Genomic DNA, 288,358 nt, shown 5'->3' with positions numbered 1-288,358 from the left:
ATGGGTTTTCCTTTAAATTAGCTTTAGGGTTGTTTTTCTGTTTCCTTCATTTTTAGAAAAAATTTCTACAAGCAGATTGTGCCTAAGCAGTTAACTTGGTGAAATCTGAGGCCAATTTTGTTGAAGTTTTGGCAGAGGAGAAATCTGTAGTTTTGCTGCAAAACCAACTTAGGTGAAATTCTCCATTCTTCCCTACTAGATACTCATTTTACCTTCCCATGATTAGTATGTGTGAATAATTATTCTCCTCCTATCATGCTGCTCTGTGGGGATACTTACAGAAAAACACACAAAATGTAAACATAAAGAATGGATGACAACGAACATTTGTTAGGGTCAAGCTTAGATGTCATTTTAAATCCTTTCCATCTTCAAAAGCTGATGTTTATTTTGTGTGTCTGCATTGACCTTCATAACTGACACTAGTTATATTGTTGTTCTTATTTCATTTATACAGTATACATTCTCCAGCACGTTATCAAATTCACAAAAGTATTCACAGCACTGCTGACCTCAGGGACTTTTACATTCCTACCCAAGTCATACATTGAAAATAGGAGAAAGCAAATTAGCTTAGTATGGGGGTTGATATACTAAAGGAACAGAGACTGTTCTTATCGCAAAATTTATTATTGTTTTTCCTAGCCATGTGCAGGAAAAATTTTTAAAATTAGATTTTTTTTCCTCACATGATTTGATTATGGAAAAATACAAAAAGAAAAACTAAATGCTAAAAAATAGACTTTATGGATCTCTTGGTCTTTTTTCTACCATTATTCTAATATATTTATATGCTTGTTGTATACAGTTATAGTACTATGCTTTTTTTGCAATTTGTTTTTCTTTTTTGGATTGAGTGGTGAAGGAGATTCAGTCTCTCTAACTGTCCTAATCACCAATGCTACTGAGAATAAAAGCAAGGGTAAATTTGAGTTGGAAATAGAGGGATAATCTTCCAATTGGCGACACCTGCTCCCATGACTGCTGTTTAAGTGGGGATTTCCCTCGAAATATAGCCTCTAACTTCCTGTTGAAACGACAGAAAAGGAAATTAACTGAAATCTCCCTGGCAAAAATCACAGCGGTTTTAACCCTCCTAACATGAAAAAAATTGGATTTAGAAAAAATTATATAATATTAAAAGTATCAGGGCAGATGTATGAAAGTGTACCTTTAACCCTTGTGCTGATTACGAGGGATGAGTGGTATGATTTTGACATTCATTTTGTAGTAAAATTACAGATTTCACTGTACAATTTTGCTGAAGCAGAACCTTTCAGTTTGCTCATTAGGCTGCTTAAAAAATTTGCTAGAAAAAAACTTCTACTCCTTTTTTTTTTTTTTTAGAGTGTATGTTTCTTCGGAGGGTGTATTTAGTGCTATTTCTTGTTTTTTGAATTTGTTTCTTTGTGTGTACTTGCTTTTTAACTGTTAACATAATGAGGCCTTTTGTGGAACATTTTGCTACATTTCTGCCTCCTGTGGTAAAAACACTGTGGTTTATTTACTAAAGCTTGAGAGTCCAAAATCAGGCTCACTCTTGCATAAAAACCAATCAGCTTCCAGGTTTTATTGCCAAAGCTTAATTGAACAAGCCGAGGTTAGAAGCTGATTGGTTTCTATGCAGAAATGAGCCTGATTTTGCACTCTCCAGCTTTAGTTAACCACTTGGTAACTGCGCTATAGCCCAGTGATGGCTATAGTGCGGTTTTAAAGTTTTGGGAGGGTATCATATGACGTTCTCTCAGAAAGGGGCCCTCTCGAGCACCCCTAGGGGCATGCACTCGACGATCTCCGTGATCGCTGTGTCCTATGAACACGTGATGAGGTAAAAGGCCAATCACAGCAGCCTTTTACCACGTGATCAGCTACAGTCAGGTCCATAAATATTGGGACATCGACACAATTCTAACATTTTTGGCTCTATACACCACCACAATGGATTTGAAATGAAACAAACAAGATGTGCTTTAACCACAGACTGTCAGCTTTAATTTGAGGGTATTTACATCCAAATCAGGTGAACGATGTAGGAATTACAACAGTTTGCATATGTGCCTCCCACTTTTTAAGGGACCAAAAGTAATGGGACAATTGGCTTCTCAGCTGTCCCATGGCCAGGTGTGTGTTATTCCTTCATTATCCCAATTACAACGAGCAGATAAAAGGTTCAGAGTTCATTTCAAGTGTGCTATTTGCATTTGGAATCTGTTGCTGTCAACTCTCGAGATAAGATCCAAAGAGCTGTCACCATCAGTGAAGCAAGCCATCATTAGGCTGAAAAAACAAAACAAATCCATCAGAGAGATAGCAAAAACATTAGGCGTGGCCAAAACAACTGTTTAGAACATTCTTAAAAAGAAGGAACGCACCGGTGAGCTCAGCAACACCAAAAGACCCGGAAGACCACGGAAAACAACTGTGGTGGATGACTGAAGAATTCTTTCCCTGGTGAAGAAAACACCCTTCACAACAGTTGGCCAGATCAAGAACACCCTCCAGGAGGTAGGTGTATGTGTGTCAAAGTCACCAATCAAGAGAAGACTTCACCAGAGTGAATACAGAGGGTTCACCACAAGATGGAAACCATTGGTGAGCCTCAAAAACAGGAAGGCCAGATTAGAGTTTGCCAAACGACATCTAAAAAAGCCTTCACAGTTCTGGAACAACATCCTATGGACAGATGAGACCAACATCAACTTGTACCAGAGTGATGGGAAGAGAAGAGTATGGAGAAGGAAAGGAACTGCTCATGATCCTAAGCATACCACCTCATCAGTGAAGCATGGTGGTGGTAGTGTCATGGCGTGGGCATGTATGGCTGCCAATGGAACTGCTTCTCTTGTATTTATTGATGATGTGATTGCTGACAGAAGCAGCAGGATGAATTCTGAAGTGTTTCGGGAATATTATCTGCTCATATTCAGCCAAATGCTTCACAAATCATTGGACGCCGCTTCACAGTGCAGATGGACAATGACCCAAAGCATACTGCAAAAGCAACCAAAGAGTTCTTTAAGGGAGAGAAGTGGAATGTTCTGCAATGGCCAAGCCATGTCTATGCATTCCAGACTTCAGGCTGTCATTGACTGCAAAGGATTTGCAACCAAGTATTAAAAAGTGAAAGTTTGAATTATGATTATTATTCTGTCCCATTACTTTTGGTCCCTTAATAAGTGGGAGGCACATATGCAAACTGTTGTAATTCCTACACCGTTCACCTGATTTGGATGTAAATACCCTCAAATTAAAGCTGACAGTCTGCAGTTAAAGCACATCTTGTTCGTTTTATTTCAAATCCATTGTGGTGGTGTATAGAGCCAAAAATGTTAGAATTGTGTCGATGTCCCAATATTTATGGACCTGACTGTATGTCCAATGACACAGCCAATCACAGAGTAAATACAGTTGCCAATTATCGGCAGCACTTTCCTTATGTTGTCACAGCATGAGGAAAGTACTGCTGCTAACAGGCAGCTGTCACAGAGCAGATCAGCACAGATCATCAGGGCACTGATGATCAGTGCCCTGATGATCAACGCCCTGCAGTACCACCCACCAGTGCCACCTACCAGTGCCACCCACCAGTGCCCAGCAGTGCCTTCCACCAATGCTACCCATCAGTGCCCAGCAGTGCCACCCATCAGTGCCTCCCAGAAGTGCCACACATCAGTGCTGCCCAGCAGTTGCGCCCAGCACAGCTGCCCATCAGTGCCACCCATCAGTGTCCAGCAGTGCCGCCAGTCAGTGCCATCAGTCAGTGCTACCAGTCAGGGCTGTTAGTCAGCGCCACCCATCAATATCGCCCATCAGTGCCATCTATCAGTGCCCATCAGTGCCGCCTATCAGTGACCATTATTGCTGCATATCAGTTCAGTATCATCAGTGCCTCTTTATCAATGCCACCAGTGCTGCCTCATCAGTGCCACCTTACCAGTGCAGCCTATCAGTACCCATCAGTGCTGCCTATCCATGCCACCTCATCAGTGCCCATCAGTGCTGCCGCAGTGCAGCCTCATCAACGCACATCAGTGAAGGAGAAAGATTACCTGTTTGCAAAATTTTATAATAGAAACAAAAAAAACCTGTTTTTTTTTCAAATTTTTTGCTATGTTTTTTTGTTTATAATGCAAAAAATAAAAAACCCAGTGGCAATTAAATACCACCAAAAGAAAGCTATATGTGTGTGAAAAATAATTATAAAAATGTCATATGGGTACAATGTTTCATGACCGCACAATTGTCATTCAAAATGTGACAGCGCTGAAAGCTGAAAATTGGCCTGGGCACGAAGGTATAAGTGCCCAGTAGGCAAATGGTTAATAAATCCCACTGTGCCCAGAGCTGGAATTCCATCCATGGAATCAGTAAGTTCCACATCCCTCACTCATCATATAAAGACACATTAGGATATGGGTGCAGTCTACTTACAGCAAGGACTGTGTGTAGGTTAAGATATGCATTGGTTTAGAACACATTTGGGTGGGTCAGCTTACAAGCCAAAAGTCTGCTGGACTCCTTTTATGGTCATATAGGTCTTTTAGTCTTATGCATATCAAGAGTAAGATAAAGTTTTAACTACATTGGTTAATAGCAACTAATTACTTCATATCTATCCAGTCATTCAGTAACATTACATCAGAGCCCATGAACTTCACATTTGTTCTTCCATATAAGGTTGTCAGGGTGTTGGTTCATCTGGTGGCTCTTGATGTCTGGCGAAGTTCCTTGAATCCAGGGTGTAGTAATATCATCAAATTCCCCTTCAAACGTATTCAGTAAGTTTTACAGTAAAATAACCCTTGCCTGGATCTTATATGACTGATGTCATTACAAAATTATGAGTGATGTGGTATTTAGCAATGTTCATCTGAAAGTTCCCTACACAAAGCTCCCAAAGCAAGTCTCCTTTACTAGGATCATCTCTTTTACACATTTTCCTATTTTAGAATAGTATGACTGTGTATATAAGTTTTTATAAAATTATTGTATGTCATCTGCTGATGGAGAAAAAATCATGTTGTCATTGAAAACATTGGCAAAAGCCTCTGTCTCTTTGTTCTCCTGCCTATAGGCACAAGTCTACTGTCCCTAATGGTCAATCCAGCCATGAGCATGGTATTTACATTCTTATAGCTTATCATTCAGATTTCTGCCTTTGTAATATATAAAAAATTATTTTATGAGCCAAACAAATAAATGTCATATAAAAGTTACAGTTTCTTTGCTACCGATATCATTTTCAGATCCCTGGAAGCCACATCTAGAGCATGATGGTGATAATAAATCCTTTACATCCTGAAATGAAGGTTTAATAGGAGATTAGCTGTCAACCTGTCACACAAATAGACAACTTTACCTGAGGCTGCTAGTTCATGGAGTCTTTGAATGCAGGTCATTCTCACACTCTTCTGTTTCATACAGCAGTGCATAATCTTTAGTTTGAAGCAGGCTACTCTTCCAGTCCCCAAGAAATGCTATAGGGAAGAATGTGGCATTTGAAAGAATAAAAACAATGTTTCCCAAGCCATGCCGCTTTGTCTCTTGGACAGTATGTAAGTGTGTAGTCCTGGCAGCCATTAACACTCTCATATATTTTCACATGCTTCAAAAGAATAGGTAAACAAAAGACATGTGACTGAAGGGGGCTTAATCCAGCCAAGAGTGTATTAGCAAACACATCATCTTGATGTTAGAAGCATTAGCTGGAAGATCTTACAAGAGAAAAGGATGTTTTTAAAGGTATCCAAGTGGTTATGGGGGCTACTCAGCCTCCAGACATCTTTTTGTTCTTCAAACGAGCTTATATCTGCAGAGGTAAAACATTTCACAAGAAGGAAAACCTTTGTAACCTTTGAAGCTAAACTATTGCATATTTGGAGTAACTATTTCATAATATAACTGATCCTGGAAAATACATTTTCTTGGGATTTTTTTTTTTTACACGTTTGCTACACCAATATTTTGTAGTTGTATTTCTTTTATTGATTTGTTGATTTTTCCATCTGAAGGCTTTCCATATATTGGGGGTATGGTTACCTTCCATCCATGAAGAACAACTGCCATTGCATTTAAAGCAGCACTCCAAGTAAAATCTTCTTTACATGTCCTTGTTGCTGATTTCCTACCTTCACTGAACACGTTATCCATCTTCTGGTTCACTCAGTGGTTGCTCTGAAATATACTATTCATTTTCAAATCAAACCATTAATTCTATTTGGTTTCCTGTTTGTAAGACTGGTGGCTGCTATGCCTCCTATTCCTCCAGCCACTGGTCTTGGCACTTCCCTTCTGTAGTTCTTTCTCCAGGAAGCAGTGATGTAATTCAGCCCCACTTGCAGTGGTGGGTGGACTGAGACTCTCAGACACATTCAACATGTACAGGCCTACTGTACCCTCCCACATTCACTACCAGTCCCTTCAGTCGATGGGAACTGTAGTTTCCTTTTACTGCAGAGAGAGAGGAGAGGATATGTTGTAATCCCTGCTGTTACACCTCCTCCTTGGAGGAGAGCAAATGCTGTTATCTATTCAATCACAGAGATGAGGTCATGAAAATTTATTTCAACTTTTCTCCTAAATTGTAAATGGATTTTCAAAAGTTTAGTAACTGTTTAATGTTTTGTGTAGGTGGGAGGGGTGTATTAATGGGTGATTTTTTTTGCCTATCCCAGGTTTCTTCTTTAAACAGTCTTCACAGTCATGGTATACTGTATGTTAAAGTGGGAATACAGCCTGCACATGTAATATGGCTGGCCCCAAGTACATAAAAAATAATACAAATATATATGATTTTATAGAATAATTAGACCACATTTACACGTATATGTAGAAAACCACCAAACCCATCTAAAACATAGAAAAAATATTTTTTGTTTACATAATAAAAAATAAAAACAAAGTGGTGATCATATACAACCAAAAGAAAGCTCTGTGTGAAAAAAATTATACAAATTTACATACAGTGTTGGATGACCATGCAATTGCCAGTTAAAGTAGAGCAGTGGCAAATAGCAAAACACGGCTTGGTCATGAAGGGGGTAAAGCCTTCTGGAGGCTTAAGTTTATAACAGGCTGCATGCAATTAAGCAGGAGCCAGTGCAGCCCAAATTGGGCAGCTTGTTTTTAACAAGGCTGAATGAAATAATGAGAATCTGTGCAGAGATCAGCACAGGGGCTACAGAGTCCGAATAGCCAGAAGACTGGAAAATTTCTATTTTTCATTGTGATGCTGAAAACCTCCCTGAAGGTAATCTTTTTTGTGTTTTTGACGTATACTTTTGAGTAAAAGTGAAATCCCTGAAACATATTTCACTGGGTGACATGAAAGGCTCTACACTTGAGTGGACCCCTCACTATACTTGAGTGGACCCCTCACTATATACGTATATAATTTAGAGAGAGAGGGAGAGAGAAAGAACATGATGAATATAGTGAGCTTGTTTTCATTTAATGCAGCCCCTTCTAGAAACGTTTAGTACTGCAATGTTCAACTTTACAGTGGCACAGGCAAGCAATGCAGATTCTGCCTAGATATTTTTAAGCCATCACAAGCCTCATTTCCAATTCATTGTATCATTCCAGGGCTTACATTAACTGACTGTCCTTTGTCCTTTTGGTCCCAGTTTTAAATGCCATGTGTAAGAAAGGAGCCTCTCCCATAAGGAAAGCTATGGGGAGTCAATCTGACAACAAGGTTCAAGAAAACAGAAAAAGTAAATTACAAGATCGCGAGCATTATGACAAATCACATTTTCCTCCTTGCCTCCCCTCACCCCACACCACTCTGCTGTCTATTTTCATAGCCCTACATCTGAGCCAATGAAAGCACATGCACAGCATTTACTGGCCTAAGCATCACCCTTTTGCTGTGTCAGTTAGGAAAACATTTTGACCTAAGCAATATTGCATAAACTCTTGTATTGTTATAGCAATTTCTCTACTCATTTTCCTTATTGGTCAGTGTCTTTCATTAGTGATTTACAATATATTAACAAGGCAATACTAAGCATGTTAGAGGGTGAAAAAGGTGCTGCTATGGACTGCTAACTGGACTGAAATGCCATTTATTTATGTGCAATTTTTACTTTTAATTTTGGAGTTTGGTGTTGTTGTATGCAGGAAATGCTGCAGAGAGCTCACTTTCAACCTTCTGTCATGTTCTTAGGCCACACTGGATCAGGGGAGTCACAAGGAAAAGGTCATGTTGTGAGTCGGAACCAACTGAAGAGGCATGGAATTGTGAGGACCATAGTTAAGAGCTTTGATGTCTTCTCCTTCCAGATGTAAGAAAGCATGCACAAGGAGAGAGCAAACACCAAGCAACTCTCATTTTGGAACTCCTGAGTATATTGAGGCTGCAATACCCTTCACAAATGGGGCACTGAACCCTCTCCATGGATCTGGAGGAGGACAAAAATGAGAATGCTAAGTGTGACCTTTGAACACAGTTCTGAACTTATCCATAGATGGTAAAAAGTTGCAAGTTGTGTAAAACAGGTATAAAATGTTAAAATACATGTCAGTGCAAAATAAAAAAAAAAAAATATGCAGTAATTTGCTGCAGTACATGCATGTTCCTCATATTTTAGCTCTTTAAAGATCCTGCAGTTTTAGAATAATACATGTTGATCTGGCAATAATGCCATCTCCACAGCAAAGAAACTAATTGTTTTGTAGTCCAGGATAAGAAATGAGAGTGCTAACTATATTCTTATGTAGGCCATACATGGGTTGAATTCTGAACAAATTTTCTTTCGGAAATTGGAAATTTTGTGTTTTGTAATCCGAAGGTGCCACCATTGATTTCGGAATTATACTAACCAAGCCTTCAATTTCACCTCATGTTGCTACAGAAAATAATTTTCGTGTCTGGGAATCTTCTTTTCTTTCCAGGTCACAACTCATGCTCATTTCTTTTTCGATTATATTTCTTGAGCGATTCTACCATCATTGATTAGAAATTCGTTAATTTTTAAAAAAATGATCACGATCACACAAGTTTGATGGCCACATAAAAAAATGTGCCCACTATTGGTGCAAAATTCGAGCGAAAACTCTTAGTTACGATTTTTTAAAGAATATTCTTTAGGAATCCAGCCCATGTATGGCCTGCATTACAGATAACACAGGAAGTGTACACAAGACAGCTCTGAATTTCTGACATGATTGATGGGTATTTTTTTTTTTTGCACTTATCAAACAGAACAAAATACTTTCAATGGTGTATGTAATAGACCAAAAGGAAACAAATAAGAGAAATTCATTGTTAGGGTTTATATCAACTTTAACAAATGTCCACTGTAATGTCCTGTATCCAACTCAAAAATATAATACGTTCTAAACACTGTAAATATAAAGGTATTTAAAACATTGTCTACAAAATATTAGGCCTATGATTGGAGCACTTTTCTGCATTTTTATTCTAATTGCTTTTGGTGACATTTTCCTATCTAATTTTAATTATTGTGTCATGACCTAAGATTATGAAGCATGATGAAGCACAGCCTGGAATGTTTATCTATGGAAGATGTCCTTGTTATCATGGATCTGACATAATAATAATAAGCTTAGAAATGATCAGAAAACCTAATCATTCTGAATGTTTGTATGATTTTTAAAGATTTCCTCCCCAGCTGCCAAAACGAAGCAAACCAGATGGCAATATTACGCAGAAAGACATGGCGCACAGGCTTCTGGACAAAACACCTGTCTTGTTCTGATTCTCTTCCACTGTGGTAAATACAACAGTGCCCATCCTTTTCACTTATCTATATAGAACAAGATTAATAGTTAATCCCTAGATTTTCTCAAGCAAAACATCAATGGGAATTCACTGTCTGGGTTCTACAGAGCACAAAGAATCTATGAAGCAGCTATAAATAAACATAGATGGGGTGAGAATATAAGGAAGGGTAATAATGTTTTTCACTGGTGCTACAGCTTTATTTCTACAGATTTTTGTAACCAAGGAACACTTATTATACTGTCTGGAAAGACTTTGGATCCTACATCTGATTAGGAGAATGCCTGCACTTGACTATAGATGAACAGATTTTTTCTTAAAATCATAATACCTGGATGTCCAGGAGCAAGCTTATAGAATTCTCCCAGTATGATTCTCCCCTGTGGAGACAGTTGCTGATTCACAGCACTGTGCTAATCTCCACGGAAAAATGAAAGATTGGACATGCAACCAGAGAGATTTTACAACATGTTGCAAAGTCTTGCTGAGCAATAACTGTTTCCTATGACTGCTGAAGCTGCTAATTTTCATCCTCTAGGATAGGGGTGTCAAAATAAATTTCTTAGCGAATTGCATCAGCATTATGGTTGCCCTCAAATACCTGATTGTATATGTAGAAACTAGATGTCCAGACCACCTCCACCATCAGAAGTCAAAAGTCCCCCATCCTCCCTTACATCACAGTGCACTCCCATTACGTTGTTCTTCTGCCTGAAAGAAGCTGGGGGTGGAGCTGAGAAGCAGAAAGTGCAGGGTCTGAAGGAGGACCATAGGAGGGCTGGTGTCAGCTGCCTGCTGAGTGGAGTCTGCTGAATGCTGAGATCAGGGGAGGCAGAGACAAGGGGGTGCTGAGGATGCACAGAGAAATGCATAATCTGTAGGAGGAAGTCTGTTCTCCTCTCAGCTGCCAACTGCTGAGACAAGGTGGGGGTGGAGACAAGAAGGGTGCTGTAGCTGCAGGAGAGGTGCAAGAGCCACATAAAAATGGCCTAGTGGGCCGGATTTGGCCTTGTGTTTTACACATGTGCTCTAGGAGATCAGAAACAAACTGATTATTGCCAGCAGTTCTAAAATGTTCTTGCTATAATTGGGTCATAGTTGCCCTAATTCATAAATGCTGATTTACCAAAAGAGTTGAGAATGTTCACTCAAAAAAGAGTGAACATTCAATTTAATGAATCGATCATGTGAAAAGCAAATTTCTGTTTATCTATTTTATCTGCACATGATTGGTTAATTGAAGGGATTCTAGTTGTCAGAATAATTAAAAAAAAAAAACTCGTGAGCCAATATAGTGACTTTCACCTTCAAAATGTGTAACAAAATACTATTTTTTAAAAATGAATAAAAACATAAAGTAAACCAAAAATAAAATCAACATGTGGTTCGCAAACACTTCACACCCAACTCATATAATAGTGTATATAATAGTAAATAAATAAATTATTGTGCTGCGCTCCCTAAAAACAAACACAGCATGTGCATATATATCAATTTTCATAAACATGCAATAACCCTCTTAGTTGTGTTCCACTAAAAATCCACCCATGTAGCAAAAACATCCCAATATAATACACAAAAAATCCTCATAAAAAAATCACCCATGCATAAAAAACATCCCAGTGTAATAAACAAAAGTCCTCTTTCCCATAAATCATCTTCAATCAAATGGATTAATTCCAGGTTTCCAAGTTCCTTAGAGCAACACTCCTGCTCTATTATGTGCTCACCTCAATTCATAGCCTATCAGGCTAATAAACGCAGTTTATCCCACATGAGGATGAAGGATCCCTTGGATGACCACCACCTTCTTTGGATCTCTCCACACTTCAGTGTTCCTGATTAACCACCTGGACACTTAATCCTCTTCTATGGACATACAGATAAATGGATATAGTATGCCTCTTCCACCCCTCCTGGGGAATGAACCTCCTGAAGATTACTCCAGCAATCTCCACATGTATGGTAATAAAGGGAAACAAAGAATAGTGCTTTATCCTTTTAAAACACTTTATTGCAAAACTAAGTTTGCCACACTCACATTGTAACAGATAAAAACAAGCCCATCAGTAAAAATAGCCATCAGTGTGTATCACACTCTCTCTCAGTACTCGCCGTATCACAGCAAAGCCAATCAAACGCGGTGATGTCAGAGCCCCACCCCTGGCGTGCAGAAAGCCAGGCCAAAGCAGAATAGCACAAAGCTTCTTCAAAAGATCCAGATAGTGTGGGGAGCCCCTCCAGCTATTCATCTGTATTATCAAAGTTAACCTGGACTTCACTGAAAGAGTGTTATTTATGAGGACAATCACAAGTAGCTTTGTTCTGTGCTGCTTTACTGACATAGTGATTCTACGTTTGACTCTGTTGTTATAGAGTTTTATAGAGAATATACTATGCTACCATTTGTTATCCTGACTGGGCCACAGAGACATTGCAGTGAAGAGTTCATTTTTGTGCAGTTTTCCTAATTTGTTTTGTACTATTCTGCAGTGTATGCATGTTCTTTGCCAGACTGACTCTTTTTGCATTATTGATTCTAATTTTGCACCTGTTTAAAATACTGCAAGTTCCAGTTACTCTCCTTGAAGAAGGAGTCATTCATGCATGCTCCGAAACGCGTCACCGCCCCTTACCTGATGCCATTCCATTACGCACGACGTGCATTCTATGGTGGTTCTGGCGTAGCCATCTTGGCCAGCACTTTCACCTCCCCCTGCAGCTGCTTTTTGGCAAGTGAGAGGAGAGACAGTGACAGATGCCATGGAAGGAAAGATTATTGATGAGTTTATTGTACCATACTATCTTGTGAATGATTTTAACCACATTATCCAATAAATTGCTGCACACTACTGTAATCAGAAGTGCCTTCTTACCCTCTCCATTAATTATGCAATTGAACCTCTTCAAATTGAAAGCTGAACTGTAAAAGTATAAGCCATGAAAAAAAAATCGAGGCTAGGTTCATACTAGCATACGTGATAAAAATATTTCACCATGCAGTCTATTATCAGCATCAGTTGTGGCAGGGAGCAGTGCAATGCACATTTCGAAACATCACACATTATTCTTTTTTTTTTCAGCTTTATTTGACATGTCACAGAGTGACACTTCATTCATATCATGGCACAGCAGCACAGTGCATTGCGCTTCTGTGTGGTGAGATGCATTGTCATCCAATGTGCTTGGGAAAAATGCAGACATTCTGCATTTTTCTGCACTACACCGCAGCACACATCAGTCCAGCACTGTGGCTTAAATTGGACATACAGAAAACAATTGTTTTTTATGTGCCTTGGCAGTGACCTGTGTTTATCCAGTGTAGAAAGACTCACAACAAATAGTGTGAATGGTCCCTGATGAAAAACACAAAAATACTTTCCCTACACCCTGACTTCCAGGTGCTTTATGTAGGTGCTGATGATGTTACTGGGCCTCAATGCAGGATCCTAGGGAAATATTTTCTTGGGATCCTCAGCATTCCCAGAGTCCTGTGATGAAGCCCAGTGATGTCTTCCACTCATAGGCAAGTCCCCTGGAAATCACAGTGTGTAATTGGCATTTTGTAACTAGCATTAGCATTCTACTTTTTTAATCAGGGATCAGGGGAGGGTCAATAGTATGCAAGGTCAATAACTGATTATACTGTAAATGTCTAAACTACTCAGCGATTATAGAGCAACCCGTTCAATACATCAGTGCCAGTGTTTGCATGCCAACAGTGGCCACAATGTTCAAGAGATAATATTTTGGGAAAATAAAGGCTAGATGACTGATGAAGAATTGGATGATTGACCCTTAAAAGCTGTTTAAAAATATTTTCATTATTATATAAAATCTTTCAATAAACTCACTGTGTTTTTCTACAAACTAAGTTTACACTCTATTTTTTTTTTTCAAACTTATGCTTATGATATTCTGATCATATAAACACTGCATGATCAGTTATGTATTGTCAAATATTTGAAATATTTTACCGTGGGTTAAACAACCCTGTACTCTGTGCTAATGCCAATACCATCTGGGTAGATGAGTTTCTAATTGAAAAATAATTTTTTTCTTCTTAATGGCTGAGTATCGCATTAAGTGCTCACAGCCTTCTTAGAAAATATTAATGAAATGAAAACATATCACACTGCTTGAATACCTGGAGAAGCAATAAAGATGCATCTGCTTATGTTCCAGGCTGCAAGTCCTGGCCAAAGAGCTGAAAAGTGATATGGCTCATCAAAGCACAAGAGTTACACAATGTGTTCTGACATTTTTTTCTTTTTATGTTCCTGGCATTTATAAATATTAATGATTTCCTAGGAACACAATGGCATCCTACTATGATAATATAACATACTCTCTGAACTATCAATTACTTATGCATACATTGTTTACAACCAAAAACCCTGGATTTAAAGGTCAACTCCAATCAAAACTAATATTTTAAAGTGAACCTGTGGCCAGGCTATGAATAGTTGAGCATTTTCATATTCCTCACAATCTGAAAATGCATTTTAAAAAAGCTCTTGCTTGGTAGGTAGCTTCAGACACAGTGGAGCAATTCATCCTCAACTTTCACAGCAGAAGCTTCGAAGTCCTTTTCTAGCAGCTCAATTCACTCTGCTCTCCCCTACCAGCAGTAACTCAGAAGCCTTCTAACCTTCTGATTGTAATGTAAACACAGAGCAGGTGATCTGGGAGGGAGGAAGCAGGATTATTATTATTATACAGTATTTATATAGCGCCAACAGTTCGCTCAGCGCTGTAGATTACAATGGGGGACAATACATGAGACAGTACAATAACAATACAGTGCGAAACACGAGGGGATTGAGGGTCCTGCTCCTTGGAGCTTACAATCTAGGAGATGAGCATGCAGTTCGAGCATAACAAAATATGGCAGTTCCATGAAATAATTTACACAGAGAATTGAGATCATAGACTCAATTAACAAAGAATTATGTGCTATTTCAATGTCACTACTTATTTTATCTCATGATAATATATTCCCAATAAAATTCAATTCGCAAACATAAATGTCAATAAGATGTGTAATCCTAATTTTTTTAAATCTACATTTAACTGTAAAAAACTTTATTTTTTATTAAGTGTTATTTTGTTGCAAAAAGTATTATTATATCACTATCTTAAATTGCTGCTTTCCATCTGTCTTCTCTATGCACCTAGTAAAATGCAGCATTGCCCTCAGTCCATAGTGTAACAAAGTAAAATATCGTGTGATAACCTTTTTTTTTTATTTTTTCATTTTTATTTTTGTATGTATTTACATTTTTTTCTGTATTTTCTGTTATTCATCCAATGGTTGGGCGGCACACGACACTCCAGTTTGTCTGCAATTCCTCTTATTTTCCAGCGTAATCTTTCTCCTCCAAGGCATTCAGCAGCCAGTTGTATTTTTTTCATATGTATTTGTTTCCCATTATAGTTGGGGGCTGGAGACATTGCTGTAGGGGGATGGTAATAGGTTCCCCACTCTTCCACAACACAGGGGGAAGGGCAAGTAGTAGCAAATGAAAGGGGGGAATTTTACAGCCAAGGGGAATCACGAGGAGAAGCAAAAATTAAATGTGAAATTCATTGGTTATTGGCTGCCTGCCCATCCTCAAATAAGGACTGTCCAAGTACTGAAAGACAGGTAAGCCTAAGAAAGAGAGGTAGAGGTGCTGGCACATGAATTTACTAGGGGACAAGCTTTGCTAATGTGACTCACCCTCCTTTCATCCTCCACTTCCTTTTTCTTCTATTCCTTCTCCTTTTCCTGCTTCTCCTCTTTTTCCACCTCCTCCTCTTCCTTCCTCTATTCTTCATCACTTTACTTCTCCTCCCCTTTCTCCTCCAATGAGATTATGGCAGAAGTTATGATAGCTTGATTTTTTTTTACCCAGCCAGTGGCTCATCATACAGGAGGTAGTGAAATGGATGATAAAACCTTTCTCTTCTTACTCCTCCTAGTTACAGAGTAGCCAGTTGTCTGTAAGTGCTGCTAATGTGCTGAGTTGTTGAGCATACATGGCATAATACACTGTGTAAGTGAAGATAATAGCAGTATTGCTCATTGTGCGGTGGCATACCATGCCCCTGAATCAAACCTGTCAAATAATTGTTGCAAAACATTTATTACAAAGGTTTATTACACAGATTTTGATGCAATTACTAGTAATGAACTGAAGACACTTGGGTTCAGTCTGAGCAAGGTTCGGCTAAGGTGACTAAAGTTTGTGTTCCGCATCCAAACCCCATTGAACTTAATGGGAGTCAAATGTTATAAAAGAGTTCTGTCCATTTTCAAGGCTAATAGGCAAAGGATTGTCAAACATATGGCATAGGGGGGCTGGTCACTGCCATGGGCAACATTTACCAAAAAAAATAAATACATTTAAAACATTTGTTTGGCTGAGAGCAGTAATTTTAGTAACACTTATGAGTGAAACATTTCAATCCCTGTAACATTTCTTCACTCTGATTGGAGGAAAGGGGCACACCCTTCTTCAGACAGCACACAGGAGCTATGTTCTGTATAGACAAAATGTCTGCTGAGCTCTCCCCCCACCCCCTACTCCACGACACAAATTTATCTTGTGTGTTGGGAAAACTTCCCAGAAGTGACTCATGCTGATAGCAGAGGGATCAAGAGGGACAGAGAAATGACACTTAGAGCTTTGGAGATAGACAAGTAAACACTAAAGATATATATGCTTTGTTCAGATTTCATGACTGAGGCGGGAGAGCCGAGTGGAGCCTTACATCTAATGAAAGGTCCACTTTAAAAAAAAAAGAGTTCTGATAAAAAAAAACCAGTCTGTCAGTGTCAGGGACCGTGGGTCTCGCCGCGGCGCACAGGTCTGCGCATGCGCAGATTGCCTAGGCACACCAATGTGCAGGCATTAGGACCTGGGCGTCCGTGGCGGCAATTGCAGCTGCGCATGCGCACTCGCGCACGCGGACGCGCTCCTGGAACCAATGACGGTGCAGGGCGCACTATTTAAAGTGGCCAGGCAGTGTTCAGATTGCTGCAAGGTCTAGTTCCTGTTACCTGTGTTCCTGAAGTGCATTCCTTGTTGCCGACCCTGCCTGTTCTGATTCGTGTTGACCTTCTTCTGCTCTGACCCCTGGCTCGTCCCTGACTATTCCTCTGCCTGCCCTTATTATTATTGGACCTCCCATTGCTGAACCTTGGCTTGTGACCCGGCTACTCTCTGTCTACTGCTTGGTACCTATCTGCCTCCACCGTTACCGACCCGGCTAGTCTGACCACGCTCACTCCTGACTGTCATCCATCCATCCCGCTTGGGACCTGGACCTTTCAGCCTCTTCATATCAGGCTCACCCCTGGTACATACCCTCAGCGGGACCCCTCTACCACAGTTGGGTGCACTCAGGGGCCGCGACCTGGTTTCAGTCTCGCACCAAGTCCATCCCCACCATCAGGGGCTCTGGTGAAAAGGCAGACTGGGACTTAGACTCCGCGTCCTGGGGAATCCCGTTCTGTGGATCACTAGAGATGTCTGACAGTCAGATTTTCCCCGCTTGATCAGCACTGCCAGCTATCAGTGTATTCTGATGGAGAAAAATTTTCCCCGCTCTCAGAATACAATACCTTAATGGGGAATACCTCAGTGGGGAAGGTTCCCACATCCACATCAAGTGTGTAGATGGGGGAATAACGTCATTTTTTATTTTTGTTTGTTGGTTGAATCAAAACATTTACTAATTTACTTTATGTACCTAATAGGGTGTTTCGAAGGCATTATATTTTTCTGCATGATACTCTGGGATTACCCCCCTCCCCATACTATTTTATCCTTGCCTATCCAAGAGAGTTACCTGCTGAGAAATCATGCAGAGAAATATCAGTTCAAATACACACGCACACACCTTTATCCTTTTGGCAAAGTTTACATGGCACGGTCTCCATGACAGTTAGCTTTACATGACTTGCATGCCTTGTCACTTTGAGTAATTGCTTCAGGACGATGACCAACCCTTTATAACATCAACCCAATCAATTAAAGACTTCCTGATGCTCAGGAGATTGTGTGGGAAGTCTGGGGAGGAGTGGGGGATTAAATATAAATTTGTTTGATCTCTACTCACTAGAAGCAGGGGGATACATAGTACAAGTTCCCACCAAGTAGAATATGCAAGTTTCAGAAATGCTAATTTTCTGCAGCTATTTTGAATTTTTCCATGAAAATTGATTTTCTTTCATTTAATGGAAAAATTCAAGCAGGCCAATAATTATCAGATGTGCAAATAAAAAAACAAGCATAACTTAGTGTCATGGTAATACATTTGAATATGTTTATTTACTACCCTGCTCATGCCAACCCGCACCACAAAAATTTGGTTTCTAAAACGTTTAAATCATGCAAAGAAATGTTTTGTTTTATCTAAAATTATTTTAATGAAGTATCTGTAAAAACAGCTTGTGTACCATCTGCTTTGTGTACTCTGGTTTTCAGGCTTGATTTATGAGTTGATGTTTAAGTTTGCATAACTATAATAATTCATTTGCTTAGGGAAATATAGAAACATTGAAATAACCATTCACTTGAAGCATTAGTTGTGTTTGCTTATCATTTATTTTTACTAAGACACTATTTACAATTATCTATCATTCATGTAAGTTAAAATATATTTTAAATCTAAAACCATAGTAATTAAAAAAAAATCTGTAATTGTATTCTTTACGTTTTTTGTCATTTATTTATTTTAAATTGCAACTGTACACCATTTTACACCTTTACACATTTAAATTAAAAATCCTGTCTAAGAATAGACAGTACATGATTCCTGCTATTGATTGTTTTTTAGGCCCCAAAGTCTCTTCATTGTTCCTCTCCGATTTTGTTTTCCTCTATTATTGGGGCCTGAATTTCCCTGACTTCATGACTAAAATATACCAATAGCTCCCCCCACCCCTGCCCAATGAAAGTGCCCTTGGTAGAATCTTTTTAACAGTATGTTGCTTCAATCTGAATGGAAAGTGGTTGAAATTGATTGACAATAGACGTAGCCTTAGGGAACTAACAAGTTCCAAAAAATAAATAATATGTTGTATTTGGAAGGAGACCACATAACCCATGCCAAGTGGCAACTAATGAGAAATTTCATGGAACATTCTATGAGCTGTTTGACTTCTATTCTATGGTAAGAAATCACATGGCTCAATTCAAGTGGCATCTATTGAGAGATCATGTGGGGCCTTCCTAAACCTCTTTATATTGTGACTGTACTGTGTCCCTTTATATTGCAAAGCAATGCACAAACTGCTGCATAATAATAATAATAATAATATTAGCAACAAGAATAATTATAATAATAACAATGATAAATGCAATACTCTCATAGATGCAACATTCATACAAGTAAGTCTTCTAAACAAACCTTATTATATCAAAAAGGGTGTCATTTGGTTGTGAACATCATTCTTGTCTTATACATGGACACATTTTGCATATTTTGTGTATGACATATCAATCAGTCTAATAATTTCAATTGTATAGCAATCTTTACTACAGAATTCTGAATAAGCAGTTTCCTGGGGTTACATTTTTCTACAGGTAACCATGCACAGAATAATAAATATTATACTATATCGTGCTATGGTCCATTCAAATTCAGTGGTTATACCAGACTTAAGCAGTCAGCACAATATTGCAGGTTACACTACATAAACATAAATGCATAGGAAGTGCAGCGCTAAAACACATTCTTAAATAGATTTTTCATATAATTAAAAGTCCAATCCAGATCTTTTTATATATAAAAGATAAAAAGCTAATTAGCCAAGACCCAACAGATATCCAATAGGTGCCCAGGAAACCATTGAAAGGAAAAATCCTTCACCAACACCAATCACACTGTCTCTTACCAGATGGTATTGACCCCCAAAATAAAGGTCAATATGTGCTGTGTGTTTCCTGGAAGCAACTACTTTAAAATAATGAAAGCAGCATGTCACCATGTCCAAAAGAGACTTGTTTAGAACCATTAAGATGGCTGCCACGTTCCATTGTGTGATGACGTCACACGCTTTGGCTCCACCCAATGCATTTCATCATCAATGACGTCATCAGGGGCGTTATATGAAAAATCTTTTTCAGAATTTGTTTTAGCGCTGCACTTCCTATGTAACTATGAACAGAATGACAAGCAAACAAAGTGACAGATTCTAGTATTGTTAGGCTGATGAAGTGAGGGATAAATTGTAATAAGTGATATACTAATTAAACACCCACTTACAACATGAAGGTGGTTAGGGACCCCCAGTTGGCCCAATGGGCAAGCATTTCACCTGAGCGTGGAATTCTTGACTCTTTGTGGGATCGAAATAATTTGGATGCTAGTCACCTTAAGAACTTTATTGTAGTACCAAATAAACTCAAGGAGAGAGGTTATGGCGCAGAATACAAAAAAAAGGACAAAATGGCAGACTCTGTATCTCTATTTACAATCAACACAGAAGAAGAAACTAAGCCAGACCAGTATTATTATTATCATTATTATTATACAGGATTTATATAGCGCCAACAGTTTGCATAGCTCTTTACAATATAAAGGGAGACAGTACAGTTACAATACAATAAAAAACAACAGGATTAAGTACTATGTATTCTGTTTTTTCAGCAGCACATGTACTTTAAGAAAACCTGAAGAAAGCAGAAGTAATAATTAGAGCACAGGCAGCTATGGCCAAGCAGCATTTAATTTAGGATAGGAACGCTATTGCCTAGGGCAGGTTGGAAATTCTTTCTACAACAAATAGAGGAATGTTACTTTTTTAAAAGTAGACCTAGCATCGGGTATTTCTTTAATCTCACATAAAAACCTTTTTTAATCTTACATAAAAACCTTTCTTTCCAGAAACATGGGGTCGTCTTCACGCACAATCCATAGTCAGCATTTACTTCCTGGAATGAGATGGTGGCTCAGAGATGACATGACCATATAAGCCCCCTTCTACAACCTTTCACATTTGTGACTTGCTACAAAGAGACAAAGACAGAGAAAATGGTTCCTCCTGCCTGTATTAGAATAATGGCATTATTTTGGCCTTGGCTGGAGCTCAAGCAACGCTATTTAATAATAAAAAGCCTTAGTTTTTAATAGAACTGAACATTTTATTCCAAGGGCATCATAGCTGTTCATTGTCAGAGCCTGAAAGACGATTACAGGAGCTTCCAGAGTTCAGATGAAGGGGGAGGGATGGGTGAGCCAATCTCTCACTGCATGTTGCTCCTAGCGAGAGTTTTTCCCATTTACAGTAGGGTCACCCCAATTTCTACAAATAGCAAGTAGTATTTTGTTCCTTTGTACCACTTTGGAAAACACTGTGAATATGTAGTGTCATCTTTAACTACCAATTTGGAAGAGATCACTTTGATATAATGAACCTACAATACTTACGCTCATGGAATTGCATGTTTAACGTAAATGCCAGCATTTGGTAAGTTAAATAATTCAAACTGCAGTAAGGTTTTATTTTTAAATCTGGTTGCTGGCATTATCCAAGTATACAATAGAGAAATATGGTAAGGCATTGTTTGATTTTTAACTCAAGGATCAGATTACACAGTGAAAGCTCCTCACATCACCCTTTCAGGTGTGACAGCCAAATTTTATTTCACAGAAAAGCATTAGCAGGGCCATTTGATTTTCACAAACACACAAAAAGAGAGAAAAATGAAGGAAATAAAAAAGCCCTTGAGGCATCACTGTTTTGCAGGTGAGGGATTTAAATGTGCTTAGTGTGTGAAAAAAGCACCATTATGAGCAACTGCATCTCGTATTACCTAGTCAGTAATAATCAGGGGAAAATGGGCTGATGAAGCCTCTTAGTATTTTCATACAGACTAATTGAATTCATTTCTGTAGGCTTAGTAGCGCTATTCTGATAATTAAAACAATATTGCTTTCCATCCAACTAGTGCTTCCAATAATAGTTTCTTCAACTGAAATAATATATCATATAAAAATAAATCTGATTTTCATATGGTCTGCCTTATGACATATTTACCATTTGTGTTAAGATGGCCATGCTCAGGATAAATGGTGGAAAAAGGTTGTTTTAAGTCTTTTCTGCTGATCAGCAGATCCTGTATATGCCACTTTTTTGCATGGATACAAGCCTTGAATTTATAATGTTTATCCATAGATTAAAAGCATATATATATATATATATATACACACACACACCTTTTTGATGAGTGCAACTGTGCTTTCTGCCATTGTTTAACATTTAGCTCTCTCTGTGGACTTCAAAACATCTCCCCCATATGAGGAGAAGTAGGGGGTGTTCCGTAGTGCAAATAAAAGTAAAAAAAAAAAAGTGTTTTAGCCACTGCATCTAAGGACTGATGTGCTGCAATACAGTATATTACATTTTGTTATTGGGTTTAGGTTTATTGTCTTTTTTTCTAAACTTGTTTTATTTTATTTTTTAATATTTTGTTAGTTAATAAATATTGCATATGAATAATATATACTGTATTTAGCGTAGGTTTGCATTAGGTGTAGAGTGCAGGTACTCCAGTGTTTACTACTATGCTGTGAATACACACCTGAATATTAGGATCTCAGGCTACATGCAAACACTAGTCATTGGACGGACACCCCCTCCTTCTCTTCTAGTAGGGGCAAAACCTCTCTGGATCTTCAGTCTGCAAGAGTAGTCATCAAGTACATGGACTTTAGAAAAAAAATTGTAAATAAAATGTAAATTTGGAAACTTCTAAATTTAAAAAAACTGATAAAATTGTACATCTCTGAGATTCAATGAATACTTGCAAAGTCAAGTTGAATGGCTTGTTTGTATTTGTGATTCAACAAACATTCAATTATTACAAAATTCAAATCTAACTTAGCAAATATAGCAGGTATGTTTTTACTAAGGACTAACTAATGGATTAAGGCGTTTTCTTGAAGGGACCCCTTGGCAAAGCACCTTGTCTTAATATTGATGATTTGGCCAGGGTTTTTGTGGTCTGCAGGCAGGAATTTATCAGAATTTGTTTGTTAAAAATATAGGGGCATGGAACATGGCCAGAGACAATAGTCCTGGAATAATTTCAATCATATACGGTAGTCCAGTACATGCAACCCATACAAAATCCATCCACGATTTTTTCCTCTTTTATAATCAGAATTGGGAAGCCCTCTTTAAAAATAAGGGTCCCCAGATTCCACTACAGCTGGTGAGTGAGTGGGGACACTGGTGAGGAGCACAGAGCATGAATAACAAATTGTTTGTGGAAGACGTACGTGCACTATTTCAATAATTTCAATTCTGAAACCAAGGACTTTTATTTATTCATTTATTTTATTGAGTTTATGTGTGATGGATGTTCAGTTTATGCCATTTTTCACTTGTTGTATTTGGCCAGCACATTTATGTGTATGTTGTTCAGCTGAAACTGATTAACAACCCCCTCTGTTACGTAACTGACCAGATCAACATCCCAGGAGATTTAATTGACTTGGCAGTGTATATAAAGAAAGAGTGGTGATAGTAGTGACATCATTGACTAAATTTGGCTCGTGATCATATCTGGGCAGTGCTGTAACTGCTATCTTTGCTCCTTTGCTTACATGGCCTGGGATTCCAAGTCATTTATACCAATATATTGATGATGGTGGTAGTTGCTAGGTATGCAGTGGGTGGCAGCACCAGCTGCTTCACTAGGAACTACTAACATTGGGAAGCTGAAATACCGCTTCTATATATGATGCGTGGCTCCAGTCGAAGTTTGGACTGAACCATCAGCTTATCCCTAATTTTTAGTGGTCTGTGCCATTAATAATTTTCAAACAAAAAAAAAGTCTGTGTGTGAATGGTCTTCTATTTCTTATTTTAAAGGATTGTCCGATATTCTAAATGTATGCTGTTTGATGACCTAGTAACCTTCACAGAAGTACATTGTTTGTATACATGTTTTTACATGTTTCTTACATGATAACATCATGAACATAGAATAATTATGTCTTTAAATATTTGACCTTAGACCATATTTTAGTTGCAGCTGGGAACCCCCACCAGGTATGTCATGGAGTCACGGGATTGGTATTCCCCTAAAGCAGGCAGCTGAAGCAGTTGGTCATTTTCGTATGTTATGATTTTGCCATTAGCTTTAGTGTAGTTTGCCACCCACACACTACATGACACACCCGTGGATATTAGATCACATGAATTTACAAAGAAAGTAGAATTTTACATTTACACTGTAATAGAATATCATATTTTGCCAGCAGGAGAATATCTTGTTCTGTCGTAGAGTAACATGTAATCTGTAAGACAAAGTCCATCTGCTTCAATCTTATGTTCAGTCATTTGCTTCATTGTGTACTGAGTGCAGGTGCAGAATGAGATACAACGATCTTGTATACTTAACTGAATTTATGGCAGTTTTATCTGTTATTTATAAAGTATAACATGTTTCATATCCATTGACAGCTGATGACCATTGCTCTTTTGTGGGTCAGTATTTTTGAAAGAAACTCTTTTCTTTCTTTATTGCCATAAGATGTCACTATTTTCATTCCTGTATATGAAGTCACGTGTATACTAGAGTTATTTTCTTAAAAAAAAAAAAAGACTGAAATATCTGCAAGAAGAAGAATATAGTATCTACGTTAAGTCTAAAGCTGGCCATATATGTAGCAATTTTAAATTTCAACCTCTTTCTATCCACCAGGAATTGCTGAACAATCAGAAGTCATCACTATAATGCAAGTGTAACATGTAGAATAAACTAAAATTATGCAATCATAATGGCTGGCACAAAAAACTGACAATAGCATTTACAAAGCAGGGAGGAGGAACAAAGAGATTTTTAGTAAAAAGCATCACATAATACACACATTAGCACTTGTTAAGCACGCATGTAACCCTTTGATCACCGCCTAAACCCTTCCCAGCCAATATCATTAGCTAATTGACAGTGTAAAGTATTATTACTGATCAGTTAGTCAGTTCCCACCCAGTGCCAGTTAGTGTCAGATTGCCTGAAGCACTATCACAGTCCCACTATAAGTCATTGAACACTGCCATTAGTAGTATATAAAAAAAATACTATTTCAGTATATATACCACAGCTTGAGGACACTTTCATGCTAACTAATCAATATACACATATTTGGATTATTTACCAAAGACATGCAGCAGAATACATTTTAGCCTAAATTTATGAAGAAATTAGATTTTTAAATTGTTTTACTGGGTATGTTCTATAACAGAAGTAAAAAAATGTTCTTTTAAAAAATGTTGGTCTTTTTTTAATAATATAATAAAAAAATAAAAACCCAGTGGTAATCAAATACCACCAAAAGAAAGCCCTATTTGTGTGAAGAAAATGATAAATTTAATTTGAGTACAGCATTGCATGACTGCACAATTACCAGTTAAAATAGTGTAGTGCTAAATATCAAAAAATGGCCTGGCCATGAAGGAGGAGCTGAAGTTGATATGGAGTTTTATAGTATCATATGATATCAACCGTTTGAGGCTGATAGCAGCTGTTAGTACTGCCCTCTAATGTTATCAGTCAAAAAATCATTGGTGTTTAACATTTTTTGCTCAAAGTAAATTTATTCTCATTCAGTAAAATCTCATATTAGCATCAGCATGTACATTTTTTTTCAAAAGTAGTTTTCAATCATTTTTAGTACTCAGATTTCATTAAAATTACATTATATCTAGGGATGCGGCCATGAAGGTCATTGTTCTCAGGCACTGACTGCTTTAGGGTGACAGCAATTTTTCAAAACACATTATGCAGGCATGGTCCACTGTTGTCACCATCAGGAAACCCTGACTGAAAATTGCCATGCAGCTATTACTGGAGGTATGTAGACAGGGAGGACTTTGGATTTGAACTGAAATGTGAAAAAGGATTAATATAATGTGGAAAAAAACTGGATTTTATTAAAAACCAAAGCTACTGTTAATGATACATAGTGTTTTAGCAAATGTGTTGTTAAAGGTAATTCATTGTTAAGGAAATTTGGGAAATTATATTTTTTACATTATACTATTAGGTTACTATATTCTTTTTTGAATCTAGTGAATTTGCCAGTCCACACTTGGTATACTTATCTTTTGTATATTAATTCCTGTAGAGCATACTTAAAATTCAACAAAACTTAAAGTATAAACATGTTTTAAAGTTTTGGATAGAGTGGAGAAGGATTGGAATATCTATTAGGTTTTTATCGAGGTCTGTGCCCCCGTTAGGGAAATTCCCACTCCCTATTTGTTCTGTTTACCAATACCATTGAAAGTGAAAGTAAAGAAAATCCCAAAGTTTGGTTTGAAAATTTGGGGAAATTCTCCAATGGGAACACTAGTTCTGGTGACCTGAGGGTCTCTGCGGGTTCCCTTAATTTGTGGAGATTATGTCTCACTTCCTGTTTTGGCTTTTGGACAGGGAGTGAAGATAAATTTCCCCAATGGGACACAGAGGCAAAAAATAGATTGATAGGGGTTATAACATTCCCTTACTCTATCCAAATGGAAAAAGAAAGTTTTGCCTATAGTTCTACTTTAAAGAGGCACGTAACAATCGTTGCTGAATTATGACGCATGCAAAGGTTCTTCTTTCAACTTGCAAATGTTTATTGAATCCCTTGGTTTCTCTGTTTTAATGTCTGTGGGTGGAATAGGGGAAGACAAGTTACTTAACAAAGTCTAGCAGCCACTTTGCTATAGAAAACCTTTTGTTTCCTGCAGTGATCAGGAAGGCAGTTTTCTGACAATTGTTGATTTTTCTTTACTATTCAAGTGTATATATGAAAAGTACAAAGTAGCTGAAGGAAGAATAGACAGAGAACTGTATATATTATCAGTATCAAGGCTGGAGGGGAAGGACGTGGCTTCCTGTGTGACAGATTCCCAGCTTCTGTCTGCAAGCAGGTACACAAAGCTTCCTTTAATGTGCCTGAAATGAGCGGTGAGATGAAACATGGTCAGTGATGGTTAACAGATCTGTCCCTGTAGACTCTTTCCCTTATAACATGGCATTTGTTTACACTATGTGAAGCTCTTAACATTTTCAGGCCCATAAGAGGATTTGGCTTGTTGCCCTACTTTGGATTGTCATGGTCCCTAGCAAGAAATGTAATTTTGCGTTTTTTCTCAGATATTTATTTAAAGGTCCACTATGGCAAGAAATATCTTATTCTGATAACTGTAATGTACAATATATATAACTTGTAATGGTACTATTCAGTATAGGGTTTATTATTTATTCCTCATGCCTTTATTTATATGTGCTTACCCCCCAAAGCAGCCACTATTTTCCCGGGTCTCCTGTTCCCAGAGGCCATGACTGTGCAACCATGCTCTCTAACCCGGGCTGAAGAAGAGATATTTAATGTGACCATATTTTTATATATATATATATACTCTAAAACAAATATATAAAACAGCAACACATTTGGATATACAGTTGCAAAACAAATATGAAAACAGTAGCAATTAGGGTTTACAGTTGGTAGTAAACCAATGGTCCAGAGAATGACCCCTGAACTCTATACTAAGAAGTGTCCTGCCTAAGGGATAATGTTACAATAGCAGTCTGCCATTCTGTATTGAACTCTTTCCTTGCTGGCCAGGACGTTTGGGCCCAGATATGGCATTGAAAGAAATGTTACTCCTAACCCAAGTAGAGGCCGCTGCATTGTATTTCAAGCAAACCATACTGTTTCTCTTTAATGGAGTGCAGTAGGGATTGGCCAGCAATCTCTCACCAATTCCTGGGGTGACAGATAATCCCTCTGATCTGCTTCAGTGGGTCAGCGAAGTGAGCAACAGCAGAGTTCCCTCCAGTGATCAGTGGGCAGCACCCATCAGTGACAGCGGCATTCTCCCCAACAATCAGGATGCGGCATTGGTCTGTGACAGTGGTGTGCTCCCCAATAATTAGGAAGCAGCTCTAGTCAGTGACAGTGGCTTTCTCATGTACCAGGAGATGTATGCTACTCCGCTTCTCTGAGTCCCTAATATGGTGTCAAAACCATTATGCTAACAGTTTGCAGTATGGTCTGTCTCCCACAATGTCCTCACCACATCTGTCTCGACCCTGGGAACAAACCTTTTTTCTTTCCACAGAGCTCTGGTCATGCTGTTATATGCAGTTGCATTGCCAAACTGTACAGGCTCAGTCTGTCTGGGGACTAAATCCCCCACAAGTCATAGTTGCACCCAGCAGGCTCTGTCTGTCCCATAATCCACAGCTGCTCAGTTTCCTCTTCCTCACTGTGATCTTGGGTTTTTCTCCAGCTCTCTCTGGCTGCATACAATCCTTAAAGCAGATCTAAACTTTAATGTAAAACACACATAAACAAAAACACCTGCACTAAAATACCCCCTTATTCTAAATAGCTGCTGTATTACACACAATTATATATTAAACCAAATATTACTCACAATATACAGCGCTTACATAGATATATAAAGTGCAAACAACTCTTATACATAAAGTCCAATTTCTAGTATACAAACACACAACTCCTTAAATGTGTAAGCGTTTCATATACGTCCTTCAACTCAATACATCTGTCCATAAAGTGCAGCAGTTCCTTCACGCAGAAGTGCAATGACATATAACTTTCTCCTCAATGTAAATAAAGTGCTTCATAAAATCCACCACTTCCAATCACAGTTCTTTGTGCTCCAGTTCACCACTGTTCACCACCACCACTGCTGAGAACTCACCAGACTTCCATGACCTTCTCACTTAACAGTTGGTCTATATGTGCTTGTTGGTACATGTAAGGTTACCTATCAGGTATATTACTCCAGCACACTCCTTGGTAATGACCTCACCAAGGGTAGCATGTATTTAGGAGGGAGAAAGAGACTCCAATAGTGTAAAATACCCTTTATTAAAATCTCACATAAAAAACATAAAAACATTGGTTATCCTGCTCACATTTAATAGTGCATTGTGCCCTGCACATGAGTTTAACCTCCCTGGCGGTATGATTATTTCAGATTTTTGGTGCTGAAAGCGGTACCATTTTTTTGCATGGAAATATGTATTTTTTTTATTGTAGGCTGTAATTTTTAGGAAAAACTCACTGAAATCTGTCCGAACAAGAGTCTAGTAAACATCCCGGGTATGATAAAATTTGAAACACAAAATCATAAATTATAATTTAATAAATAATCATAAAAATAATATAAAAATAATAAAAAATTTAATTCAATAATATAATCAAACCAAAAACACTGAAATGTGAAATATAGCGCCAAGTTCGCACATCTCTGAGCAAAGTTGCAAAATCGTTTTCAGTGTCTGATGACGAATTTCCCCCACGAATCATTATCACTCAATTCTGCAAGTGGTTCTGATTTACTATCGCTGTTCTCTAGCTGATCTAAACCGCTTTTGACCTAAAGGGACACTTTTTGGACGCCATGGACATTTCTCAGTTTCCAGGCAGAAAGAACAGACAAAATGCAGGCAGGGCACAGGACAAAGCACTAGGGACAATATGTATGTGAAATTGGTTGAAACAGCAATGTTTTACTATGAAAAATGTAAAAAAAAAAAAATGACATTTTTTAAAATTTTTAAATTTCCCGCCGCCGGCGGCGGCGGCGCCCGTACGTCCCGACGTCACAGGGACAGGACACAGAAGCCGGATGCCGGCATCGGCCGGAGGAGATGGCCGGGGACGCTGCAGGGGACACATCGTGGGAGCGCAGGGTAAGGTAAGTGAAGACAACATGCCGGAGCAGTGCCGCAGGGTAAGCCCGAGTGTAGCTCGGGGTTACCGCTTTTGGTACTGAAATGTTACCCCGAGCTACACTCGGGAATACCGTCAAGGAGGTTAAACACTTGATTTCATTTTTCTCTGCTCCAACAATTGATTCCTATCCCTTTTTCTTACAGCAGGGTTTCCTTTTTATAACCTTTTTTCACAAATTTATCAATCAGATTATCTCTATATTCCTCAAAATCCTGTCCTAAATCACAATTCCTTTTTATTCTTATCATCTGACCTTTAGGGATATTACCCACCCACTTTGGATGGTGGCAACTACTTGTGGGTAGGAAGCTATTTCTGTCTGTCTCTTTTACATGCGTGGGTGGGTAATATCCCTAAAGGTCAGATGATAAGAATGAAAAGGAATTGTGATTTAGAACAGGTTTTTGAGGAACATAGCAATAATTTCATTGAATGCATGTTACTTATACTGTGTATTGAAGTGCCCATGCCACCTCCAATATGTGGATAGAACAACTAGAGAATTAATGAGAACAGTTGGAGAACACATGAATAACATTAAGAAAGGATACACTCAGCATTGAGTATCCAGATATTTTATAGAATGTCATGGGAAAGATGTAAGTCTAATTAATTTTTATGCTATTGATAAAATAAAAGGACATTGGAGAGGGCAAAATAAAAAACAAATGATATCCCAAAATGAGACAAAATGGATGTATTATTATTATTTTACAGGATTTATATAGCATCAACAGTTTGCGCAGCGGTTTACAAAATGAAGGTAGACGTTACAGTTACAATACAATTTGGTACAAGAGGAATCGGAGGGCCCTGATATATATATTTAACATAGACATTGATTTAAACTGTTTTATTAGTAATTTGTAACTCTAGGGTCTCCAAAAATAATAAACACACACTATGTAGGGGTTTTGATACCCTTTTGAGGGTATATAATGTTTTAGAAATATGATATATGTGCATTGAACAACAGGTCACCAGAGATATGCATTTGATCCATGATAGACATTATATATCAACTGATGTATATATTCTCTTCTGTTGATGTCTTCAGCCATCTTCATTGGCTGGCACAGGATGATGTCACTCTTGCGCATGTGCAAGACTCAGTCATCCTGGCACACAGAGTTCGGGCCAGCCATGTAAGCTTAGTTGCACATGTGCAGCTCAGTTTACATGCTGGAGAATACAGTGAGCAGGCAGGTAGGAGTACCTTATTACAGAAGAAATATTTTATGTCTCATCTGCAGTAAATAGCCCACCTGCTCGCTGTTCATGACAGCAGATCTTTAGTTCTTTTTTAGCAATTTAAGAGGAGGAGAGGAAATTCAGGGCAACACCAGTGATAGTAGCCCAGCCCCAGTTGCCAGACAGAGCAGCACTGTGGACCAGGGCCTACACATATATTTGTCCACCTTTATATGTGAATTAAGCTGCCCAACAAAAGTGACAGTTGCAAGGGTTGAGACAGACTATTACACTGTTTGGGGTGGTCAGCTTTCGTTCATAGCATTTAAATTTTTTTTCTCCAAAAGTAACTGCTTAAAAAAATGTTACTTGGTGTTGGGCTTTTAGTGAAAAAAAACAGTATTTTTACTTGAGCCTTATTGGATGATGAAACATCCTATTTGCCTTTAGTAATCAACCTCTGGGTCTTTTTAAAATGTCATTAAGGTAATACTAAAGGCTTAATTTTTTAACAAAAGAAAAAACATGTTATATTTACCTGCTCTGTGCAAGGGTTTTATACAGAGCAGACCCGATCCTCTTCTTGGGTCCCCCACCGAGTGCCCCCCTAGCAAGCGGCTTGCTCTCACCTCTTACCCACTCTGTGTGTCCAAAAGATACACAGAATGAGGCACTGCCCTGCCCCCGCTTCCACCTCACTGGCTGTGGTTGACAATGAGGAAGGAGAGAGCCAGGGCAACAGCCGCTCTCATGCACACCGCTGGATCAGGAATAGGCTCTGGTAAGTATTGGGGGGGGCTGTGGGGGGAGCTGCATGCTGAAAGTTTTTTACCTTCACACATAGAAAGCTTCATGCTTTAAATCTCGATCTAAAACTACCCTGCTTATAGGGTGAAAACAATGCAGTTATTTCAGAAGAATAGTATTGCCACCCTGTTATAAGAAGTGGGAGATCAATAGACCTACTTTCAGGTACAAATGGTAAAAAAAAACTATGTTATTAGGGGACTCAAAAAATAACAACATTTTCTTAATGCCGTTAATGCTAGAGACAGACTGCACAGCATATATGTCATTTTTCTTTTGGCCATAGTTCCAGTATCTTCTTAATTAGAATTTCTGCAAAATATCGATTTCTGCTGCAACTAAAATATGTGATGACATCTTATTGTTTTGCACTTGCTTCAAACTGGAAAATACAAGGATATTTGCTTAATTATTTTTATTTCAAGCATAATATGTTACATATGAAACAAGGTGCTATAGAGCAGAGGGAAGCAATTATTTTTACTTATTCTGGCTGCCATTATTGAGTAATCAGCTCAAAAATGAAATAGTTCTGAAATCTTCATTTTAACTGTCTAACTTCATAGGAAAACATGGTGTAGAGTTGTGCTCTCTGGACACTGCTTCAGATATTAATTCCAAATTACTGTGCTTGCAATCAACTTTTGTTTGGCAGATTTGGCGTAAATATGTTCCTTTAGTTAGTGAATGCTTGCATGTCAAGTAACCTTTTTTTTAAATTTAATTTAAAAGTGCATTATATTTTATCTCTTAATTGTGTCCCTATAATAACTGTTGTATAATGGCATTTTATAACTGTAAATTTTCAATCTAATCATTTAAGTAACTTCAACTAAATAATGAAAGCAAATCTTGTAAAGATGATCAGTGTAAACTATAAAGTAGACTGTGATTTTGTCAGTCTACCCTTATATCACCCTCTGCTTGGTGATGCTGATCCAATGGAAGTCTATTAGAATTGAAACATGCCAATGTTTTTTTCTTCTCTCTGCTTGTCTCTTGAGGACCACCTTGCTACTTGCTGCATGAAAAAAGTAATAAAATATCAGAAATACATTTGATGGACAAAAAATATTGTTCCACGCTCCCTTCTGGCATCCATTGAATGGAATGAATCAGACTTCTTATTGGCTAATCCTCCCCCTTCAGCAAATATCACATGGCCAAGAGCCTAAGGCTGGCCATACACTATACAATTTTTTATCCAATTTCTGCCCAATTTTCTTTAGATTTACCTTCAACTATGTAGCGCAAGGGCCTGCCTAATTGGATACAATTGAAAGTGTTGTTTAAGTTTGACCTCATATTATATGGTTTTCCGTAAATCTAAAGCCAATTTCTCAAGAAAATTGTATAATGTATGGCCAGCCTAAGCTTTCACTGATGTGTTTAGCACACAAGGATGGGTGTCTAGCACTAGGAAAGGGAAGTATTGTAGCTCTTCTGTCACTCTTTATTTATCCTTCCCTAATACTGGCATTTTACTGTTAGCATTTGAGTATAGTCCTTGCAGGATCATGACATCTTCCATTCTTCTGATTCTCTACACACTCCTACTCAGAACATCAATCAACTTGAAATACTGAAAGTGTAATGCATGATTACAAACATAGCAAACAAATGTTACAGGTATGGATAACTTTTATTTACATACAAAGATAGTAAAAAATACATATAGTGAAATATACTATAAAAAAGTGTCCAATATGTGCCCAATACACAGTACACCGTGCCTAAGTATGAAAAAATATGTTAAAGTGGCATTAAAAAGCAATAGTGCAGGGCTAAGATAATTTAAAATGTATGTGCAATACAATAGTGCAATGCAAATATATCAAACTCTTATGTGTCACCACAAATTGAAAAAATGAAGGAATCCAAATGTGAAGCCAAAAACTGTGAATTCAGTGGTTCTTCGATTATGAGGGAAATGACAGATGTCAATAATGAACCACACAGCACCTCTGTGTACAACAAAGGGAGGCTTACCAGAATCACATGACCCCCAGTTAAGAGTGGTCAACCGCCACTTGTGTATCAATCAAAGATATCCGCACAAACATGAGACAAATTTCGTATGAGTGTCTATGATCTGGATTTCACTGCATGTGTTTCAGAAAAACATTAACCCTTTCTATCATGTGTATGTCAAATGTTTTGTGCAGATTTGTAGAGAATTTGGATAGAGTGGTGTCATTTTTTTTTTTTTTACTGCTGCCTGTGTTTTTGTTAGGAAGATTCACTTTCTAATCCTAGTGATCATTGTAACTGGGGCTGAAAGTATGGGAAAGTCCAAAATTGTAAGATGTCACCAGAACATACAATAGGTAAACAGTTGTTCAGTAGTGCTGGGGGAATCTATCAAAGTTTGATTCACCAAAGGTTTGGCGAATATTGATCCAAATTTGGTGAACCATGAGGCTTCAAGGGCAACATTAAAAATACAGAAGTAACATGCTTGGGTCAAGCCTTAAACCTGTATGTGATGTCATGGAACAGTATAGTTTTCAGGGACAGTGTTAGCGACAATGTACAATAGCAGCGTACATTTGGCTGCAATATACATTTATTTTGTTTTACAGTTAGCTTGGATTATATACATCAGCAGTACCCTAATCTGATTCATTTCAGTTTAAAGAAAAAACATTTTTTCAGTTAGCTTTACCAGTAACACACACTTTTTCATCAAATGATAATAGGTCCACTTTGACCGGCAGATAGAAATTGGCCAGTAGTTTGCTGGGACTATCCTTGTGCTGCCTAATGTAAAACTGTCCTGCTGCTGGCTAAATTCTATCAAGCTCTCAGTAAGAATTAAAGAGAAGATTTACTAAAGCTGATTCACTCAGAATCTTGTGTACTTGTGCATGATAACTAAGCTAATCAATCATAATCTTTAGCAAATGAAACCTGTAAGCTGATTGGTTTCCATGCAGAAGTGCATGAGATTATGAGTGAACCAGCTTTAGTAAATAAACTCATAAGTGACAGCACAGTGGCTAAATGGTTAGCACTTCCACTTGGCAGTACTAGTATCCTTGGTTCAAATCCCAACCACAGCACCACCTGCCTTGAGTTTGCGTATTCTTCCTGTGCCTGCGTGGGTTTCCTCCCACACTCCAAAGACATTCTGGTAGGTTAATTGGATCCTGTCTAAATTGGCCCTAGTATGTATGAATATAAGTTAGGGACCTTAGATCGTACGCTCCTTGAGGTTTAGGGACTGATGTGAATGTACAATATATATGTAAAGTACTGTATGAATTGATGGTGCTATATAAGTATCTGTAATAAATAAATAAAGAGACTGCAGATAATACAGCAGTATAAAACTAACTAGCAGCAGGATATTCTTATTGAGGGAGAACTGGCTGAAATTAGAAAAAGAGTGCAGGCAGATATTTGACTACAAGAATTAGAAGCCTGCAGATGACACAGCAGTGTAAAAATGTACAGCAGCAGGACAATTTTAAAGAGCAAAGCTAGGCCCAAATTCATTAGAGGAAAACAGCACAGGCCAGGGCTTTACAACTAGGATACTAATTAGGATAGATGAATGGATACAGCAGTTTAAAATTGGCAACGAGCAGGACAGTTTTAATCAGGGATAATATGCCTAACTGATGTATGCCTATCTTTTATTTTGTGTGTTGAGATAGAATGGTGCTTTGAATGTGGGTGAATTAGATGCACACTGATTTTGCACTGTCCTTTCAAAACAATGTAGTACATTTTCTCAACCAAAAGGCAGCTGAAATTGCAAAAGGTTAGTAATAAGTGAAAGCATTGATTTAAGCACCCAAAACATAAAAAAAAGCCCTATTATAAAAATAATTTTAAAAACCCACAAAAGAAATGAAAACAACACTCTTAAAGAAAAGCTCACTTTTTAAAAGGGAAGTCTTGCAGCAAAAAACAGTTTACCTTAAAATAAAATCAATATAGAAATATAGCTAATATACCCACAAAATAAATAAACAACCCTTGTCGAGCTTAGAGGCACCATACCGAGGGGGCCTATTATTCTGTCTTAATATCCCTACCCCTCTTCTTTTGTACCCTCTGGGGAGCTCGACCTCCCATGCCGACCCTCATTTTTTTCTTTTTTCTTTGTTTTCCTCCATCTTCCTTTTTCTTTTCTTATTCACACTTTGCAAGACAACTCTTCCAGGGTAGCCCCTTTCCAGCAGCAGGCTGCCGAATTGGTTTGAGGGTCGCTCCTGGATATTCAGTCTTTGGCGATCCTTGTTACTCAGTATATGCTCCAGAAGTTAGGCACTTGACACCTCTGTTAATAGAGATATGTCCGCATGCTGCTGTTTACTCCTCATACACGCATCATTGGGTAACTAATTTTTGGAATCCCTTACCATTATGCCACTCACCGGTATTTTTATGACTTCCTTATGGATACTCACGGAATGTTCCCTGATGCAGTTTTGTAGATCATTTAATTGTTCATGTCTGTATATCTATCTCACACTTCTACTTGGTACTTTGCACTCTGGCTACTGATAGGCTGGGAGTTTTTTATCATTCAACAAAAAAAAATGAAAAAGTTTGCTATGGATGGGACAGCTGTTAAAGTGACCAATGATCTCAAATCAGCCACAATGTAAAATAGGAGACAAAGAAGCTAATAATAATAATAATAATAATAATAATAAAGCAAATGGGTTGCTTGCCAGAAGAGTCAGCAGTCAGAATTAAAGTACAGTTTCTTAAAGTGGATTTTCACTGCATCTGAGCACCAAAAACCAAAAACACTAATTAATTTTTAATTTTTTTAATTTTTCACAGCAAAAGCCCCCATTGATCCATGTCTCCATGCTTTATTTTGTTGAGAAATCACTTTGAAAAAGACACTCCAGCATTTCTGGCCGTGGTCATCTTGAGTGAGGGCAAATGATTCATGTAGCATTTACTTCCTGGAATCCATCTGCCCTTAGCTCAAGAATGCATGCAGGAGAGTGTTCTTAGCCTGGGATGTATAACATAATTTGCCAAGGCAGAAAATCAGAAAGTAACTGAGGAAATGTAAAAAAAATAAAAGTTTAAAAAAAGTAAATATAACATACTTTCCTATCTATTTACTAATGCTAGCAGCATGAGGATTAAAAATAATGAATGTTGATTGAGAGAGTGAAGTTCTGCTTTAACTCTCTCCCATTTAGTTTTTCAGCTTTCCCTTTACTTTCCCTCCAAGAGCTTTCAGTTCTATGACATTATGGCTGCTTTGTGCCCACTTTTTATAACAAGGGCTGGTTTATCCAAAAGTTCCCTTTTTGGCCATTCAAAGCCTGCTGGCCATAGTTCAAAGGCCACGCACTACATTATATTTTTGAAAAAAGTTTTCTTGGTGAATCTATACAACCATTTGTGGGGACCAGGAATCTTGAACCTGCAGAATTTACTTTGAATCCAAAGTAGAGGCAAACATGAACCTTTTCTTTTTTATTTAGATGACAACTGTCTAATAAGTTATTTCCCTCATTTGAAACATACTTTAATTGGTGCTCGTGCCCACAATATATAGCTGCATATCAAAGAATTCAAACAATTCCTGATTATGGGCTCTCTTCCTCCTAGTTAGGGTGGTAGTTGTGCAATTCTTGTATAGTGTAGGCAGGAATTGTCAACTTATAAGGGGCTTTTTGATTAGTCCTTATTTTTGGCACCACAAGTGCTAGTTTTTCTTGGCTAGATCCAGTCAGGTACTGGCACAACTTCCCTAAATATGTTTTGAGATCCCTAGCCATTTTGCTCCAGTGTTGGTCACCTGTAGATGGAGGCCTTTTCTATACTGGTCAACATTAGAACTTGGTAAGCCTTGTTTCTCTCTTACTGGGCTAAGTTTGTCTGTCCCCCTTTTACTAGGGAATTAGGTATTATTATTTATACTCTTACCAACTCCAAGTTATAGTTTGCAACTAGTTGGGCTTCTCCTGGTACTTGCTTCAGTTATTAAAAGGTAACTCTTGGTATATATTTGGAAAATTTGAAACAGCATTATTGGGTCTTCTATATAATAGATTTATTTTTCATTTTAAACTTTTAGTGACATGTCTGCTGTGAGAGACTTTTTAAGTACATGTCCTGGTGTCTCCAGCTATCCTTCCCTAAAAAGAGCTGTCCTTGTGAGTATTTATATTATGGCTCCTTAATATGTTTAAGTTTATTTTAATATTAGATTCTGTTGCCTTATGGTCTTTTGGTCTCCATTAGTTGGAAGTCTTGTATTAGCTTTCCTTTACTTTAGACATGCAATCCATGCTGGTGACTACACCAATAAAGCGTACCTATGGTCAAAATGCAAAATTATATATTAATTTCCATATTGCATTTCAATTATTTCTAGCCTACTCCTACTAAGCTGAATGACATTGAAATTTGTACATTTTGTGACGATCCCCACACTGTAATGCATATTTACTATACACTGTGAGTGGGCAATGCTGTGTCACATATTTTGCAGGACCTGCCCTCTGAACTACAGAAGAGTACATGGGAAGAGTTTCAGGAGAGGTGGAGTCAGTACAGGAATCACAGCTTGCAGGCAGAAAGGTACTGCGGGATATATCCTTAGAATTTGAAAATAAACAGTAGAGGAGAACTGCAAAGCATGCAGGGAGTCCAGGAAGTTGTGGAAAGAGGTGGGCAGCAGACAGGCAGAGCTCACAAGATTAAATAAGTGTTTTCATTTAAGCTTATATTGGATTGTCAAATATAACTATTATTTGTATTTCTATTACATTGCTGATATTATAACATGAAAGATCATGCTATGATCATAGACTATATATATTTATTTTAAATGCTTTGTGATGTAAACAGCAAAAACAATGCTTTTACCATAGGACTGGAAATCCTTAATCATACAATTTCAGATGTTTAGCTAAAATAGTATGGTATGTTTGCTTGTGTTTTTGTGTCATTTATTGTTGTTAAGTGCTTTCAAATACCTATTAGTTCAGCTTCACTGGATTCACACACATTGCTAGGGAATTCAAATCTTAACATGTAATAATCCAACTAATGAAAGGTTAAAACAGTCTTCTGAAAGTGCTGTGCCAGTCTTCAGATACTAATTATTAAAAAAAAAAAACAGCATTGTCCAGACTATCTCAGACATGTATGAGTCAGACACTTATGTCACCCAGTTAAGACATTCTTTAAATAAATATTGTCACCTTTTGTTCCCTTTATAATACATGTCAGCTCACCTGATTACCTCTGTATTTATAGTTAGTCCATTCACAAAGACAATTGAATTAGACAGAAAAGACCAAGCTAAATCAGCAAGTTTGTTTAATGGTATAATATGAAAATATGTTAAATGAAGACAAAAAAACCATAACTAATTAACACCAGGCAGGTGGTCTCAATGGAAAATGTAAATTTCAGTTCAAAACAGGATCTGTAAAGAATGCTAAATTTGGCAGACAATTTGAAATTTGAAACTTCTCGAACCAGCCAAGTTACATTAGAGCCAATATATTTTACAATGGGACATTGCTGCCAACCATTTTTTAGAAACAAAGAGCCAACTTAAAACTACTACATGATTGAAATTTAACTATAAAGTTTGTGGTGTATCCAGCGGTTAGTCGCATAAATAACATCAGATACTAAATATAAAGATAGTGCTCCTAAAAGCAGCAATATATCACCCTGTCATACTGAATAACTAAAGTTATTTTGCAAATACTAACATTCCAGAAAAGCAAGCAAAATGACAGAAGCAAAGTTCATATTAGAAAACAGACTTTATAGAATATTATAACTCAGGGTTTTTTTCTGCTGTGATGCTGAATTAAAGTATTTGAGGCAAAATAAGAAGATTTAATTGAGAACTTTGGTCAGGAAAAAGAATCTCTAGCAAACCTATATGATAACAGGTTTTAAGTATGGCATTTTTAATATGACCTCTATAATGACTAGATGTTCTAATTAATTTCAAGCAGGTGTTCAAGCTAGTGATTTGCAATTAACAGCAGTTGGGGATATGGGATGGTCAACAGATTCAATTACATTATCTACAATGACTACTTTTGTCCACAATGCACACAGATACTCTTGTTTCAAAGGCAGGGCAAAACCAAGATGCAGCACAAAGAGATTTCCTGGGAAAAAAAATAACTTCTTTTTATGTATGAGACCTGAATAGTCCTCATAGGGACTGTTCGTAAGAGGAGGTTCTGCCACAGATAAACATTAAAGTGTATGTAAAGGCAAAACTTATTTTTTTAGTTTTTGATAGCGTGAGGAAGGTTTAGACCTTTGTTTAAGTTTTTATTGCTGTCTAAGTCCCCGTGGAAGATATTCACCCCTCTGTGCTTATGACCAATGTCACCGAAACAGAAAGTGATGGGAAATCTATCACTAAGTGTAATAAGGTAAATCTTCCAACAGGATCACCTTTCAGTGTCTATTGCCTAAGAGGCAGGGGTGGTTTATGAAAGCAATGGGCCTATGTACAAGATCATAATTTGGGCCCCTGTGGCATAGTAAAAAGTGCGAGAAGTGCAGTGCAGCAACAATTAGGTGTGTTTTTTGGGGGCTTTAGATAGCGCCTGTTGGTTACATAGTGCAGTAAAGATGTCTGATGAATGAGGGATTCATTGCCATGTGTGACTCCTTCCTGACAGGTTTGCCAGCCCCCCACAACTTTTTTTTTGTCAAAACATGGAAAATCTACTGACAGATTGCATTTTTTTTTACTGAGAACCAGAAATATTACTGAATTTTCTTATTAGAAACTATGAAGAAAAAAGGGGGTGGAGGGAGAGAGACAAAAGATAGAAGGAGGGAAAGAGAGAAGGGGAAGGAAAGATAGGAGGGAGAGAGAGAAATGGGAAAGTAGGAGAGACATGGAGGAAGGAAAGAGGTGGGGTGGAGAGAGATGTGAGAGGAAGGGGAATGAAAGAGAGAAGGGAATTGAAGGAGATGGGGGGGAGCGCTAGAGGAGGGGTGAGAGAGAGGGGGGAGTTAGAGAGGGAGGTAGGTGTGAGAGAGGGTGGTGTTCAGTATAATTGCACTTACCAATTATGGCCCTAGGTTGTTCTCCCATAGGCTCAGGCAGCCAGAATCTAGAGCTGCTGTGTGCTCTCTAATTAAATATAATGCCTCCATAGCAAGCCATTTTACAACAGTGTATGTAATTCCTGTGAGTGAGATATTACAGAATCAGTATAGCACAGTGCACCTTCCCCCAGCTCACAGGCAGAAATGCCGCAGCTGGCAAGGGAGATGATGCAGCAGATCCAGTACTGATGATAAAATACAATGGATTACTCAGAGTGTATAGTGTGTGACAGGGCACAGTAGGCCTCCCTTCCTTCAGGGTCTGTGTGCCTTGCACACTTCTACACAATGGATGATACATCACTGCTAAGAGGGAAATTTCACTTTGGGAGATTTCCTCTCATTTTCTGTGGCATCTTGTCAAGGTCCTACCTTTCCTCAGACCTTGTGCTGCTCCATGTGCTGGCATCCATCTTAGGTGTCTGCAAAGCATTGTGGGATCCTTTATGCTTTCAGCCCTCTGCGGCTCCTCCCCCAGGAGGTGGCGGCTTATCACATATAAGTCTGCTGTTTGTGGCTGTCCATTGCATTCGTGTCCTGTCTGTTGCACAACAGCAAGCTCCTGCTTAGCTACTCATTGCTTTCCTGGATACCGACTCAGCTTTGGCTAAGACTCCTCCTGACTTCTGACCCCGGCTCTGGCGACCATTCTTCCTGGCTCCTGATCCCAGCTCTGGCGACAATTCTTCCTGGCTCCTGATCCGGGCTCTGGCGACAATTCTTCCTGGCTCTTGACCCCGGCTTTGGCTACGATTTCCGCTGTTGGACTTGCATTGACTCTTGTCTTATTTTTATATTAATAAACCTACCTTTAATTGCACCTCCTTGTGTGTCTGGCTCCTTGCTCCCTGACACATCTGAGGGACAGGAAGTGAAGGGAAATGTCACCAACAGCACACAAACAACAGAGAATAACTCCACAGTGCCTGCATCTATAGAGGTCAATGAAGGCTTGTTTTGAATTTCCCGCTTTACCAATATTTGAAATAAATGATGGCACACTGCTGTTTACTTCTTTCAATAAGCTATTTTCTTGTTCAAGCGACAGCATCCTAATGGACACAGACTCCTACATTACGGAAGAAAGATGTAAACAGCAGGGGTGTAGATTTTGGTTTCAAGTACCCAAGCAGGCCTGGGTACTTGCAGCTGGTTTATCTCTACGCACATGTTGTCAGACTGGAAGCAGAGCCACTAGCCCTTAATTCATTTTGAGGTCAACTCAGCAGGCTGCATATGTTATATCATGTGTATTTGTTATCTTAAAATATTTTTTATTAAAGTACCATACATACATATTTAATAGGTGTCAAATTGTTATATTTGTGTATTAAGCTAGAGTTGGCTTTTAAACAGTGCCATATATATTAGGATTACATTCAATGACAAGATAGCAAAAGCTTGCATGCAAGACAAAATATTGCTTCTCTAATAGTGCATAGAAAATAGTATTTTGTATATGAACCCAGAATAGAAGTTTAAGAGTATGGTCATTATGATTGTAAAATTAATCTTGGGGGTAAAACCCAATGTTATACAGTATGCAGCTGCCACTTAGCAGTCATCTTTGTGCTGTATAATACTTGAAGTGTGTTCCCTATTTATTCCTCTTTAACTCATTATCTTTCCTCATTGCTAATGGAATGACATTTCTGACAACAGGTCCAGAATGGATGATAGGAGCTTCTGTAGCCCTCTGGAGCCTTTAATAGCTCACTGCACCCTTCAAAGCCACTTTATTTTTGACTTCCAAACCAACACAATGGGATGATTTACTAAAACTTGTTCACATAGAATCTAGTTTCTAGGTTTTAATGTCAAAGCATAATTGAACAAGCTGTATTTATAAGATGATTGGTTGCTATTCGCAGCTACACCAGATTCTGTATGCACCAGTTATAGTAAATCTTTCACAATGGTTTTTACCAAAATGGTAACATTTTGCTAAAATTTGGGGAAAATGAAAAATCCCAATTTTCGCTCATCCTTACTTTTAACTGAAAACAGGCTGTTTGGGAAGTCATTGGTGTAAAATATTGTGAGAAGTGCTTAGATTAGTAATTGTTTGGGAAAACTGAACTGGTGAAATCTATCCAGAAGCACAACTGTTAATAAAATATAAAATTGTCAAAATTAATATTAAATTCAAGCACACTATGAAGATGACCTAGAATCCAAGCTGCCTCCCTTCAACACCTCTCTGTTGCTGTACTAGGGCCCATTCACACCCCAAAATTCTTTGTTACAGTGATTTGTTGTGTTTTTGGTCCATTTTATATGTGTTACCATTCATCACTATGGAGGATACACTTGCTGGTTTTTTTTTTTGGTCTAACCCTGCATGCAAAGGGTGCAGGAGGCGAGACAGACTTTGAATTTCTCCACTGCATTTGAGATTTGCAAATAAAATGATACAAATTCTAAGGTTCATGGCCTGCTCAAACAGATATTGTAAAATATGTGCATTGCCTGTAGGCACCTGCTTTCAATTCATGTTATCAGTTTAACAATTTAAGCAATGTGATGGATCCGGTTATTTTTAAAGAAATAAAGTTTTGTAACGTTTTCAAGTATACAAGTACAAACATTGCAGAAGAAAAAGTGTTATCAAGGTGTTTCCAATGAAAACATGAGTACAAAGATTCAGTCAATGTCAGATACAATACATAACTGCCTGATGCACTTAATACAAGATAACATATTATAGAGAGAAACAACTTGAGATTGGATTTATATTGGAAGATGAAAAAAGCAATAAGGTACATCCGTCTAGTGTACCCCAAAACGGGGAACACAAATAGGAGAAATTATCAGCTTCAATCATTAAATTTGTCACAGAGGTCTCTGCAAGGGTCTTGGATGGTGGACTCATAATAACAGTTGTGAATCTGACATGGAGTAATCGTTTTTTTTCATAAAGGTGCTGATAGGTTAGGGGTGAAGGGTCATATTTGTTTTAATGTATCCCAGCACAGCCATGAACTTTAACTTAAAGTGACACTAAACTATGGTTAATAAAATTATATTGTTAACTCCTTTTATTGTTAAATCCTTTTTATTGCTCTCAGCCTTCTCCAAATCTCTTTTTTTGCTGCTGTGATCTAAGTTCCTATTAGAGAGTGACTACATTGGTTCTCCATTAACCTCCCTAGCGGTCTGATTATGTCCATATTTCTGTGCTGAAAGCGGTACAATTTTTTGCATAAAAATATGAATTTTTTTTATTGTAGGCCTGTAAGTTTTAGGAATAACTCACTGAAATCTGACCGAACAAGAGTCTAGTAAACATTCCGGGTAGGATAAAACTTGAAACACAAAATCATAAATTATAATTTAATAAATAATCCTAAAAATAATAATATAATAATAATAAATTTAATTCAATAATATAATCAAACCAAAAACACTGAAATTTGAAATATAGCGCCAAGTTCGCACATCGCTGAGCAAAGTCGCAAAATCGTTTTCAGTGTCTGATGACGAATTTCCCCACGAATCATTATCACTCAATTCTGCAAGTGGTTCTGATTTACTATCGCTGTTCTCTAGCCGGTGTAAAACCACTTTTGACCTAAAGGGACGCTTTTTGGACTTTTCAAAGTTTCCAGGCAAAAAGAACAGTCAAAATGCAGGCAGGGCACAGGACAAAGCAGTAGTGACAAAATGTATGTGAAATGGTTTGATACAGTAATGTTTTACTATGTCAAATTCATTTATTTGAAAATTACAGTTTCTAAAAATTTTTAAATTTGCCGCCGGTTCCAGCTCCCGTACGTCTCGATGCTCGCAGGGACTGGAACACGGAAGCCGGATGCCGGCATTGGCCGGAGGAGATGGCTGGGGACATGGCAGGGGACGCATCATGGGAGGTAAACGCTGCAGGGAATCCCCGAGCAACGCCGCATGGTAAGCCCGAGTGTAGTTTGGGGTTACCGCTATTGGTACTGAAAGTTTACCCCAAGCTACACTCGGGAATACCGCTAGGGAGGTTAACTCACTGTATGTAAGAATGTAGCCACCTGTATCCTCTCTAGAGATTGGACTATGAACTATAGTGTGCATAGAGTAGTGCACGTGGCCACAAATATTGTGCACTGCTTGTTACAAACAAACAAAAGTGAGGAAGAAGTAGATTAAAAAACTATTTAATGAAAAATAGATTACAGGGCTACTAAATTTGGATTATTTTCAGGGACTAAGGATATAATTTAGTATCACTTTAAAATTGACATTTCTTAACATGGTCAAAATTCATGCCAGTTTAGATAAGAAATCTGTGGGATATTTTTAGTTTAGTTGTATTAGAACAGTTTAGAGGGGGAACACTTAGATGAACAAAATAGGCACACTTTGTGAGAGGGCAGCCAGGCTGCTTTTGTATGTAAAGAAGCTGTAATACCATTTAAATACATTCTATTATTATTTATTTATTTATTTCAGGTACTTATATAGCACCGTCAATTTACACAGCGCTTTACATATGTATATTGTACATTCACATCAGTCCCTAAACCTCAAGGGGCGTACAATCAAAGGTCCCTAACTGCCATTCCTATATACTAAGGCCAATTTAGACAGGATCCAATTAACCTACAAGCATGTCTTGAGAGTGTGGGAGGAAACTGGAATACCTGGAAGAAACCCACAAAGGCACAGGGAGAACATGCAAACTCCAGGCAGGTGCTGCCGTGCTTGGGATTTGAAGGCAAAATTGCTAACCCTTTAGACACTGTAACTCATTAATTTGGTGATTGTTCCTGTGAAATCTTAAACATTGCACTTAAAGAACATGTGTACTCTTCTGAAAATGATAGCTGCCTGGCTGTCATACTGAATCTGTGGTTTTAGTTATTTCTAAGTCACAGACCCATTTGCAGATTGGAATTACTGACTTTTCTTTTACTTTCCAGATCTGCATGCTTGTTGACTCAGAAAGCATTAAAAGCCATAGGATAGGCATGGCAGCCGAACAATGAACATGTTCAGTAAGAAGGAAGTCTGTACTGAGAGAAATGTGAAGGCCCCTATTACTGAACTCCTTCTGAAAGTGCTAACTGCTTGGCTGCTTATTCATCATTTCTAAAAGCAATTTTACAGCTGGAGACATCTGAACTCCTGTTCTAAGGTCAGAAACAAAAAAAATACTTAAGTAGAGAATTAGCATGACAGTTGGATAGCTAGCATTTTAAAGGAGTTATCAGAAAAGACAGTCTCTATAGTTCTCTTGGTATTTGTTTCCTTTAGGCAATAAGCCTGTGTTGTGGGTTTTTGGCAATATACATTGTTTTGAAAGGATATATTTATTTCTCCCAGAAAACTGTCATTTAAATTGAATTCATGTCACACATAATTGTTACTTTCAAATGTATGTGGCTCAGAGGATTGTAGGAATTAAGTAGAAATAACCTTTTATAACATACATTAATTCTTTATGGATGAAAAACAGGTGACCATTAAAATCTTAAAAAGCAATAGATTATTTTGAAACACTTATTTTCTCCAACTTACTAACACTTTGCTATCACTAATTATTATCCATTTGGAAGCAGAGATATTTCACTTTAATGAGATAATAAAAGCTATTGTTGCACTTCATTTTTTTTAGATGACCTGAATATGATTCAAACTTTTATCTTGTAGAAATCATAAAAATTATATTGGCTAATGTTATTAAACAAAAATAAAATACAAGAAGCATCATACATAATGAGTGGAAGATTGCACAATTACATACAGTATATTCAGGCTATTGAAGTCTGAATTACTTTCCTGCATTTTATAAAGTGATTGTATATTTAATATCCAGTCAGCCATTTTTAAATTGTGATTTGTAAGTTTTATTAATTAAATTATTTTTTTCTACTAGCTCAAATAGAAAAACAGATTTCTAAATGTCATGGAAATAATATGATTTAAAGATTAGTTTTTTTTTTTAAATTATATTTTGCTAAATAGTAATATTTCAGAAAAATAACTCATAATTATGGGCATTGTTATTGCTGATCATCTTTTCAATATGTATTGAGTCGCTGTTTGGAACAACCAGCCAACTTGAAGTGAAATGAGGTAAGTCATGATTTATCTGTGTACATTTTCTGGATCAGAGGTTCAATGTATTTAAGCAGTAGGGTCAACATAACAACCGGGCAGAAAGAAAATTCAGAACAATCTTAGCAATAACAGTGTAAATGTAGGCCAGCCTTCTCAACCAGGATTCATTTGCTGCAACATTTTCTCTTTTAGCATGACCTTTTTGTGTCTTTGTAATTCTGTCACCATCGTACCTATGCAGAGCCCGTAGTTTGGGAACAGTGGAGTGACTGTCTCTGGTGGGTATCCACTCAGATATCGCCATCAAAGATCTTTTTACCTGTCTGTATGGGGGCCATTTTTCTAGTAACCTTCAATGAAAAAGCCATTTTTCCTGCCACTAACTATCAATGTAGCCCTTTCCCCACTGACCACCAATATAAGAGAGCATTACACTGAACACAATGCAAAAGGGGTACTTTTCCTCTGATACCATTGTAAGGGCCCTTCTCCCACTGAGCCCAAATATAATGGGGCACAATACTGACAACCAGTGCAACAGCCCTTCTCCCACTGACCACCACTATAGGAGGGGGGCTACATAGACCTCAAATTTAAATAAGCCCCACATTAATTGCCAAAGTAAGGAGACATTGCACTGACCACAAATGTAAGAGGGCACTTCTCTCACTGATCACCAATAAAGTGGGCACTACACTAATCACCAAAGTAAAGGGCCTTTCTTTTACAGACCACCAATATAAGAGGGCGCTGCACTAACCACCAAATTAAGGGGTCCTTCCCCCATTTACCACAAATGCCAATAAAAGAGCCCTTCTCTACTGACCACCAATGTAAGAGCGTACTTCTCAATTGACCACTTATGAAACGGGTCACTAAAATTTTTGCCATCTACATTTATTTTTTTGGCCATTACTATTATTTGTTTCATTTCATGATTATTACTGGCTATTTTCATATAGAAAAGGGGAGTGTTAAAAGTGGCCCTTGTAAAGGTAATGCCAGGTGTAATTTTTATTCTGGTGTTCTATGAGGCCCTAACTTCATGCACACAGGCGCTTGAGGCCGTGCTAAATACATTTTGGACATATTTGGAACAATTTGCTATATAAGCTGACACTTTTACGCAACCAGCTGTGGTCAGAAATTTGTCTTCAAATAATTTTACAGCATATCTAATATCATCTACCTCCTTAAATGTCCATGTGGACTAAGGTATGTTGATCAGACTATCCATGAGGTTCATTTTGGTAATACTAGTAATTAGAAGTCATTAAACCAGCAGCTCAACACTTTGTATAAGCTAACCATAATGCTTTTCAGCTTTGGCTCATTTGTTTTGAGAAAGCATGCCCAACAAACAGAAGCAAAATCTTTTCTCATAGAATGTCACAACATTTAAATTTAAAAACTGGATACCCTTTACTCTAAGGGTACAAATGTGTGCAATCTGTCAGCATTTCTATGATTTCTATTGGTCTGTAGGCAGGGGCGTCCCTAGGGTTGGTGTCACTCGGTGCGATAACACTTGGTGACACCCCCTCTGACGATCCCCACAGAATAGATCGGATCTGCGGATTGAGCATAATGGATCGGACTCCGATCCATTATGCTCCCCAATCCGCAGATCCGATCCATCCTGCGGGGATCGTCGGCATGCAATCTATATGGGGTGACACCGGACCCACTCCACAAAAAGGTAAGTTGTAAAGAAAGCTGATCCCCGCAGGATAGATCCGATCCATCCTGCGGGGATAGTCAGCTTGCTTTACAACTTACCTTTTCGTGGAGCGGGTTTGGTGTCACCCCGTGATCGCTTCTCGGACTTTTGGCTAAGATCAAGTGTAGTATCTGTTCTTATCAGTGTCCAGTGGGGGTGCTCCCAGCCATTCTAGCTTTGCGGGGATGGCTGTTGTATAGTACCCCCACTGGTATGATGGGGGTCCGGAAGGCTAGTACCGGAGGGACAGAAACCGGGGAGCGCCACGAGTTATGCTGGGGCCCCGGGAGTAATTCCTCCGAGAAGACTGGAAAGACCCAGTACCTCCTGATTTGGACGGATCTACCTTGGTCTGGCCAGGGGCTGAGGACGCAAAAAGTCTGCAAACTCAGTGCCCCCTGAGTAGACGCTCTCAGGGGTGCCACTAGTAACACCTGGGTGTGGGACCCCACAGTGTGAAGATGGCACATGGTCACTGTTTTTCACTCTTTTTGCACAGTGCCCTAGGGACCAGGCCTTTTGGCTAGGACCAGGGCAATTTTTGCTACGGGCCTCAGGGCCTGGTCTGTGCACAATTTGGCACGGTACCACTTTTTTATTTTTTATTTATTTATTTAATTTATTATCCACTCCCACGTATTGTCACTTTTTTCTTTACTTATGTGTGTGTTTTCACGGATGGAGGGTGTGGGTCCTCGGGCCTACACTGAAGTCTAGGGGGAGGATGTGTGGCCTTTTGGTTCCTTCCTCCCCTGATCCCTAGGGGGCCCTTCTTCGGGAGAGCCCCCTGACCAAGTACTGGGTGCCTGGCTTCGGCTGGACACAAGGAACGGTGGTCCACCAGGCCTTTTGGCCAGGAGGACCAATTGGGAACCTTGTCCCTGTCAGGAGCTTCGTGCCCCGGGGGATCAGGGTAAGTGGTCCAAGCCCCTTTAGGGGTAGGACACAGCACACCCCTAAGTGCACTTTTTCGTGTGGTGTTTTGCACTTGCACTTTTTTTGTGAACACTTACGGGTTTTTTCGTTATAGTTGCACGTTTGCGGACTAAAAAAAAGAAAAGAAAAAGGTGTCACCCGGTGCGGCGCACACCCCCCGCACCTGCCTCGAGATGCCACTGTCTGTAGGTCTGTTGTTGATAGGCATAACTGACTCTCTGTGACGTTCATGTATTATTTTGTTTCATTATCACTAACAACATTGCCATGCATTATATGTCATATACATATTTGCTATTTACACTCAAGATTATGAATAACAAGTTTTAACTACCTATTTTCTGTTTTTATTGTGTATTTAAATATATGATCCCTGTTGGAAATTGATGCCATAATAGTGTCTTCAGCGATGTGAACTTGTTGCTGACACGGGGAAAGCTGCCCTTTTTTAGCAGCACATTAATGCATACTATCCAGTTTACTGCCCCAAATTACAACATTGTGATGTGCATCAAGGAACCACATTCTCACCCCTCCTATTGCCATATCTCCTGTTTTCCTCATGTCTGGGAGGCCTAAATGGAGAGATAGAGGTTCTTTTTGTGCAACTAGTATAGGCAAGAAGGTTGTGCATATGCAGGCCAAAGCAGTAGTCAGGCCTCACCTGAAAGGCAGTGGGTATGCTGTACAGCCGGAACATGCAGGAGTGATGGAGTGGATAACCATGCATTCAGGGGCGGACTGAAAACTCAATAGGGGATCATGGGGCCCCGTGTCCACACCCACACTCAAACCACACCCAAAAAAGCCTATGAAAGGTACTAGGGGCATCTCATGGGGCCCCCTACTGACCCTGGGCCCTCAAGCAGCGCCCGAATGGTCAGTCCGCCCCTGCATGCATTCACACCATCATTAACTTTCTACAGGTGGATGCACAAGAATTAATTTTATCAGATTTTGAGGAAGAGAGCAACAGGAGCATAGAGGGAGGGGACTCAGCTGCTCAGTCTGGGAACGTTTTTTCTGCAGGGTCAATCCTGTGTAGTACTTCAAAGTTTGCATTGTATTCTTGTGTTGTGGCACTGTCAAGGTGTCACACCTATTGTTTCTGCAGTTACTTCCTACTTTCAGAAATACTTTTTTAAAATTCATCTCATTCACCACTACAGTGATTTTAACAATAAATTGGAACACTTTTATAAGACACAAGAGGAAAGGTTGTACTACAATTGAAAATGTAACTATACGAAATCCACGTATGTTCTGAGTAATCTGCAGTTATAACACAAATAGTCACAAAAAAAATCAAACCAAATAATTAATGCATGTGCTGACAAGTATATAGTAAATACTGGTAACAAAACTTTGGTGCTCATAGTGTGAAACAAAAAAGAAGTCCATTAATGATCTACAACATCTGCAAAACTGAATCCACCTTCCACAACATTTTGAACAGTGATCTGTGAAAAAATAGGGTTCATTCCACCACTGTGGACCTTTAGGTTATAAAAGATCAAAATGGGCTGGATCCCTTTAATCCACTGGGATATGCTGTACCAGAGGGTTAAAAATCTTTTTTATCCTCAGAATCAACTCCAGGAAAAAAGTACAGCATTGCTATTCTGAAATGAAAACAAGGAAACCATGTACAGTGGGGCAAAAAAATATTTAGTCAGCCACCAATTGTGCAAGTTCTCCCACTTAAAAAGATGAGAGAGGCCTGTAATTGGCATCATAGGTAGAACTCAACTATGAGAGACAAAATGAGAAAAAAAATCCAGACAATCACATTGGCTGATTTGGAAAGAATTTATTTGCAAATTATGGGTGGAAAATAAGTATTTGGTCACCTACAAACAAGCAAGATTTCTGGCTCTAACAGACTTGTACCTTCTTCTTTAAGAGGCTCCTCTGTCCTGCACTCATTACCTGTATCAATGGCACCTGTTTGAACTTGTTATCAGTATAAAAGACACCTGTCCACAACCTCAAACAGTCACACTCCAAACTCCACTATGGTGAAGACCAAAGAGCTGTCGAAGGACACCAGAAACAAAATTGTAGACCTGCACCAGGCTGGGAAGACTGAATCTGCAATAGGCAAGCAGCTTGGTGTGAACAAATCAACTGTGGGAGCAATAATTAGAAAATGGAAGACATACAAGACCACTGATAATCTCCCTCGATCTGGGACTCCACGTAAGATCTCACCCCGTGGGGTGAAAATGATCACAAGAACGACAAGGAAAAATTCCAGGACCACACGGGGGGGACCTAGTGAATGACCTGCAGAGAGCTGGGACCAACGTAACAAAGGCTACCATCAGTAAAACACTACGCCGCCAGGGACTCAGATCCTGCAGTGCCAGACGTGTCCCCCTGCTTAAGCCAGTACATGTCCGGGCCCGTCTGGGTGATCCAGAAGAGGATTGGGAGAATGTCATATGGTCAGATGAAACCAAAATAGAACTGTTTGGTAGAAACACAACTCATTGTGTTTGGAGGAGAGAGAATGCTGAGTTGCATCCAAAGAACACCATACCTACTGTGAAGCATGGGGGTGGCAACATCATGCTTTAGGGCTGTTTCTCCGCAAAGGGACCAGGACGACTGATCCATGTACAGGACAGAATGAATGGGGCCATGTATCGTGAGATTTTGAGTGCAAACCTCCTTCCATCAGCAAGGGCATTGAAGATGAAACGAGGCTGGGTCTTCCAACATGACAATTATCCCAAAGATACCGCCCGGGCAACGAAGGAGTGGCTTCGTAAGAAGCATTTCAAGGTCCTGGAGTGGCCTAGCCAGTCTCCAGATCTCAACCCCATAGAAAACCTTTGGAGGGAGTTGAAAGTCAGTGTTGCCCAGCGACATCCCCAAAACATCACTGCTCTAGAGGAGATCTGCATAGAGGAATGGGCCAACATACCAGCAACAGTGTGTGCCAACCTTGTGAAGACTTACAGGAAACGTTTGACCTCTGTCATTGCCAACAAAGGATATATAACAAAGTATTGAGATGAACTTTTCATATTGACCAAATACGTATTTTCCACCATAATTTGCAAATAAATTCTTTCCAAATCAGCCAATGTGATTGTCTGGATTTTTTTTTTCATTTTGTCTCTCATAGTTGAGGTCTACCTATGATGCCAATTGCAGGCCTCTCTTATCTTTTTAAGTGGGAGAACTTGCACAATTGGTGGCTGACTAAATACTTTTTTGCCCCACTGTAGCTCTCCATATGACAATTAAAACCAAATATTTATTGATTAAAATTGCACTCATATATAAACAGTGTAAAACTCCATGTGTAACAGCACAAATGAGCAGGGGTTCTCCCTGTAGCAATTGTGCACACAGAGATGGACGCGGTCATCCATCTTGCTAAGGATCCTCCATCTTGTATCTCTCCCCCTGCAATACCCCCTCCCTCTCTGTTGAGTGACACATTGTCCCTGTGTGCTGGGTTCAAAAGTGCACAGGCAATCAGGCCCAGCCGGACAGCTTCATGGTTATAAATCCCAAATTAGCTGGTGCCCGGTTGTCTATTAGCTTCTCAATCTGAGAGAATCGTAAAACCATAAACCAGTCCTTCACTGGGCTTCAAAGACATTCCAGCTAGCCGTAAAACAGACAACACATTTAAAACCCACTTTTCCATATAATTTTATATCTGGAGATGGGAAATAATTACATAAAAACCACGCATATATTCGGATAGCTCCCTTTAATACGAGTCGTTTGATAGCTTACACCCCCTAGTTAAAGTCTACAGGAGAGCAGAAAGCCATATAGTTCTAGCTGAAATAGTGAACTATGCCATGTTTGATATCTAGATGTTCATCAGATGATTCTGCATATTAATCTACCCATGGATAGAATGTTACATGTACCTAGGGAAGTTTATTGCCCATGGTATAACTTGGGAGGGATTTTGGTTCTAGTCTGAGTCCCCCGCCTACAACACCCCTCCCCAAATAAGGCGATTGGTTCTTTGCTGTAAGGAGACACCCTGCTGAGTTCCTAGAAAAAGGCTGTTATGCTTGGAGCAGTAAGTTGAAGAATTCTTCCCTTTTAACATCAGAACCAACTTGGGAGATGGTACCCTTGCTCTGAAACTTGATCTGCTTAACCCAGGACTTTTGGCAAGTACTCTACCTCTCTAAAACTTCCTTTTGTTATCTCTTTGCTATGTTATTGCTCTCTGTATTTATATATATATATTGGCTACATCTTTTTCTGTAAATATTGTTATTGCACCCTTTTGACCTTTTTAGTAATAAATCCTATTATCTGAAAAGTGTTGAACTGTTTCTAAAGCTCTTTAATGGAAACTAATAATCCCTGTCTCTGAAGAGCGCTACTGTGTGTTTTAAACCTCTATATATCTCTGCCTGCAGTGACAATGATATACAGACAATTATTCAAACATCATAGTGTATTGCTAATATTGGCGAGTTTCCTCCTTTTCTCTACAAAAAGGCGGTGGTGGCGGTGTGAAGGGTTAATTGTGTAATTAACCTGACCCAGTAACAATCGCTGTCAGGCTGCAGGTACATAGATTGTGATCCATTAGCTGAAAAATCTTTGTACAGGGTGCAGCTGAGCGTGGCATTGTTACACATGTGGCAGCGCGGTTTTAGATTGGCTAGTCCTTCGGTCACGAGTTGGTGAGAAGGGCTAGGGTCTGATGCCATGATCGTCACACTCCCTGCAGCTCATTGCTACTCTGAGACCGGGCTGATAGATCAGAGTCCTAACAAGCAAAGTTGGGCTCCTGTAAGAACAATCCCTCCTTTGTGTCACTGGGTGTGCTCCAAACGCTCTACAACATTTGACTTCTTCAAAGGGACTTCTTACCTGCCAAATTTAGGCAATTTTTTGAGGGTCAATCCTGTGTTACCCCTCATACTTGCAGTGTATTCTGGCACTCTGGTGCGGTTAAGGTGCCACAGCTGATGTTTCCAAAGCTGCTCCTCAGTTGCTGCATGCATAATAATGCTCTTTGTCTTCTATTTATTGGCCTAATATAGTGCTATGCCAATCAAGATTATTTGTGGCTATTGTCTCACTGAAATAACGTAGTCCAGCAGTGATTTCTTCATTAAAATGTGCCTAACTTCTCCTCTTAAAGTGTGGCCTAGTAAAAATGCTGCACTCTAATGTCAACGTTTTGATTAAAAGCTGCATGGTGCCTCTCCTGTTCAAAATATGATCAATTAGGGTTAGAGTTACTCCTGAACTGCTGAAACGCTATAGTCTTTACAATATTTCTTACTTTATTCTGTGGTATATACTGTACCCACTTAAATGTTGAATTTTTGGATGAAAATCTGCATTCTCTGTATTTCTTTCAAAATGAGTCCTATATCAACTTGTCCTGTTTTACCCTATTGTATTGTGACCTTCTAAAATCATGTACTGTACATGATGTGCAGCATGTCTGTACAATATGTATGGTTGTTGTCTGTAAAATAATTCTCTCATTTGTATTTCTTGCTAAAAAAATGACTTGTCTCTCTCCTTCTACATTGCTACCTAATAAAGCTGCTTAAAATCTCTCCAGCCACTGTGCTGTATGTCTGGCTATTGTCTCTAAAATATGGCCTTGTCATTTTTATTGAGTATAACAACTGTCTCACCTCCTAAATGTGGGGTTGTGGTTTTAAAGTGTTTTATGCACTCTGTGTTGACATTGCTTAAAATTTGGTAGAATTACAGTGTGGTACCACACTAAATGATGATCCTAAGCTAAGCTATGAGGCATGTTTTGCCACTGTTTGGCAATGGTTACAAATTAAAGGGCTCTAGCTATATTATTTTGAAGTGTAAACCTTTCAATAGCTTTTATATCAGATCTAAGCTCAATTCTAGCCTATTACTGCTTGATAAAAATAAAATCCGGTGTTGCTTTTTGAAGTTGAAATAAATCAGATTGGGGCTTAAAGGTAAAAAAATGTATTACACATACAAATTATGATTCTAGAATGCAATGTTGCGTACACTGACTGGAAGAATCTTACTGGTCAGTAACATACTATTTGAAGAATAAACTGGAGGGTACTCTCCACACTGCATATTACTTCTTGTACCTCTTGTATTGAATGGTAATATAATTTTTCATTACTTGGTATGACAGCTCCCCGCTTTTAATTTAATTTGTTTGACAATTCCTTGTTTATTAGCCTTTAAAATTATTTTTTAAGAACACCCCCCCCCCTTTCTCAACAATAACCACTGCTGCAGCAATAGTATTTGTTGCTGCACGATATAGGTAACCATATTGCAGGGCATGGGACCACAGGGTTAGCACACTAACACATAAAGCAGAGTTGTACAAAATATTGAGAGAATGGTAGGTGGGGCCCTGGCCCAGCCCAATATTAGGGTCTGTAGGGATGCTCCTGTACTCTTTCAGGGCTGATTTATTTCTTTACTCTACTACCACTAGTTTAATTTTTCTTTTAGTATGCCACAATCAGATTTTTTACCTTACCAGCCTAATATAAAGCAACAGGCTCACTCTTCTAATGATAATTATGTAATTATTATTATATTCAAGTCTATTAGATGTTAGAGCAGTCCCTCCTCACAAGATGGATTAATAAATGCAATATGAAATCTCTGTCTTTCCTCCATTGTTGTTGTTGGCAGCAGTACAAAAACCGCCCCTGCCAGTTTGCAGAACATAAACTCACATTTCTTTCAGCCACATCATAAAGATTTACCACTACTCTGCCTTTCCCATTAATCACTCAGTGATGTTACAGTAATGACAGCGTATTCGCACACAGAACTACCACCACTACACCCCATTAGTGTGCTTTGCGGAATCCGTTCTGTTTGACTACTGCTATAAAACAAGAAATGATTTTTGTATAAATGAAATCCAGCAGAGGGGCAACCCATGAGATTGGCATGTATAAAAATAAAAATAAATATTATTGTAAGTGGTTCCTGCTGCACTTTTTAATCACACATACATCATATGGTGATCATTGCCGGGGCACATGGAGTGATTTAGAGACTGATTCATGGTTACAGCAATAACCTAAACCTGGGATTGGCACAACACCATCTCTCCAAAAATAAAATGTGATTTATTCACAATGATTGATTGTCACAGTGAATGTTTTGTGTTAAGGGACTGATAGCTTTAAACTAAACTAAATATTGGCTGAATAAAATGTCAACCATATATTTTGTAAGAACGTTAGGAAACATTATTGCAGACCTTTTGACATTATTGGCCATGAGTTTTCTTCCTGGAGTTCTCTACATTTTTTACATTTAGTGCAAAGTGGGAGGTTCCACATTTACCTTCAAACATATTCCATTCCAGTGTTCTGTGAAAATGTCTTTCTTAGGTTCCCTGCAAGTATTAGTAGATAATGTAAGAACTTTAAAAGTGAAGTTTTCAGCACAGCAAGTCTTTCTGATAAAGCCATCCTTCTAAATTAGACATGTAGCGCTCACCTCCTTAGGGGCCTCTAATATTTTTGGATCCCCCCTAAGCTCTGCATGGCCAGGCAACATGCATTTCCTACATCTTCACACAAAGTCAATAAACAGTTCTTGAGCTGTTTTTTTGTTGTTTTTATTGAGGGGTTAACATCTTGAATGGGGTCTAGGGATATATGGGATGCCCAAGGAACTGAAACTTGGGGACAAACTTCATAGCAATACTGTACAAAAATGTGGAACAGAAAAACAGCACTGTCTCTTTAAGGAGCACTGAAGTCCCCTTGATGTACCTTCTCAGACCCCAGATGAATCCTTCCTCCTTCACCTGGCTGCACTGAGGGTATCCCTGGGCAAGGGATTCACAGATCTGCCACTTAGGGAGTCCAGGATGAGAACTAGTTGGGTCTTGCACCTGACTGTCCTCTCCCCTTTCTGGCATGGGTGGTGTAGAAGCACTCACATTGTCCTGTTAGCTTGATGGGTTGTAGCTGCTTTCAGACTTTGCACTCGGCTGGCTCCTTCCCTGCTGACAGGATTGTCCTCTCTAGGAAATTTGGCACAATGAAGGGCTAGAGGGCACTACAGACACAAAAGGGTTGACTTGAGGAAGCTCTTCATCAAGAAGTTTTCTGATTCTTAAATTACCCCATATGTCATACAATGTAGTAGTTGTTTGACTTCAGACTCTGTGTTCAGTGTTAAGAGAACAGAAGTAGGTCAGTTGCAAGAGTAGGTGGTTGAAGAACCAACATCATAGATGTCTTCAAAGTGAAAGGAAAGGAAAATATTTAAAATTAATTTAGAAATTGGATTGCATACCTATTATAATTATTTAATCATAACATAGGTATATGTGAATACCCAACTCCTTCCATTTTTTGTTTTGGCTAGAGAGGAAGGGTCAGAATCTTTGTCAGATTTTTCTGTCCTCACTGGGGAGATTTTTCCTAACTTCCTGTCCCAAAGACTGTCAAAAGGGACAGGACATGATGGAGAATCTCTTCAACGTGGACTGCAAAAAAAAACCCAAAACAAAAATACCATTTTTTTTGTCAGAGTTGGAGCGATTTGTGGTGTCACTAGGACATAAAATATAGAGAAAACTCCCTGGCGGAGTCACAGACACTAACAAAATACTAGCAGAAGTTCTATTTATCTATGCAAAAAATGTTTTTTTTGGAATTTTTCTTTTAGCAGGATCAAAACAAAAAAAAACAAATTAAACATAATTATTTTGATAATGGTTTGTTGGAGTCACAAGTCACAGGTCAGAAGTCACAGTCACAAGTCACAGGTAGCAATAAAATAAACTACCAGAAGTTCTAGCTATCTATTTAAAACTAAAGATAGTTTTTGTAGATGGGATTTGAGGCTTAGGATAGCCAGTAAATAGATATTTTTCTATCAGTTGGATCAAAATAAAAGAAATTTCAGTTAATTGCAATATGTTATACTTTTTTGCTAATGTTTAGTTGTTTTAGATGTCTAAAACCGCAATGCAGTGTGGAGCATGTGCAGTATGATGCTAGTTTATTAAAGAAATTGAGACTTTTTAGTGAAAAAAAATCTATTCCCTTCAATTATCCAATCATGTGGAAATAAATTTCTGTTCACTTTGAATACCCAGTCACATGCAGATGCTTTTCACATGATTGGATTATTGAAGTGAATATTCACACAATTTTTTAGGGAAGAGTCTTAACATCTTTAATAAATCAAATTGTATATGTATTGGTTATACGTATTGGTTGCTTCAGTAGCTTTCTGATATGCAAAAACAGGCAACCATTCTGTATATGCCCAGTCTTTGCATTATGTAGTTATACAGATAGTTACAGGCTGTCCAGGATGGCAAGGGGTTAACTGTGTCTAGACTCTTTTCCAGGGCTTTCTGAGTCCTGCTCCCTGCTGTAAGTCACATAATTATCAGAGGAGTGCTCAGATCACTCTCTCTCTCTCTTCCACATTGGCATTTCAGAGGAGGAACTGCTGCAACATGTAGTCCTACTGGAGCATGCACCCCCATCCCTTCCCCCAGCTGTGATTCTCCTTGGACAAGGAACCTTCCATTACTGGACTTGTTTTGAATGGATTTGCTTCTCTGGAAGGTGTAAACCTGGGCAGCCTGCATTAGTTAATTATGGCTGGACTCTGTTCTTGTGTGCTGTGCTGTTGGACTATGTTGCAGAATATTCAATAAAGCTTTGCAAAGCTGGTCAGAAGTTATTCTAAAGGGGTGTATGATGTTTTCTGGTGTATGAAAGAACAGGACCTATAAAGCACACATTGGGTACAGAAGCATGGTCACTACAGAGGGTTAACTCAGCAGCAGAAGGTGTGGAGGAAGTGAACAGTTGCCATGGGTAATCAGCGACAAGTGTAAAGTGAAGCAGCCTGTCATGAAGCGTGGTACCTTGCATGGCAACAGGCGAGGGGGTCGGAGCTCTGACTCCCTCCCCAGCTGTTGATTTCCCAAAAATACCATGAATGAACCTACGTTATGGAGACCCACAACCTGGCCACATGGTACAGGAGAGCAGAGGGACTTAATTCTGTGTACACATGAGGTCTGTGATATGTGAGCGGAAGGATCCTATTCTGTCACTTGGACGCTGGACAGGTGGAGGAGGCATAGGCCCAGTTGTGTCCCTCCTAAATGCAACCATTCATGGACAAGGTGTGTAGTAACATGGAACAGCATGTTCCACACACTTTGTACATTTAAGTTCTGCACACTGTATACAGATCGTCTCCATGTCAGGGTACTGCCATAATGTTTGTCTTCACATGAATGCGGTCCCGCCTGGTCCTGGGCATTGATGAGTGCGCACACACACACTAAAGATACCCCACATGCAGGGTAAGTAGACCCACACATGCTTAGCAGGCATTTTACAGCAGACCACAGCAGACTCCAACCAAAATTCCACAAAGAGTGGGAACGTTCACTGCTTTGATATTGGCTAAATTAGTTTGTCTATCATTCTCATCATTATCATTAGAGATGAGCGAATCGAAGTATCCGAAGTGGAATTCGAGTCGAATATCGGAAAAATTTCGATTCGTGCCGAATCCGAAAAACAGCCTAATTCGGACGCGCGAATCGAAATTTTTCCGAAAATGGCGGCTGACATGTGCGGCGACGGAGCGGGGATGTCGGGGAAGGCGCGCAGACAAGGCGCGCTGCCCCATAATGCATTCCTCAACGACATGTGATCGCATCAGCCAATCAGCAGCCAGCCAGCCAGCACTGTGTAATGGTCGAGGTATATATAGCGGCCATTTTGGAAATCTTCATTTGCCTGCAGTCATTGAACAGAGGCAGACCGCTCTGTACTAGGGACAGGGACAGAGTTAGGGCCACAGAAACGAGAATTGGGGACAGAGAGAAGTTACTTAGGGACAGAGAACCATTACTCAGGGACACAGACTTGTTAATGAGGGCCACAGAATCGTTATTTAGGGACAAAGAAACGCTAGTTAGGGCCACAGAATTCATACTCAGGGACAGACAGAATTTTCACTCAGTGCCAGAGAATTGTTACTTAGGGCCACAGAAACGTTATTAGGGCCACAGAATTTTTACTCAGGGACAGACAGAATTGTTACTGAGTGCCAGAGAATTGTTACTCAGGGACAGACAGAATTGTTACTGAGTGCCAGAGAATTCTTACTCAGGGCCACAGAATTCATTCTCAGGGACAGACAGAATTGTTACTCAGGGACAGACAGAATTGTTACTGAGTGCCAGAGAATTGTTACTCAGGGACAGACAGAATTGTTACTGAGTGCCAGAGAATTGTTACTCAGGGACAGACAGAATTGTTACTGAGTGCCAGAGAATTGTTACTCGCACAGACACAAAATTGTTACTTGCACAGACACAGAATTGTTACTCGCACAGACACAGAATTGTTACTGAGTGCCAGAGAATTGTTACTCAGGGACAGACAGAATTGTTACTGAGTGCCAGAGAATTGTTACTCAGGGACAGACAGAATTGTTACTGAGTGCCAGAGAATTGTTACTCAGGGACAGACAGAATTGTTACTGAGTGCCAGAGAATTGTTACTCAGGGACAGACAGAATTGTTACTGAGTGCCAGAGAATTGTTACTCGCACAGACACAAAATTGTTACTTGCACAGACACAGAATTGTTACTCGCACAGACACAGAATTGTTACTCAGGGCCACAGAATTCATACTCAGGGACAGACAGAATTGTTACTGAGTGCCAGAGAATTGTTACTCAGGGACAGACAGAATTGTTACTGAGTGCCAGAGAATTGTTACTCAGGGACAGACAGAATTGTTACTGAGTGCCAGAGAATTGTTACTCGCACAGACACAAAATTGTTACTTGCACAGACACAGAATTGTTACTTGCACAGACACAGAATTGTTACTCAGGGCCACAGAATTCATACTCAGGGACAGACAGAATTGTTACTGAGTGCCAGAGAATTGTTACTCAGGGACAGACAGAATTGTTACTGAGTGCCAGAGAATTGTTACTCAGGGACAGACAGAATTGTTACTGAGTGCCAGAGAATTGTTACTCGCACAGACACAAAATTGTTACTTGCACAGACACAGAATTGTTACTCGCACAGACACAGAATTGTTACTCAGGGCCACAGAATTCATACTCAGGGACAGACAGAATTGTTACTGAGTGCCAGAGAATTGTTACTCGCACAGACACAAAATTGTTACTTGCACAGACACAGAATTGTTACTCGCACAGACACAGAATTGTTACTGAGTGCCAGAGAATTGTTACTCAGGGACAGACAGAATTGTTACTGAGTGCCAGAGAATTGTTACTCAGGGACAGACAGAATTGTTACTGAGTGCCAGAGAATTGTTACTCAGGGACAGACAGAATTGTTACTGAGTGCCAGAGAATTGTTACTCAGGGACAGACAGAATTGTTACTGAGTGCCAGAGAATTGTTACTCGCACAGACACAAAATTGTTACTTGCACAGACACAGAATTGTTACTCGCACAGACACAGAATTGTTACTCAGGGCCACAGAATTCATACTCAGGGACAGACAGAATTGTTACTGAGTGCCAGAGAATTGTTACTCAGGGACAGACAGAATTGTTACTGAGTGCCAGAGAATTGTTACTCAGGGACAGACAGAATTGTTACTGAGTGCCAGAGAATTGTTACTCGCACAGACACAAAATTGTTACTTGCACAGACACAGAATTGTTACTGAGTGCCAGAGAATTGTTACTCAGGGACAGACAGAATTGTTACTGAGTGCCAGAGAATTGTTACTCAGGGACAGACAGAATTGTTACTGAGTGCCAGAGAATTGTTACTCAGGGACAGACAGAATTGTTACTGAGTGCCAGAGAATTGTTACTCGCACAGACACAAAATTGTTACTTGCACAGACACAGAATTGTTACTCGCACAGACACAGAATTGTTACTCAGGGCCACAGAATTCATACTCAGGGACAGACAGAATTGTTACTGAGTGCCAGAGAATTGTTACTCAGGGACAGACAGAATTGTTACTGAGTGCCAGAGAATTGTTACTCAGGGACAGACAGAATTGTTACTGAGTGCCAGAGAATTGTTACTCGCACAGACACAAAATTGTTACTTGCACAGACACAGAATTGTTACTCGCACAGACACAGAATTGTTACTCGCACAGACACAGAATTGTTACTCAGGGCCACAGAATTCATACTCAGGGACAGACAGAATTGTTACTGAGTGCCAGAGAATTGTTACTCAGGGACACCTAATCGTTGAATTAAATAGTATGTCAGACAACATGCAGAGGAGTGGCAGAGGAGGCAATGTTTTAGGAGCGAGCAGACGTGGCAGCAGAGGAAGGGGTCGAGGCAGCAGTATTCGCAGCCAGAGGCCAGTGCTCCCGGTGTCATCCAGCGGTCGTGTCTCCACCGACAACCCTGCCGTCATTGATTGGTTGGCTCGGTCGTCTTCCTCTTCCCAGGTCACCTCTGACACCTACAGCCAACGGTCGGTGGGTACGTCAGACACAACCGTTAGTTGGCATGGCCCGGGAGCAAGCCCACTGAAATCACGTGTCCTCTACCTGCCCCTGTCCTTTGCTGTTCCCTCACCAAGCGAAGTATCGCATGCTGTGGGCTCAGCCCCACTGTACAGTGAGGAAGAGCTAACAGAGGGCGGTCAGGAACGGGGGGAGACATCGGCCTTTTCAGCAGCCAAGCGAACAAGTACTGGCGAGGAGAGTGGCTCGGTAGCCGGTCTAGAGACAGGTCTGTCTCCTGACCCAGACGCAGCCGAGGGGGCTAGTAGTGAGGCGGAGACCCTACTTGATGATGAGGAGGTTGATCGCACTTGGCAGCCTCGTCGTCATCAGGCAATTTCTTCCGCATCATCAGGAGAAGAGGGTGGCAGCTTGGCAGCGAGCAAAACAGTCGGTGGGTTGCCCAGGAGACAGCAGCAGGGTCGCATCAGTGTCAGTGGAGCCAAACGTCCACGGAGTAGAGCACCAGCTCCACTGCAGCCTACCACCACGGCCAGTAGTGGTGCCGGTGCGCACGGAGGAAGTAGCAGTCAGCCAGTGAAGAGTAGCGGGGGCAAAGTTTCCTACTCGGTGGTGTGGCAATTTTTCCTCAAGCCGCCCGAGGAAGTAAACGTAGCCGTATGTCGACTATGTGGCCAGAAATGCAAGCGTGGCCAGGGGGCCCATGTTGGGACTACAGCGTTGCGTCAGCATATGCAGCGTCACCATTCGGTGGCCTGGGAAAACCGTGATAAACATACGGCGGTTCTGCCTGCCCCAGCCCCCGCTCCATCACCCGCTCCGTTACTTGCTCCGTCACCCGACGTCGTCAATCGCCCTCTATCAGCCAGTCAAGGCTCCAACACCTCTGCTGAGGGGAGTTGTCGCTCGTTGGCATCTTCCGCTCGTTCAGATGCTCCTTCTCCTGCTACTCCTCTTCTCGGATTCCGTCAACAGTCTTTCTTGGAATCCGTATCCAAGAGACAACAGTTTGCGAGCACGCACCCGACGGTGCAAAAGCTGAACGTCCTCCTGTCCAAGTTGCTGGTGCTGCAGTCCCTCCCTTTCCAACTGGTGGACTCAGCACCTTTCCGAGAAATGATGGCTTGTGCCGCGCCGCGGTGGAGAGTGCCAAGCCGTCATTTCTTTGCCCAAAAGGCAGTGCCAGCCCTGCATTCACATGTAGAAGAGATGGTGGGCCAGTCTTTGAGCATGTCGGTCTCTGCCAAAGTGCACGGCAGCGCCGACGTGTGGAGCTGTAACTACGGTCAGGGACAGTACATGTCATTTACGGCCCACTGGGTGAACGTGGTGCCGGCACAGCCGCACCAGCAACTTGGACAGGTCACGACGCTTTTGCCTCCACGTTTGCACGTCCTTGGTCCAGCAAGCATGTCCGCCTCTACCACCTCTTTTTCCGCCGTGTCCTCAGCCGCCACCCCCGTGCCAAGTCCCATTACCCGACCGGCATATCACATGTGCAGGGCGCAACGGTGTCACGCTGTGCTGCACCTGGTATGCCTTGGCGAACGTAGTCACACAGGGGAGGAACTGCTGAGTGTAATGAACAGAGAAATCGACAGATGGCTGTCTCCGCGCAAACTAAAAATCGGAACCATGTTGACTGACAACGGAAAGAACATGGTGTCTGCTCTGCGTCAAGGAAGGTTGTGCCATGCGCCATGCATGGCTCACGTGTTCAATCTGGTTGTCAAGCGGTTCCTAAAATCCACCATCCCACTGCAAGACATCCTTAAAATGTCACGTAAACTGTGCATGCATTTCAGCCATTCCTACACCGCAAAGAACACCCTCATTGAGCTGCAGCGGCAGAACGGAATTCCACAGCATCGCCTGATCTGCGACGTTGCAACAAGGTGGAATTCAACCCTACACATGTTAGACCGCCTTTACGAGCAGCGAAAGGCCATCACCGATTTCCTGATGTTACAAGCGGATAAAGGTACTCCCCTGTGTAACTTAGATGTCAGCCATTGGCAGCTCATGCGTGACACCTGCCGCTTGCTCAGGCCCTTTGAGGAGGCCACGCTATTCGTGAGTCGGCAGGACTATGGGATGAACGACGTCATTCCTCTGTTGCACGTCCTGGAACAAATGCTGTTAACAATGGCTGGTCAGGGTGCGGTAGACGTGGCGCACAGATCTCAACGCCACATGACCCCTGTGGGGGCAGGACAGGAAGAAGAGGAGGAGGTAGAGGAGGACATTTGTGCTCAGGAATTATTGAGTGAAATGGGTGGTTTTTCCACTCAGCGGACAGGAGTGGAGGAGCAGGAGCATCTGGTAGAGGAGGAGGAGGAGGAGACAGAGGACCCAGACGCACCGTGGCAGTATGCTGTGGAGATGGAGGCAGGGAGTCCCTCGCATTCCTTGGCACAAATGGCCCATAGCATGCTCGGTTGCTTGCGTAGCGACAGCCGAATAATAACCATCAGACAGAGGGATGACTTTTGGCTGTCCACCTTGTTGGACCCTCGCTACCGTTCCAAAATGGTGGCCTTTTTCACACCTGCTGAGAGGGAGGCCAAAATTACGTACTATAAAAACCACCTATGTAGTCAGTTGGTCTCTGCCTTTGTGCGCCAACGTCCATCCTCAGACACTGTGGGCCCTGTGCGCTCGCGTTCCGCTGGCATGGCAGCAGGGGAGGGGTGGGGTGGTAGGAGCAGTGGCAGCTCCACCAGCAGTGGCTGCCTCAGTCTGCAGTCGATGATGAGTAGCTTTCTTCACCAGCGCAGTGAGGAAACTACTAACCAGCCGCAGCAGCAGCAGCAGCATCAGGTGGACCTGGAGCAGGAGCTCAAACAACAGGCTTGGGCCTACTTGGACAGCACCCTGCCAACCGAGGTAGACAATCCCCTTGACTACTGGGCAACGAAACTTGACCTTTGGCCCCAACTAGCTGAATTTGCCCTTGAAAGGCTGTCATGCCCGGCCAGTAGCGTGGCATCGGAGCGCGTGTTTAGTGCGGCAGGAGGTATTGTAACTCCGCGGAGGACACGACTGTCCACCCAAAGTGTGGAGAGACTCACGTTTGTGAAAATGAATCAGGCGTGGATTAGTCTGGATTTCAAACCACCAGTTCCTGACACAACTGACTAAATCCGCCATGAATCATGCCTCAAACATGTGCCACTTTCAGGTCTCCTCACACTGCTGGTGTGTTTAATTTTTTGACATAGGGTGCTGGCAGATTACGGGCCTCCTATAGCTGCTGCCAGGCCCCTAATCTGCCATAGGCCCCTATATACCGCCTCCTCATGCTGCTGCTAGGTCCAGAGTCTCTCATGGGTCCCTGTACGGCCTCCCATTGCTGCTGTCTCCATCGCCACACTCTGCTGCCATGTGCCACTTTCAGGTCTCTTCACACTGCTGGTGTGCTAAATTTTTTGACATAGGGTGCAGGCAGATTACGGGCCTCACATAGCTGCTGCCAGGCCCCTAATCTGCCATGGGCCCCTATAAACCGCCTCCTCATGCTGCTGCCAAGTCTAGAGTCTCTCATGGGTCCCTGTACGGCCTCCCATTGCTGCTGTCTCCATCGCCACACTCTGCTGCCATGTGCCACTTTCAGGTCTCTTCACACTGCTGGTGTGTTAAATTTTTTGACATAGGGTGCAGGCAGATTACGGGCCTCACATAGCTGCTGCCAGGCCCCTAATCTGCCATGGGCCCCTATATACCGCCTCCTCATGCTGCTGCCAAGTCCAGAGTCTCTCATGGGTCCCTGTACGGCCTCCCATTGCTGCTGTCTCCATCGCCACACTCTGCTGCCATGTGCCACTTTCAGGTCTCTTCACACTGCTGGTGTGTTTAATTTTTTGACATAGGGTGCTGCAAGATAACGGGCCTCACATAGCTGCTGCCAGGCCCCTAATCTGCCATGGGCCCCTATATACCGCCTCCTCATGCTGCTGCCAAGTCCAGAGTCTCTCATGGGTCCCTGTACGGCCTCCCATTGCTGCTGTCTCCATCGCCACACTCTGCTGCCATGTGCCACTTTCAGGTCTCTTCACACTGCTGGTGTGTTTAATTTTTTGACATAGGGTGCTGCAAGATAACGGGCCTCACATAGCTGCTGCCAGGCCCCTAATCTGCCATGGGCCCCTATATACCGCCTCCTCATGCTGCTGCCAAGTCCAGAGTCTCTCATGGGTCCCTGTACGGCCTCCCATTGCTGCTGTCTCCATCGCCACACTCTGCTGCCATGTGCCACTTTCAGGTCTCTTCACACTGCTGGTGTGTTAAATTTTTTGACATAGGGTGCAGGCAGATTACGGGCCTCACATAGCTGCTGCCAGGCCCCTAATCTGCCATGGGCCCCTATATACCGCCTCCTCATGCTGCTGCCAAGTCTAGAGTCTCTCATGGGTCCCTGTACGGCCTCCCATTGCTGCTGTCTCCATCGCCACACTCTGCTGCCATGTGCCACTTTCAGGTCTCTTCACACTGCTGGTGTGTTAAATTTTTTGACATAGGGTGCAGGCAGATTACGGGCCTCACATAGCTGCTGCCAGGCCCCTAATCTGCCATGGGCCCCTATAAACCGCCTCCTCATGCTGCTGCCAAGTCTAGAGTCTCTCATGGGTCCCTGTACGGCCTCCCATTGCTGCTGTCTCCATCGCCACACTCTGCTGCCATGTGCCACTTTCAGGTCTCTTCACACTGCTGGTGTGTTTAATTTTTTGACATAGGGTGCTGCAAGATAACGGGCCTCACATAGCTGCTGCCAGGCCCCTAATCTGCCATGGGCCCCTATATACCGCCTCCTCATGCTGCTGCCAAGTCCAGAGTCTCTCATGGGTCCCTGTACGGCCTCCCATTGCTGCTGTCTCCATCGCCACACTCTGCTGCCATGTGCCACTTTCAGGTCTCTTCACACTGCTGGTGTGTTAAATTTTTTGACATAGGGTGCAGGCAGATTACGGGCCTCACATAGCTGCTGCCAGGCCCCTAATCTGCCATGGGCCCCTATATACCGCCTCCTCATGCTGCTGCCAAGTCTAGAGTCTCTCATGGGTCCCTGTACGGCCTCCCATTGCTGCTGTCTCCATCGCCACACTCTGCTGCCATGTGCCACTTTCAGGTCTCTTCACACTGCTGGTGTGTTAAATTTTTTGACATAGGGTGCAGGCAGATTACGGGCCTCACATAGCTGCTGCCAGGCCCCTAATCTGCCATGGGCCCCTATATACCGCCTCCTCATGCTGCTGCCAAGTCTAGAGTCTCTCATGGGTCCCTGTACGGCCTCCCATTGCTGCTGTCTCCATCGCCACACTCTGCTGCCATGTGCCACTTTCAGGTCTCTTCACACTGCTGGTGTGTTAAATTTTTTGACATAGGGTGCAGGCAGATTACGGGCCTCACATAGCTGCTGCCAGGCCCCTAATCTGCCATGGGCCCCTATAAACCGCCTCCTCATGCTGCTGCCAAGTCTAGAGTCTCTCATGGGTCCCTGTACGGCCTCCCATTGCTGCTGTCTCCATCGCCACACTCTGCTGCCATGTGCCACTTTCAGGTCTCTTCACACTGCTGGTGTGTTTAATTTCTTGACATAGGGTGCTGCAAGATAACGGGCCTCACATAGCTGCTGCCAGGCCCCTAATCTGCCATGGGCCCCTATATACCGCCTCCTCATGCTGCTGCCAAGTCCAGAGTCTCTCATGGGTCCCTGTACGGCCTCCCATTGCTGCTGTCTCCATCGCCACACTCTGCTGCCATGTGCCACTTTCAGGTCTCCTTCACACTGCTGGTGTGTTAAATTTTTTGACATAGGGTGCAGGCAGATTACGGGCCTCACATAGCTGCTGCCAGGCCCCTAATCTGCCATGGGCCCCTATATACCGCCTCCTCATGCTGCTGCCAAGTCTAGAGTCTCTCATGGGTCCCTGTACGGCCTCCCATTGCTGCTGTCTCCATCGCCACACTCTGCTGCCATGTGCCACTTTCAGGTCTCTTCACACTGCTGGTGTGTTAAATTTTTTGACATAGGGTGCAGGCAGATTACGGGCCTCACATAGCTGCTGCCAGGCCCCTAATCTGCCATGGGCCCCTATAAACCGCCTCCTCATGCTGCTGCCAAGTCTAGAGTCTCTCATGGGTCCCTGTACGGCCTCCCATTGCTGCTGTCTCCATCGCCACACTCTGCTGCCATGTGCCACTTTCAGGTCTCTTCACACTGCTGGTGTGTTTAATTTTTTGACATAGGGTGCTGCAAGATAACGGGCCTCACATAGCTGCTGCCAGGCCCCTAATCTGCCATGGGCCCCTATATACCACCTCCTCATGCTGCTGCCAAGTCCAGAGTCTCTCATGGGTCCCTGTACGGCCTCCCATTGCTGCTGTCTCCATCGCCACACTCTGCTGCCATGTGCCACTTTCAGGTCTCTTCACACTGCTGGTGTGTTAAATTTTTTGACATAGGGTGCAGGCAGATTACGGGCCTCACATAGCTGCTGCCAGGCCCCTAATCTGCCATGGGCCCCTATATACCGCCTCCTCATGCTGCTGCCAAGTCTAGAGTCTGTCATGGGTCCCTGTACGGCCTCCCATTGCTGCTGTCTCCATCGCCACACTCTGCCATGTGCCACTTTCAGGTCTCTTCACACTGCTGGTGTGTTTAATTTTTTGACATAGGGTGCAGGCAGATTACGGGCCTCACATAGCTGCTGCCAGGCCCCTAATCTGCCATGGGCCCCTATATACCGCCTCCTCATGCTGCTGCCAAGTCCAGAGTCTCTCATGGGTCCCTGTACGGCCTCCCATTGCTGCTGTCTCCATCGCCACACTCTGCTGCCATGTGCCACTTTCAGGTCTCTTCACACTGCTGGTGTGTTAAATTTTTTGACATAGGGTGCAGGCAGATTACGGGCCTCACATAGCTGCTGCCAGGCCCCTAATCTGCCATGGGCCCCTATATACCGCCTCCTCATGCTGCTGCCAAGTCCAGAGTCTCTCATGGGTCCCTGTACGGCCTCCCATTGCTGCTGTCTCCATCGCCACACTCTGCTGCCATGTGCCACTTTCAGGTCTCCTTCACACTGCTGGTGTGTTAAATTTTTTGACATAGGGTGCAGGCAGATTACGGGCCTCACATAGCTGCTGCCAGGCCCCTAATCTGCCATGGGCCCCTATAAACCGCCTCCTCATGCTGCTGCCAAGTCTAGAGTCTCTCATGGGTCCCTGTACGGCCTCCCATTGCTGCTGTCTCCATCGCCACACTCTGCTGCCATGTGCCACTTTCAGGTCTCTTCACACTGCTGGTGTGTTAAATTTTTTGACATAGGGTGCAGGCAGATTACGGGCCTCACATAGCTGCTGCCAGGCCCCTAATCTGCCATGGGCCCCTATATACCGCCTCCTCATGCTGCTGCCAAGTCTAGAGTCTCTCATGGGTCCCTGTACGGCCTCCCATTGCTGCTGTCTCCATCGCCACACTCTGCTGCCATGTGCCACTTTCAGGTCTCTTCACACTGCTGGTGTGTTAAATTTTTTGACATAGGGTGCTGGCAGATTACGGGCCTCCCATTGCTGCTGCCAGACATGTAATCTGCCATGGGCCCCCGTACCGACTCCTCATGCTGTGACGTTGCAACAAGGTGTAATTCAACCCTACATATGTTAGACCGCCTTTACGAACAGCTAAAGGCCATCACAGATTTCCTGATGTTAAAAGCGGATAAAGGTACTCCCTGTGTAACTTAGATGTCAGCCATTGTCAGCTCATGTGTGACACCTGCGCTTGCTCAGGCCCTTTGAGGAGGCCACGCTATTCGTGAGTCGGCAGGACTATGGGATGAATGAGGTCAAATCGGCCATGGGCCCCCGTACCGCCTGTTCACGCTGATGCTGGTCCCACAGTGTGACCTGGGTCCCTGTACGGCCTCCCATTGCTTCCACTCTGCCATGTACCTCTTTGAAATCTCCTCACACTCCTGCGGTTGTCCATTTTGTCATAGGTTGCTGGCAGATTAGCGGCCTTCCATAGGTGCCGCCAGGCCCCATATCGACCATGGGCCCCCGTACCTCCTGGTCACGCTGCTGCTGAGCCCACAGTGTGACCTGGGTCCCTGTACGGCCTCCCATTGCTTCCACTCTGCCATGTGCCACTTTGAAATCTCCTCACACTCCTGCGGTTGTCCATTTTGTCATAGGTTGCTGGCAGATTACAGGCCTTCCATAGGTGCCACCAAGCCCCATATCGGCCATGGGCCCCCGTACCGCCTGGTCACGCTGCTGCTGGGCCCACAGTGTGACCTGGGTCCCTGTACCGCCTCCCATTGCTCCCACTCTGCCATGTGCCACTTTCAGGTCTCCTCACGCTCCTGCTGGTTTCCATTTTGTCATAGGTTGCTGTATGGCCTCCCATTGCTGCTGCCTCCACCGCCACACTGTGGCTCCAAACACTGGTTTTGGCCCCGTGACTGGCCAAAGGAGTGAAGTGTGCAGTGATTCTAAGATCGACGGCACTCATCTGCATGTCATACTGACAGACAGTATTATTTCTCTTCCCCAGCAGACTCCAAGGGCATTTAAATTAAAGGTACAGTGTTCTGCACTAATATTAAGTCTCTCTGAAGCCTAGAAACACCCTTTTTTAAGTTAAATTCACAGCGAATTTATTCGACTCGAATCGAATATTGTCCACGAATTCGCCGAATCAGTCGAATCGAATTTTTCATTTCTTCGCTCATCTCTAATTATCATCATCACAGCAGTAGCATTGTAAACCTAGCCTTGCACTGCCATAAAATAGCACAAAAAAGGGTTTGACATTGAATCTTATAGTAACACTAAGCATTGGTTCACACTAATGTGGTCCTGATGCATTTCAGGAACGCATAGATTCGTATCTCAACGAAGATAACATGACTTTCTATAAAGGTTGTTCATGCCTTGCGTTCCAATTGTGATGCAATTTCCAAAAAGGTCCTGTGTATGTTTGGTGCGTTTTTCAGCACCATAGACTTGAATGGAATCAGCAGTAAAAATGCATAGATGTTTGCAAGCATACGGAAATCAGCAGTGAAAATAAGCAGTGAATATGCATAGATGCTTGCAAGCATACGGAAATCAGCAGTGAAAATCAGCAGTGAAAATGCATAGATGTTTGCAAGCATATGGAAAGCTGTGTAAAATTGCAGCAGAATTGCTGCAGAATTTCACCACAACTGCTCCTGAAATCACACTTGAAAAGGCATAGAAATCTTATTGCATCAATTTTTTTTTAATAAATAAGAGATTATACTTTAATTGCTCTGAGCAATAATTTTGCACAGAAAGGTTGCTTGCCTTCTCTTCTGGCAGTCCCTGCTGGTGCTGTTGGCTCCTCTCTCTATTGGGTGTCTCTGGTAGCAAGCAGGGTGCTAAGGAGGTACCCATGCATGTGAGCTCCTGTCCTAAGTCAAGCTGTGTGTGTCTATAGGCACCCACAGCACCACTAAGTCATGTCCCCACTTCCTCACATTAGTTTGACTGATGTCAGCAGGAGCCTATGGCTCTGCTGCCCTGAGTTTTCACTGTGAAAGTAGAAAGAGAGGAGAACAGTGCTGGAGTGATGACATAGAGCCAGGAAAGTGTTTAGGGTCAGAAGGGGGTAGGGCAGCTACTGGGGAATTTTTTACCTTAATGTGCAGAATGCATTATAATTAAAAATGTTTAGACTTTAGAACTACTTTAAAACCGATGAGGAAATTGAACTTCTTGGGCACCTACTGCCTGCAGTTGGCTTTACAGCCCAACTCCATGGGCCGCCAGTCTTTTGGACTGAATGATATCCAGAGTCATTCAACCACTCACTTCCTATGAGCCCAGGCATCGTAGACCTACCCCTAAACATGAAGCAGAAGGCCCAGCGATATCAGCTGCAACTGCCTTGATATCAACTTCTTACTGTCCCCTGATCAGACTGCTTGAGGAAGAGCCACACTAGGAGTGAATCGGGCTCTTCTTCAGTACATCTATGCTGCAGTAGTAGGAAATATGCTGATTAAAAAAGAAAGTAGAGTGAGTAGAACTCATCAGTATACTGCATTTTCCTCATTGACCAATGAGCAGGCTGGAGTATAGTATTGACTAAGCAGTGCCAGCTACTATAGTAGAGTTGGAGGCAGGGGTGTTTGGATCACAAAACTGGGTGAAAGTGAAGAATTTCAAACCAATTGGCAGGTGAAACAATTCACATAATATTTTTTTTTATATAATTCAACTGTGTATTCAGTAGCTTGTCTGGAATTTAGCTCTAATGCAAGATATAAGCCATTCATATGAGCTGTGCTATCAGTTAGTCGGCATCTGCAAACATCATTATTTTGAATAAGCAAGAAAGTGTAGAATGAGATTCCACCCATTCCTACCTCTACAGTGTGGTTTGAAAAACCTTTCTTCCTCAGCCAATCTAAAGTTACATGTTGGATGGCCTTTACTTTGACCACCTCATAAAAGGGGCACATAAATACTTTCATGTGTTATTCAGACACACAGTCCCTGAGGCCCCATATTTATGTATGGATGTGAAAAAAATCCCCAGTAAAGCACCAAGCCTTCATTTTACCAGTAGCAGCACTTAAAATTTATTTTAGCCTGGAAAGCCTTTGTTATTCCTGGCTACAAAGCTTCCATCTTTCCATATCTTCAGATAACAGCCACTCCAATTCTAACTAATATGATGTCAGTGATGCTTTATTTCTAAAGGAATACATCTGGAAGTAGTAGACAATACTTTTTCAGTGATGACAGCATAATCTGTTCTTCTGCTTACCTATGTAAATGATTAGAGAAGCAGACTACAAAACCGTTGTCTGCTGGAATAAAGGATGGACAGCTATGACTGTCTAGTAGTAAACCATACTTGAGTAATACATGTCTTGAAAAGATAATATTTACTGTGAGGGTGGAGTGCTATGGAAACCCGAGACACAGTTTAATTAATGAGTAGACTTGAATCTGGATTAGGCAGTGCTGTGGGAATTTCAATATTGTTATATAAGCATCAGGGTTACTATGTGTGGTCCCAAAGCATATGAGATTTTTTGATAAATAGAATTTTCTTTTTTTTTTGTCTGATCTAAATACATACATTTAAGAACTTGTTTATTTTTTTTTTCTTTGTATGGAAAATATGAACTAATTCTTGCCGTATTTTACATCCAATATTTGCACAACATCCAAAGTAATGAGCCTCTTTATTCTAGTGTCAGCTCTTTTTGTTTTTTGGTGCAGTTGCATGTTAAGGTGCCCATTCACAAATTTAGCTCACTGCACAATGTAAACTATATCCATGTTGGCTTAGGGCCCACTGTAAAAATCTTATAAAAGGGCTATTTCAGGCAACAAGTGAAACCATACCATGTGTGTCTAATTCTATTCAGCATCAGTACAGCTGTGCTACCTTCATCTGTGTTCTGTGTTATCAACTACTGGAATTTGAACATCGTTCAGGGAATGTACTTGCAGAAGTCTATGCCATGTATCTTCCTCTTTCTCTGCCTCCTACCACCAATCATATTCAAACTTGCACGGTCAGAGTGAATCTGAATGGTGGCTGGGAAATGTCTTAGCAATTACATTTCTTGCATAGAGTTTTCAGTATGGGAGGGAAGGCCATGATCGTAGGAGTGTTTGGGATCACAGATCACCAGATTACTAACAAAAGAGGGTGAAGGTGGATATAATTCACTACATCGCTGCCTAGATAAAAATGTAAGTACCATGCAGGTAGGCTGTGTTTCTAGTATGAATTTTAAGGTTTTGTTTTCTATTTTGACAAGAGTATACAGTATGCTTAATCGCTTGAAGACTGCCCTATAGCAGTTTTACTGCTACAGGGCAGTCCTCCTGTGCAAAATCACGTATATATACGTGATTGTACACTGCCGCCATAGGGGGCGCGCGTGCTGGTGAGTACTCACTTCTGCTGTACACTCACAGCAGAAGTCAATCTGCAAGTCCTGGTGAATGGATATCCGCCAGCACCCACTGATTGTCAGGTAGGAGAAAGAATAGAGCTCTGCCTATGTAAACAATGCACAGCTCTGTTCTAACAGGTGGGCAAGTGAAGGATGATGTGTTTCTGCAAAGCTGGGAACAATATCCTTCACTTCCCCTGGAGCAAGCACCACCTAGTGTACACCAAACACATAGCTAAGCACACGTTTAATCCTTTGATTGCTCTAGATGTTATCCCCTTCCCAACCAATGTCATTAGTACAATGATCAGTGCATATTTTGTAGCACTGATCACTGTATTAGTGTCACTGTCTTAGTGTAAAAATGTCCGCCGCAATATTGCAGTCCTGCTATAAGTCACTGGTCGCCACCATTACTAGTATAAAAAAAATTCCACTATATATCCCATAGTTTGTCGACACTATAACTTTTGGGCAAACGAATCAATATACACTTACTGGGATTTTTTTGTTGTACCAAAAATAAGTAGCAGAATACATTTTGGCCTGAATTTATGAAGAAATTTGATATTTTTTAAGTTTTTTTATTGGATATGTTTTATAGTAGAAAATATATGTATATATTTTTTTTAAATTGTCGGTCTTTTTTTTGTTTATAATGCAAAAAGTAAAAACCGCAAAGATGATCAAATACCACCAAAAGAAAGGCCAACTTATGGGAAAAAAAGGACATACATTTCATTTATGTACAGCATTGGACGACCACGCAGTTTTCGGTTAAAGTAAGGCAGCGCTGTGTCGAAAAAAATGGCCTGCTCAGGAAAAATCTTTAGAAGGGCAAGTGGTTGATAGGCAGTTTAGCCTTGGCCAACATTACTGTAGTTAACATATGAGCAGCACATATAGGAAAATATTAGCTGACTGCAATTTAACATTTTTCTTGCTCTGTCATTTGACATGAGCCTGTATATTTACAATGACTGAAATATTTGATTAGTAAGAGTTCAGAAGTCCATGGAACCTTTTTGTTGTCTCAACCATTTGAGGAATTTAATACACACTATCCAATAAAATACCTTGCATGTGTTTCATGAATAAAGGTGACCACACAAAACCCTATTTTGGTTTAGGTCCTGATCCAGAGAATGTGTTACCAGCTGCATAGTGTGAGGCAGTGCTCAATAATTGACAAGGCAACCTAAGTGTAAGTCCAGGCTCTGGTGGATGTACAGGGGACACAGCTACAAACTTTATACTCCTGTAGTGGAATATAAGGGAACAATGCAATTGGTACAAAAAAATACAGGATTTATATAGCACCAACAATAGGTCTCCCTGCAGAGATGAATTTTCAGGAATAGCCTAAAAGTGGACAGAGTTGGAGAAAGCTGTAGAGAATGGGGTAGAAAGTTCCAGAGGATGGAACTGGAGATGAGCATGGGATGAGGAGCCAAAGGAGCTATAAAGCAGGAGGTCTTGGGAGGATTGGAGAGGGCAGTTTTAGTGATATATTAAGACAAGACTGGTGATGTAGCCTGGGGTGAAGCCATAAATGGCTTTGTATTTTGTTAGTACTTTGAATTTTATTCATTGGGCAGTTGGAAGCCAGTGGAGGAATTGGAATAGAGGGGTGGAGGACACTGCAATGATCAAGGACAGAGAAAACAAGGGAGTAATCGAGTTGCTTAGTGGTTTCATCAGTTAAAAAGGGGCATATTTTGAAGATATTAAGATATTATGAAGGTGAAATCTACATGCTTTGGACAGTCATTGGTTTTGGGACTGAAAAACCAGATCAGAGTCCAGGATTAAACCTAACACCATGAGGGGAGGGGCTGAGTTGTAATATTTATCTTGATGGAGAAGTCAGGGGAAGAAGCATTGGCTGGGAGATCTATTATGACCTCAGTTTTAGAAAGTTTGAGGAAGTGGTGTCACATCCATACTGACATGTCAGTTAATAAGTTAGTATTGTGAGAGACTGAAGGGGTGATGTGGGGAGTAGAGAGATACATTCGGGTATCATCAGATTAGAAATGGTATTGGAAGCTATGGGAGTGTATCAAGTGACCAAGGGAAGAGGTTTAGATGGAGAAGAGAAGGGGTTCAAGCACAGAACTTTGGGGGACCAATACATAAAGAGGAAGTGGAGAGGATGAGACAGAGTTGTAAGCAATACTGAAGGAAGGCTGTGATAGGCAGGAGGAGAACCAGGAAAGAGTCTCAGAGGCCAAGGAAGTGGAGTTGTTTGAGGAGGAAAGGGTGGTCCACAGTATCAAAGGAAGAAGAAAGGTCTAGTAGTGAGAGTATGGAGTAGTGGCCAATGGTTGTAGCTGCTAGTATATCATTAGTGAGTTTTAGTAGGGCAGTTTCTGTGGAGTGTTGCGAAAATAAGCCAGACTGTAATGTAAGAAGGTTGTTGTCAGTGAGGTAGCAGCTCAGCTGTTTATAGACAAGGTATTCTAAAAGTTTAGAGGTAAATGGGAGCAAGGAGATAGGTCTTAAGTTGTTCAGGCTGATTTGGTTCTGTGAGGGGTTTTTAAGTATGGGGGTGATCAGTGCATACTTTAGTGGGGAGAGGAATAGTAGACAGGGACAGACTGAAGATTTGAGCGATGGAGCATAGGATAAAGCAAGAGGATGACCATAGTAGTTGCGAGGGAACAGGGTCCAGTGGACAGGTGGTAAGGCGGCCTTCTGAGAAGAGTTTGGCGACTCTTCTGTAGTAGCAAGGTCAAAAGAGGAAAGTATTGAATGGGCTTTTGGACAGGATATGTTAAGTGGGGTAGATATCTGTGCAGTGAAGATATCCCCATGAATCGCATCAATCTTATTTTTTAAGTGGTTGGCAATCTCCTGAGCAGTGAGTGAGTTACTAGGTGCAAGTGGTAGTGGACAAAGTAGAAAGTTAAAGGTAGAAAAGAGCTAATGAGGGCTCGATGGCAGAGTATTAATGAGGATGGTGAAGTAGGCCTGTTTGGCAGCATGATGAGAGGAAATGTATTTTAGGAAGATATATATATATATTGGGACACCTCTCCAAATCATTGGATTCAGGTGTTCCAATCACCTCCATGACCACAGGAGTATAAATTCAAGCACCTAGGCATGCAGACTGCTTCTACAAACATTTGTGAAAGAATGGGTCACTCTCAGGAGCGTGAATTCAAGCATGATACCTTGATAGGTTGCCACCTGTGCAATAAGTTCATCTGTGAAATTTCCTTTCTACTAAATATTCCACGATCTACTTTTAGTTGTATCATAACAAAGTGGAAACAACTGGGAACAACAGCAACTCAAACATGATGTGGTAGATCACGTAAAATGACAGAGCGGGGTCAGCGCATGCTGAAGCGCACAGTGCGCAGAAGTCGCCAACTGCAGATTCTGTAGCTAAAGACCTCCAAATTTTGAGTGGCCTTCAGATTAGCACAAAACAGTGCGTAGAGAGCTTCATGGAATGGGTTTCCATGGCCGAGCAGCTGCATCCAAGCCTTACATCACCAAGTGCAATGCAAAGCATCAGATGCAGTGGTGTAAAGCACGGCATAGCTGGACACTAGAGCAGTGGAGACGTGTTCTCTGGAGTGATGAATCACGCTTCTCTGTCTGACAATCCGATGGACGTGTCTGGGTTTGGTGGTTGTGTAAGAGAGTTCCTGCAGGAAGAATCGCGATCGGGAAAGTGCATGCGCAAAAGAGATCCCACAGAAGGATTGCCGGTTGTGCGCAGGCGCGCAGGACTGCGCGATCGCGCACATGCACACACACGTGCACATGCACGGCAAAGATTGGCGCCAGACGGGCTATTTAAGGTGCACCTCTGCCCACATTCAGTGCTGACTGGTCTTCAGCTCCCCCCGTGTCCTGCTTGCTCCTGTTCGTTTCCTTGTTGTTGACCCGGCTTGTTCCTGACTCGACTCTGAGTACTCTCCTGCCCCTGGTTCCTGACTTTGGCTCTGATCCTGACTTTGGCTTATCCTCCTGATCCTGTACATCGCTACCCGACTGTTATGACCCTGGCTATCCTACGACTCCGCTCCAGTCCTGTGCCCTGGCTACATACCTGGCTCTGCTGTGCATCTGGCAATCCACTGTACCTGCCTGGTCTATTGCTACAGTACCCAAATCAGAGGATATCCTGCCTACCAAGGTCATCATCTGCAAGAGCCGCAAGCAAACCTCTGGCGCTCTTGTCCCCCTGGTCCCTAGACTCCCTCTGTTCCAACTTCAGCGGGGTCAGGGCTAGTGACACAAGTGAGGCCAACCTCATCAATTCAGTCTCCCATCAGGTACGTGACAGGTTGCCAGAAAAACGGTACTTGCCTGACTGCAGTGTGCCAAATGTAAAGTTTGGTGGAGGGGATATTATGGCGTGGGATTGTTTTTCAGGGGTTAGGCTTGGACAATTAGTTCCAGGGAAGGGAACTCCTAAGTGTCAGCATACCAACACATTTTGGACAATTTCCCTACTTTGTGGGAACAGTGTGGGGATGGCCTCTTCCTGTTCCAAAGGCAAGCGTCACAATACTTTTGGCAATAATATATATATATATATATATATATATATATATATATATATATATATATATATATATATATAGATAGTGTGAATGCTTGTAGGGATTTTGCTTTATGCCACAATGACTTCAGTGCACAGCTGTGTCTCTTTCTGGTTTTGGGCTATGTCTGTTTTTCATTTCTGGTGTCATTAGTCTGCCAAGGCTGTAATGGTCAGGGCCTAATCCTATGTGTAGTGATAGGAGCAGGATACAGGATAGAGAAGAGTGGTGAAGGTTTCTACTGGTGATCATTTTCTGCTTGGAAGGATAGGTAGTTGAAGACAGATACACTATGAAATTGAAAAGGTTCTGATCAGGGAGATAAAATTATGTGTTGGTGAGGTTGTAGAGAGTGCAAAGGTGAGGGAATGCCAAGGGTGTTGCCATCAAAGTCAGTGGAGGACTGCGTTTATTGGGTTAGGTTTAAAGATGAGGTTAAGTTGAGATGTAGCAGGACTATTAACATTAATTTGGATGTTAAGGTCACCAACAATGATAGTGGATATTTCAGAAGATAGAACGTAGGGTAGCCAGGCAGCGAAGTCATCAAGGAAGCATTACACCAGCCCAGGAGGCTGATAGATCACTACAATCATTATAGAAACTAGAGAAATCAAACTAATACAGTGAGTGTCAAAATAAGCGAGGGATACAGGGGAAGGTGTAGGAAGGACTTGAAAAGTGCACTGTGGGGATAGAAGCAAACCAAATCTACCGCCTTTCCATCCACTCTGGGTTTGGGTGACTGAGTCCAGTGAAGGTCTCCATGGGAGAGGGCAGTGGGAGAGGCAGGGAAGACCCTTGAAGCCAGGTTTCAGTAATGGCAAGTAGGTTAAGGGCGTGGGGGACAAAAAGGTCATGGACAGAGGTGAGCTTTTTACAGAAAGAGCAGGTTTTCTAGAGGGCACATGAGAGGGGAGGGGGATGGGAAGGTGAGTTTTAGGAAGCAGGGATTAGAGATTAAACTGAGTGGCTGCTAGAGGAAGGAGTGGCAGTAAAATACTGGAGAGCCAGGATTAGGGGAGATATCCCCAGAGATTAGAAGAAGGATGGTGAGGAAAGTAAGATGGGAGTGGGATGTAAGTGTACATACCTCACTGTCTTGGTGTTTGGGTCAATGTGTGGGTTATGTATTTGCAGGAGGTGATGAGTGCAGTAGTAGGGAGAGGGTAGGAGAGAGTGATAGCTGTGGGGTGGAGAAGAGGGGTAAAGTAATAAGAATTTGAGAACAGAGGATACTAATGTGAGATGGAAGAGTATAGGGATCATATAAAAGGGTTGAGGGAGTAGGAATCAGACTTGTAACAGATTCTTTACAGTCTGTCCAGAGTGGAGCATTCCACTTTCTTGTCGTATCTTCCTACTGCTTTATTTAAACTGCTGTGTTTAAACTACTTTAACACACATGTAAAAAACACTCAAGAAAAAAACGTAAAACGTAAAACACTGTCTCTGCCTATTGCAGTCCTTTTCTATGTCAGTATAGGAGATTTTGGGGGAGCAAAGCTACCTTACCTATAAATAAATGAGATGATGTTCTTTAAAACAAGAACACTTCTAGATTTATTAAAGGGATCTTCTTTAATCCTCAAGAGCCATTGAAAGTCTATCCCACCCTTAAAAATCAACAAAATACCCATATTTCACCCCCCCCCCCCCCATGGCGCTAATGTATTTAACCAAAATTGAAGGTCTGTGAATGCTAGCCACTGACATTAGTTCTTCAGGAGCTAGCATTCTCAAGTTATTATTAAACTATGAAATTATATTCATGAGACATAAAACAATTGTCTTTGATAGAAAATTGAAGACACTAAACAATAAAACATGCAAACCCTCCAGTGCAATCTCTCACTTATCCTTGATGTGCTTTAGAAACAAATTAATTCTCTAATCTATGATTCAGTAATTTATGTGCAACTTGTAAAGTAACTGAGAGTGCTCAGCATTTCATTCTTCCTGCATGGAGTGACCCCACATTAGAATGCCATAGATTCCAGCAGGAGCATCTCCTGGGAAGCAGTGAGCTTTGCTGCCAGCTAAAACAGACGTGAAAGGAAACATTCATAGTGAAAAAACACTTTCTGCCAAATTTCTATCACAGGGTCATGGAAGAAAGCAAAACACTACAAGATGCCAAAGTACTGGTAAGACTTACAGAATGGTGTGATATCAACAGTTATCAGGAAGTTTGTTCAGTAATATTTCTACACTGTGTGATTAAACTTTTTGTATTCAGAAGAATTGAATTTGTTTTTAATTTTTTTAGCTCATGGCTTATTGTTACAGTGCATTTTTTTTACAAGAGATATGGGAGAAACTGGGGGCTATATGAAGAAAAAAACATGCATTCACTAAAATACTACTAAAACAATCCTTGGTATTCATAAAGCATGTAATAAAAATCTAGAACTTTAAAAATCTCCCTAAAAGTATTGCTATAAATGGTGGAACTTACAACAGATTTAAGGTGTTGACAAGGTGTATATGAATCTGTCACAGCTCTGTCAGAAAGCATCCCACCTGTGAAGTGGCAGACTTTTAGAACCAGAGAAGCTATTTGGTAGAATTTGTGAGAGAAATGGAAACATATCAAATAACAGTACCAGAGGAACTTACACACCTATTTGTTTTCAGAATTGTCTCAAAAATGTGACACAATAATTACATGTGCAATACAATCAACAATTTACTCCACCAGAAAAAGGTCTTATGTGGCTTCACTCACAATTCACAATTTGTCGCATACGTCAATACTAACACTGAAAAATGCAAAGGGTTACCTTGAATGTAGCACAAAGCTTCCAACTATTCACACACCATCAGAAATGTGTCACAGATACTTTATTGAATCACCTCCAATGGTTATAAGGAGTACATTAACTGTAGATCCAGGGGATAATAGAACTGTGGATCCTTGGGGTACTTGAGTTGTGCATCTATGAGGAGCTAGAATCATAGATCCAGAGGGTGCTAGAACTGTAGATCTAGGATGTGAGAACTGTGGATCCAGGGTGCTATAACCACAGATCAAGGAGGTGCAAGAACTGTAAATCCGGGGAGTGTGACAATTGTGGTTTCAGTTGCTTCTAGTACTGAGGATCTAGGGGGTGCTAAAACTGAGGATCCAGGGGGTGTTAGAGCCTTGGATCCAGGGGATACATCTAATTTCAAGTCAAATAGGGCATTCTTAACACAATTTTGAATGTAAAGTAAACATAAAGCCAGAGATAGTGTATGTTTTAATTCTCTTTTGTCAGTATTCTGCCTCTGAAAAACGTAATGGCAACCAATGTGTCTGTAAAGTTACAATACTAAGAAATGGCTGCAAACCTACCCACCCTCTCATCTAGATGTATCTCTGTACCACCTATTTGCATACAATTGATTTTCAGTCCTAATTTGAATGGCAGTTAAGACCACCATGAATGATATTCCTCCCATGCTATGGATTATATGATGTTTCCTTTTGTAACCTTTAGTGGATAAATAATAATCTAAGGTAGCTTGCTTCTTCTTCTTCTTATTATTATTATTATACAGTATTTATAAAGCACAAATAGTTCGCTCCGTGCTGTACATTACAAAGGGGGACAGAACATGTGACAGAACAACAACAATACAATGCAAAACATGAGGGGATCGAGGGCCCTGCTCTTTCGAGCTTACAATCTAGGAGATTAGGATACAGTTGTCTCCAATATAGCTGTTTGGGGACAAGGATTGCTCATGATGGGGCCTGAATTAAAACCACACTTTCAGGTGAGATGCTGCTTCTTAAGGCTAAATAGGCTCTTATTTAAGGAAGAGAAAGAAAAGAAACTCAATAGTGCAAAAAAGAAAAAGGGGAAACCCAGAAGAACTAAAAGTCACTAATGTCTATATTGAAATTCGTCCTACCGTCCAATGGTTACAGTTCTTCTAGCAGAGTAATGGATATTCTGTCTGCACTGAAAGACAATAAAAAAGCATAATAAGCAGCCATCTAAGTGTAGTATTCATTAAGACCACTGGTTTTAATAAATACTACACTTAGATGGTTGCACCTTCTGCTTTTTTATTGTCTTATTTAAGGGAGACATAAGGGATGTCCCCTGTTTCTTCTGTGGTTGCCAAAACATCCATTATCCTTGCCATGAGCACACATTAATATCATAAAGAGATACATTCACTATGGTGGCAATGCAAGAGCATTATGATGACATTGTTACTTAAGGGCCATAATGGCATTAGTGCTGTACTTAGCCTAGAAACACAAAGATAAAATCCTACTTAAATTCTAAAGCTCTTTTATAAATTTGGTACTAAGCCAAAAAGGAATCCTTAGTTTTAATACAAATTAATCTATAGATTTGGAATCTTTGTCAGTCTTTTATTGCTGTGCATGTTCCCACTGTGAAGGTACACTTTGTCACCAAGGCAGAAAGTGAAGGGAAATTCAGCATTTTAAAGTTGTCAGCAGAACAAGAGGTGAGGGAATGGGAATCGGAACGACCTATTCAGGTGACAATTGTCTATGATGGGATTTCTCCTAGCTTTGGAGAGATTGCCTCCTAATTCCTGTTGTGGCAAGTGGTAAATGACACAAACATAGAAGAAATGATTGGGGGGGGGGGTTGTGTTAACCATTCCCCACTTTATCTAATTTAACAAAAATGTTTTAGCTATAGTCATATTTTAATACTACACCTATATACAGAAAATTCTAACATTTTAGATTTTATAATACTATATTGTATTTAAACCTTATTTACTTCAATTGAAATATGTTTCACTAGATGACTATTTGTGATATAATAGCAATGTAATGTAAACCTACCACTTAGAAGTAAAGGAGACACAAGAACTGAAATTCCCAGCACAGGTAATTGTGGCACAAGAACAAGTTCCATTTTTTAGCTGTCCTATATTTCTTACTATTTTTACCATGAAAGTAGATGTGTGCCATTTCCTGTTCTCACGTGTATGGTAAAAGGAGGGGTTATGAAAGAAGTAATACCTAATATATTATGGATAGAAGTAGCTGAGCATTTTGTCCTGCTCTACGTTCCTATAGAAATTGCTGTTCTTCCTTATTAGTGGACCAGCTGGTGAAGAGGCGGCATCTTGGGCTGTAATAAGCGGTGCCGAGTACAAGCTCAGACATACAGCTTCTGAAAATACTTTGTAGTCAACACTGGACACTGCAGGGGGAATTTAGCATCTCTATGTTGTAGGTTTCTTAAATTAAAACAATACACAGCAGTCTATAAATTTGTTTTATGACAAGAACAGTAAACTACACATCATAAATCATGATGGGACATGCAAGAATATTACAGCATGTTTGTAGCATCGACCATTAAAAAATAAAGGAAACTTGGGCTGTTACTATGGAGAATATATTGTAAATTGGCAACAGACAAAGTATATTTTAAAGCTGAACTCCAGGGAAGGAAAACCTTTACCCTTGCAGTGGGGAAGGGGGGTAGGCACTACAAGGGTTAACTGCTCATTTTGCTTAGGGAATGATAAATAATAATATACTTACCTTTTTCCTTGCTCCCTGAATATCTGGCACTTTACTCCACTATTTTACACTCCTGGGTTGTGGATGGACCCTTGGCATCCTCATGCACAGTGCAGATCTGCTCGGCCAGCATTGTACAGGATGACAAAAGCAAATTGAGACCAGTTGGACAGTGAAGAGAAAAGACATTAGGGGAGCAGTTATACTGAGAGGTGGAAGCCTACAGAAGCAAAGATTAAGATAAGTATTTTAGCTTATTCATCCTCCCCTAGGCTAAGAATGGGGGTTGAGGGGCTCTCTAAGGGAAAAGGGTTTATTCCCTGGAGTTACGCTTTAGGTGAAAATATCATACACAATGAAAAACAATATTTTATAGCAAGAGACACAATGTTCATACCTACGGAAAAGACCCAGGACCATTATAGAAGCTGAGCTACACACTAAAGTAGTGGCACTAAGTTCACTATCTGTAGAAGCCAGTGGTGAAAACTATTTATAGAAAATATTTTGGCAAAAAACAGTCTGATCCCTCTCCATTTGTGCTCACTATATTTGCTCCACATTTAAGCTACCTGGCCAAAATCTTCCTATAGAACTCTCTGGACAATCAACACATCATGTACACAAGCTAAGCTTTTGTTTTGCCTCTGTACTTTACAGCATCTCATCAATCACTATCATGCCTTCTCCAGTTGGTGCTTATTGGCATCACTATAACCCCTAGCATATCTTCCTTTTTTCCTGATTTTACCAGCACCAGACGACCCAATACCATTCTCAAACTCTTATTCATTTCTCCATCTTTATTGGGTGTTCTGGTCCCCCCACATTGGCCCAGCTGTTCCCTGTATTGAGAGAGTAAGTCCTACTCTATTTAGCCCTACTGGAGCCTTTTTTGTGAACCTCAGGTACTCTGTTATAGGTAACACATGTATTTGTGAGCCTTGGTGTAGTAGGGCAAGCAGCACAGACAGTTGGTTTGCCTCTGGAGATATTACGTTAGATGTTTCCCACACACCCTGTGTTGAGCCATTCCATTTACGCCAAGCTCCTCTTCCTCAGAACAACAGCTAATACCAGCCACTGCTGACAATATGAAAACAATGGATTGGTGAAGACTAGTGGCATAACTCTATACATAGCAGCCCACACAACTTCTATAGAGCCTTGTGGAGGACGGGGAAACCTTAAAGGAGGTTGTTGAGGTAAAGTTTGCAATCTAACGTTATCAGGATCATCAATATTCACAGACCCCTCCTTGTTTTTTTATGTATTGTTAAGAGAATTTGTTTTGTTAAGAGAATTTGTTGAGCTGTCTTAGCAGTGTAGTTTTATCACCTTCTGAGCTTCTACTAAAGCCCAGCCACTCTGGGATTAGCCTTGTATGCCTAATACACTAATGAGTAGGGATGGGCCACTGTCCTAGGAATAGTATTTACTGTAATAGTTTCCAAGGAGTTCTGATGGCGAACCCTAGTTGAGTCTGTCAAATTAAAAATGCCCATTTTATGGGCTATAGGTAAAGGGTTGCCAAAAAATAGCTTGGTTGGTGGTGGTGGGGAAATTCCAATGCAAAAATTCTGTTTTGCTGGGAGGAGTGACGTTTTAAAGCACGAACACTTACAAAGGAAAAAAGTATTTTAAATGCTGGCAAATTACATTTCCCTTGTGGCTTTTTTTTTAAAGAAAACCTTAAGGGTCTGCTGTATATTCGGGGGACCTTTGGAGGGAGACCTTTTGGAATGGTCTGTATGCTGGCAATTTAAAACGTTTTATTGGTTTCTTTAAAAATGTCACTTTTGCTGTAGCATTGAATACCCTAAAATGCAAACCAGACCCTTTGAGTCTGTTATGAATTTTAAGGGGGTACCCCAAGGAAAAAAAATGTGTAGTCCTAAAAATCCATACCACACCTGGCCAGGAGAGGCGCAGGATGAGCATGTACCTCCTGAACCATACTAGGCTATATGCCATCAACATGGTATGGTACCTTGCCAGGGGGGCATCTTGGCAAAGAACCTTAGTCCATATGTGGATAAGCACAGGGGCCTCTTCCCCACAATAATGGCCTAGTGGTTGTGGGGGTCTGTTGGTGGGGGGTTTATCGGAATCTGGGGTTCCCTGATATTCTTTTTTAACAGACATAAAAATAAACATCCTATATATTGACTTAAGCCTCTTTACACCTCTCCTCTCCCCTTCCTTTCACTTCTCCCACCACTGTCCTCTCACCCTTATTTTCCCTCTCCAGCCAAATTCCCCACTTCCTCCAACCCATATCCGCTTTAAACAATTGGAGATCTACTTTAACTTTTTTTTTTTTTTAACAAAGCAGATCCTCTATAACAGTGGGCCGAGGGCTCTTTTTTAGCCTTTTTCCGGGCCTTGGGGCACTTTTTATTCCCAATGATATGAGACATTATTCCTTCCACTGATATCAACAGTGGAAAATAATTTCTGCCACTAAAGCAAATGATGGGCCACTAATATCAATTATAGGGCACAATTCATCCAACCAGTATGAATCATGGGGCACTATTTCCTAAGGCATTGGGCACTGATACGAATGATGGAGAACTCTTCCTCCCACTAATACCAAGACCATGATTATTCTCACTGATGCTTGGCCCAGGACATTTTCCACCCCCACTGGCTACAATCCGGCCCCCCTAAAGTCTGAAGGACAATAAACTGACTCTTTGTTTGAAAACTTTGGAGACCTCTGTTCTCAAACAAAGTCTAATATAGGTATGCCAACCACACATCATACTACCATAAAATAGCATTACTAAAAGACCTATTGTTTCAGAATATTACTAAGTTGTATAATAATATCAGAACATTTGTGTTTCTTTTTTTGTATTATCATGTACAGTATATTTGAACATCAATGTATAAGATATTTTTTCTTTTCTATATACCTTCACCTTTATACTTTACCTTGAAACGCAATTAACAGATTGAATGAAAAGAAAACTAAAATTTATTTCTAAATGTATTTAAGGCTACTCTAGTTTTGATATGTGTTCATTTTTCATTTTTTGCTGACCATAATGGATATTTAAAAAAGGTATTGTAAGCAATATTAATATCTTAGGTTTATGCTGACTGTTTTGTTGATATTTTTGCTAACCTTGTTAGATTGAATATGTAGGGAAGTGCCTTCTAGCAAACTTATTATTTACACTTACAAACATTACATTACAAACATTAATGGCTTAAGGTCTGAATGTACAACTGTAATTTGTTTAATTCAATAATGGCCAAGCCAAACAGCCTGGACTTCAAGAAACCAAAACAGGAATGGATCAGATATATATGTTAGATTACTTTTTAATAGTAATTCGGCAACAACACTTACAAAGAAGGTTTGTATGCTTTATTAGATTGTCTGGATTTGAAATATGGACAATATTCTCATATAGTTTTGTTATTACAGCGTGAAAAAGACTCTTTGTTTTAGTTGGCCATTGGTCATCATGGATGCTTGCTGTCTCTGTCTGAACAGTTTGCCTTTTGATGGTCAGAATATAAATCCAAGAATAATAAAATCATTAAAAGAAAATGACAGTAAAGCATGTTTTGTTTAAAGGAAAGAAAAGTAGAAAGTAACTATAAAAGAATATTTAAAAATTACCATAAAACTCCAGAACATTATTACTATATTCTGTAAATATTCCCACCAGGGAAACTATTTGCCTAGAATATGTTGTTCTCCCTACGTTTTTGTGGATTTCATCCATGTTATCTGCTTTACTATTACAACTTTATGCTAGAACCTGCTTGCAATTAAATTAACTCTGTGCTTCTCTGTATTATTTTGTCTCAGCCCAAAGGAATGCTTGCTCAGCTCCAAGACAATGCATTTCTACAATGGCCAAACAAAATTTACCCACACTATTCATGCAACATACGTAGCACAGCAGCACAGTAGCACTGTGGCTAAGTGGTTAGCACTTCCACCTGGTAGCACTAGGGTTGTTGGTTTTAATCCCAACCATGGCACTACCTGCCTGAAATTTAGATATTCTTCCTGTGCCTGCATGGGTTCCCTCTGACACTCCAAAGACAGGCTAGTAGGAAAATTTGTCCTAGTATGTGTATGTATGAATATGAGTTAGGGACTTGATATTGTAAGCTCTTTAAAAGCAGGGACGGATGTGAACTTTGCTAAGGGGAACATTGCAAGGGTTCTTTCTCCAAGGGATTCTTTATACAAGTGATTTGCACTTCATGCTGTGCTCCACCTGAATGTCTAATGTGAGTCAAGAATAATAAAAACTCCAGGTCACTGAGGCATGTCCCCTCATATAAATCACACTTTCATATTACCTCACTCACCCTTCTGCTTATCTTAAACTTTGTAGATATATCTCCAAACTCTGGGCCTCTATCAATTAACTGTGCCCAACGCTCCCATCATCCCACTCCCTCTGGCAGCAGCCACAATCCACAGAAATTAGTCACCTTTCCTCTTCTTCTGAAAACCAGCCTCCCCTTTTCTTGCAACTTCTGGAATGCTTGCTCTGTCTGTAAAAAACTCACCTCCCTCCACAACCTTTTATTACAAATTCCTTTAACCTCCTTGCCATTACCGAAACCTGGCTTCATGAATCTGACACTGCTTCCCCTGCTTCCCTCTCCCAAGGTGGCCTTCTCTGGAATCACTCCCCCAGACCCAGTGGACTGAAGGGAGATGGAGTAGGAATCCTCCTATCCCCAGAGAACCTATCAGGTACTTCACCCACCTCCCTCTCTGACACTCTCCTCTTTTTAGGCACATTGTATTTGTGTATTCTTTTCCGTTTCTCTCATAATTGCTGCAATCTACTGCCCCCCTGGACCAGTATCAACCTTCCTTGATGACTTCTCTGCCTGGCTATCCTATTTTCTCTCTTCTGAAATCCCCACAATCATTCTCGGTGACTTTATTGTCCCTGGTAATGCCATTACTCCTGCTACTTCTAAACTTCTTAATCTAGCCTCCTCTTTTGACATGAATCAATGGATACAGGCTTCTGCTCACTCCAATGGCAGCACCCTTGACCTTGTATTCTACCTATGCACTCCGTGCAACCTCTCCAACAATCCTTTCCCATTCTCTGATTACAACTTTTATTAGTTTCACTCTCTCCCTGTTTTCCATCTCTTCTCCCTACAACTGCCTAACAGCTACCTGTAGAAACCTTCGCCACCTCACCCTTCTCTTCTCTACTCTGTTACTGACTACCTCCGTGACAAAATCTCACCCCTGTCCTGCCCCAATCTAGCCACTTCTGTCTGCAACAGCTCATTGTCATCCTCCCTAGACAAGCTTGCTCCCCGCACTACACATGCAATCAGGCCCCGACCCTACAATCTTGGCAAACAGATGACACCGGAAGTATCAAAAAAAGTAGCCGTGCTCTTGAGTGTCTGCGGTGAAAGACTCAGAAAGATTTCAACCAATATAAATCTGCCCTCCAGAAATACTATTCCTGCCTCCTCACTGCCAAGCAGACCTATTTCATCACTCTCAATAACACCTTCTCATTCAGTCCCCGTCAACTCTTCTCTACCCTCAGCTCTCTTCTTTGTCCTCCACTGCTTCCACCCACCAACTCACTCACTGCCCAGGAGATTGCCAATCACTTCAAAAAGAAGATTGATATAATTGAGATCTAAGATGTGCAGATATCTCCCCCACTTAACACTCCATGTCCACAGGTAGAATCACTACTTCGTGCATTCAACCCCACTACTATAGACAAGGTTGCTAAACTCTTTTCTAATGCTCACCTAACCACCTGTCCCCTGGATCCTGTTCCATCGGAAATGCTACATTCACCCTCTGGCTTTGTCCTACACTCTCTAACTCACATCTTCAATCTCTCCCTCTTTTCTGGCATCTTCCCCAGCTCTAAAATATGCACTTGTCATCCCCATACTTAAAAAGCCTACACTAGACCCCACCAATCTTAACAACCTATGACCCATCTCCTTACTCCCTTTTCCTGCAAACTCCTTAAACACCTTGTCTACAACCAACTGAGCAACCATCTCAATGAGAATAACCTTCTTGATCCCCTTCATTCTGGATTTTGCCCTGAACACTCAAATATGTGATAAAATGTGGTATCCAGACCTCTGGTGATACTCTGGTGTCCTCCTCATGCAGTTCAGAGAGGAATTGCCAGTGTCCAAGATGGCCACTCGATCACTTCCGGTTCCGCTGTGCGTCTGCTGTCACTTCCCTTGACACGTTTCGTCATTCGTTATGAATAAGTCTGATAACGAAACGCGTCAAGGGAAGTGACGTCAGACGCACAGCGGAACCGGACTGTACATGTATTTTCTCCATCAGCCCATTCCCCACAGTTATTACCTTTTGTATCAATTGACCCTCTCTCTTAGATTGTAAGTTCTAATGAGCGGGGCCCCCTGATCCCTCCTGCATTAATTTGTATTGTAAATGTACTGTCTGCCTTTTTGTTGTAAAGCGTTGCATAAACTGTACTATATAAATCCTGTATAATAATAATAATGTGTAATACATATGTAAATTGTTGGCGCTTTAAAAGTACCTGTAGTAACAATAAAGTAGCCATAATATCCTAAGTAGAAAGTTATACTAAACCTATATATATGCCATTACTATGTAGTATTCACATACTGTATATCTGCTGTTCATACTGTTTCCTATATGTGTCCACAATTAAAAGGGACTGGAGTAGGTTCAGTACAGAAAGCAATGTATTAGCATCATAGTTCCAATAGTGGCAGTGACATACCATGTGAGGAGGGCAAGTGAAACCTGATCTACATACTAATTATACTAATAATTTACCTTCCCTGGTTCCCCTCTTCCCTTAACATGCAAGTGAAATGTTTAAATAAATCCTTTGCATTTTCATTACATACCTCATTTTAGACCCAATGATGTTATCACAGGGTCTCTATGCTTCTCTATGCAATACAGGCAGAGCTATTTGAATTGAGTGCTGTCGGTTCAGTCCAAGGAGATGACTTCACACTAATGGGCAATAATAGATCCCATTGGGGACACACCAAAGTGATTTTTCTGGGCTAGTGAACTGTGGAACAGTAGAAATTTTAAATATTTTGAATATTTTGCAAATGTATATGAGCTGACTGCCTTTTGGCTCCTTGATATCTTCCTTCTATACTTAAAGGCACAGCCATGTGTTTCCTTCTACCTTGATGCCTCTCTGAACTGCACCAATTCCTCTGTCTCATGAAAATCTGCTGCAAAACGCATTGAGTGGTATTTTAACTCTCAATCAACATAAGCAGTTGTTATTATGGGATATTAAGTGTGTGCTATACAATTAGCCTTACTTTATCGAGATTGAGGCTTGTTACATGTTGATGAGTTCTTTTTTAAGGGGGAGATGTCCATTGTTTTCCTTTTTTCAGTGACTTTGTTTTTCCTCTAAGCCCTGGTTCACTCTGATGTGACTTGTGAAGTGAATTGAACGCTCAAATTGCATGACAAATTGCATGCAATGATCGGCAATGGAACTAATCACAGCGACTCCAATTGAATTAAAAAGTAGTTCCTGCACTACTTTTTCCGATTTCGGGTGCAACTTGCATAGGCATCTGTGAATGAAAGTAGGACAGATGTCTGCATTGACATGTGATTTTGAAATTGCACAACTTTAAGTAAAGTTGCACAATTTCTAATTCACATGCAGTGTGAATGGGGACGAAGTGAAATAATTCACATTGTTTCATATATGTGCATAATAAACTTGTGTTTTTGAATATATAACAAAGTGGTAATATTTCTGAGAGTTTGCACCTGAAAAATCCAATTTTCTCCTATCTTTTGGCTAATACTGGTGGAGCATGGCTCACAGTGTGCAGTGAAACCAGACTAAGCATTTTCAGTACAGGAAAGGAGATGGTAAAGCTGGAGTTCAACTTTCAGGGATAGTACATTGCTAGACTTGAGATAGGGAGTGTGACATTTTAATAAACATTGAACTAGACTGAAGAAGTGGAGTTCAATATGTGATAGAATTCTGATGGGAGGAAAAGGTATTTCCAGGGACGATACCATGCTGAGTAGGGAATAGAATATTATTTCCAGTTACAATCCAGTATTCCAGTTACAATGTGCTGCTGAGCTGATAGGACAAGGGCAATTCCAGTGCCATTATGAGAAAGTCCTGCTCATCTTGTTCATATTTTATTTAGTGCTTATTATGCAGAACACAGTAGTATGCAGTGGAGCACACAATTGTGGGTGGGAACACCCAAAAGTCCTAGGTGGACAGAAATAGATACTGCAATTATGGCAGGAAGAGCTCATTGTTAAGAGTAAAGGCTGGTATTGGTTTTGGCCCGCTCAATAGAAACCTGCCAACATTTGACCTGTGTGTACAGCAGCCTGTCCAACAGAAGTCTTTCTAATAACCAGATTTTATCAAAAGGGCATGCTGGAAAACCAACTGAAAAAAGCAAAAAAGGAAACTGGGTGATCTAGTATGGCTCATTGGTAATGAAAACAAACAAAATGGTTAAAAACTTAATTTATTCAAAACAACATAAAAACTATCAAAGAGTAAAAAGACAAAATTAATTGTACATCATACAGCAGGGAAACATTCTTTTCAGATATTGGTGTCCACTTGTCACATATTACATGGTCATATTACATAGTCAACGTATTTCACAATCACACTTCTTCAAGACTGTGTTAGTATGTTACATATTTTTTTTAAAGCCTTATTGTAACTCTAAAATTCAGAAAAAAAGAAGAGCAATGTAATAAAAATATAGGCAAGCATATACAGGTGAAACTCAAAAAATGAGAATATTGTGCAAAAGTTCATTTATTTCAGTAATACAACTTAAAAGGTGAAACTAATATATGAGATAGACTCATTACATGCAAAGCAAGATAGTTCAAGCCGTGATTTGTCATAACTGAGATGATTATGGCTTACAGCTCATGAAAACCCCAAATCCGCAATCTCAGAAAATTAGAATATTGTAAAAAGGTGCAATATTCTAGGCTCAAAGTGTCCCACTCTAATCAGCTAATTAAGCCATAACACCTGCAAAGGGTTCCTGAGCCTTTAAATGGTCTCTCAGTCTGGTTCAGTAGGAATCACAATCATGGGAAAGACTGCTGACCTGACAGTTGTGCAGAAAACCATCATTGACACCCTCCATAAGGAGGGAAAGCCTCAAAAGGTAATTGCAAAAGAAGTTGGATGTTCCCAAAGTGCTGTATCAAAGCACATTAATAGAAAGTTATGTGGAAGGGAAAAGTGTGGAAGAAAAAGGTGCACAAGCAGCAGGGATGACCGCAGCCTGGAGAGAATTGTCAGGAAAAGGCCATTCAAAAGTGTTGGGGACTTTTACAAGAAGTGGACTGAAGCTGGGGTCAGTACATCAAGAGCCAACACACACAGACGGATCCTGGACATGGGCTTCAAATGTCTTATTCCTCTTGTCAAGCTGCTCCTGAACAACAAACAACATCAGAAGCGTCTTACCTGGGCTAAAGAAAAACAGACCTGGTCTGTTTCTCAGTGGTCCAAAGTTCTCTTTTCTGATGAGAGCAACTTTTGCATCTCATTTGGAAACCAAGGACCAAGAGTATGGAGGAAGAATGGAGAGGCACACAATGCAAGATGCTTGAAGTCCAGTGTGAAGTTTCCACAGTCTGTGTTAATTTGGGGAGCCATTTCATCTGCTGGTGTTGGTCCACTGTGCTTCATTAAGTCCAGGGTCAACGCAGCCGTCTACCAGGAGATTTTGGAGCACTTCATGCTTCCTTCCGCAGACGAGCTTTATGGGGATGCTGACTTCATTTTCCAGCAGGACTTGGCACCTGCCCACACTGCCAAAAGCACCAAAACCTGGTTCAGTGAACGTGGGATTACTGTGCTTGATTGGCCAGCAAACTCGCCTGACCTGAACCTATGGGGCATTGCCAAGAGAATGATGAGAAACATGAGACCGAACAATGCAGAAGAACTGAAGGCTGCTATTGAAGCATCCTGGTCTTCCATAACACCTCAGCAGTGCCACAGGCTGATAGCTTCCATTCCAAGCAGCATTGAGGCAGTAATTGCTACAAAAGGGGCCCAAACCAAGTACTAAGCATGCTTATACTTTTCAGAGGTCCGATATTGTTCTATGTACAATCCTTGTTTTATTGATTGCATGTAATATTCAAATTTTCTGAGATTGTGGATTTGGGGTTTTCATGAGCTGTAAGCCACAATCATCACAATTATGACAAATCACGACTTGAACTATCTTGCTTTGCATGTAATGAGTCTATCTCATATATTAGTTTCATCTTTTAAGTTGCATTACTGAAATAAATGAACTTTTGCACAATATTCTAATTTTTCAAGTTTCACCTATATACCATGTATAATATAAAATATCCAAAAATACCCTAACCATCAGGAGGCTAAGGCAAAGAGCAAACTAGAGGGAAGAAAGGGAAGGGAAATAAAGAAAAACAAACAAAAAAACACAAACACTCCACATGAATACACCTGTAGGATTGTCATATCCTTCCCGACTGTGGGGAGGCCATAAAGGAACAGAGAGAGGAGAGACAACTCCAAAATAAATATATAACTTAAGACTTATTATAGGTACTTATATAGCACTGTCAATTTACACAGTGCTTTACATATATATAGTACAATCACATCAGTCCCTAACCCTCAAGGATTGTACAAATTAAGGTCCGTAACTCACATTCATACTAGGGACAATTTAGACAGGATCCAATTCACCTGCCAGCATGTCTTTGGAGTGTGGGAGGAAACCCACACAGCACAGGGAGAACAGGCAAACTCCAGGCAGGTAGTGCCCTGGTTGGGATGTGAACCAACGACTCTAGTACTGCCAGGCAGAAGTGCTAACCATTTAGCCACTGTGCTGCCCAGACTTAATGCATATTATTTAAATCCATGTGCTTCAAAGAACTTATTTCACTAAATATCCACAAACTTATTGTAAGTAAGTGACAAAACTCACCTAGAGAGATGAAAGGACAGCAGATGTCCCTGAAGTGTATTTCAAAGTAATCCTTCCGCACTCTCCAAATTTAGCAGTCAAGCTAACAGGCTCCTAAAATGTGTGTGTGTGTATATATAAATATATATATATATCCATGCAATGCCAAAGGGTATCACATAAATCCACAGACACAATGTGGATATAGAGAAAGGGAAAAGGAAGGGGAATTTGATAGTTTTTTTATCTTGTTTTGAATAAATGAAGATTTTAACAATTTGTGTTGTTTTCCTTACCAATGAGCCTTCCAAGATCATCCAGTTTCCCTTCTTTTTTTTTTTCAAGTATTAATTTTTGGGTTGGTGACTAATGGATAAATACCCTCAGAGTCCCTTTAACAATTGTTTCTGTACATAGCTGGAAAACCAGCATCCGATCAGTGCTTGTAGCCAATGGCTGTGAGCGTTGATCAGTGTGTTCTGGCGGGGGGCAGTCCCCTTGTCAGAACACAATAGCTCAGCAAGGAAGATTGCTGCACTAACATTGCTTAGTTAGTATGGCGACCTCTTCGGTTTTTTTTTCCGTTCAGGCCACTGGGTTGAAAAGAAAAACTCCCCATGTGTACCCCGCATAAGAGCAGTAGCAAAACCAATTGCACAAATTCAAATAAGACACCCTTTAATCGACAAAATAAAAATAAATTGCACTTACAAAGTAGTGATTTGTTTAGAGCATGTAACCAGGTGAATAAACTCCCATTGGATGTCAAGTCATTATACAGATGCAGTAATTATCCTTTCTGGATAAGTCAGAAAAAGGAGACATAGCATGAGGTGATGGAGAAAGCTGTGAATGATTCTAAGGAACACCAGGGGTTAAACTGCTGAAAACTGATGAGTGATACATGGTTACCGGGTTTGCAGCCTGGGCATTAGTATCTTCACTTACAAGTTTCGGTACCCTTGCCCCTTTCCCATAAATTACCCTGATGAAGGAGCAATAGCCCTGAAACATGCAAATGGAGGTGCTGATATGCAGGCTGCAAACTTGGTCATTCACAGCTTTCTCCACCACTGCATGCTATCTCTTCATATTCCGGCTTTTCCAGAAGGAAATATTGCTGCATCTGTACGATGCATTACTTCTTAAGATTCGCCATTAAAAGTACCCAAAATACCAAAAAGCCAGGGCTTGACTGCCAGGGACTAACTCAGCCTACCAGACTCAGCCTATGATTAAAATACTTTTGGGTGGACTTTTAGGTGGACTGACATATTAAATATGTGGCTTCACATATCGATAATGTTGATAATTCCCCTCACTGAAAATAAACAAAAACTTAACCAAAAACCAACATCGGGTTTGGATTTATTCCTTCCTTGCAGTAAACTTGCATACATTCTGTGCATAATTCAAACTGATGCATTATGTCGACTTCTGAGTACATATTACAAACACATGTTCATTATAAATAGTTTGTTTTTTCCATCTAATATTATTCAAATTAATTAACGTGTCATTGGTTAACCTACAGCAGTATTGAAAAATTGTATTTTTATAGTTGTATACATGATACATTGTACACATGTATCATTTTTTAATATGTACAGGTGGTCCCTCATGTGTTTCAAATTTAAGCACTTCAGAAAAAACACACACAGCCCCGCACAGCATATATAGTTTGAGTAATTTGATGAATATTGAATTTTAATGTGTATGGTAATTAAATGTGTATGAAATATCAATGTCTAAAATTCATAAGAAAGCATTTCCTTCTTTTCATTTATTTTTAAGCTACACAAGATTAAATTGATTTAATAACATTCATTTTGGAAGATATATAGTGTACAATGTCAAATAATAACATTTAATATAATAAATAAAAAGATTGTATTGCAGGATGCTATGCTAGGACCTATTCAGGCTATAGAACTCTGCTGCTAAACCTATATTAGATCCAGGTGAGTGACCAAAGGGAATCACCAAAGCAGTTTATATAGATTTGGGTCCTGTGGTCTGTATGGCAATTTACATCAATGGATAGTCCACGATTAATACAAGGAGAAAAGGGAAATGTGGACATGCCTAGCAATGTAAATGAAACCAGCATGTTAATAGTAATATTTTGCAGTAATATTTATTCTTAAATTAAATAAAATAGTTGTATGTTTTGCCCTGGGGTGATCTTAATGACTGTTTGAAATGATTGATGCACTGTTATTGAAAGTGCCATCTAAAGCTTCTTTAAAAGGAATATGCAACAGTTTTATATATATATATTTATATTTTTTATTTTTGTATACGTATATATATTTCTTATTTGTTTATTGATTATGGTGAGGGTTAAGAAAAATTATTTTAATTTTAAACATAATATTCTTATTTTAGTCAGGTAAATGCAAAATATTGCATATGAATATTATGTAATTATGTATTCTTATATCTTACCTGTAGGTAGAGCTCTAGAGTTCTTTTCACATGCTGTAAAGTTTCTCTTAACCATAGTAACTAGAAGTAAAGTCATATTCACCTGGACTTGTTCTGCAATCTATTTAGCTGGCCTTGTACTGTATTGTTGAAGACATTTTGCAACTTATTCAAGCCACTTATTCAGTACTGCTGAGTATCATGTTAAAACAAATCCTGCGCTATGGTATAATATCCAATATTAGTAGCTGCCAGCACCCTAATTATGGTGTCCGTTTATGACACAGAGAATAGCTGTGATTCAGAGGATCGCAGCTATTCTCTGGTCATTCACAGTTTATGACACTCAGGAGATCAGTGGAGAACTGTTCAGCTCTTCACTGGAGATCTGTGTTCTCCCTCCAGATACTCCAGCCCAGAGCTGGAGAATCGGAGGGACCGCAAACTAAGCAGCGATAATTTACCTCTGTTTAGTAAACTGATCTTTTACTGTAATCTCGTGAGATTATAGTAAAATCAGCCGTTTTCCACCGTTTGTAGACCGTTCTCCAGTGTTTGGAGACCGTTCTCCAGCGTTTGGAGACCGTTCTCCCTTCATTTGGAGAACTGCTTCATAAAAGGCATTCACAGGAGAACTGTGTTCTCCGAGAATGCCGGAGAACTGAGCAGCGATCATTTATCGCTGGTTCATAAACGGACACCTTAATCCCTAATGAATACAACTAAATGCAGAATTTTGTATATGTGGGTACAGAGTTACAATATCCTCCTCCTATTCTGCATGTGTACTGTAGCAGCATTTGTTATATTGCACTAGAAAATAGGGGGTGGTGCATTATAGTGTTGCACAAATATTTTTTTTTTATTTTTTCACATAGCACTTTTTTGATTTTGCTGCATATGCATTGAAGGAGTTGTTCATTGCATGATGAAGAAAATACTACACTTGCTAGCGAAGAATAGGGGGAGGTGTGTTATAGCGCCACATCCACGTATACAATATTCAGCATGGTTGACTACCTTTATCCAGTCACCATAGAATGTGTCAAGGCAGATGCTCATCATCCAAGTACAGGATGATAGGTGTATTTTTGTTTGCTTGGGCAATCAACGATTTACTTTTACTGCCCAAACCAGCAAGACCAGGCTCTCTGTTTTTCTAAGCACCTCCTGGAACATTTTGTAATAACTGTAGATCCTGCCAGTAACTTTTGGAGAGGCACTTTGTTTGATAGGGTGACAATGTTCTCCCTTCTTTAGTTAAATCCCTGCAGCATTATCACCCTTGTTACTGATGCAGCTGTTTCTGTGTTGGCCTTGTTGAAAGCCCAGTCAGAAAGGCTGAATTCACCCAATGGGGTCAATTCACTAAGAGATAAATACCGCAGGAATTTTTGAGTTAAAATAACTCACGTGGTATTTATCTCACAAGCGGTAAATTAGCTAAAAACGTGCATTATTTACCAAATGCAATATTCATGATTTGCGATATTTAGCACTTAAATTTTGCGTTATTTTTGTAATGTTGCCAATTTTTTCTAGTGTGATTGGGCACCCTGGAAAAGTATTTTGGTATACATCACTGCAAATTGCGGAATGTGCGCAAAAGCATGCGTATTCCTGACGTGCAGGCAAATGCATTGCTGTTTAGCAGACATGCAAGAGTGTCATTAATTCTTAATGGCACACACGCATACAGCACATATGCACACACACAGTACATACACAAACACATATATAAATACACACATACAGTACATACACAAGCACATATATAAACACACACATACAGTACATACACATACATATAAATACAGTACATACACACACACATATATATAAATACACACATACAGTGCACACACACACATATAAACACACACAGTACATATACACACACATACAGTACATATACACACACACACATATAAAAACAGACAATGGCTTTTTACAATCAGCAGTACTGTACAGTACTTTTCTTCTTCCTGCTGGGCACTGCACTGTAGGGGGGAGTCAGAGAGCAGAGCACACACTCACAAGACAGCTCTCTCTTGCCTTAAGTTTCCTAGGTGTAATTACAGTGTGACATGGTCCCATGTGACAGCTGCGGCACCCCTAGCAACATCTGGTGGCACTCTAGGGTGCCGCAGCACCCCAGTTGAAAAAGGCTGCTCTAATTGTACATTTCTAAAATACCGGCAGAAAACACCAGGTGATAAAAAATGAATGTGCGTGTTGCTTGGAGAATTTACTTTAATGTCATTTTATCTCATGTTTTTGCAGTAATTATCTCACTATTTTAACAAATGTGCGGTATTTACCTCAAATTCAATATTTTACTTTGATGAATTATTATTATTATACAGCATTTATAAAGAGCCAATAGTTCGCTCAGCGCTGTACATTACAAAGGGGGACAGAACATGTGACAGCACAATACCAATACAATGCAAAACATGAGGGTATTGAGGGCCCTGCTCCTTGGAGTTTACAATCTAGGAGGGAGGGGATAGTGGTACAGGAGGAGATAGCTGTGGGGGATGGAGTGGTAGGAAGAGTGGAGGAGGTTGGCAGGTTAGCAGGGGGTGGGGTAGGCTTCCCTGAAGAGATGGGTTTTCAGGGTGCACCTAAATGAATCGACTTTATTATCTCATGCGATGTTTCCAAAAAATTAGTAATTTGGCCTTCATAGTGCATATGGTAACATTTAGTGAATTGACCCCTATGTGCGGTGACTGCCATTTTACTGCATTGGAAAATGGCAGTTACTACTAGGACACGCAGAAAATAATTTTTATCTGTGTGCCCCATTCAAGCTGCAATGCAGCCCAGAGCTGTGCTGCTGCTAGCTGTGATAAAATGCACACACAGCAGCGCAGAGCATTGCTCTGCTACACAGTGACTTGAAGGAAGTTTACTTTTGTACACTTCAAATAAATTATAGTGAACAACAAAGGAGCTATGCGAAGTGTTGAATCATGCAGCACACTGCTCCTAACTGCATCTGGAATGGACAGCTGCTGGAGAGGAAACTGCTGCGGATTACCTCTCTGATAGCTGTCCGTTCTGTGTGAATTGGCTCTAAATAGCAATACCCAGCTTGGATCTAGCCCTTTGACTTGTATTACATTCCATTATCTGCAAGAGCTTAGGCAAATCATGTAAATGTTCTTCACTGTATTTCCTATCCTATCCAGCAAAGTTTATCAGGGTGCAGGAGAATTTGGGTTACCCAGCTGCATTAACCATTAAAAAAACTGTTTATCACTGACGTGTCTTTGACATTACAGTACAAGTCCAACTCAATATTTTACAGAACAAGCACAGTAGGAGATAAAAAAACACGGAGTTAGATGGCTTTTAACCTCCACGGCCTAACAGTGAAGTATATAGGGATAAAGTAATAAAGAGCAAATTGTATATGGTAATTAACCTTCATTATGTTTTTCTGAGCAGGCCTAAACCAGTAAAATGCTCTATGCGTCCATAATGCAATAATAGATTCTGTTGTGTTAGCAAGAAAGAGGCAATGAGTGATTAGGATCCATTGTGGTACCATCCCAAACTTTCAATCAAAGCAGGAACAAAAGAGCAAGCAAAAGTAACCACACCTAAACATAAATGTGGAGCTATCTTGCTGAGAAAAAAGGAACTTTATATGTACCTCACAATGGGATAAATACACCTCACAAAACTATAAAAAAAATGTATTAATCCATCCAGTTAAAATAGACATTTTACATAAAAAACAATGAATATCATGGTCTAGCACCATCAAACAGTCTTTTAAGTTTGTGATCAACAAATAATAAGCGTAAAGGATCGACGCGTTTCGCTGCATTTGCTTCCTCAGGTTCCACGCTTGAGATGCAACACTAAGCCATATTCAATCACCTAGCATGAATTGACTGAAACAGTATACTGTACATCCTTCCTTGTGAGGAAGAAGAGGATCACATTACCCAAACGGAATCAAATGGGAGATATTAAGCAAAGAGCAGGATCAAACTCTGATCTGGCTCTAAATAGGGGAGAGCAGGGATCAGCTTGTGATCCTCATTTCCCCCACAAGGAAGGATGTACACTGTTTCAATCTTTTCATGCTAGGTAATATGATAACGGATTAGTGTTGCATCTCAAGCATGGATCCTCCAAATGCAGTGAAATGCATCGATCCTATATACATTGTTTGTTCATAACAAACTTAAAGACTGTATGTTGGTGCTAGACCATGATATTTGTTGTTTTTATGTAAAATGTCTATTTTAACTGGAAGCATTAATAAATATTCAATATATTTTTTTTTATAGGTTTGTGTTGTACATTTATCCCATTGTGAGGTACATATAAAGTCCCTTTTTTCTGAGCATAGTTCCACATTTATGCTTAGGTGTGGTTACTTATGCTTGCTCTTTTGTTCCTGCTTTGATTCTGTTGTTTTACTTTATGTAAACTTTGATGCATGAAGTCATAGGGATGGGCACAGACACAGTATTTTAATGGCAGCAGATACTGAACTGCACGTTAGCTACTCTCTGCTTTCATGGAATAATGATGCATTCAGTTATTACTTTTATTAACCACTTCAATACCAGGCACTTTCACCCCCTTCATGAATAGGCCGATTTTCAGCTTTCAGTGCTCTTACACTTTGAATGAAAACTTTTATAATTTTTAGAGACAGACAGAACTTTTTTTTGGTGGTATTTAATCAACACTGGGGTTTTTAATTTTTGCTACACAAACAAAAAAAGACCGAAAATTTGAAAGAAAAAGTTTTTCTTAGTTTCTGTTACAAAATTTTGCAAATAAGTAATTTTTCTTCTTCGCTGATGAGGCTGCACTGATGGGCATTAATGAGGCTGCATTGATGAGGTGGCACTGATGGGCACTGGTAAGCTGCACTGATGGGACTGATAGACACTGATGAGGAGGCACTGATGGGGATGCGCTGATAAGGCTGCACTGATGGGCACTGATAGGCAGCACTGATATGCTGCACTGATGGGCACTAATAAGCTGTACTGATGGACATTGATTGGCACTGATGGGGCTTCACTGATAATCAGAGCACTGGTGATCAGTGCCCAAATTATCAGTATAAATGTGTGAAGAATTGCTGGATTTTGACTTTCTTTTCCTCACACAGTGACAGAGTGCAAGGAAAGGAGATGCCAATAACCGGCAAGTTTGTTTACATGTGATCAGCTGTAATTGGACACAGCTGATCACATGGTAAACAGCTGCTGTGATTGGCTCTTTATCTTGATCTGTGATCAGCTGAGTCTAGAGGACACAGGGATCACAGAGTACGCCCGACATGAGCCCTGGGGGTGTGCAGGGGGCGAAGTTCTTGGAGCACCTCTATAGTCACCTTCCCATAACTAGACAATCCTGCTGTAGCCGTCTTTCAGCTATGGTGCAGCCGGAAGGAGGTTAAACAAATTCTATAGCTCTTAGTTATAAAGTGTTACTAAACCCACAACAGTAAAATCAGTCTTTATATGCAGTAAAGCATGCTTGTTAGACTCACTGTGAAACCTAAGGGATTAATCCTCTGCATTGTGTAAAAAGGATGTTTGATCCCTTCTTCTCTGCCCCTCCTCTTGTTGAAATGTCTACCTGATACAGACTGAATCTGTAGTCACATGCACATGCTCAGTTTGGTGTGTATTGCTAGAGAGGTTTTTTTTTTTTCCTTGGGAGGGTGCATGTGATCAGTACAGGGCCAATCAGCACTGTCCAGACAGAAGGTCAGGGGTTTCACATCCTCCTAGAGCAGAAAGAAACCTCTTCCTACAAGCTTTAACCAGTGCTGTGCTGAAGTCACAAGACTGCTCTAACTGTTGATGAGAAAAGGTATTTAGCAGTTTATATTTACTAAAATAAATGCATTTCAATGTTCTGTGTACTGTGGGAGACCAGATATAGTGTATGCAGGGTCCTGGGTTTAGTAACACTTTAATTAACCTGCTTTCTGGTAAACTGAAGAGCCTTTTAAGAAATGCCTATTTTTATTTTCATTAAACCATAAAAGATATTTTATTCTCATGCTTTCTCCACTCAATTCACCTACCTGTCTGTCCACTAAGTATCTAGTAGAGTTATGACAGAAGGTGAGTTGAATTCCATGTGTGAATTGGTGATTAAATAAACGTCAGTACTTCAGACATCTGACAAATGAATTGTGATGTACCCTGGCAGCCAGCACAGGCCAATACTTCCTTCTCACAAACAACCTGCTTTCAGTCAGCCAGGCCAAAGGTCCCCCAAATTACAAGCCATTCCTCTTCTTCTGTCAAAAGTCATCCCGTCAATTTGTATAATTACACTGTTGAAGAACTGAGAATTGAAGGCTGGAGGAAACGTTTAGACAAAAAGTAACAACTAAATGAATGAAAATGTAGTTTTAATCATTTGCCATAAAAGGGGAATAGGTCTATCTGTTATTGTTGGGTGTGTGTTTATATGTGGTCGCTCCGCAAGTTCATGCTGAAATGCTTTAGATTAAACAGACTAAGTAGTGTGTTTACATTTTGTTTTCATTAGTTTTTATTCTGTCTACATGGTCAGTAAAAATATATTACTGCGTAAAAGCATTTAAGAAAATATGCAGACAGTATTCTGCTATGTGATTTTTTTTCTTTGCTTGTTAGCATAGGTAGACACTAACATTCTTGGCAATTTACTTAGTAGCATGGGGTTAGTACATACATTCAATTTATGGACAGTGTAGAGCAGTGTTTCTCAACCTTTTTTCAATCAAGGCACCCTTTAAAATTATGGACAGTCGAGGGGCACCCCATTCTAAAATAGAGTGCCTCTCGACTGTCTATAATTTTAAAAGGGCACCCCATTCTAAAATGTGAAAAACTATTCAAATAGTTTTAAATAACGCAGCAACATGCACACATGTAGGACACCCAACGTTAAAGGGGATTTATTCTTCCAAAGCAAATACACTTTTGCACACTGATACTGACTAGTATTCCAGTGTTTCTCTTTTCCCTCAATTTTTATTCATCACTGAGATAATGTGACCCCAACACTGATGGAAAGGGGCAAACTAGGATGCTGTGCAGGCAGCTGACATCCTCCTTATCAAGTGATGATGTAATTGGTTATCAGGATGCCGGCAGCTATAAGGTCATAATAGTGCACAATGAAAACCTGTGGCTTTGTGTAACTAAAAGGCAGGCTTGTTCTACCCACTGGCTTGTATACAAGTTTTGGGCAATTTTTAGCCAAGGCCAAGGCACCCCTCAAGAAACCTCAAGGCACCCCAGGGTGCCTGGGCACCCCAGTTGGTGTAAGGCATGCTTGTCCAACCTGCAGTTCAAGACGGCTATGAATGCGGACCAACACAAAATCATAAACTTACTTAAAAATGTCGATTTTTTGGAATTTTCTTTTGTGTTAACATTTAGTGAACACTTTCGGCCTAAATAAAATTTGACAGTGTCTCTTTACTGGACTTTTATCTGAAGTTTTATCTTCCCAAAGAAAAATAACCCACTCTTCACAATCACACCTTATTCATGTCATCAGTTTCTGGCAGCACCTATATTTGTGAGCAACTTCTTTCAAGGATGAAGCACACAAAGGGAAATATTAGAACCAAAATATCTGATGAGCACCTTGAGAATTCATTGAGAATTGCTATTACAGCCATTGAACCAGATAGTGATGTGTTAGTTTATCACAAACAGCTTCAAGTATGACACTAGTTTTATGTTGCTTTCTTTTAGTTTTATAATTAAAAAAATTACAAAAAACAAAGTTTTATTACTCTGATAGATACATTATCTATATAAGTGATCATTAACTTGTGATCTGCCTGACTTTTTCTGCTCATCAGCTATCCATATTGTTAGTGTACTTTATATAGGGCCCAAGACAATTCCTCTACTTTCAACATGGCCCAGGACAGTCAAATGATTGGACAACCATGGTGTAAAGGCAAGCAAATCCTGCTATTACAGAGAAACCTTCAGCATGTCTTCTACCAAAGATGAAGTGACAATCTCTTTTGAAGTGACACCAGCCAAGTATAAGCCAGAGCATCTCACATTGTCTCTTGCATGTTCGCATGGTATAATACATAAGATCATCTAACCATGCTCACCCAGAAATGATAACAGTAATGTGCAAAGTAAAGAAAGCCACTCCAACCAGTCAGAATTCTTCTATCCCTCATTTGATTTCACTAAACTGATACTTGAAAAAAAATTTACAGGGCTGCAGATGAGATATAAGAGAAGAGTTGCCAGCTAGTAAAGTAGATCTAATCTAAATCACTAAAATCTCACTTAACATGTTTACTTCTACAATTCACATCCTCAAGATTGCATTTTGCAAGCTTACTTTTAACCCCAAAAATTACATTTATCCACATTGAACATAACTTTACATGTATCCACATTTAAAGCGGTAGTTAAGTCCTAAAATAAAATGAAAAAAAAAATTGGTCCCCCTGCAAGTCGATGGCTTAACTTGAAAAACGTACCTGTAAAATAGATCCCTCCAGCGGCGCACTGTCACCACTGCCAGGGCTTCCATCTTCACCCAGTCTTCCTTTAGGGTTCAAGGGCTCTAGCCATTTGAATCATGGAGCTGTGATGACATCACTTCCACACATACGCATAGGATTCATGGTTGAGGCACAGTGCTCTGGATTTATCGCACATCCAATGTGCCCTCAAATTAGAGCACAGTGCGCATGTGCTGGTGGTGTCCCTGGATGCAAAACATTTGAATATCTCCTATACAGTGCACTTTTAGGAGATATTCATTTTGCCTACAGGTAAACTTTTATATAAGCTTATCTTTAATTAAAAGTGGCAAAGCGGAGTTTACTACTGCTTTAACATATTTTACTAAGTTCCAATCCAGTGAATCAATGTGTCTCGGTCAGTCATTAGGTTGTAGACAATAGCACCTAGTTTAAACATTTTATGTCATCTACTGTATAAAGACAGAAATGGTACTTTTAATGCCAAATCTATATAAATTACAAACATGTTAAAGAGTAATGGTCGCAAAAGTGAACCTTGAGGTATGCCCATTCAATTCTTAGCCTATCCAGTGTATGAATCATTGACTCTCACTACATCCTAATCTACATCCTCACTACATCCTAATTTACACATTAGCTGTCTGTGAAGACACATCAAAGACATCTGCTTACTTACTCATAAAAAAGAATGTACAATTATTTGACAATATCTGTCTTTCATAAATCCATGCAGGCTATAACATAATATTATACTCTTCTCTGTAGTCCTCTCCAAGATATTTCCTACAGTAGTAGAAAACATAATTGACTACAGTCTATAGTTTCAGGGTGAAAACCTTTCTGATGTGCAATGGCATCTTTGTTGCTGATAAATTTATTAATATTATTATTATTATACAGGATTTATATAGCGGCAACAGTTTGCACAGCGCTTTACAAAATGAAGGCAGACATTACAGTTACAATACAATTTGGTACAAGAAGAAACAGAGGGCCCTGCTCGTTAGAGCTTACAATCTAGGAGGAGGGGTTGAGTGATATAAAAGCTAATAGCTGTGGGGGGATGAGCTGATGGAGGAAATGAATGGCAGGACAGCAGGACAGGCTTCTTTAAAGAGAAAGGTTTAGGGATAGTCTAAAGGTGGATAGATTAGGAGATAGCCGGACAGATTGGGGTAGGGAGTTCCATAGGATGGGAGAAGCTCGAGAGAAGTCCTGGAGGTGAGTTTGGGAGGAGGTGACACTGTTTTCAAGCTCCTCCAAGTCGTATATCCACTTGGTCATAATTTAGCAAGATATAATTACGGCATTGAGTTGCTTATCAAAATATTTTTAGCCAGGCCTTCCAAAGCACACTCTCCATGGATCGATACTATGGAGAGTTCATACTCAGCTAGAGCACTGAGCACAAAGTCTTCATGGGATTGAATGGACAGTGCACCACATATGTAGTAACATCAATACTGTATGCTGCACACCAGTCCATTGGTATCATAGCAGTCTCTAAAAACTAGATAAAACGGCTTAGATATTGCAGAACATAACTCTTTAAAGGGTATGTGGGTGTTGACCATCTGGTTCAGGTGCTTTCTTTAGTTTTTGATTGTTTTATTTTGTTTCTTGGACCATTTCAGCACTAAACCACTGCGGATCATTTATCCATACAATACTCAGATTGTACATCAGCATCACCAGATTACTTTGTTTACAAAAAACTAAAAAATATTTAGATTTGCTTTACTCTTGATCTCAGTGACGGCCTGTGTTGTCCTTTTTTGGGTGTCTACATGCTCATAATTTGACTTTTTTATTATTCATACATACTTTCATATTAAATTTGGTTAGTCTGATTTCCATTTTGCCAATCTTATATTTTTCACAAGTCCTAATTGATGAGTGTGTTTAGTTAATTTCATAATTCTTACATTTTGTTTTATTATCATTTATAGCTAAAGCAAAACACTACGCAGATTTAAACTTTAGTATTTTATACTTGCTGTCCAATATTTAATATGGTCAGAATCATTATTAGATCTATTCCCATTTACTCTATGTTCTGTTTTCCTATTTTCACAATGTTAACCCTCTAAACGTGTTGGAAAGAAACCTTTATCATTGAGAATTTTTTTTATAACTAAAAGATTTTACAACTGATGTACTTTTTTTTTTTTTAGTTTGGACTATAAGCTTTTTATGGAGGAAACCTGCTGGAGTGAGGAGTAGGGTAAGTATTACACCTTATTCCTCTAACCCTAGATAAAAGAACCATTAGCCCTTGCACTGTGGCTATGCAAGGATTTTATTCTGCCTTGGTCTAACAGGGCAACATTTCTACCTTGGGTGTCTATAAATTGTGCTGCAATAAATATATGAACTTCCCCCTTTTTGCTCTACCAGCACCGCTATTTCACTAGTCAATTTCAAGGATGTTAAAATCTCTTGTTATTACCATCAGACCAGTCTGTGTAGACCTTTCGGTTTATGCAAGGAATAGAGTCTCTACCTTGTCACTATTATTGGAGGGCCTATACCCTACTTTATTTTTTTGAATAGGCACCAGATGTGATTTCACTCCTCAGTACCATCACACTAATCATCAACAAGATTATTTTACTCCTTTTTTTAAAGTCACTTCTCATACAAACCAGTGTTTCTATTTGCTCTGTCCCTCTGAATGCAAAGGCATAGTCCAGTCATGTGAAGAATCAAACCAATGCATTCTTCAAGTGCCATGCTTCTTCTAAGTCTTTACCAAGTTTCTGCCATTTGTGGAAAAATATTGTAAACGGTCTTTAGATTTGGCATATTGATTTTCAGTATAGTTTGTATGTACAATTTGTGCAATGCTTATTTGTAATATAGGGATTCCCTCATAATGTATCATAAATAGTCTCTTACTTTCACCAATTTCACCCTCTGGTAGTGCCCCTCTAATCAACCCTTTTTATTTCTAACCCCCCCCCCCCTTCTAATTTCTTCAGCATATAGGTTGAACCTTAATTACAAAAACTTCTCTAGAGCTCAGTCTTTTCTTCTCACACCAAGTTCTAAGGCTAGCCTTACAGTTATAGTCCTCTCATTCAGTCCACAGGTTGAACAAGAGAAATTAGATTCCTCCATCCACGCTAAACAGTTTGTCAAGCAGGGAGGTGCCAACACACAGCTTGAATTCCAGCCGATTCCAACTGAATTAGCCAAAATTCAAGCTCTGGGAGACAGGCTTTGATCTCTAAGCTTTCATTACTTTTCATTTCTTTAATGCAGGGGCCCACAAACTACGGCCCACGGGCCACAGGAGGCCCGCCGAGGACATTTATCCGGCCCGCCGGGCAGGGGCGTATCTGCCGCGAGGCAAGGGACCAGGGGCGTATTTGCCGCCCCCCCCCCTTTTCCCACGGAAGGGACACTTCTGTGGGAAAGATACAGGGGCTGTGACATGCGCAGATGTGTCAGGGATACACATCTTCATGGGGGTACTCAGCTTGCCGCTACACCGGCTGAAGAGGAGAGCGGAGCGCGTGAGGGGCAGGGCCCGCTGTCAGTGTGCCGGTATCCAGGTGAAGGCCAGAAGAAGGAAGCAGAATAGGACAAGGTCAAGGGGGCAGAGCCGGCCGCTCCTTTGCAGCCGCCGCTGGAGATCGAGGGGGAGAAGGGACACAGGCACCCATCCTGTAATGATCCTGACACCATCTGGAGGAGCCGCTGCTGGACAGGTAAGTGCTTGGAGGACTGTTGCTCCCTCGGTCCTGTCTCACTGTCCCCTAATACACTGCCCCCCACCTGTTCTACTTCCCTCCCCCGTCCCATTGCCCCCCATCCATCACACTGCACCCACATGTCACCCTGCCCCACACCTGTTCCACTTCCCCCCACCTGTCCCTCTGTGCTCCTCCTATCCATCTGCCCCTCACCTGTCACTCTGTGTTCCTCCTGTCCATCTACCCCTCACCTGTCCCTCTGCGCTCCTCCTGTCCATCTGCCCCTCACCTGTCCCTCTGCGCTCCTCCTGTCCATCTACCCCTCACCTGTCCCACTGCGCTCCTCCTGTCCATCTGCCCTTCACCTGTCACACTGTGCTCCTCCTGTCCATCTGCCCCTCACCTGTCCCACTGCGGTCCTCCTGTCCATCTGCCCCTCACCTGTCCCACTGCGCTCCTCCTGTCCAGCTGCCCCGATACTGTCCCATGCCCCCTGTCCCACTGCCCCTCACTTGTCCCACTGCTCTCCTCCTGTCCCACAGCCCCTCACTTGTCCCAGGAGCGTATTTGCCACAAGGCAAGCAAGGCATTTGCCTAGGGCGGCACTTTTCAGGGGGGTGGCACGGCGATGTAAGTATAATTGGTGTCAGTGGGAGTAATAGTGCCCCATCATTAGTGTCAGTGTGGGAGTAATAGTGCCCCCTCATTGGTGTCACTGACACCAATGAGGGGGCACTTTTCCTTCCACTGACACAATGATGGGGCACTATTACACTGACACCAATGATGGGGCACTATGCCTCCAGGCCTCCCACTGACACCAATGATGGGGCACTATTCCTCCCACTGACACCAATTATGGGACACTATTCCTCCCACTGATACCAATGATGAGGCACTTCCTCCCACTGACACCAACGATGGGGCACTATTCCTCCTACTGAAACCAATGATGGGGCACGTCCCCCCACTGATACCAATGATGGGGCACTATTCCTCCCCCTGACACCAATGATGGGGCACTATTCCTCCCCCTGACACCAATGATGAGGCACGATTCCTCCCCCTGACACCAATGATGGGGCACGATTCCTCCCCCTGACACCAATGATGGGGCACGATTCCTCCCACTGACACCAATGATGGGGCACGATTCCTCCCACTGACACCAATGATGGGGCACGATTCCTCCCACTGACACCAATGATGGGGCACGATTCCTCCCACTGACACCAATGTTGGGGCACGATTCCTCCCACTGATAGCAATGATGGGGCACTATTCCTCCCACTGACAACAATGATGGGGCACGATTCCGCCCTCTGACACCAATGATGGGGCACTATTCCTCACACACTGACACTAATGATGGGGCACCATCTCATGTACTATGTCCACAGTCTCTGTTCATCTGATGTACTATGTCCGCAGTCTCTGGTCATCTCATGTACTATGTCAGCAGTCTCTGATCATCTCCTGTACTATGTCAGCAGTCTCTGGTCATCTCCTGTAGTATGTCCGCAGTCTCTGGTCATCTCCTGTGCTGTGTCCGCAGTCTCTGGTCATCTCATGTACTGTGTACGCAGTCTCTGGTCATCTCATGTACTATGTCCGCAGTCTCTGGTCATCTCATGTACTGTGTCTGCATTTGTTCGTAGTTTTTTTTTTTTTTAAACTATAATCCTGCCCTCCAATGGTCTGAGGGACAGTGAACTGGCCCCCTGTTTAAAAAAGTTTGAGGACCCCTGCTTTATTGTGTTGTACATGGCACAATCTGTAATCAAGAGGTCAATGATGAACCTAACTTTCTAAATTAATTCTTAAGCATATGCCATTTTCCATGCTTTGTGTTATTTGTTCCAGTGTTGAGTACAAATGAGTATGTCTCTGAGCATTTTGGGTTTTGGTTCCTTTGAACAACCTGAGTGGAATTTGCAGGTCCTGTTAGGAGGATCAAGTGTATAGCCATACCCGAAGATCTGTGAGTGTGCATATTACAAACCATGGCCCAATACACAGGGTTTTGGCTATGCATTAGTGTGAACGAACATCTGACACTGGCATTGGCACCAGTCTCCCTTTTTAAAGCACAGCACACTGAGGAAAAGCTGCTGAGTGGTCACCAGCTTTTAGGAACTGTGGCCTGACCTGTGTTTTGCTGCTCTGTGCTTAACACAGCCTCCTAAATCTGTTGTGCCCATTATTGACACTGGATTGTGTTCTGACTTTGTCTTCTGCATGCTGATTTGGTACCTGTATTGCCTGCCTGAAATTGACCCCAGCCTGGTTTCTGCCCCCTACACGTCTCTCAGTTTGGTCTTAAATACTTGCCTCCTACATCTGACCATTGCTCTGCTCCACCTGTGTGCCTGGATTCTGCTCCCGATCTGTTCCATGCATCCACAGTATCCTAGCAGTGTAGAACCTGCCATCAGATGACTGCTGTGTCTGGATTCACTGTAGAAAACCCATGCCACTACTTGTCCTGCTATGCTCTGTTACCAACTCCAGGGGGTATTGGACAGAAGGTGTAAGGGAAGCCCTTTTGCAACTCAGCCTTTTATAGGTATTATTTCTATGGCTTTTATCATCATAGCTTCTCTCCTCCCATTTTAGTTATTTTTAGAATTTTTATTTAAAAAACCCATATAGAAAGTCCCCAACAGAAATATGTTCTCAAGCTGATGTAAAAACATTAGTGACAACAACAAAAGGAGTGTAATAGCATTGTTAGTAGACATCCCAACCCATTATCTCTGACAGGACACATCAGAAGAGATTGGACTTTCCCATCCTGACAGATTTCCCTAACATATTAAGGAAGGGGAATATTATTATTATTATACAGGATTTATATAGCGCCAACAGCTTGCTCAACGCTTTACAATATAATGGGAGACAATACAGCAACAATACAGTTCAATACAAGAGGGATAGGAGGGCCCTGCTCCTCGGAGCTTACAATCTAGGAGGGAGGATATACCTGTATAATAGACATATAAGAAGATATATAAAATACAGGAAAGGAGGATAGCATTGGACAGTATGTGATATTTTTTTCTTAACCCAGATTTCATGACTCTGGCATTTGTAACGCATTGTTGTAATTCAATGTTTCTAAAATATAGACCCTTTCGAATTATGATCACCACTTAAACCATACAAACAGATATCATGTTTCTATTTACATAATACTAATTCTTATATTTCCTGGCAAAAAAGTTTCTGTTATGTTTTCTATAAGAATGAGTTCCTATGTATGGCAATTAATATACCCCTGGTGTTTCTCTGCATTCAGGCAGAATAATGCATACGGTCATATTGTTCAGGAGAACTGCTCCTGGACAGTATATAGCATGCTACGCATCACTCTATATATTAAATACTAGGAAATACAAACATACGTCTTGTTTATATTAGTGTTAGTTCTGGGCAATTGCAGGGCCTATCTAGTTACCTAATAGGAAAACAAGGGCAAGGCTGAGTAATGAATACAACATATATTTTCAGCTCAGGAACCTCATTACAGTCTTAAAGGGCATTCAAAGGACAAAAGATAAGAAATATATTTAATAAAACCACTGAACTCTAAATTAATATTTTTTTCAAACAGTTTAAAATCTTGGTAATATTATAGTATGTAATTATTTTTTCTCAAACTTAAAGGAAGTTCATGAAAAAATGCTGTGAACTGTTTCCATAAATATATGTCACTATGTCAGAAACGTATCAAAATTGGAGACATTTCATAAAGCAGTAGTTAATAGAATTACTGAAACTGTGTCCAATATGTCAGGCTACGTGATTGCGTGAAAACTGTAAAATAATCTAAATAACAAGGTATAATACAAGAGGTGGATATCCAACTTTTTGGTACATGACATTTTGTATTTGAGATTTAGTGGACCTTTTGGAAGGTTCTCTGCTGGTGTGCAATATCATGAATGCATCTAGCCATGTTAAGAGTGCACTCGCCTGCAGCTACACTCATCTTTGCCATCAGAAGTTGGTTGTCAAAAAAGGACATAGCAGTCATGACAGATTTCCTGTAGGGTTGGCTTTATGCAAGCAGGCTTATTATTTTGTATCTGAGATTTAATGGACATTTGGGGAGGTTCTCTGCTAGTGTAGCATGTATTGAATGTACCTGGTCATGTTAAGAGTCCACTCTCTGTAGGTTCCCTTTAAAGGTTGGCTTCATGCAGGAAAGCTTTTTCTCCCTTGCAATTAAACAACTATTGTCCTGGGATACAATGATCAACAGGACACTGGAACCCCTTCTGTCTGGGACTGCAGACTTTTGGTGTACCCAGGCCCCCCTTATAGAGCAGTGACAAACTGCAGACTATCCAATTATTACTAACAACCCTAAGATTAGCTTTCATGCTAGGTTCACATATGTGTGGGTGGTGCCGCTGCAGATCTGCACATAAATCCGTACAGCCACACCAACTGCACAGAGAAATGCAGACCCGCAGGCGGGTACCATTAATTCTAATAGCACGCCGCCTGCACTGGAAAACGCAACCATACTGGGAACCAAGGTTCCCATGCGGGATGCGTTTTCCAAAGAAGTGCAGGAACTTCTTCCCTGCGTGTCATGGGCACGGGAGTCCATTCAAATGAATGGGCTCTCGTGCCAGTACAAAACATGGCCCGCACAGCCACATATGTGTGAACTGGGGGTTATATTAGCTCTCATGGAAAGCTTTGATAACAGTATACATCACAGCACAGTATCAATTCTCTGGAAGATAAAGAAAGTAAATATGGAAAATAATTTAGTAATAAATATAGTTAAATTAGACCATAATATAGTAAAGGAGTCATGCATAAAATATACAAAAACACATCCAATACTATGCTATAAAGCAAACTCTGTGAGCAGGAGGCAAGGAGCGGTGGCACAGGTGTGTCTTGATCTTAACAGTTGAAAGTATCTTGTCCTTTCAAGGCACAGGATCGATTACTTTGAATAAAAACTATCCAACACCAACCAGAAATGTAGTTAGTTACCTCTCCTCCCTCAACCTTTCACTGGGCAATAAAGGAGAAAAGCCACATTGATAAATGAGGTCACCCTAGTGTTATCTCATTCTGTAAGCATGTTCAGTATTAGACTGACAAGCACTGTTCTAAGCAGCAAAGACCTGATTGGCTCCTCACTCTCTCTAGATAAGTATTGCCATACAGGGAACTACAGGATGCTGATATCTAGACAGATTTAGATCTGTACACTAGTTTTATGTAAAAACACATTTAGAAATTTTATTGAACGTATGACTGGTAAGTGATGCTTGTGAGAAATTTGCCTTAAGTTTCTCTGTGAACTCTTTTTAAGTTTGGCAAATATTTTTAACCACTTCAATACATACCAGGCACTTATACCCCTTTCCTGCCCAGGCCAATTTTCAGCTTTCAGCGCTGTTGCAATTTGAATGACAATTGCGCGGTCATGCAACACTGTACCCATATGACATTTTTTATAATTTTTTGACACAAATAGAGCTTTCTTTTGGTGTCAAAATGTATTCTTCTACATTTCTTTGGTGAAAATAATAATAATAATAGAATTTGTAATTTTTTTTCAAATGTTTCTATTTTTTTTTTTATTAAATTTTTTCTTTTTTTTACTATTTTATTTTTCAGCACACTGTGACCAAAGCAATACAATGTTACCATAGTAACATTGAACTACTCTGGACAAATGATCAGGATTTTTTTTTAACACATTATGATTGCTAATACCAGTGTATTTCATTGTTGTTTGCAATCATTGTTACTGAATGAAACGGATTCATTCAGACTTTTGTTGTGATTAGCTGTGATTGGGCAAAGCTGATCACATGATACAGATGGGCTGTGATTGGCTCTGTCTGTATCATGTGACTGCCTTGACCAGTCACAGCTAACAACACAATTGTATACAATGGATGGCATGATTGGAAGCCATCCATTGTATATCATTGACATGTGAGTTGCTGTGATTGGTCACAGCGGTCACATGACACTGGCAACGGGCCGGTGTAGTGATATGTCATCAGCTGTGTCCCTTGGACACAGCCAGTGACAGATCGTGCAGCACCGCGGCCGAGTGAGCAGCTCGTTTTGACAGGATATATGAAATATGATACCCAGTCACAACGGTGAGTGTCCTGCCCGGCTGTCAATCTGCTATAGGCCGGGCAGGAAGGTGTTAAAGACAGATTAACTTATGTGTCCAAAAATGCATGTCTCTTAACTTGTAAAGGTGCCATAATAGATATGCTAAAGTAGATGTAAACCTTACCTACAAGCATGTTCTCTAGGGATGGGCAAAACTGAATGTTTTCATTTCCCTGAAAATTTTGGTGAAAACCAAGAGATTCCAAATGTAGTGCATGAGAATCAATAGGAAGTTGAAATTAAGGTGATTTTACGGGTGTAATGGACTGTAAATGCCTCCTAAGGGTTATGGCAGCAATTTTCAACTATCTTGGACCTGTTCTTGTTCCAAAATCAGCCCATTGTTAGCCTTAATATATTAGGACAGCAAAAAGTAATATATATATACCATACAATGACAGTACACAAATACACTAAAGTACTCTAATGCTTGATATACTACATCTGGTTGGGTGTTGGGGAGGCTAAAAATGTTGTATGCATTCTAGTTGTATGCATTCTAGTTTTTTGATCTTATGACACTCACTGCGATGATAGTGGGCCACCTGCTATTAACCATGTTTATTCTTAACCGCTTAAGCTCAAGAAGATTTTATCCCTTTCATGACCAGGCCATTTTTGTTATTCAGCACTGTGCTACTTTAATTGGCAATTGCGCACTCATGCAACACTGTACCCAAATTAAATGTATATCATTTTTTTCAGAGAAATAGAGTTTTTTTTGGTGGTATTGGATTACCACTGTTCTTTTTATCATATAAACTAAAAAAGTACTAAACATTTTTAAAAAAAATATTTTCTGTTATAAAACATAACAAATAAAAATAAAAATAAATCAAATTTCTTCATAAATTTATCCCAGAATGTATTCAGCTACATGTCTTTGGTAAAAAAAAAAATTTAATAAGAGGCATGGCGAATGTTTTGAAGTTGCAATTTTTTTGTCAAAATTATAAAAAAGTATAAAAAATACTTTCATCAGAGTAGTTCAGTATCACCATAGTAACACTGTATAAATTTGAGTAGGTAATCTGGGATTTTGTTTTACACTTTCATTGCTGATATAATGAAGATCATTGTACCAGCAATGCTTTGAACTGTCATGAATGAGTTTCATTTATGACAGCTGTGATTACTAATGGTCTGTGATTGGCCACAGCTAGTCACATGGTACAGGATGCTTGGCCCAGGTACTATGTGTACCAGCTTGTTGACATTAATTCTTTTTTGACATTGTGATCATGATCGCATATTGTACTATGAGCCACAATCACAGTACACAGAGACACAGTGTACCCTCTAAGCCCGAGCAGGCACAATGACGTACTTGATTGTGCCTGCATGTGCCACCCTGCCACATTAAATGTATTTTTGGATAGAGTGGAGAGGTATTATAGATCCTGTGAGTTTTTATTTATATCTGTGCACCTGTTAGGAAGATTCATAGTCTTGCCCTATTTACCAAGTAAAAGTAAGACAATCATGTATTTTGGGTTGACATCAGAACACTAGTAAAGGGGAAATCTTCCAATGGGGATGTTAGTTCTGCTGGCACTGGTGACATGTTGGGACTCCCTCACGTTTGAACAATTTCCTTTCAGTTTCTGTTTTGGCTATGGACAGGAAGTGAAGAGAAATCTCTCCAATGGGACACAGATGGCAAAAACAAAACTGACGGGGGTTATAACCCTCCTTTACTCTATCCAAATTTTAGAAAAAAGCTTTGCCATAGTTACACTTTAAAATTCTTGTATTTTCACAGATGAGGTAAAGAGTGAGTGACCCATTATTATCACTGTACAAGCAGTAGAATTCATAGCAGATGAACTTGAAGATCAAGGGTAGTAATGGTATCCAGCATACAAATAAGATTTTTTGCATCCCCACCTGCCCTTCAGATGTAGAATACCCAGATTTAGAGGTAACTAAGCTGAACCCAGCAAACATCAAAAAACATTTTCTTCCCCTGAAGTTACACTTTAAATACATATAAATACAAATAAAAGAAAAAAAACAGAATAAAAAAACACTACATATAAATACACTAATGCAAAAAACACTACATACAAATGTACGAAAAAAAAAGTAAGACATTTTTTTCCAAATTTCGCTTAAGCAATTCAGTGAGTCAAATCAACAGTATCTGCTTTGGCGAGATTTTGCTAATGGTGAAATCAATTTAATTTTTATATTCTCATGATTAGTTGACTACGCCTGTGTAATGTGTGTTGCATTTGCTGTTTGTAGTTGCCATCAGAAGCCCAAGCAACAGTGTGACAATGCAGGAGAACAACTGGGAAACAGTAACAGAGCATGGTCACCCTATACCATGACCATCATGGCAGGATACCCAGGTATTATTTTAACTAAAGCTGCAAATTTATAAATATTAGAAATAACTTTTGAAGATATATATTTACAAATTCTAAAGCTCATATTATATAAGATTTTAGTGATTGAGTTTGACATATACATTAAAACCTTAACCAGTTCTGGAATAAACCAGTAAAACAGCTTCAACTGTACACAAATGTTTCTCCAGATGAAGTAGCATTTGCTAGAGCACATAATGAATAAAATGTTTGAATTCTTTATTGAATTCTTTTTTTTTTAAATGAACCACTCTTTTCCCAAAGTTTCTATTTTTTTTTCTTTTACAGAAACTCCAAAAATAACAAAATGCATACAATAACAATTACAATAGGTACATGTACAAATAAAATAAAGCACAATTTAATTCATATTCCACAAATTAAATTTATTAATTTAACACAAAATTGAGAGAAAAGAGAAAACTGTACATATCTGATGATACATGCTTGTTTGTACAACACGGCTGAAATCTTCAATGTCACTTAGGAACTGGAAAAAAATGAATCCCTGCTTAATTGTGTTCTTTATCCCCCCCAAAAACAAAATCAAAAGCTTTTTCTAGATCCGTAAGTCCCTATTCTAGCAGCATTATGTGTCCTGAATTTGGAGGATTTGAGCAGTTTGATATAATTTTATTGTGAAATACATTTCAAGTAGGTTATTAAAAGAAGTTTTCAAAGTAAGTGATCTTGAAAATGATCCATTTAAAACTGACCAATAATATAAAAGAAATGTACAATTTGAAGATACTAAATTTCACATAAAAAGCTGTTCAGGATGGTTGAACCTGTTCAGGATTGTAAATTTTGCTACACATTGGGATATGTTAGTTTGAACGTCTTTCAACGTCTTTCTTTAACGTAAAACTTCTATTGAAATTTTGGTTGCCTGGCTATTTTTCAGTTCCTCTGTGTTCAGTACCTTCTAATTCACTGTACAACAAAAAAAGGATGCAGATACAGAGAGTCAAAGTAAAAACAGAGGTCCTTTTCTGCACTCCTTTTTCTGGATTAGTGACTGAAAACAATGGAAGCAGAGGATCAATGTGACAATCAGACAACTGGCATTTCAAGAATAAAAAAAATCAGAAATGACAACCTCCATGTTTTTTTGTAAATAGATTTCCTTTAGGTTGTATGACTAAATAGAAAGTGAGACAAATAAAGCTTGCCTAAAGACCAGTGATCTCCATGCAAGTAAAGGACTCCTGTCCCCATAGCTAGTGATTAAGTGAAACTCCGCTTTTGTTGGAAAGAATGGGTCACATGCATTCTAGTCACTTTTTTCTTCATGTGTACCAAAGTAGCTCTTACTTCAATAGTTATATGGTAAGTCCCAGTGTTGTATTAAGAGAGAACTTCTGGGATTTTCACATCTGAAGGAAAAATAATATGGATCTGTAGGAAAGATGACTTTGTGTACCAGTCTCAAATCTTTACAGTAGCCTATCTTTACATTAAAATATATTTAAAAAAGAATTCTGCGTATGTATATGTTATAGTTACATTGGTCCAGCTGGACCAATGTAACTATGCATACACTATACCTGGCTGATGCCGCTGAAAGCTAGAAATCACTCTAGACACTTTTACTTTATGTGTTTCTGGGTTTTGTGCCGAGTGGTTGCCTTCTGAATACAGGAGGTTAGGAAGCTGGCCACTCAGTAAGGGCACCATTCAAGGAATAGTTTGCATTTTATAAATGAATGCAAAGCATTCTATGATTGTACGAGGTGGTGAGGTGGGGTGGTGATGCCATGCTAAAATCTCAGGGAAGTAGTTAAGTCTCAATATTTATTTATTTATTTTTTGTGTCTGATTCAGGGGGTTTCTCATCACTTGCTCTCCCATAGATTTCACACAAGGTGAGGTAAATCCTTTTTTAAAGGATAAGTTCATCTTTTGTAACATGTTACACTCATATCCAGGGTGTAACATTTATTATTATACAGGATTTATATAGCGCCAACAGTTTGCTCAGCGCTGTACAAGATAACGGGAGACAACACAGCAACAATACAGTTCAATACAAGAGGGATAGGAGGGCCCTGCTCCTTGGAGCTTACAATCCTGTAACATGTTACTAAATAGGAAGCTCCTGTGCCCTCCTGAGCCCCTGTTGTGACAGCGGGCCAAGAATCTTCTCCCTGCTCTGGCTGTCACATTAAAGAAAACGCGGCTGTGCGGGGCTCCACCCACCCCACTGTGTCACTCATTCACAGTGTTCTATAAATTAGAGAACTACAACTACCGTCAGCCACAATGAATTACCAGGGCACATGTGTATGCTCTAGTAGTTTGTGGATTCTTCTTGTCATTCAGTAACTGCCTGCCTGTATGAGGTACGGGCAGACAGCTACACTGAAAGTCTGCAGGAGCCTTGCATTGCACCCGTGATCTGCTGATCATTGGTGCAATGCTTTACAGGCTACTAGGAAAAGAATAAATAAAACATGCACATTTTGTATCTGCAAAAAGAGGTGCATTTATTATTTTTTTTAAAAAGGTGAACTTATCCTTTAAACAGTTGTCACCAGAATTCATGACTCCAGTGGAAGATTTCATGTTTATTCAAAATTTTGGAATTTCCCTCACTTGCAGTCTTGGTGGCATTGCTTACTAGGAAAAATGGAGAGGGTACACAGAGAACAATAAACCGAAAACCAAGCAGGGGTGTTACCCTTACTTACTCTATTAAACAAAATGTTGGCTTTGCTTTCTATGTATTTACTTATAAAGAACAATTTGTAACTAAATTTGTCATAGGGATCTCCTGTAATACTGTACGTACAAAGGCCAGCCATGCAAATGGAGAAATAAATAAACAGAAAAGATTACTGTGGGGTTTAAAATTTTCTCTGACATTATTATAATAAAACATTCAGTTAAAAACGAACCACAAGTAAATGCATACAGTTCAGTATCTTTTAACCATGTGCAATACAAATTGATATAGAATATGTATAATTTTTCATTTTTGTGAGGACATCTTTTTAATCAATAGACAAGCTTTGTTTGCATAACTTTCATAACTATTTTTTAAATGATTTGTTTTACAGTTTCCTGCTGGGCTTTGGATTTGCTACATAAAGCAAAAAGCAGTGAATTGCTGTTTACCATATCAATCAACTTAATAGAAGCTTTCAACTATCTTCTGAGATCTACATTCCGATTGGTTGCCTTCAGTGCTTTGTGCACTGTAATAATAAAATTATACCATTACAAATAGTGTGATGACCTGCAAGTTCAACTTCAGTAGTCATTTTTTAAAATTGTGTGTACAGTCACTTTTTAAATTTCATGTGGGAATTATTTATGATCTGGTCTTATTCAATATCACAGAGCAAGTAAAATATAATAGACTAACAAAACAAATGATTTGTGCTTGATGACCATGTGTTTGTATGCACCCTGGTTCTTTTCAGCATAATTTGTCAGACAATGAATATATTTACATATTCTTAAAGTCCAATTCAGCACAAAAATATTTTGTTGCTTAGGGTACAGAAGAGAAAACTGTCGGAATTTTATTTCTGTTTTTCTGCCCATGAGGAGGTTTCTCCTCACTTCCTGTGGCCTTAAGGACAGGAAAGCATGGACAGCAATAAAAATGTTTTTAGACATTCTAACCCTGTATCCTAACATTTCAAGTAACTGCACTAAAAATGTGTTTTGTATTTCTGTGTCCCCATTGGAAAGATTATTCATTACTTCCTGCCCTGACAGAAAGTGAGCAGAAATCTCTCAAAAGAAATGCATACAACAATAAAATCCTGGCATGCACTATAAACCTTCCCTGCTCTTTAAAAAAAAACACAAAAAAAGGTTTGGAGTCAGGTTTTAAAACAAGCCCTCAGTGAACTCCGTAGCTGCAGGCATTTAGAAAAAATTAATTCTCAAAATTTAATGCAGAAACAGCAGTTCTTCTCAACAGCATAGTTCACTCTGTTCCCTCCTCCCAGATATCCTGTTTACATTAGAGATCAGAAAGCTAGAAGTTTGTGGTGGACATTGAGGATGAATTGTTCCATCGTACATGCAGCTACAGAGGTCAGTGAAAGCTTGTTTAAAAGTTCATTTACTGCTATGTAAAGTGGACCTTGCATAAAAAACAAGATACACTTAATACGTCTGTACCTTCCTCACCCATACTAAAAAGCATCATACAGGTAAAAAAACTGTAGAGATGAAAGTTAATAAAAATACTCACCTTTAGCCCTGCTTCCTCCTGTGGTGTTTAAATGAAGGGATGCCATCATCTTTCTGGCAAGGTCTCAGAGAATGTTGGGCATCCCAAATCTCACAAGAAAATGCTACTGTTCTGTGCTGGAGCATCACCTCGGAGGATTTTGAGTGGTTAGTATTCCCTATAATTAGGCCACTGCAGGATGGATGGCTAGGGTAAGGACAGTATCACTATCTTTCCCCCCCCCCTAATGTTTTACTTTCATGCTGCTATTTAGAATGTGGATCTAAATATATTAAGTGGATCTTGCTTTTACTACAAGGTCTGCTTTAAGAATATGCAAAACCCTGAATGTCTATAGCCTGGCCACAAGTTCACTTTAAGTGGTTAGTCCACCAAAACAGATAGCTCAGTGTTTAATATATTCTGTCAATCTGGATCAGCTACTGGCTTCTTTTACCTATTGGGGTTTTGGTGTACATATTTGTTTATTGTAATACTCTACTGCGCACCTAGGAATATTAGGCATGTTGCAGTAAGGGAAACCTCACTTTTTTATATTTTCCATAACATAAATAATTTAATACCACTCAGTGAGGAGAATTAGCTGCAATCTCTGCAACAGGTGGGAAAACCTAGGAAATCAAGCAGAAGAATCTAGCTAGTGAAAGCAATCATACATTAAAGTGATATATCAAATCCCCTTCATATACAAGCATAGTGTAATACCTGAATTAATATGACATATAATATAATACTGAAATTAATATAACATATAATATATGACACTCATAAATCTCAATATCGAAGTCCATGATCAATAAATTGATTGATAAAGGACTTCAGTATTGAGATTTTTTAGTGTCAGATTATGTATGTTATATTAATTTGATTATGTTATATGTTATTATTATTATTATAATAATAATACAGAATATATATAGCGCCAACAGTTTGCTCAGCGCTTTAGAAAATGAAGGTTGACATTACAGTTACAATACAATTTGGTACAAGAGGAAACAGAGTTATCATAATTTGGGTATTACATTACACTTGTATGTGAAGGGGATTTGATATGTTGCTTGAAGGTATTATTGGTTTCATTAGCTAGCCCTGATATTTTGTGAATATTTTGTAAACATTATTAGGGTGTGTACTTTCATTGGCTGCTGGCTATTTGGTTAGAATGGGAGAGTAGTTGGGGTTCTATAGTACAGTTCTCATTATTATTTATATAAGAATTTCTATACTAGCCTTCCCAAAAGTATAAAGAAGTTGACCCACCTAAATCTGCCAAAAGCCATAGTATCAATTTTAAATGAAATAACTCTTTGTAATTATACATGTCCAGTACAATTCACTACATTTGACTGACATAGCAATTACATTTTTTCAGTGGCAAATTATCATACTTTAATTGGAATAGTTAAAATGCATTTTTGAGTAAGTTCACAAAGATCATCATTACAGCAGGTCAAAAATCAGGGGATTCTATGAGATGTCTACGGAGAAGTTCAGGACATTGAGCCATTTGACATTTGAGCTAAAGATAATGATTTATGAGAAGCAAAGACTGTCAATAGTTAGATATCAATTTCATGTGAAAAATAGCAATTTCAAACCGATATGTTAACTGTTTTAGCGAACAGTTTTTGACTGATAGGTTTGGGACAGGGGTAGTCAGGGCAAGTCATGTCTGTATTATTATAAGCTGTTGGTACATATAGATGGTGAATTAGTCCTGCAGAGTATGAAAATGGCAAACAGTAAATTAAAAATGTTCTTGACACTTGACATCCATGCGTTTGGTCTTAACAAATTTACCTACAGTAACAAAAGAATATATATCTACATATTTATAACTAACACTTTGTTAAGGCACTGCACAACAGTTTGTACACACACCGCCCTGCATACCTGATCTAACAAGGCATTGCTACCTCAATAATATTACCTAAACCATATGTAAAGAAACTATTATTACAAATTTACACAAAAATCTTTCTGTACATGATTGTCTCAGTGATGTACATAATTTTGTTTTAAATTACAGTATACATACTTTAGACAAAGACATTTCCAAGTCTCCAGCCCATAGTACCTTGATTTCATATCTGTATGTCAAGCTGCAATGTCCATTTATAAATTAGTTGTAGTCAGTAAACTTCAATTATAGGGCACTATACTAAATGATTTAGCATAGCTGTTTGATTTGCAGTAAAACCTGCCATTCCACTGGCCAACTCCCCAGATTGGAAATTGCGGAGCCTACAAAGTCCCAAGCTCTTTTTGTCTTCCTTTCACAGGTATGAACCATTTATTCCATGGTACAATGTAACATGTCTCTAGAACTCTAAGAAAGGCAAGTGTTCTGATATTGATTAGGCTCATTTTATATCTTCCTAAATCCCATTGCTTCATTTTCCAGCAATATAGTAGACAGAAGATAAGCACTTCTGGTAGGACTTCCATATCTGTATATTGCATTGGGACGCCAACACATCTGGTCTACGTAACCCGTCATGAAGATGGATTTCCTTTTGGATTCAAAGTGCTGTTTTCTTTCTACAAGTATTCAAGTTCCAGGGCATGGTGCAGTGCCATTAAATCTGAGTGGCTTGTTATTCTCCAAAATGGCATTGAATGCTACAATAATAAGAAACAAATAAACAAATAAATAAAGGCTATTCCAGAACCACAATAAATATAATCACAATTTAAGGTCATAATTATAAAGTAATTATAAATAGTTTCAGTTCATTAATGATCTCAATTTAATATAGACTTATTTCTAACATTAAATAGTGACTTAAACATTTTGTTTTGGATTAAAAAGACTCAGTACAGTACTAATGTGTAAGAGAAATATATTTGTTTTTTTTTTATCATACATTGATTAAAAATGATCTGGTTAACAATATGCCTGTAGTCAAGACACATTAGTGCAATGCCAGATTCAGAAAAGATCTTTTGTTATAAGTTTAGTTTAGAGAGTGAAAGTGGTCATACGCAGCCCAACCCCCCTTTGGTTACCGTAATATGTCAAGATCTGGGCTTTCTTTGGATTTTTGTGGATCTATCACTTGCTATTAGAAGATATGACTTTAGATGTTAATGTTTAATGGACCTATGTGTTTTGCCTTATGTGAATAATCTAAAAAAGACGCGACAAGGACAAGAAAAAAGATGCAAAGAAAGCATGTGAAGGACATAAAAAGCGGCAAAGCTATTTGTGCTTAATAAATCAGGATTGTCAGCAATTTGTAAACATTTGATTTGTCTGATTATTTACACATTGAATATTTGCAGACTGCAGAACTGTGGAGGTAGTTACATTGGTCAGCAGGTTTCCTGTATAGATGTCAGATAATCACCCAAATTCAGACATAAATTTAAAGATATTTTCACCCTTGGGAACATGTTACATGTTCCATCTGTTTTTAGGGTAGAACACGTAACATGTTCCCATAGCTGCAGCCGAGCTCGCTGCCCCTCCTTCTGACAGATAATATGGGGAGAAGTTTCCCCATACTATCTTTCAGATTTGAAAACAGTGCGGCTGTGCGGCGCTCCGACCACACGGCCCCACCATTCATTCATGGACTTCTGTGAATGAATGAACTGCAAGTCCCGACAGCCTTAGCGCCTGCGGACTTGTATTTTTTATTTAATGAACTACCACCATCTACTGATCGCTGGTGCAATGCTTTCCAGGCTCCTTTGGACAAAAATAATAAATGCACATTTTTTTTACCTGCAAAAAAATGTGCATTTATTATTTTTGTCCAAAAGGTGAACTTATCCTTTAATCAGCAATAAACTTCATTCTGACTACAGGAACACAAGGGAACAAAACCTTGCACCAACAAACACTGCAATCTGTGCAGTAATATCAATCTAATAAAATGTGACACGCACAAAAGGAACCTCGTATATTACTGGATCTTACAACTGCACCTCCAGTAATAAGGTGTATCTCATTCAATGTAACAAGTGCAGCCATGGATATTAAAATGGGGAAGCAGGATATAAATTACAAAAAATAATAAAATAATTCTGTTGATGAACCATACAAGAACATAAGGAAGATGATTACTGCATACCAGTGGGACATAATTTCTCACAACTAGCTGATTCTATCGAACACATGAACCTTTTGGAAAACCTTTGATAATAGTTTGGCAAGACCTCAATTTTCTAAATCACTATCCAACAGTATTAAGTTCATTCTCACCTCTGTAACTCATCCCATTCTGTTGCCCACTCTTCTTATTTTCTGACTAACTTTTATTACCTTGTGGGCATGTGTATATTTTCCCAGAGTTTGTTGTCTTTACATATTTTTCTAAGAATTTTGCCAAATCTTTGTGTATTGTGTCTGCTTTGACTGGGAAGAAAAAAGTAGATTCTAGAAAGCTGATCCTGAAAATTTAAAGTGGTAGTAAAGTCAATGCAAAAAAAGGGCCCCTGCAGGCCAATGGCATATTGTGCTAGTATGTGCCGCATACTAGCACACTATGGCAGACTTACCTGTCCAACAAAACCCTCCAGTGGCTCACTGTCATCGCTGCCAGGGCCTCCATATTCACCTAGTCTTCCTTGCTGTAAAGCATCAGTGCTAATCACTAAAGCTAGCTATGCATGGATCGAAATTTGGCAGGTCAGCAGGAACCAACCAAATTTAGATACTTCTATGACCATTCCTGTTCATGGAAAGCTGAGGTCCTGCTGGAAAATTTCCATTCAATCGGTGCTTGCAGTCAACTGGCTACAGCACTGATCAGTGTATTCTGAAGGCGGGGGAGTCCCACATTCACACTGAATGTGTGAATGGAGGAATCGGTTCAGTTTTTTTGTTCAGCCTCCTGGCTGAATTAAGAAAACTGAACCATGTATGGCCAGCTTAACACATTGTACTATCCCATGCATATGTATCCAGGTTAATGACAACATCAGCAGTTTGATAACAATATATTTACGTGATTGTCTTTTATCAATTGAAATATTCCTGCTTGGTAGTTTATCCATCTATACCTTGTGCAATAATGTGTTTACCTTTTTGGCTCCTTGCTCTTCTTCTACTCCATCTCCTACTACTACATAGACCACTTTCCTGCCAAACCTCTGGACTATCCTCTCAAAGCAGCTTTCTTTACCTATGAACATGAAAGTAATGCAATACATTAAAAAGAATCTTGCATCATATCCCTTGCTAATCAATCCAGATTCTGAAGTCCCTCAGTACATTTGTAGGCCATAACATATGAAATGTTTAACTTTGCTTGCAAGGAGGGAATGGTAGAAATTTCTGAATGTTGTGTCTTTGCAACCTTTGTGTAAGAATATAGTGAACTATAGATATACTACCATGGCAAAAAAACAAAATGTTAACATTTAGCAGTGAATACAGTGTTGAAAGTATTTAAATATATACTGACACAAAATATTTTTTATAATTATGCCAACTATAAAGCTAATTGTCTTCCAGTCCTGCCTTACAGTATAAAATTTGGAGGCAACTGGAGTTACACTTCAGAATGTGAGCTGAACTCTGTTGCTTCAAAAGATTTGATTGTTGTAAATGATTTTATTGTTGTAGAATGCATAGCCTCAAAATTGTCTAAGTGTAATAAGCAGCGATAGATTATAAAATGTGCCTGCCAATGCAGCAGTTACCATCTATAATTTGAAACCATAACAATGTGTAGCTTCTCTTAAAGTCCTCACTAATAACACTGAAAGAGAAAACATGAACTTTGCAAATGTCTGCACTATTTTGCAACTACTTTGCATACAGATATAGTTTGCTGCCTAAATGCAGCGGGCAAGGTAAATAGTAGGACCCCAGATAGTGTCACTTATTATTTTGCTGATTTCTGATATGGACCTAATATATTGACACATTAGTAATACTTTATTTTTAATGAGTCCCTTATGTGATTACATTTTATGCATGCATTATGATTTAATGGAAAAGTCTATCAAAGGGCATCTATAATACTGTGACTGTAAGGCCAGTTTCCATTTTGTTTCTGCTTTCTGCCGCAACTTTCAATTCACTACTCTATTCCATTAAAACTACTTCATCATCGGCATCATCAGCACTTCTTGGAATAATACCAGCTATATCGTACCATGTCACAGTCGTTAATCAAGACATCCTTATTAGTTCTGGAACCTCCATAGTGGGAACCACAGGATAAACAATGGAACAAACTACCCATCTTTAGACTAACTGAGTTAGGAGTTTCTCCAGTGGGCTTCCTTCTGCCAATTCTAACAGCTCCCTTGATACTTCAGGTAGTATATATATACACATCAGCTCTGTAAATTCCCTAGAATTAAATAGTGTATAATTTTTCAAAAAATATAAAAAAATGTTTTTAAAATATTAAAGGTAAGCTTTAGCAAGCAATTTTTGGGGTTTTGATCTGGGATCTTTCCTATTGGGACCCAGAAACCAACAAAAATGTTTATTTCCAGTATAGTGGGGAAAAGATAACACTTTTAATAAGACTTTTAATAATGTACCACCTTCCTGACCTCTGTTCTATAATTTATGTGCATTCGTGACCTTTGTTCTCCTTATTTCATTCACAAGAATGCAAACTGAGAGCATTCTAACAGAGTCACAGATAACAATAAAACATGGACAAATTCTAACTCTTCTCAATCTATTTAAAACTAAAGAAGGCCATGGATTATACCATTTTCTTTACTTCCCCCACGGGTGGAATGAAAGAAAATTGTTCAATTCCTCATCAACACAGTTAATGTGTTTATGGGGGAATGCCTCCCGTGGAGCTATTGTATTCTGCCTGTGGGGAGCTTTCCTGGACAGCAGAAAACAATGATCACTGCTAGCAGCTACAGCCACTGGCAGTAATTGCATACAAAAAATCTGACAGGCTGGTTGTATTGAAGTCAACCAATAGATCGACTTAAAACCAACCAGCCTGCCCATAAATGAATCGTATCTCAGCTGGTTCAGCAGGATTCAGTTGGCAGGTAGGGATGTACTGATACCATTTTTTTAACACCAAGTACGAGTACCGATACTAGGTATTACTGATACCTATTGCAGGCACACACACCCCCACTGCATGGGGAAAAAAATGTTTTCCCGGAGTTCTTAAGATAATGAATGAGCCAGAATTGACATGTGCGCAGTGCAGGCTATGTGTCATCTAATGAGGAACCCCCCCATCCAGTGTGCTAATCACTTCTTGCCACGAGACAGGAAGGGATCTGCATCCCCAATGGGTGTAAATTGGTAGACAATGATGTCCCAGCATTATACTATATGGATTACTTGCTCAGTGTCCTGGAAGCAGGTTGTGCAGGTCAGGGGGCTGGGGGAATTGCTGCTGTCCACGTCAGTTGTCCACACACAGGCTCTGCCTCTGCCCCCACCTCTCCTCCTCCTCCTCCGGATCTTGTTTATTCTCATACCCTGCTCATCCTCCGGCCAGGTGTGTGACAGCAGGGAGCCTTGCGGAATCACTGTGACAGCATGTCTGGGGACTTTACCGGCCCTCTCCCCATCATAGTGCCCTTCCTGTGATACCTTTTGCTGGAGCCGGCCCTGGCTTGGGGGTGCAGGAAGGGAACGGGAAGCTGACAGCTGAAATGTCATTGGTTGTTAAGGATGGGGTGGCCCAAGTCCTTACCGACCTATGAATGCTGGCATTCTTTCTTTTACATTTCAGCTGTCAGTGGGGAATCCCGCTGACAGCTGGAAGAACCAAACCTTAAAATATTGTTTTTTGGTATTGGTGCATTATTTGCATGAATACCAATACTCGTGCAAATGCACAGTATTGGCACCAATACCAGTATTGGTGCAACCCTAATGGCTGCCTTAAGAAAGCAAAGCTTTGTGTGGAGTTAGGCTTTTTATTACATAGAAAACATTTACACATTTATGAAGTACCAATGACCTATCTGCCAACACCAAAGGGTACTTAAAGCTGAAAGCCAGGAATTACATAAAAAACGACCTTGAAGTGTGCCCCCCACCTTGATGCCCATACTTCATTAAGTTTCCATATAAGGTAGTTCCCTTTCAGCGCCAATTGTCTATATTTGTCTGAATGCAGGGCCATTAGCCTGGCATAGTATGTAAGGATGGCAAGAGCCTGCCCACAATCCGGAGCATCAAAGAAAAGAAGTGAGAACCCAAAGCCTGATGGAATAAGACAAAATGTAAGGATATTCCTCTAGCCATAGACTTAACAAGGATTTAACTCTTGCAAAACAGCAGCCCCCACTGCAAGTGTGTTTTTTGTTAAATTCCTGGAGTTTAGCTTTAAGATTACCTGGCATACACCGGCTTCTATAAAGAGCAAGAGGGTACATACATTATCGAAGTTGAAAAACAATACCTTAGTGTGCAAAATTTAATTCATATGTTGTAAGTACTTGTGGCTAATGTTATCTGATTTCCTATACCTACCTATTTTAGTTGCACTATAAATGTTTTCAATGGGAAACACAACTCCTAATCCATACAACAGGACCTTCGCCAATGCTGGTATAAGTTGGGTAGTTGTAACAAGTATATTTACACAATTTGTCCTATTGCAGGAAGAAAAAAGAATTATTCAAAAAGCAGGCAATTATTTAATAATATATCCATAGATAATGTAACGTCTTTGAAGCTAGTGCTGCAAATGAAAAGGAAAATTACCTAGAATGAATTAAGGTGAGGGCTTTCAGTGCAAGTGTTAACCAAGAATCTGTCAAGGCTTCAATCTCAGCCCTCAACTGTAGCCAAGCTTCCCTCTTTGCTGGGCCAAGCAGACCTGTAATAGACAAAAAATATCAGATGAGAAAAATTGCTCATTCTTCAGTTCCTTCTATGAACATTTTTTAAGTTTATGCAAAGAACAAGATCTAAAGAAAAATAACATCCACTTCCTTAAAACTTTATAGTTTGTTTTCTCAAAACTCAAAAATGAAGCTCATGAATAAAATAAAATACCATTACATTAAATATAAGGGGCTGCACTTTGATGTTTGAAATGTGAGTCATTTTTGTTATCCCACAGCAATCTATTATATTTGAAATTCGCTGTAGAAAAAAGGACAGCAAAAGAATGAAAGGAATAAGCTATTTATCTGTATAGGACAACATAGACAGTTCTTATTTTAGAAACTTTGATAGTAAAGTTTGTGATACCTTAAATGATTTACCAAGGAGGAAAGAAGACATGTTAGCTACATACTATTATGACCAGACCTTTTTTGAAACATAATGCCAATTATATGATTTGTATAACTGTAACAATATTACCATGAAACTTGATGAATGCAAACTTTTACTGACCACTTCAACCCACATCTAGAGTTTTTTCTCCTCATGACAGCTTAGGGACTGTTTTTGGAATAAAATGAGCCCAAACAAGTTAATATATATTTTTATGATAATTTGCCTCTTACAGTATGTGATCACCCTGTTCTCTAAAAAGAATTCTTATGTTGAAGTGTTGTTTCTGAAGTTCACTAACCTATGAGAATTCATTGTGTTCACCAAACACTTGAACAAAATAGATTTTTTTTTGGTCTTTATGTACTTAGGAAATAGTACTTAAGAATAAGAGTTCTATATTGAATAAGGTCATATGTCACATAGAGAAGAACAGTCCACATTTAGGGCTCGTTCACAGCAGGTAGAGAGACCCTGCCTTTCTGTACCTGAAAATTGCAGGGCTCTGCATAGCTACATATAAAACAATTGCCTTCTATGTACCCTGTTCAAACAACAACGCTGCTGTGATGTGATGCGGAAAAATGCACACATGCTGCTTTTTTACCACAATGCGTTCAATGGCACTAGAGACCTGAATGCATTGTACACTTTAATAAGATTTTTTTTTTAAATTATCAATACAATGCACTGAAGCAGTGCATCGCATTGATTCCTCACTGAACGGGTCCTGAAGTATATGGATAACATCTTTTTTTATCTGCTGACTTAACTGATACCTTCATTGTAATTCTATATGCTTGTATAAGAAATACAGTAGATTAATGCAGTAATAGACAGATACACTATATTGCCAAATGTATTGGGACGCCTGCCTTTACTTTGAACTTTAATGCTATCCCAGTCTTAGTCTTAGTCCGTAGGGTTCAATATTGAGTTGGCTCACCCTTTGCAGCTATAATAGCTTCAACTCTTCTGGGAAGGCTGTCCACAAGGTTTATGAGTGTGTCTATGAGAATGTTTGACTGTCGGGTTGAGGTGCAGGCCAGTCAAGGTTCTCTATCCCAAACTCACTCATCCATGTCTTTATGAACGTTGCTTTGTGCACTGATGCACAGTCATGTTGGAACAGGAAGGGGACATCCCCAAAATGTTCCCACAAAGTTGGGAGCATAAAATTGTCCAAAATGTCTTTGTATGCTGATTTCTTAAGAGTTCTCTTCACTGGAACTAAGGGGCCAAGCCCAACCCCTGAAAAATAACCCCACACCATAATCCTCCCTCCACTAAACTTTACACTTGGCACGCTGCAGTCAGGCAAGTACCATTCTCCTGGCAACTGCCAAACCCAGACACGTCCATCGGATTTCTAGAGAAGCATGATTTGTCACTCAAGAGAACACATCTCCAATGTTCTAGAGTCCAGTGGCAGTGTACTTTACACCACTGCATCCGACGCTTTGCATTGCACTTGGTGATGTAAGGCTTGGATGCAGCTGCTTGGTCATGGAAACCCATTCCATGAAGCTTTCTATGCGCTTTTGTTGTGTTAATCTGAAGGCCACATGAAGTTTGGAGGTCTTTAGCTATTGACTCTGCAGACAGTTGGCGAGTTCTGCGCACTGTGCGCTTCAGCATGTGCTGACCCTGCTCTGTCATTTTACGTGGCCTACCACTTCGTGGCTGAGTTGATGTTGTTCCCAGTTGCTTCCACTTTGTTATAATACTACTAACAGTTGAATTTGGAATATTTGGTAGCAAGGAAATTTCACAGATGGACTTATTGCACAGGTGGCAACCTATCACGGTACCATACTTGAATTCACTGAGCTCCTGATAGCAACCTATTCTTTCACAAATGTTTGTAGAAGCAGTTTGCATGACTAGGTGCTTGATTTCATACACCTGTGGCTATGGAGGTGATTGGAACACCTGAATCCAATGATTTGAAGGGATGTTCCAATACTTTTGGCAATATAGTGTATATACAGGCAATGTAAAGTATACCTGTCATGAGAAAAATGTAGTGGTTGCTATTGCTTGTGTCATTCTAAAAATTGTCTGGCTGTATTTCAGAGATCATAACCAATATACAGTATATAAATTATAATATAAAGTATATTATGTCATATTGGAGAGACGTCAGACATCTTTGTAGCTAAATTTTGTTCCAGATAGATCAGCGTGTCAAAGTTTTGAAACCAAAGCAGCTTCTGAAAAAAAAGATTACCAGTTGTAGCCCTCATTTCTCTCTAATGGCAGGTTTCCTTTAAGTAAATAGATCAACACATTTAAAGTGTAATTTTACCCTAGAAGTAATGGAATTGTACTAACTAGACATACTACAGGTGCCTTACAGAATATATTGTGCCATGTTTGGTTTTTGTCCATGTTCTGGTTTTCCTTCCATTAGTGCTTATAGCTGCAAGCTAGTTCAGTAACACCATGCAAGTCCCCTTATACTATCTATGTCCTTTGATTTTCAGGAAAAGTGAAAAATGGAAGAGCATTTGTGTTGTTTCTCAGTAAGGCTTTGCAAAGGGGGGTGTCTGAACACTTCTAGCGCCAAATGAGTGTTTATTCAGGGAGAGACTTTGACATTATATGTGCTGAGTGCAAAGCAAAGCTGATCACAGACTTAAATACAAAATGCTGTAAAAACTAGATATGCTCTGAAAATGCCAGATTTATTGTGTTGGTATGTTATTTTCATAACTGGACACTTGTAATTTGCTTTGGTGACTGTGGCCATGTAATTATTATTATTATCATTATTATTATTATTTAAATAGCGCCAACAGTTTATGCAGCACTTTGCAATGTGAGGGCAAACATTACAGTTACAATAAAATTCAATACAGGAGGAATCAGAGGGCCCTACTCATTAGAGCTTACAATCCAAAAGGGGGGGGGGGGGTCAAGTGAAACAAAAGGTAATAACTGTGAGGGGATGAGCTGATGTAGAAAATATAAGTACAGTTGTGAGGTGGAGGCAGGTTAGGCTTCTCTGAAGATAAGTTTTCAGGGATTGCCTAAAAATGACAGAGTAGGAGATAGATAGACAGAATGGGGTAAGAAGTTCCAGAGAAAGGAGAGGCTCAGGAGATGTCTTGAAGGCAAGCATGGGAGGAGATGACAAGGTAATTAGAGAGGAGGAGGTCTTAGGAGGAACAGAGAGAATGATTTGATTGGTATTTTGAGAGCAGGTTAGTGATGTAGCTGGGGGCCAAGTTATGGATGGCTTTATAAGTTATTGTTAGTATTTTGAATTTAATTCCTTGGGTGATTGGCAGCCAGTGGAAGAACTGGAAGAGAGGGGTGGCAGACACTGAACGGTTGGTAAGGTGGTTGTGTCTGGCAGGAGCATTCATGATGGACTGAAGGGGGGATAGCCTATGTAAAGGTAATCCAGTGAGTTTCAGTAGTTGAGGCTAGACTAGGACCTTTGTGGTGTCATTGGTTAGGAAAGAATGTAGTTTGGAGATGTTGCAGAGGCGGCAAGCTTTGGAAAATGATTGGATGTGAGGCTGAAAGGAGAGTTCAGAGTCCAGGATTACATCTAGCACCCTGGCATGCGGGGATGGGTTCATGGTTGTACCACTGATCTTAACAGAGAAGTCAGGGGAAGGGGCACATGGGGGAGGAAATATTTAGAACTTGGTTTTGGATAGGCTGAGTTTGAGGAAGTGGTATGACATTGGTCAGTAAATTAGTGATGCGTTAGGAGACTGATTTGAAAAAATGAAGGATAGAAAGATAGATTTGGGTGACGTCAGCTTAGAAATTATATTGAAAGCCATGGAAGGCTATCAGCTATCAGCTCAGGGAGGAAGTGTAAATTGAGAATAGGAAAGGTCCCCGAACAGAACTCTGGGGGACCCCTGTGAGGAAAGCAAATGGAGACGAGGAATTAGTATTGTAAGTGACACTGGTGGGATAGGCAGGATGTGAATAATCGAAGAAGTCACAGAAACTAAAGGAGTAAACTTTTTTAAGGAGGAGGGAGTGGTCAACCGTATCAAAAGCAGCCAAAAGGTCCTGAAGAAGGAGTACAGAATAGTGTTCATTGTTTTTTTTCTGTTAGTAAATTGTTTTTGAGTTTTAGTAGAGCAGTTTCTGTGGAGTGTTGAGGGAGAAATCCAGACTGAAGGGGATCAAGAAGGTTATTCTTAATGAGGTGGTCACTCAATTAGTTGTAGACCAGACATTCAAGGAGTTTGGAGGAAAAGGGGAGCATGGAGATGGGGTGTAGGTTGTTAAGGTTGGTGGGGTCCAAGGAAGGCTTTTGAAGTATGGGTGTGTCTAGTGCATGTTTTAGATAGTTGGGGAAGGTGCCAGAAGAGAGGGAGAGATTGAAGATGTGAATTAGAGAGTGTTGGATAGAGTCAGAGAGTGTAGGATAGAGCCAGAGGGCAACCAAAGTATTTGAGAGGCAATAGGGTCCAGTTGGTTAGGTGGGCATTAGAAAAAAGTTTAGCAACCTCGTCTATAGTAGCAGGGTTGAATAAGGGAAGTGTTGGGTGTAACTGTGGACATGGGGAGTTAAGTGGGGGGATAACTTTAGAGTTGAAATTTCATCATGAATTGTATCAAGTGATTGGCAATCTCCTGGACAGTAAGTTAATGGGTGGTGGCAGTGGAGGAGGAAGTACAGAGTTAAAGGTAGAGAAGAATTGACGGGGACTGGATGAGAAGGTGTTAACGAGAGTGATAAAATAAGTATGCTTGACAGTGTGGAGGTAAGAATTGTATTTTTGGATGACAGATTTATATTGGTTGAAGTCTTTGTGAGACTTAGTCTTACACCACAGATGCTCAAGAACGCGGCTATGTGTTTTGAAACGTCTGGTGTCATCTGTTTGCCAGGGTTGTAGGGGTTGGGGCTTGATTCTGTGTGTAGTGAGAGGGCCGAGCTCATCCAGAGAGGATGACAGGGATCTATTTTAGACAGAAGTAGCTAGATTGGAGCAGGACAGGGGTGAGATTTTATCATAGAGGTGGTCAGTAGCAGAATAGAGAAGAGAAGGGTTAAAATGGCAAAGGTTTCTATGGGTAATTGTTAGGCGGTTGGAGGGAGAGGTGGTGGAAGACAAGGAAAGAGTGAAACTAATGCGGTGGTGACCAGAGAGAGGAAAAGGTTTGTTGGAAAGGTTGCATGGAGTGCATAAGTAGGAGAATACAAGGTTGAGGGTGTTGCCATCAGAGTAAGTGGAAGCATGTACCAATTCCTTCTAAGAAGTTTAGAAGTAGCAGGAGTGTTAGTATTCACAGGGATGTTTAAGTTGCCGAGAATGATTGTGGGAATTTCAGAAGAGAGAAAGTAGGGTAGGCAGGCAGAGAAGTCTTCAAAGACTTTTGAGTAAGCCAGTCAGATCATATGGAGGTTTGTGTTTTTAAGACAACCATGTAACATGAAGAACAGCAGTTTATAAATGGAAAATTGGAAATTAGTGCCTGGTTAGCTCGGTTTTTAGTCAACTAGGACTAAAACAATGTGAGGGTTTCTCCAGACAGAATGTGTGATGAAAATTACGTATATAATGGATTTCAGTTGGTTCTTTCATGGTAGCTTTTAAGTGTAGATTCAAAGCTGAACTCCAGGTAATTTGATACATACTAAAATACAAAAATGTGAAATTCTGTTAGACCAATTTTGCATTCTAGGCAACCCTGACAGAAGTGTGTGGGCACAATTGTGCTAGTTAAGTAGACTCTGACTAGGTTATGGATTCTGCTAAATATATATATTTAAGTATACCAGCCACTATAACAGTATGTCCACTCACCATAACCTTATGATCACTCACATAATATTGAGTAAGTTCCTCTTTTGCCATCAAAACAGCCCTGACACATAGAGTCATGGACTTCATTAGTTAAAGCATTACCACTGGCTTGTCTAGTAATGTTCATGCACAATGCCATCCACATGATGAAAAAATTATGTGATTCGTTGGACCAGGTCACCTTTTTCTATTGCTACGTGGTCCAGTTCTGTTTCCCACATGCCTATTTTAGGCACTTTTAGTTGTGGACAGGGGTCAACATGGGCACCCTGACCAGTCCATGGATGCACAGCCCGATACACAACAAAGTGCAGTGCATTGGCTTTTTCAGTAATTTGAGCTACAGTAGCTCTTCTACTGGATTGGGCTACATGGGACAGGCTTCATTCCCCATGTGCATCAATGAGCCTTGGCTGCTCATAACAAGTTTCCTATGTTTGACCACTTTTGGTAGATCCTGACCACTTCAGACCGTGATCATCCCACAATATTCCACAAGAGCTACAGACATTACAATTTGGCCCTTGCTAAAGTTACTCAAATATTTACGCTTGCCCATTTTTCCTGCTTTCAACACATCAAATTCAGGGACAATATGGTCACTTGCTGCTGATCCCACCCACTTTCAGGTGCAATTGTAACAAGATAATTAATGATATATATATTGCCATAAATATTTTTGTTACGTAAACTCAGTTTTGCTTAACACTCTGATGCAGCAATAAATTAAAGTAACCTGCTGATATTAACACTAATGCCTCTTGAGTTGCAAGTTTCCATTTTCATGTGAACACTCAATACTGGATATCTTGTATGGTCACTCACCTCCAACATTATTTTTATATGTGTTGTAAATTTCTTTTACTCTTCTATAACGAAAAGCCAGTTTTCTCATCCAGTCTACACCTCCACGAACTCCAGTCGCTAAACATAGGTTTGCACTGGTTGCTGCAGCTGGGAAGCCGTCTGTCCCAAAATTATACGTGCTGAATGAATACATGGAAAAAAATACAATTACGAGTTGTGATATTTTTGATTTATCTGCAACATCTGTTTTGGTCTAGACTTGATTATCCTCTGTTAGTCATGCAGGGACTAGATCCCTCTCTGCATTGCTGGTTATGGGAAGCTTCCCCAGTAATCACTGAACACTGGGTGTTACAGGATCAGATCAAAAAGTAACATTTCAGAATCTCTGTTGTATAGCCAGTCTAGGTGTCACCTTGCTGTAGCTCATGTACCTTCAGTCTTTTCTACACAGATAGTTGATGGAGATTTTTTTTCTGGGAAAATCACCATGTCTATATGAGCTTCCAGCTATTTCCGGGCCAAGGGAGCTAGTTTGGGACAGCAGTACAAATGATCGGGAACTGATGCTGTAACAACAAGGAGTCCTCTCCCACCATCAGGTGGCCTTTTTCTAGCCGTAGATTTTCTGAACATTGAAAGGGTATAAAAACCCATTACAAATATTTATATTTTTATGACATATTTCTTTGCTCTGATGTCCACAAAGTGTCATTTGAGTTTGACATACATATTTTCAAAGGTTGAACCCACATTTTCCTCTGGATAGAACTCTACATATTCGAGCTTAGTAAGCTTATTTATATATAATGAACTGTGCAAAATACATTGTGACAGACATTATGCAGACACAAAATACAAGAAATATTTTTTAGTATTGCATCACTTGTTTGATTTGGCACGGTGTCCATGTAAGAACTAAAATTACATTTAAAAAGTGAACAAACCTCAAGTCTTGTCCATTATCATCTGAAGATACATCATCAATATGAACCTGGTCACATTCCTAGAAAAGAAAAGGACAGGATGCAAAATAACTCACTTTTACCACATAGTGCAAATGAGCAGGCAAATAAAATCTCCATCTTGAAATGTTATTACATGCCTTTTAAAGCAGTAGGTGGCAGCCTTGTAAAATATCCACTTTACGTTTTAAGTGCCTTAAAAAAATCCAGCTGTCATTACATTTTACTGGCCTACGCATTCTTATTTAGAGCCCATTTTCAGTATTTACTAAGCTGCTACAAGCAATTAGCCTATGTGCTTTATAAGGGCCTCTTTGCTCTTTTAGGTACCTTAAAATATCTTACTGTTTAAAACAGACACAGTCAGTACTTAGTTTTTCAGTAATGTAACATGCTACAAAAATTAAACCCGATGCAAACCGCCAATGAAATTATGACCTCTGATTGCTGTTGAGCCACACACTAACACAGCCTGAGGCCAATGTTTCTGAAGAGAGTACACCAAAAAATCTGTTACTCGTTTTCCATTTATTTAAGACATGTGAGTTTTATTTATTTTGCCTTGGCTGGATAGAAAAAAAATGCTCAGATTCTGGAAATACGAAAAGCTCAGACCAGATCAGACACACTTTCATTTTTTTCCCCTTTTTGTTAAATAAGTGGGTTTAAAGTTATTTGGTGCTCGCACTCCCTACACAAAGAAGCCTTGTTACTGATATTTTTCTGTTGAGTATTTTACAGAATGGATGAATGAAATTAGAGCAATTTACTGTAAGGAATTCTCATTAATTTGTACTTGTTGATTACCAAGGTACACATAATTCAGTAGAAGCATGCTGGGCAAGATCATTAGAAAGTTTATTTACAGTGCTAAAGCAAACACTAGAGTACTGTGCACTTTGACACCACTTTGGCTATGTCATCACGTTCTATTGTGGACAGATGGACCTTAACACCTTCTGCCAACATTCTGCATTCAGGAAACCATAGAATGTTCATGATCAAAGCTAGGGTGAGAGCCAGGAGGGCAAATGAGACACATGCTGTAGGTAGATAATAGACTATACTTCATGAATCAGAGTGAATATGAGAACATTATTACAACAAGTTCTAAAGCTTAATTTCTTCACAGGATCAGGGTTCTTGCAGAATGCTACTTCCAAGATTACAGCACCAAGACTACCACAGGTAGCTGATGACAGTCTCCCAACACACCCCAAATTTTGGTTGCTGGTTGTATGTGCATCTCATATGTATGGATATCAACAGCTTATATTATGTTACTTGGCTAGAACTCCACCAGTCCATTACCTTCACTTAGAATGACAGGAATTGTGATGGACCAGTTACTGACAGGGGTTCTGATCAATTTGTGGTTAAGGTCTGTCACTGCCTCTAAAGCCTGCCTCTGATTGTTGACAGTCAACTAGGTCAATCAAAAGATCCAGGCCAACCTGGAAATGGATCATAACAGAAACTACGGCCCTACGAACAAAAGGTAAATCTATTTTCTTTTTTCACAATCAGCACTGGAAAAAGTGTTCTTATTCCTTATCAGATACATAAGTTTACTGGATATCATTCAGTAAAAGCTGTATGTTTTAGACCAGCATATGAAAACTATGACAGTTGGAATAGGAAAGCAGGAGGACTGGTAGGATCACAACTTATTTCACACAAAAGAAGCAATCCATAGAAAACAGGATACTTTTTCAAAAGTACATGGTACAACAGACACATATCAAGAATGTGAAATGTTGGGGTAACATTCTTTAACCACTTCCCGACAGCCCTATAACAGATATACTGCAACTGGGCGGCACGGGTGCACAAAATCATGTATATGCACGTGATTTTGCATTTCCGGGTAGGGGGTCGCATGCGGCCGCGGCTTTCAATCACCGGGTCCCGACTGGTGAATACTTGCTAGCGACTGGTGATTTCCGAGCATCTCCGACCGGGAGGAGAACTGTATGCAAACAATACAGTTCTCCTCCCTGTCAGTTTGTGCACACTGCTTTGGATGGCTGAGCAGCACAGCCATCCAAAGCAGTGTGCTTACAGTGAAGCACACACACACACAGACACAAGTAAAACAGCACACAGTTAACCCTTTGATCGCCCCTCATGTTAACCCCTTCCTGCCCAGTGCCCTTAGTACAGTGTCAGCGCTTTTTTTTTGCACTGATCACTGTATTGGTGTCACCGGGGATGTCAGTGACACCAAGTCAGTTCCTCCCAGTGTCAGAATGCCTACCGCAGTTCCACTATAAGTCGCTGATCGCCACCATTATTAGTAAAATAAAAACTGAAAAAAAAATTCCAGAATCTATACTGCCGTTTGTAAACGGTATAACTTTCACGTAAACTAATTAATTTACATGTATTGGGGTTTGTTTTAGCAAAGACATGTAGCAGAATACATTTTGGCCTACATTTATGATGAAATTTGATTTTTAAAATTTTTTTATTGGACATGTTTAATAGCAAAAAGTCAAAAATATTGTTTTTTTCTCAAAATTGTCGGCCTTTTTTTTTTTTAGAGCGCAAAAAATAAAAACCATACAGGCGATCAAATACCACCAAAAGAAAGCTCAATTTGTGCGAAAAAAAGGAGATGTAAATTTTCATTTGGGTGCATTGCATGACCGCGCAATTCGTCAGTTAAAGTAACGCAGCACTGTAACGCAAAAAGTGGCCTGGTCAGGAAGGGGGGTAAATCCTCTGAAGGGCAAGTGGTTAAGAGATTATTCTCACTTAACAGATTTACAAGCTTATTTACTAGTTTAAAATGTATTTTTGTCATCTTTCTCAGTTGTATTTTAGGTATGAGTGACCACTGTAGAGCTGGTTTTAGGCCTCATGCACACAGAGTACTTGCTTTTCTTCTCTGAAAGCCAGAACTCCTGGCAAAAGCTGCTTAAAAAACGTGCCTAAAGCCACATGGTGCACAAGCGTTTAGGCACGTTTAGACTTGTTTAGGTGCATCAAGGGTTTGAGCATCAATGGATTCCATTGGCTAGATCAGCCTTTCTCAACCAGGGTGCCCAGGCACCCTGGGGTGCCTTGAGGTTTCTTTAGGGGTGCCTTGGCAAAATGTCTAGAAATGACCCAAAACTTGTATACAAGCCAGTGGGTGGACAGGCCTGCCTTTTAGTTAATAAATCACCTCTAATGTTGGGTGTCCTATGTAGATGTGTGTATGTGTGGATGTTGCTGCATTATAAAGACTATTAGAATAGTTTCTCATATTTTAGAATGGGATGCCCTTTTAAAATTATGGACAGTCTTGAGGCACCCTATTTTAGAATGGGGTGCCTTAAGACTGTCCATAATTTTAAAGGGTGCCTCTGGGCTACCCATAATTTTTAAAGGGTGCCTTGACTGAAAAAAGGTTGGGAAACACTCAAATATGCCTAAACACATTCAGATTGTAGGTACGTTTAGATGTGTTTACATGATTTTAATTGCATTCAGTATTTTTCTGCTCTTCAGCTCCTCTCTTGAATGATGTTTTTTTTTCTCAGCCTGTAAACGCTCCTCTTCTAATAGGCCTATAAACACCTATGACAAATAGGTTAACATAGAGGTGATTTTACATGCTAAAAAAGAACAAGCCCAGTGTGCATGAGGTATTAATTATTATTATCTTCAATATTATAATCTGTATGTTTACACTTGATGTGATGTGTGATCCTTCCTCCAACCATTATTTGCTCAGAGCAAAAAATATATAAAATTGTATTTGGCTGCAGATTTTATGAAGTGTCTTGTAAATTATGATAACAGTCCAAAGTAATAAATCATGAAGATAAAATCCTACTTGCGGAGTTATTAAAAGACGATTTAGCAGGCCAATATATTTTGCAGCCCCATGCAGTGCCAGCATATTCCATGGTGTCAGGTACCTGTACTCCATAAACAAAGCCTACACTAAATACTGGGCACATGATATATTGCCAAACCTTTTACAAGACATTTTTCATCTTGAACATTCATCTGCATTAACAACCCTCAGTAGTTTCCAAAATGTTTTGGAAGCGTTCATTCCCTCTTACCTATCAGTGCAAAATAAATATTTAACATGTAGTTGATTTGCCTTCTGTGTACAATAACCATTGCTCCATGACCTGGAGTTTGAATTCTTTCCAGAGAAACAGTATGAGTTCACAATTTTGAGTTTCCGAAAAGTAGCATAAAATGTGTACAAGTCGTGGATCACAGAATACATGCAAAACAGACCATTCAAATATGGCTTAATAGATGTTACAAGCAGATATTTTGCATCACCGACGCCTTCTGAATATTTTTCTTTTTTCTTTTTCTTTAGAAGACTTCAGATAGGGGGAGGGAACCCAGAGTAAAAGAAAACTCAAACCATCTGTTCTGTAACAGAATTAAACAGTGACCCTCAACCATCCATTTTCCAGCCACCCTTCTCTCAGCAAGCAGCAAGACCCAAGGAGGAAAAGACTTTGACCCTCTAACCTTTTACTCCTCTCTTGAGGTCAACTTCACTAGATAAGCCAGAGAAAAGGACACGAGGCCTCACATAATAAAATGTAATGTAAATAAAACTTTGATTTGATGTGTTTTAAACAGCAGGTATATTTTATTAAACTTTTAAATTATTTTACTAAAGTAAGAACCATCCACTATGCATGCCTCATTCCTATGTAGCCAAACCTTGGGTTAGTGCCAAATCAAAAGACCCAGAAGGACAGGGGATTCCACGTCCTATCACGAGTTCTGATTCATTAAAAAATATACATGGACTTTCTCGGTACCGAGTAAGTCCATGTATGTTTGTTCTTCAACCAGACCTCTAATTCGTATGTAGTTAGAAAACAAGCCACACCCACTCATGCAACGTCGCTCTTTTGGAATCAATGGCAAAGTTCATAGTACATGCAAAGGTAACCACACAGTTAAAGGCTAAGTTCACCTTTAGGAAAAAAATAATAAATGCATATATTTTTGCAGGAATTTTTTTTTTTTCACAGTAACCTGCAAAGAATTGCATCTGCGATCACAGGTGCAATGTCAGGCTCCTGCACACTCTTCCTCCAGCTTTCTGCTCACACCTCTGTTATGACCTATCAGCTAGAATGCTGGAGGAAGGGTCAGTGAAATATGAGTGCGCTGAAGGATGCACGCTTGCCCATTGAAAACTAAAAGTCAGTCTGCCATTGTGGCAGACAGGTCTTGTAGTTTAGCCATTCACAGGTCCCTATAAGGGTGTGCTGATTTTAAATATGACAGCTCCAGGCGGGGTGGGAAACAGGTGATTAGGAACATATTACATGCTACACAGTAAATATGGGTCTACTCACTCCCGAGCGGTGTGTCTAAGAAGCCATGATCCACAGATACACACATTGGGACTTAGCCCTCCCCCCACTTCCTCCTCACTGCATTTGACTGACAGCAGCAGGAGCCAATGGCTCCTCCTGCTGCTGGAGTCCTATGTGAAGAGGAAGGGAGGGGAGAAGAGATGCAGCTGTGCACAGCACAGGATCTATTCTCCCCTCTCTTCCCCTTCACACTGGTTAGGGGAGGACTGAGAAAAAGAAAACTTTTTTTTTACCTTAATGCAAGGAATGCAATAAGGTAAAAAATGTTTTTTAGCTTTAGTATTACATTAATTAATGTAATGATGTACAATGAGCAAGGGAAAGTTCAAGTCATAAAAAACTGCTACTGGAAAACACATCACTTAGAAATGTTTTTTCTAATAACGCCCTGATGTACTGCAGGTCCAAATTTGGCTTGATGCCCAAGCTGTTACTCTCATTGGATTACTCTTTGGACCACCTGACTTGAATTCCATTAAAGTGGTTATAAAGCCTGAACGTTTTTTACCTTAATGCATTTCGTGGATTGAGCCCGCACGAGCACCCCCATGTAAAGTAGCTTTCTATGGGGGCACTTGGCGGCGAGGAGCAGCCAGGTGCGCCAGCAAAGAACCCGAGAAGAGGAGGTTCAGGACCACTCTGTGCAATTCAGTGGCACAGAACTGGTAAGCATAAACCTCTTTGTTATTTTTAAAAAAAACTATTTGCATTTACAAGCACTTTAACTCTGTGTCTACAAAACCTCCCATTTGAGTGGTCATCATACTTTGCTACAGCCTACTGAGTGGTACTTAGCACACCATGGGCCATAAAATACACAATATTGCAGATTTTCTTTTAATGGGAACCAAACCCATGGATTTACTATTTTTACAACACAGTTTGGTTCAATGCATGCAATGAATGATAACTGCCACGGTTGCTTGTGCTCTCAAGCTAAATGTCAAGCAGTCAAATGGCTGGTGTCATAACTGTGCAGAATCATGGAAACTGCAGATCAAACAGAGGCTAAGATGGCAGTTTCTTGTTCTGTAAAGGACAGGAGGGTTTAGTTACACTTTAAAGGGTATCACAAGTTCACTTTCCAAAGAAATTTTCACTAGTGGATGAAATTAAGCTGACCAGAAAAGAGAGGAGAATCTCCATGATATCATATACACATGTGTATTATTAATACGTTTCTGGTTAGTGCGCATTTCTAACTTTTGCACTGGGAATCAGCGAGCACCATTACTGGACTGTGATTTATTTATTTATTGATTTATTTATTCATTTATTCATTTACTTTGGTTTCATTTATTATTTATATCTGCCCGCAATATAGTAACATCACACAGCGCTGCATTTTCTTTATATATATATTTTTGGGACTTTTATGTGTTTTCCTTGAATGTTCAGCTGCTGACTATTGGAGCGCTCACTGTATTTTTTATACTCTGATGAAATTAAGCTGTTCTGACTTCAATAATCCAATCATGTACAAAAATACTTTTTTTTTGCATGTGAATGGATTTGGTTTGCAAAGTGAATTTTCACCACAGTCACTAAGCCAAGTGAAAATTCCATTGTGAAGTAAACATACTCTATCCCAGCCAGAAAGAAACTTAAAATGAAGGTTCCCTTCCCATCACTCCAACACTAGGACAATGCAACATTTTATCTATTCTTTGTGAAGGAACACAAGGTTTTGCAAGGCTACAACTCATCTATACTTCACTAATAAAATTGGAGCCACTACAGTATTATTTAAAGTTCAATGTTATCCATAGCTCTGTGCCTTCAAGATCAATTTCCTTACATGATTATCTATTACCAAGCTAACCAAATTTATGTTGTCCTAAAACCTATTCTGGATATGTACTGATTTAGATCACATAAGGAAAGAGATGGACCCTTTATATCTAGGTACTTTCTAATCAGATATTTATAGATGAAAACCAGCCAGATAGAAAACACACAAATTAATGGAGCTTTGTAATCAATTTTACATCATCAGGTGTATTTTTTAAAAAGCCAGTGTAAGTGCCTGATTTTGACCTAGTATCAGCCTATTGGGGTCCCTGTACTGCCGATCAGGATTGTGGGAAGAAGTAGCAGCGCAAGTATCCTATCAGTTCAGGTGCTGACTAGAAGCATGAGTGACATAGTGATGAGCTCTTTCTGCAGTTCAATCACAGGCTGGGGTGGATACAGGAGGACCTGGGCTCAGAGGAAGTGAATTAACTAATGGTGGCAATCACACTGAGGACATCTAATATCAAAAAATAAATTATCTGGATTGAAAATGAATATTACAGCAAAATTGCATCCTGCCAGTGGGGAAACATCCCTGCCAGCAGACACAATGATTCGCGTTTCTGGCCATAGCCAGCAGTACTAATTATTTTCAAAAAGCCTGACAGTTTGGTTGTACTGTTGGTCTACTTGTGTACAACCAGGGTGCCCATACATGGATTGAAATTCATCCAGTCCCTGCTGAACCTTTCAATTCAATTCAATTCAATGTGAGGCTGGCTTTAGTGTTCAGGGCTTCATTTTTACATTCAGGCATCCTTCAGTTTGTTCCTGTCTATTCCACTTCTTTTCATCTGTAATGTTTTTACTTATTTATTGCAAGAAATATGTTCTCAAACAAACCCACTGTAGGCTACTTTCTGCATCTAGCATACAGATAGCCTGATGTATTGCAATTTCAGACCTTAAAGGTTTATTAGAAGCAACACAAAATACAAACAATCCTTGGTACATTATAATTAAGAAAAGAGAGGAGAAGTTACATGACACTTCTGGTAGCAGTCCATCCCATTATACATGTGATTATCTCATCATTGGAAACATTATGGTCTCTACTAGGGTGATTATTTCCTTCATTTGGAAGTGCCCATGATTTTCTTGTGAACTTGTTGCTATAACATTTGTTTATTTATTTTAGAACCTTAACTACTACTATCCACTGAAAATATCTTATATAAGAAATATCGGCCGATTGAAATCGGCCATGCACTGTGAATCTACTTTAATCAATCCAAGTGATGATGATGATCTGCTAAGAAGGTAATAAATAATTTTATCATGTTACATTCCTCCATTAGTGGCCATATGATTTACTAATAGGATACATCTTGACACTGCATGTTCATGACAGGCATTTAGCAATTATTAAAGGAACTTTGTATTCATTGCACATTTATTCAGGATTTCTGCTATTCATGCTTCCATCACCACACTTTGATGAATTGGAAGGAATTACTTTGATACCTCTAAAGATAGAAAATACAGATTAAGAATGCTGAAGATATATACATATCTGGATTCCATATATGGACTTTCCATAACGAATACAGGAGCAGTCTTTGCCAATTTTAATCTGACTCTTTTTGCCATATATGCAGCTAAGTGAAAACGCAGAACTTTTTTTTGTTTTTATTTTTCTGATTTTACTTTCATGATTAACAATGTGTTCACCATGATATAAAAGTCTACCTTTTCATGATCCATGTGATCTTAATAAAAATAATTGCATCCACTATAATAGTGAATTATTACTTTGCATGGAATTCGTTATATACCACTTTTGTGGCAGGTCTGCCCTTGTCAGCTGCTAATATCTATTCCTATAACAACTACCATGTAGAAGGAAGATGCTTATACTTACCTATTCTCAGGGTGCTCCAGTCCAGTCACATGATCAATTCCCAGAGGCCGGCTTCAGGGGAGAGAAGGGACAGCTGACAATGGATGCCTCATAGTAAGCCTATGAGTGATGTCACTGCCCAGGTGTTGTCAGTGATCTCTCCTCTCTCCTGAAGCTGACCGTTGGGGAATAAAATTTGACTGGGCCAGAGCGCCCTGAGAATAGTATAAGCATCTTCTGTCTACAAAGTAGTAAGAATAAGAGTTAGAAGAGGACAGCTGTTTTAAGTTTAGTAAGATCTAGTCTGGATTTCTGCTGTAGCCTCCCTGGCGGTATTCCCGAGTGTAGTTCGGGGTAAAGTTTCAGTACCACAAGCGGTAACCCCGAGCTACACTCTGGCTTACCATGCGGCACTGTTCCGGGATCTGTTCTTCTCTTACCTTGTCCTGCGTTCCCGCGATGTCCCTCCTGCAGTGTCTCCTGTAATGTCCTCCAGCGAATGCCGGCATCTGTCTTCTGGGTTCCATCCCCTGCGACGTCGGGACGGAACGGCGGTAAATTTGAAAGTGACATTCACTAAATTCACTAAAATCACATAGTAAAACATTACTGTATCAAAGCATTTCACATACATTTTGTCCCGAGTGCTTTGTCCTGCGCTCTGCCTACGTTTTTACTGTTCTTTCTGCCTGGAAACTGAGAAACGTCCATGGCGTCCAAAAAGCGTCCCTTTAGGTCAAAATAGGTTTTAGACCAGCTAGAGAACAGCGATAGTAAATTAGAACCACTTGCAGAATTGAGTGATAATGATTCGTGGGGAAATTCGTCATCAGACACTGAATACGATTTTGCGACTTTGCTCAGTGAGGTGCGAACTTGGTGCTATATTTCAAATTTCAGTGTTTTTGGTTTCATTATATTATTGAATTAAATTTATTATTATATTATTATTTTTTATGATTAATTATTAAATTATAATGTATGATTTCGTGTTTCAAATATTAACATACCCGGGATGTTTACTAGACTCTTGTTCGGACAGATTTCAGTGATTTATTCCTAAAAATTACAGGCCTACAATAAAAAAATACATATTTCCATGCAAAAAAATGTACTGCTTTTAGCACAGAGATATGGACATGATCAGACAGCTAGGGAAGTTAAGAAGAATGCCAAATCATGAGTATGATAAATCAATGACACTGTCAGTTACATAATGACTTCCAATTTGAAAGGCTGGCTAATAGGGGTCCTCATATATGAAGATTTTGGATACTCAGAAAGGCACTTTTAAAGCTCAACAAAATGTTTATAAAATATATATAAAACAGTGGTCCAGCATTTTAAAAGATAAAAAGGGAGCTCTGGTTGCAATACTCACCTCTACCCTCATGCTGTCACCATAAGACCCATTGCTCCTTGATCTAGGACTGCTCTCCTTCTCTGTTAAATAACACGCAGTACCATCCAACTCACTTTCAGTGAGTTCAGGCCCTTGGCTCAAAGTACTCGTGGACAGAGCAGCACTCACATCATTACATGCGCACAGTGCTGATCAGAAGCTCAATGTACATTGTAAAGAAAAGTACAATCAGCCAAGTAGATTTATTTTATTGCAGAAGAGACATAGAATGTTTCTTCTGCAATAAATAGCCTGCTTGCTTTTTTTTTTAACCTTTTAGCATCTGCTGTAATGCTTTGGCCTATGTCCAACACACATCCAAATGAAGCTTTACAATTCTTTGTGTCACTTCGTACTCTGCTTCACTATATCAGATCCTGGACACCTATTGTGAGCAGCAATTAGGAAATCAATCAACCCACAATAATATTTCATTTTTGTTTGATGCTGGAGAGTTAGGCAGGCCATAGATGAGTCTGTTTTTTTGAACCAGTGGATTCCATGAAAAAACTGACTCATCTTGAATATGTGGATGAGGGAATCCTCCCTACTGTGTCTTAGTATTCAGTCTATAGCCTGCAGCGCTGATCGTGCGATGAAAATTCGACAAGTCATTGGACAGAAGTCGATCAGTAGATTGACTTCTGTTCAACCACAGTGGCCATACATGGATCAAATATTAGCTAGTCCCTGCAGAACTAGCCAAATATTCAATCCATCTATGGCCACGTTTAAACCAATCATTAATTTTCTTAAAACCTCTGAGATGTGGAGATCTTTGTGCTGGATCTGCACAATTACTAATGTCCTCATGAAAAGATGTCGATTTGGATATTTTGCAAGTTTCCAAGAAGAATTACAGGTCAGATGGACACTAAGGCTGGCTATAGAACACTTGTATTTTTTTTGATCAACCAGTAGGCTGAATGAAAAAAAATGAACGGATTACCCCACAATGAGGTGGATGGAGGAATCCTCCCCACTGTGCCATTGAATTCTGACAGCAGAGCTTCCCTACTCTCAGAATACATTGAGCAGTGGCTGCAGACACTGATTGAGAACAATTTTCCAACCAGCCCATTGAGCAGGAGCGGCCACACATGGACTGAAATTCAGCTTGTCCCTGCTGAACCAGAAACATTTCAATCCATCTATGGCCAGCTTTAGGACACAATATTCAACCTGTAAATGAAACCTCACATTTAGGTAAATTTGGATACACTTCCTACCAAATTATGAAATGCATCTTTGTACACCTACTAGAATTTTAAAGAGAACCAGCCATATTTGTCAACTGTGTAAATACTGTCTACCCAGCTTCTGGTGCAGGGTGTGCAGTCAGCAACGTTAAGTGGACAGCAACTGTCAGACTTCAGTTGAACTTCCACCATAGGGATCAAGGTGGAGAGTCATCCTCAAGCATCTAAATAAAGCTAAAAAGGGGGGCAAATGTAATTATTTCATAAGAATTCCTTCACAGTTATATTAATTGATAATTTTTATAATACACAGACTATTATACAATGTATAAACCCAGTTAAGAGTGACTCTAGTAAAAGCAATGGTTGTCTGACTTACAAGGTCATATAAGTAACCGTCATCTGATGGTAGCAGAGATCGTAAGCACTTAAAGCGGAGTTCCTGTTATTTTTGTGTTTATTAAAAGTCAGCAGCCACAAAAACTTTAGCTGCTGACTTTCAATAAACAGACACTCACCTGTCCCAGGATCCAGCAATGTGCTCACCCACACCGTCCCTTCTCTCCCTCTTCTCTCCCTGGCACTGGCATCTCAACTGTGGGCACCTGGTTGTGACAGCTTGTGACTTCACCGCCAGATGCACACTGCGCATGCGCTCGTCACTCTGCACCTCCTCAATGGTCCGGCAGTCTTCTGGGACCTGTGAAGTGTCTCAGGGGACTGTGGGGGGAAGGAGGGGGACCGAACTTCAGGCTCAGTTTGAAGTGGTGAACTGAGCCAGAAGTGAGAGAGGGTACTTCTCAAAACCAGGTACCCTCTCCCCCCCAAAAAGTGCAATATGTGGCAGTGGAGGGGGGGAGGAGGTAGACAAGCGGAGCTTCCCATTTTGGGTGGAACTCTGCATTAAATAAATATTTACTTAAACTCACTAGCTCAACCAAACTAAAAAAAAATCTAATTCTTTTCCCATCACAAAATTGTGGTTGTTCTCATAAGACAGACCTTGTTCTGTATGTCAGTTTTTTAGGTCCATTTAGGTGACATTAAATGCTAATAAAATAAGGAAATATCTACAGAGAAACAGGAAACGCAAGATTGGGTAAAAGTTGATTTCAGTAAAGATACAAAGAGCTTTTACTGCTATTAATATTATGCACTGTCATTTGTTTCCAGCGGCATTGTCTGAAAATCGTTAACCATGTGACTGCTGCTAAGATGAGCTAAGAACAGTTAAGTCTTCTCTGGCAGACAAGGTGTGACATGGCATCACTCAGCCAGCTAACATACCTGCATTGTAATTGTAGATAATGTGTTGAATATTTGCTTTTAACCACCATGGCTTACTTATCTTTCAGCTGATAATGAGCCTATCATGCAAATTTCTTTATTTGTTTCCCCTTGTGAAGGGCCTGCCCTTTGTGTTTATTCACAGCAAGATAGAGAGATATACTTAAATGCTGCTGATTGTCTGCTGTGTGCAGTCTTCAATTAAAGGTCACAGCTCACTGGTTTTATTAAATGTTTAGGGAAGTTTAATCTTCACAGGATGATAATGCCTGTCATTCCAAGCTCAAGTAACAGCAATAATGTGACTAAAGCAATACCAGCTTATGTGACTGTTTTGTGGTCTCTATAAACAAAGTTAGGCTATGGGGTTGATTTACAAAAGGCAAATCGTCTGTTCACTTTGCAAGGGAATTTTTCCCTTATCTTGGTGAATGTGTTGAAAATTTACTTTGCAAAGAATACCCAATCACACGCACAACAAAAAATAAAATAAAATGTATATATATATATATATATATATATATATATATATATATATATATATATTTGCTTGCACCTGATGGAATGCCTGCAGAGCCTCACCTCCTTCACTAAGCAAAGGGAATTTTTTTCTTCAAAGCCAAAATTCACTTGCAAAGTGAGCAGCCTATTTGCCTTTAGTAAATCAACCCCATGTCTCCATAATTTAGAGTGTGTAACTGGCTTGTGCTTCACCCCTGTTTGGAAAGCTCTACTGATGAAAGCTAATACGACATACAGCAGAGATTATTTCAAAGCTCACCAAACATGGAGATGTGTACGCTGTTTGGCACAATGCATACTATTGAAGCTAGTGGTTGGGGGTATATGAAAGTTGTCAGAAATGTATATTAAGAAAATATATTAAGCATCCTTTTTTAAAGCCCCCTCAAAAAAGTCCAGAGATGCCTGGGCATAATAATTTTAGTCTGATTATTGACTGTCTATAGGTATTATAAGACATGCATACACTCCCTGGGTGGGAGATGTTTAGGGAGGAATGAATAAACTGGGGTGAATGTTACCATTCAATAGCTACTCTTCCTGAGATTAAGGTGCTTCATTAGTTAGTCATAGATGCCTGCCTATACTACTACTACTACTTTCCCTATACATATTGCTGAACTCGTACATATTCAGTTTAATAGTTTAAATTTGCTGACATTTTTGTAGTGCTTTACAAAATACGGTGAGCCATTTACGTAAACCCTGCCACAAAAGGAGCTTACAACGTCATGTCTCTAGCCAAACATATTTGCAAACACAACAATGGGCCAGTATAGACAGCTGCCAATAACCTTGGAGGAAATCTATACAAACACAGGTGGAATGTACAACCTCAATGTAGGTAGGCCATGGAAATCAAACATGGGACCATATGTCTGAAAAACTAGCAGCATAACCACTAAAGCTGGCCATAGCTGGATTGAACTTTGACAGGTTCAGCAGAGACCGGCTGAGATTTGATCAATCTATGGGCAGGCTGGATGTACCCAAGTCAATCCATCGGATACAACCAGTCTGTCATATTATTTACAAGGGGCGTTCAAGTCAAACCAGGACTTTTAATTTCACAGGTATAAAAAGGCATCCTAGCGTGGCGGTAATGTACGCTGTAGTAAGTGGCAAGTGTGTACTGTTACTAATAGGTGGACAGTCCAGACAACAGTGTTAATGCGTGCATGGAATAGCGCATGGTGATGAATTATGTTGTGAATGAAGGTATAAAACCCACAGATATCTTCAGAAAACGTCAAGCACAGTATGACGATGAGATGTCTATCTGCAGTAAGACATTTGAATAGTGTAAATATTTCAAAGATGGCCATATGTCCATCAGTGACGATCTTGGACATGGTTATTCCTAGCCCATAGCAGTCATTCCTGTGAACATCCAGCACATGGAATGCCTGATCCTGAATAATCGATGCATAACCTGTTGTGAAACCTGTCACAAAAGAGACAAATCTTTCTGAGGGAACGAAGAACACAATGATAACGAAGTGAAGCAGGCTGTCCTAGGATGGTTCAGGTATACTGTCAAATATTTCTATTCCAAAGCTTTCCAGGAATTAGTTAAACGCTGGGATAAGTGTAGAAATGTAGCAGGGAAGTATGTTGAAAAATGAATGCAGCTTCCACTCTTTGAAATTGGTTTTTATTATATAAACTCAAAAGTCCTGGTTAGACTTTAACGCCCTTCGTACATGTGATTACTGCCGGCGGCTACAGCTGCTAGCAATAGTTACTCTGTTCTGCCGGCAGGGGGTGCTTCCTGCTGGCAGAACACAATAGCCCTGTGGGAGGTATTCCCCCATAAAAATTACTGTGTTGATGGAGTAATCAAACAATTTTCTTTACTTCCACCTGTGGTGAAAGGAAAGAAAATCACATAATTTATGGCCTGCTTTACCCATTATTATGGTGCATATAACTAAAAGTAAATATTCTGGGCATGTTTGCTGCTGCAAAGTCTTTCAGAATCTTGGTAGACTTCTGAAACGATATAATACTTGGTAGTTCAGAATGTCAAATTACTGGGAAAATCTTTGGACACAGGTATGTGTTTAGCCAGAACCCATTGGTTTTTCCTTCTTTCTTTCTTTCATACATTACTTATTTTTGTCAATGTATAAACATATTAAAGGTACAGTTTAGTGGTAGCAAACAATTAGGATTTTGCAAAGGAGTCCCTTTATTTTTCTTAGATGGGTTAAAAGTGGATTTGTGAAAATTGAACCAGGCACAAATTCCAAGCTGCATTGTGTGCTAAGGTGAAAATATAACACCATTCAGCATGTAAAAACAACTGCTATGAAAAGAGCTTAACAGCGTTACAATCCTTTAAGTATGATTATTATGGCAAAAATAACACACTTCCACATATACTCAAAATTCCCAGTTTATCGTGAGAAAACTAACACCGTCCTCTGGCTTAATTGTTTCAATGCCTTATTCTGAAGAGTATAGCAGAATGAAAATTCCCTCTAGAAGCTGCAATTTGCGTTTTCTTTTTACATCAGCGAGCCCATTGAGACTGGCTGGAATCAGGCCAACGTACAGGAAATGATCAGTGCATTCTCTGTTCTCTCCATATCTGTCATTAGGCAATTACTTCAACTCCTTCCTTGTCCATGTTGAATAATAAAGAGTCCTGGCTATGTTTGTGAGAACCTGCATCACATTAAAATGTTCAGACTTCTGTTCTCCGAACTCTGGTTCACCGCAGAAAGCCAAAAACTACACACAAGTTTCTTTTTTTTTTAACTTTATCTGTTTGGCTAGTTTTATTTTTTTCTCACCTGGGAACTTTGCAAAGGAAAAAAAAAATTGTATAAAGGCACATCTGCTAAAAAGTGACAAACGCTCTTCAACTGTGTTTTTTTTTTTTAAGACATTGTGTTCAGTGCTAGAAAAGTTTAATACCAAGAGGAAAAAAATCTTTATCAAATGGAAATAACATTTTAAAAATTCTTAAAAAAAAACCTGAACTAATTTTTAAAATGTATTAGTGTATGCTGGGTTGTAGTTTTCAGTTAATTAAACCCTTCAGTAGTGTGTATTTAGACATTCTATGTATTGCTCTGCATTGAGAATGATTCCCTGTGAATGAGAGGTGTCCCGAGTTCACAGGATTTCTATGCTAGCAGTTGGCAGAGCCTGTCACACCTTGCCCAGAGTGCACTTTGTGACCCCTTCATTTTCTCTACTTTCCCACCACAATTACTGGGAGCAGACGGGAAAAAGGTGCAGATTACCTGTGGGTTCAACACAGGATGTAGAGAACAAAGAGGTTTTCAAATAGCCAACATTTTGTTTGACAATCTGAGGAAGAACAGACAGAGAACAAACATAGCTTGTAGAGAGACTGAGCTGTATGAGCATAAAATTACAAGAATGTGGCTACGGATGAATGGAATCTAAATAATCTGTTTATTGCTGCCCACTGCCTGTGTTGCCATTTTATATATTTTAATATGCTAACAATGTTGGAGATTTATAAATTATGTTAACTTACTTTTCCCATAACTCCTATGAATAAATCCTATTCAAATACTGAAATGTTTGAAAATAATATTAAAATGAGATTCTTGAATTAGGATTTGATAACATGTTCTACAAAATATGCATCAATTTAAATGTAAATTCCATAATTCACATACAAAAACATACTGTTAGAAAAACATAATATATATATATGTTAGAAAAATATAATGTTCAGACATATTTATATATTCATGTATGGTATTTATAAAAGTATGTACCGAGTTCATAGAAACAATAAACTTATTTTATGGTATTCTGTGATGAATTTCATATATATTTGCAATAAACAAATGAATAACAGGAAAGACATTTTTTAAAAGCCCCTCAAATTAAAAAAAATGCAAAATACAAAAAAAGAAACAACTCCATAGTGCATACACCAGTAAACAAATGATTAATTAGCATGTAAGAAGGGTGACAACTTACTGGGTTACCATCACTTTTTTTGCAAGCCATGTATATATAATTTTGATTTACACATGTGCGTTAGAAATAATCATGGGAAATGTGATCATATCACATGTGTTTTAAAAGCTGCACTAAATATTAAACTTGAAATTCACAGAAAAACCCAATACTGATGTCTGCACTCAACATTTACCATAAAACAGATATTGGATAAATAGGTAAAAAGTGGAGGTAGATTTGTAATCAAATAAACCTAATAGTAACTATCTAGTAGTATCAAGCAGTACAAAATTAAAATAAAAAAATAAATTATAAAAAACGGAGTTGCCACAATAAAAACACTGCACATGAAAATACACACTATGCAAATTAAATTTTAAGAAAACAACATTGATCCAACCTAACTGGTGAAAGCTTAGTGGGTCACCTATTAAAGTCATTTCAAAATAGCACAGCATTTATGTGAGCATCACAAACTTTTAACTTGCACTTTATTTCTGCTCTCTAAACAAAACTAGCAACAAAGCATTCTCCAGGATTGATTAAACCTTAATTTCAACAACTTTAAGCAGAGGGTGCAGTGGCTAATTGTTATGTCAGCACCTCATCTCTGCTGAGCTTTCCTTATCTTATCTGATCACAAACCCTCTGTCATTGGGTCATTTGTTACGTTATTTGGCTACTTCACAGAAAATTCCTATTTTAGATCCCATACTTGTCATGTTTATTTCAGTGTTGTGTAATGCTGTAAAAATACAGACTAAAAATCATACAAACCACCTGAGTGCCAGAGGTGTCCCAGTAAGTGTAATCAAAATTAATAATCCAAGTTAAAATCACACAGAGAAAGGAATAGGATAAAAGAAAGAAGCAGTACAAATGTAGAAGCAATTTAATATTCAGCTACAATGAGGTTTTTATCACCTGTTAACATTTAGATTAAATCTGATGCTTTAGGTGTCCTTTTATCACGCAGCGGTAAATGACCGCTACTCAGTTCTCTGGCATTCAGACAGTTCTCTGAATGCCTTTTTATGAAGCGGTGTAGATCGCTTCTTCTAATGAGGAGAGAAGCGATCTACAAATGCTTTGAATGCTAGAAAACGGCTGCTGTTACTGTAATCTCGCAAGATTACAGTAAGAGATCAGTCAAACACTAAGCAGAGGTAAATTATCGCTGCTTCGTTTGCGGTTCCCCCGATTCTCCACCTGTGGGTTGGAGAATCTGGAGGGAGACACCGATCGCCAGTGAAGGGCTGACATCGCTTCTTCATACACTGGCAGTCTGTGTGCTGAGATGATCAGCGGAGAACATGATCTCCGCTAATCATCTCTGTTTCCTAAACCACTAATGATCTGAGAACAGCAACGATCCTTAGGATCACCACTAATCTCAGTTTCATAAAAGGACACCTTAGTTAGTTGTCAACAAGGGATTTACGTAAATATATCTAAAATGTATTTTTTTACTTTTCATTTTGGATAGAGTAGAGAGGGTCAGATCTGTTGTCAGTTTTTTCTGCCGATGCTTATGGAAAAATTTGCCTTCATTTCCTGTCCTGTAAATTCAGCAGGAAGTAACGATATATTTCCAATGTAGGGTAAATCCCCTTTTAGATAGTAGTCCTGGGAACAAATTCCCCATTGGATGATTTCCCCTCTATTCCAGTTCTGGTGGTAACTCAAAAATTTGGATTTACCTCCATTTTAACTCCTGGTGAGACTGATGCACAGGATAATTAGAGAGAATGAATCTCCTTAAAGAGGAAGCAGACAGCTACAAAAACTTGACACTTGACTTAACCTCTTACCACTATCCAAATCTAAACAAAGAGATTTTACACTTAATGATCCGTTGATGGCATTTATTTCAAACTACCAGGGACCTAACCATTTTTTCAGGGGATTTTCTGAATGATCATGCAAAATGGTACAATACACTGCCTCACCAGGCTGTCTTCTTGTTTGCTTTTTGTTATATTTGGAACCCCGTATTAAAACCATATAGGGTGTCTTAGCTGGAAAGCTTATAACTCAGTTTTTCTGGTCAAGTGTATATCTTGGGCAAGGATATCATGAGATTTAAGCCTTCTAGTTTTACCGAAAAGAGGCTAATATATATTTTTGACACTAGTTCTATGCTAAGGCTTCCTAGTTTACAGACGTATCAGCCTATAGGTGAGGTCTGCTGGACTGCATTAGGTCAGCATAGAATGAATAGGTATCACACCCTTCTGTCACAAAAACATAGGGAAAAGTGGTCTACTTCAAAAATTGCTACATGTCTGTGTATGGAAAAAGATATCAGAGAAAGGCTAATTTCTTAACTGAACTGATGCAGTTTGTCAGGTATAAATAGTACTTTTTTTTTATAGTGGTCTATGTAAACATATCCCATGTGCTTATATTAGCCCTCAGGAACAGTGAAACGTTACCAATAGCTTTACAGAATAAATGTCTTCCTCTCCTCTCTTAAAAAGAAAAGAAATTGCTCTGTTATACTGTATTTGTCTTTGCCAAGTATTACTATCAGGACATCGGATAAAAAGTCTGTATCTGAGCATATAAATTACAACTTGTAATGTGTGCGACATTTTGCAGAAGTATTCCATGAGGCCTGCTTCAGAGGTATGTCAGACAATGCATTACCAAACATTTATAATTACAACCTACAACCCCAATTCCAAAAAAGTTGAGAAGCTGTGTAAAATCTACAAAAAAACAGAAAGCAAAACCCATATTTTATTTACAATAAAATAAAAAAAAATCAAATGTTTAAACTGAGAAAATGCTCTATTTTAAGAAAAAAATAGGAGAATTGTGAAATTGCTGGCAGCAACAAATCTCAAAGAAGTTGGAGCAGGGCCATGTTTACAACAGTGTTGCATCCCCTCTTCTTTTAACTATACTCTGTTAAAATCTGGGAACCCAGTTGCTAGAGTTCTGAGTGAAGAATGTTGTCCCATTCTTGCCTGATATCGGATCCTAATTACTCAACAGTCCTGAGTCTTCTATGTTTTCATTTTGAGCTGCTCCAAATATTTTCAGTTGGGGAAAGGTCTGGACTGCAGGGAGGTCAGTTAAGCACCTGGACTCTTCTACTATGAAAACATGTTGTCATAGATGCAGTAAGAGGTTTAACATTGTCCTGCTAAAATATACAAGGTCCCTGGAAAAGATGTCATCTATATGGGAACATATGCTGCTCTAAAACCTGGATATATATTTTAGCATAGATAGTGCTTTTTCAGGTGTGCAAGGTGCCCATTCCATCCGCATTAATGCACCTCCAAACCTTCAGAGATGCAGGCTTTAGAACTGAGTATTGATAACAAGCCGGAAAGTTCCTCTCCTCTTAGAATGTAAAATCTAATTTCGTCTGACCACAGAACAGTTTTCCATTTTGTAACAGACCATTTTAATGAGCTTTGCCCCAGAGAAGAGAGCAGTGTTTCTGGATCATGTTCAGATATGGCTACTTCTTTGCATGATAGAGTTTTAACTTGCATTTTTGGATGGCACGGTGAAGTATGTTCACAGACAATAATTTTTAGAAATATTCCTGAGCCCATGTAGTGATGTCCATAACAGAATCATGTCTCCTTTTAATGCCGTGCCATCCAAAGATCACAGGCATCCAATATTGCGTTTCGGCCTTGTCCTTTCTTGTTAGTACTACTTACATTGCCAGCTTATTACAGTTTATATTTTCTTAAAATGGTACATTTTCTCAGCTTAAACTTTGTTTTCTACTTTCTAGAACAGACTGAGTGAATAAAATATGGGTTTATGATATCTGCAAATCATTTCTTTCTTTTTTTATGTAGATTTTACATAGAGACCCAACTTGTGTGGAATTGGGGTTGTATACCAAAGTATAAGTGTATGGTCAGTCATTTTCTTAAGGAGCTGAATACCTATGTGGACTAAAATGTTCTCAGAGCAATTCATAATATAAATACTTGTTAGGCTAAATATTGGAACTGATTTTTGGAAGTGCTTTTTAATGTTACAATCACTTATAAACATATGTCCCAGTCCCAGTACAGCTTATCTGCTTGGTAAAAGAAGCAGCACAAATTGTCCTATTACAGCAAAGTAATAACAAAATCACAGGTTAGTACAAGCAGGAATGTGTATGAAAGGCCAGCTAAATGTGTGAAATGTGGCCTATTCTACATGTGTTGCCGTGAGAAGAGTGATTTTGGCTGAAGTTATTGGGTTGCTGGTCTACGTTTATGAGGGAATAAAAGGAACTCAGCTTTAAGTCAGCTTTATGCACATCTGTATTACTGTACTTTGATGTGGCATGGCAGCAAGTTAGAAAAAAAACACAAGGGCTATGTTTACGTCAGTTCTTGTTTGCCAAAGCAGTAGGTGAGTCCAATAAGGAGACCAGTTGTTATGCATCAGCCTACTGTAGTAAGATGAATTCAAACATGTACAATACTAATATAGTGGTTATTACCAGAGAATTGCTTCTTTAGATGTACTATTATTACATAATGTTGGCATTTTCTGTATTAGCATTGTCCATAGCATGCGGTTTGATAAATATTCTGTGAAATCATGACAAGGGAAAAATAAAAGGAATAAAAATTACACAATTAGGATGGCCAACCATTAGCAGATGTCTCATTGAGAATGAAGGGTGGTGAGACAAAAGTCTATCCTCAGAGAGGCTGCATTCACTACATCCAACCATGATTTTGTTACCAGATTTGGTCAACTGCTGTTGAAACCCAACACACAAGGCGTAATTCACAGAGTCAAATTAGTTTTGGTAGTTTCATTCACATGGTTGAAAATATAGATCCTTATCCATGTGTTGAAGCTGAATTCTAGATAAAGCTATTTTTGCATTGTTACATTGGTTCAGCTTGAGCCAATGTAATTATGCATGTGATGTCACTGCACTGTCTCTCCACCTCATCCAATCAGGAAACACTTTGCATCAGTGGAAAAAAAATTGCAAGGTGTTTCTCAATGGTGCCTGTGACAAATGAGCAACCTCCTATAGTCACTAAGCAGCTGGATATTTGCTCGGCTAATTGCTTGGCAGGGGACCTGGAAACTAGTGGCTTACTACGGTGATTTCCAGCTTCCACAGGAATTGGTCAGGTACATGCATGGGTATATTGGTCCAAGATGGACCAATGTAATTAAATAAAAAAGCCATACCTAGAATTCAGCTTTGAGCTTTGTGAACTGAGATTGCAATGAAAGCTTCTTTCCTTTTAAAAAAAAAAAATATCATAAAACTATCAGGTTTTTTTTATTTGCTAGAAAATAACTTTTTACACTGGCAATTATACTCAGAAGCACTCACTCACATATCTCTCTGCAACCTGTCACATGAAATGCTGAAAAAAGGTCCGTGGTTTGCTTTTAAGTTACGCTGAACATAGTTTAACAGTTAGAAGTTCCTAGAGCTACAATAATACAAACAAAACCTTAAAGAACTGATAGACCTGTCATGCTTGATATGTAAGCCGACGTATATAAAAAAGGACACTGAATAAAAGAAAAAGTTTTGCAATTGAAGATAATTGATATAGAACTAACAACAAAGCCAACTTGCAATGGGTGATAACATAAAATAATAGGTTATACTCAGCTACACTCAGCTACACAGATTAAAATGTGTATACAATGTGAAATATCTTAGCACAAGTCACGTGGACAGTGAAATATTAGTATGGAATAGTTTGCTATTAATTTAAATAGCGTGTTTACTTGAAGAAAATGTGTGTTTTAAGTCCATATACCTCTTTCTCATTTAGGACAAGTTACGATAATCACATATAAGCAAAAAAAAGAACCAGCTGGTCAAAATCAGCTGTTAAAATGTATTATTTTAAATATTTTAAAGTTTGCCATATAGTTATATGGTTTTCATCACTATGTGTTTTATTTTCCTCTATCTGTTTATCTGTGTTGCATGTTAGAAAACTCTTTAAGCTGCTGAAATGGGCATAAGCAAGATGTTCCACTATTTACTATTTGGTATTGAAGGTACTTTAGCAGGGACACTCAGTTGGTTTATGAAAGGAAAAAACTATGTGAGATCAGTACTGAAAAACAGTGTTACACCTTCTTATCTAGTGATCTTTCCATGGAAAGATTGTTAAAGTGTCATCAAACCCATATCATGAAAAACTATTAGTGCATGCTTTATTACATTCTGTTCATACTCACTCAGTCACTATGAAATTCCCTTTCTGTATTCTGCAAAAAAATGGTTTATCCTGCTTTTCATTGTCTCTCCTTCCTTGTCTGTATCCCCACTGCAGCCTGACATTGGGTGGAGCATCCATTACCACATTTACTGAGCATGCTCCAGTTTCAGTTCCATTCTAAGCTGTTCATTTCCTCCTTTTTCTTTGCAGCCCATGTGACTATAGAGTCACACGTGTGGGCGTATACACAGAGATAAATGACAGCCCACTACCTCCCTCCTCCTACATGCCCACTAAACAGATAAACACAATGGGGGAGGGATATTACATGTTGATTGATGGAGGCATCACCTCCCTGTAATTCTAAGCACATATTATTATTATTATTAACATTAGACACAGGCTGGAGGGGTATGAAGCAGGCTTTGATTGGCAGAATTTTCCCTTAGATAGCCCACACCGTGTTTTTGCACAGAAATAATAAAGATTTGAGTTCAAGTACACATTTGTATACTTATGTTCCTTTGTATTTTGAAGGCTTTTTTTTTTTCAACATGTGACTAGCACCAGAGGACTAGAAGCTCCCCTGCTTAAGTTTCCCTGCAGACAGGCTGGGAAAGAGCTTGGTCATGTGACAGCTGTATATTGATTATGAGATAGGGTACTTAGAATTTATTTATAATTAAAGTAAATACAGTGTAGTCATCCATATACATAAAGAAGATAAGGTTAATGTAAATTAAACAGTGTGTGTTTAGTATCACTTTAAAACAGGTAGCTAGTCTCAAATCCATATCCCAAAATGTTCAGGGCCCATACTTGGTCAACAGACATATTATATATTTGGTAAGTGTGCACAATGATCAATTTTATCATCTTTCAGCTTTATTTTCCTTCTGTCCATTCAACATACCAGACACTAACTGGCTAGAGGAGCTGTTTTCTCCACATAGAGGGGTCAGCTGTTTGCATACAAGACCTGCGGCTGCTAATCAGGGAATTCCATGGACCCTGCAGGGTATGTGGCTTTCAGTGAACATAGGCATTGAAGTCAGATTTGAATGTTAGCCAAGAAGGTATCGCTGGCTGTCTCCTACAATAAACTGATCAATTCCTGAGTTTCACATTTTCTGGTACGCTCTAGCTCTTGAAGTTCTGTTTCCACTCTTTTCTTTTTTAATAGTTGTCTAGTTTCTTACTAGTCTCTGAGGCAGGATCAACCAAATAAATATGGAATTCAACAGACCATCATTCCACTCCAAAGTCAGACATATAGTACAGGCACAATCTGTCTGCTTAAAGATTTTTTACAAATAGTGAGCCATCAGTCAGGAAGATCGGGGAAAGGGAAAGGGGGGTGCCCGCTAATTACAAACATAGAACTTGATGTCTGATCTGCCGGAAATCATTTGAATCAGATGACATTTAATGTCTATGGGTGCCATAAGAGCTGGCATCCATAGATAATGTATTTGTACTAGGTTAAAAAGTTGCATTTTTGTAGCACTTAAAGTGACACTGTGGGCAAAATCAGAAATGACATATGTGATGCAGTCTGTCAATAGCATTAACACATCAGTCTTTGTTTTGTCCCCATTTAACACAGTTTTAGCACTTTTGTATCCTGCCAGTGAGTCTGTCATTTTTTTTCTTTTAATAGACCAATCTGTACAGCAAAAGTGCAGCTAGAGGGTTGAGTGAGACAAACCCTTTAACACTAACAGAAGTGCATGCAATGGTCAGCTTTTATTAATATACAGTAGTCAAAACCTTTGTCCCAAAAGGGGAAAAAACTGTTGCTGCAACTATTTAAAAAGTAATAACTGGAGTTAGGCTTTAATTAGTTAGTCATTTATGTAAAGCTCATTTATGTAATGTTCAAGGGTGGCTCCATTGCTCCTCCAGAGAAGGTGCGAGGGTAGCCATCCTAAGACAGGAATGAATTATTGGCCAGATTGCCAGGTGAACAAAAAGAAAAAACGCCTAAATAATAATACAACTTATCTAGGACGGGTGAGCTGCAAAAAATTAAATGTCTATTTTTTTTTACTTTTAGATACACTTTAAGAGGTTACAGCAATTAAATTTTTGTTTAAAGTGTTACTAAACCCAGGACCCTGCATTCACTATATCTGGTCTCCCACAAAACACACAACATGGAAATGCAATTATTTTAGTAAATATAAACTGCAAAATAACTTTTCACATCAGGAGTTAGAGCAGTCTTGAGCACAGAACTGGCTAAAGCATGAGTTTCTTTCTGTTCTAGGAGGATGCAGAACCCCTGACCTCTGTCTGGACAGTGCTGATTCGCTCTGTGCTGATCACATGCACTCTCCCAAGAAAAAAAAAGCCTCTCTAGCAATACACACCAAACTGAGCATGTGCAAAGTGTCTCCACACAAGATGTCTTATCAGGAGATAAGAGGGGGGCACTGGAAGAAGGGGAGGATCAGAGAAGTCAGGATCAAACAGCATTTTTAAACAATGCAGAGGATTAACCCCTTAGGTTCCACAGTGAGTATAACAAGCATGCTTTACTGTATATATATATATATATATATATATATATATACACAGTATATATATATTTACTTTTGTGGGTTTAGTAACATTTTAACTTGCCAGTTTCAAAACAATAATTGTTATTCATTTCTTTTTGATATCTATATTTTTTCTTCCTGATTCATTTACCTTAATGGGCAATGATGTTATACATTCTAGAAGATTAACCTAGTTTATTTCTATCATTGACTATATACATCCTAAATAACAGATTAAGAACTGTGGGACTGACCTACCAAAGCCGGCATATCACACTAGCCTGTCATCACCCAATATCATAGCAATCAGGGGCGGATTGACCATTTGGAAACTCAGGCACTGCCCAAGGGCCCGGGGTCAGTAGGGGGCCCCATGAGATGCCCCTGGTACCTTTTTCATAGGCTTTTTTGAGTTTGGGCAAGGACACAGGGGCCCCATGATCCTCTGTTGCCCAGGGGCCCCATGAGTTGTCAGTCCGCCCCTGATAGCAATTAATACAAAAAATAAAAAACCTCTGAAGTTAGATTATAATTATTATCATCCATATCTGCCTGATGACTGCTGAAAACATAGAGTTTACATTTGGTATAATTTAGCACTGTTTGCAATGTTCTCAATTTTAAATGTCAATCCTAGACTTTGACGTAGACCTCAAATTCAGCACAAAGTATAACAGAAATGAAACAAACAATGATTAGAATTTTTTATGTGCTGGGTAAATGGAAGCAGCAATTTGATTGATTGCTAAAGTTTTCAGAGCTGCCTGCAAGTACTGTACTTGACTTGCTTCTTTTGTTACTAAATAATTTGTGACATGTTCACCACATTACAACAAATTTAACTTGACATATGACTTTCCCTTTACTTAAATTGCCATTTACATTAGGGTCATTCCTCTAAGTGCAATAATTGGAAGCTAAACAGAAAATAAGATGACTTAATCAAAGATACCCTTATTAACAAAAACACGGGCCCACGTAACAGGAGCGCAGTTAGCAGTTTGTATTTTTTAGGACAAATAACGTAGAAAAAAAAATCTGAAATGCTTGTGGCATAGGAATAATTCCTAATAATTCCAGATTTTCAGTCAAGGGATAACTGTGCCATGGAATGTTAGAAAAATAAAGCACATGTAAATTATTTGATTGCAATATAAGTTGCCAATTCATCTGTGCTGAGCTGCTCTCGCGGCAGATGAAAAGAAATCAAAATACAGGACAGATGTTGAAGAAACCACACTGCAAGCCTGTCACATACTGGCATTTTCTAATGATTTTGGCTCATCCATTAAATAAGGCGCATTTTGCTTGATTTTGAAAGAGGAAACATCAGGGAATATTTAAAGGCCAATTGCCGCCAATTAACTTTGATCAGGAGAAGATGTATTCAAACCTTTCGGATTCCTTCTCCTATCTGAAATAACATACATTTGCAAAATCCAGCAAAACAGCAAGCCGATGATTAATGCTTGTTGGCAGCCCTGCCACAAGCTTGCTTAACGATGGGGTTTTAAATAAACAGCTGTCTATACCCAAGTGAAACTGAATGTGTTTTTGTGTTACTGTAACAGTACAGGAAAGAGTGACTTTCATATAATGAAATGAGTTTGCTAGTGTAATATGTCTATCTCTCCGTGGCTGTAAGGGGTAAGCAACAAAAACTAGCTTACATTACAGTATAGTAATCAGTATATAACAGATAATTCTTATACAACTGACATTAAATAGTAATTACTTTTCAAAGACTAACAGAATAAGAAAAATAATGCCAACATGTGTCTTTAACTGTCAAAACTGTATGTGTTTCTGTGAATGCAAGTAGCAGTGCTCTAGATTTGTAGGGACATCGACAAGTTTTGGGAGGGCACTGCTAAGTTGAATCATCCGTTCATATTGTATTCTCCGGTAGACTTAAGTGGTGAGATTTCTTCAAAGTAGTTTGTGTCCCCGCCCAAAAGACCATAATAAAGGTGTCCCATTCTCCTGCATCTGGACTTTGTAATTACTGGTTTATTCCACATTATAGACAATTCATCAGACTTCATAATTTGGCTTTGCAATGACTGGGGTAATTATGTGGAACAGTTAACACTGGTGGGGATTTCTCACTACTGGAGCCTACAGTATAAAGCCAGTTTGTTATTCCTTATGCCAGCAAGACAAAGGCACACATTTTATTATGCAATAAACATTTACAACCAGACAGCAGTGTTTTTGCTTTAATGTATTATCAGTCACATTTAGTTTGAACAGCTACATACAATTAACAAATTTGGTGCAAAGCTGTCCATAAACTGCCTGATCCTTCCTCAAGCTTAAGGAGCATTATAACATATACTGTACCAAGGATGAGGTTGTGCAAGGTACCTAATGTGGACATCATTCACCATAGTAAGCCGTACCCCAAACATGGAATTCCCCAAAGTGATGTAAGCAGTCACCTTTCCAAAGTTCCTTGTGCTTTTAAAACTGTTCCCCATCAGGATCTCCTCTGTGGGTCAGACTACCCCAAAGAATCCTTACTCCACCTGGATGTAGGAGAACAACTACTAAATAAAAACTTTCCTGAGCACAACAGAAGTGGAATGAAGACTGGAGACCACCATTCGAGAGTGGTAATTGAAGATATTACCCATTGTGCATTGTCTCAGAGACTGTTCATTCTACTGCCTATACTATTGCTTGTGAAATTAAAAAAGTGTATTGCACTTCATCAGGACAGGTCACTGTAGAGTTCTTTATATATGATATAAACATCTGTCTGGATTCTAAAGGTGGACGTGTACACCATGTTAACTTTTGTAGCCATTTCAACCTATTCCTGTGGTCATTGTGCCATTTATGTATACTTTCCCTGTGGATTCACATTTTTTCAACAGCATGTCTCAAGGACAGTGGACTTGGTTATACATACACCCTTAAATAGACTGCGTTATTACCTGTGCTTTTCCTGCTGAAGCATTTTAGAGCTTGTTTTTTTTCCGGAAGCATGCACCTTTTGGATTATTACGGTTTTTAAGAGCAAAAATCTTTGTATGAATACTGACTAATATCTCTTTATAGTTACAGTGACAACCAAGCTTGAAAATTTGGAGTGATCAAGTGTTGGGATTCGCTTCTTTTTTGGGATAGCCGGTACCAAGCCTCACCAGAATTGTAGTTAGTTATTACACATTTAAACACTATATGATTATGTCCAAAAAACTGGAATTCATTTTTAGCTCTATTTAAGATATTTTTTTAAGATCGACTTTGCTCCCAAATTTGAACAAATGTTAGGACTGTGTAGTAACTAGCTTTTCACCTGTATATGGCATACTACTTGAAATTAGTATTTTCATCTATGTAGCTAGAAAGTTAAATTACAGGTAAAAAAATATACTACTAGTTAGTAAAATTACAGGTAAAAATAATCACCAGGTGCTAAGTAATACCTGACACTTTACTCTCTTTGATAATCTAGGGCCAAAATACATCATTTTTGTGAATTTCAAGATGTATTAAAAAAAATCCTTGTGCAGCCCCATCACCATGTGCTACCATTCATTCCCACTGAAAAAAATACTACTTTTGAAAAGTGTATGGCAGTATTAATACTGCTACCAAAGTAATGACTTCCTATCTGCCAGCTGTAAACAAGCCAATATGAAATCTGGGTGACATCAATAACCACATAGGGCAGCAAAGTGGCTAAATGGCTAGCACTTCTGCCTGGCAGTATTAGGGTTGTTGGTTCAAAACCCAGCCACGGCACCACCTGCCTGGAGTTTCCTCCGGTTTCCTCCCACACTCCAAAGACATGCTGGTAGGTTAATTGGATCCTGTCTAAATATGATATACTATTTGCTAATCCTGTCCAAATTGGCTCTAGTATGTGTATGTATGAATGTAAGTTAGGGACCTTAGATTGTACGCCCCTTGAGGGTTAGGGACTGATGTAAATGTACAATATATATGTAAAGTGCTGCGTAAATTGACAGTGCTATATAAGTACCTGAAATAAATAAATAAAACTATATGGTTTACCTATATGGTAATTTCAGCTGTGCCAGGATATTGTCATTTGCAAAGGAAGCCCAGCAGGAGAGGATCATCTGTGCGGATCATCATGTCTGTGTCAGTGTGTCAACATTGCATCAGTCATTGTGATTGATGGATCTACATTGCTGGATGATGTGACTGAGGTTGAAATTACATAATGAGACATTTTTCTGTCCCCCTTCCAACTTATACCAGACCATTATCAAAGATACGGGTTTGGTACAGATTTTGAAGGGCATGTGGGCTTATATAGTTAAGGGAGAAAGAGAGTTGCATGCTCACTGCTCTCTCTTTTCATGATCACTAAGGCTGCATGCCTGGATAAGGGTCTGATGTGGATTAAGAGGGGGAACCCAGAAAAAAAAGTATGCCCACAAAATCCATATAAGGGCAATATTCAGACGTGCAGCTAGACTGGTCAGAAAAGGGAGGAACAGTGAGCGCACACTTACCATCCCAAACCATACCTAGCCAAAATCCTCCTGAAAAAAACATTGTACCATCAGTCATGTAATCCAGCAAAGCAAATCCTTGATGAACAATGCCAAAATGACCCACCGATAATACATCCACTCTTTCTGCTACTACTTCCACTGTTACTCCCTTTACATATGACAGCTCATCGGCCAGCTGCTGAATGTCTGCATTAATGATCAAGTATATCATGACATATTTGGTCAATGATGTCACCCAGCATGCCTGCCAGTTTGTTGAAATGTAGCACCTTGCCAGGGAAATGTCATATGTGACTGGACTATCATCAGTAGAGGATCGTCATGCGGGTTGTCATGTCCGGCAGGTCATCTTGGATGTTGTTTTTCATGATTAATGTTGGGTCTACAATATATCGCTAGATGACAAAAAAAAACATTGGCTCTAATAAGGGATGGTGTGTGTTTATTAACTATGTAATTTTTTTAATGAATAAAAAGGGGTACCATGTATCCCTTAGTCAACTCACTTGGAGGGGGATATCTTTGGTCCCCCTTATCTTAAAGGGAGCTTTCAGACTCTGATAAGTCCCCTCCTTGCAAGCTATCATCCCAATGTTGAGAACATGTGGCATGGTAGGATTAAGGAGGAGGGATGATTGTTCACTGCCTCTCCCTTTCCTGCAATCCAGGTTGCATGCCTGAATGAGGGTCTGGTATGGAATGTTAAGGGAGAACACAACATGATCTTGTTTTTTGCATGCCCCGCCCCCCAACCAAAAAAAATGCAAGTCACACCCCTATCTAGGATATTGGTCTGGTATGGATTTTTTTTTGGGGGGGGGGGCCTTGGGAACACATTAGTCTTTGCATAGGGTCTCCCTTAAAAATCCAATCCAGAGCCTTATCCAGGCATGAAACAAGTGTGTCCCTCCCTTCCATGAACCATACCAGGCCACATGCCCTGCAGAAGAAAACATTGCATGAAGTAGCCCTTAAAAAATTAAAATCAATTAAATTCAAATTCATATGATAAATAGATGTCTAGTATGGATTTTTAATGGGGAGTCCATGCAAATATGCAAAAACAAAAAAGGTGTAAGGTCCCTCTAAGAATCTATACCTAACCCTTATCCTACATAGGAGTCTGAAATGGGTTTTTAAAGAGGAACCCAAGCAATAAATAAATAAAAAAATAAAGCAAAACAAAAATGGTGTGGGACCCCAAAAAATATACCAGACTCTTATTCAGGCACGAGGGCCAATGAACATGTGCCACATGCCCTCAACATGGAGAGGGTACATTGTCGCCATGTTGATGGAGACAAAGGTCTCATCCTCATTATCCTGGCCCTATGGATATGGGGATCTTTATTTGTCCTGGTGATCACTGTCCCCATGCCTAAAACTGAAGGAAAATCCAAAAGCTTGATTTGTGACTAGGAACAGAGGAGAACTCTTCCATTGGAGACACATCTTCTGGTGTCTACTGTCTAAGCAGAGATTTCTCTCCCTTTGGAGAGATTTCCAGTCATTTGCTGTTGCATCTATTGAATAGTAAAGTAAAGGGAGATTCCCCCTAAATGGTACACAGGTGACAAATAAAACCTGACAGGGGTTTTAGTGATTCCCAATTTTAAACAAATTGTAAAACATTTCAATTTAGGTACACTTTACAAGAAGTGGGAATTAGAGTAAACCTGTGGGAATATCTAAACTAAGAACTGCACTTTGTAGCTGACACTGATGTGCCCTTCCAGTACCACCTCTCCTTCCCTAAAGTGACTATAAAACTTTTGTAATGTCTCTCTCTGCATTATTAATATTATTATTATACAGGATTTATATAGCGCCAACAGTTTGCTCAGCGCTTTACATATTTAAAGACATGCTGCACATGTCCAATTTGGCCATATCTGTGAAAACTGGCAGCAGATATATTCTCTACCATCAGAAAGCATAGATATTTTGTGGGAATGCTGCAGGTGGTATATAAAACACCTATCTACCAATGCATATTCCAGAAGCATTTCAGTCCCATGACAAACATATTCATCCCCCCATTTCCTTATCCTTTCCCCCTAATCTTGTTCTTCATCTCCACCTGGACATAGAGCTACACACATTTATAGTAAAGAAAGGGTCCAACCCTGTACCAGAACTAGAGGAATATGTTGCTTTAGTTGGATCTTGGCTGAAGCACATTGGGGTTGATTTACTAAAACTGGAGAAGCCAATTGGCTTCCAGTTTTGTTTTGTTTTTTGTCAAAGCTTAATTGAACAAGCTGAAGTTAGAAGCAGATTGGCTACCATGCACAGCTGCACCAGATTTTGCACTTTCTAGTTTTAGTGAATCGACTCCACTGTGTTTTTTTCTGTCAGAATCTTCCTTTGCCCTTTTAGCACAAAAAATGCTAGGATAATGAACAAAGCTATGATGGGTTCTGGCTTCATCATTTTTAAAATAGGTAGAAATCTTGTGTTTTGTCATTAGTGAAACATGTACCCATCTATGGCCCTTAGCATGACATTTGTTAACATTGAAAAATATAATTCTGTTCTTATGCAATGTTGCTGAATCATTATTCCTGTAATGGCTACAATTACAATATGAGCTCTGTTGAGTTAGCAGATGAATGAAGGTCATTATTCACACACCACAACAAATAAATAATTGCAGCCTTAAAATGCTTCAGAAATACTTTAATTTACAGCTGTAATTATAGTAATGTGCTTTTGAAATCAAAATGGCTAATTGAATATGGTTCTAAAGGCAAATAATTTTTTCACCTTAATTTTTAAGGTAAAAAAATGTTCTACTACTTGTTTCCTCCTCCTACCCCCCTAAACACTTGCCTGAGTCCTCTTGCAATCCAATGCTGTCCCCAGGCACTGGTCTCTCTTTCTACTCTCACAGAACAGATTGAGAGCAGTGGGAGCCATTGGCTCCTGCTACTGTCAGTCAAATCCTGTTAGGAGGAAGCACAAGGGTGTGGCTGAGCCATGCCGTATTCATCTATGGATGCAAATAGCCTGGCTTGGGAGGAAACCCACATGGGTGCCCCCTCAGCACACAGCTTGCTATCAGAGTAGGGTAGGAGAGGACAGTGCCAGCAGGAGACTGCTAAAGAAGAGGTAAGGGACATTTTTATTTTAGGGAAAAAAATTAGACAAGACTAATTTTAAATTTTTGGGGAAGTAAGCTTCTGAGCTAAAAGAATAAGCTCCATAGGAATTTACAGGGATTTGTTGGCTTCCCAGCATTCTACAGAGCAAAGTGTTGTGTGGACAGTAGGAGCACAGTGGGCATTGCAAAGTTTGTAATGTTTTGTGCCCTGTTAAGACAACTGTAAAATTCACATTACACTTACCTCACCCTAGGCTTTTTAATGAATACTCCTTGGGTTTTCCTCTAATGTATGCAACTATGCAGCAAGTATTCATACCCCTGGAAATTTTTCACATTTTGTCATGTTACAGCCAAAAATTTAAATGTGTTTTATTGGGATTTTATGTGATAGACCAACACAAAGTGGCACACAATTGTGGTAGAAGTGGAGGAAAAATGATGAATGGTTTTCATAATTTTTTTTACAAATGAATATGTGAAAATTGTGGTGTGCATTTGTATTCAGCCCCCTTTACTTTAATACCCCTAACTAAAATCTAGTGGAACCAATTGCCTTCAGAAGTCACTTAATTAGTAAATAGAGTCCACCTGTGTGTCATTTAATCTCAGTATACATACAGCTGTTCTTTGAAGCCCTCAGAGGTTTGTTAGAGAACACTAATGAACAAACAGTATCATGATGGTTAAGGAACACACCAGACAGGTAATGGATAAAGTTGTGAAGAAGTTTAAAGCAGGGTTAGGTTATAAAAAAAAATCCCAAGCTTTGAACATCTCATGAAGCACTGTTCAATCCATCATTCGAAAAGTATGGCAGTATAGCACAACTGCAAACCTACCGAGACATGACCTTCCAACTAAACTGACAGACCGGGCAAGAAGAGCATTAGTCAGAGAAGCAGCCAAGAGGCCCATGATAACTCTGGAGGAGCTGCAGAGAACCACATCTCAGGTGGGAGAATCTGTCCACAGGACAACTATTAGTTGTACACTCCACAAATCTGGCCTTTATGGAAGAGTAGCAAGAAGAAAGTCATTTCTGAAAGAAAGCCATAAGAATTCCCATTTGCAGTTTGCAAGAAGTCATGAGGGGGACACAGCAAACATGTGGAAAAAGGTGCTCTGGTCAGATGAGACCAAAATTTAACTTTTTGGCCTAAAACTCAAATGCTATGTGTGGTGGAAAACGAACACTGCACATCACCCTGAACACACCATCCCCACCGTGAAACATACCCATGGTGGTAGTATCATGTTGTGGGGATGGTTTTCTTCAGCAGGGGCAGGGAAGCTGGTCAGAGTTGATGGGAAGATGGATGGAGCCAAATACAGGCAATCGTAGAGGGGGGCTACAGTATCCGGACGTCTGACCACCGCAGGTGGCCATCCTGAGTAGTATCTGGTCAGTGTTTACTTTCATTTTACCTACAATTCATGTTGTGTTACCTTCTGATTCAATAAACTCAGTGTATACGGTATCACGCTAAGTGGTGTCCCTTATTGGGCTCTCTTCAATGAGAGTCCCCACTTGCAGAATCTGTTCAAAAAGGGGACCCCAGATGGTGACACGCTTGAGACACGTTTAAGAATTTTGGAGTACCCACCCCGAGTTGCGATTGGAAGGTGTATGACCCTGTCCTTATCTTGGCAATTGATGACCGCTACCTGGTACTACAGGATAAATCTTACATGCGTATTTTTGACGCACTTCTGGTGAGTGCGCGATTTTTACCCCAGATTCACCGTGTGGTACACTGGAAATTTATCCCACGCACCCATTAGGATCTATTGGATCCCCACGTTGGGCCTTTATTTTGGGACTTTTCATTTCACTCAATCTCACCTCAGTGTGATCTGATATTTGCACTTGATTTATAATATGTTATTTATGTTATTTTAGCGCTGCACCTTATATATATATACATGTACTTTACTGGAAGGTTCTTTCTTGGTTACCTTTTTTGGTGTTCTAGCTGCTTTCCTTTTTAGATCCCCGGATAGCGCTCGCATATTATCTCTTTATTACTAATCGTAAAAGAAAACCTGTTCGAGTCTGCAAAAGACTTGAGACTGGGGCGGAGGTTCATCTTCCAGCAGGACAATGACCCTAAACATACAGCCAGAGCTACAATGGAATGGTTTAGATCAAAGCATATTCATGTGTTAGAATGGCCCAATCAACGTCCAGACCTAAATCTAATTGAGAATCTGTGGCAAGACTTGAAAATTTCTGTTCACAGACGCTATCCATTCAATCTGAAAGAGCTTGAGCTATTTTGCAAAGAAGAATGGGCAAAAATGTGCAAAGCTGGCAGAGACATCCCCAAAAAGACTTGCATCTGTAATTGCAGTGAAAGGTGGTTCTACAAAGTATTTACTCAGGGGGGCTGAATACAAAAGCACGCCACACTTTTCACAGCTTTATTTGTAAAGAAAAATTGGAAACCGTTTTTCATTTTCCTCCCACTTCACAATTATGTGCCACTTTGTGTTGGTCTACCACATAAAATCCCAATAAAATACATTTACGTTTTTGGTTGTAACATGACAAAATATGGAAAATTTAATGGGGTATGAATACTTTTTTAAGGCATTGTATATATCCAAGACATGCTGGTAGGTTAATTGGCTCCTGTCTAAAATTGTCCCTAGTATGTGTATGTATGAATGTGAGTTAGGGACCTTAGATTGTACACTCCTTGAGGGTTAGAGACTGATGTGAATGTGCAATATATATATCTAAAGCACTGCATAAATTGACAGCTCTATATAAGTACCTGTAATAAATAAATATATACATATATCTGTAGTGCATTATAGGATATCTAAACCCAAGAACAAACATTTAATATTTTGCAGCTTACCAGTCCTAAGATGTGCTGGCTGCATTTGTTTTCTTTTTTTCAGGCTAAGTACATTTTCTGCAAGTACAGAAAAACACCTGTTAATCTTGCCAGATTTCCAGTGCCCTTGTAACTTCTCACGCAGCTAATATTTCAAGTAATGTTATCAGCTTTCCCAGCTATTCTATGTGAACTAACAAATCATTCCCCTTATGTAATAGTGATAAAAAGAGGGGGAATTGTTTGTAGTCCAAGTCTGTAGAGTAGCCTAGGGTGACAACAGTGGGTGAGCGTTGTCACCCCAGGGCAGATAGTGTGTTACTGGCAGGATAATTAATATAAGCCTGAAAGAAGGAAAACAATGCAACCACCTTATCTAAGGATTTATAAACTGTAACTTATTACATTTTTGCTGTTGGATACTGATATGCTTTAGAGTAAACCTGTGACTTGCTCACACTTCTGAAATACACAAAAGCAAAAGCTGGCACTTGCATGTATTTTAATTGTTCCTACTGAAAATAGGGTGTTCAGCTCCAAAGTGAGACCTCTGACATGACCATTTTCCCTTCCATGCCACACCTTCTTCTCAGTCGGTTAGAGGGGTATGGAACATTGCAATGTAAGGGATGCAGGGGACAGGGAGATGTCAAAGACCTAACTTTAGTGCTAAAAGTCCATATGTGTGCACTGAGCATCATGGGTTGGTGGGTTCATTGGTAGCTCTGAATGACAAAGTTAACTTTAACTGTCATATTCAGAGCTGTAAATAAATGACAGGTTCTCTTTACAGATCAGAGTTTAGGGAAGGAGTGCATTAAGCATGACTAGAAATTCATAGTGCATGGCTTTTAGCATAGGATGCATCAGTGAACAATGCTGTATCTCTTGCTTTAACCCATGAGTATAAGTATAAAAATTATGCAATAAAATATTATTTTTTTGTCTTCAAATAAAGTGTTAGCGATTATTTTAGGCCAGAAAAGAGATCTGCCAAAGGAAACACATACAGGCTTATTCAAAAAGGAAGTGCACAGAGCTATGATGACTTTCTGCTTTTTGCACCTCTCTTTGCATTGCCATACTGAATAAAACTAATTGCTAATTCAACAATACACATCAATCTTAAAGAGCCTCCCATTTCTGAAAATGAGAATCAGCTTTCTAACCAAAAGAAACTGTACTCACTTCCAAATCATTGAAAAATAAGTGTGTATCGGCCAAGTTAAAAATCATTTCTTCCATTCGAAGCCCAAGTGATACTGAGGTTGGTGGATCCTTTAGAGACAAGCAAGAAAAAAAAAAACTTTATTATTATACAGGATTTATATAGCGCCAACATTTTACGCAGCACTTTACAACATAAGCGCGGACAGTATAATTACAATACAGTTTCATAAGGGAGGAATCATAGGGCCCTGCTCCTAGAGCTTACAAACATGAAAAAAAAACAAACTCAACAGCCAAACTATCAAAATTACATTTTATTTTAGGATGCAGCTAGAACAGACTATTTTACTATTTTACAGCGGGGCCTATGGTTGCCAGTTGCACATTTTAGCACACCAGCACATGTGATGCCATGAAAGTGACTTTTTTTACCTAACAATCAAGATAGATAAAGAAAGAAAGTTGTTAACATATTTATGTAGGAATCCCACTGCATCCAATAGTCTACTCCATGCAAATAGCTTTCATTCATGGGCACCCATCAAGAGTATACCTGTTGGACAATAACTGAGGGACCGCGGGAATCACTTACTGCTAAAGGATTTTGAGAGGCAAATGTTTTGAGGAATAGTTTTTCTAGATGAGACTAAAAGGGCAAGCAGTTAAGTGAGGCTTAATAGAGAGCTAGGGTCCACAACAGAGATGATCCTCTACATCAGGGGTCTCCAAACTGATGTGGACCTTTACTTGCCTTTATCTGGCCTTTAGGGTACTATCCCTTCCACTGATACAAGGCACTATTTCTCCCACTGACACCAATGCTGTTATTTGTTTTTTTATATTGACCACTAATCCTGTGGCATTGTTTACTTCCACTGATGCTTGGGCATATTCTATACCGACTGGCCATAGTCTGGCCCCCATAAAGTTTAAATTAAATTTGCAGTAGATTGGCCCTTTGTTTGGAAAGTTTGGAGACTCCTGCTCTACATGAACAAAAGTGAGATACATCTAGAGATACTATCAGATTAAGCCTGAAATATACTGCCAATAGAATTCAGGACATTTGTGCCAAACATTTGCATCTTCTAACAAATGATGGATTCCCAATGTGCGTATTCAATTATGCACATTCATTGAGAGATATTTTGGTCCATAGTGACTTTTCCCAGAAAAAGGGAGGCACTTAGGGACCAGCAGAACACAGAAAAATAGCATTTTCAGGTGGGGTATATGCAAGTAATAACACTATATGATTGAGAGATCTACTTTATATTATTCCACCAGAAGGCTCCTCAGGTGCAGGGGCCATGCCAATTGTTGTACAGAAAGGGTGGTATATATGGTTACCTGCACATTTGGAGCTTTCTATGTGAAGAAAACTATTCGAATAATCAGAAGACGTCTATATGATCACATACAGTTGTGTTCAAAATAATAGTAGTCAGACATCACTAACCTGATCAATCACTGTTTTTGGTAGAAATGATATTTCTACATGGCAAATAATTTACTAGCAGGTGTAGTAGAGTAATAGAAATCCAACAGACCCAACAGTCGTGACATGCATGCTGCTGATTCTGTGTAATTGAATCACTAATTGAAAGGGGCATGTTCAAAATAATAGCAGTGTGGAGTTCTATTAGTGAGGTCATTCATTCTTTGAAAAACAGGTGGCAATTATTGCCCTTATTTAAGGAAGGAAGGCAGAAAATGTTGTACATGCTGGTTACAGTGCATTTCTCTCTGAAATTCTGAGGAAAATGGGTCGTTCCAGACATTGTTCAGAAGAACAGCATACCTTGATTAAAAAGTTGATTGGAGAGGGGAAAACATATAAAGAAGTGCAGAAAATGACAGGCTGCTCAGCTAAAATGATCGCAAATGCTTTAAAATGGCAACCAAAACCTGAAAGACGTGGAAGAAAGCGAGAAACTACCATTCGAATGGATAGAAGAATAGCCAAAATGGCAAGGACTCAGCCAACAATCAGCTCCAGGAAGATCAAAGAAGGTCTAAAGTTACCTGTGAGTACTGTTACAATTAGAAGACGCCTATGTGAAGCCAAGCTATCTGCAAGAAGCCCCCGCAAAGTCCCACTGTTAAAAAAAAGACGTGCTGAAGAGGTTACAATTTGCCAAATAGCACATTGACTGGCCTAAAGAGAAATGGCGCAACATTTTGTGGACTGATGAAAGTAAGATTGTTCTTTTTGGGTCTAGTGGCCATAGACAGTTTGTCAGACAACCCCCAAACACTGACTTCAAGCCACAGTGTGAAGACAGTGAAGCATGGTTGCGCAAGCATCATGATATGGGGATGTTTCTCATACTACGGTGTTGGGCCTATTTATCGCATACCAGGGATCATGGATCAGTTTGAATACATCAGAATACTTGAAGAGGTCATGCTGCCTTATGCTGAAGAGGAAATGCCCTTGAAATGGGTGTTCCAACAAGACAACGGCCCCAAACACACCAGTAAACGTGAAACATCTTGGTTCCAGACCAACAAGATTGACGTTATGGAGTGGCCAGCCCAATCCCCGGATCTTAATCCAATAGAAAACTTGTGGGGTGACATCAAAAATGCAGTTTCTTAGGCAAAACCAATAAATAGAGAAGAACTGTGGAATGTAGTCCAATCATCCTGGGCTGGAATACCTGTTCACAGGTGCCAGAAGTTGGTTGACTCCATGCAACACAGATGTACAGCAGTTCTCAGAAACAGTGATTATACAACTAAATATTAATTAAGTCATTCAAAGGAAAGCAAAATCTTCAAACATTTTTCAGTTTATATAGTGAATGTTTGAGTTTGTAAAGAATACAAATACCGCTATTTTTAAAACAGTCTAATATTCACTTTTCTTCAATTCTTTTAGAGGAACAACACAAATTTGATATATTTTTCTTCATGTTTTGATTTGGAATAGAATGTGTAGTGTTCCCAATGCATTTGTGTTTATGGAAATAAAAGCTATTAGAAGGATTTTGAGCTTTATTCACTTTTTTTCAACACACTGCTATTATTTTGAACGCAATTGTATATGATATATGGACTTTAACTTGAGGTCACCTTTTGTCATATATTTTAATTTTGAACATATTGGAAATTTAGAATTGATGGGATGTTGGGTAATTGACAGTTTCTACCTTTAGAAAAGAAGATAGATCTGGGACTTGGAAGCTACATCTCATCCTGGGCTGAATTATAGTTTAATTTTCAATTTGTTTTTGTAAAAAAAGAATTCTTTTTCATTTATAATTTTTCAATATGTGATTAGTGTTACATTTGTAGATCAAATACCTGACTGTCTGTATATAGGATATTGCTACTGTCCTTTCATTTGCAGCTGCTAACCCATGGCCATTATGATGGTCTCAAATTATATGCCTAAACTTTATAGTCCTGTAGTTGAATCACTAAATGTATTTGTACATGTAAACTCTAACATATTACTACTGTGCAACTGAAAGGGCCTGAAAAAAGTATGTGTTTTCCTTATTAACTACACACTGAAGTTGTAAGTGCTAATAAAATGCATGTACTATAAATACACATAAATGCATAAAAAACCCACCAGAATACATGTATAAAAGTGGTTCTATAAGCTAACCGTTCCTGCCTTAATGCATTAACTGTTCCTCCCCCAATCCCTAAACACTTGCCAGTCTCTTCTCACAGCTCCAGCACTGTCCCTTCTCCAGCACCGCTCTTCCACTTCCTGGTCCAACAGGACAAACAGGCAACAGAGGGAGCCATAGGCTCCTGCCAGTCAAACTCCTGAGAGAGGGGATTGGGAGTGTGGCTTACCCAGGGCTTTTTTTCTCAGAACATAGGTGCAGAAACTCAACGACGACCCCCCACACACACCCTCCTCCCACACACGCCCTCCAAATTGCATCAACTAGTGGCTGTAGTCAAATTTTACTAAAAGTGGGAGAGTGTAATGGGGCATTAAATACCAAGAGAGCATTATATACCGAGTGCAAAGTTCGGGAGGGAGTTTACACAAACAGTGCATAGTTTGGGGGTGCACTATACACAGAGTGCAGAGTCCAGACTTCTTCCATAGCTACTTACTTCTGCATCACCCATCCGCATCCCACTTTCTCCCCTCTTCAGCTCTGACCTCTGCATGCAACCTCCCTCTCCACTGCTCCCATCTTCTCCCCCCTCCTTAAAAGCTCCACCATCTTCCACATGTAAGCTGTAGCATCCAGCTGGCTCTAGTACCTTCCCATATACTGAAGGTGGCTCTTCCTTTCTCACTTGCAGGGAGATCACCCATTGGGAGTGTCAGTATCCACACTGCACCCCAGGCACCTGCATCTTCCTTACTACCATCTTGCACTTAGTGGGAGCCGCTTAGGACATCGGATCTGTGGGAGCTGTTGGGAGACAAGCTGTCACTTGTAAACACAGAAGCTCAGACTTCTGTGTTTACAAGCATTGGTGATGAGCAGGACGAAGAGGACCTGGGCCAGAGGTGGTAGAACTGAGTTCCACTAAGTTCCAGCTGAAAAAAAGCCTTAGGCTTACCGGTGCTGTGTATATGTATGGACCCACATGAGTGCTCTAAGGGCACAAGGCTTTCTAAGGGGCACTGAGAAGAAGAAGTAGATAGTGCCAGTGAGGGTCCGCTAAAGAGGAGGTAAGGGACCAATCTGTGCAACATCATTGAGTAGATAAGTATACCCTCTTTTTTATTTTGTTTAAATAAACAATTAACCTTTAATATCACTTGAACATCTATTGGTGTGCATGCAGAAGTATAAATAGACCATAACAAACTTGAATGAGAATTATGGATACACAAATATGTAATATACTGTATATTCACTGAGTTATACTGCATTCATTATCTTGCCAGTACTTTGATTAGGAATACACCAAAAACAATGCAGTTTAAGCAGTAGTGGCATATTTTTCATGAGTTTAGATAAGAAATGTTGCCATTAAATATAAATCTTGATAATTTGAAGAATGAATGCATTCATACTGACACTGCTAATCAAATTTACTTTACAGGTTAGTGATATTTCAAGTTAATCAAAGATATCTGTAGAGAATCACCAGGATTCTGTGACGAAGGCCACCCACATAGACTTAAAGTCTTTTGTTTGAGATTAACGTATAACACACTTTATGTTCTCTGCAGAAATTGCCATATCAGCTGGCTCCTTACTGAGCTAATAAAATAAAAAACAGTGTCCAAAGCCGTGGTTTCTAAATACAATGCAGATGTCTGGCTTGTTTTCATTTGTATAACATTTTCATGATTTTTATACATAGAACACATGCGCTGATCGTTACATATATTTGTTGGATTATGTATTTGGCAGTTGTTGAGAAAGAAAGCAAAAGTCTACAAATTTGTTTAGAATACCTCAAGTTTTTGTACATGGGAAAACATATCTTAGGGCATGTGAATTTGCAGCATTTTTAGTTTTGATTTAAGCTGTACATGCCTTCTGCTTTTTATTTCTTAGGATACAATAAAAAAGAAATAAAGCTCCAAGTTTCCTAAAATAAAGATTTTTAAGGTTAGTCCAACTCCTGAATACTAGTTAGAGGATCTATCCCAGATTAGCACAGCAGTAAGTGTTTTCTAATTTCTAACATTGGTAGTTCAAAGTCATTTGCAACAATCAAGTAATGTTACCTGCAGTAAGAGAAAAGTGGAATAATGACTATAAAATAGGCTAAATACAGTAACTATGTTATAATGACACATACTACTATAAAAGTAAGCAAAGCATGCAATTTGCTTTTTCTGACCCAAATTAGAAGGTCCCTTTTTACACCTTTGCTCGGTTGTTTTGCCTTCCTCGGGATCAACTGTGGGTGTAGGATTATAACTTTTTTTTTATGGTTGAACTAGATGGACTTTTGTCTTTTTTCAGCCAGACTAACTATGTAACTATATAACCTTTGCAAATCTATGGTTTTCAAAAGTCTATTTGAAGCTTAACTCTCTTTGAAAATCTTTGGTAAATTTAAATGTAACTGATGTTAAAGAAGTAGCCAAAATGGGGCTTCTTTTCAGCTGAATTCAGTTTCACCACCTCTGGCTCAGGCCCTCTGCTCCATGCACACCACTTTCACTTGTAAACACAGAAGATTTTGTGTTTACAAGAAACAGCTTGTCTCCCAATGGCTCCTACAGATCTGATTTCATTTCGTTCCTTTTGGAATAAAGGTTTTGCATAAGTGAATAAAAGCTGACCATTGTAAGCACCCTGTCAGTAATAAATAGTTTGTCTCAACACTTGTTCTATTGAAAAGCAACAGACTTACTTGCAGGATCACAGGTGAAAATAAAGGAAAAAGCCTGCTAGGGTATCTGGACCATAATCAGGCTGAACAGAATGTCAAATCTGACAGGTAAGGCAGGTTTGGGTGAAGGACTCACTGATCACAGAATAGAGTCAGTGATCCAGTTCACATTTGCCCTGCTAACAGAGGAAATGTCCATAATCTCGAAAGAGTAGGGCCCTCTTACCCCTCGTACGTTGTTTGTTATTGTTGTACTGTGCCATGTATTGTCCCCCCCTCTATTGGACAGCATTGAGCAAACCCTTTGGCGCTATATAAACTCGATGTAATAATAATAATAATAATAATCTATTTATTTATATCACAATGGTATATTTATAATTACACCCAATATACCCATGTGAACATAACAAATGAAAGCGATACTAAACCCACAACAGTAAAATCAGTCTGTATATGTTTTTTATACTCACTGTGGAACCTAGGGGTAATCCTCTGCATTGTGTAAAAATGCTGTTTGATTCTGACTTCTCTGATCCTCCCCTTTTTCCAGTGCACCCCTCTTATCTCCTGATAAGACATATCGTGTGGAGTCACTCTGCACATGCTCAGTTTGGTGTGTATTGCTAGAGAGGTTTTTGTTTTTTCTTTTATCTTGGGAGAGTGCATGTAATCAGCACAGGGGCAATTAGCACTGTCCAAACAGAGGTCAGGGCTCCTGCATCCTCCTAAAGAAAAATGAAAACTCCTCCTACAAGTCTTAACATGTGCTCAGCTGAACACTGATAGAAGTCACAAGACTGCTCTAACTGCTGATGAGAAAGGGTATTTAGCAGTTTATATTTACTAAAATAATTGTACTTCCATGTTGTGTGTACTGTGGGAGACCAGATATAGTGAATGCAGGGTCCAGGGTTTAGTAACACTTGAACAGGGCATCTCCCCTTGTTTGCTGGATTATGCTCCAAACTATTCTCTGCACTTTTATTTTCTTTAGAGCATATTTATAAAGGTGACTTTAGCCAACAGACGTCTGCGTCCTCTTATAAGTCCTAGACTACTGCCCAAATTGCCCCTATTTTAATGCACCACTTGTGCCCAATTTGACCTTTATTTCTAAACCACTGATTGTTCTATTTTGTAAATCTTCAGTAATCCAGGTCAAACAATCTGCTTAAACAGCATAGCTAGCTGTAGACAAAGTTGAGCCTGGATGTAATTTGTATAAAAGTATAGAATGTCCATGTTTAGTTTTAGCAATCACTGATTCCTTTTTAAATCGCAGTTGCCAAGAATACATTTAACAGAACTAAGCTAATTGACACACAATGGCCAGCAAAAAACTATCACTTTATTAGTACAGTTCTGGCAATCCCCTTTTTCAACTGTGGGGATTTCATGATGTCATTTTAAGGCACAAAATGTCTTTTAGCTTTCTTGTGACCAAAAGGAATGCAGTTTGTGTTGTTAATTAATGATATCGCTGCGATATTCACAGCCTTGTCTTCAAAACATCAACAAAAACACAAAGCCTTTAAGGATATACAGTGTATATAGTGTGTATGTATACATATATATATATATATATATATATATATATATATATATATATATCCTTAATGTTTGTCCACCTGTCTCAAGCAATCAATACTGAGAAAGGGATGTCAGCATATTTCTACCTTCCAAGACCCAGCTAACAGCAGCTGGCTGCATGCATCAGTGTGAGAGGTGGAAACGATAGGAAAGCTCAGATTTCATACAATAGAAATCTTAAGCATAACACAGCATACAAGTCTTCATGGGTAGAAGAAAATATCATAAAGTATAAAATCATTGGCTAATTTTTTTCTTAACATTATCTAAACAAATGCACAAAATGGTATTTGGAGTTGATCAAAGTGAACGTGAATACATAAAAACAAATGCAAACAACCAAAATAATACAATAATGTGTTTAAAAAAATAATAATAGCAATACAAGCTCTAAGCTTTATACATAGCAAAAAAAAATTAAACAAAAAGTTGACTTTACATTCAAATACTGTAGCCTCAAATAGTGTTCAGAAAAGAAACTGCAGCAGTTGAAGGCTAATTATATTCAAGAAGATATAGCGTGTATTTAGAAAATATATTTTAAGTACAAATCATGTTTACTGTGTAACATAAAAAGAGTGCTTTAACAAAAGCCATATACCACTTACTTCTAGGGGAACCATGAAGAAAAAGAAGATGCTAGCTGCTTTGAGGCTCCTCCACTATATACTGGTAAATGGGTCTATCACTGGTATAGTAAATGCTAACAAGCTAGCAAGCCTAAGCTATAGCTTATCCCTGGTATGCCTCAAAAGGATTGGAAAAGACTAAGTCAGCACCGTAAGTCACGTTGGCAATGTTTTGGTTAATTCTCTTTTATTGTTAAGGCTACATGTACAATGGCACTGCCTTAGACATTTCCTCTAATGGCAGCAGAAAAACGCTAAATGTGGCAAAAACACCTGCACGAGCATTTAGCCGTGTTTAGCGCTTGGACACGTAATCATTTCATTGGCCAGAGTACTTGCCATTGAAATAAATAAGCGCCCGAGCGCTAAATGTGGCTAGCGCTTAGCCAAAAACGTTCCTCTCCTGAATGCAATTCTTCTGCATTCAGGAGAGGGACTTTTAACTGTCCCTGAACTCTGCTGCTGATAAACTCTGATAAAAACCTATGTGTGCATGGACATGGGGGTTTTTATTGAGTTGAGTTCAGTGGCTTTGGGAAAACAATACCAAATGCTCCTAAACCTATGCACAGTGTGAATGAAGCCTTTATTGTTAGCATCACAGTGCTCCTATAACCTAAAGAATGCTTATACAGTGGCTCTGCACCAGGTATGGAACAGATGACAATCTCTACTGTGTCCTTGGTTCTTGGAGGACTGAGTCCAGATCCTTATTCAGCACAACTCCCCACTAACTACTCCAGCTGGAGGACAAATATTCTTGTGTTCATAAAGTAGAAGACGTTTCCATTGTCAAAAGAATATAACAAACTTCTGCACTTGATGATTACGTGCAAAATAATCCACATAAAGTTAATTTATTGTATGTGCACTATTACCCATTTAGGGGTCATAAGAGGGGGCTCAGCAGCTAGACCAAAATTTAAAGAAGCAGCCATAAGCACAGAGTGTGTTGATGTTTAATTGTCAAACGAATGTTACACTGTGTGAGGCCTTTTTGAGTGTTCCTAATATTAGCCAACATTTTTGATATTTTTAAATTGGCAGTTTTCATTTTAATAATACCTGGAAATCCTGCCGTGAAGGTCTTTGTGGAGGCACTTCCTGTTATACAGTGACAATGGTCTGTCTCTGCCTCCTGAATGTGTTCCTGCATTGTCACCTTGCCACATGAGCTTTCATTGGGGACCACAATATCCATTTTTACGCAGATTATGCAGACATGGTCCACTGTTGTCATTAACCAGAAACCTGCTCTGAGAAATGCTATGCAGTCATCGCTGGGGAGCATGCATGACTACAGGTTATCAGAAGCACTAAGATTTATTCATGCATTTATGTACTACAGATATTATATATTTCTGCCAATTTACACAGAGCTGTAAATAATGTACATTCACATCATGGAAAAAGGGTGAAAAAAATATTAAAAATAGAAAATGGCAATTTTTTATGACACAGTGGTAGATTTACTAAAACTGGAGCACTCAAAATCTGGTGCAGCTCTGTGCATGGTAGCCAATTGGCTTCTAATTCCAGCTTCTACAATTAAGCTTTGACAATAAAACCTGGTAGCTGATTGGTTTCTCTTCAGAGCTGCACCAGTTTTTGCTCTCTTCAGTTTTAGTAAATAACCCCCACAGTGCTTAGGCAAATGAAATGACATTCAGTTAGTGTTTGTCCTTTAATTATCTTCACAGAAGAATGACTATGACAGTCCAAGTCCCCAATCTAACCTTTTATGTGGGTACTTTTGACACAACATTTTTAGGGTCCCAGGCTACAAAAGATTAAATTGGTCTGTTGGGTTTTAAGGCAGCCCATACATTGATTATTTTTTTGGTTCAACCAGCAGGTTGAACTAAAATAGACTGATCCAATTGCCCCATCCACACATTCAATATGGATGAGGAAATCCTTCCTGCTGTGATACTGTATTCTGACAGCATGGAGCTTTCTCCACCGTGTTGCTGTCTATAGCCATTTGCAAAAATCTAACTGGCTGGTTGTGCATAAGTTGATCCATAGTTTGACTTGTGTACAATCAGCCTGCCATACATGGATTGGAATTTGTCTGGTTCCTGCAGAGCTGGCCGAATTTCAATCCATGTATGGCAGGAGCTAGATCTTCAGGAATTTGGAGCCATGTCAGAAATAACAAGGTGAGTCCTAGAAAAATTGAACACTTATTGGTCCCTAAATGTTTAAATACATCTGCTCTGCATTCTTGAAATTGGATGAGTTACAAATAGTACAAAACAGCTCCAGCAATCCCATGCCTACTATGCAATGTGACTCGGCCATGGCAGCTACAAACACAGCTAAAGCCTAAAAATTGATATCTTCCATCTAGTGCCGCTGCACAGCAGTAGCAATTACCTCTAATGTGAAGATTGCAGAAGCATTAGGTAAAATAAGTACTGTCTAATGAGATAAGAAGAGAATCACCTTCCATCTCCGCCCTCCTTTCAGTAAAAGCACACATTATTATAGCCAGGCTAATTGACCTTTTGTCCTGTTCATTCCACGGCCCCAGGCAATTGTTCACAATGAAAGAATATAGAGTCATGGCCTGTCTGAAATGTGCAGACATTGCCCATTACAAATCAACTCCAACATCAAAACTGAAGTCTTTATTTAAGCCACCCTGTCTTTAATTATGTAAACTCTTAAATTTGTAAACTCTGCCTATTAGAACAGACTATTTCAGGTTCAAAGCTGACAATCTTTCCTATGTCTTCTTGGGTTCTCTCTGAACCCACTGCACAGAAAACAGTAGACAAATATGAAAATGACTTGCTTTTCTCTGGCAAACAATATATATACTGTATAATACATGACAAAAATTCTATGCTAGCTACATATGGTAGTTAGCTCTCTGATCTGGATAGCTGAAAAGGAAGTACAGCCAGCCCTTCTGTACCGGGCCCGGGTCCCATCAGTTCAAAAGGGGGCCCGGCACCTGACAAGCAGGAGGGCTGGCTGTACTGCCTTATTGCTGACACTGATCACCTTGTGGCTTCCTGTGCAGCATTTCCAGCTTATCCTCCTCTCTCTCCCCCTGGTTGCACTGCAGGAGGACTGATCCCAGTATTCCCCTCCACTGTTCTGATCACCCCCACACCCCTGCTGCTCAGGCCCCCCTGTGTACTCTAGCTGGAATTTTTTTGTGTTTGTGTCCACTAATCATTTTAGTGTATCTGTTAGCGAACATTTTAGTTGATATTTTGGGGTGGGCTGTCAGGTAGGCTATACATTCCTGTGATTCCCATAAGCGGCCCTGTCTCTGATCATGACAGACTGGGGTAAATCTGACTGTTGTGGTGCTAGGGCCTGCCAGCCTTTCTCTAACAGAGCAAGCCCGACTGAGACAAAAAATTTTGGACTGTGCAGCCCCAAGCCCGGGGACCCTTTCCTCGGAGCCTGGTGGCAGAGCACCAGGGCCCGGTCACAAGAGTGACCTTTGTGACCCTGGTAGTTCTGTCACTAGTGTCAGTAGGTTTTTTATTTAATTTTTTACAATTCTATATTTTATTATTTTTTTCCATTTTTTTGTAAGAGAGAAAGAAGAAGAAAAAGAAAGAAAGAAGAGAGAAGACACAAGGCTGGTGGGGAGTGTGGGCGGGGCAGACACAGGAGGAGAGGGAGGGAGGAGGTGGTGCAGCTTTCTCTCTTCTCTGATGTCTATGGGGGGTGGGGGGGCTGTAAGGAATGGGGACAGAATATGCCCATAGATGCTCTGCAGCAGCTGCAGGGATGGGGGAACCCCTGCTGCATCTCTGCAGGAGATGAGGAGGTGGCGGCTATGGGGAAAGCATACAGCAGCCCACAGCAGCAGAAGATGGATAGAAGGGGCGGCCAGGTGGAACACAGAGAAACCGACAGATGTGTTGTCCGGTTCCTCTATGTGCCGCCTGGCCAGCCCTCCTATCCATGCAAATGCCAGGTGTGCCCTATGGCCAGTCCCGGCCTGGCTGAAAGAGTTTATTATGACCTCTAGAAAAACACTGTTCGGCCATTCCTTTCCCCAGTATCACATCAGGTATCAAATTATAGGCAGTAAATATAACCTTTATTTTTCTGCGTTAAGCTGGGTTTGCACGCTTAGTTTTGTTTTCATTTGGCAGGCAGGCTGAAGAAAAAAAAACGGATTCCCCCATCCATTTTTTTAATATACTATACATAGTATATTTATAATTCATGTGTACAAAGAATATGGTATAAAAACAGAGGTAGCTAAAGTTTTTTTTGTCATTACATCAGAAAATACATCAGATGTACATGCTTAGTGGATCTCAGACTTGCTTAAAAGGAAAGCAGCTAAATACACAGTTGAAATACCAAATAGTCCCTGTTTTACCTGCCAAAGGATTTGTATTTCTGTCTATACAGTCTTGAGATTTACACATTACCCCTTTGGACATCACAGTCAGTTCAGTGACCTGTCTTTTGTCTACTGCATTTCATCAACAAAGCCTGGTTACCATGCTGCACCCAGCTTGTTATGGTATACAGAAACAACAAAAAGCTGATACCAAGTCAAATCCCAGTGCTTAGGTTTGCTTCTTTTAAAATAAATGTAATGATTTTTAATGAATACCTAATTTCATAAACTTGTTCAGCTAATTAATAACTAAATTGTTTACATCAGGGGTGTATTTACTACAAGGCAAACATGGCATTTGCCTAGGGTGGCATTTTTTCAGAGGGGCAGCAGCATTTTTCAGGGGGGCAGCGCCATCCCCTGAAAGAAGTAAAGGAAGAAGGGACACATGCAGCGCGGAGACCAGGTGGAAGAGAGGATGCAGGCTGCTTGATGGTGTATGCAGAGCCTGACTCTTGTTCCTGGGGATGTCCAGAGCTGTGAAGGTGAGTGTCTTATCTCTTGCCGGGGTGGGGGTTGCCAGTGTATGAGGGGCAGTGGTAGTGGAAGGCTCTCGCGGGGGGGGGGGGTTAGGGGGGCTGGGGTGTTGTTGCTCAATGTCAGGCTCTCTTTGTATGGGAGGGGGGTGTTGGTTGGTGTCAAGGTCTCTCCATGGGGAGAGAGCCAATTTTTGTGTTGCCTAGAGCAGCACGAAACCTAAATAGACCACTAGTTTGCATCACTAACTAGATTTCAGGTGTGAGGGCTGAATGACATTATTATGGTGGCTCTAGAAGTAGAACTACGAAAGTAATTAGCAGTCATCAGTTTATTTTTAACTACTCATCCTTCATCCAATACAAAACACACAGTTATAAATGGTGTTACGAAATGTAATACTATTTTAAAAATTGACATATAGTAAAAACTTTTAACAGCTGATAATGAAGCCTAGGAATGCATGCAGGGGACACAGTCAGAGCTTTATGTTTTATTGTAGGAGGGTCTATAGTATAACAAGTGTTGTCTTTGACAAAAATTGCTCTGATGCTAATTTATTAATGAAGCCTTTTTTTTTGCACTGAAAGAACACAGAAAGAAGGCACCTCTAAGTGCAGTATGTGATTTATTAGCATAAAAGGTTAAAAACACTTACAAGAAATACAGTAAGACAGGCTCATCGCATATATCTCCTATGTTCCTGGTAAGTGTGGAGCAGGGACCGTTTGACCGTCCAGTGGCAGAGGGTCCCATGGAACGCAGGAACAGCGGAACAAGATGGCCACAGCAGTTCCAGGCTCAGCATGGAATGCATACGCCGGAAGTGATGTCAGATGGGGCGGTAACGCCTTTCGAAGCATGCGAAGAAAGCTCCTTCATCAGACCTGAGCCCCAAGAGTAACAATCGGCTTATATTATCAGGAGGGGCAGGAGAATAGGAGGGAACAGGGCGGGTGAGTGAGCAGACTACTCCTACAGGGTCCTAAACCCTGTGTTATTATAACAACATGGCGATACTTGGGCAACTCAAAGGCTATTTGAAAAACAAGGATGTGGTAAAAAGCATACATTGGCCTATGTTCCTGGCAAGTGTGGAGCAAGGACCATTCAGCCGTCCTGCGACAGCGGGACCCATGGAACACAGGAACTAAAAAATCAAGATGGCAGCCACACTTCCGGGATCAGCATGGAACACGTACGCCGGAAGTAACATCAGATGGGTGCGGTAACGTGTTTCAGAGCATACGCAGAAAGCTCCTTCATCAGACCTAAACCCCGAAAGTAACAAGCAGCTTATATTACCAGGAAGGGTGGAAGAATAGGGGGAACATGGCGGGTGAGCGAACAGACTGATCCATGGTCCTAAACCCTGTATGATTATGTATGAAGAGCTGCCCTAGCACTTACTTGGCTTACAATTTTCCTCAGTACTTATTGCATGTCCTTGAACCCTAGCACCAGGTCTGGTCTCAGCAAGAACGCCCCAAGGACTGTATATTTTTTTTGTACTGGCCTGCACCAATAAAAAAGCACTTAGAGCAACTAGCCCTGTATGCCCATTCCTCTAGAAATGTATTTTCCCTTTATCCCAATATAGAGGGTGGACCTTTAGCCTGAAACTTCAGTGAACTGGCAGAACTGGAAGGAGGAGTTGGAGGACCAGAAAGAGGAATCACTGGAGTGGCAGATGGGTTGGTTTAGATAACCCCCTTGTCTCCTAGGTCATATCCCTAGTGCCCCCATACAAACACATGTGGACGAGTCCACCTCGTCATGCACGTGGGGATACCCTTCTGGTGTGTGCATGCTTGTCAATGCGCAAGACCATGACCAGGGCTGCATTCATGTAACAGTCAACATTATAGCAGTACCCCAACCTAGTGACGATGTGTAATAGTTGAATATACGGAGTCCCTGTAAAACATGCTGTCCTGTGTCACTACACACCTTCCGCATTGAATGTTGCATTTAGGAGGAACACCACTGAGCCTGTGCCCTCTCCACCTGTCTAGCGTACCTCTGTCATCTCACTTCCAATGACAGAATGGGGTCTCGCGTGTACTAGCATGGACCTCATTCTTGCACTTGATGAACACTTGCTACTCTCTTGTACCACGCGGGTAGGCTGTGGGACTCCGTAACTCAGGTTCGGTCGCAGGGGCGGACTGACAACTCATGGGGCCCCCGGGCAATAGGGGATCATGAGGCCCCTGTGTCCTTGCCCAAACTTAAAAAAGCCTATGAAAAAGGTACCAGGGGCATCTCATAGGGCCCCCTACTGACCCTAGGCCCTCGGGCAGTGCCTGAATTTCCAAATGGTCAGTCCGCCCCTGTTCGGTCGATACTTTTGGGGAACTGACTGCTAGGGAGGAAGTCAGATCAATGACTCCATCACTACCTAATAACCCTCCGCCATGCCAGGTGCCAAACTTCTTGACAGGCTGCTGTGCTCTCTCCACCAAGGCGTTGATTACCCGTAGCATCTGTTCTCTTCCTCCACACCTTCTGCTGAGTTAACGCTTTGTAGTGGCCTTGTTTCATACCCCATATGTGCTTTACTAGCCCCGTTCTTTCATACACCAGAAACCATCATGCATCCCTTTAGAGTAAGTTCAGACCTGGCTTGAAACAGTTACAGCTTTAATGAAGATTCATCAACACAGTTCAACAACACAGCGCATATGAAATAGAGTTCAGCCAAAGCAACCTAATGCAGGTTGCCGAGGTTCATGTATTCCAAAAAAGCAAAGTTCATTAAGCAAGAGTCAAGTGATAGTAGGTGTCTAGTCCAGGGAGAATCTGAACAGGGGGCCCAGAAGGGGACAATGTGCTCCAGTAAGGCTTATATTGTATGTTGCAGCAGTCATAAAAAGGAAATTTGTTCCTCACCTTTAAGATGGATGTGTGACAGGAATAGCTGCTTCTCAGCCACAGGATAAGTAACAGGAAGAAGAAGCCTGTGATCCCCATTTTCAGTAATTTTTTCTTTTTTTAAAACCTGACTGACTTCAGTGAAGCCTTCCTTTACTAAATTAAGTGTTATTCTTTGTAAAACATAAGACTTACTTAAAGGGAATCTGTCATGACATATTAATGAAGACTGACTGCTGACCTCTCCTTCTGAGAATGCTTCACAACATAATGTTGTCTGAGCCACTGACCCGTAAAGAGTATAGCAATACTGTAAGTAGTTTCCGACATTCTTTTGATATTCATTTACAGCATGCTTGTTTCGGGTCTGTGACTCAAAACACCTTTAGTAAGACACAGCCAGCATTTAGCATTTTTAGAAGGAAGCCTGCATTAGCTGCCCCTGCACTTTTCTCATGATATAGTCATTTTATGGGATGTCACTTAAATTTTTGTGCATAGATTTGTCTTATAGATTTTGTAAAAACAAACTTTTTTTCTGCTCTCTTCACAATTGTAAAATAAATCATCATGTTCCTGAGTTAATAAAATATTGTGATCAGCTTTAACTCCCAGTAGTGTAAAAAAAACTTACACACTAGAAACTAAGACAGTCCCCAAACAACTACCACATAAAGACATGAGCCTACGTTTTATAATGAGCTACCACTTGAAGTCATGACACAAAAGCATCGTATATGCCTTGGATTCTGCTAAGAATTCATGTTTGGTGAAATCCACAGTTCTAATGTTTCCTTTTGCCCTGACAAACCATGATCCCCATCTACAGAGACCCTGACAGGCCTGTATGTTATTGCACAGTATATGGTGTCAGAAATTAAATAATGTCAAGGGAATCCAGCTGTGAGTAACATGAAAAAAACTATGCAGGTAAAAAAGGGGTCTAATATAAATTGATTGGTGTAACCCAAATCCTCTGCAAACCTCAGTAAAAACTAGCATTATATCAGCAGAGCTATATGTGACTGCAATTAACTCTGTAAACGTAAAGAGTTATTGAGCAGGGTTAAGGATTTCTTAAAGTAATTCTAAACATTTGTTTTTAAAAAACAAACAAACAAACAAACATGTCATACTCACCTGCTCTGTGCAATGGTTTTGCACAGAGAAGCCCTGATCCTTCTCTCAGGGTCCCTTGCTGACTCACCTGCCCCCCCCCCCCCCCACACACACACAATGCGTGCCCACCACAGAAAGCTGCTTGCTATGGAGGCATTCATGTGGACTTGCTCTTGAGCCACTTCTGTGTCCATAAGGCACACCCCTGCTCCCTCCTTACTAGCTCTGTGTGAAAGCAATGAAAGCAAATGGCTCCCAACCACTTTAAATTGCTTTTCAATCACTTTAAAGATGTATAGAGATTTGTAGGAGATACCTCATGCACCCACCACAGAAGACATGTTTTTTTGTTCTTTACTACAGTCTATATCAAGCTTCCCCAGATTCGTGACAGAGCTGCACAACCTTTGATCAGTATTGGATGAACACATTTTATCATTAATAATCTTCCTCTGATCGGAGCCCCTGAGTGCAGGAGATGGTAGATGCATGACAAAAGAAGTGTTGCCAGCGTTTTTGAGCTATATTCAGGAAAACAGTTAGTTTTGGCAAACCTTATTTCTGAATCTGGTATGATGAGTTGTGGCTCAAAAAAAGAGTTAAGTTGGGTACACGATTGAAATTGGTCCAGTTCAGCAGGAACCTCCTGAATTTTGATCCATGTGTAGCCCTGTCTGTTCAACAGAAGCCGGTCTGGCTTCTGTCGAACAGTCCTGCTGGGAAAACTAGCATTCAATCAGCAGATGCAGCCAATGGCTGCAGTGCCAATCAATTAATTTTAACAATGGGGGGGCGGGGGTTCCCTGCTGTCAGAATATAATATCTCAGCAGAGGAGATCCCTGTATGCACAAGGCTTGTGCGGATGAGGTAATCCATGAGTTTGGTTTTCAACCCGTTGGTGTGTGTACCCATCCTAAAACTGTCTGTGTGATACATGCTTTATCCCTTTAAAGACCCTGCAGGTTACAAGAAACTACCCATTGATCTGCCAGAAATGCACTCAGTGCTAACGTGAGCAGACAGCACATAGCATTTCTTTGGACTGAGTGTTGTCAGCCCTACCCAGTTTTCTTTTGCTTAAAATCAAACTGTATGTGCAAAATGCCTACCATTCAGTCTGTTTTATCAGGAGATAAGAGGTGGTCTCTTAAACAAGGGGAGGAACTAGCAATCAGGAACAAACAGCCTTTTTACACAATGCAGAGGATTAACCCCTTAGGTTCCACAGTGAGTATAACAAGCATGCTTTACTGCATATACAGGCTGATTCTACTGCTGTGGGTTTAGTAACACTTTAACTACTTAGACTATCCTCCACAACATAAAGGCTAATAATTCTATAGTCCCAAGATAAGGATTGGGAATGCAAATTACTATTCTTGGGAAAACACACAACACAGAAGATGTGCATTGTCCACAGAACAGCTCTAAATTTCTGACAAGATCAATAGGTATATTCTTTTACATTTTTCGAACAGATATAACAAAATGCTTTTGATAGTATATTTAACAGACCAAAAGGAAACAAATAAGAGAAGTTCATTGTTATGGTTTACATAAACTGTAAGCACAATGTTTGCACAGTGCTTTAGATGTTTAGAATTATAAAACCAATGGTAAATTAATAACCAACAGTAACTGATGGCTAACAAATGGAGCAAATGGTTCAGTACAGCTGATGCTACACAGTGGTATAATATTGTATTTAAACATAGAAACAGAAGAGTGATGGTAGAACAAAGACCAAGTAGTCCATAAAGCCTGACCCATCTTTTTAAATTTATATATCATTTTTTTGTTAACATTTTTGAATGAGCATAGACTCATGTTTGTCCAAAAGCATGGATTTAGCCTGACAAAAAAGTTAACTAAAAAAAAATAGATATATAAAGTAAAAAAATGGAGCAGACTTAATCACATAATTATGCTAATGTGTAGCATCAACTATACTGAACAATTTGCTCCATTTGTTAGTCATCAATTACAATTTACCAAGCAATCACATATGATTTTATTAACATTTTGAAGTACTAAAAAGCACACATGTAGCCTAGGTCTAAGAATAAAATCTCTTACTACATAGAAAAAGCATTACTAACCCTGCTTTGAAAGCCAAGCTGCTACCATTTCAAAAGGCACACGGGTAGAAGATCTGCAGACATGAAAGGCCTTATTTGTAAACAATGCTGTATGCATACATATTCAAACAGATCCCAGGTTATAGAACAAAATGCTATCTGTTTAGAGAAAAGCAATTTTGCTTTTTTTTTTTTTTGCAAAGTGGTTCCAAATTATTTTAGTGAAAACTAATGAAGAAAAGTCAAATTGTGCATGAACATAGCACAATTATGTTTGAAAGAATATGATGTATAGAGCTACAATTTCTACAACATTTTGCTTTGGTAGGCACCTGGGAACAAAAGAACATACCACCGTGTGCTCTACACAGTCTACAAAATGCAGAAGACCTGACAACAGTTATGAAGATGCAGACACTGTAAAAAATATAAGCCTATTCCAATAAAACAAATACCTAACAATTTATAAAGATGTTGGTATGTTGTATAAAGATGTTGATTATTTACTCTTGACTGTCAATGACCCACTATTGCTAGTAAGGTAGAAGTCAGAAGAACCAGTAAGAGTTTCAGGGTACCCAGAGGATCAACACTCCCAGAAATGTTGGTATCCCTGCGGACTTTGGAAAATCATTTCTACTGAACAGAGAGAAGTCCGGTGGTGTGGGCACCAGACAAGGTTAGCATGCACTCTTTTCTTTTACAGGCAACATCAGTTTTAATGCTACATTTAACCCTAACTTTAACGATTTTAAATAGTTAACCCTAAATATAAATCTATTACATGAACTATCAGATCATTACTAACCTTGCTAATAATTATCATGTCAGGTTAATACTTTGACTCTGGTTCGCACCAGTTTTGACTATGTATTGTGCCAACTTATTGGATAATGAAGAAGCAGCATCTAAAATAAGTATCATATTGTAAGGACCCCCACATATATAAGGAAACTGTCAGCCTGATGGAACCTAAAGTAGAGGATAACACAACATAACCTGTCACAACAAAAGGACACAACAGGCTGAGCACATATCCATATAAAGACCGTTCTTAGCAACCATACATACAATGTACACAAAAAGGAGGACACATGAATATTGACTTTCCAATTAGATGAATTTATACATGTCTAACTTCAACTGGAAGTTTTATATATTTACACACATTAACTTGAACTAACCATTACCTTTATCTGTAATGTTCTGTTTTGAGCCCTTATGTAAACACCATGTCAGTGAAATACATGAGAGTGGACTGGTATAGACAAAGGACAGCTCCAACACGGGCTGTACTGTATTTATTCATAAAAAGTTATGCAATGTTATACGCAGGCTGGTTTTAAACAAATGGGGGCTCTGGGTTAAACTGGGCCCCTCTAGCTGGAATACTGCATGTGTTCACATAGTCCATAAGACACATAATACACTGCTTCCATACATCTTTCTACCTTTTTTTCTAAAAAAGTTAAACAGATTTCTTGCTAGTGTTCACTAAGAGAATGTGGGATCTGGGAAATGAGCAATTGCCCAGTCCCCCACCCCCCCATCCACCCAACACCAGCCCTGGTGCAAATACAGCATACTGCATGTTTTAAAACCCTGTGTTATTTTATACACCTTCAAAATCAGCCTAAATGATAAGTAATAATAATAATAGAATAATCTTCAAGAAACCTGAATGGTCGAATATGCTTTTCAAAGAATGCTTTTTAACGTTTTGTCATGATGATGCAAACATTTCAAAACTTTCCCAGGCACTAAACTGAAATAGGCATGCAGATCAAGAGTTCTGACTTCCAGGAACCTAGCATTCTTGGAAAGTGCTCAACAATGACAATGCAGCCACTACCACCCTTCCTCTTTCTGTTGTACAGCTTCCAATTAAAATCATATACAAGGCATAAAAGAAAAATAGCAAACTCCCACAATGCCTCCAAAGTTTACAACGCTATTTATCTTGTAAAAATCCACATTGCTAATACTCACTCTTCCATATCTGTTTGCATAAGATCCTGTCAATAAAGAATGAAAAACGATGATGGTTTCATCCAAGTCCCAAATGAAGACTCTCTGCCAATTTAGAATAGCACATAAAAAAATTAGGGAAAAAAACTATTTATATTTTTGATTTTAAGCACAAGAAACATGTTTTTTTGTTAAGTAACAAGGTAATACAAAAAGCTTATCATTTATTTTACAAAACCAGATTTCTTAATAATATGTGATTAAACAATAGGTTTTTCAATGTATTTTTTATTCTTGAGCAAAACACAAAGAATAAAAACAGCTATTAAAATACTGATAATTTAAACTCTCTATAGAAAGCCTAAAGTGAACAGCATTTACTCTATAACCCTGTTGGGAAAAATACTTATTTGTACTGGATTCAGGTTACTGCATGACATACCTCAAGGTCAGAGTCTGGAGGTGGGGAGGGGTTATTATTTCTCCTTCCTCTTCCCCGTGATTTTCCATCTGACCCACGCCGCAATCGATCAGAATCTGAATCTTTAATAGGTGTTGATGGACTATGGATTGTGCTGTACTCTGTTAAAAAAATAGAATAACTCCATTGACCATGATTTGTAAACTTCTTTTCTCTACAATCTTTTCTTCCATAAAAACCTAAACAGTAATACAATTATTTACTCTGCTTTCCTTAATTCATGAGCACATATAATAGACAAACTGATTAAAAAATTGCAGAAATCTAACAGATTTGGCCAATTGCATCTCACGTTTAGGTGCATCTAAAAATGCAAAAATATTTCCAGACTGTGGTGAGTTCTGCAATTAATTAACCTAGTTGCCTTATGTTCCCCAAAATAGACTCATCTGAATGCACATATTTAGACAAACTGAAATTTTTAGATCTGCAGGAAAGTAAGATGTACACTGAGATTGTTAGACCTACACATTGATTTACTTTTAATGATTAATATGTGGTTCAAGCTTTTGTACCAGCTAAGAAACAAATGATATCTATTACACTGTCCCAGAATGACAAAACTGAAATCTTGAACAGAAAAACCAAAGGTATATATTTGTCTTGTGTTTTTCATATGAATTGTGGCTCATTAAGACATCTTCTTTTACATAGAATAGTTGTGCAGTTCCTGTTCCCACATATGAATGACAAAAAAATCTTTAGCACATCCAGATCAGGAAGATTTCCAGTACACAGAAAATAAAACATAAAAATGGCTCAAACAACCTTATCCAATAAATAATGTAAGGTGCAATGTGTTAGTTTTTAAATGCAGTACATTAAAGCAACCAATTGGAATTCACTTGACTTCATTTTACTTGACAGCAAAGTGAATTTTGATTTCCAGGGTTACTGTCCATAATATACAGCACTTGCATTGCTCTATTTATTAAAAAGTCAGAAAACCTGCACCTAAAATGAGCCTATGACGAGGTTGTGACTTCCAAATGTTTATATATTCTTAACAAGCAGTAAATGACCTCTAAAACATGTCCTCACTTATCTTTGCAGCTGCAGACACAGTGGAACAATTCATCCCCAAAATTTACAGCAGAAACACTGAAGTCCATTAAGTTTTCTTAATTCAGATCACATCAGAGACTAAAGGCTGGAAGGTTGCTGAGTCACTGCTGGGAGAGAGAAGTAGGGTGAGCTTAGCTGCTGAGAGTGTGATTTGAAAAACTTCAGCTTTCCTGCTGTAAATGTTTAAGGATGAATTGCTCCTTGCTCTGCTACTTGTTTCAAAATGTATGTACTCTTTTTTAGGAATTTGTAATGGCTTGAATGTCTATAACCTGACCAGAGGTTTGCCAATATATTGACTGATCATCAGCTAGGAAAGTCCTATTTTGATGATAGCCTTTGTATGGGTGGCCCTTGACTTCTAAGGCTGCCACATGTTTTGATAATAAGAATAATATGCATAGGGTCAAATATGGGTGATCTGGGGTGATCCAAGCAGATTGGGCATGGAAAGCTTCATTTCCACAAAAAAGCTTCACAAATGTGAGACAATTTAAAATGTATTCAATCAGTGCTTTTTTGTAATGCAAACCATTTGCTTGACCACCATCTCACTTTTTCCTTACTGTAGTTAATAATAACAAGTACATAACAAGTACAATTTTGCTGTTGGCTAGTAATTTCAGTGGCATGCCTTTCCAGACTGCTTGAATAATCTACATGATTCCCAAATGATATGCATTTTGTCACTATTAATATTATAGACATTTGTGCAGAGAATTGAAAATGCCAGGCTTCCTGTTTTCATCAGTTGATTGCTCCTGAATATTCATGATATGTGTAGTAAGTTCTTTCCCTTCACTGCAAAGTTCAGATGATCAAATTACACGAGAGCAGCACAGAATCTTGCCAAAATCTTTCAGTAACACAAAAGTTGCCAGATGACAGCAGAACTGGTAGACATAAGATGGTAAAGAGTCTCCCAAATATATATATATATATATATATATATATATATATATATATACACACACACACACACATATATATATATCACAATTTAGATAAATATGCTATTATAATGCTCGGTGAGTTGCTTTTCTACATGTTATAGAAAGTTCTGAATGGCACTCCAATGCACATATACTGTACAGTAACCAAAAATGGAACTAAACTAATAGGCATCACAATATATAGTTGTTAAATGCTGCTTTGTCAAAAATGGTGGAGGTGAATGTTTTGAAGCATGTTAAAGTGGTTCTAATAGTAAAATGTGTTTTTTTACCTTAATGCATGGTATGCATTAAGGTACAAACCCTTCTCTATGCAGCACCCACCCTTATACTTACCTGAGTGTGATCTCAATCCAGCGCCGTGCAAGAGGGCAGTGGCTCTCTTGACTCTTTCTCACCTCACTGGACAGAGATGCAGCATCGAGAGCCATTGGGTACTGCTGTTGTCAATCACAGCCGGCGTGGAGGGAGAGGAGTGGGGCGGGGAGAGGCTGGGCCACACTCTGTGTGTCAATGGACACACAGAGTGCAGCTTGGGATCGAGCCCACATGAGTGTCCCCCATAGCAAATGGCTAGCTATGGGGGCATTTGGCAAGGGGGGGAGCTGAGTGCACTGGTGGGGGAACCCAGAAGAGGAAGATTCGGCTGCTCTGTGCAAACCATTGGGCAGAAAAGGTAAGTATAATTTTTTTTTTTAATAAAAATTAACCGACTGCCCTAACGCAACTCATTGAAAAAATGCACATTCAGAACTTTCTGAATGCTGGAGAATGCATGATCATTATACCATTAAAATACAGAACAAACAAACCTTTAATTGAATAAAGTCAAAAATGTACCCTTTGGAAAGCATACTATGTAAGGCATCATGCATAAATAGGCTTAAAGAATATAAGACTTTTTTGTCATTATCTCAATATGGAGTCTTGTAGCACAATCATTTTAAAGCCCCTTGGCTCTGCATACACCATCTTATAGTGTATATCCAGCCAAAATGTTCTGTTTTAGTTTTGGTAAGTAGGGGACGATTGCAACCTCCATTGGGTTTCTCCATTAAATTGATTTTTTGCCACACTTACAATGGTTTCATCTGACAGATGAGGGTAAATCTCCAACAGGACAGAAATAAAAGAGTATTTTTTCATAATGAATGAGACTAAAACCTCTATCAGCTTTTTATTGCTTTCCCTATTGTAGATTTTTCCTCACTATCTGGTGAAACTGTTGTTGTGACACTTAACAAGAGAAAAAACGTTTAGGCTTGACATACACTTTAAAGTAAACCCTTCTAAAATAAGCTTAAGGACATAATTATAACAATCTATAAAGCTGTGCTTAGTGAAAACTGTGAGTCCAAATGAACAGATATGGCAATATAGGCAGGTAAAGTATTATGCAGATCTTGGCTTTTCCTATAAAAGTTAAACTATGTCCCAATTTGTGACCACACTAAGGGTCCTTTAATTAAATGGGCACCTTGTTAAAAAGTAGAGAGAGTCTAGAGATAGAGAATAGAGCAGGACTAAGATTTGCTATAGAAAAATCCACATTTGCATACAACTTTAGCCTTCTATGTCTCTGTCCCCTTTTGCAATAGCTAAGCACTTGGCAGGAGCCAGTAGATTAGAATAACAGTCAGGCACATAGCATTTTCAGAAGGAGAGGTCAACAATGGAAGCATCTTTAGCCTGTTGGTACAGGTCACTACAGGTTCCTTTGAAAGTGAGATTATTCTGAAACAGAATATACCCATCTCATTAGAGGAAGAATATACAAATGTGTCATTCATGTCTCACAGTTATTCTCCAGTAAATCCACCTGTAGCTCAAATGTTAGAAAAAAAATAAGCTCTTGGTGAGGATTTCACTACACACATACAAAGCAGCCTCCTCAGCAGAACATACGTTTTACTTTAAGCTCTTGCAAAACAGAATGAAAAAGCATCATCCCACAAGGGTCTTGTTTCGCAGAAAACCTCCTGACTACTTATTGTGGAATGTATTTCTTTCACAGCCAACTGCACCACAGACATTCAATGCGCCCACTCTTGCTACAGTGCTGCAATCGGTTTATACCACAAAACAGAACTCTGAGTTCTTATCATAGGTTCCAATAAAATGATTACACTTTTATGAAGGTAGAATGGATACAAAGAAAATATTTTGAAATCTTTAAATAACCAGTGCTTATCAAGAATAACCTATTTCTTGTAGACACACTTTTCAAACCACTGAATCCAGCTTAAGTCTGAGGGTGGTAGTCTACAGTATCATTGTTTTTTTTGTTGTTTTACCCCATAATTGGTCCCATTAGCAACTTCCAAATCCAAATCAGTAATATAAACAGATAGATTATTATTGTGAGAATGTTTGCACTGCTCAACTGCTCAAACTCTTGTACTGCTCAAAGTGAATCTATCTTTTGGTCATGCAGAGAAAAATATCACATTCACTATAATGCAGAACAGCACAGGCACTAAAGTGGTATTAAACTCTTCTTGAATAATTTTACCTACAGTTAAGCTTATAATAAAGCTTATCTGAAGGTAAAATTAATATCTCCTAAACGTGAACTGTTTAGGAGATATTACCCCCTTCTGACAGCCGACGCATGCGCTCTGAAGGAAAGGCATGCCTGTGCCATTCCTTCAGAGCACTGTGCTGTGGCCCGGGACTCCCACACATACATGGAAGTGACGTCATTGCGGCTCGGCCATTCAGCTGGGCTCACAAACCCGGAAGGAAGATCAGGTGACGATGGAAACCCCGGGGAGCCTTGACAGCACTCCACTGGTGGGCTTTGTTGCAAGGTAAGTCCTTCATAATGTGCTAGTATGCAATGCATACTAGCACATTATGCCTTTACCTTGCAGAGGATGTTTTTTTCTTTGTTTTTTGGATGCGGTTTACTACCACTTTAAGCATGCCCTGTGACAGCGGGGATTGGTGAAGCCTGTCATATTGTTAAGTCACATGCTCCTCCATACCTGTAAAGATTGGGTATTTCCTTTGCTCTTGATGCTAAAACACACAATAAACATCAAAAACCCTTTTGCCCTCTCTAGGGACCTTTGAAGTCCCCTTAAGTGCATAGATACAAAAATATATGGACTTAAAATTTCACAAATTTTTTTTTACAATAAAAGTCAAAAGGAAAAGCAAGTCTTGCTTTAAAGTATGCCTGTCATGAGAGAAGTATGGAGGCCCCCTTCTGAAAATGTTAATTGACTGGGGTTTGAAGTTACAATGCGAGAACAAGCATGCTGTAAATGAATGTTGGCAAAGTGTCAGAATTTCTTATCTTTATACTTGTTTCAGGTCAGTGACTCAGAAACAAATGACACCAAAGCATCAGGATGATAGCCAGGGAATAAAAACTAACATTCTCTAAAGGAGAATTCATGAACGGCAGCCTACAGAATTCTTCCTTTGCAGTTGTACATTTAATAGAACATAGGTAAAAATGTATGCAATTCCCTTGTTTCCACGTTGCACTTCAAGTCTACACCATATTATAACCATAGACTGGGTTTTATATCTATTTTTTAATTTGATATAACTTTTGCAACGTTAGCATAAAATAAATACTTTAACTTAAGGCAGTGGGAAATTAAATATGTTTTCCTCAAAGTTTTTGTATAAAATGTTTTTTGTAAGTGGAAATGTATAGCTTGAACCACCATACGATAGAACAAAGTTTTTTTTCTGACCAGAAGGTAAATCGCTCATATAACACCAATGAGGCATGTCTTTTGCAGTAATGACATACAAAGGTATTGTGCCCCTTGCAAATTAGCCTCAGACAGCAAATAGCAAATACCTGCCCTAGACATATGGTCGGTTTTATTGGGCACAAGAGCTCTCAGACATTTCTCATCACCTTCATAAGCTGTGTCTATTGGAAGCATGTTTAAAGCATACACAGATACTGCTGCTCTCCCTGCTGTGCTTGGAATCAGAGGATAATATACTTACCACCGACTTGTAATAAACAGCTACGCTATCTTTCAAGGTCTCCTGCTATAAGGAATAGCAGCCTTACAAGTGGAAGCCAGTGTGGTGTCTGGAACTTAAAACCAGGTCCAAGTCAGCTGTTCCTCATGACTTGGAGTCGGGTGTTAACCTCTTTTACAAGCTGTTTCCTGAAAAAAACGTCCAATATGGGCACCAAAACCCACTGCGCCTGTGTCTTAATAGCAGATCTGCAGCTGTGCTCTCATTTACAAGTGGAGTGAACATGCTCTCCTGCTGTGTACCAACACATATTATTTATACTTCTGCAATCCAACATTTGTATCACAGAGGAACTTTTCCACTCAACCTTGAAACATGAGGAACAACTGTCTTGTAGGAGACTAGAATTCCAATAAGTATTTTTCTACAGGCAGCATTGAGTGAAATGGACTATGTAAGTGTTATGGACGGTAGCCTATAGCCAACATGTAGGATGTGTGGGTCACTACAAAACTGCACCAGAAAGGAACACAAAGCTGAAAATGCCAAAAGCACATGACTGGAACATAATACTTATGGTTCACTCAAACCAGTGTACAGAGCAGTGAGGATGCTGAAAAATAGTAAGCCAAAATAGTCATTAGGATTTCTATTTAATGTAACAAAATCAGTTAAGATGTTATTGTTGATTGCTTGATAGGACATTTTACATTACACAATATTAAAAAAGCACAGTGGCTTCAAAAATAGGTTTATTCAATTACTAACCCATGTCCTTTACCAAGCTTTAATGTCCGTAGGTGAATTAAAACTGAACCTGATAAACACAATATCAGCTGAGCCAATATCAGTCATAGAATACAATGTTGTTAATCATGTGCATAGCTGTTTGTGTTAGCCTAAAAGAAACCCTGTCAGAGGTGGGGGCTGTTGCAGGTATCAGGTGCACACACCTCCTTTTATGAAACATAATTGCATGCTGCCTCCAATAACATTCTCCATCATGACTTCAAAGCCAATCTATGAGGCTCTAACGCTTCTGGGTAGTGTAACTTCATAAAACGTAAGGTCCCTGCTCAAGTTCCTGTAAGTCCATCCTTCCTGCAATGGGTGCTGGCTGAGCAGCAGTCCATCTACACTCTTTAGGTCCATGACCGAGCCCCAGGGATGGGGTGAAATGTGTTGGGGGCATGGCTATAGATAAAGTTGTCTGAGGCTGTTTTCAACTATTTACTAATGGTTTTGCTAGGTGTGTGGTGTTTGGGACCTTTCTCTATGCCTCTGGGTAGTGTTGGGGCTTGTTGCTAAACCATGGGCCCCAAACATTCCTACTGGCTGATCACTTTGATGGGTAGTTTCACTGGCCAATAGGAATGTGCAGGAGCTAAGAAGGGGCAGGCAATGTTTGGCACTATAAAGAAGAGCCAAAGCTTTATCTGTCAGAATGAACTGAGATTGTACTGTGAATGGAGGTTTGGAGGATGCTACAGGTATATGTGACATTTCCCCTCCACCATGGACTCAATTAAGACTAGGGATAGAAGAGGTCTAACCATTTAGAAATAATTGATCAGACCCTTGCATGATTCTCCCTTTTCTCAACATGAACATTCACTATTCAATGCATATTTGGCAAAGTTCTCCATTACTACCAATAATCAGTCTTTACTATCTGCCAGATGCCTCATTACACATATACCATTCACAGACAAATCTCATAATATAAGATGTTTTTGTCTTGTGTATTGCTCCATCTGAGGATTCTGGATCAAACCTCCTCTTAATGTCTCCACTGAACTATTTAGCTGCCATGCTGATTACCAAGTAGCAGAATTATTTATTTTGTCTCATCTGCACCAACTGCTTACATGCTGGTGTCCAACATGACAGTATTATCTTCTTTCCTAAAGAATGAATTACCCTAATGCCCTAGGCGTTGGCCTATGACTACCATTATGATACATTTAGACCAGATTTGAATAAGTATGAATTTCAGAACAATTTATGGCAAACAGACTAAAGCAATGCAGACAGACAGTAAAAAATATACATCTCTGAAAATATAAATCAAATATACCTTTTAACTCTCTCTATAACTCTTTGAAATGGTGTAAATATATAATGAAATAAACTGTGTTACAAAAGGACATCAAAAGGAACAAAAGTTGAGAATTGGCCATCTTTGTGCCTGTGAGCACCTATAAATGATATGTGCATATCGTCAGATACATTGACAGACAGCAGAGGGTTATTAACTAACCCAACTAAAAATGGCCATATCACACAGATAAATACGAGGACAATTACCTGAGGGATCTGTTACTGCTTGACTGGTGACACCAGATGGTGGATCTTGAAGCTGGTATGTGGCCGTAGTAGAAGGAATAGTGGGGCTTGTGTTGCTGCTTGTCATATAATGTGATGGGTACGGAGAGCTGTTATAATACTGCGCATACTGACCCTGGCTAAAGTTGGGATAAGATGGATATTCCTGGAACACACACGGGAAAAAAGAAAGAAACAGTAACAAAAGCAGTTTTTGTTAAACATGTTGCTACTTCAGAGTGAACATTCCAAAATATAACTACAAGCATATGTTGACATAACTTCCCACATGGAATACATTGGCTGGCTTGTTGGTGCATATAAATAGATAACTGTCCTAGACTTGAAGCCTTCAATGTGCCACAAATGTATCTATTAAACATGATCTGATATGCAGATGCAATACAAATGTATGCGGCCAGGCCAAACACATGGTACCTCTCTGTCGCATTACAGAAAACATTTACTGCAAGCACATCTGTCAGCAACGGAATTAAGACCGGATTTATAACTCAGCATGCAAAAGCTCTCTGAGGTTGCAAGGACAACGTCACGACTATAGAATCATTAACATAGAAATCACAGCGTAAAAAAAAAAAAAAAAGAGGAAGACAGAAAAAAGGGCTTCTTGTGCAAAACTGAAATATCCCTCTTTTCCCCAAAATTTACCTGCTGGGAGCTATTAAATCCAGTTGAATTTGTGAGTGAATTACTTCCTGCATAGATTACTGATGCTGTGGTGAAACTGCTCCCTGAAATGAAAGGAGAAAATGCTTCAAATTACTGAAATGTGTGTACACACAGACCTCCCAGACTGAAACATCAATAGGCTCCATGTGTCTCGAAGAAACAACAGTGTGGCTTCTGATATGTACAAGGAAGGGACAAACCCTGATGACTGAATCCATGTGGAAATGGCATCCCCGTACACTGATGCCTCTTGATGGATGTTTGACTGGGCTCTGATCTCATGTCAAGCCCCTTTCATTTAGATACCGTAGTCGGCTGCCTGCATAGTTACCAATGTATGTTTCTTAAAGTGTATGTAAACCCTAACATTGAAAATCTCTTACTTGTTCATTTTTGGTCTGATAATTATACCACTGAAAGTGTTTTGTTATATGTTCTTTAGAAGGGCAAAATACCTATTTATTTTGCATGAAATCTTGTGGACTGACACCTCCCTGTGCTCTCTGTACAAGGCATGGTTATGGAGATGAGGAGAGAGGTCTGTGTTCTTTGTAAGCCGTCAAAATAAAGTAGAAAGGGCAGACACCAGATGCTCAGGAATATAGAGCTGTGTTGTCATGTCAAAGAGCAGGGTAGGATATATACAATATATTTCTGGCATATCAGCAGTAATTCATATATTTATTTGTTTACTTATCATTGGTATTTATATAATACTGACAATTTAAACAGCGCTAAATATATATATATTGTACATTCCCATCGGTCCCTGCCCTCAAGGAGCATATAATCCAAAACCCCCAATTCACATTCATACATACACATCCTAGGGCCAGAAGAAGCACATGTCCTGGTGGGTCCACACTGACCTGCCTCCCAGACACACAGGGCACTGGCCCGCCTTGTATCTGCACAGCAAATAATAGGAAAGCTCTGGATGGCTTTCATTAAATTAGAATATCCATAACATGGCAAATCACAGAACTAGGGGGGGGAAGAGACTGTTGATGTGTTTCACACTCGCCAGTGCTTAATCATAACATTATTCATCATGAGTAAATGCTAGTGAATGTGAAACGCATCAACAGTCTCCTCCCCTCACTATTTCTGTGGTGTGCCGTTTTATGGCTATGCTGCATTAAAAAGGTGGAAATTGGTGTGCAATCATTAGGAGCTTTCTTATTACATGTTAGAGCCAATTAGACAGGAGTCAATTAACCCACACAATCACAAGAAAAACATGCAAACCCCAGGCAGGTAATGTTTTTGGTTTTGATTTGATCTGATGACCCTAGTACTGTTTTACTATCAGTGTATTTAGGGAGATAAAACATGGGAAAATACGCATGTATTGCAGAAATGTATTAAATATGCCTTTTTTGCCTTGACAAATACTTTAGGCTCACCTTTGCACCTCAAAATACAAAAAAAAAGTCTTGGGTACATAGAGGTTAATTTACTGAAGGCAAACAGGCTATTCACATTGCATGAGAATGTTCACTTTTGCAAGGAAATTTTCCCTTAGCTTACGTTAAGGGAAAATTCCCATGCATGATGTGAAAATTCTATTGCAAAATGAACAGCTTATTTGCCTTTAATCAACCCCATAGTGTTCTTATACATTTCATCACATAGTTGTAGCTATTAATACATGTTATTACTTGATAAAGACATTCACTATTTTCTAAAGTGCTTTTGATTTTTATTCCTATGTGGGTGAGCCTAAAAAACTGTAAGCCTCTCTACATGCAATACTTCTCTTCTGAAGTTGTCGTCAACCATGGTGCTGCACTTTTGCATGACTATCAGTTATAATTACCATAGGGTGATCCCAAAAGCCATTTTGTTTGTGGATAAGGGGTTAGCATTTCTGCAGCACTAGGGTCGTTGGTTCGAATTTCAACCATGGCAATATCTGCCTTGAGTTTGCATGTTCTCCTTGTGCCTATATGGGTTTCCTCTGGGTACTCTGGTTTCCTCACACACTCCAAAGACATGCTGGTAGGTTAATTGGCTCCTGTCTAAATTGGCCCTAGTATGTGTATGTATGAATGTGAGCTAGGGACCTTAGATTGTAAGCTCCTTGAGGGCAGGGACTGATGTGAATGTATAATACATACTGTATGTAAAGCGCTGTGTAAATTGATGGCGCGAAAAGTATCTGAAATAAATAAATAAATACATATTGAGGTACTATGTGTGTACAGATCACACATGTAATCTAACATGATGTGTAAAGGCAAGAGGCAGAAAGACACAAGAAAATGAAGAAGGATGAAAATGATAATTAAATGCATGATAAGCAAAATATGAAAAGTGTAGAAAGCATGTCCTCAACACACTTATTCTCTTGTCTTGGGTTATATGGTAATGACATAAAACGAAGTCAGTATTTCAGAGCCACAATGGTCTCCTGTATCAGGCATTAATGGAAGGCCTCCTTTATGTGTAACCTGGGTCCAGGTTGAGACCCTTGTCCCAGCCACTTCTAAGTTCTTGAGACAAATGTCTCACCTCTTAGAAGGCCTGGATTGCTATAGAGAGTAAAACCAGTGTGTTTATTTTTCACAGTGTATTGACCTAGAGTAAGTACAGGATTTCTAGGGAAACATTTGGCCTCTGCAAGGATTTGTTCCCATGGTACCTTGTGAAATGTGACCTCGGTTTTCTTGTACGCTTTACCTAACAGCTGTAATGGAAAAGCTAAATTAAAGTTTTGAGGATGTTTCCACTAGAAAAATAGATACCATTTTATGACAGTGTAAAACTTATTGTTATTATTATTTGTGTTAGTTGATACTAACTTAACTAAAGATTCATACAGCTTCCATACAGAAATGTTTCCACTGTACAATTTTATCATTGCATAGATTCAGAAAAAGTTCACCGTTATCAAGGTTTCAATATTCAGCAAACACAGTTGTATTTGGTAAGATTTTGTACATTTTTTCACTAACCTATTTATTAAAGCTGTCCACCATACTGCCCCAAATTACATCACCGACCTAATATCCAAGTACGACCCAAAACGCACACTCCGCTCCTCACAAGACCTCCTTCTCTCTAGTTCCCTGGTCTCCTCCTCCCATGGCCGCCTCCAGGATTTCTCCAGGGTGTCACCCATCCTCTGGAACTCCCTGCCCCAACCCATCAGAATATCACCTACTCTCCTCTCCTTTAGGTGCACCCTGAAAACACACCTCTTCAGGGAAGCCTACCCCACACCCTGCTAATTTGCCGACCTCCTCCACTCTTCCTACCACTCCATCCCCCAAAGCTATCTCCTTCTGTACCACTATCTCTTCCCTCCTAGATTGTAAGCTCGAAAGAGCAGGGCCCTCGAACCCCTCTTGTATCGCATTGTATTGTTTTCGTACTGTCGCATGTTCTGTCCCCCTTTGTAATGTACAGCGCTGAGCGAACTGTTGGCGCTTTATAAATACTGTATAATAATAATAATTATAAGTATGGAACATTGGCCATAATAACGTGAGTGATGTGACCATTTTGAACAACATGTGCAAAAACTGGTCCTGTAGAGCCGTGGAAATGGGCACTTCCAACCATTAAAAGTGCTAATGGGAAGCTATAATAATTTTGGGTTAGGTTTTTAAATAGATGTTTTATATGTATTTTTTGTATAAGTCGACATTCTTTGTTTTACAAATAATTATATAATACAGGACAAAGACGTCTAAGAGTACCATGGTTTAGCTAAAAAGACAGCGCAGCAAAAAATCAGTGAGGCATACTAAGCTCTTGTCGAAACATCAAAGCCACAAGGTAAGTTATGACTGCTCTGACTCATTTATGTGTACATTTCAGTTTGAACTATGGAGCTCTATAATCAACAGGCTTTTTCCAGTAGAATTAAACAATGTGTACACTCATACATATGTTTGCAAACCCTTGTATAGATTGCTTTGTGCCTTATGATCCTCTCTATCACACAGTTTTGTCTGACCAAATTGTAGACACTGTCATCTCTGATGACTGGTATTTGGAGACCATGTGATTTAGGTTTTTAGCAAGGGAGCATGCGTTTTTCATTCATTGATTTGATAAATTGGAGAATGGCAAGTAAGGAAACTTTCCTAACCTAGAATGTTGGAATAAAGTAGTTGGTCAATTAGATAAAATACGAATCCTGAACAGTCTTGTACAGTTCCTCTAATGGCAATGTAACACAATTCTGGTGATATACTGTAACCAGCAGAACAAATTAAATATAACTACCATTTTATCTTATGAATGTCAATCCCTCATTCAAACAATCCAGATTCTACATTATTTTGGTCAACCAAGAATTAATGTCTTTCGACATTACTTCAAATCTTAGGTAAATTAGCGGTTTAAAATTGTATTGGTCCTTTTAGTGAAGTACCTATGCCATAGAAAAAAGGTGAGTGGGCTCTCAACATTTCTATCACTGGCTATTTGTTGCCAGTGACAGAATCACTAGTGTGACCTGGCCCTAAGCGTACATTAACATTTTTGCACTTTAGAAAAGATGTGATTGATGTCATTGTAATAAAAAATATATCTATAAAGAAGACACTTATCTATTCCTGTAAGAAAAAGAGGGAATGCAGTTTCATCATTATCACTGAATTACCTGGCTCTAAACTGCAGAAACCACTGGCTTTGTATTAGAATGCCTGGAATGTCACATGGTCACAAATAGCCTCTGGTCGTGTACTTATTAAAATACAGCAAGGCTTTTCTATCACATGTTGAGGGAGGTGGAGCAGCTGCGGATAACAGCCAATCAGCATCTAGCTGAAATAGTTTTAGTAAAAATTCTAAAATGAACTTGCAGTGCTTGCTGTGTGCAGAAGCACTATGCTTAATTGGTACTATTTTTTTAAAAATAAGCTAGGTGTATTATTTTCTGGGCTTATTCTGTTATATAGTGGAAAAAACAAAGCTAGTCTGCTAATTTTTGTTTAGATTCACCTACTGTTAAGCTTAAGAAAGAATGGTTGGTGATATGCAAACTGCCAAATTCAGCACATGTGCAACAAACCAGGAATAGCCATGACTATATTGAGCAACATCATTCATATGAGCAGGGCCATAACTTGAAAGCAAACTGCCCTATAGCAATATTTGTAATAGGTCTCCCAACAGCATGTGTTCATGGTACAAGGCCTAATGGTCATAGTTCATACTGTTAAACCAAGAGGTAAGGCAAAAACGGTGGAAAAAATGCTCTAGTGTCCATGGTCAATAGGAGGAACAAACAGTAGGTGAAAAAAATACTCCAGTGTCAGTGGTCACTAGGAGAGAAAAAAGCCTGTTAGTGGAAGAAAATAAAAACTGCCCTCATATTAATAGTCAGTAGGATGACAACATTTTTTATTATTATACAGGATTTATATAGCGTCAACAGTTTGCGCAGCACTTTACAAAATGAAGGCAGTCATTGCAGTTACAATATAATTTGGTACAAGAGGAAACAGAGGGCCCTGATCATTAGAGCTTACAATCTAGGAGGAAGGGTTGAGTGATACACAAGGTAATAGCTGTGGGGGATTAGCTGATGGAGGAAATAAATTGCAGTTTACTAGTTAGAAGCAGGATAGGCTTCTTTAAAGAGAAAGGTTTCAAAGATCGTCTAAAGGTGGATAGATTAAAAGATAGCCAGACAGATTGGGGTAGGGAGTTCCATAGGATGGGAGAAGCTCGGGAGAAGTCCTGGAGGCAAGCATGGGAGGAGCTGACACGGGAACTAGAGAATAGAAGGTCTTAGGAGGATCGAAGAGAGTGGGTTGGCTGATATGTTGAGACCAGGTTGGTGATGTAGCTGGGGGCAGAGTTGTGGATGGCTTTGTAAGTTATTGTTAGTATTTTGAATTTTATTCATTGGGTGAGTGGAAGCCAGTGGAGGGATTGGCAAAGAGGGGTAGCAGACACTGAACGTTTGGTAAGGTGGATGAGCCTGGCAGCAGTATTTATGATGGACTGGAGGAGGGATAGCCTATGTAAAGGTAAGCCAATGAGGAGGGAGTTGCAGTAGTCGAGGCAAGTGATAACCAGGGAGTGAATTAGGAGCTTTGTGGTATCATTGGTTAAAAAGGGGCATATTCTGGAGATGTTGCGGAGGTTGATGCGGCATGATTTGGACTGGGATTGGATGTGGGCCTTAAAGGATAGTTCAAAATCCAGGGTTACCCCTAGCATCCTGGCATGCAGGGATGGGTTGATAGTGATGCTATTGATCCTGACCGAGAAATCAGGGGAAGAGGCTCGTGGGGGAGGAAATATTATGAGCTCAGCTTTGGATAGATTGAGTTTTAGGAAGTGGTGTGACATCCAGTCTGATATGTCTGTTAGTAAATCGGTGATACGTGAGGAAACTGATGGGTCGAGCTGTGGAGTAGAGAGATAGATTTGTGTCATCAGCATAGAAATGGTATTGGAAACCATGGGAAGCTATCAGCTGACCCAAGGAAGAAGTATAGATCGAGAATAAGAGAGGTCCAGAATAGAACCTTGGGGGGACCCCGACAGTAAGTAGAGTTGTAAGTGACACTGAAGTTGCGGTGAGATTGGTAAGATTCGAACCAACGGAGAGTACAGTCACGGAGATCAAGTAAATAGAACTTTTTGAGAAGGGGTGGTCAACTGTGTCAAAGGCAGCAAAGAGGTCCAAGAGTAAGAGTATGGAATAGTGACCATTGGTTTTAGCGGTTAGTAAGTCATTTGTGAGTTTTAGGAGAGCAGTTTCTGTGGAGTGTTGTGGGCGAAATCCAGACTGAAGGGGGTCGAGAAGGTTATTCTCAATAAGGTGGCAGCTCAACAGGTTGTAGACTAGACGTTCAAGGAATTTGGAGGCAAAATTGAGTAAGGAGATGGGTCTTAGGTTGCTAAGATTGGTGGGGTCCAGTGAGGCCTTTTTAAGTATAGGGGTGACTAGCACATGTTTTAGAGAGTTGGGGAAGATGCTAGTAGAAAGGGAGAGATTGAAGATATGAGTTAAAGAATGAAGGATAGAGCCAGAGGGTGACCGTAGTATTTGCAAGGGAACAGGGTGCAGGTGGAAGGTGGTTAGGTGGCTTTAGAAAAAAAGTTTACCAACCTTCTCTATAGTAGCTGGGTTAAACATGTGAAGTATAGATTGTGCAGGTGGACAAGGAGTGTGGGGTGAGGGAGATATCTGTACAGTATAGATCTCATCACGAATTGTATTAGTCTTATTTTTTACATGATTAGCGATCTCCTGGGCAGTGATAAGTTACTAGGTAGAGGTAAAGAAGGACTAAGTAGAGAGTTAAAGGCAGAAATGAGTTGATGACGATTGCGTGAGAGGGTGTTAATGAGAGTGATAAAACAGATCTGTTTGGCAGTGTGGAGACAAGAATTGTATTTTTGAAGGGTAGATATGTACTGGTCGAAGTCTTGCTGGGTCTTAATGTTACGCCATAAACGCTCAAAAGGACGGCTATGTTTTTTTAGGCATCTTTGAGGCAAAAATGCCTTGGCATCAATGTTTCAAGGGATTAGCATTGGTGGTCAGTAGAAGGAAGGAAAAATAACACTGGTCTGAGCAAGAGATAAAATATTTGGGTCTCTTCAGGGGACTGGGAGAATCTCTGAGGGGCTATATGGGGCTCTAACACACAACAGAAAGGCAGCATTCACTATTGTTATTTTGTGGGGAGACAAAGACTAGTGCTAAGACAGGTTGTCCCAGGAGATTCTACTCTCTTTAAATTGCTGAGTGACTCTGGGTGTTCATGTTCAGTGTTTGTCCTTGTCTTCAATGTGCTTCCAAAGAAGTTACACCAAGGGCACTTGAGTAAAATAAATATAAGGGGAATGGTATGCTGCAAATGCTCTTGAAGTACTTTCTTTTGGAGTACATTATGGGTCTCTGCAGCAGGCTAAGGGACACAGTGCATGGCTGGGGGTCTTTGTAAGTGGGAGTCCTGGCGTAGGTTTGAGTGCATTATACTGTCAGTATGGGCACCACTTGTGATATGAAAGTGAAACTTCCCCTTCATCCTCTCTTTATTGGTGTGATAAGTCACATGATTGAGGGAGGAAGAATAGGGCGTCGCTTCCCAGCAGGTGCGTGCTCTACTGAGAGGTCTGTAGCTGCTTGGCATCAGGGGAGGCATTGGTCTACAATGACTCCCCGTGATGCCTGATGGAGCAGTGTCCAGTGCTGGAACATTTAGCATTCCAGCATTGGGCAGCTGCTGCTGCTCTGCATTGTGTCCTAAAACCTAGAAAAAACATAAGGGCACTTCCTGCAGCCCAGCACTTCTTATTTCAGGGTCCTTGATACCCCATTCCTGACCCAGGACCCAGAATTACGTTATGGGCTGCATTGTCCATGGTTCTGCCAGTGTTGTTAAAAACACAAGAACAGGCAAGTGTTCTAAACATCAGAGTGGATTATGAAACTGGATTCGTATTGGCTTGTGCCTGCATTAGGTAATTACATAAATATTGTACTACTATTTCTGTTTTTGTAAAGCTTTTTTTTTTTAATAACAAACATGTTATACTTACCTGCTCTGTGCAATGGTTTTGCGCAGAGAAGCTCTGATCCTCCTCTTCTGGAATCCCCTGCTGGCATTCCTGTCTTCTCCCCTCTAATGAGTGTCCCCATAGGAAGCCACTTCCCGAGGAGGCACTCGTGTGTGCTCCATCCCAAGCCAGGCAGTTTGCATCTATTCAGAAACACAGCCACAGCTTGGCCCCACCTCCTGCTTTCTGTTCACATATTTTAACTGACAGCAGCAGGAGCCAATTGCTCTTGCTGTTCTCAGCCAAGCCTATGAGACAGGACAGAGGTGAGAAGAGCTACTGCAGACATGCACAGTGCTGGATTGAGATCAAGCTCAGGTTAGTATTTGGAGGGGGCTGGGGGATGTGCTACTATTAAAGGTTTTTGTACCTTAATGCAAGGAAAGCATTATAATAATTATTATTATTCTTATGCAGGATTTATATATCACTAACAGTTTCAGTTGCACTTTACACCTTAAAGGCATACAGTACAATTACAATACAAATTTATACAGGAGGGATCAAGGGGCCCTGCTTGCATTAAGGTAAAATACTTTTTACCTTTACAACCACTTTAACCATCATATGGAAAATATGAAAAATTATTTATTATGTTGTCTTCTATCTGGCTAAAAAAAATGTCATCTATGCTGATGCCAGCTGGCCAATTTAGGGAAAAGGATCAGCTGTTGGGACTCCATTGCTACAATGTCAGTGCCAAGGAATTATGCATGAGTGAGTATACCTGCACGATTGACAAATGCAAGCATGCATGTTTGTGCACTGATTGTTTACATAAACAAATCCATTTAAGATCTTCCAAATGCCATCTTATGCCAATGGGTGCCATTTCATAAAGCTGAATATGTTTATATTACTTATTAACAAATTAAAAATAGTCCCATAAGTAGTTTGTTTATCTATAATATAACTTAAATGCAAGCTCTGCAAAGCACACCGTAAAATTAAGGTTTTGCTGACAGAAGAAGTCTATATGACTGGAGGGAGGTGGGAAGATCTGCATGTAGAGAAGGGAATCCTGTGTCAGCTTGTTAGGAGAAAATTAAACAGACAGGGCAGGTTTTTTAACTTGTCCTACTGGCTGTCCGGCAGGGTTGGTCCTTCCTTAAGATTAGATCATTGTCATATTTTAATTACCTGTAGGCTACTCATAAACATATGACATTGCTTGCCAAATGTGGATGATATTTTCAGACATTCTGTCATATCAAACATTTCTTCATAAATATTAACTCTTATCTTTGCTGAAAAAAGTTATTTTTTTAAAAAAACACCTGCAACGCTGCCAGCTATTTAGCTGATGCTTCCAAGTACAGTAATTGTGTATGTGAAGTATACAATATATGACTTTTAAATCACCTCAAGAGGGATAAAACAACTTGTAACAATATCACTTATCCAACTGAAAACAGACAGCTCTACAATCTACACTCACCAGCCACTTTATTAGGCGTCAGTGTCAAGAAGTGTCAAGAAAATATCCCCCACACCATTACACCACCAGCCTGAACCTTTGATACAAGGCAGGATGGATCCAAGCTTTCATGTTGTTTATGCCAAATTCTGACCCTACCATCTGAATGTCGTAGCAACAGATCTGCCCATTCTACTTTGACCTCTGACATCAACAAGGCATTTTTATCCATACAATTGCTGCTCACTGATAATATCTCTTTTTTGGACCATTCTCTGCAAACCCTAGAGATGGGTGTGCATGAAAATCCCAGTAGATGAGCAGTTTTTTAAATACTCAGATCAGCCCGTCTGGCACCAACAACCATGCCATATTCAAAGTCACTTAAATCCCCTTTCTTCCCTATTTTGATGCTCGGTTTGAACTTCAGCAAGTTGTCTTCACCACGTCTACATGCCTAAATGCATTGAGTTGCTGCCATGTGATTGGCTGATTAGCAATTTGTGTTCCCAAGCAATTGAACAGGTGTATCTAATAAAGTGGCCAGTGAGTATACAAACTAATATTTAAGGCAACATCAATCTACATCAGGGGTTCTCAAGTTGTAGCCCTCAGAGCCCTCCTATGCAGCCCTCCACCTCAAACTGAATGCAGGAGTTTTGGTGCACTTTCAGAAAATGCACTGCACCTATAATAGAGCTCTATGGAAAAGAGCAACTAACCCACAGGAAAGCCGCAGATGCACTGCACCGCACTAAACCGCAGCAAATCAATGTGAAAGCAGCCTTATAGGGGGCTCAGGACAGTAAGGATTCATTTACATTTTTCACTTTGGACGGGGGGGTAAAGTTGAGATTAGTTTTTACCACCACCCCCAACTACTGGTGTAGTGTCAGGGGTCACAGTGACAACCCCATCCCATGCTCCAGGGGTCCCCTCCCTGTCACATTCTGGCAGCCTCCCTGTCACATTCTGTTTTACACTTGGACAGGAGGGTCAGCGGGGGGGTGACATATACAAGAACAGATCCTCTCCATTTTCCTCCTGCGATTGCTGAAATCCAGCTTATCCCCCTCTCCCTCCCACCTTCATTCAGCGTCTGCAGGAGGAAAATGTTCATTGTGCTGTTCAAAATAAAAATTCTGAACCATTTTATTTAATTGTGGCCCATGACTGGTTACCAAATCACCTAAGTGGCCTCACTCTTCATAAGGTTGAGCACCCCTGAACTACATAGAGATCTTTAGAATGAATGATCTGCCAGCTCTTTCTTATGTGAACAAACATTACTTAGGCTTACAGTGCCTTAGGTTAATCTGTGAACTCAATCATATTTTAATTACTTCTAAAACAAATCTGTTTTAGTGGAATTGCTAAATATTACCCAATAAATCATCACCAAACAGAATTGCTAGGCACTGAGGTTGATTTACTGAAGTAACATCCTTTCACTTTATTGCTTACTCAAAATATCCAATCAGATCTGGGGGCATTAACATTTCTCCTGCTGATCCTCCTTGCTATTTGAAATAAACAAAACCTAGAGTGAATAACCTGGTTTTACAATTTTATTGAGTACTATATAACCATTGTCTTACAACTGTTTTGTAACATGAAAACAGTACTTTTACAGTGACAAAAATCTTACCACTTCATATAGAAATATATCAATGCTACACATGCTGACAAATTTAAAAATATGTAAGAGTTGAAACATATGAATGAAACATAAAAGCTTAATGTAGTATTAAAATTTATTATAACTATTTAGGCATTAACACATAAATATATATTTATCTTTTAAAAATATTACTTTTTAACTTAGTCTCCTTAGTCTTTTAAGCTATGGATTATGTACTGTGTCGCAGAATATATGTTTCAAAATACAGCAGTGAAATATATTCAGCAGACGAATTTCAAATCAAGAATCCTAATTGAACAGGCACCTAAAACTAATTAAAATGCATATTACATTTAGGTGTGGCCTTCCTAATATAAGGAAAGCTAAAGAAAATAGCACAGATAGATATTTTAAGAATAACATAAAACTAACACATAAACATATCCAGTAATAGAAGAACAACAGAACTCTCAGGGCATGAGTAACATACACAGAAACTATGCCTGAGTTTCCAACAACACTCGTATACTGTTTCTAATACAGAAAAAGCAGCCACACAACAATACAATTTGGCTTCTGGGAAAGCCTGTTTCTTTTTTTTGGGACATCTAATCGGATAGCCACATTACGGGCCTCACTCTGAGATTTCGAACAGAAGTTCATTTGCTTCCTATAATCAGTGCCCTTGCCATGGGCTATGTCTATCATCAGCGTACAATATACGAGGCAGAAGTTAGTGCCGTCCTCTTGGGAAAGGTCTATGAAGGCCAGATGGGCTCTTTAATCCCAGATCTTTTCCCTTTTCACATTTGCTGCTGTTCAGACATCATTTGCACTGTTTTTAAAATGTCTCTCTCGGTTCCTGGCCATTAGACACAAACATAAAGTACTTTCCCTAAAATCTGTTTTCATTGTAGACTTTGTAGGGGAACAGTTGGCCTTTATGAATGACAGTCTACAGATTTGTGAAGAAGAAACTATTCCTGAATACAGGCTAGTTCTCGATTACAAAAAACGTTAGGCAAACTGAGTATCTAGAAAACAATACATATTTAGATTTCAAATATGCTTAGGCAGAAAATGAAATAATAAGCAACAGAAACCTAAGAAAATTATAATTTATATTACAACCACATCACGTCTTGGCGACAATCCTTAAGCCTTATATCCACATAAGCAGCTACAGCAATCCCTTAAATTGTACAGGGACCTCAAAGCAGAGCAAGGATTCAAAGGTCTCTTAAAGCAAACAAAGCGGATCATTTTTCTTGGAGAAGGAAGAAAACATAATTCCAGAATAGAATTAACATCAATGTGCAAAGCTGTAATATACTGCACTTTTTTGTAACAGTAATGATCACTAAAAGCATTATTTATACAGGTGATAAGAAAATATCATGTACATGAACTGAAAATTGTGCTTATGAGTATCGAGTACAGTATAGGTTTTATAAAATTTATATCACTAGCTTAATGAAAATATTTTAGGACTAAAAATACTTTTTAATTTTTTAATCACTATAATTGAATTATGCATTAATTTTGTTTATAACATCTATCCCAATGTAAATGAGTAAACTAGAGCAGATTTTTATAAAACACTATGTACCCAAGTCTGAAAAACAGCAAAATAATTGTTTAATTTTAGCAATAATGCGCAGGCTTATAACAGAAAATTATTCACGTAATATTGACAGCTGACATTTAGTTCATATCAATCACTGTTTCTAATATTGTCTAATATTTATGCATAGTATAGAAAATAAATATCTACTAGGCAGTTAAAAATAATAGGTCCAACATTTTCAACCAATAAATTAAATGGAAATAAATATGGCCGTTAACCTATGTATTACTGATTGAAAAGTTCCTCATTCAATATTCCCATGCTTTGGGCACCTACTCACTACAACTATATCTCTACAGCCATTTAAATAAAGAGCAACTTTTGAAAGGGCATCAATTGTTTTCACTTCTATCATCTGTAAAGTACATCAAGCAGAGTGTGTCTGTATCAGATGGTCAGCCCAGCAGCTCTGTGATTGCTCAGCTAACAGTTCAAAGGTACAGAGGCCTCAATAGAGCCTGACAAACCCAGGATCAATATGCATTAAGACTGACAACACAGAAGTGCTATTTCTTCTACTCAACAGGACATCAAAAACTGAACTTACAGAGAAAGCAGTAATGTAAACATTAAAAAAACAGGATATTCCACAGAAAAAAATCTAGGAACAGCAGCTGGCAATATTTCTCATAGAGAAATGTGTTTTGCTAATCCCAGCTAGTCCGCTTCTAAGACCTGCCAAGCAGTGGGCCTCATGGCTGAAACTGACACAACAGCTTTGTGCATTGCCCATAGCAATCAGTTAGACTTCTTTTTTATGTTCTTAGAGAAATTACAAACTGAAAAAGAGAAACGGATTGATTGCTAGAGGAAAAATAAACAGCAATCCCTATTTTCCAAGAATACAAATATCTGATAGCAAACTCAGAATAGACAACCCAGCACCAAAACTAAAATGAAACAAACACAGATTTAAAGCATTTAATAATAAAAATAACAGATTTAAATGAAGAACTATCTCCTTTCCCGAACATTCAGATTTTCCCATGTGGACAGAAGTAAGAAGCTAATTAGTTACCAGGGACAACACAATATATTCGGACTGACACATTAGCAAAAAGAATGCTCATTACTTTTATTAAAATGCTATCGTCCTATAACTTTTCCTCAACTACAATTTCCAAATAATAAAAAAAAATCAGGTGATATTTATTTTCTGGGAACACATATTTCCCAATGTTGCTCTATCCAAATGTGTGCAAATCATTCATAGTTCTCTTTCTACTATTTGCAACTGAATGCTTGCAAGTGCTGCTTCACTTCCTTTTTAGTAAATGTCTGCAACCAATCTGTAAAGGTATGCCTGTTTTTCGTACATTTGTCGAAAGTCTTATGAACTAGACAGAGACAGAATGAACACACTGATCTGTCTCATAATTAAGGCTTCATGCGCACTGGCTTAAAAAACGGCAGTGCTCTTGGCAGAAAAAAACGCTAATTTTGAGGGGTTTTTGTACTAGCTTTTAGGAGTGTTTAGCAGCGTTTAGGAGTGTTTAGTGTTTTTCTGCCATAAAAATGCTCTAAAAAACCACAAAACAGAAGGATTTATTTTCCTGCCTCTAAATGCTGAGCTTTAAAAATGCCTCTAGACTATCTAATGTGCACTGACACATAGGATAAAACTAGTTGCTTCTACAGGCAAAACACTAAACTCCTCTAGCAGCAGTGTTTTTTTAAGCCAGCGTGAATGGAGCCTAAGGTGATGTAGACCACTTTTTTAAACAGCCAGAAACTGCAGCACATTAGCAGATGTAACAATTGAGACTTTATTAATAAATGTTCCCTATTGACTGGACCTTGTGCAGGAACCCTTGCTAAAATATAACAAAGCCAAACCTTGATATACAAGGACTTGGAATGTATAAGTTAACTTTTTTCCACCTGACACAATATTTGTAGTTCTGCTTAGGCTGGCAGTACTGTGCTATAGAACCTGATTGGTTCACAGGGCTTACAATTCATGCTCAGTCTGACATCTGCTGCATTGTGGGAAGTTGACATGAAGATAGACTTTAGACAATTATACCAGTAGCATATATATTTAATTTTTACATACATTTGACTTTTTTAGATTTGCCTGCAGTTCCACATCAATAGAATTTATCTTTTTCTTTAACCAGTAGACTGATGACTCCCTAATCCATAACCCCGTCCCTTACTTTTAGCTGCTAATGTAGGCAGATGTGAGGCAACAGGCACACCAACCATCATCTGTAACTCTTATCTACAGATACAGCCATATCAGAAGCATCCACTTACCTTGCATTTGGTAACTGTATGGGGCCTGTCCCGGCTGAGGCGTACTAAAGCTTGAGCCATAACTCTGAAATCCAACTTGGCTTGGTGACTGTGATTGCGGCAGTCCTCCTTCAGTCTTGATGCCTGCCCACAATGCACCTAAATCAGTTAGTGACATCAGATACACATGTCCAAACTTAGACAAATGGTCATTTCATAGGGCTGCTGAATTCAGAAAAAGAACAAAACCAACATATTGCGCTACTATAATGGATCTAGCTTTACTAGGTATTGAAAATAAGCAAATATTGTATAAGCAATTAGAAACTCAACAGATAATTAAAATATGTTTTCAGCATTAGAAGGCGTGGCTTTAAATGGAAATAAAAATATTACCAAATGTTCTTAGATTCTTTAGATTCTTGAGAGGATATTTGCCTTTCAGGATATAATAATGTGTCTTATGTAGTCACAATTCCGTATTCACTGCATTACATTGTATATTGGTGTCTATAGATGTTAGCTGCTCTTCTTCTACACCTTAGTGTTACACAAAAATACAAAAGCTCCTCTAGGCACAACCTTCCTTGTTACACAACCTAAATAACCACTGGTTATATTGAAATATTAACAATACATTATAATTAGGTTTTTTTTTTCTGGCTAACAGCATTTTTCCCTGAGTAACTTTTCTTGTGTGCTCCCTTGCTGTCCATCTTGGGTAAGATCTAGTGTCAGAGCTTACTCTACAGGATGATCTCTCTGAATGGCCAAAGTGGCAGCATCTCATTATTGACCTTTTTAACTTTTCCACTGTTCTCCTCTTTGGTTATATTTTGGTAGATTGCAATTTTTGTCTTTTTTCCCTCCTGCTCTTTGCATTAGCAACAGGAAATTACACCATTACAAATATATGTGATTCAGCAGATGGAAGCAAACTTCTTCAGGTTATTGCCACTAATTGAAAACCTAACAAAACCTTTCTGCAGCATGGCCATTTATAGTCTTTGCTGGTAGCACATGTCATAGGGTGACAACATAACAGAGCAATTGCGAAACAGAAAGATAAGTCCTTATAGCAGGAAGTGTCTAAACAAAGACTAATGGCAGGAATGCCAGGTAATATTATAATAAAATATATATTTAACATTTTTAAAAGACTTTTAGATTACATTAACATGCTAAAGTTTATGTGAGATTTTACACTGTGGCCTCTTGCCACAGTGCAAGGTGTGAATCCCTTTTTATCTAGAACCTTGCTGGGGCAAAAATATAAATATCTCACCTTGCCTCCTATGGCTAACTAATCTTCAGAACGTTTGCCCTCCACAGCTTAGCACTACCCATTTTTAATAACAGTTCAGTCCAAATAATAAAGAATTTACAAGATGCTGTAAATAGTACATGAAGCCTTTTCTATTTCAGCTGCTCATTATGAATAGAATGCCTGAACTTCTCAAGACTCCACACCCTATTAAAAGACTATGTATTCTATCAACTACCAGAGCCCATGAGATCTCTGAGAGTTGCAGCTGAACAACAGCTGAAGGGTTCTGTGTCCCATAACTACAGTGTACATAAATGCCATGTTCTTATTCAGGTCTATTATTGTATCTTAATTTCTACAGCAAATGTGAAAAAGTATGTATTAGTATATATGGTATTTTGTTATAGAATAGAGAATACTAAAATATGTTGAATGATGAAAAGATATTTACTAGTCTATCAAGAAAAAATGAAGGCAGAGATAAAATAATACAGAATGAATGATAGTTTGAACAAAAATAGGTAGCCTACCATAAGGAGGAATTCCATAGGGCTGTCCTGGTTGGGGGTACGTTGCATAGGCTGTGGCTTGTTGCATTCCAGTGGGAAATGGAGCTTGCCCATATGCTGCCATTGTTTGTGAAGATGGGGTGGGCAGAATATGTGGGTAAGCTCTGCTATTAAAAATACAACAAAAAGGGGCAATACTTCAGTAAAAATGAGCAAGCTAGCAACATTCTCTTGAATACCCTCGCCACTCAATTACTAATGATATTATTCTAACATTTACATAAATTTTTAGGTGTTAGATATCGAAATAAATTACAATGTAATGCAATAAACTACAATGTGTTGGCAATAAAAAATACTATTGGTTCAAAATACACTGGGGTAGCTTTACTAAAAGAGTTGAGAATATTCACCTAGCAAAGTGAAGCTGTCTTCAGTTTGAATATGCAATCATGTGCGCAGGAATAAAAAACAGGATTTTGCCTTGCACATGATTGCTGAAATCACTTTGCTATGTGAATATTTTCTAGCTTTTTAGCAAACCAACCCCACTGAATGACAAAATCACAGTATAAATATATGCCCTAAACTACTGTCCTATAATTAAGGTATGGCTCTAGAACTCAGAGAAGAAAGGAATGAAAATGAAATAAAGGCTCTAGCTCAGTAGGATCAGTAAGAATGTGAAAAGAGCATATAATGGTCAGGGAAAAACTATGAAGGGAGGGAGAGAAAATTGAAGAGACTAGAATAGGGTATGCTTTTAGAAACTAGAAGAAGAAAGAAAAGGATATATAGACTAACAAAGGTAATAAAGAGGAAAACTTAGGAGGAAGAAGGGGAATTTAAAGACAGGACAAGAAAAAATGTATGGAAAGTGGAGAATTCAAGATGGTAGAAGGAAAAGGGTATATCAATAGGGGTAAAGAGAGGGAAAAAAGAGAAGGGTTCTTGAAAGGGGGAGGAAGAAGAAGAGGAGTATAGAGGTTGGAGAGGGAAGAAGAGGCATATAGAAATTGGAGGAGGAAAAAGAAAAATAGGAGGAAGAAGAGGAGTAGAGATAATATAGGGTGAAAATGAGATATATAGAGTTTGGTGTAGGAAGAAGAGGAGTATAGAGAGTGGAGGAGGGAGAAGAGGTGTATAGAGACTATGGTATAAAAAAGAGGTGTATAGAGCATGGAGAAGGAAGAGGAGGAGTAGAGAGACGTAGGAAAAAAATGAGGAGTATAGGGCCTGAAGAAGTTAGAAGAGGAGTATAGAGACTGGAGGAGGAGGAAGAAGAAGTTTATAGAGACTGTAGGATGAAGAAGAGATTTAGTGCCTGGAGAAGGAAGAAGAAAAGTTTAGAGACTGGAGTAGGAAGAAGATGAGTATAGAGCCTGCAGGAGAGAGAAGAAGAGTATAAAGCCTGAAGAAATAAGAAGAGGAGTATAGAAATTGGAGGAGAAAAAAGATGAGTATACAGACTGGAGGAGGAAGAATAGGATTGTGGAAAATGGAGGTATATATAGTCTGAAGGAGGAAGGAAAGATTTAATAGTGGAAAAAGTTATGACACTATAGGAAAGATAGATTTGCAGAGAATCAAGATAAGTATAAAGGGTAAAGAGGTATCTAGACTGAAAAAATACATATAAGTCAAGAGAGGGAAGAGGGTAAAAGCCTAATGGAAACATTACCACCACGGGAGTCAGAAAAATAGAATGGGGAGGGAACAGTATAGGAATGAACAGAGAAAAAGAGCAAGTGCAATATAAAAAGGTGGAAACAGAAAGACATACAGTGTTGGAGAAGGGAAAGAATGGAAGAAGGAAAATGTCAGGAGACACAGACAGGCTGTAGAAAGTAAGGGAGTTCAGACTGAGAGAAAGTTGAAACCTAATGCCTTAGCTGTCTTCCACAGCACAGCAGTACCTTAGGATCTAACAATTAACTGGCAGACGTGCTCAAAACATAAAATGACAGGTTTATGCTTGTCATGTGTTCATTTCATTAGACTACAAAGAATGGAATCTTACTTGGATGGGTAGATCTGTGGGGAAAACTGGTGTGTTTGTCTGGGGCTGAATCCACTGCTTCCAATAACTCCACATAGAGAAAGGAAAAAGAGAGGACAACAAATCAAATACCCATCTTGGGATTATTGGAAACTCTTGCCATGTATAGCTGCTAAAATCCTGCTTTCTGACTAACATTGGATTTGGTGGACATATCTTGATTTTAGTTTGATCATATACCAGTTCACATAATGATATGACAAATGTAGATCACTTATTAGCATAAACTATATAACATATTTTGTAACTGTGGTATAAAAAGGTAAATTACTGTAAAACGTCCTTGAATAAAACTTTGGGGTTGATTAGCTAAAACTGGAGTAGTGCAATATCTGGTGCAGCTCTGCATAAAAAACAATCAGCTTCCGTTTAATTTTTTTTTGTAAAAACTTAAATGAACAACAAAGTTAGAAGCTGATTGGCTACTGCACTAAATTTTGTACTCTTCTGTTTTAGTAAATCATCCTCTTTGTACCTATTTAAAGCCAGCTCCACAGAAAACTGATCATTTTTGTTTGATGTAAGACTTTGGATCGACAGTTTCCTATAAAATAGTAGTTTCTGTCTCAACCCTCTACCACAATACCTTAACACATGACCAGATTTCATATTTATTATAGAGGATCTAATAACCCCCTCCGTTGCTATGTGATGGCTTTGGCAGTTGGGTGGTATAGGGAAATATTGATTACCTCTTGTGACTTATCAGGCATCTGTGATTCAACTTGCCAAAAAAGCACAAAAAACTGAAATATCAGTTTTTCTCGGAGTGGGCCTTCAAAAAGAATCTGTCTGCAGTAGATGAGCATTTGGTCACAGAGCAGTGCAGTAATTGATAGAAGTGATACATTATTTCAAAATGTTTGTGTACAGACAAATGTTGCAATGTAATACAAAAGGCACTTTGAGGGCAACCATATCCATGTAGAGTAATACAAAAAGTTCTAGCACTATTGAAGCTTCTATGTAATTTTCTGAAAAGAGACCAGTTTTAAAGTGTATCTCCCCAATTAAGGTTTATTTTAGTTTGGACAGAATAGAGAAGGGTTAGAACCTCTGTCAAAATGTATTGCTGTTTGTCGCCTTTTTTGGGGGAAATTTCCCTCACTTCCTGCCCTTGTAAATCTGTTATCGAATAGCAAGAGTAGGGCAAAGCTAGAACACCCATCAGCTCTTCCTTCTGTCTGTGCAGCCTTTGGAGACATCCCCTCAATTTCTATCCTGAGTGACAGCATTGGGGGGAATCTCCCCAACAGAAGCAACAAAGAGCAATAAAACTTGACAAAGGTCCTATCCCTTCCCTACTTTTCTAAAACCTGGAGTTACACTTTAAGGGGTACCAAAAATTATTCTACTCTAGAAATCTGAATTAGCTTACAACAGCTCGTGACACATTCACAATCACTATAAATATCAATGATCTTCTGCTTACTAATAGTTAGCCTTCTGTCCACAGTTAACACCAATTGAAGCTGGATAGACTTTAGGAAAACACACATAAACACACACAGACACATACAGAAACACCATTAACAAGAGCAGATAAGCATCCAATAAATATATTAAGAGAATATTTAAACCAACCATTTCATATTCCTGATATGTGTCTGCTGTACTATCAACTTGTATGAAAAAATATCCTAGTGTTTCCTTTGTGTGCAGTGTATAGTTTTTCTGCAAGTCCCTCTGCTTTCCAATTTAAAAAAAAAAAACTGACCACACAAGGCACGAGAGTGCAGAGTGGTCAGTTCTCTAGCTGTGCTTATAACTCAGCCTGCTCTTCTCCAATGATCAGACTTGTGCTGACACCCTCCGCACAGCTGTTCACTAGGAAGGTCAGTGTTCTGCTGTTTCTCCACCCTCACCTCTCTTTGCAGCTGAGAACAGAGGGTATGTGATCACTTGAAAAAAAAGGGGAAATAAGGTATTTATAATGTTTTTATATCTATACACAAATGTTTTGCCTTTGATTTCTATTTTAAACTCTGTGGGTTATTTTACAGGGTAAGGGTTTACATATACTATATTACCAAAAGTATTCGAACGCTTGCCTTTTTTAATCCACATGAACTTTAATGGCATCCCAGTCTTAGTCCAAAGGGTTCAATACTGAGTTGGACCACCCTTTGCAGCTATAACAGCTTCAACTCTTTTGGGAAGGCTGTCCACAAGGTTTAGGAGTGTGTCTATGGGAATGATTGACCATTCTTCCAGAAGGGCATTTGTGAGGTCAGGCACTGATGTCGGATGAGAAGGTCTGGCTCGCAGTCTCCACTTTAATTCCTCCCTATCAGGTTGAGGTGCAGGCCAGTCAAGATCTTCCACCCTAAACTCGCTCATCCATGTCTTTATGGACCTTGCTTTGTGCACTGGTGCGCAGTCATGTTGGAACAGGAAGGGGCCATCCCTAAACTGTCCCCACAAAGTATTGAGCATGAAATTGTCCAAAATGTCTTGGTATGCTGATGCCTTAAGAGTTCCCTTCACTGGAACTAAGGGGCCAAGCCCAACCCCTGAACTCTGCTTCCACTTTGTTATAATACTACTAACAGTTGAATGTGAAATATTTAGCATCAAGGGAATTTCATGGATGGACTTATTGTACAGGTGGCAACCAATCACAGGACCACACTTGAATTCACTGAGCTCCTGGGAGCAACCCATTCTTTCACAAATGTTTGTAGATGCAGTCTGCATGCCTAGGTGCTTGATTTTATACACCTGTGGCCATGGTGGTGATTGGAACACCTGAATCCAATGATTTTGTAGAGGGGTGTCCCAATACTTTTGGCAATATAGTGTATACTTTAAATAAAGAGGGCTGCAGGAGTCACAATAAAAGCGAGCATGTACATTCCTCTCCAGAAAAAAAGAGAATCTGCATTTTATAAAATTGCATAAAGGCTAATCAAATATTACATTGATTTATTTTTTTTTAATACTGAATTTAATTTGAATGCATTTGACAATTTAACTAGAGCGAGAGTTGAGGTATACCACAAGCTTCACTGTCTAGGGGAGATGTACAAAAGGACTTCATTGACTTTTCCTCTTACTTTGAAAAGCATAGGTGACATGACAGGGCCCCCTTTTAAAGCTACAAGACAGCTTAACAGCCATAAGTGCTTTATACTTAAGAAAAACTTCCCAGGCCTCTTGCTTGCCAAATCCGCTCCACTTGCAACCAATTAAAAAGAAAGTCAACATACTATACTAATATACCAGGATTTACAGTATCTCAAGACCCATATAGGTACTTTTAAGCTGTCCCAATTCAGGGTCATGGAAAATTTGCATATACCCAAACATTTGCTATCCAAGAAAAAATATCTAGAGCCTTCTAGGCTCACAGGACTACTTACATACTACAATAACAACCTGAGTTCCCAATCATCCTTGTCATCATCATCATCATTAAGGTCATCATCATTGTTATCAGCATCAAAATGATTATCAATAATACCACAATAAAATAGTTTCACTTCTTTTGAACAAACTATGGACTAGTTGTCAGTATTACTCCTAGCAACCAATCAAACATTTTCTAGCACAGATATAAATCTTTTTGGTGGTTTCTTAACTCCTCTGAATGAACTGATACAAGCTCAGAAAACAATACGAAATAAAATCTTTGGACATAGTGGATCTACATGTAAGGGTATCATAAATGTATTATTCATTTTAAATAATTGGTGCATCATGTCTAAAACTGTAAATAGCTTTTAGCATTGGCAACAAATAGTATATGATGTGGAACACAGGGTTACATTGCAGTGAAGTCAACTATTCTATATATTAAAATTCTGCACTGAAATAAACGCAATTAAAAAACACACTGTTCAGGCATTTATAGTTTATGTTAAAGACCCACATTTCTTAACTCCAGTAACTTATTTTTTCACAATATAGCTCAGAGCTAATACAAGTAAGGACATTTAGACACACAATGGAAAATGCAGGATATGGTGTCGTTTTGAGCTCATGATTCAGTTAGACAGAACGGAATAAACCATGAAGTAACATTTCTACAGAGCAAAATAAATAGCTGTCATTATATGCTATGCACCAGTACAAGAAGAAACATCAGCACTTTGTCATAATGTCTCTCTTACCTGATCCGGAGTAGTTGTCTAAAGATCCTTCAGCAGTTGTTGCAGCAATGTCACTGCCGCTCATTGGCTCTGTTTTAACTGAAAACACAGCAAAAGTTACACAAATGCCATATCCTTTCACGGAAATGAGTAATGTATGTTTGGTGCAGATACACAGATTCATAGATGTTTTATACAGACACACACACACACATATATAAAATATACATAAACAAGCTACCATCTTGTGAATGGATAAAAGTATACACATTACAACCTAATTAGCTGCATGCTTGCTTTCCTGTATTTTTGGTTTCTATTTCAAATGACTGCACACAAGAAGCCAATGACCTGACAATCCTTTCCAGAGAATACTGCAACTATGCAAAAGTAAAAAAGGAAAAAAAAAGTTCATCCACTTTTTAAAGTGTATTTTTGGACTGGAACACAAATGTTATATATTGCAGCTTACCACTCCTTAGATGTGATGACTGCATTACTTTCCTTAATTCTGGATTTTTCCCTTGGCAAATAGCCCATTTTCTGTCCCTTCTTGCCTACACTCATTTCTCAGCTGTATCTATGGAGGGAGTCGTTGCTGTCACACAGCCTGGACTTCAAACCTGTCTGCTTTTCTACTTTTCCCCTATATGGTAAATTGATGGGGCTAGTAGTTTATGTAAGGAAGACAAGGATATTTCTGCTTTTTTCAGCTCACAGGGGGGTGACAAGGACCCTGCATTCCTGGCAAGATCAACAGGTATTTGGGTTTTGACACACTTTAATCTTGATTTTATATACAGTACAACAGCTCCTATGTGGTACTGCAGTTTCTTGTCTTATGACTCTATGCAACATTCCTCTCAACCTCCTAAATCACACTGGTCTATATTTTAATGAGGTTAGTATTTAGAAAGAAAAGGAAAAGATAGGGAAGAGCAAACAGCAACAGTCATTAAGAAAGAAAATATGCTGTAATGACTAAATGCAAAAATGTATATTTGCCTGAAGTATATCTTACATACAAATCCTAATTAACTATTTGATTTCTAACTAAGGTGTCCATTTATGGACCAGCGGTAATAGATCGCTGATCAGTTCTCCGGCATTCTCGGAGAACACAGTTCTGTGAATGCAGTTTATGAAGCAGTTCTCCGAACGAAGGGAGAACGGTCTCCAAACGTTGGAGAACGGTCTACAAACTCTGGAAACGGCTCATTTTGCTATAATCTCGCGAGATTACAGTAAAAGATCAGTTTACTAAGCAGAGGTAAATTATCTCTGCTTAGTTTTCGGTCCCTCTGATTCTCCAGCTCTGGGCTGGAGAATCTGGAGGGAGAACACAGATCTCCAGAGAAGGGCTGACATGATCTCCTGAGTGTCATAAACTGTGAATGACCAGAGAATAGCTGAGATCCGTTGAATCGCAGCTATTCTCTGTGTCATAAAAGGACACCTAAAAGCCATCCTGATACTTGCAGATTTAGATCACCATATTACATGATGGAAAATTAGACAATGATGAAATAACACACTTGATGCTGCATATGGTGATGTCAAAGAACACCCAAACCCAAGAGTATGTAAAAAAATAAATTCATTAATGACAGTGCTCTTCTAAATCACAGCTGAACTGAATATATTTCTCTCACCCATCACTCTTAGCACAGATAATCAGCTTTGTATGGGACAGAATTACAAATTAGGTGTGTTTTGCCTACAGCAGAACAACAGAAAATGAACTACTGGATTATAATTTAGTGTTATAGTAAACACATGTTTTGGTTTCAGTACCTGATTAAATAAAACGAATTATTAAATAGAAAAAATATAATTCTAAATATGATTGCAATATCTAGACTAAAGTACGGTAGTACTTGTTAACCTGCTGCATGCAATGTAACTCAAATGTGTGATTTTAAAATAATGTATGTTTCCAAACTGAACAAAAGCATAACCACTTGTCATATGTACACAATTTATTAGTAATGTACTATGTCTTTAATCCTTGGAAAACAGAACATCACCATGACTTCAAGGGATTTATTTACTAAAACTGGCGCATGCAATATCTGGTACAACTCTACACAGAATCCAGTCAGCTTCCAGGTTTTATTGTCAAAACTTAATTGAACGAGCTAAAGTTAGAATCTGATTGGCCACCATTCACAGCTAGTAAATCTACCCCAAAGTGTATCCAAAGCCAACAACAAAAATGGCATACATTGCAGCTGGCCAGTGTTGTGGCTGCATTTGTTTTCTTTTTTCTTTATTTCCTTCTCTATTTTCACCTGGTGATCCTGCCAATAACAAATTTCCTGTTCTAAGAAACCACTGCTCACTCAACATACTGTATCCATGGAGGAGCAAAATTTAAACTAGAACAGTTTGAAGTGTGGTAGGACTACAAAATATCTTCCCATCTCATCTAGGTGGTGTTATTCTGCAGTCCCTTGAGTACAATTGGAACAATGCAAAATTGATAAGAGCCATAACAAGCATAGATCACAGGAAATCACCGGACCACTAGAATTTTGTGCCAGAATCAGCATTGGATAGATATAACAAACTTTCAATGCATATATTTAACACAGACTGAAAGAAGGGTTCATTGTTAGGGTTGACATCTATTTTAAGGTATGGTTTTTAGCAAGCATGCCTTTATAGTACTGGTATGATACTACAGTCTAATCTAACTTTTTATTTCAAACGACAGAAATATTATATTTAAGGAAATATATTTTAAACTAAAGATTTTGATTGGCAAACACAAAAAAGAAAGGTACACAGGAGCACTGGAAAAACTCCTTGTGTGTAATGTTTGCATTTATTTTATTCAACCTCTCTGGGTCATGATTCAAGATGTAAAGCAGAGCCTCATGACATCTTTGCATTATTGATAACACCTGCAGTAGTAAACACTTCCAGCTATTAAACCCATAATGATGAGGCTTTAATGTGTTCTACTAAGATGGAAAAAAGTGTAATAAGTATTTCTGAAATAATTCTAAAAATGATTCCTTGAACAGTTTCTATACACAAATGTTAGTAATAACTCAAAATTGCTTTGGCAATGTTAAAATATATTTCTTCCTGCCAATAAAGGTTATTTGAATTTAAAAAGAAAGTGAGTTTGAAAGAGATAAGAGAAGAGAGAGCGAGAGAGAAAAAAAGAACACCATTTAGTACAATGACCATAACACCCAGAAATAGATTAGAGCAGAAAGGGGCCCTAGGCAAAGGAGCAGCTTTGCTCCTCGTATCCATTCATAAAGATTGCAATACAGAAGCCACGTCTTTTTCATTGTATGCACATAGCCTGCCTGCCTGCCTGCCCTATTAGATACCAGCTGTTTACAAATGTATCCTCCCTTGTGAAGTGACAGACAGATTTAAAGCTATATTATAAATAAAACTAAAATCACCACATCCCCTCTCATTCAACATTGAGAGCTATGGCCAACTGTATGATCCCACTGGTTTACTGCAGGAATATAAAGGTTGTAGGTGAGTCTCCTGTACATGTACCAGTCCATAGACTCCTGCCTATGTTGCCTCTGATGGCACCCTGGGTTGTCTAGGACCATGAACCAAAGTCAGAGGAATTCATCAGTAAAGCCCACAAGAGACCTAAGAAGCCACTGGTTTTCTTAAGCCAGCCAGCAGAACTGTCTGAGATTTGATACTTCTATTGGCAGGCTGATTTTACCCAAGTTGATCCATCAACTGACTCTGGTTCAACCAACATATTGGATTTTTGGCATGCGATTATTGCCGGCTATATCTGCTTGATACTATTACCAGAACTGTATTCTTCTGGCAAGAACGGCTACTCGAGCCCCTGGGGGAGAACATAATAGCTGCGTGGGATGGATTCCCCTATCAACACACGGTGTGTTGATGAGGGAACCAAGTAATTTTCTTTCCTGCAACCCATGGTTGTAGGAAAGAAAATTGCTTAATCTTTGGCCTGCCTTAGCCCTCCAGATACCACCTATAAATACAGTATGTATTTGATGTAGACCCAGACGTATGGCAGAATTTGCAATGAAGCAGCAAAGAATGATGATGCAGTGCAGTATGCAATAACAGCTACCACACAGATTTGAGACTGTTGTTGTCTGGTAGTGTCTGGATGCTAGGACACCACTATTTGCTCATTATCACTATGCCACAGTTATAAATTATATCATTCTTCTGTATATAGTCATAATAGATAACTGATTTGTCGTCTGTTTTAGAAAAACAATCAAATGATTTCCTGTAGGTCTAAAAACACCATGGATTTGTAGGTACAAGTGATGTCATTAGTATGACTTGTATTTCAGTGATGTCATTTCCTACTAAATGACTACTCCTGGACAGCTAAGCAAGCGTATTGCCAGTAATTACACAAAGATTAAAAAAAAAAGTGACAGTAAATTCTGCTTTAAAAAAATTATACTCAAATATATATTCATAACTCAAAAAGTACCTTCTGTTGCTCACAGCCTCCTCCAATTCCACAAATTCATTGTCTTTGCTACTTGATCTGACTTCCTATTAGAGGATGGCTACGTTCCTTCTTCATTGCATGTAGGAACAAAGCCACCTCTCCTGCTCACTCCTGAAATAGACTAGGGACTATGGACTATGGAATTTGTAGTGTGCATGGAGCACTGCACAAATCAAAACTAATATTTACTGCTTATTCCAAATAAACGAAAGTGAGAGGGAAAAGAAGTTCAGGAACTCACAAAGGATGTTACAAGGAAGCAGAAAAACACAATAAGAAACAACTATAAGAAAGGCCATTAAGTAGTGGATGTGTATGGATTATATTTGAAGAAAAAGGATATTATTTAGTGCTACTTTAATGTAAAGTGAATGTTCTATTTTCACATGTACAATAAATGGTCATGTGAGAGCTATAGCTACGGCTTATGTTAGTGCTACTCAAGGTAAAACTACACATCTAACTTGTTCAGTGCTTTCCTTAAGCACAACAGATGGGTATCAATAACTTGCAAATACCATAATAGGGCTCATTTGTGTCTAAGAATATTTTCCTTGTCTTGTTGTTGACATTAACCAACAAGATTATCATATTCTTTTCCTATAATAAAGGAATGTGAAAGGTAAAATCTGAGTGAACGCCAGGAATCATACAGATAGCATTTTAAACGCTAGGTCAATTTGATTAGTGAGATATTGATGTTTGCAACTTAAAATAAAATACACAGTTTTACCTCTGTGTATTATTATTATTATTATACAGGATTTATATAGCGCCAACAGTTTGCTCAGCGCTTTACAATATAACGGGAGACAATACAGCAACAATACAGTTCAATACAAGAGGGAAAGGAGGGCCCTGCTCCTTGGAGCTTACAATCTACTATGATAAGAAATTAGCCACATGTCGTTGATTTACAAAGTGTAAACTCTGCCCAATAACTAAAATGACTTAACTTGATTTCTCTAATGTAGGTGGATAAAACAGGACTAAAATGTATAGGTTGCCACTTTTCCTTCCAAACATTTTGTAAAATGACAGTTTTTGTCGAGAGAACGAAAAGCTGCCATAGCCCTTCAAGCATCATACACAATAACTTTCTCAACAATGTACACAGTATTAATAAAGTGGGCAGTGCTATGTGTTACTCTTTGTTAGCGCCACAGAACCACTATGCCAGAAATACAAGTTTATACAGGATACAAAAGCAATATACATTGACAGAAGTGTGTGCCTTAGACACAATATTCTTCAACACAAATGAGCCCTATTATGGTATTTGCAAGTTATTGACACCCATCTATTGTGCTTTTATTATATATGTGTATGAGAACAATTACAGCACATACATTCTAAAAAAAAAAAATCTGCTCGATGGCCATTGCTTGCCAGGAAAGTCTGAATGTGAACTACCAAAAGTAACCAACCTGAGTATTTACTTTGATTTCAAAGTTGGACAGATTTACAATGCTACTTGAAAAGATCTGTATACTCCTACTCAAACTGTGTTCCTATGGGCCAATATGCAAGTTTTCTCATTGCCTTGCCCAAAACAATTTAAAATATGAGAACGTTTACCACACATAAACTCTCAACAAAAGATTTTCCACAATGGCCATTGCGTACCAAGAAAGTCTGGGTAAGAATATAGATGAGTTACCAAAAGTAACTAACCCAATTCTCTGCTTTGATTTCAAAGTTGGAAAGATTTGACAATGGAAATTGAAAAGATCTGTATGCTCCTACTCAAACTCTGTTCACATGGGATCAGATGCAAGTTTTCTCCTTGTCTTGCACAAACAATTTTAAATATTGCACATAAATTCTAAAAACCATGGCTACTACTACTTGCCTGGAGTTTGCATGTTTTTTCTGTGCTTGTATGGGTTCCCTCCTGTCTCTCCAGGTTTACTCCCACCCTCCAAAGGCATGCTGGTAGGTTAATTGGCTCCTGTTGAAACTGGCCCTAGTATATGTATGTATGAATGTGAGTTAGGAACCTTAGATTGTAAGCTCCTTGAAGGCAGGAACTGATGTGAATGCATAGTAGATATATGTAAACCACTGCATAAATTGAAGACACTATATAAGTACCTGTAATAAATAAATAAATAATAAACAAGGTTTTGCTCAATGGCCACTGCTTACCATGTAATTTTGAATGAGAATATCTAAGAGTTACCAAAAGTACCGAACCTGATTCTCTGCTTTGATTGCAAAGTTGGGCAGATTTACAATGGTACTTGAAAAGATCTGTATACACCTACTCAAACTATGGGACCATATGCAAGTTTTCTCATTGTCTTACCCAAAAATCGTACTGCACAGGGTTGTTATCCTTTCCATTGCACAGAAAAGAATTTGGCTGCTGATCAACCAGATTTTCCAACTTGTCCAAAGATTTCTTTTCAATAATTAGGCTTAAATTGGTTGCATTTTTTGCAAACATCAAACTATGCATGGCCAAACTGACCTCACAATTATGACAGCTGAAATCAGATTAGTTGAACAGAGTGATACAGTAGACAATCAAATCTGCAAGATTCTTTTCAACTAAAAATGGACAACTGTCTCCTCCTTCCCATGCAGTGAACTCACACTTACATATTCTGAAATAACAAGCCCAATACAGTGAATCTGAGAAACATGAAGCAAGATTACAGTTTTTTCAGAGCATGTTGATATAACGCTTAAATCTCTATTTCATTTTTTTATGTAAGCCACCATTGGTCAGTAAACAACTGTAGAAAATAATCAATATAGAGCCATCTTTTAAATATCCCACTCTGCAGTAGAAAGCCTAATAAAGTCATAAAGCATCTACTCTTCTTTGTGTCTAGACACTAGAAACATACATTAAATGGTCATACTCAGAGTGAATTTTGTACTGTGCCATATAATTCCTCCAAACTCTGACAGAACCATTGAATATAAGCCATTTGATCTAATTAGTGCATGATGGATGGCATGTACAGGCACCCCTTTTCTGGTGATAGTTGTCCTTTAACATGAGAAGCCCAGTTGCAGAGATTTTCCAGTGTACTATACACTCTATAGTTATAAAAAAAAAAAACTATTACCTATGACATCACAAATGAAAATCTAAAATTATATAGTCAGTTTAAAGTTTGGTTACCTAAAGAAACTGTTTTTTTCCCACAATCCAAAAAATGATTGGTAACTCAATTTTCTTCCCCCAAAATAACCCTAGTGTAAGACCATTAGCCTGTGATGGATATATTAGATTGTAGGCTCATTTTAAGTTAGGGACTGATGAGAATGATTCTATGTTCTTGGTAAAGCCTTGCAAGATCAGTGTCAATTTTATAGAAATCAATAAGAAAACTTTTAGGATTCATGCACACTGGTTTATTGTAAACGCTGTTTCTCCTGACAGGAAAGATCAGCATGTAGGCACAATTAGATGTGTTCAGGCGCATTTGGATGTTTATTTCATTGGCCAGAATTTTAAGTTTCTCTGGCCACTGAAATGAATAAACATTGAAGTACTAAATGTGCCTAGTGCTTAGGCATGTCTAGATGCATTTAGGCATGTTTAGCGATTTTTAATCCCTAAAAGCTCCTCTTCTGAATGTGATTATTTTGCATTTAAGAGAGGAGTTTTGACTGACTCTAAATGCTTCTGTTCACAAACTCCTCTAAAAGCTTATGTGTACATGGACACATAGGGGGTTATTTACTAAAACCAAAGCGTGCAAAATCTGGTTCAGCTCTGCATAAAAGCCAATCAGCTTCCAGGATTTAATGCCAAAGCTTAATTGAACAAGCTGAAGTAAATCTGGCCATATATTACACAATTTTCTTGTTCATTTTCCCTTAGATTTTCCCTGTATTGTAAGGGCCTGCTTAATTGTATATAAATTGAAAGTGTTTAGTATATGGTTTTGGTACATTCAAAGGAAAATTGTAAAATGTATGGCCAGCCTTAGAAGCCGATTGGCTACCATGCACAGCTGCACCAGATTCTAAGTGCACCAGTTTTAGTAAATCTCCCCCATAGGCTTTTATTTAGGGGAGTTAAGAGGTTTAGGCAAAAAACACCAAAAGCCCTAAAAACTTCAGTTTAGGAGTAGCAGTGTGCATGAACCCTTAAAGTGTACTCATATTTAATGGTATAGATTGATAGATTCCAGGCTGTCTTTACCTGGCATGTACATCTTTTTATAATTCATTACTTACAATACTTTAGGTTGCAGGTTTACCCAAAAGTGATAAATGCAGTTTCGACTTTGCTGCAAGTCAAAAATTGCTTTCAGTATCTTTTCTGGCACCACTGAACTGCAATATTGCAACTTTGCCTTCTCCCATCCCTGTGCCTGTCACCCCTCTAGTGCAATTCCCCATGACGAGGCTGGCTTAGCGAACAAACGCTTGTCATGCAAATGTCATAGAGACGTCATGCTGACTGACGGCACACTCCAACCACTGATACCCCAACAATGGCAATGGTAACTTCCATATTTCTCTCAGCACATGTTTACTTTAACCCCCCAAATAAAAGATCTGGCGTGCAAAGCAAAGGGGTAGAAAAAGTTATTCAAATATATATATATATATTTATATTTAATTCTTACAAATTATCACTGGGTATGACACATAGTAGTCTGCAGCCCACGCAGGAGGATAATTCCTAGAACACATGCTATTAGAAGTCTTGACATTCTTTATCACGTGCAGACACATATCTCAAAGGCCTCTCTGATTACAGTTGTGTCATACAAAATAGCTTAATATTATTATTCTTGTATATAAAAATGACACAAAGCTACATCAGTCTGTGTACCAGCACTTAGCAACCAGCCTGCAGTGCTCAGAGTCATCCTGTCCCCTTAGGGCCAAAGGTAAACAGAAAAACCCGTCGGGCATCATTTCAGACATATCTTCCTTAAATACTACTTTCTGTGTAAATAATTAATTAATTGGACTTGGTGGCAGCTGGCAGTCCTACTGGTTTCTCTTGCTGCATGCACCAGACTAGAATGGCTGCCTTGAGAATATTTCTATATAAAGAGTGCAAAACCTCAAAAGTATAACACAAATCAAACTGTCAGATAGGAGAGAAAAAAATAAATGGTTGGAAAAAAAAGTAAACAGGTTTAAACATACCTATGCAAACTAAAGCTGGCCATGTCTAGCTTTTTTTTTTTTTTTTGCTACCAGTGCAAATAGCTAATGAAACCCGAGCAGCATAAAAGATTAACAAATTAGCAGGCGTGAGTTTCTGTGCTCAACATAAACCTTCTGCGTTAGCCATAAACATTTTCCAGAATGACGGAGAATCTCTGCAAACAATTATGAATCATCTTGGTGCGCGCAATCCTTTCACTTTTAATGAATCAAAAATAAAAATATTGGCAAGTTTAAAGAAGATGCCATAGTAGGAAAGGCTGCCTGACAACCTCAGAAGTCTTATATGTACTGTAATTTCTCTCCCAAGGTTGTTATGAGATCCTATTTTCTATGGGCAAGTTAAATATGATGCTTCTGACCATTCTTGACTGGTTGTATGATGGCTTTTTTGGTCAATACTGTGGCCTTGCACTGCTGGTACCATAAGATCAATTCCCAAAATGAGCACTATCTGGGATTGATCAAAACAATCTATTGTAGTAAAATTTTACAGAACATGTCAGCGCTATATATATATATATATATATATATATATATATATATATACAGGGGCGGACTGACAACTCATGGGGTGCCTGTGTCCTTGCCCAAACTCAAAAAAGCCTATGAAAAAGGTACCAGGGGCATCTCATGGGGCCCCCTACTGACCCCTGGCCCTTGGGCAGTGCCCGAGTTTCCAAATGGTCAGTCCACTCCTGTGTATATATATATATATATATATATAATATATATATATGAAACAATACATTTTTTTTACAAGGCCACAGAAAAAATATTTTTCACTCTTGACATGCACATTAAATAGTCATTGGGAAATCCAAACATCATGAAAGTGTTCTGGACCACTATTTGGAGATAAATGTACACATATGTGCTCATTTTACACAAATGTGCATGTTCATTTTACATAAATGCACAGGCTCATTCTGCACCTTTATGCACTGAACAGACACTCCAGGTACCAGTATTATCTCAGTGAGTCATTTGGTAGAAAAATCAATTTTGTAAAATGGATTCTTCTCCTAGGACTGGACATCCCCAGGTACCTAAAGGTCTAACTGACTGCCAGAGTTATAGGATTGTTTTCCAACCTGACCATAATCTGCTGGGCTGGTTTATGAACATACTATGTCTATGCATCCTTATTCCATATACAGTATCATCTAAGCAAGACAAAATAGTTCCAAAGACTTTTCTGTTTCTCAACAATTAAACTTAGGTGTGGTGGCTGCATTAGTTACTTTTTCCAGGATTTTCTTAACTTTAATTTTACCTGGTGATCCTCTCAGTACCCACTTCGTCTCCTAGGGTGACAACGCTCACTGTATCAACCTAAGACAGGAATGCGATTGTTGGGAGGTTTCAAAAGTTTATAGAGTGAGGTGGAAACAATGCTAAGTGATATGATCATGGAGCCCTATAGCAAAATTGGTATGGAGATCTACCTGTTTTCATTGATCTTAACATACTCTATTTTTAAAGTATTTCTAAAATAAGGAAAAGTAGTAGGAGTGGTCAGTTATGTCAGTACATTACTAGGGACCAGCGAACTGCTCTATTCTCCAGCTGGCTAATCAGAAAAGTTAGAGTTGGATGGGGTTATCCTCCCCTCTGTGTCATTGTATTCTGACAGCTGGACTCCTCCACCATCAGAATACATTGATCAGCACTGCAGCCAATTGGCTGCAGTGCTGATCGATGCAAAATTTTCCAAAAAGCCCACTTGAAAGCAGTCAATCCTTAGATCAACTGCCATTGAACTGGAACAGCCATTGATGGATTGAAATTAGGCCAATCCCTGCTGAACCAGCTGAATTTTGATTTGTCTGTGGCCAGCTTTAGTGTTAATTCTAAGCCATTCCACTAACCCAACACAGTACACAGCACAGTAGTCAATAAAAATTGTTATAGCAGCAATAATGATGACCATCACAATATTTTATATTATGAGATAATTATCAGTACTCTTATGCACAATTACTCAATAACCATAATATAAATTTTTTTTTTAAACTGTGGGGGGTTTGCAGTACTAAAAACAGCTGTCAGTTCTTATCTGAGGAAGACTGCATTAAACATACAGGGTTAATTTTGGTCCTGGCCAGAATGTCCAGAAGTACTGGGGGCCATAAATCTATACTGCTTAAGGCAGCCATATACGGTTCAAATCTAGGTCGGTTCAGCAGGGACCCTCCGAGATTCGAACCATGTAGGGGCAGGCTGAATGATTGATTGATCGGATTTTATATGCGATATTATTGCTAGCAGCTATTATAGCTGCTAGCAGTAATCACCGTCTTGTCTTGGCGGGGACGGCTTAAACCCCCCCCCGGAGAACACAATGGCTCCAGGGAGGGAGTCAGTGTTGATGGGGGAATATAATGATCGATATGAATTATCTTCACATGCACACAGATTTTCTAAGTTTAAATTGCCTCAACAGCCTTCCCCCCAAAGGGCCCCTTTTCATTCCTTGGTCCTATAGAAGCCAGGTAAGCTATGGCTATTGTCAGGCCATTGACAGTCTGCAGAGGAACATAGTACATAGGAAGTTATCAGCTCACTGGATTTGTGCTGGATAACAGAAAATATTTTACTTTTCAAACTGATATAACAAAATGCCTTAAATAGCACTACAGACCAAAAGGGAGCTAATAAGAGAAGTTTATCATTGGGGTTTACATATACTTTAAATGTTTTGTATTGGTGACCTAGAAAACACAATTTATAAATAGTTCATATGTGAACTAATTCACAAATGGTATATTTTGATTATGTTGCCAGTTAAAATCTTTAAGGAAAGTACCTGTCAAGAAAGTAGAAAATGTAATTTACTGCATTGAAGGTGAAAGGCCAGGATAAAATCAGTTCTAGCAAAGGAGCAGTTAACTGTAAAAAATAAGCAATACAATAAAAATTCAACTTTGACTGAACTGTGGTGCTTTTCTATCTCTACTTGAAACAATGAAGAACAGTTATTTGCTGGCAAGGACTCCCAGTGCTAGCAGAGTACAGCATGACTAAGATACAATCTAAAGTAGTGGAATTTTTATATGAAGGCTCTATATAAAAACTGGCTGTAAGAATCAAACATTTTACAATGGAGGTCATTTCACTTGAATGGCTGATTTACATCTATTTACATGAGATCATTTATGTGGTATAATAAATGTAAGATGAGACATTTTCTCCATGTCCCAGTCATTTGGAGATGTCACAGTAACCTCATGCTCATTAAAAATTGGCTTTATAAGGCTAGATCAGTTCAAGGAAAAAAAATGATTTTAAAGTTAAATCATTCCCCATCATTTACTGTTGGAATTTTAAATGGTAAACTGTTGAATAATTGATCTCTGCACGTTTATTTTACTTTCATTGTTATATTATTATAAAATATACCATTAAATATTTTTTTTTTAAATACATTAAAATACTCCAGGGTGTTCATGATACATGGTAAAATTGGCCAAAGACATAAAAAGGTATTCAGAATGTGCGTGTATGATGTCTAAGCAGATTCTCTGCCACTATGCTGTTCTTAACGGAACAATAATGGTTGGATGGGAAAATCAAACCCAGACACTCAAAAGGATTAGCTGAAGGTGGTCAAAGAGTTAATGTTCACCACCTGATCTAAAAAAATCATGGCAGCAGTAGGTAAGTGTACATAGTCTTCATAGCTTCTATCCATAGCCCTAAACATGCATCACAATAAGATTTAGTAAAGGTTTCACAGACCATTCTACCTCCAAATTTACTTTATTAAGCAGTAATGTGCTGACTCAGTGAAAGGTGTCAGTTTTAGGGCCTCTCCGAAAGGCCTATTAAATAAACAACCCAACCTCAAAAACAATCCAAAATACAGCATACTGTATAAATAACCCAGCACTATAGCCCTGTGGGGAGATCCCACAAAATTTCCTCTCGCTGTATCTGCATTGGTTTAATTGTAATGTTCCTGTTTCATCTTAAAAACATAAACATAATGGTAACTTAACTGGCTTACACTCAAAATGGCCTTGTGCATGTTTCTGTGTACATGACTATGCCTGAAGCACTGGGACCGAGATTAATATGAATAATTCCTTGTCCTATGAAAAGTTGAAATTACTTATAAATAGTTAAAAAAAATACCTCTTAGATTGTAAGCTCCAAGGAGCAGGGCCCTCCTAACCCTCTTGTATTGAACTGTATTGTTGCTGTATTGTCTCCCATTATATTGTAAAGCACTGAGCAAACTGTTGGTGCTATATAGATCCTGTATAATAATAATACACAGCAGCCCAACAGACAGAGCCACAACAGACATTGCTAACACAGCTTCTAAACTACATCTTTTTAGCTTTGGACACCCAATCAAGCTGGAAGGAGTGGAATGCAAATACTGATATGGGAATTGAAGTGGACACAAACAGTTTGGCCATCCAACACATCAAAGATTTGTACTTTTGTGGGACAGAAAAAAAAATAGAGGAAAACAACCTTAGTAGCTAACTGTACTGGAAATCATAGCAAGTTTTCAAGTCACAAGGCCCCTTTGTCTGCCTAGTTACCTAGAACCCCTTGAAAGGAGTGCTTGGACAGAATTTAATTATAACTATACTCACTGAATGTGTCATTGCCTGGACTAATATGACAATACAATACAAACTTTTCTATAGCTGTGACTATGCTGAAAAATGTTCTCTAGTGTTCAGGCATAGAGCAGTGTTGAGAGTCTTAACTCTATGGTGGCTTTTTGCTATGAAGGTTACATAGAAAAACCTTTAATCCACTCTATGAAACCCACATGAATATTAAAATAAAAGTGATTTTCTACATTCTACACTGTGCAGTTTCCTCACATGTGACATATTTGTCAGACATGGATGATTCCATCATAGAGGAAATATTATTAATGGTGTGAGTCTGCTCAGGTTTTGTGGACTTTGTAGACTGTCTTCTAGAGTTTCACTCAAAGTAATTAGGAATTGAAGTATTGTCAGAAAATAAACATTAACTAAATTTTCCCCATACCGTTCTACAAGATTTCAAATAGTGAACTATCCACTGAGTGAAATAAAACTTTTAGATTAATGTAAAACCTAAAAGAATTCAACATGCTGTGTAAAGCATGCACTTTGGTAGAGCCTTTTTGACAGAAATCGTTTTAGTCAATTTCTGATGTAAATTTCTGTTCTTATATGGCCTCCAATATCATTTTTCCAGTGGTAAGGCTTTCCATAAAATAGTATCAATTACTATGAAATTCCTATACAGAGGTGACTGTAATAACAGTGGCATATTCAAGGGATGGTCCCTGCTTGTACAAGAGGCACAACTGCATGTGAAAAACATCTGATGTCACATGTCATTATGGCTGACTATTTGCCTGAAGTAAATTTATAGTGAGAATCTAATACATGGAAATCAAGAAAACCTGAGACAACTCTATTCCTTTGCCCTTAAAAGCATGAAAAACAAACCAGAGTCTAAAGTCTAAAATCTAAAATGAATTTTTGTACATCTACATATGTCTGCACTCGAACATGTAGCTACTACTTTTTTCAATTCAATACTAAAAAGTGTGTTAAAATATGATAGGAATTTCAACATATAAATGACAATTCTAAGTGTATATGATTTAGTTTAATTGAGTAGCACAGACCTTTTTACTTATCTGAGCCCATTTACAATACATGTATAATGTATAATATTACTAAAAATACCATCTCAAGTATGTGAGGGCAGTGAGTAGTTGAAGATACTTATATATGTTATATATACGTTACCCTAACAACCACAACTTCCAGCTTCTAATGCTTTGTAAGAACTGTAATGAACAATATGTACCCAGCAGTATGGATAGTGAATGATTAAAGATCATAACCATTGTTAACATATTCAGATATCAGTGAAGTTCCTTAAAAACTGTTAGAAATATATTAGGGATACAGATGGCCATACAAAATAGATTTTCAAATGAGTGTTTGTACGAATATTCATACAAAGATTTATACAAACATTCTCATTAGTGCATTCAATTACTTAAATGTCACATGAAAGTACTTAAAAAGCACTTGTTTTTAACATTCAGTTTTTGAATGAATGGACTTTTCTAAATGAAAAGCATGTTTGCTGTTAGAAATTCATTCATTCAAGAAACATTTTCCATCTCGCTCCTTTTTTGTCTTTTTCTTGACATAGCGGTCAAAAACGTACACCGATTTGACAATAACCCCCAATAACTATGGGAAAATTGAACAAACATTCCTAAAAAAAACTATTTCCAATTAAAATTCTACTAGTGTATAACCAACTTTAGCATGAATATGATGTAAAAACAAAGTCAGTTTGTTTACAAATTAGCTAACAGCTGATTATGTAATCTAGTACAGCCTTTTTCAACCAGGGTACCCAGGCACGCTGGGGTGCCTTGAGGTTTCTTTAGGGGTGCCTTGGCAAAATGCCTAAAAATTGTCCAAAAATTGTGTGCAAGTAAGAGGTGGATCAAGCCTTTCTTTTAGTTACACAAAGCCATGGGTTTGCATTGTGCAGCATTATGACCTTCTAGCTGCTGGCATCCCAGCAACCAATAACATCATCAGTTGACAAGGAGAATGCTGGTCATCTGCACAGCATCCTTGTTTGACACTCCTGTGCCCCTCTCCGTCAGTGCTGTGGTCACATTAGCTGAGTGATGGAGAAAAACTAGGGGGAGAAGAGAAACATTGGAATACTAGTCAGTACTAGTGTGCAAAAGTGTATTTGATCTGGAAGAATAAATCAGCTCCAACGTAGGGTGTCCTACGTGTATGGATGTTGATGCATGAATGTAAAACTATTAGAATAGTTTTTTACATTTTGGAATGGGGTGCCTTGAGACTGTTCATAATTTTAAAGGGTGCCATGAAATTGTCCATAATTTTAAAGGGTGCCTTGACTGAAAAAAGGTTGAGAAACACTGATCTATTACATAAGAGGATAAGTAAATGTATGCACATTCAGTGGGTTTATATCGTATATTTCGTAAATGTATTTATGAACAATCTATATTATACAGAGACACAAACATATTACTCTGCCATTTACCAATCACCTGCTCTTTTACAGACTTTTTTTTTACATAATAACATGTATAGTTGTCTTTACCCTAAAGAAACACAGTGATCACACAGACAAGCAAATCTTTTTACAGGTGCCCTAGACACTGTGTGATTGATTTGCTAAAGGCAAATAGACTGTTCACTTTGCAGGGAAATTTTCCTATAGCTTAGTGAATCAGGTGAAGCTCTTCTGACTTCCTTCATCCCATCATGTGCAAGCAAAAATGCTGTTTTTGATTTCCTTTGTGTTTGGGTATTCTTTCCAAAGTGAATTTTACCCACATTCACTAAGTTAAAGGAAATGTCCCTTGCAAAGTGAAAAGACAATTTGCTTTTAGTAAATAATCTTCTGTGCATCCATGCCACTGTAGACTGGCAATATGCCAACTGCCAAAGGACTTGTTGCATCTGATATTCAGTGTTTGTGGGCCTACTAGAGTTAGTGTGAGCTTCAATACATCTTCTTACGGAGTAAAGTAGAGAAGTTTAGAGATGTGTATAAATATTCAGAATATTTCCCCAATAGTTTACTGATTTTGCAATTTACTGTTTTTTTTTCCACTGCTGCTGAATTGGCCCTAGCAATATTTGGTCACATGCACAAATGGGACTGACATACTTTATACGTTGAATATATAAACAGACAAAGAAGACAAAGAAATGGATATACTGGGCACAGTGGTTGTTAAATCACAGACTTTTGCTGTACTATGTATTAATGGCTTTAACCCAACCAATAATAAATACAAGATATCTTCACATAATTATCCATTTCATATTCACATGTAACATGGGAGATGGTTTACCTACTCTGAATATCTTGCAAAGAAACGTTCCACGTAAATTCCAGCAAATCTCTAAACTTGTCCAGCACCTCAGCTTGTCTACCACCAGGTTCAACAGAAGATCATCAAAGCATTCTGACAATACATTTGCTATGTGTTATTGTAGGATGAGTACAATGTGCAGTTACCTCTAATAAACTGAAAGACCAATGATTATGATGCAAATCAGAAGAATACAAATAAAAATAACTTTGTCTTTCTATTATCGTAGTCTGTTTGGTATGTACCTCGGATAAGCTTTTTAACCAGTTTAGGTAAATTGATTATAACTGCCTCTAAGAATAAATAAACTGATAATAAATAAATATAAACTTTTAGAAACAATACACAGAATGCATGTCTATGCTTTTTAGGCTAAACGCATCTATTCTAGTTCTTTCTCGTTATCATGAGTATATTGAGGAATTTAATCTAGCTTAGACCCCAGACTATTATAAAATAATTAAGGCTAAGCATTTTGATATGGTGTAATTGTGATAAAGTTAGCAAAATGTTCTTGGATACTTTTCTTAGGGTATATAGTTTGCGCTTTACACCATTGAAATACACAAACAACACCTAAACAAATATATATACATTTGTTTTATTATTGGTATGTTAATTTCAAAAATTTCTTAGTACTTTTTACAATTTAGTCAGTATATCCCTCAATAAAATGAATGCAGCTCCGTACAAATTTAGCCTACTCATTTTGAGCCCAATTTCATCAACATCCTAAAATACAGCATTATAGAATAATAACTGCCTTATAAATGACTTATCTATTTACACAACAGAGAGATCTGCTAAAGATGCCAGTGCGTACGTAATTAGATGGACAAAAAATCAAATCCAGCTGTTTCATGCCACTTACCTTCTGTGCCATTTGGTGTCATGGAATTGTTGTTTATGTGTGAGTTATCAAGACTTGTCCCACTGGGAGAATCACTACTGCCACTAAGTCGACTATGTGGACTAGCTAGATCCTGCATTTCCATAGACCTGAAACGAAGCCAGATTCAGCCATGAATACAATGGATAGCTATCATGCTCTGTCTCCCCCCTGTTCCACCACAGAAACAATCTATTAGAGCATTGCTGCACCATATGCTCCAGGCCCCAGAGCATAAGAAAACACAGCATGTCAATTGTCTCTCAACAGAATTTGAGTCTCTGCTAAGATTTGCTCCTATGGTTAATTCTGTAAATCCCGTGAATTATAACAGTACCATTAAGTTCTTTGTTTACTATTTTAGCTCAGCATTTATATTTAAGATGTATTCTACAATATTGTTTTAAGTCTTTTTCAGTTAAGATAAAATTAAAGACATGGTTTACTATACAAGAAGTAAGCTATCCCAAGTAAGCTGTATTTGTTTTACATGAAAAAAAAAAAAATATCAAATACAATTTTTTTTCCCCTAAGCAAACACGAGTATTCTGGGCTACATTGAAAATTACTCCCTTAGTAAATAACCACCTAATCATTAAGCATTTTATTCTGAATATATAACTTCATAAAACATTCTGTATTGAGTTGTATGTCTAATAAAAGCTTTTTTAATAGTCAGATGCCTCACTGATGAGATTTACGCGTGACCAATGCAACACAGTTCATTCAATATGGCATTGTATTAGCCCTGCCTGTGCTTTCTAATATAGATAATTATCTGCATTATCAGCCTATTAGTGCAAACAGCCTACTGTCATTGAATTAGCACTCAGCACTCACAAGCTGCCATGATTTATCATCCAATTGTGTTTTAAAGGGTCTGCAAACACTTGAAGCAATTGATGTAGCCTACAGCCCTGTGACAGCAAAAAGGGGTATTCATGATGCACGTGTTTACTCTGGCAAACTAGTTAATTGTTCCTGTGTTTCCGTTGAAACAAATGCAGCATTAAAACATTATTATGTTTGCTCAGTTGTTTGCTTTGTGGATTACATAAAGCGTGCCCAATTGAAAAGGGATAAGGCCAACATACAAGGAATCCATACAGACTTTAAACTGCTTTAGTACAGTAGGTCAACTCATCTGCCATTCAGGCACAGCTAGAGCACAACAATAACTTCCAGCCAAAGGGTTTAAGGACTCCTACACAGACTACCAACAAGAAACCATCAGCTACTAATAAAGCAAAGCATTCAAGAGAAATAAGCTGTAGGAATTAAAGACGGCATGTAAAAAAATAATATAAGGAATACTTATAAGGAATTTAACAAATATTTATGTTCATGATACATTTTTCTTAATTACAAAAATAAATACAATTAAACTGTTAACTACTGTCTTCCTAATTATTTTACACCACATTTGCTAATCTTTATAAATGACTGTACAGTTTATAAATGGCTTGTAAAAAGGTTATTATTATTACTGTTGGTCTAAATTTAGAAAGGATATGACAGCCTAATTATAACATTAAGTCCTAACTGAACAGTTGATTTGTAGCATACAGGCCTTAAAATATATAAGGCCTTATAATATATTGTAGCATATAGGCCTTGATTATAATATTTACTATTACTGCCATATATAAAATTAAATGCTAATAGATGCTAATAAGTAATTTGTTAAAATGACTAATTTTAAACAAATGGTGGTGCTTCTATTATAGTATAAATCAGGTTACTGTATAAAGCCCATGACGTACAATGATGCAAATTGCACAAAAGTAAAAAAAAAACACCATCCATTTTCATATATCATAGACATGTAGATTTAACCAGATTCTTTTCAAACACATAGGCAAGGCAGTATTTGAAAATGATAGTAAAATTTGTGCTGACTGTAGCAAAAAAGCATATCTCTAAATCTCATACTGTAGAGGCAAAGCAATGAAAACTACATGGAAAGAGCACAAAAAAAAGTCTTGTGAAAGAAAAGCAAAATAGCCCTTACCTTTGATAGGGGGAAACCGCAACATCTGACCAGGAGTAGAAGTTGTTTTATTTTACACCTAAAAGTCACAGTATACAAGTGGTGTTATTTTAATATCCGGGTTGAGTCTAGATTGGTAATTTTAGGACTGTCTTGCTAGACTGATACTAGGCTAACTGCGAGCAGAAGACACTGTGGTAGTAAAGTCATTTTGTCTTCATGTTAGTGAGTCTGAACTGTGGATTCTCCCTGCAGATCCCCTCCTCTTTCTCCCCGTCAGGGGGAAGGCAGCCAAATGGCAAGGATAGTGATTCATCATTGGTCTATGACAGCTGCAAAATGGATTACCCCTCCCCCAATCAACATGCAAAGCAGTTTTTGTAAGGTAGTTGGGACAAGGTGCTTAAGAAAGGTAGCTATTAACAGAATGGTCTTGCTAAACAGAAGTAGCTCAAGCATTAAACCCACAGAAGCATCCTCAAAGAATCTATCCTCTCTTGTTATCACTGTCTGGAATACCCCCCCCCCCTCCTTTCCAACACTTTAACTCTTAACAGCATCCTAATCTTATCAGCTCACTCCTATTTCATTTGTTAAAGAGCATTTAAAAGTCCAGCAGTCCAATTTCTGGAATTGCTGGGGAAATGGAGGAATGGCCTTACAAATTAGCCCCATGCATCTGTACAGTACCTCTATTTTTCTCATCCTAATTGGCCAAAACCTGAAAACCGCACATGGAATAAACATTGCAGTTTAATGTAAACAGCTCACAATTTGAATGCTGTTTAATCAGGACAGCAGAGAAACCATAAATTAACTTTCCTTTCATACAGGGGATGAGTCCATTTTAATTGTATATTTATATAGGCATGTTTGCAAATTAGTTGTGTATTAGATGACAGAGCTATGCGGCCTGCTTTTTTCCTGCTCATGTTGAAGGTACTGTGGATTGGTGCAGATTGCTCCTATCCTGATGATTGAAAGACGGGATCTATAGCAGGATTTGCTGGGAAGGTTTGTTGATGATATGCATTACTGCAGGCAGTGTATACTGCAAACAGGTGATAAGACCCAAGGTGAAGAAAGGTTTTTGGCTTAGAAAGCACAAACAAACTCTTCACTGGCAACCGGAACGTATTGTCTGAAATTCTACATCCAGAAACTTTGATGTGCGCTTCCATTCAACCTGAACTGACGTCTCTTTGATGATCTCAGCACAAAAGATAGAAATGAGGCATTTTAAGTGCAATATAGCTAGCTGGGAAAAATTTCACTTCTCAGCCTTTCAACCATCGGTATTAAGTCTTAATAATGTTGATAGTCTAGGTAAAGCAATCTGAATATTAGGCTGATATGTCCATTTTTACTCACAATTATTTTATTTCTGTTACAATGAAAACAAAAACCAGATGTATATCAAGACTAAATGGTGTGCATTTTCTAAACTGTAATAATACTATAAATAATAATAATTTAAATTATTTTGTAATAAAACTATGTATTTTATAACATTCATATATCGTATGTATTATATATTGTGAATCACCATTGTAATTTCCTTTTTAATCTGTCACTCTCTTTATCTAGCTAGCTATCTATTTTTTTCTCTATGTTATAGAATGATAAGCAAAGAAAAACTGCAAAAGAAACTAAAACTACCATACAATAATAGATAAGCTCCAAGGAGCAGGGCCCTCTTACCCCCCTTGTATTGAACTGTATTGTTGCTGTATTGCCTCCCTTTATATTGTAAAGTGCTGAGCAAACTGTTGGCGCTATATAAATCCAGTATAATAATTATAATGATCAAAATAATTGCTAATTAATTAGAATAAAATGTATTATTACATATTGTAATATATATATATATATTATGATATTATGCTAACAAGGTATGGACACAGATTCTTTATTATAGCAAAGACAAATACTACATAGGTATATTTTGTAAAATGAAGGCAGGTACCCAAGTGTATTTAAAGTGTATTTAAACCATGTGTTATGTGTTACCAGATTAAGAAAAAATGACTCCTTAATCAAAATAACTTTAAAACAACTAATCCTCACTTAGGCTGGTCAGCTGAATCCACAGAGTGGCCCAGAGAAAATAAATGGACTCGTAAGAATGTGAAGTCAGACAACAATTAGACACAGATGTGAGCAAAATTAGTTACAGTTTACAAAATGCTACACTTCACATGCTTTTCTTCCCCCCATTTGCCTTTTCTCAGTCCGTAGTAAAAAATTATGATGTTGAAGAGAGGCAAAGAAAAATAGACAGGGAAAATACATCTCTGCTTAGTGCTGACATGTATTTTTTCACCACTGTATGTGTTATTCTAAAACGATTCCACACTTATTTCTTGATAGGTGATAGATGCATGGACCATTTCCATATTCTGAGAAAAACCTTTGACCTTAAAAAGCTTATTCTATAAAAAATATAAAAGGTTTCATTTTTATTATATAATTTTTACTTTTTTTTTTGGTTTTATTTTAATAAAAGTTATAAAAAGTGCCCTGCGGTTTGGTGACAGCCTTCACAGCAGTGCCTGCCTGTAACCTCTGGCACAGTGAAACGGTTTTCAATAAAAACAAGTACAGATTCCTCTGATGTAAATTTAAGACTTGCCAATTTGAGTTCTGATTAGTTAATGAGGTCCTTTAAGATGCCTGTTTTTACTAATTAAACATATAATTCTTCACAGATGGAATTTTCGCTGATTGGTTAAACAGGCTCATTGTCGTTAACCTCTAAATGGTTGACAGGAATTAGAGGGAGGGTTCCAGGGCCCAGCAGGATTGAAAGGGTTAAACTTTGCCTGGTATCCCACCAATCCATTGAATAGCCACATTAAATCTGTTAATACCATGCACTTCAACCTCCAAAAATTATTTCCAGAAGGCAGACTTGCTATGCGAGATCATCAAACAAGGCTTTAGGTTCACATTTTCTCACATTTTCCCTACCACAGAGCTCAGGATGCGGAGGAGATTTCATGACTTTTTCAGTGTTTATTATACTTTGTAAAATTACAAAATCAAAACTGCCTGACAGCAGCTCCTGGATCAGGCCAAAAACTTAATAATGTTCTGTGAAACGTAAACTGTAAATGGGAAAGGATTTGAAATTTCAAAGCAACGGCAAAATCTACACAAATTATGGGGTTTCAAGCCTTGTAGTTTTTGCTTACTTGAAGCAATTTTTGGAAAATGACTATAATTTGAAATATTTTTACTTTCCAAAGGCAGGGATGTTTTCAGAATGGAAGCACCGGCCTTATCAAAATAAATGCCACTGACGAGCAACTGAGATTTTGTCGACTCTTATTTTTAATCTTTCCAAAGAAAACAGGGCCAGGGCAATTTTCTACTATTTAAATGAATTCAGAAGATCATATAAAGGAAAAATATGCTGCTGCAGACTTTGATTAGAAATAGCAATGGAGGAGGAAAAAAAGCTGATAGGGTGATGATATGAAAATGGGTTTGAAATTAGGAAAATTGCACAATTTGAAAAAAGAATTGAAGAATTTAACAATATCTTTTGGTTTGTATATCTATCTACTTATATATCTATTAGTCTGTCTATGTACTCATCTATATATCTATTGGTCTATCTATCTACCTATTTATATAGCTATAGGTTTATCTATCTACCTATTTTATATATCTATTGATATCAATCTATCTATCTATCTAATTATTTATATTGGCCTATCTATCTGTCTCTTTATCTATTGATATATCTGTCAGTCTCTCTTCCTGAAGACCTTTCTGTCTATGTTTTTTCCTAACTTACGGCAATATCTTGAAAAAAAAAAATTTCACGAGATTAATTTTATAATTTTACCTAACAAAACGTTAAAATATTCTAAAATTCTAATTAATATACTGTATCTCTAAATGCATTTTGTAAACATAATATGTATTTAAATAAAATTGAATGTTGCATTCAAATATATTTTAATTTACTATTTTTCTTTTCTGATTCAGAATTTATATATAATAAGTGAGTGCCTGGGCCTGATCTAAAAATATTTACGTGTGGTATATTAAGGACACGTAAATCAATCCTTAGTATGCCAAATAGAGAGGGGGACATAGAATATCTATATAAAATGTATATATATATATATATATATATATATATATATATATATATATATATAGTGTGTGTGTGTGTAAAGCACTGCATAGACCGTTGGCACCGGTATATCCTGTATACAAAATAAAAATAAATTTTATATATATATATTTATATATAGATAGATAGATAGATAGATAGATAGATATATAGATATGCAGTATATATCCTCAACAATAATAATAATTAAAAAAATTATATCTATCTATCTATGTCTGTCTATGTATCTATCTATAATATAGATAATATGTAGGTGGATCTCTCTCACTTTCCTTTTCTTTCTTTCTCAATATACAACTAAATCTATATCTAAATATTATATTAAGTAGAAGTTGTTTTGCTGCTAAATACAATGCTGTAGCTTGCACTGGACCTGTAACCAGTACAAGTAGAATGTCCATTTTCCTTGATTCATTCATTATTCCTCATACAACACAAAGTATATGTGGCCTGTATTCATCATTGATCTGCAGAGAAGAGAGAAGCTTACAATGTAGTGATGACAAAGTATTATAAAGTACAGAAGTAATGCACTGCCAGCAGTGACTCCCTTCCTCCAGCTACATGTAGTCAGAGTCTATCTGTAACAGAAATATATATATATGTATACTCACAGTTGTCCGGACAAGGGATAGTGTCTCTCCAGCCTCCCACACGATCATGTCTATAAAGGCAGATTCCCTGCTAGAAGAGAGGAGTAGTGTCCAGCACTGTACATGAGAGTGATAGTCCCGTATTGCCGGCTGGGATCAGCAGTCCCGAATCGCAGGCTGGGATCAGCAGTTCCGGATCGCAGGTTGGGATCGGCAGTCCCGAATTGCAGGCTGGGATCAGCAGTCCCGGATCGCAGGTTGGGATCAGCAGTCCCGAATTGCAGGCTGGGATCAGCAGTCCCGGATCGCAGGTTGGGATCAGCAGTTCCGGATCGCAGGCTGGGATCAGCAGTCCCGGATCGTAGGCTGGGATCAGCAGTCCAGCACAGACGCCACTCGCTGCGCTCTCCTCCGGCACGAAGTGGAGGTCGTGCTGCTGCCAGGCTGGAGTGCAGCTCCGACTCCCTGGCCGCTTCATGCAGCACTGAGAAGTTCTCTGCTTCCTCTGTGGATAAGATACAAATCTCAGATCCTCAGACAAAGAATCCTCTTCCCTCCTATGTGTTTGGTGTCTCTGGTAAATCTGCCCTTGTAGCCTCTTTTCCCCTCTCTCTCTTTTTTTGTTTTGGGAAAGCAAACCACACCAGTCCCCTCATCCAAACCTTATTGGTTTAAGTACAACAATTGCTCAGAGAGCTGCAGTGCTGCTGGGACTGTCTGTGAGTCAACCTTGGAGCTTCAGAAAATTGTATTATGTAAATGAAGTCATGGCTGGGGCTCAGTATACAGCTGTGTGTAAAATAAAGCCTAGCCCAAGCCCTGTGTCAACATGCTATGGGCTCCCAATTGATAGCCTAAGGTACTCACTAAATTCAGCTGTACAAAACAAAAGTGCTACATCTGTGACAATCCAGCCAGGTTATGTCACCTAATCATCAGCATGGCATGCAGAAGGTTCAGAGAGTCTGGCCCAAAATAACCAGAAAATGAATGTCTAACTGACCTACACAGCATTGTTCCCATTACTCTGATAGGTGCCATGGGTTCTCCCCAGGCTAGGTGTAAATCTATGGTGATGTTGATAGCTGACGATACACTAAAACAATTGATCTGCTCTGTGTGATGTGTTGGCAGGTTATAAATACATTAGTATCATAACATTTGCAAGAAGGAATGATGTGAGAATGTATGACAGATGTGATTGTGAAATATAACACTGGGCTTGGCTGAATCTGGATGGGTTTTTTGTTGTTTGCCTTTTTTTGTGGCTATGAAAGTTCAAGAGGCCTGTGCTTTGTAAAGTGAATGTGAAATGTGGAAGAATGTAAAATATCTATCTATCTATCTATCTATCTATCTATCTATCCATTATCTATCTATCTATCTATCTATCCATTCATTATCTATCTATCTATCTATCTATCTATCTATCTATCTATCTATCTATCTATCTATCCATTCATTATCTATCTATCTATCTATCCATTATCTATCTATCTACCTATTCATTATCTATCTATCTATCTATCTATTCATTATCTATCTATCTATCTATTCATTATCTATCTATCTATCTATTCATTATCTATCTATCTATCTATCTATCTATCTATTCATTATCTATCTATCTATCTATCTATCTATCTATCTATCCATTATCTATCTATCTATCTATCTATCTATCTATCTATCTATCTATCTATCTATCTATCTAACCATCCTCTATCTATTATCTATCTATCTATCTATCTATCTATCTATCTATCTATCTATCTATCTATCTATCTATTGTCACTCTCTCTGTTTAGAAAATAAAATAGTGTACAACTGTACTACTCTAACCAATAGCAAATTGTGGGTATTGTTGACCAACTTGGTAGCCATATCATAAGATAGTATTCATATTTAAAGTGTTACTAAACCCACATCAGTAAAATCAGTCTGCATATGCAGTAAAGCATGCTTGTTATACTCACTGTGGAACCTAAGGGGTTAATCCTTTGCATTGTGTAAAAAGGCCATTTGATCCAGTCTTCTCTGTTCCTCCTCTTGTTCAAATGTTCACGTCTTATCTTCTGATAAGACAGACTGAACCATAGCAATTCTGCACATGCTTAATTTAGTCTGTATTGCTAGAGAGGTTTTTTTTTCTTCGGAGAGTGCATGTGATCAGAACAGGGCCAATCAGCACTGTCTAGACAGAGGTCAGGGGTCCTGCATCCTCCTAGAGCAGAAAGAAAACACCTCCTAAAAGCTTTAACCAGTGCTCAGCTGGACACTGATAGAAGTCACAAGACTGCTGTAACTGCTGATGAGAAAAGGTATTTAGTAGTTTATATTTACCTAAATAATTGCTTTCCAATGTTCTGTGTACTGTGGGAGACCAGCTATAGTAAATACAGGGTCCGGAGTTTAGTGACTCTTTAAGAAAAGTATGTAAATTTGAATTGGTTGCTTTCTTCAAAAAATTACTATCTACTTGGCTCATGCTAAAGCAGGCCATACACTGTAAAATATCAGTTGTTTAGCCCTTATGCCCTGAATGAGTGAAATCCACTGATTCCCCCAACCACAATAAACAGTGGGGCTGGAGGAACATTAAAGTGGTTGTAAACCTTCTTTTCTTTCTAAAATAATTCATATTTTATACCTACCTGCTTTGTGCAACAGGTTTGCACAGAGCAGCCCCAACCCTCCCTTTCTGTGGTCCCTTGCCGACACCCATGGCTTCACTTCTTCAGTGAGTGGCCCCATAGGAAGCCGCTTCCTAAGAGGCAATCATATAGGCACGATTTCAAGCCTTGTGGCCTCCCCCTTGCTTCTTTGTTACGCAATTTGATTGACAGCAGCAGGAGCCAATGGATTTGATGGGCTCAGGTAAGTATAAGGGAGGCTGGGCGTGATCTTGTGGCACAGAAGGTTTTTTACCTTAATGCAGAGAATTCAAAAAGGTGAAAAAAAAGCTTTTAGAACCACTTTAAGTGGTTTATCGGATGAACAAGAGAAATTCATTGATTCTCCAATCCATGCTATTTTTTATGACAGCCGGCATGTTTGGCTGTTACAATACCCATACAGTAACGACATTTGATTGGATGCAGCTGCTGTTCAGCTGACAATTTCTTGCCCCATCTACTTCAATTTTTAGATCAAAGCATGTTGGGTAGAACAGCCAACAAGGCCACCCATGTCTTAAAATTCATCCGGTGGCTGATGAAACTCATTCTGTGTGTGGATATAATCTCTGATTTCAGCCATTTCTAAATCACTCATCTAGAAAAAGTATGGAGGGTAAGGAATTCTGAATTCAAATGCTTTTTTCTGAATTGGAGACTGAGACAATATCAAAGCCATAAAGAGCCTGGTAGCGTTGTTAGAAGAAGATCAACAATGGCAGTTTTCTTTTTTATTGTCATGTAAGGTCTTCTAACCCCAAAACAGTCTAAAAAAATGTCTATTTTCATTTGTAATACATGTAGTTAAAAAAGACATTACAGTAAATCACTACCCTAATCATTACCAGTATATTACTACACTAAAGACAGTCAAGTTATATTATCAATATGTATAAAGATTATAAACTATATTTAGAATGAAGCAGAAAAAAAACATATGTTGTGGAGCCTGCAAAGCTGTTAAAAGTGATTGTAAAGGCTGAATTTTTTTTTACCTTCATGCATTCTATGCAGTAAGGTAAAAACGTTCTGTGTGCTCCCCCAATACTTACCTGAGCTCCTTCTCAATCCAGCACAGTGCATAACAGCAGCAGCTCTCCCAGGTCTCTCTCTCTCCTCATTGGCTGAGACACAGCAGCAGGAGCCATTGGCTCCAATTGCTTTCAATCACAGCCAGTGTGGGGGGCAGGGCTGAGCTGCACTCTATGTTTCTGATAGACTCACAGAGAGGGGTTCAGGAGTGAGCATGCACAAGTTCCCCCAAGCAAAGGGCTTGCTATGGGGTCAGTCAGCAGGAGTGGGGCCAGGAGCAATGATGGGGAATCCAAGAGGAGGAGGATCGGGGCTGCTCTGTGCAATGATTTTGGTAAGTATGAAATGTTTGTTATTTAACCACTTGCCAACCGCACTATGGCCGAATGATGGCTACAGTGCGGTTGTCCAGTTCTGGGAAGACATCATATGATGTCCTCCCAGAACGTACACTCCTATCCCCCCAGTGGCGTGCACCCAGCAATCTCCATGATTGCTGTGTCCTACGGACACAGCTGATCACATGGTAAGGTAAAAGGTCAATCCTTTTACCACGTGATCAGCTGTGTCCAATGACACAGCAGATCACCAAGTAAATACAGTTGCAGGTTATTGGCTGCACTTTCCTCATGCTGTCATAGTGTGAGGAAAGTACTGCCGATAACTGGCAAATGTTGTGACAGAGCAGATCAGCTCTGATGATCAGTGCCCAGCAGTGCCACCCACCAGTGCAAAGCAGTGCCTCCCGCCAGTGCCTAGCACTGCCTCCCGCTAGTGCCCAGCAGAGCCACCCATCAGGGCCCAGCAGTACTAGCCAGCAGTGACACCCAGCAGTTGCGCCCATCAGTGCCCAGCAGTGCCATCAATGCCAGAAAGCACTGCCCATTAGTATTGCCCATCAGTGCCACCTATCAGTGCCCATCATTGCTGCATATCAGAGCAGCAGCATCAGTGCCTCCTCATCAATGCCCACCAGTGCCACCTCATCAGTGCAGCCTATCAGTGCTCATCAGTGCTGCCTATTCGTACCACCTCATCAGTCCCCATCAGTGCTCCCTATCAGTGCCCATCAGTGCTGCCTATCAGTGCAGCCTCATCAACACACATCAGTGAATGAGAAAAATTACCTGTTTGCAATATTTTATAATGGAAACAAAGAAAACCTTTTTCTTTTTTCAAATTTTGTGCTATTTTTTGTCTATAGTGCAAAAAATAAAACACCCAGTGGCGATTAAATACCCCCAAAAGAAAGCTGTATTTGTGTGAAAAAAATGATAAACATTTCATATGGGTACAATGTTGCATGACCACACAATTGTTATTCAAAGTGCGACAGCACTGAAAGTTGAAAATCCTGGACACAAAGGAGGCAAAAGTGCCCAGTAGGCAAATGGTTAAAAATAAAAAACTCAGAGCCTTTCATATCACTTTAATTGTGTACTATTTCTGTGCCCACAGTTCCTCTAACATGGCACACAAAGTACCTTTTAATTGCCAGCTAGTTGATTTTCTTGCCTCTGACAGGGTGACAACACTCTACCATACCTGCTTCAACTACAGCATGACTCAGTGATGTATTAGGGGGTGTGGCTGTCAGTGTCTTCACCACCGATTCACAAACATCTAGTTTGCCTATCCCTGGCCAATGAGATTGACAGGACAAGGAAAATGATTTCTCTGCATTCTCTGGGAGTGGAAGGGGCATGAATGATTTTCTAGAAACATAACATAAAATGACAGCGTATTTAGCCAACTGCCTTTCATTGCATGAGTCTAGGATTATTTATACAAGAAAGAGAGTTTAGATGTTCTTCAAAGAGAAGGAAACATATAGAAATTACTTTCACTCTGTAAAGTGAATGAATGGGCAAAAAAACAATTAATACATCTTTACAATATTGTACATACACAGTTCCCCATGTTTTGTCTTGTTGATCCTGCCAAAAATCCTGTGAGCTTGTAACATCCTTTGAATTCTGTTATCAGCACTGCCCAGTTCTTTTTTGTGGACAACAGAAAACCTCCCCCAGCTTTATGGTGAAGAGGAGAAGCGGAAGTGTTCATTAGCCCTATCACATTTTCAAAGCTTTACTGACAACACTACTTCATAATAGTGAGCGAGCGTTGTCACCTGAAGTCTGAAAAAGAAAACTAATGCAGCGTCTAAATTTAGAGTGGAACTAAAGGCAACAATAAAAAAACGTATGAGCAGGCAGGCTATTTATCTCAGAAGATGAGATGAGTTGTGCTAAAACTGAAGCGAGGTCTGCATAGAAACCAATCAGCTTCCAGGTTTGATTGTCAAAGCCTAATCGAACAAGCTGACATTACAAGCTGATTGGCTGCTATGCACAGATGTGTCAGATTGCACACGCTCCAGTTTTAGTAAATCTCCCCCTATGTCTCTTCTGCTATGCAGAGCAATACAAAGCAGTGTGCAGGAGCTGACAGAGGAGAGATCTGTATTGTTTACATGCAGGTCTCTGCCCTATCAGTGATACTGGGCGACGATCGCCAGGTGCTGGTGGGGAATCACCGGCCAGGACCCGGTGATTGACAGCTGAGACTGCTCCCTACCCGGAAATGCAAAATCACACACATATATATATACAGGGGCGGACTGACCATTTGGAAACTCGGGCACTGCCCGAGGGCCCAGGGTCAGTAGGGGGCCCCATGAGATGCCCCTGGTACCTTTTTCATAGGCTTTTTTGAATTTGGGCAAGGACACAGGGGCCCCATGATCCCCAATTGCCCTGGGGCCCCATGAGTTGTAAGTCCGCCCCTGTATATATATATATATATATATATATATATATATATATATACAGTCAGGGGCAGACTGACAACTCATGGGGCCCCCGGGCAATAGGGGATCATGGGGCCCCTGTGTCCTTGCCAACACTCAAACCACACTCAAAAAAGCCTATGAAAGGTACCAGGGGCATCTCATGGGGCCCCCTACTGACCCACAGGCCCCTGGGCAGTGCCCGAGCAGTCAGTCTGCCCCTATATACAGTATATATATATATGTGTGTGTGATTTTGCTTTTGCGCAGCCCTGCCGTCCTGTAGCAGTATTTCTGCTATAGGGCAGCGGGAAAGCGGTTAAGGACTGGTAAGCTGCAATAGATTTCGTTTTTTTTAGAATTCTAATTTGGTTCCATTGAACCATTGTTGAGCAATCTCCCATGGAAAATCAGCACTTTCTGTTAAAGTCTTTTAGCAGCAAAAGGCTACACAGGTCCAACTCCATTCTGCAAATAATTTATACAAAATATAAACATAGTAAATGAACAAGGCATGGCACTGGATGAGTTTAGCATTGCACAGTCCGCACATTGACAGATTCAGTAGAAAATTTTATTTAATGACCTATTCTTGGTGACATATTCTATTTATTACTTACATGTATTTAAATTAATATAAACCACTCTCTTATTCATTAATGTATTTAATAAAAATGCATTACAGGGCTACAAAACTAGCATGTATCATTTCATTCTGCATTAGTATGAATGCTCAATAAAGTATTCCAGGCAGTTAAAGGGTCAACAGATGATTCAAAGATTGGCTTCCTCTCTGCCCCCATAGGAGGCTTCTAGTATTTACTGATGTGTTTTAGCTTATCCACCTCCACAGAGAATAGAAACCAGTGAGGGCTGTGTAAAGTCACTGGCCTGCCCATTCTACACTTAGCGAAGAAAGAACACAGTGTAAATGCAAGACCAAACTCACTTTGTAATGTACTGCCAGATCTTTAAAAGTAATATTTCTTTTAGGATCATGTCTCCATAAAAAGGGAAATGAACATCCTTATATGGACTCAGTATTTGTTCAACTACATGGCAATGTGATCCGATTACTGTAAATGCCTTTATCATCATGTATCAATGTTCAAAAAATATATTTCTATTTACAATGTTTAATTGTATGTGTACATAGGGGAAGCTTTATTTCCTCAGTCCATATAAAGCAGCCTTTCTCAACCAGGGTTCCGTGGAACCTGAGGTTCCTCTAAAACAGCCTTTTTTCAATCTTTTCAACACAGAGGAACCCTTGAAATGACTATAAGGTCTTGGGAACTCCTGCTAATTGTATCTACAGCTCGTGGTACTTTCACACAAACAGTCGGTTGAGACATAAGAGTACTAAAAGAATAGGAAATATAGCATACACACTGTATTTTACACCCCGGGCTCTATATGACAAGATTATTTTCAGCAATAATAAAATAAAATGAAATAAATAACAACAATAATGGGTAGAAAGGAAAAGAAGACAATCAAAAGTGTGTTGTTTCTTCATGTTGGTTTGCAGTGGAGAAATGCGCGTTACATGGATGGTTATTGAAGTGGTCCCTTACCATAGTGGAAAATGAAATGTTCCCTTACACTGGTGGTCAGTGAGAGAAGGACCTCATTACTTTGGTCATCAGTGGATGCAGGGGCGGACTGACCATTTGGGAACTCGGGCACTGCCCAAGGGCCCGGGTCAGTAGGGGGCCCCATGAGAAGCCCCTGGTACCTTTCATATGCTTTTTTGGGTGTGGTTTGAGTGTGGGTGAGGACACAGGGGCCCCATGATCCCTTATTGCCCGGGGGCCCCATGAGTTGTCAGTCCACCCCTGAGTGAAATAAATGCCCCCCCCCTTACAGATAGCAAAAAAATAGCCATTATCCACTTCAGCCCCTGAAGGTTTTCCCCCTTCCTGACCAGGCTATTTTTTGCTATTTGGCACTGCACTATTTCAACTGGTAATTGCGTGGTCATGCAGTGCTGTACCCCAACAAAATTTATGTCCTTTTTTTCACACAAATAGAGTTTTCTTTTGATTGTATGTGATCACCACTGGCTTTTTTATTTTTTTGTGAAATTAAAAAAAAAGACCAATATTTTAATTATATTTTAATATTTGTGTTGTAAAAAATATACAATAAACTCAAATTTAGTCATACATTCAGGCCAAAATGTATTCTGGTACATGTCACAAGTGTATAATAATTGGTTTGTGTGAAAGTTATAGCGTCTACAAACTATGGTATATACAGTATTTTGGAATTTACGCAGCTTTTACGTTTTGAATGCCTGTCACATTTCTTGAGGTGCTAAAATGCCAGGGCAGTACAAAACCCTCCAAATGACAATGTTTTGGAAAGTAGTCACCCCAAGGAATTTGCTGAGAGGCATGTTGAGTCCATGGAACATTTTATCTTTTGCCAAAATTTTTGGAAAATGAAAAAAAAAAATTTTTTACACAAGGTTGTCACTTAAATGATATATTGCTCATGCATGGCATGAAAATATATGTGGAATTACACCCCAAACCACATTCTGCTACTTCTCCCGAGTATGGGGATACCACATGTGAGAGACTTTTTGGCAGTCTAGCCACATATAGGCCCCCAAAATCCAATGACCATCTCCAGGCTTTCAAAGGGTGTATTTCCTTATGTCACTTCCTCACTACCTATTACAGTTTTGGAGGCCCTGAAATGCCAGGATAATACAAACACCCCCCCAAATGACCCCCTTTTGAAAGGTAGACACTCCAAGGATTTGTGCAGATATAACTTTTGTCACAGGTTTTGAAAAAGAAAAATAATACATTTTTGTATTCTTTCTTCATTTTCCAAAAACTTGTCGCAACAAAAGAGATCTGCAAAATACTCACAATGCACCATAGAAAACATCTTGGAATGTCATTTGGGGGAGGAGGGGTTCTGCTATTCTGGCATTTCAGGGCCAACATTAGAAGATTATGCCAGACATCACCCACTCTTCTTTTCTGACACTTTTTGTTTACATGAAAAAACTGTTTTTGTCTTAGAAAATTACTTTGAACCCCCAGTCATTATATATTTTAGTAAAGCAGAGGCCCTAGAGAATAAAACAGTGGGTGTTGAAATTTTGTATATCACACAATATTTTTGCAGCAATTTTGCAAACACGGATTTTTGGGAAAAAATACACTTTTTAAAATTTTTATGCACAAAAACCCAATATATTGCCCAATTGTTTGATAGAATGTAAAAGATGATGTTACGCCAAGCAAATGGATACCAACCCTTATATGCTTTAAAATTTTCCACGCCAGTGCAACGGCAACAAACTACGTACATTTGTAACTACTTGGCCTACTGAGGATTTATCCCCCTTCCTGATCAGGCCATTTTTTGTGTTACGGCACTGCATTACTTTTACTGATGATTGCGCGGTCATGCAACGCTGCACCCAAATTAAATTTACGTCCTTTTTTTACCACAAATTGAGCTTTCTTTTGGTGGTATTTGATCACCTGTGCGTTTTTTATTTTTTATGCTATAAAAAAAAAGACCAACAATTTTGAGAAAAAAACAATATTTTGGACTTTTTGCTATTAAACATGTCCAGTAAGAAAATAAAAAAAATAAAATGTCATCATAAATTTAGGCCAAAATGTATTCTGCTACATGTCTTTGCTAAAAAAAATCCCAATATATGTAAATTAATTGGTTTACGTGAAAGCTGTAGCGTTTACAAATGGTGGTATAAATGCTGAGATTTTTTTTTTACACTAGTAATGGCGGCGATCAGCAGCTTATAGAAGGACTGCAGCGGACATTCTGACACGGGGGGAACTGACTTGGTGCCACTGACATCCCCAGTGACACCAATACAGTGATCAGGGCTAATAAAAAGCACTGACACTGTACTAATGGCACTGGGCAGGAAGGGGTTAACATGAGGGTCGATCAAAGGGTTAACAGTGTGCAGGGAATTTTTTACTAGGGGGCGGTGTGTTGATGCTTTACAGTAAGCACACTGCTTTGGATGGCTGTGCTGTGCACAGCCATCCAAAGCAGTGTACCCGAGCTGTGTGCCCGAGTTGTTAGTAAACAAACCAGTCCTCCTCCCCGTTGGAGATGCTCGGTAATCACCGGGCATCAGTGGGTAATCACAGGCCGGGACCAGGTGATTGACAGCCACGCGCTACCCGGAAATGCAAAATCACGTATATATACATGATTTTGCGCACCCCTGATGCCCTGTAGCAGTATATCTGGAAAGCGGTTAATATCCATAGGCAACGCTTTACAAGCCTTTACAGGTCACCTCTTTAGATTTAAACAGGCAGTCTAGTGCTAGAATTACTGCTCTTGATCTGATGTTCATGGTGATATCTCACAATCATGTGGCAATCTCTGTTTACATACCGACACGGGACTGAAGCTTGTGTTTGTCTGTGGTTGCCCACCCGCATGGGCGGGGGGGGGGGAGCAGGGGTGATTTTTTTTTTAAATTTTTATTTTTTAATTTTTTTATTTTTATTTTTACACTGTCCCTTTCATTTAAAAATATTTTTTTTTTCACTTTTATTGTTTTCACAGGGAATATAAATATCCCCTGTGATATCAATAGGCAATGACAGGTACTCTTTTCTGTGAAATCTGAGGTTAATTAGACTATTAGACTCTATATCTCTCCTCTGCCCTTAAAGCATCTGATCACACCAAGATTGGTGTGATCAGATGCTTCCCCAATTTTAAAATGGCGCTGTTTATATCTGACAAAACCGAAATGATGCAATGTTAGTAGCTTCTGGTTTCTTAGACTATAAAGTTGATTGAAGTCATTCCGGTCTCTGAACAGCTTTACAATCAGCCGCTGGAGCTGCCGGCTGGATTCTCAGGTTCTGAGGAGAGTCTGGGAAAGCTGTGGAAGGTGGCAGGTGGAGGGGTGTCCCTTCCCACTGCTTGTAAAAGTGATCCAGCAGTTAATTAGCCACTAGGATTGCTTTTACATAGAAGCTGATGGCCAGCTAAAAAAAAACAATACCAGGATGATGCCTGTAGCTTCAGGCATCATCCTGGTATAACCACTCAAAGTCCAGCGACATACCAGTATGTTACTGGTCCTTGTTAGGCATATATGTAACAGCAGAGAACACGGGCATATGATGAATTGGGTCTGTGGACCAATATGACTGCAATTCATTCTTTTTTGTAATGCCTAGGAGAGGAGAGGCTAAATGCTAGTGCTGGCAGCAACAGGGCTGATCCTGTTAACACTGCATTTTTGGGGACACTATACTAAGGAGGCACTAGTATAGTTCTGTTCATAATCAATATATTGATCCATACAAACACTATACTAGTAATGTGGGTGATCAGTGACCTATAGCATGAGTGCAATAGTGTGCGGGCAATCTAACGATAGCTGAATCTGGCTGGGAGACGTGCTAATTGAACCTGACATTATCTGATATCGATAGTGGCAGCAATTCAGTGATCAGTGAAAAATTCTATATACTGACACTGTACTAATGGAACCTTCTGGGTGACAGGGTGATCAAAGGGTTAATAGGGGCAATTAAAGGGTTAAATGTGCTAAGCTAATGTAGTGCTTTCACTCACAGTGTTCTCTCTTCACAGCTCTGCCATCTGTGTACCCATTGGAATATGTCCCCTCTATTACTTTTCTGGGGACAGCCCAAAATTTGGGATTTTCTTTTTATTTCACTTTCAATGATTATGGTAAACAGGACAGAGAGGGCAAATCTCCCTAATGGGAACAGACAGCAGTAAATCCTAATAGGTGTTCTAATAACTCTCCACCCTATCGAACCCACCCTATCCCAAAAAAATATTTTTCCTTTAGGTATACTTTTAAGTAAAATCAAAATTCTTTCTAAATGTCAAATATTGAATGAAAATAGTATAAAAAAAATTACACACATATATAAAACTCTTCTTCCACCAATAAAAAAGACAACATTGTATTTTTTTATTGATGGAAGAAGGGTATTTAATATATGTGTGATTTCTGATACTATTTTCATTCAATATTTGACATCTAGAAAGATGTTTTGTCTTTACTTAATTTAGCGTAGTTGTTTTTTTATACATCATGTGTATCCTGTGAAAGCAGCTTCCCTTTCTAGTCACCTGTTTTCTTTTGTATTAATACACAGTATATGCTGCATGGACCGCACTGACGTAGTGAGTTGGAATAATTCTATGTTTTAAACCATTTTACCTCTTTTTTGAGAATAAAAACTGACAGGGGTTCTAATTCTTCTCCACTGTGTCCATCCCACTGGATATCACACGAGATAAAATGCTGCATGGTTTCATGAGAAACCTGCATATTACATACTGCATATTTTGGTAAAATACCACATGTGGTATGTTAGAAGTGTTTTCTAGTGAATGCCAAACTTTTTAAAAAAAAAACTCTGAAGGAATTTTACCTCATTTTTTAAAGTGGTCAATACCGCTTTGTGAATGGAGCCCATTGAGTCTTAAAAAGACTATGTTATGCAACCACCTGATACCTGACTGAGCTACAGATATATTGCCGTGAAGAGTCCATGCTTGTGGAGTTTTTGTAATCTGTTTTGTATTATTCTGTAGTGTAGGTATGTTCTTTGCCATCTTGGACCTATTTTGTATATCATTGATTTGATACTGCACTTGTTTCGTAAACTGCAAGTTCCAGTTGCTTCTTGTCTGATCATTTGGTCGATTACCTATTTTGTTTAGGATTTAATGAGCAGTATCAGACAGGACATTTCTCCTGCATTTAATACTAGCATGCAGCATTTTTGAGAGACGTTAGCATTCCACATACTTGAGAAACTGATTCCCCATTACAATAGCCACAGAAATAAAAAACATTTCACATATGCTAATTGCAAACCAATCCTTAATAGATTGAGAAAATTATTTACTGAAAAGAGAATTCTATATGTTTTAAGAGGAATTGTAGCCAGACTTTGGGCATTTAAATATGTACAGTTTTATGTAGTAAATAAGCTTTTAAATAAGCCCTCACTGACCTCCAAAGCTGCAGACACTGTGGAGTAAATCATCCCAAAGCAAAGCTATCAAGTTGTTCAAAAGGAGACATAGCATTCCACTTTCCCCACTGACAATGCTCCCGACCTGTGTTTACATTATAGATTAAAAGGCTGGCAGGCTTCCAAGTTGCTGCTGGGAAGGGGAAGCAGAGTGTTATGAGCTGCTGAAATGAAACTGAAAATACTTCGCTGCAAACTTTAAGGATGAATCACTTGTTAGTGTCTGCAGCTACAGAGGAGAGTAAGGGTTCATTTTAAAATATAACTAAAGGCAAACCTTTTTTTTTAGTTTTGTATAGAATGGAGATGGATTAGAATTCCTGTAAATTTTTATTGCTGCCTGTGCCCACATTCATCCTCTCTATTTGTCCTGTTTACCATTATCATTGAAAATAAAAGTAAAACAAAAACCCAAATTTTAGGTTGTCCCCAGCAAGTGATAGAGGAGAAATCTTCCAATGGAGACATTGGTTCTGGTGACCTGGGGGTCCCCAAGGAATTCCCTTAATTTGCAGTTTGGCTATGGGACGAAAAGTGGAGGTAGATCTCAGCAATTGGACACAGGTGGTGAAAACAAAAATCCTCCCTTACTGTATCCAAAATGAAAATAAAAATTTTGCTTATAGCTCTCCTTTAAGGCGTATGCACTGCTTGTTATGGGGGCTATGCTGTTGAAGTAAAAATGTCAAAAAGCATGACTTGCATAAGAAATAGCCTCATATCAGGTATTCAACACACTATAGAGAGAAGATTAGAGGAACAAGTGGCTAAACAAAACTTCCACATTTCTATTCTAAAGTTTAATTTTTTTCATATTGTGTTTGTCTACTATCACAGACATGACATCGACATGAGACGTGATGATGTTGACCAATACTGTACAGCTGAGAATGGGTGTCTGTCATATTATTCCTTTTGACCACTTATGGATCAAATTTGTCAGTGGGCAGCACAGTGGCTAAATGGTTAGCACATCTGCCTGGCAGTACTAGGGTCGTTGGTTTGAATCCCACCCACAGCACCACCTGCCTGGAGTTTTCATGTTCTCCCTGTGCCTGCGTGGGTTTCCTCCAGGTACTCCAGTTTCCTCCCACACACAAAAGACATGCTGGTAGGTGAATTGGATCCTGTCTAAATTGGCCCTAGTATGTGTATGTAAGAATGTGAGTTAGGGACCTTAGATTGTACACCCCTTGAGGGTTAGGGGCTGATGTGAATGTATAATATATATGTAAAGCACTGTGTAACTTGACAGTGCTATATAAGTACCTGAAATAAATAAATAAGATCTGATTTCTGATCTGATTGTAGGGATACAATGCAGGTAGCTAGGGGTGATTACACATACCCAGGGCAGACTGACCATTTGGAAACTCAGGCACAGCCCGGGGTCAGTAGGGGGCCCCATGAGATGCCCCTGGTAGCTTTTTCATAGGCTTTTTTGAGTTTGGGCAAGGACACAGGGGCCCCATGATCTCCTATTGCCTGGGGGCCCCATGAGTTGTCAGTCCGCCCCTGCACATACCTTTACACATCTTTTAGTACACCAGAGGCCCAAAATCCTGGGGTGCTCTAATATGTATGTTCCAACATTTCCCTACAGTATTAAGAGCTGGCCTATATCTATCTCCAAAATAAAGGATTGCAATGAAGCACAGGTTCTGCTAAATGGGGATTATTGTATAGCCAAAAATTAAACTATCAAGCAGCGCTACCCCTTTACAAGGGAACACCAAGCTTGAAAATTCAATCTACTGCTAGGGTGAGGGGGAAATCTTTGTGCTGTTTCAGAAAACAGATACCTTAGTAATACTGTGCTTTGTATACTAGAAACCAAAGGTGTATTTTGCCTACGGCATTAGGTAATTAAAACATAAAGGTGGAGCACATATCAGACAACACTGAGCAGGACAATAATCGGTCTAGTGTTTGTGCTATATGTTATATGTAGCACAGTTTTGAGCATAGAGTTACATGGTAAATAGCTTAAGCCTAGGGTTGTAACTTTTAGAAAATTAGGCTTTGTCTTTTTCAGCTAGAGGAGAATATGAGTCCATTGAACAGATAAACTAATCCTAGCACATTTTCCCACAATTATGTGAAAGAGCACAGCATTAGCATCCTGAAGATGGGAAAATCTACTAAGTAAACCTTACACAATGTTATTTTTACAAGCAATGTAACTAATTTGAGCACTACTTGTGGCAATCATAGAAAATTATTTATGTCCTTTGTTCATGAGGAGGGATCACTTTTTCCTATGCCTGAGTAATCAGCATATGATATTGCATATTCTTGTACTTGTACTTAGTAATTGGCAAACACTTTGAAGATTGGTAGATCTTGCAGGTCTCTAACCTTCTCCATAAATGGCTGTCTTTTTTACATGTTAACACTAATATAGTGCCAAACCACATCAACTTGAATTAGCTCTCTTTGCAGATTAAAGTTCATGCCATTTTTAATGTTTTTATTGAAAGCAATAAATATATATAGTCTGGGACAGTGTGTATTTAAGAAAAATCTTGCTTGTTCCATTGTCCCTCCATTTATTTATGTTTCCTATCCAAGTTGTAGGGAAGCTGTAATGTTTTTGGGTCAAGGTTTCTTTGCTTTTAGGTTTATGAGTTATGAAACTGGTTTTTTTTCATCTTTTTTTATTGTTTGTATAAAATATTTTATAAATAAACATTTAACATATGACAAAGAATTTGCAGAGCACTCTGGATTAGCTATAAAGAAAACACAGCTGCTGTATTGAGGCAGCTTTGTCTGACCAAACCCTCAGATGACGCCTCTGATCCTTAGGGATCACTAATCACTATTCTGGCTGGTGTGCATAAATCTTTTTATAAGGTTTTGAGTAGTGATGAGCCAACATACCTGGGTTCAGTTTGGTGTGGGAATGCTGAACTAATGTTCAGGGGTTGAATCAAACCCCATTGAGGTCAATGGGAGTCAAATGTTAAAAAAAACAATAATGGCCAATTCCTTAGCTAATATGCAAGGTCCTGCAAATGACATGGGGGGGGGGGCTGTACTCTGTCCTGGAGAACAAAGCAAAAAAAAAAAACAATTGGCTATAGGAGTAAGCAGAGTTTTTTATACTGATCAGAAGATGATTTTTATTTATTTATTTTTACTTAGTACAGTATCATCAGAGCAATCAGCCAGTGTCCTTGATTACAAGCCACCCCAGGGCAGTGTCACCATCCCAGTGAAGTCAGCCAGTGTCCCTGACCACTGCCACACCAGTACTGTGGTACAGTGACCCCAGACCAGTGCATCTACCAACAGTGTCCTTGATTGCCACAACACTAGTCCCAGTGTGGCCAGACCAGTGTTATCCAGTAACAGTGTTTGCTGCCACACCAGTCCCATTGTCACCAGAACAGTGTAAGCCAGCAATAATATTCCTGATCACAATGCCAGATTGTCATGTAGGCAGAGTAGGCAACAACCTATGGGCCCTATGATGTTTAAGGACCCAGTGACAATGGATCAAAATAATATTGAATTTGAAAATTACAATGAAGCTTTGTTAAATTGTTTACAAAAGACTGAAAAATGAATCAACTCAAAGAAACAAAAACTTTACATGAAAGACTGTATTAATGTAATGTACCCAACCAATAACAACCTAAAGTACATAAACCATATATATATATGTGTGTGATGTACAGTAGTGATGATCTCCTCTCTCTAGCTGCCTACCTGTGCACCCTATTTAGTTCAATGCTATCCCACTAGAGCAGGGGTGGCTAACCTGTGGCTCTCCAGCTGTTGTGGAACTACATTTCCCATGAGGCATTGCAAAGATGGGAAGTTACTGACTTGCAGAGGCATGATGGAACTTGTAGTCCTGCAGCAGCTGGAGAGCCGCAGGTTGGCCACCCCTGCACTAGAGCATGAACATGAGAAACCTCCAGAAACCTCCCAGGGGGACCCCAAGGTTTTGACTGCCTAGGAACCTCCACAGAGTTTAAGCTGGCACTGCCTGATCACTACCACAGCAGTCCCAGTTTCACCAAACCAGTAGCAGTGTTCCTGAATGTCCCCACGCCAGTGCTGGTGTTCCAGAAACATTTCAGTCAGAAACAGTGCCCTTGATCACCACCTTATGAGTTCCAGGGTCATCAGACTAGAGTAAGCCAGCAACAATATTCCTGATCACTAGCCATAGCAATCCCATTGTCACCAGAACAGTTTAAGCCAGCAACTGTCTTTCTGATTGGCATCACACCAGTGCCAGTGTCAGAAGACAGTACAGCCAGCAACAATGTTCCTGATCACTAGACATGCTAGTGCCTGTGTCACCAGAGCCAATACAGCCAACAACAGTGCTACTGATCAGAACCACACAAGTGCAGTGTTGCCTTTGACTGCAATGGCTGTGGTCTATTTATTGACCATGTCTCTACCTGTCACCTGAACTGACCCATCTGTATGTCACACTGCCTACATTCCTGTGAGACACCGGTCCCCACCATCCCCTATGGACAGCTGCACTCCTGGAATCACATGAATGAACCTAGGGGGCAACCGCATATCAGTATGCTAGGTTTCCACAAATGTGTGCAGAAAAATGTACACAACTTACATAGCTCTCCTCACAATGTATACATTAGTCCTTAAAGAGGAACTTCACTCAACTCCACTGTGGCTGGAAGTTCGGCTGCCCCCCCCCCCCCCCAAGCCCCACAGCCTTCTGGGATCTGTGAAGTGTATGTACAGTAGGAAACCAGCTGTGAAGCCACATGGTTTCACTTCTGGTTTCCCTTAGTGAAGATGCCGGCACCAGCACCCGAAGCCGATTGAAGAGTGGACCCCCAGGACAGGTAAGTACCCTTATGTAAAAAGTAAGCAGCTACAGTTTTTCGGGGGCAGCACAGAGCTCTGCTTTAAGTCCCTGGGTGGAACAGTTCCAAGAGATAATGGGGTGAATGGATGGATGGATAAGGAACCAAGGGCCCTTTTGTCAAGCAGCACAGGACAAAGCAGCTGCTTGACAAAAGAGGTGGGGACCCTGAAATGTATTGTACCAACCCCCTCCCGACATCACCTCTTGAATCTGACAGCTGCAGCTCCCTGTTTGCGGCCATAGATGAGGTTGTTTTGCCTCTGCAGCTATCTCAGTCTGGTGCTTCTCTCTCCATTGCTGCTGCATCACAGGCTGCCTCCAGACTGTCCGAGTAGTTTTGGTGTCTATACGATGGTTCCTCCAGGCTGATTTTAAAGAATTTAACATGTAATGGTGCTGCTTTCAATAAATGGTGTCTGTTTCCTTATTAACCCCAGAGCCCTGTTTTATCTTTTTCACTTGCTACAGTAGTCTAGGCTTAGGAGGGCTACAGCACATGGACATCTAGCCACCATCTGTGGCCAACTATATTTATGGTCAGTAGCACCTTTTATTTACCCAATTTGAGAATAAACTTGTTCATACTATACTACACTATGTGGCGTCCCTTATTGGGCTCTCTTTGAGAGCACCACCTTCCACAGTGCCTGGTTGGACCAAGGGGAATTCTGACGCCCTTACTGAACCCTGGTAACTGTTGATTACGATGAGATGGAGGATGATGTAGAGTGCGACCTGACCAGAACCCTATTGACCGAGATGTTTTGAAGATCATATCTCTCTACATGCGTATTTTATACGCACTTCTGGTGAGTGCGCAATCTATTTGTTTTAAGGACCTCTACCTCTGAACTGCAACACATCCCTTACAGCAATTGACATGGGAATTTGGACTATTGTGCACTGAATAGCGGACTGTATTTTATTTTGTATTTTTTTCTCTTTCTGCCTTTGCCTATACGCCTAGGGCATTTACATCGAGCACTTATTTTATGGTTTCTTTAATTAAGCGCTGCACCGATCCCTCTTTTTTTCCATTGTTTATTGAAAGGTTGGTTGGTTACCTTTTTTTTGGTGTTCTAGCGGCTCATATAGACACATTGGTGTAGCGCTCGCTTTTCCATTTTTCACCTTTAGTAGACTAGGCTTGCTTTGCTTATCAGCATGGGGACTGCTTTAGGTAATGCTACATTAAGGCAAATTCCCAGTCTACTCACATAGAGGTGAGCATTACAGTATATTGTTTTCAATACAATGTTGATTGATTTTTGATTGAGTTACAATGTCTGGTACATAACCAGTCCAAAAATCTCATGCGCATGGTTTCTCAGTACTCAGGATGAATAGCAGAATGTGTTATGTGATATAATTCTGAGTATGCCCATACTGTGTGTGAGAAATATGTTATTATATTGCCAACTTTGTGTAAAAAATACATTTTAATTTTCTTTCCACATTTTCCAAAAACGTGTGGCAAAAAATAAATAATCATAAGACTTACCATGCCTCTTAAAAAATATGTCTAGGTGTTTACTGTCCAAAATGTGGTCATCTTTTGTTTGTTTATAATGTCATGGCACTCAAGGGTCTCCAAATATGGGATAGGTAGTCAGGAAATCAGATACCTAATTTATGCCCTGTAAATACCTGAAGGTGCTCCTTGGATTTTGGGTCCCTTTATGTGGCTAGGCTGCATAAAAGTCTCACATATATGGTATTCCCACACTCAGGAGGAGTAGCATAATGTATTTTGGGGTGTAATTCTCAGTATGCTCATGCTGTGTGCTAGAAAATCTTTTTAATTCATAATTCTTTGTAAAAGAAATACACTTTTATTTTTTCTTTGCATTCTACAAAAACTTATGGCAAAAATATGAAATCTTCAAAAGACTCACCACGATTCTTAAAGGACACTTTGGGGTGTCTGCTTTTAAAAATGTGGTCAATTTGTGGGTGTTTCTACTGTCATATAAACATGTCCCTTGAAAGCCCTTGCAAGGTGCTACTGGGAATTTCTGCCCCTTTATGAAACTTGGCAGCAAAAATATCTCATATACTGTATGTGGTATCCATAACAAAATTAAAATTGTATTTTAATGGTATTAAAAATTACAAGTCAGGTTTTAGGTGTTTTTCCCGCAACAAAAATGTTATTTTTGGTGCGATACTCCCTATGTGTTAATTACTTCTAAAGGGATGCAAACACTGCAACTTCTCATTGTAACACTGAACATGCATCAGTTGATTATAATGCATTAGTCACTCCCATTCAGAATCCATCTGCACAAGACACTGGAGGACTAAAACTGGTGCAGCTGTGCATGGTAATTAGTCAGCTTCTAACTTCAGTTTGTTCAATTAAGCTTTGACAATAAAATCTAGAAGCTGAGTGGTTACTATGCGGAGCTGAGCAAGATTCTGTGTGACCCAACTTTAGTAAATCCCCCCCATTGTCTTACAAAGAGCTATTTCTTCAGAGACAGATAGGAATCTGCAACAAAGATTGTAAAATACTTGCAATGTATATTGATTACCCAGAAGGGAAGGAGTTACTTTTTAAGGTTATGTTCAGGGAACTGTTTGAATTAATAGTCAGTTTTTAGATTTGATATATTTTGTTTTTTATATGATACGTCCATTTTTTACTGTGATAAAATCAATGTTGAACTGAAGTCAACATTGCAAAAACTAGGGCATAGCTAAATTCAAGTGCCTAGAATAAAAAAGATGTAAGATTCATTTTGCATACATCAACATTAGAAAATTATTTTGTTAACTTTGGTCATTTGCCTTCTTTTTCCCAATTAATTCCACCAATGACTACAAAAAGTTGATCACAAATTGCTAATGAGTCATTGATTTTTCAAATAGACAATTGTGGCAAAGAGATTTCATCACTAGTATAAGCACTTTCTATTTTGTTTCCTGTCTTTAATTTATTTTTGCATATTACAGAGAGAAAGGGCATATTTATGGAGAGCAGTAAAAACAAATCACAATATCCTTCTGGATTAAGTGAACAGAAAAGTAATATGGATAAGATCAATTTTTTTTTCAAAGTACTGTGAAGTGTCTAAAATAACAACATAAAGGGGCTCAAAGTTTTAAAATCCTCCCTGTCCAGCTACAATCCAACATAATAAAAAATTCTCCATATTAAAAAAAATGTCAGGCTTATTGCCTAAACATGCCATAATCAGTTGCACAGGCAGCCATGATTTAGACACAGAAAGATTTTTGTGAAAACAATATTTACAATATTGTATACTACCCATAAAATAGTATTTGCAAAAATTGTATATGATAAATATATAATATAAATATGATATATATATATATATATATATATATATATATATATATATATATATAAAATCATATTTATTTTTATACAGTATATGTACACACTGGCCACTTTATTAGGTACACCTGTTCCATTGCTTGGTAACACAAACTGCTAATCAGCCAATCATATGGCAGCAACTCAATGCTATGCTATATACATACTGTATGTATATATATACAGTGGGGCAAAAAAGTATTTAGTCAGCCACCAATTGTGCAAGTTCTCCCACTTAAAAAGATAAGAGAGGCCTGTAATTGGCATCATAGGTAGACCTCAACTATGAGAGACAAAATGAGGAAACAAATCCAGACAATGCTGCTACCATACAAGCTCATTTAGACTTTCACTAAATGCAAGGTATTTGAAAGTAATTGCCATACTTATGTTGCTAAAACACAAATTAAGAGCTTTTTCATGATTTAATGCGGTAGAAATGACAAAATCAAAGTGAACACTGAGGCAAGGTAGTGGTGTTGTAGCACAGACTAGGCCAAAACGAAGATCATTTTTAAAAAATTTTCTTTCTACCATTGCTGCCTGCCGAGTAACTGACAGTAAAATTTAAGCCATGGTTTAAATTTTTATTTTTATCCCTAGCCATTTTGCAATTAGATCAGCTGCTTAAAAGCTACATAGAGTTGGACCTGTCAACATACTTTCATGAGCATCAAAGAAAATTATTCAGCTTTGCTGCATGCAGAGTGAATATCGTAACAGGTTAGGAAGTAACACACCAAGGTAAAATGCTTCGGTGTCCAGTGTGGAAATGTTTGTCTTTGGTAAGTGACAGGTGCTCTTTAAATATCAATAATCAATTCTTCCAGTGTCTATTCCTAATTTTTCAACCCTCTAGATGCCATTACAAAACATTTAAAGAGTTGAGTAACTGAGCAACAAAGCACAAGTCAAAAATGTTGAATTAAGTAACTGACTAATATATTTTCTGTTAAATTATTGACATTGTAAACAATACTTCAATTATTCTTTGATGATAACAGCCTGCTTAGATTTAAAATAATTTATAGGACTTTTGCAAAGCAATGCAAAGGGTTCCCAGTACACATTCAAGCTTGCCCTAATTAAACTGTCTCAACTACTCCTGTTAAAAACAGAGGCTATTTGCAAATACATGTTAGAGCCACACAACCTCATCAAGGTACCACTGTAGAGCATTATCCCCAATTCAAAACTATCCCCAAGTATGGGGCATGTAGAGTAGGATCACTTGGAGGTGATCCCTTCCAAGAAATATAATGGGGTCCTTCAGCACACATTAAAGCTAGATAGTGAAAACCCTAATTAAACTGTCTCAACTACTCAAGTAGGTTAAAAAGAGAGGCATTCGCTTATTTATTACAGGTACTTATATAGCGCTGTCAATTTACGCAGCGATTACATATATATTGCACATTTCCATCAGTCCCTTCCCTCAAGGAGCTTACAATCTAAGGTCCCTAACTCACATAATTACATACAGATACTAGGGCCAATTTAGACAAAAGCCAATTAACCTACCAGCATGTCTTTGGAGTGTGGGAGGAAACCGGAGTACCCAGAGGAAACCCACGCAGACATAGGTTTGCATACCTATCTGATATCTGAGTCTCCAACTCTGAGGCATATATAAGCAATGCATAAACTACGAGAAGGCTCACTTCGAGTTTTGTCTCTTCTTACAGCAACACACCAGAAGCCCAGACATCACATTTACAAGGCAGCTGAAGACTTCCAATATCTACCTACACCAAAACTAAAAAAAAAAATGGTAGCCACTCAAATCAATTTGAAACTAGCTAAAATGAAAACACCTAACTAAACTATCTTTCAGGTTAAAACATATTAATATATAGCTATCTATATATACGGTACATATATATATATATATACTGTGGGGCAAAAAAGTATTTAGTCAGGGAGCAGTTAAGGTTAGTAGTATACATTGTTCCCATGGATTTGGTTCACTTTCTACTCTTTGTATGCTACCAGATTTATTTACTAAAGGAGTAAAGAAAGTTCACTTTGCAAAGTGAATGTTCAGCTTAGTGAATAAGTATAATTTGTGCTCATGTCAATCATTCAGTTATGTTCAAGAAAAAAACATATTTGACAGACTTGTATCTTTTCTCAACCTAACTACACGAACATCGAAATTCATTCTTGACTATTGACTATATTTAATCCTTTATGTTGCTAGCATTAGTAAATAGATAGGAAAGTATATAATATTTTCTTGTTTTAAACCTTTTTTTACATTTCTTCAGTTATTTTATGGTTTCCAGGTCTAGGCAAATGATGTGTCATACATTCCAGGAGTCTTCAGAAGAGCTTTTCTCAGCTAAGCGCAAACCCTCCTGACTGTCTAAACTAAGGGCAGATGGATCCCAGGAAATAAATGCTACATGAATCATCTTTCCTTACTCAAGATTGCCAAGGCCATAAATGGTAGCGGGGTGTTTTTCAGAGTGATTTCTCAACAAAATGAAGCATGGAGACATGAATGGATGGGGGAGTTTGCTTTGAATATTAAAAATGAATGAAATTGCGTTTTAAATTTCCTTTGCTTATGATTGCGTGATCTAAGTAAACACAGTTTACAGTATGTAAACTGTAAAGCTAAATTTTTTTTTTCTAGCCTTTTTCTTCTTTAGGAAATCAACAGCTATGAAATAATTTGCACTATAGGTGGGAAAGCTTCATGCATGTTACTGAAATGAAAACCAAGAACAAAAATGTAATATATGGCAGATTACCTTTACAATCAGATGCAGATTATCTTTACAATCAGATGCTGCACTGGGTTTCTTTTTTAGTAAGGTGTTGCCACCCTAGGATACTCTTTTTGTGTTTCTTATTCAAAGTTCTGTTCCCAGAACTCTGGGGAGAACATTAAGGTATAAAACATTTTTTTATTTCTCTGTCCCCCTCCTTCCCTGTGTGATGGCTGCATTTGTTCTCCCCTCTCTTCCTTTTCACACAGGGACTCAAACAGCCAATGGCTCCTGCTGCTCTCAATCAAATTCAGTCAGGAGGAAGTGGGGGGCAAGGCTAAGTCCCGCTGTGTATGTCTATGGAGCACAGCTCCACAGAGACACAGTTCAGGAGCAAGCAAACACCGTGTGCCCTCATAGAAGCCGTTTGCTATGGGGACACATGAAGAAGAGGAGGAGCTAAAATCACCGTCGAAAGACCCGAAAAGAGGAGGATTGGTGCCACTCTGTGCAATACCATTGATATTTGCCTGGCTGACTACTGCTACTTTTCCTTTTAGTCACAGACCCATAACATACTGTACATACAGCAAACTGAGGTCAGGGAAAAGTTATCATTACGTATATCTATACTTGTTCATGTTTAGCTACTATTGTCAATACATCAGCATAAAACTAAAGCAACTAGCATTTGCAGGAGAGGTTGGCAGTCACACAATACACCCCTTTCTCTTGACAGGTTTCCTTTAAACAGCAAATACCAAATGCCAACAAACACATATGAATTTGCTTTTATTATAAAGAAGGGAAAACCTAGGTGCCTCTGTTAGAGTAAAGGTCCATTATTCATGAGCAGATCTGCACAGGACAGGTATAAAAGAGCTCAACAACTTTGAAAACTTATATAAGCAGACCTTCTTTACCCAATAGTATTTCTAGATGTATCCAGGCCACAAAAAGAAACCAGTACTGAGAAAGTATGGACTCTGCCAATGCTAACATCTACAAATACTTCTCATCTGGTTATCATACAGGTCATATGGCTTCAGTACTTTAAGATACAGAACTGAAACCAGATATGCAGATTTGGAGTCTTGACTTCACTTTGACTTTCTTGATCTACATGCTTGTTCAAGGACACAACGTTCTAAAGCATGGAGTAGCATGAGAATCAGGAAACCAGTATTTTCACAAGGAGGGTAGCAAGGAGAAGCCTACACATCTCTCTAATTATGTTTCCTGTAAGATGGAGCTTCTGGCAGATGGCTAACTATACACTTGTCATAAATATACTGTACATTTACTGTTTTACCTACCTAAGGATTTGTAATTCTGAGCAGCCATTCCTGTAACACATACTTCTGGTATTTGGCAAGATACTTTTTGTCTGCTACTTCTTGGGTCAGTTCTTTGGTCAATGGACAGAATTGATAATGACAATCCCATTAGAAGGCTAGAGGCAGAGGTAACATAGGAAGTGTTGATCCAAGAATATGAATTGCTTAATTAGGAACTATGTGCAGGATGGACAATATGTGAAACAGACAAGACTGGGTGTATAGAATTATTATTATTATACAGGATTTATATAGTGCCAAGTTTGTCAACAGTTTGCGCAGTGCTTTATAAGGTGAGGGCAAACAGTACAGATACAATACAATTCAATACAGGAGGAGTCAGAGGGCCCTGCTCGTTAGAGCTTAGAAGCTAAAAGAATTATAAATCGTTCTGCTTGTAAAATACTACATTTATATGCATTTCAACCACTAACTTGACTGTTTATCCAGATTTTGTATTAAAGCAGAGTTCTAGCCAAAATAACAATACAAAATGAATATAGACCAAAAAAAGACAAAATAACAAAACAGGCCTTTGCTGCAATAGTCACCTTCAGTTCAGAGATTTCCCTGCAGTACTATTTTTGTGGCGCTAGATGTCCTTATTCTCATGGCAGTATTGTTCAGCCCACTTTCTTTAAGCCCAGGTCATCCTGGATCTTGTCCCAGCTTGTGATTGGATAGTAAAAGGAAAAGCAGCTCAGTGATGAGCTCATCCCCCTGTCACTCAGCTATCTCCTCCTCTTAGAATGCATCTTGTCATCATATGAGCTGATTGGCTCTTTGTGCTGGTTCTTCATTTTATGCTACAACCCCACTATACAGGAAATGCAAGAGGCTGAAACCTGATCAGATTCAGGTACTTACACTGCTTGTATATAAAAATACATCCAATGATTAATAGAGCTGCGGTAATTTGTTCTTTTACTGTATATCTGCCTAGTGTCTTTTGTAAGATCCTATATGTTTCATTTTAAAGATTATCTTAATCTGGGTTTTGTCTATCTCCAGATTTTAGAGAGCACCTCACAGTATCCCTGCACATGCAAATACACATCTTGAAACCGCAGTTGCGTGTCATCACATTTGAAAGGCAGGCATGAATTGGATTGGTGGCTGTAAGCCACTTTATTGTACTGATATTTTTTTTCACATTAGGCCTTCTGTATGTAAGAGGAAGAAAGAAGTCAGCAGTGGTTGTTCCACTATCACAAGCAGACACATTCTAGAATCACCAGATTAATGACCTAAGGAGGTGCGGCACACTTGCCTACTGCAACTATTCCTGGTGAAAGTCTGAAGCACTGACCAGGTAAGCTATGCTCCCTGTATGCCTCTAAATTCCAGTTTTTAATTAATATTGGAGTGTTACTTTAACAGTATCCATCGGCTTGTACATTTTAAAGCCATGCTTACACGTACTAGTACACTTCAGGGCTGATAGATTGGTGAATAAGAATCCTTTGCATTGACCTTTTCGTTGGAGGTATATATAGACCCATACTTAGTGTAATGCACTTAATAAATTGCACTTTTTAAAAGGAAAGGTGATGGATTAAAATGTTTAGCACCCCAATGAATAATTAATAAGCCCCATAGTGCAAATAAGTGCCTAATAAATAATTAATTTTAATCTCATTATAGATGTTTCATAATGGGATAATTTAATTAAATGAAAGACAATGGGTTTTGAGCGGTTGAAAGATACTGCTGTTTCTATATTTGGCTAATGGTTTGAACACACCATCCTGAAGAAGGTTAATTCACAAGGGTGTATGCATTATTTAACAAATTCCTGGGAGATAAAAGACCTAACAGATCAATGAAGACTTGTGCTGCACTGATGCAGCTTACTAGGCATGTTTTAGCTAACTGGAATATCACAAAATAAGAATTGCAGTTTGGACATATTACAGCATGCTATTATAGGGAAATTATTGTTTACAGACTGCTTATAGTGAAAAGAGCAGATATATTTTTGTAGGCCAGGATTTTGAAACTGGAATTTGTAATGAAACCAGAATGTATTGTATATGTGATACTATAATATTGATAGCTGTGTCATGTGGGACCCATTAATAAGCCTTTAGAATCAGTCTAGTTTGGTGTGTACACAGGCACTTAGCTCAGGCTGGGTACTGAAAGCATTGGTAGTAGAAAAATATATATTTTGCCAGCAATATACTGTATATGTTAATATTATCATGTTTTTTCGTTTATGAGACATATAAAGGGATATGGAGATCTACAACCATCAGTTATTAGTTTCATCCATGATGAGAAAAATGCATGTGCTACCAATGAGAATAGTCACATGATTGTCATTCCTATCCTCTTGCTCCATTATTTAGTAAGTAATTTTCCTGGAATAAATATGCAGTCTAGTTGAAACTCCTATTTTGGACATATATTTTAGGTTATTCACTGCAGAGACTAAGAAAATAAACATGGCAGCCAGGCAACTAGTATTTTCAGAAAAGGTAGCTCAAGTATTTCTTTGATGATATGTTCCCTCTGAAGAAGAATTCCAGGCAAAAATCATAATCTCGCAATCTTAGTTATATGTCTCATATACTGTGTATATCTTTATAGCTTCTAAGCATCCTGTATATGTACAGCTTAATATATTTCTCCAGCCTAGTTTCTTTAACCAATCCATCTGAAGGATGACTATAGGGAAATGATCTATGCTCCTTCAGCAAATGATTGAACAGTAGAGGAGAAGTAGCAGACAACTCTGTGCTCTGTACTACCATTACAAGGTTCGCAGGTGGCACTTCACAAATCTACCTCTCCTTGTGAATAGGCCTGCTGAACATGGAATATAAGAGGCTGTTATCAAGACACACTCAGGTAGTTATTCCTATGCTGTGTAAAAACATATTTTTTAAATAAATAGCTGGAATAATTGGTGTCTATTTATCATCAAAAGTTCAACTCCAGGACGATACAACCTACCCTCTCTGATCCTCCATTCTCCAAGTTAACAAATTGGTTTGAGACTACACTGTCCACTGTTAGCTCTTTCCTGTGCAGGCCAGAAGTCCAGGGAATCAGCACTGAGAGAGTAGACACCAACAGTACAGACAGTAAGAATTTTAAAAAATAGTTTACTAAGGAATATTTATTTTATTGTGCTCCATGTGTTAAGCTTAAGGTTTTAATATTACTTTATTATCCCACTGCACACTGCTTTACACCCATACATACTGCATGTCTACTAAACTTTTATATAAAATTGGGATTCTTAGTTTGCATATATCACTCTTTGAGGGTTCAGATTGATAGTTGGCCTGCTTGAACATGCATTGCAATATTTCCAAATCAAGGATCCCAGTTTTTATGGAAAAGGAGAGACAACATTTTGAAGCCAACTCTATTGCTTTGCACATTGCTATGTTGGTATGAAACAATATCACAAAAGAAAGTTTTGTTTTTACACAGCCAAATATGCATTGCCAGAGCATGTTGTATCTGAGGCTGTCTTGCACTTTCATATGGTTGGGGGGTCCTTTTACAAACTTTGAAGAAGGTAATGAGAAATTGTCTGACTGAAGTTTTCATTTAGACTTTTTTTTGTAGCATAGGTGCAGTTTTCGTTTATTAGCATTGTAGTCATTTATACATCATTTTCATATTTGCTTGAGTTTTTTAGGATAGACTTTTCTAAAAAAAAAATAAGTACTTTGTATGTAACTCCTTGTTAGCACTATGTGGTGCCGCTTGTTCAGCGTCCTAAATTGCGTCTGGAGACCTAGGATTAAATACTTGGTGAGTTGTAGGCTCAAAGAAACAGATAGAACAGGGTATCATTTATTGGAAGAGAAGCTTTTTATTTGAATTGTCTACTGTAATGATATTTTGAATCTTTCTAAAAATATTTTAAAAACCCGAAGTCAAAGTGACACTTACATGACTTGAGATGGTTACAATGTGTTTCTGTAAATGTATCATACTTTTATGAATAGTGAATAGACATATTTTAGCTGTAGGGTTGTGAAGTTACTGACTGCCAATACAAATATGTGTTTTTTTTAGAACATCAACTACATTTTTCATTTACATTTTATTTTTACCTCAGATTTACCAAAACTGCACAGTGTTTGGTTATTCAAAATTCAGTATTCTGCTTAGCAGAATCAATGTGGTAAAAGCTGCAATCCCCGTGTACCAGCAATGCAGTTTTTCTTGAATGCAATGCTTTCCTTAAATATACTTTTGATGAGGGCATATGTGTGTGTGTATATGTATGTGTGTGTATATATCTACTGTGTATATATATTTATTGTGGAATTGGGGTGATAAAATTCAAGCAGTAGGTGTGTTTACAATGAGTTGCGCCAGTCCAAACCATATTTTAGGGCATGGCAGCCCACGTTTATTCAAACAAAACAGAGAGTTTACATGTACATCAGTTGCCCACACGGGTTTCTTACACACGATATGCAGGAACGAAAATACTGAGCCACCTGGCTCACTTGATGACAGCACTGCTGCTTCTCTCACCAGTCCCTTTGACTGTGTAGTCCAGATCTCCTGGATGCTTGGCTCTCTAGTAATTAGTCGCAGCGCCCTGCTGCATGGCCCAGTTCTGGTTTATGCATTGGGGTTCTCCTGACACCCTGATAGGAGCAGACCTAATTCCTGGAACTGAGACCTGCTGTCTCCTGACTTCTGCCTGGGGAACCTCTGGGTGAGACCTCTGTCTCTCTGCTTCTGGCTGGGGCCCCCTCACTCTTGGGTGAGACCTTCCGTCTCCCACACTGGGAACGGTCTCCAAACTGGAAGCTGTCTCCAACCTGGGAGCAGTCTCCAAACTGGCCACAGCCCTGAGCTTTCCTTAGACCTATGTATATAATGACACCACACACCTGTGCACTCACACAGGTTTCAGGCATCTGACAAAACCCAGACACAGGATTGAAAGTTCGATCCAGAATCACAGAATCTACAGAAAACCAAAAACACAGATTTCTCTGCTCAGAATCAGCAATCTGGAACTTTGCATTAACCTTAAATGTGAATCGTTCACATTTTCTTATATTCTCTCAGTGACAGAGCTTCCCTATATATACTGATAGAAGTCACAAGACTGCTCTAATTGCTGATAAGAAAAGGTATTTAGCAGTTTATATTTAATAAAATAATTGCATCTCCATGTTCTGTGTACTGTGGGAGAACAGATATAGTGGATTCAGGATCATGGGTTTAGTAACACTTTAAGTCCTGCTAGTTAATTTCACGCTGGCTCCTTTTGCAGGTATAACTATATCCAGTAAAACACTCTCTCACTCTGCTCTGCACATGCTCAGGAGCAATTTACCAGTAATCTAAACAAAGTAATTGGCAGTAGAAGAACAGTTGCAATCAGACTATAACAATAACCATAAGTATATAGATGCACACCAGTATAGAAATAATACAAGCTTTATAAAAGAAGAGATTATTAACACTGAATACATCAGATGTACAAACAGGTATTATCAGCAAAAGGGCCCAATATGAGTTATGGTGGAATTTGGCACATACTGTATACCCCGGTAT

At 39.2% G+C, this 288,358-nt stretch overlaps 1 protein-coding gene, 1 long non-coding RNA gene and 1 pseudogene across 6 annotated transcripts; 2 read left to right on the top strand and 1 right to left on the bottom strand.

The window, feature by feature from the left end:
- Window positions 1–48,454: 48,454 nt before the first annotated feature.
- LOC149437206 (U2 spliceosomal RNA) lies at window positions 48,455–48,570 on the top strand (annotated as a pseudogene).
- A 61,610-nt stretch (window positions 48,571–110,180) lies between these two features.
- Window positions 110,181–122,290, top strand: LOC149437205 (uncharacterized). The gene is made up of 3 exons (XR_016308165.1): window positions 110,181–110,438; window positions 118,836–118,942; window positions 122,020–122,290. It is a non-coding gene; the product is annotated as an uncharacterized LOC149437205 (long non-coding RNA).
- Window positions 119,321–257,890, bottom strand: EYA1 (EYA transcriptional coactivator and phosphatase 1). Of its 5 annotated transcripts, none has more exons than XM_089661048.1 (17): window positions 257,037–257,890; window positions 250,268–250,395; window positions 231,860–231,937; window positions 227,709–227,775; window positions 225,710–225,855; window positions 223,934–224,071; window positions 208,451–208,533; window positions 207,764–207,947; window positions 199,446–199,585; window positions 199,025–199,108; window positions 177,617–177,706; window positions 139,895–139,953; window positions 138,966–139,126; window positions 131,836–131,950; window positions 131,602–131,723; window positions 128,202–128,302; window positions 119,321–125,792 (listed from the first exon to the last, which is right to left on the bottom strand). In XM_089661048.1, exons 2-17 carry the CDS (start codon window positions 250,389–250,391, stop codon window positions 125,712–125,714), a joined length of 1,773 nt encoding a protein of 590 aa, XP_089517174.1. In that variant the 5' UTR covers window positions 250,392–250,395; window positions 257,037–257,890; the 3' UTR covers window positions 119,321–125,711. The 5 variants fall into 5 exon arrangements, with proteins under 5 accessions (XP_089517174.1, XP_089517173.1, XP_089517176.1 ...); XM_089661047.1 differs by lacking the exon at window positions 257,037–257,890 and adding an exon at window positions 252,297–252,510; XM_089661050.1 differs by lacking the exon at window positions 257,037–257,890 and adding an exon at window positions 252,297–252,510 and having other exon boundaries at window positions 223,934–224,056.
- Window positions 257,891–288,358: the final 30,468 nt, after the last annotated feature.

Source organism: Staurois parvus, unplaced genomic scaffold (genome assembly GCF_062004578.1).
Source record: "Staurois parvus isolate SC_StPar_1 unplaced genomic scaffold, SC_StPar_1.0 ptg001302l, whole genome shotgun sequence".
Taxonomy (NCBI): Eukaryota; Metazoa; Chordata; class Amphibia; order Anura; family Ranidae; genus Staurois; species Staurois parvus.
The sequence above is the reverse complement of the archived record's forward strand: the minus strand, read 5'-3'. Positions and strand labels throughout refer to the sequence as shown.

What these genes read in the sequence shown, in the direction of transcription:
- EYA1 (XM_089661048.1), bottom strand. Translation starts at nt 250,391, where the DNA reads ATGGAAATGCAGGATCTAGCTAGTCCACATAGTCGACTTAGTGGCAGT. An exon ending in ATGCAAACAGATATGGAAGA is followed by an intron (nt 177,707 to 199,024) that starts GTGAGTATTAGC and finishes TTGTCTCTAAAG; the next exon opens with GATCCACCAACCTCAGTATC. An exon ending in CTCACCTTAATTCATTCTAG is followed by an intron (nt 131,724 to 131,835) that starts GTAATTTTCCTT and finishes TTCCTGCAATAG; the next exon opens with GACAAATTGTGTAAATATAC.